The following is a 267,577-nucleotide window of genomic DNA, read 5'->3' on the forward strand; positions in this document are numbered from 1 at the left end:
GAACGGGACTTTGCTGAAATGTGTGCAGACTGCATGGCATCGACGACTGGGGGTGAGTTTGCCCCCACCCTTAATACGGCCTCCTTCCAATGCTAAAGAATGCTGGACTGGACAGGATTGCCTGTTTGACAGAGGAGCTGAACCGTGTAAAGAGCTGGGCTGCACATCCAGCTGTGACTGGTATGTATGGAGAGCCCTTCTGTAAGATTTGGGAAGCCAGATTGCTGGTGTACCCTGGGAGATACAGCTTTGAGACCTTCAGAAGGATTAACCATTTCACCCAGCAGGACGTTACCATCCATACAACAAGTATTTATTGCCTTCTTTTGACTGGGTGCTGTGGGATTACAAAGATAATACAAAAACAAATATGGTCCTTGCCCAGTGGAGTTTATTCCCTGGTGTTGAGAGAAACAGCACAGGGGCTGGAGTGATAACACAGTGGGTAGGGCGTTTTGCCTTGCACACGGCCGACCCGGGTTCGATTCCCAGCATCCCATATTGTCTCCCGAGCACCGCCACGAATGATTCCTGAGTGCAAAGCCAGGAGTAACCCCTGAGCATCACCGGGTGTGACCCAAAAAGAAAAAAAAAAGAGAAACAGCACAACTGGTAGGGCACTTGCCTTGCACACAATCCCCAGCACCCTACACAGTTCCCTGAGTTCACTAGGAAGGATCCCCTGAGGGCAGAGTCGGAGTAAGCCCTCAGCACCATTGGGCGTGGCCCCCAAACCAATGAATAATTAAGTAATAAACACAAATTTTTAAAAATTTAAGTTTAATATTCTTCATAATATTAAACTTGGGCTGGAGCGATAGCACAGCGGGTAGGGCGTTTGCCTTGCACAGCGGCTGACCCGAGATCGATTCCTTCGCCCCTCTCGGACAGCCCGGCAAGCTACTGAGAGTATCCTGCCCACACGGCAGAGCCTGGCAAGCTACCCGTGGAGTATTCGATATGCCAAAAACGGTAACAAGTCTCACAGTGGAGACGTTACTAGTGCCTGCTCGAGCAAATCGATGAGCAACGGGATGACAGTGATGACAGTGATGGTGATTGCTTCCATTTGTTTCTTTCCTTTCTTTTTCTTTTGGCTTTGTGGGTCACACCTGGAGATGCTCATTGGTTTCTCCTGTCTCTCCACTCAGGAATTACTCCTAGTGGTGCTCGGGGAACCATATGGAATGCCAGGGATTGAACTCCAGTCAGCCGCATGCAAAGCAAGAGCCCTACCTGCTGTACTATTGCTGTGGTCCCTCCGTTTTTCTTTTGTTGATAATCACAAGGGGGCCTGGCTGGGTTGCCGCACATTTAGCCGTGGTGCTGCAGGGGGTTGCATGCCAGGCTGCAGTGTTCGCTTGCTCCCTCTGTGGTAGGGCCCGCGCATGTGCTTGCTGGGGCTCAGGCTCTTAGTGCAGGTGTACAGGCACGGCGGGGTGCTCATATGCTCACTTGCCAGCTTCCGCATTTCCTGGGCTGGGGTACTCACACTTTTATTTTTCATTGCAGTGCTTGCTGGGGGGTCACACTCCTTTGTTGTGTAGGCCGTGTTGCGTAGTTGGAAATAGTTTTCAGTGGCAGACAACAGAACAGTCACAGGATCAAACAAACAGCCGAGTGGCCAGGACTGTGCTCTCATATGTGGAGCACCAGAGATTTAAACTCATGACCGTATGCTTACAAGGCAGGTACTCCAAGTCCAGAGCTATTCCTCCAGGCCCTTCTTTTGTTCTTTACATTTCCCCCCTTTTCTTATGATTATTGATAAGAGTGTGTGTGTGTGTGTGTGTGTGTTTGTGTATGTGAGAGAGAGAGAGAGAGAGTTTGTGTGTGTGTGTGTGTGTGTGTGTGTGTGTGTGGTGTTTGAGAGAGAGAGAGTTATTTGTTTGTTTCGGGTCAAACCCAGTGGTGCTCAAAGGCTTACTCCTGGCTCTGTGCTCAAGGGTCACTCCTGGCAAGCCTGAGGAACCCTAGGCAGTGCCAGGGATCGAGCCAGGGTCTATTGTGTACAAGGAAAGCACCTTTCCCACTGGACTCCCTTCTGAGCCCTGATAGGACTTTCTTTTTCTTTTTCACTTTTTTTTTTGGTGTGGGGGAGCACACCTGGCTGTGCTCAGGGATTGCTCTTGGCTCTGCGCTCAGAGATCACTCCTGGCAGGGCTTGAGAGACGGTAGAGAATGCCGGGGATCGAACTCAGGTCAGCTGCGTGCAAGGCAAGCGCCTGCCTGCTGTACTGATAGAACTTTCTGTGCCCGAGATCTAAAACAGACATGCGGAGCTAGGCATAACTCAGCAAGAGAGCCCTTAGCCTTCATGTGTGAGGCCCCCAGATCGAGTCTCAGGCAATCAGAAAGAAAAAAAATATATAGCAATAAAAATAAAGGAGAGGCAAAGAAGCTCCCGTGATGGCACCTCTGGGAGTGACCCACTTTGGAAGGTGATTTCATCGCAAGTGATTGTGATCTGCCTCCATCTGCCCGCGCCCCGCCCCACCCGATCCAGAAGACCACTGTCATCCCAGTAGACACCGAGGCTCGCTCAGTGCAGACTGCCCACCTTCCCTGCAGGCCAGTGTGTCACTGCTGCTTTCAGATGCCGCAAAGCCTTGGAAAGAGCTTTTCAAGTTCTCACGCATGAGTTGCTCTGAATCCCCCAAGGGTTTATTAAAGCTGGGCGGTAGGTACCAGAGGTTCTGACTTAGTGCGGCTGGAGCCTAAGAGGAACCCATTTGACAGCCAAGGAAACTGAGGATGCAAGACATTCGCTTGCCGGGGTTGGGGTGATAGTACAGCCAGCAGGGATCTTGCCTCGCACATGGCCTGACCCCGGTTCAATCCCCAGTCCTCCGTATGACTTCCGGCCCCCCAGCCTACCGGGAGTGATTCCCTAGCGCAGGGCCGGGAAAAAGCTCTGAGCACCTCTACATTTGGCTCACGAACAAAACAAAACACACAAAGACATTCACTTGCCTTAGCTGGGACGTGCAAAAGTTGGGGTGCAAAGTGAGAGGGGGTTTCGCATATCACTGTCTCTGTGATAGCTTTTGTGATGCCTGCCTGTCCCCAGCACCTCGAGAGTAGTTGGTTTGGGGACCATGCCCAGGGATGATCAGGCAGTACTCCTAACTCTGTGCTCGGAGGTTGCTCCCTGCAGCACTCAAGGGACCACACGCGGTGCTGTAGATCAAGCCCAGAGATTTTGCATGTAAAGCCTGTGCTCCAGCCATCAGGCTATCTCCTCCTATCTCCCCAGACCCTAAAAGGTATGTTTTTTGTTTGTTTTTGTTTGGGGGCCACACCCAGCAGTACTCAGGGCTTTCTCCCGGCTCTAACGCCCAGGGATGACTCCTGGCAGCGCTCAGGGGACTGATGAGGTTCCAGAACTCAAACCCAGGCCAGTCTGTGTGAGGCAAGTGCCAAGCCTGTTATCTCTCCGGCCCCTGGAAGTATGTTCTTAGCTAAACAACTCACTTCACCCAATCCTCTTGGCAAAAGCCTACTGGAGCAGAGTGGGCACTGCACCCAGGCTGGCTGGCATCATGCAAGAGAAGCTGAGCCGGCAGTCGAGTCCCTCTCCATGACTGAAACCAGGACACGCTGGCGGACTCATCAGTTAATGTGGGAGCAGAAGTTAAAAGGTCATAGAGTGGACGGCCGTGAGTAAGCAGAGGTTAAAAGGGGACAGAAGGGATGAATGAGTAAGCACAGGCAGTGGTCACCAGGGAGAAAAGAGGACAGGCTGCTTGGGTTTGGGGAGATGCCATGAGGGAGACTTGGGATGGGGGATTCTGCCTGGGCTCTCTGCCTTTAATGACCTAAGCTATTTTGCTGTGTTTGTGTGTGTGTGGGGGGGGGGGGGGGGTCCCGTTGGCAGTGTTCAGGAGCTATTGCTGGGCTCAGTGGTCAGGGGTCACACCTGGCAGTACTCGGGGGACCATGTGGTGCTGGGGATTTAAACCCAGGGCCTGGTGCATGCCCAGCCTGTGCTCTGTTGGACCATCTCCCCGGCCCCAGCCTAACTAGGCTTCCCATTCATCTCCCTGATCACTCCCACATGGGACCTTTGACTGACTCACTGTGGAGTAAATGATCTCTTGGAACCTAAAGTTCGAAGTAAACTGCAGATGTCCACAGAAACAGGAAATAGGACAAGGAGGGAGCAAAGAAGAGGTTCCCATGGGGGGGGGGAGGTGGGGTTTGAAAAATGCTCTGTAGTTGCTGGGAATCCAGACGGTCATCTGCGAGCAGAGGGCTGTGCACATGTGCAGGATGGAAACCCCCTGCTCGCCCCCCCCCCCAGCTTTCGGGCTCAGGCTGAGCAGGAAGTGAATGCAAAGGCAGTTATCAATGGCCGGGCTGAGTGGGGTTTGCGTTGGTTGGTGGGTTGGGGGCCACAGCCAGTGGTACTTGGCGGGTACTGTACTCAGGAGACCATAGGCAGTGCCCTAATTAAACCTGGACACAGTTTGGGCTCCTTTCCCACCCACACCACCTCACACCCAGATGAGTGTTGAACGGGACCCAGCACGCACAGGGCCTCTCGGACAGCCCGGCAAGCTACTGAGAGTATCCTGCCCACACGGCAGAGCCTGGCAAGCTACCCGTGAAGTATTCGATATGCCAAAAACAGTAACAAGTCTCACAATGGAGACGTTACTAGTGCCTGCTCGAGCAAATCGATGAGCAACGGGATGACAGTGATGACAGTGATGGTGATTGATTCCATTTGTTTCTTTCCTTTCTTTCTTCCTTTCTTTTTCTTTTGGCTTTGTGGGTCACACCTGGAGATGCTCATTGGTTTCTCCTGTCTCTCCACTCAGGAATTACTCCTAGTGGTGCTCGGGGAACCATATGGAATGCCAGTCCGCTGGCCGCTGGACTGACTACCGGCCGGACACTTCCATCCCCCACCCCCCACATCGGAGAACTGGTTCTGAAAAAAGCAACCACAGTAAACAGCAACAGCCCTGAAGTGGGCCCGATTCTGATCTTCATATGACTTGAACTGTTGAGTTTTCAACAAACATGGAAGAATGAAAAGAAGCCAGGGCTAGAGCGATAGCACAGCGGGAAGGGCGTTTGCCTTGCACGCGGCTGACCCGGGTTCGATTCCCAGCATCCCATATGGTCCCCTGAGCAGCGCCAGGGGTAATTCCTGAGTGCAGAGCCAGGAGCAACCCCGGTGCATCGCCGGGTGTGACCTAAAAAGCAAAAAAAAGAAAAGAAAAGAATGAAAAGAAGCCTTGGGGCCAGAGTGATAGTACAGGTGTGACCCAAAAAAAGAAGAAAAAAAAATTATAGAGGAGCCAGAGTGATAATTAAGCCAATAAGGGGCTTGTCTTGCATGTGACTGGCCTGGGTTTGATCCCCGGTATTTTATTTTTTTAATTAATTTTTTTTTTTTTTTTGCTTTTTGGGTCACACCTGGCAATGCACAGGGTTTACTCCTGGCTCATGCACTCATGAGCACTCATAACGGTGCTCGGGGGACCATATGGGATGCTGGGAATCAAACCCGGGTCGGTCACGTGCAAGGCAAACGCCCTACCCGCTGTGCTATCGCTCCAGCCCCCATCCCCAGTATTTTATATGGTCCCAAGTTCACCAGGATTGATCCTAGAGTGCAGAGCCAGGAGTGGTGCCATAGGCTGGGTATGCAGAGTTCATGCCTTGCATGTGTGAAGCCCTGGCACTCACACCTTAAGAAAAACCTAAAACCACACAATGCATGGCTGGTGTATAGGAGATTGTATTTAGGCTATGTGATGGTTTCCAGTGGTTAAGGAGTAGGAAGAAGCCAGGTGTGAAGTGACTTTCCAATGGAAGAGGCGCAAGTTGGGTTTTATCTTCTCGAGGCTGGGGGAAATGGTGGATCATGGTGCATCTGTGACGATGAGTTCTGCACAGGAGAAGAAAATATGAAAGAGCAGAGAACTAAAGAAAGGCTTCAGAGCCGACCTCAGAAGCGGGTGGAGGAGGCACAAGTGCTGGGGAAGCTTTGGGAAAGGGGTTCATTCAGCCATTCAGCGTTTGTCTGAAAGAGAAAGGGCCGGGGGAGCCGGGGGTGGGGTGGGGTGGGTGGGTGACCACCTCCCGGCCAGCTCGAGTTCACCAGTCCTTGGTGGAGTAGGAGGCCCATTATTAGTGGGGACTGTGCTGGGGAAGCCGGGGTTTGGGGGCAGTAGCAGAAGGCTTGGAAAAACGCAGTTGGGAGTTCCTGGGAGGTGTCTGGATAAGGTCCAGGGATCGGCAGCCATAAAGCTGAACTCATCAATCAGTAATGAAACTCGTCAGTGTGTTTATGGATTTGACCCTGGCAACTGGGCAGTGAGGCAGAGGAGCAAACATTCCCGAGCCCGTTCTCGAAACGCTTCTGGGTGTCCCCTTTACCTAATCTTTGGATGGGTTTGTCTCTGGTGGGGACAGAGCTCAGGCCCTGAGTCCCGGCATCTGCCTCCGACAAAGGAGAGATGACATGCAAAACAATTTTTTTTGTTGTTGTTTTGGGGCCACACATGGCAGTACTCAGGGCTTATTCCTGGCTTTGCCCTCAGGGATCACCCGTGGCAGGGCCTGAGGGGATGGTATGGTATGGCCACTTGCTCTGACCCGAGGGATGGCATCTAAGCGCCTTTGTGTGTCTCTCAGGAGCTATGGCCCCGTCAGACCCCTGGCCAGAGTCCAGATTCTGAGGGCACAATTTTCTGTTGATTGTCAGCCCCAAGTCCCCTCTGCTCCAGGACATGACTCCTCCCAAGTTCCCGGGAACAGGTTTCTTCTGGAACCCTAACTGTTGCTCTGCTGCTAGACCTCTTAGTAACTTCCGGGAATGATGGCAACGTAGGCCCTGCCCTGCTGCCCAGCAGGAGAACCTTCCCCCGGGGTAACTGTCAGCACCAGCTCAGGTACTTTCCTGTGCATCCAAGCTCTCTCATTCTCCTCTCTTAGACATTTTTTCATCCTTAATTATCTTGTGATTACAAAATTACATTCTTCTTGTAAGACATAAAAACAATGTGGAAACCTAACATTCTTTTTGCTCTCAGATTCCAGAAATAACCGCCATGCACTAGGTATTCCTCAGGTTACACAGATACTTATAGTTGAATGAATTTTCTGGGCCAGAGATAGTTCAGGGGTTAAGGCACTTGCCTTGTCTGTAGTCTACACCAGTTCTCTGTGGCTCTCCTGACCAGCGCTTGGGAGATACAAAGTTAATGGACTTAAACTTTTTATGATGGCAAGATTTATATAACTTTTTTTGGTTTAAAAAAGTTTTTTATTGAATCACTGAGATAGACCCTTACAAAGCTGCTCATGATTAGGTTTCAGTCATACAGTGTTCCAACACCCATCCCTCTACCACTGTGCATTTCCCAGGACCAGTGTCCCCTGTTTCCCTTCCATCACCCCCTCCCCCATCCCCAGGCACACACACACACTCTCTCTCTCTCTCTCTCTCTCTCTCTCTCTCTCTCTCTCTCTCTCTCTCTCTCTCTCTCTCTCCTTTTCGGCATTGTGGTTTGCAATACAGATACAGAAAGGTTATCAGTAATATCCATTTACCTACTTTTGGCACTCAGTTCTTGTCCACCGCTATCATTTCCAGCTATTATTGTCATACTGTTCCCTTCTCTATCTTACCTACCCTCCACCATGCACACACTAGTCGTTAATTCCAGCCTCCTTCTTTTGGTTTTTGGGCTACACACGGCAGTGCTCAGGGTTTACTCCTGGCTCTACACTCAAAAGTCACTTCTGGCAGGCTCAGGGGATCATATGGGATGCTGGGGATTGAACTCAGGTTGACCTGAGGCAAGGTCCCCCAAGAACTGCTGGAAATGATTATGAGCACAGAGCCAAGATGACCCCTGAAGCACCTCCAGGATGTGGCCTCATCCTCCACCCTATAGTAATAAATCTTAAAAGACTTAAAAAAGAAAATTGTGTAACACACAACTTGGGATCTGTGAACACTGACTGGATATTTGATGATGTGAAGTAACTGTCGTCATGGGAAGTATTATTGGCATTATAGTTAAGTCCATTTCACAAGTCCTGATCTCTTAGAGCCCTGTTGAAAACCCTGCAGGTGAAATTACATGATGTGATGTCTAGGAATTGCTTTAAAGTATTCTGGGTATTCTGGTATAGAGGATAGAAAATTGAGTTGAGTGAGGGGGAGGGAGGCTGGAGTAATAGCACAGCGAGTAGGGCACTTGTTTTACACATGGCTGACCGAGATTTGATTCCCAGCACCCCATAGGGTTCCCTGAGAACAGAGCCAGGAGTAAGCCCTGAGCACTGCTGGGTGAGGCCCGAAAGATATGAGAGAGAGAGAGAGAGAGAGAGAGAGAGAGAGAGAGAGAGAGATTAGACTCAGTGAATAATTTTTGTTTCTGGGCCACATCCAACGATGCTCAGGGGTTACTACTCCTGGCTCTACACTCAGGAATCACTCCTGGCAGGGGTTAGGGGGACCAACCCCAACCCAGTTAAAAATTCATGTCTAACATTTTTATTGTTGTGCAAGGTCACACCCAGTGGTGCTTGCGGTGCCACACAGGGCTCGGAGTGGAACCCAGGGCCTGGCAGGTGCCAGACACATGCTCTACCACTCTGAGCCACATCACTGGCCCCAGCACGCACTTCTGAATCACCCCAATCATCCGCCTCACACCCCGGTCTAGTCGGCCTCCAGGCTTGCCCCATCTGCGTCTCTCCCTGACACACTCTTCTCTAGCCTGCCTTCCCAGGGGCTGGCCACTCTCCAGCCACTCAGGCTGCTGCATCATGTCTCTGAGCCTTGGCAAGGGCCTGGAATGCTCTCTCCCCCGCCCCTGGGCTCCCAACACTCTCCCTGCTCCTTGAAAAGCCAATCCAGGCGGTCTGTTTGCAGGAAAGCCACCCCCCACCCCTCCCTGCATCGAACCCTGCACAGATGTTCTGTGTTCTCTAATCAGGACTGAGCAGTCCCTAACGCCCCCAGGGTAGCTTCTCACGGTCTTCAAGTGGGAATCAGTGAGTGGAGGGGTCGAAGACATCTTCCAGGACTGATTGATGAAGAGGCCCATTTCCCTTACCTCCGGGCACAGAAAATGCTGAGATTCCAATGCACCCTTCGGAGCTGTCTGTGCCCTTGGACTAGGGCTACATTTTCAAAACCAAGAGCTTGCCAGACTTCTCCAACTCTCACATCTCCCTCACTCCCTTACTCTGTGTGTGTGTGTGTGTGTGTGTGTGTGTGTGTGTGTGTGTGTGTGTGTGTGTGTGTGTGTGTGTGTGTGTGGTGCCTGCACGATGAACCTCAGAACAGTGGAGGAATCACGGCTCCCATTTTCTGCAAGGTGAAAACTCATTCTTACGTTTGTTTCTCTGTTCAAACACACTTGGGGGATCATATGGGATGCTGGGAATCGAACCCGGGTCGGCTGCATGCAAGGCAAACGCCCAGCCTGCTGTGTTATCGCTCCAGCCTGTTTCCTCTGTTCAACCTAAAAGAGTAGAGGCTAAAAGAGATCTGCCTTGGCGTATATGCTGCCTGAGCCCACGTGCTGCTTGTGCCCGAGTGGTCGAGCACAGGTGGCGCTCGCATCTCCCCTCTTGAGATGGGTACTTTCCTTCTAATATTGGGATGTATAGGAGCTTCTCCGCCTCTGGGGAAGCACGGGTTCTCTCTAGAGCACGTTACTCTCCACTCTCTCCCACTTTCTCTTCCCTCCTCCCCTTCAAAAATCTCCAAATAAACCTTCCAAATAAAATCTGTTTTTCTGAGAGATAGAGAGAGAGTGAGAGAGAGATATCTGCCTCATCAACCAGCTTTCTAATAAAGGGTTAACAGGTAAGCTCTCAGCAGAACTTAAAAACAATGGAATGAACAGCCCAGCTGAAAGAAACCGGTCAAGGCATGATCTAGAAATTACCAAGTGGGACTGGAGCGATAGCACAGTGGGTAGGGTGTTTGCCTTGCACGCGGTCGACCCGGGTTGGATTCCCAGCATCCCAGATGGTTCCCTGAGCACGGCCAGGTGTAATTTCTGAGTGCAGAGCCAGGAGTAACCCCTGTGCATTGCTGGGTGTGACAAAAAAGCAAAAAAAAAAAAATACCAAGTGTCCTACAGCAGAAGTGGTTAAAGGAGTTGTCCAGATACACAACAGAACACTGCTCAGCTATGACAGTAAATGAAATCTTGTCTTTTGCCACAACCTGGACGGAGCCAAAGGGGGTCATGTTGAGTGAATTAAGTCAGCAGGAAAAAGACAAATGGTGGGTGATCTTGCTCAGCGATGATATATGGAGAAACAAAGCAAGGAATGGACAGTAGCCAATGACAACAAACCCTTGGACTTTGATTCCAGACCTGAAGCTATCAAGGCAGGGGGAGAACGCCCAGCCTAGAAGTAACAACAGCTCAAAGGGGAGGGTCCTGCACACCCTGGGGGTGGTGACAGTAACCACAGACCCCATTGGCACGCATATAACTACTATTGATACCCTGTTTCCATGAACAAAAGGAAAAATGGGCTGAAGAACTAAGTAGGCATTTTTTCCCCCAGAGAGGACATCCAGGAACATTGTCTGACTGAAACTCAGTCATGAACAACCTTGTAACTGTGTATCCCACGGGGATTCATTTTTTAAAAAAATGGAGGGGCTGGAGCAATAGCACGGCGGGTAGGGTGTTTGCCTTGCACGTGGTCAACCCGGGGTTCGATTCCCAGCATCCCATATGGTCCCCTGAGCACCACCAGGAGTAATTCCTGAGTGCAGAGCCAGGAGTAATCCCTGTGCATCACCGGGTGTGACCCAAAAAGCAAAAAAAAAAAAAAAATACAGAAAGGGAATATTGGTTTTCTTCTTCTTTTTTTTTCTTTTTTGGGTCACACCCCGTGATGCACAGGGGTTACTCTCCTGGCTCATGCACTCAGGAATTAACTCCTGGAGGTGCTCAGGGGACCATATGGGACACTGGGAATGGAACCCAGGTCAGCTGCGTGCAAGGCAAACACCCTACCCACTGAGCTATCACTGCAGCCCCAATATTGGTTTTCTAACAGAAAATATTTTATTATAGATACCAGTTAGTGTCTCATTAAAAAGTAAATGATTGCAATAAAAATATCTGAATTTAAACAATAAAATTTAAAATTAAAAAGTATTAAAAATTCATCAGAAATAATTTTTTAAAATTTGGAAAGAGGGCATCCAAATAGTCAACCCACACAGAAAATTGCTCAACATCAGGGAGATGCATATCAACATCATAATGAGATGTCATATCACCCTTGTTGGAACAGTCACCATCAAGAAGAAGAGAGATAGATCCAGGGAGATGGGTCAGAAGACCAGGGCACATGCCTGGCATGTGGAGGCCCTGGTTTGATTCCTGGTACTTCATGGTTCCACCACCACGGTGGCCTTGGTAACCCAGCACTGCTGGATCCAAGCAGGGCCAGACCAAGTATCGCCTGGAATACTCCCTCTTGGGCCCCCTGAGCACTACTTGGGAGACGTCATCCCCAAAATAAGAAGGCAAGAGACAACAAATTCTGGAGATTCCACCAAACACTGCAGCAAATAGGATGGAGTTTCCTCAAGAGCTTAAAACTAGAGGGGCTAGAGCGATAGTACAGCGGGTAAGGCTCTTGGACATAGCCAGGGCCACACAGCCAGGAATAGGCCCTGAGCACCGCTGGGTGCAGCAGACCTGAGTTTGATCCCCAGAATCCCATATGGTTTCTTGAGCCCTGCCAGGAGTGATTTTTAAAAAAATGTTTTATTAGTGATTCACCGTGAGGTCCAGTTACAGACCTACAAACTTTCGTGCCTGTGTTTCCATCATACAGTGATCGAGTACCCATCCCTCTACCATTGCCCATTTCCCACCACCAATGGTCCCAGCATCCCTCCCACCACTCCCACCCTGTGCCCTCCACCCCACCCCGCCTCTGTGGCAGGGCATTCCCTTTTGCTCGCTCTCTCTCCTTTTGGGTGTTGTGGTTTGCAGCAGAGGTCATCATGTTCGGTCCATAGTCTACTTTCAGCATGCATCTCCCATCCCAAGCGGGCCCTTCTCACACCCTTTCCTTGGTGGTCCCGTCTCTATCTGAGCTGCCTTTTCCCCAGCACGCGAGGCCCTGCCAGGAGTGATTTCTGAGCACAGAACCAGAAGCCCTGAGCATCGCTGGTGTCCCCAAACCAAAAATTTCAAAAAACAGCTTAAAAATATTATTAATCTATGACCCAGATGAAGTTCTGCTTCTGTACATAGGTCCAAAGAAAGGAAAATATAATTTTGAAGAGATCTCTGCACTCTTTTACTTATTGTAGCATTATTCACAATAGCCAAGATATGAAAAACAACCCTAATGTCCATCATTAGATAAATCAATGAAATAGATGCTGCTGGGATCAGAGAGATAGTAGAGTTTAAGGTGCCTGCCTTACATCCTAGCCACCCCAGTTCAATCCATGGCAGCAACTATAGTCCTATGAGTACTGCCAGGGGTCACATAGTCAGGAATAGGCCCTGAGCACCACTGGGTGTAGGAAACCATTTCTCCCAAAGAGAAGAAAAGAAAGCTGTGGTCTAAATTCACAGTGGAATGCTGCTCAACTATACAAAAAGATGAAATCCTCAGTGTTGGGGATGTGGCTCACTGGTTAATCACACGCTTTGCCTGTGTGAGACCCTGGGTTGGATCCTTTGCATTGGAGGGAACAAAAACCCAGAAGATGAAATCCTGTCTTTTGCTCAAACTTGGAACTAGAAGGTATAATGGTAAGCAAAATAAGTTAGATAGAGAAGGACAAATACCAGCCGATCTCATTCATATGTGGGATAGAAATAAAGCATGGGGCCAGAGCAATCGCACAGCAGAATTTGCCTTGCATGCGGACAACCTAGGTTTGATCCTCGGCATCCCATATGGTCCCTTGAGCATCACCAGGAGTGACTCCTGAGTGTAGAACCAGGAGTAACTCTTGAGTATTACTGAGTGTGGCCAAAAAAAAAGTGATCCTTGAGTGCAGAGCTAGGAATAAACCCTGAGCACCCCTGACTACCCTAAACCAAAACAGAGAAAAGAAAATAATCCCTTGGACTCTGGCAACAGAATGGAAGTTATCACCCTGGAAGGACCAGGCAATGAGGTATGGGGTGGACTTGAAGTGACACAAGGACAGTGGCAGAGGGCTGTGTCCCTTTGGTGATGGTAGAGGTGGAGTAACTTTACACAGTACAAGCATAAACATTATCATTATTGTAAACCATGCTACATTGATAATAAAAATAAATAAGATAAATCCCATTCATGGATAAACACTCCAGTGAGCCCCATGACTTTTGGGTTAAATATTAGGTAATATATTACCCCTCCAATTTATAACTACAGCCTCTCCTCTTCTTTTCTATTTTGGTTTGGGGGCCACAAACAGTGCTCAGGATTTAAGTCCTAGCTCTGTGCTCAAGTATCACTTTAACCTCCGCCAGCAAGGGAATTTTGTAGCTCAGCCCAAAGTTTTAATCCTCCATTGGAAAAACCTCTTAAGTGGCCAAAGATCAAGTCAGAAAGATCACGGAAAGGTTTTCTCCTTGAACATTTGTAGTAACTTTGCCACTCAGTTTTGCTGTTTTGTTCAATCCTTGGAGGGGGTTTGTTCTAGGACTACATGCCAGTAAGTAACAGTCAAGCCATTAGCCTGAGGCAATACATCTGTGAAATGGTTTTAAATGTGGGGAAGGAGGTTTTAGAGATGGTTTGGTGCATTTTGTGCTTTTATTTCTAGCCCTTTCAAAAGGAGTGGTAGATTTTGCCTGCCTTCGGGGCAAAGGATGCAGGCCTTTGGGTCTGAGGTCTAAGGGAAAAATCAGTTGAAGTTGTTACTTCAACTGTGAAGAATATTTTGGAACTTACCTCTGTGTTTACTAAAAAGCAAGGAAAGTAGGATGTGCTCTGGTACAAAAAATACGAACTCTAGGTCATGTCCTTGGAAAGAAATGGAAGGATGATGGCTAATGTGTGCAAAGGAAATGTTTTGTTGGGTCTTTGCACAAAGAGAAAGATTGATTAATTCAGGTTTCGCCTTTTCAGAAGATGTGCTAAAGCCTGTTTCTTTGTGCAGGCTTTAGCACAAAAGCAGGAAATGTGGGATCTGTGTTTGGACAAAAGATACTGATGTGTGGTTCTGTTCTGGTGAGAGAGTTAACTTTAAAGGTAAGTGCTTCTCTAGGAGCTGGCTAGCAGTTTCTAGTCATGCCCTATCTGGGAATTCAGATGCTGGCAAGGTGTCTCCTGGCCCCGCCTTGGAAACTGTCGCCAAGGGTGGGGCTACAAGCAATTTACAGGTTCTAGCAGAATGGCTTTTAAGGGAGACCTCCAGGTACAGGGGGAAAGTTCGATGTTTGGCACACCGGTCTCCCGGCTTGGCTGAATTCACTGAGAGAGCATCCACAAGAACGTAGCTCTCAGGCCCAAGCCAGGTGGTGGCTGTAGGCCCAGCCCACCACAGAGAAATTTTTGTACAGTGCCTGGTGAAATTAAAGGAAAACTTTCTGCTTTTAGCCATGGGTTAGTGGCAGCTTCCAGACCCAGGTTAGTTTTGATTTTTTGTTTTCTTTTTTGGTCACACCCAGCGCTGCACAGGGGTTACTCCTGGCTCATGCACTCAGAAATCACTCCTGGCGGTGCTCGGGGGACCATATGAGATGCTGGGAATCGAACCCGAGTTGGCCATGTGCAAGGCAAATGCCCTACCCGTTGTGCTATCACTCCAACCCCAACCCAGGATAGTTTTGAACCCCACTAGAAAAATGGCTCCTAGCAATGGGGGTACAGGCAGCTTTCAGGCCTCTAAGCAGGGAAGTTCTAATGGCCCCACCTCGGTGCCCCAGGCCCCAGACGGTAGCTCTTTTTTTAATGAATCACAGTGAGATACAGTCACAGACTTAAAATTTTCGTGATTATGTTTCAGTCACACAATGATCAAATACCCATCCCTCTACCAGTGCCCATTCTCCACCACCAATGTTCCCAGGATCCCTCCCACTATGCCCATCCCTTCCCCCGGCCTCTGTGGCAGGCACATTCCCTCTTACTGTCTCTCTCCTTTTGGGTGCTATGGTTTGCAATACAAGTACTAAGTGGCCATCATGTTTGGTCCATAGTCTACTTTCAGCACGCATCTCCCATCCCAAGTGAGCCCTCCAAGCATCATTTACTTTAGTGGTCCCTTCTTTACCCCAGCTGCCTTTTCCCCCAGCATGTGAGGCCGGTTTCCAAGCTGATAAAGAATTCAGAGATGAAATGTTGAGGATGTCCAATGAACTCGAAGAAACGATGGAACAGGCACCCAGGAAATGAAAGGAGGACATGAAAGGAGGTAGCTCTTGAGCCCTTCCAGGGGTGATTGCTAGCGTCAAGTCCAAACCGTATGAGGAGAAGCAGAAGCAGGGACTTCCTGCTCAGATTCACGGGTCCACAAGTTACTGGAAGGGGGCGGTCCCCCAAGTGGAAGTACTATTTGGAAGACACTTTTCAGATCATGATGTAGTCTTGGGAATGTGTGAGCACCCAAGCTCAGTTCTGTTCTGGGCAGGGCCCTATGGTGCGTACCCTTGTATGGTACGGCCCTAAAGGCATGGACTCAGGTTCCCAGAGACAGGGAAACTCAGGCTTTGTGTACTTTGGGGACAGGGCAGCTCCGGAAGCTGCAATGCCCATGAACCTTGTTTTGTCCCAGGAGGGCAACCCTCAGGTCTGCTCAGGACTGCAGCTGTCAGGAAAGATGGGGCATCCCGGCCTTTGGTTTCAGAACTCCCAGGTGCAAAGGGAGTTGGCTCAGGTGAACCTACAAGCAGCACATCAGGTTTTCATGGTTATCTGGAGGCTTCCCAGATGGTGAGGGTAAAGGCATTTTTGATCTTTGATTGTATCCCTCATGAAGAGCATCTAGAGGCTCACAGACAAGCAGTTAACTCCAGGGGCCAAGGAGCTCTTCCATGTATGGCAGATGCGGAACTGAGCCCTGTGCTCAGTGGGCATCAGGGCTTGAGCCAGGGCATAAGGGAGGAACTTCAGCATCAAAGAGTTGTGTTGATTGGTGAGTTTGCACTGGCCAACCAAGGAGAACTTCGTATAAAGGGACTCAGTTACCCTGAGAGCCACCAGTCAGGCCAAAGGAGGGCAAAATCTTTCCCAGTTTCTAGTCTTGATTCCAAGGTTATCTGCCAGGAACTCAATTTGGACAACAACAGACTCCCAGGCTTTTTCTCAGAGCCTATGGTTATATAACACGTCCGAGGAAGGTTATTCAAAGGCTCAGGCTGTACAGTTCTGTTTTGGGGGAAGTGAACTTCTAGTTCATGAGACGCCGCCTCCAGAAAAACAGCTTCAGGACCAGTGGGTATGTGGCAATTCTCTCACTTGGCAATTGCTTATTGTTGACCCAGGGGGCACAAAGATGTCTCATTTCTGGGTGCTCGCCCACTCAGCCATTACTGAGATGCTGAGTCTGGTGAGGGACGGAAGGCATTGTCATCAGGACACTTCTGCTTGTGTGTGTGTGTAAGTTTATAAGGCAAGTTCTTTCTTTTTCCTTTTTTTATTTTTTTTCTTTTCCTTTTTGGGTCACACCTGGCAATGCACAGGGGTTACTTCTGGCTCTGCACTCAGGAATCACCCCTGGCAGTGCTCAGAGGACATTATGGGATGCTGGGAATCGAACTCGGGTCTGCCACGTGCAAGGCAAACACCCTACCCACTGTACTATTGCTCCAGCCCCAAGGCAGGTTATTTCTGATATCAGGAAAGAGCTTCTAATGGAGGATGGAGGCTGTGAGTCCCAGCCCTAGCTCAGAGGAAACCAGTGCGCACTGGAAAATGAGCAAAGGGACTTAAGGTGGTGCAAGAGGATATCTCTTACACTGACTCAAGAAACTCAAGAATGCTACATCCTCAGACTCTCACTTTCATGTATCGCACTGGATGGTGCATCACTGGCCACCCAAGTGTTTCTCCTGCTGTGTGCTTTCAGATGGGGAACCACCAAACAGTTCCAGATGTCTAGTGAAAAGCTGGGAAAAGTTTAACTCGAAGTTTCTCAGTAAGGAAGGACTCGTCCACTTTTGTACCAAGGTCTAGCCACAACAGTTTTGAGAGGTCAAGAGGTATGGCCAGCACAAGGAAGCCTGAATCATGGTACTCTCTGGGAGCTGCATCAGTTTTGAAGAAATATGGGTAAGATGTACAGATACCTTAAATCTTAATACTATTCAAGAGTTACTCATTAGGAAAAAATGATAACGCAGGCTGCCCCAGATATACGGAGAAAGTTCCAAAGGTTAGGCTTGGGTCCGGAGGTTAGCCTTGGAGAACTATTGAAAGTGGCTTTGACGGTCTGTCACAGCGGATAGACCAAGAGGACACAGGAAGGAATAAAGCCCAAGCTGGTTTTCCATTTGAGGACTTCACAAGCAACTCAAAAGGGAGATGTCATTATTGCCACCAGGAAGGGCACAGAAAAGTGAATGTCCAAATAGACAGAGGAAACCTCTGCAGAGACCCTGTGCGAGATCATAGTTACTGGTGACAGGACTGCCCACTAAGCCCTAGGTCACAGAAATAGTTGCTCTAGATTCCAGCACAAACCACAAGGACAAGAAATATGAAGCTCAACATCTAGAAGATCTGAAATATCTCTTCAAGGCTACTAGTTAAGCATGTTCTTCACTTGGTTCCTCTATACCTTTCTTTCTTTCTTTTTTTTTTTTTTTTTTACTTTTTGGGTCACACCCAGCGATGCACAGGGGTTACTCCTGGCTCATGCACTCAAGAATTAACTCCTAGTGGTGCTCGGGGGACCATATGGGATGCTGGGACTCAAACCCGGGTCGGCTGCGTGCAAGGCAAACAACCTACCCGCTGTGCTATCGCTCCAGCCCCTCCTCTATGCCTTTCTATCATATGAAGGAATTCCTTTATACTTTCTATTTCTTCATATGGAAATACTTTCTCCAATGTTCCATGGTCTTAGTGAAATGGTTTTTAGTTGTCACATGTCTAACTGTGTCTGTCTCTCCAGAGTCCTGGAACTCCAATGAACATTGAACCAGCCATCAAGGGAGCTGGCTGCTCCACTACTGCTCTGGTTAGGGAACAGGAATGCTACTCTCGGGGCCCCAATAGAGACCAGCACTCACGTGCCAGCAGGAAGTAGTTTCAGAAGACGGACTTTTGCCCCAATCCCTACCCTAGACCCAGCTCTCCGTCCCTCCCTCCCCCCTCCTCTCTGTCTTGTCCACACATGCACTCTGGACTCTCTCTGCTCCCCAGGAGGTATGTATAGTCAGGGCTCAGATGCCCAGGATAGCTCAGCTACAGGCAGGTCTCAGACAGCCAGGTAGTGACAAAGTACTCAGCACAGGACTCTCACCCACACGCATGTGGCCATGGCTAGAGAGTAGGAAAGCACTGTAGCACTGTCTTCCGGTTGTTCATAGATTTGTGTCTCCATTGTGAGACTTCTTATCGCTGGCTTTGGCATATCAAACACAACATGGGTAGCTTGCCAGGCTCTGCTGTGTGGGTGGGATACTCTAGGTAGCTTGCCGGGCTACCAAGGGGGAGGAAGGAATTGAACCCGAGTTCGGCTGTGTGCAAGGCAAATGTCCTACCCGCTGTGCTATTGCTCCAGACCAGTAAAAAAACCTAGAAAAACCCGGAACTAGATGACAAGAACTGATGGGATATAGTTGGGAGGCCCAGCGACGGTGCAGAACATAGTGATCTTGTCCGATGGATGACTATGGCCGGAAACAGAGGAAAGCGTACACGGGATAGAGAGCCGCGCAGGGCAGGACCCGGCCATCGTGCATGGGGGGGCGAGTAGACAGTGTGGGACAGGACAGGGTAATCATTCACGGGGGACCGGGCAGCATCAGCAACAGGACCTGGTCATCCTTCATGGGTAAAGGAGAGGCCTGGACATCTGAGGAGGGTCCTGGAACCATCTACCTTTTCTGTACAATAAACTATCTTTCAATTTTCTGAGTTTTGTATGCAAATTTTTCATACAATTCTCAAGAACCCACCAGTGCAGGAAAACCTGCTTTTGTACTAATAGTGATGGTGGAGGTGAAATAACTACACAGTACAAGCATAAACATTATCATTATCGTAAACCATGCTACCTTGATTTAAAAAAAAAGAAATAAGATAAATCCTATTCATGGATAAACACTCCAATGGCCCCATGACTTTTGAGCTACATCATAGGTAACATTCATATCACCCCTCCAATTTATTTATTTATTTATATCTATTTTGGTCACACCTGGAGTTGCTCAGGGGTTACTCCTGGCTCTTTACTCAGGGAATTACTCCTGGCAGTGCTCATGGGACCAAATAGGATGCTGAGATTAAATCCAGGTCAGCCACGTGCAACGCAAACACCCTACCCGCTCCAGCCTCACCCCTCCAATTTATAACTACAGCCTCTCCTTTTCTTTTTGGTTTGGGGGCCACACCTGGCTATGCTCAGGACCTAACTCCTGGCTCTGTGCTCAAGCATCACTTCCAGCTGTGCTGGGGATCAAACTGCGGGGAGGTGGGGTTAGCCATATGCAAGACCAATGCCTCCTTGCCCCTCCCCCCAACTTCCCCTCCCTAATTCTCCAGGCCTGGGTACCACTTCTTCCATAACTTTGAAGATGATGAGAAAATGCTCACTTGACACCTCACCCAAAGTCCACATTGCCTGTCACTTGGAGTTTCTGGAATCATTCATTTTCATTTCCTAGATACACTCTGTTCAACCTAGAGTTCCTACTCCTGAAAACAAGGACATCTCAGGGGCTGGAGCGATAGCACAGCGGGTAGGATGTTTGCCTTGCACGGTGGCCGACCCGGGTTCGATTCCCAGCATCCCATAGGGTCCCCTGAGCACCGCCAGGAGTAATTTCTGAGTGCAGAGCCAGGAGTAACCCCTGTGCATTGCTGGGTGTGACCCCCCCAAAAAAAAAACAAGGACATCTCATTTTTCTTTTTACTGTATTGAATGTAATGTACAGTTTCCTACCTGCCTGGTTAGCCGCTGTCCCTTGAATCTCTTCTGAGTTGTAGGGTCCCGTCCTGACCAGCAGGGAGGACCCTTTGTGGGATTGAGAAGGGGACGCAGCCGAATGAACAGACGCAGCCGCAGAGCCAGAAAGCAGCAAGCAGAAAGAGAGTTTATTCTACTAGCAGCTACTACTTATACCTTTCTGCAGGAAATGGTGTCTGGGCCCACATACAAATGCAGATTGACGTGTCCTTTTGTTACAGGCATAGGCTATTGAGAAACAAATGGCGACCCTAGTGGCACCCTTGCTACAAGCCTCTGTTTGAGTCAGAAGAGCCAGGCTGTCTGACTAGGAAATCAGAGCCAGGCTTGTAAAGCGGCTCCCTACACTGAGTTGGGTTGCTTAGCTGAGTGTGCCAGAGCACGTGACTCACTCTACCCAGGACCTGACCATCTAGGAGTCAAAGATGACCAAAATCCTCAACGGCTCGGCGTGTGGCCTAGCCCTCTGCACTGTAGCAGCCACCTCAATGGCTCCTTAGCTGCGTGCTCGGATCCCTGGCTCCTGGGGGCGGCTGGCCACGAGCTCTTCACATGAGTAAGTCTACGCTGCTCATTATGTCCTCCCACTGTGCTCTGCTTCATGGCTCTGTGGTCTGGGTGGATGGAGTCATGCAGTGTCCCCAGCTTCCCCAAGGCTTCCCACCCGCTGCTCTCCCGGCCCTGAGAGCCTCCGTGTCCATGGCTTGAACGGCCCTCCGTGTCTGCTACCTCCGCTGACCTCCCATCTCTACTTCTCTTCTTGTGGAAGCCTCATTTTTTTCTTCTGGCAGGGAGACCCTATGGGATGCTGGGGATTGAACCAGGGTTGGCTGAGTGCAAGGCAAACACCCTACTGCTGTGCTATCATTCCAGCCCTGCTCACTGTTTTTCAATGAAAAAAAACTTCTCTAGCCTGTTCTGTGAGCCGGATGGTCAGCAAGATTTCCCTTAGTGATTATTCCAGGCTTCCTCCACCTCCGCCTGCACCCCCCTGCAAGGCCTTTCTGCCCTCCAGTGCTCGGCCTCTCTTAAAAGTCAATGGCTCAGGCCCAGAGACTGCAGTACCAATGCGAGTTCCATGTCTCTGCTCCAATTTCACCACCAACTCCCTGAATGCTGGTCCTGCCAGCAGCCTGGCCACTGGGATTTTTCAGGCATTCAGTGGGCCCCATGACATGCGGGCTCAGTCTTAGGTAACGGATAACCAGTATCACCCTTCCAATTCACAACTATAAGCCTCTCTTTCCTAACTAGAATATCCAGTCCCCAACGGCCTTGCTAGTTCCTGCCTCCTAACTCAGGCCTGTTCTGGTTAATCAACAGATGTGGCTGTCTTCCTTTTCCTTTCTTCCCACCTCACATTTTCCCTTCTCTCTTCCCCCTCTGGCTCCTTGGGGGTGTGAGGGGTGGTGGTGGTGGGGGGAATCATGGAAGTAATCTTCCTCAGGAGTTGTTTCTTTCTACAGGTCTGGCAGGGATCTGAAGTTAATTCTCTCTCCCATGGGAGTTTCGCTGGGCCCCTCGATGGTCCTCAGCGCTGGGCTTCTGGGCTGAGGGGGTGGGTGTGTAGGTGGGCACTGCTACCTTGAGTGCTGGGCACTTGGTGTGCTCATCATTTAGTCTTGTATTGAGTCAGGTTTCTCCAGATGACTGCCTGCTATTCATTTTCAGCCCGGGATGCTGGCTGCATACAAATAATAGTCATTTGATGAGTACAAACTCTCCACCCGCACACCCCCTCCCTCCCAGGAAGCGCTGAGTGGCCGAGGCTCATTAAGAAGCTATATAACTGGCCTGCGTGCTTCGCCCGCAGGACCTGCTCTTGGCAAGGAAGGCTAGAATACTCCGCTCTTCCCCACCCACACCTCTCAGGCGTCCAGGGCAGCCTGAGGAGTGAATGTGAGGCATTTGGTCCATGGATCTGGAGGGGCTTCTCTCGGAGTGATCCAAGGGACCCCCAAGATTCCTGGCACCTGTGTCCGTCCACAACATAAGAAGTCCCCCCCCCAAAAAAAAAAACAAAGCCAGAAACAAACCTCAACCAACTGAACAGAAAGGGTGGAAACACTTTTAAATTTATGTTTTTCAACCATTTTTATTGAAGTACCAGAATTTACCATCCCGTTAATCATACGTCTCCATGCAGACATCACTCCAATACCACAACTCTTACCAGAGAGCCTGCTTCCCTCCATCAGTACCCCAAGAAACCCCCAAGGTCAACCTCCACGTGATTTCATTTTTTGTACACAATAATCTTCAGTTCCGATGACTTTGACAGTTTCGATGATAGTTTAGAAAAATTTTTATTACACACTGGGCATTATTATCTTTGGGGGGGCATCAGAAGAGGAACTTTCGCCACCAGGGAGGTGAAGTATTATATTGCAGGGTTTATTGGAGCCCGTGTAGCAGCTGGCCCTTTCCCTAGCTGGGGACTGCAGTCTATACTGCCGGAGAATTCTCTTCAGAGATGGAGCAACTCTGAAGGTGCTTTCCTTTGCCTATTTCAGAGACCTGCGTCATGGTGATGGGTTAATATCTGAATAGTGATTAGGGTTCATGCCACTGAATGATGGCCATTGTGGGTAGATCGTTACAAAGATTCCTTCCTCTCACCCCTGGCTTCGGTAACACTTCTATGACTCCTGAAAGTTTGAAAATTGTAGATCAGGGGCTGGAGAAATAGTACATGGATTAGTTAAGACACTTGCCTTGCATCCCGCTGGCCCTGGTTGGAGCCCCCACAGCACCACATTTGAATCCCTGAGCATGGCCATGGGTCACTCCCAAGCACAGAACTAGGAATTGCCCTTAAGCACAGCCAGGTGTGGTCCCCTTCCCCCAAATTGTGGATCACCCCAAAGTCCCCCTGGCATGTTCCAATTCCCTCGATAATTCTGGGGGGGAGAGTATTCGAGTTGAATTCTTCCATAATTAACAAACACCTGCACAAAGACTTTTTTTGGAGGGGCAGCTACACCCAGAGGTATTTGGGGGCCATTACTGACTCTGAGCTTAGGGAGTAGCTTTGGGGGACCATGTGTTGCCAGGAATGGTCTTGGGGCTCCTGCATGCCATGCATGTTCTCCAGTGCATGAACACTGCCAGCCTCTGAATGACGTTTCTGATTTGACATTAGGGACATGCTGGGGATTCCAGAAAGTGGTGCGCAATAAAAATCCATTTGTAGGATTACTCTCCAGGTGATTCTCCTTGAAAAGTGTAACATTTGTTGCAAATTCTCATTTTTTTGTCCTCTGGAGTCCTGGGAGTTGCTCAGCTGTGTTCTTTCTTTACTTAGTGGGGTGCCTTGTAAAGTGAAGAACATGCTAAAAGCTGTGGGAGGGAGTGTGCTCTTAGAGTTTGCTGTGGTTTGGAGGGTCCTTTGCTTTAGTTGTGTCCTTTCAGGCTTGATACTGTATTGTAGTAAAGGGGGGGACGCCTAAATCACCCTCGACTCCAACGTTTAGAGAGGAGAGGGACAGAAAAGGAAAAACATCAAGTAGGATGTTGAAGAAGAAAATGAGAAGTAATGGGTGAACAGGCATGAGGGCTGCAGTTTTACCCGCAATATGAGTGAGGGGTAGAGCCACAGACCCAAAGCACACACTCAGCAAAACTGAAAATGTGAGACCCAAGCAGTAACCACTGAAACTGTAACGTGTCTGCCAAGTTGACAGGCGAGAGTGGAGTGGGGGTTGGGGTGCGGAGGGAATCTGGGAACACTGGTGGGGGAAGCCGACACTTGGTGGAGGGATTGGTGTTGAATTATTGTATGCCTAAAACTCAACTATCAGTAATTTTGTAAATCATGGCTCTTTAATAAAAGGAGTTTTTAATTTAAAAATGTGTGGCTTTGGGGCTGGAGCAATAGCACAGCGGGTAGGGCATTTGCCTTGCACGTGGCTGACCTGGGTTAGATTCCTAGCATCCCATGTGGTCCCCTGAGCACCGCCAGGGGTAATTCCTGAGTGCAGAGCCAGGAGTAACCCCTGTGCATCGCCGGGTGTGACCCAAAAAGCAATTAAAAAAAAAAGTGTGGCAGAAGGCGGAAGCAAAAGTACAGGGGATAGGGCACTTGCCTTGCACATGGCCAACTGGGTTCAATCCTTAGCACCCCATAGGGTCCCCAGAGTCCTGTCAGGAGTGACCCCTGAGCACAAAACCAGGAGGAAACCCTGAGCACAGTTGGGTGTGGCCCCCAAACCAAAAACTAAATAAAAATTAAGAACATAAAAAGTGTGGCAGAGTCCATGCCAAGCCAGGCTGACTACTGTTCCTCATTCCTGTGTTCAAAACTGTTCCCATTATCATCTTAGCCTGTCCAGGAGCCATGACCAGAGGGCACAGCTGAGGGAAAACAGAAAAATGTGCAAAAATGCCCCCAGAGGTCACCAGCTGATTCAGCGGTGTTCCCAAGTCAGCCATCCATGTACACGAGCAGTTTCTGCTTAAGTGGAAAATTAGTCCTAAGGGGAAATTGCTGCCCTTGCCTGGTTTACAGTAAAGCCAAAGGTTTCCACAGATGGAGACAGTGTGGCGCGGAGACCCGCAGCTTGGTCACGGACCGACGCAGAACATGCCAACCCCCCACAGTGAATGTGACATAACCAATCCAAACTCTTGACCTAATTCCATGGGAAGCCACACGCGTGCACAATTGTTCTGCAAGCAAGACTTGGGTCCATGTGGGGCCACAAAATAGCATTTAAAATTTTGTGGTTTGGGACTTGGAAAATGCTTCATCCCCCCTCCCCGCTCTTGCTCCCGAAGAAAGCAAAACAATCTTTAAAATGATCGTTAGAGTCTCAGTCAGATTCCCTCCAAATGCTATATAATTTGGGTTGTGACTCTGATACCCATCTCTTAGAATGAAAAGTTAGCTGGAATTAGAGCCAGAGCAAGAGTACAGCAGGTAGGGCGCTTGCCTTGTACCCGGCTGACCAGGGTTCGATTCCCTGCACCTTATATGGTCCTCTAAGCACAATCAGGAGTGATCCCTGAGTGCAGAGCAAAGAGTAAACCAAAGAATCGCTGGGTGTGGCCCCCAAACAAACACATATACACAAGCACGTATACACACACAGACATAGAGAAAGAAAGAAAGAAAGAAAGAAAGGAAGGAAGGAAGGAAGGAAGGAAGGAAGGAAGGAAGGAAGGAAGGAAGGAAGGAAGGAAGGAAGGAAGAAAGAAAGAGAAAGAAAGAAAGAAAGAAAGAAAGAAAGAAAGAAAGAAAGAAAGAAAGAAAGAAAGAAAGAAAGAAAGAAAGAAAGAAAGAAAGAAAGAGGGAGGGAGGGAGGGAGGGAGGAAGGAAGAAAGAAAGAAAAAAAGAAAACTTAGCTGGAATTAAATATTAAACATCCCTTTGGCAACAATAATAAAAACCCATAACACAGTTCAGAACCAAAAATAAGACAGGTTGCATTTATCGGAAACACTAGTGTTTAAGGAAATGAGGTTTAATAGAAACTTCGAAAGAAGTCATTGACCTTGGGTTCGAATTTTTATTGTTGTTGCTGTGCTGGAGTTCTAACCAAAGCGCCCCCCCTCCCCCCACCATGTGAGCCACTCGCTCTACCACTGAACTAGATCCAGCCTGGGTGACATGTGAATTGGTATTTCTGGGAGTTCTCATAAGGTTTAGGACTTGAAGTTACTGCCTCTTTTTTTTTGCTTTTGTTTTTGTTTTTGGGGTCACACCCGGCGATGCTCAGGGGTTACTCCTGGCTCTGCACTCAGGAATTACTCCTGGCGGTGCTCAGGGGACCATATGAGATGCTGAGAACTGAACCCGGGTCAGCCGCTGTACTATCGCTGCAGCCCCTACTGCCTCTTTTTAAACTAAGTTTCCTTCACAATTTATGGTCTTTGTGGTCTCCACACCTGGAAATGCTCAGGGGATGCTCAGGGTTTACTTTCTGACTCAGGGATCACTTCTGGTAGTGCTCACGGGACCACACAGGAGGTCAGGGATCAAACGGGGTAGGGAGCATGCAAAGCGAGCACCCTATTCTGTAGTATAGCTCCAGCCCCTCTATGGGGTCTTTCTTTAAAGAATGCAACCATAGCACAAAACTGCTTTGGTTTCAGTTTCATCTACATGGGAGTGGGGTGGGGGGAGGGTGTCAGCTTTCCAGATGAGACTACAACAGGTCCTTCTGATTTCTTATTAAAGGACATTTGATTTCAATCCAACGGAATAGCACAGAGTATCCGCCTTGCAAGCATATGGTCACAAATTCAAATTCCTGGTGACTCCACGTGTGCTAAGTATGATTCTGGCAATTGTGCATTCTGCTCTCCCTGGCATTGTCAGTGTGTGCACCATAAAAAGGGCTGCATCCTCCCACCAGCACTGCAACTAAAAAGGTACTCAAGTATGAGGTGCCAGTATGAAGAAGTGTCTCCCTGTTGAGCATGTGTGTGGGCACACAGTGGACCAGCCCCTGCCGTAAGCACCATAACCATCACCTATGAGCCTCAACTAAGAGGGAACCCCAGTGATCACAGGAGCAAGCACTGCAACTAAGGGGTGCTAACCTCAGTGACTTCCACAGTTGAATGTGGAAGTACCCCACAACTTGATATGCAAGCCTTGGTCAGTACCACAGTGGGGCATGTGTGTGATCCCGTGGTTACTGCCCCCACATTAAAAAATGAGGGCAAGAGGAAGAAAAAAAGAAAGACTTCTGCTTTCATTGCTCTCTCCCTTCCTTTTACAGGAGTCTCACACGCACGGGGGTGCAGGGCCAGAGCTCTCACTCTTCATTGTGATGTTGGGGTTCCAAACAATAATGCTGCCAGGACTATGCTCAGCTCATGAGTGCAGTGCCGGGGGGGGGCGTCAAACTTGTGACCTCAAGCTTGCAAGGATGAAAGGATGATAAAACTTGTCACTGAGTCATCCCAGGACTGTTTCCTCCCTCCCTCCTTCCCTCCCTCCTTCCCTTCCTCCCTTCCTTTTCCTCCCTCTTATTTTTTCGGAGCTCCGCCTAGCAGTGCTCAGGGTTCCTCCTGGCTCTGACTTCAGGGATCACTCCCGGCAGGGTTCAGGACCACCCCAGCAGTGCTCAGGAGACTTGAGCGCTGCACCTGGCAATACTCTCGGGACGGGGGCTGCTGGGGATGGAGCCGTCAAGCATTTGCTGTAACCTTTTGGCATTCTGAAGCGGCCGGGGGGCACCTGGAAATAACTCTAGAGCAATATTCCATGGCTGATTGGAAAAATAGCTTCCTGGCTCTCCCATCTCATGGTTCATTAAGTTCTTGCCTGTTGCTCTCCGTTCTCTTTCCAGGAGTCAAATTCTTCCGGGAGACAGAGCAGGAGAGGAGTAAGGACCTGAGCTGAGACGCATGGAGACAGTGTGTGAGCTTTCTCGTGCCGTGGAGATGGCTTCGATGGAATCGCTGCTTCCTGAGCGCATTTTCACTGGGTGGCTGTTTTCTATTTGCTTGGGGACCATGCCTGGTAGTGCTCAGGACTCATTCTTGGCTCTGCGCTCAGGGGTCACTCCTGGCGGGATTCAGGAGCTCATAGGTGGTACTGGGGATCAAACCTGGGTCGTACTCGTGCAAGGCAAATGCCTACCTGATGTCCGTCCTAGCATTCTGCCCGAGGTTGTTTTGTTTTGACTGTGAGACTAAGGGCACAGTGACACCAACAAGGGCTGGCAGCTGGTAGGCTTGTCATTGAGGTGACAGAGATGGGCATTTCACCCATTCCATTCCCCCTGAAGACTGACACAGGCGACCCTGACAGACAGAAGCTGGGAGACAGCATAGGGAGAGGACTGGGCACAGGCTATGCATATGGTCCCAGCACACACGATCCCTGTAAGGCCACTGGGAGTGACTCACGCCCCAGCACAGAGCTGGAAGTGGTCTCCCCTTCTGGCCAGGTGTGCCCCCTCTAGCCCCCCAAAGAGACAGAGAATAGTGTGTGTGTCAGGGGCGGGGGGGAGGGTGTTGGTGCCTATAGCTGGTAACCAGTGGGAGTGGCTCCCCTCTAGCTGGAATGACCGGGAAAGAGATCGGCCTCCAAACTCCTTGTCCAATGAATGAATTTGTCTCGATGAAGGCTCACACGCAGGAGTGCAGAGTCAGGTAACCCACAGGAATGCTATAAATAGCCTGACTGAAAACAGCTCCATTCATGCCGTCATTGAGTTACATCCTGGCGAATGACACAGGCTCTTCATCCAGGCTGGGAACAGGCAAAAAGACAGAATGTGTCAGCAAGGACATCATGGGGGGGGGGGGAAATAATAAAAAACCCGAAGGGGGTGGGGTGAGGATCTGTTTCCCGACAGGAGAGTTCCATCCCATCTTCCTGGTCTTTCTCGACTTCCATGTCAGACGACAGAACTAAGAATTTCTGTTTTGCTGAGTCCAAACCCCTGTACAGCCTTGACCCTATTGTCCGTACTGCCCAGGGGCCCACCAGAGGAGGGACTCACAAGTAACAAAGGCGCTTACGAGCTGTCACCACTGGCTTCTCAGGCTAGTGTGTGGGGGGCATTATAAAGAGAGCTGGCTGTGCCCTGGAAAGCGTTTTTCTCACCCCTGCCCTTCCCCAGTTCTGTGGGACTTGGGGCAGCCTAGGGTGGAAGAAATCAGGGTTTCAGCAGGGGCAGAAGCCAAAGGGGCCTGAACCCGACCCCTTAACCTCAGAATCTCTGGTCTTTCTCCACACACGCTTCCCCAAAGGGAACTTGTCTTGCTTTTCTCGCTGCTTCTCCATCCCAACGCCTGCTGGGTTCCCTCAAACTGCCAAACATACCAGCAAAGTTCTTGTTATAAATGGAAAGTTTGGGTTCCTTTCCCCTGCATATTCATATGAAATCCTAACACCCCTTTCCCTTATCCCCCAAGTGATGCACTCTGGAAGGTCACAAGGGTGGATCTCTCATAAATGGGGTTCATGTTCTCAAAGGCCAGCCCTCACTAGACCTCGAATCCCCCAACCCCTTAATCTTGGGGTTCCCAGCCTGCAGAACGGTAGGGAAGAAAAATCTGTAGCTGATGGGGCCAGAGAACTAGTACAGTAGGCAGGGCTGTGGCCTTGCATGCAGCCGACCCAGAGTTGATCCCTGTCACCCTATATGGCTCCTTGATCCCTGCCAGGAGTGATCCCTGAGCCCCGAGCCAGGAGTAAGCCCCGAGCACCACCGGGTGAGTCCCCTCTCAAAAACCCACACATGGAGCTTTAAGATACATGGTAAGGGGGTAACAAAAGACCAAACGTGGCACAATGGGAGAAGTGAACCACATAACTGAGTTGGTGGTTGGAAAGGAAGGGGCGTTGGAGTCCCCGGGGGATGGAGGTGGATACACTGCTGACAGGTATGCTATTGGAATCACGTGCATGGAAAACCATCACTGACCGTATTGTGTAAATCACAAGAACCTCAATCAATAAAAAAGAAGTTAAACAAATAAACACAAACCAAGACAGAAATGAGACAAGGGAGCTCGAGAGAAACCTCCGTGGCTGTAGCACTTGCTTTGCACGCAAGAGGCCTGGGCCAGCATACGGAGTGTCCCACAAGTCACACTGCCAGGAGTAGCCCTGAGCACTGCCAGGTGTGGCCCCTCAACTCAAGCCCAAATCCCAAACCCAAAAGCAGCAGGATGAGGAAGTTGTTCTGGTTAATAAACAACCAGGTAAGGAGCATTTCCTGCTGTTAAAGTTAGGTTCATTGAAGAGCGTAATTGCCCGCTAAGCCTCTGAGGGAAGGAAGGGACAAAGGAAAGTGCAGCGTGCACATGATTGCCAGGTTGATATTTCTATTTATTTATTCATTTATTTATTTATTTATTTATTTTTTCTCTTTTGGAGGCTTGATATTTCGAGACACTCTGCGAATCTCAGATGCTTCAGGAAACACTTCACTGCACATTTGTCGGGAGATTTTTAGCAAGGAGAGTGAGGGTGATTTCAAATGCCAGGAGGATGGTCAGGGGAAGGCATGGGTATTGGGCCTTGAAAAGAAATCTGCCCCTGGAGAGAGAGCTCCCAGGGCTGGGCGGTAGGTTTTGCATGCAGGAAGACTGGGCTCCGTTCCAGAGTATCCCCCAACACCATGGGGGGGTGCGCGCTGCTGGGAGACCTCAGAGGAAGAGTGCTTGTGTGGTGAATGGGAGTGAAGCAGAGACGCAGCGAGTTCAAGGACTGGCAGCAGCAACACGGCACATGTGCAGATGCCATCCCAGTGCCTGGTTGTGTGGGTTCTCTGGTACCCCACACTTGCAGATGGTCACATCTAGCAGCAAAGTTCTTGATATACATGAAAATGGGAGTTCGGGCCACACCTGGCTGTGCTGAGCGCTTACTCCTGGCTCTGTGCTCAGAGATCACTCCGACGGGGCTCAGAGACTATATGGAGTGCTGGGGATCAAACCCAGGTGTGCCACGCTTGAGCCCCTATAACATCTCTCTGACCTATAAATGGGATGTGTGAGCACAATCAAAAGTGTGACTCCCAGCAAGCATCACCACAAAGTGTGTGACCTCCTGTGAGTGCCACAACCAAAATTAGGGTGCCCCCTCCCCACATCATCACAGAAAAACTGGCGGTGCTCATGATTACTCCTGGCTCTGTACTCAGGGATCACTCCTGGGGAAGTTCAGGGGACCCTATGGGGTGCCGGGGATTGAATGAGAATCAGCTGCATGCACCCTACCCGCTGTACTATTGCTGCAGCCCCTCACTTGTTTGGGGGCCATACCTGGTAGTGTTCAAGGCTTCCTCCTGCTCAGTGCTCAGGGATCATTCCCTGAAGGGCTCTGGGATCATTCCCTGAGGGCTCTGGGGACCATAGGGGACCAGGCATTGAATCGGGATGGGCTGCCCTACATACTGTACTATCTCTCCGGCCCAAGTACTCCAAAGTTTGAAGACTTGAGATATACTTTCATTGCCTCAAAGTTTTCGCCTATGGTATTTCAAAGAAAAAAGGGCTGGGAAGATAGTAGAAGAGTTAAGATGTTTGCCTTGCATGTGGCCAACTTGATCCCTGGGGACATGTTCCAGGTTCATTACCAGTTATTAGTGATCTAGAAAGGACTAAAACACAGTGATCTTCATGGTTTTTGTTTTGATTTTTGGTCTTGCACTGGACTGTGGTAAGGGATGTAAGGCTGGCTGTGGGGAGACAGGGAAAGGCTGTGGCTGGGGGAAATGGGGTGGCAACTCCTTGCTCCCCGCCTCACACCGCTGTTGTCAGTTATAGACCACATAAAATTCTAGCATTATCCACACACAACCCGGCCAGGTGTGTAGTGTGAAAACATTTTCTGGGCTGGAGCAATAGCACGGTGGGTAGGGGGTTTGCCTTGCATGCGGCTGACCCAGGCTTGATTCCCAGCATCCCATATGGTCCCCTGAGCACCGCCAGGGGTAATTCCTGAGTGCAGAGCCAGGAGTAACCCCTGAGCATCGCCGGGTGTGACCCCCAAAAAAGCAAAAAAAAAAAAACCACAACATTTTCTATCCATTCTTCTTTTTCATCAAAATCACCTTTGGGTCATCTTCTAGACTCTTCTCGGCACATCCCCCATGACTGAAACCAAAACGGATACCCTGTGAGATTAAAAGAGAAATTATAAGGCATAGTTCTTCCAGAACAAAATAACACCTGTCTGTTCAAGTGGGGGTCTTCAGTGGGAGGTACTGGCATGAAGAAAGGTGCGGCTGGGCCTTGTTTCGTAACAGTCCTTGGTCCGAATTTAGCAACGTTCATTTGAGAAGCTTAAAGGACTTGACTCACATGACAAGCTGCCTCATTTTGCACTGACTCTTCGAGGAAGTCAAAATGAGATTTATTATGCAGTGGCCTATATTCCAGGAGAGTCTGACGTTCCCTACACGGGTACTAGAAAAGTACGTCCAGTGACACACTGGGTGGAGATCATGAAGTGAGAAGGGAAGATGAGTCTCTGGTGGAGGCCGCAGTTAGCTTCCAGAAATTCTTGCAAGTGCCAGGCCTGATCTTTCAAATCATTCTCCCAAATACCCGAGGCTCAAAACCTAAGAATATTTTTTGGTCTCATGTTTATTCAATACCTTATCCTGTCCCTTCTCCTTGGGTTGAGTCCCCTCTCTCCTTTCTATTTCCCTTTCCTTCCTATTTCAGTTGCAGTTTGAGTTGGGGACATGGCATTCAGCTACCCAGTCTTGAATTTTCTATGATTCAATCTATCCTTTATGCAACTGTGACAGACATTGTTTGGGTTCACCTTTATCAATACTTATATTGAAGGCCAGAGCGATAGAACAGAGGGTAGGGTGCTTGCCTTGCATCTGGCTGACCCGGGTTTGATCCCAGGCACCTCTTATGGTCCCCCAAAACTTCCAGGAGTGATGTTGGAGTGCAAATCCAGGAGTAAGCCCTGAGCACTGCAGGGTAGGGACCCAGACCAAAAAAAAAAAAAAAACATAAAACCAGCTTAATCAGTGCCTGAATAAATAGCAGTACTCCTACATTGCACTGTAGCACTGTCATCCCATTGTTCATCGATTTGCTCGAGCGGGCACCAGTAACGTCTCCATTGTGAGACTTGTTACTGTTTTTGGCTTACCGAATATGCCACGGGTAGATTGCCAGGCTCTGCCATGCGGGCGTGATACACTCAGTAGCTTGCCAGGCTCTCCAAGAGGGACAAAGGAATAGAACCCGGGTCAGTCGCATGCAAGGCAAACACCCTACCCGCTGTGCTATTGCTCCAGTTCACTCTTATATTAAAAATTTTTCAAAAAAAAGTCAAAACACTTAGTGAGTCCCCCCACCTCTATCCCCACCTCCATTTTATTTAAACACCATGGTTTACAAAGTTGTTTGTGACTATTCGTTACAGACATTTAATATTCTAACACCAGTACCACCATCACCATCATCTTCCCTCCACCATTGTCCCCAGTTTCCCAATCACCCCTCATGCCTGCCTCCACAGCAAGCCCACAATAATTTATTTTACAATGCTTGTTACCACTAAATGGTGAACTGAATGATCAAAAACTGTTTCTGTAGAAGAAAATTTGTGAAAATTGTTTTATCTCACCACAGGGACATTAAGTCCTTGTCTAAGGGTTTACAAAAATTTTGTTGCAAGTTAAGCCTTCTGTGTTCATGTTTTTGTTAGTTAAGATTGGCTGGCTTCTACGTTACATCCTATTCAATCTGTTGTGCTACTACTGGATGTCAGTGTTCTAGAGTTTGGAGATGTTGTTCCAGAAAATCCAGGCTATTTAACTGGGAAGTCTGGCCAGATGTATGGTGGTGGCTTTGGGGTGTGGGAGTGATTGCCAGGGTTTTGTTAGGGTGGGAGCTGAAACACCTCACTCCCAAGATGGCCCTGGAGGTCTCAGCCAGGAACAAGTACCCGAGAAATTTTTTGCGGCTAGTTGATCTCTTTGAAGATTTATTTATGGGTCTCTAGAACAAAGCTGGTAGATGAGATTACATGGGGGCCGCAGTGGGACATGGTGTAGCTGCCAGAGCTTCCAGAAGCATGGGGAGGTGGGGGGAAGGTAGCCGACTCGGAGAAGGCCTGGACTTTTCAGCCCCCTAAGCCATGTACCTGAAATTTTCAACAGATTAGGTTCTCTGTGGAGCTCAGTCCAGCTGGAGGCATGGCGGTGGCTTTAGGGTGTGGGGGTGACTGCCAGGGCTTTGTTAGTGTGGGCATTGGCTAGCCCCCTGAGGGAACTATCTTAAAAGTGTGGAGCACATGCTGGCAGGCACAGGGCCCAGAGTTCAATCCCACACATCACATAGACTCCTGGGCACCATCCCAGTGACTCCCAGCACCTGTTGGGGGGATCCCTTCCCCAAAAAACTCACGAGGAACAGGCTATGTGTAGAGTTCAGTCTAACTTCCTTGGCTCTCTTGCTCAAATGCTCTTCACTTGAGTGTCCTTCTCTCCAGCAACGCCTCACGTTTTGTCAGTACTTAGGTCTTCTGGAATATTTCCTTTTTAAGCAATCAAGAGCCTACTTTGGGCTTGGGAAGGGGATCCCTTGTATAACAGTAGGGTACTGGGGAAGTGAGGATGGAACCTCATGATGGGATCTGAATCATTATAAAAGAGACCCTGAGAGCTCCCTCGGCTCTCTGTGAGGACACAGAGACAAAGGAAGCAGGCTCTCACTGGACTCTGAATCTGCTGCCACCTCAACTGGACTTCTAGCCCTCAGCATGGTGACAGGTAAATGTCTGTGTTTACAAGTCACTTGACTACACTCTTCAGTTACTTCACCCCAAAGGACTAACACAGCAACTAGGACAGGTTCATATCTTAGTTGTACCCTTCATCCTAAATATTTCCTGCTTAGATATCTAGAGTTGTTTCTCACTGCTTACAAAATAATCTAAATAGTTCATTCTCTGTGCTCAGACTCAGTTTACTTTCCCAACCTCTCTCTATCTTTTAGTTTTTAGGACAAAATATCTTCAGATCGTGAAGTTCTCAGGCCTTATCCCTGGCTCTGCACTCAGGAATAACTCCTGATGGTGCTCAGGGGACCATATGTGATGCTGGAGATCAAACTGGGATTGGCTACATGCAAGTGCCTTAACTCCAGTATTCTATCTTCCATCCATCTCCTACGATTTTTTAAACATGGTGAACAGATGGTCAGCCCCATGATGTCAAGGACTGGTGTCTTTCTCATTCACCACAGTATTCTCAGCTTCTAGCGTAGTGCTTTGCATTTAATTTTTGTTTTTGTGGTAGTGAGGATCAAACCCAGGACCTCGTACAAGCAAACCAAATTCTCTGTGATTCAGCTATACCCTTAGCTCACAATCTGATGAGTTTTCTTTGTAAGGGGCCAGGGGGGCATACCCATCATTGCTCAGGAGCCAATCCTGGTAGTTCTAAGGATTAAACCTGGGGCTATTGTATGCAAAACAGGCAGTGTAGCCCTTTGAGCCATCTCTGAGGTTCTTAGCAATTTTCTTTTTTTTTTTTTTAACTGAATATCAACTATATTTGGAGGTGGGGTTTCTCAACTTTTTCTTATAGATCCTTTTTTAAATTTTATTTTATTGAATCACCGTGACAAAAGTTACAAAGCTCTCAGATTTAAGTCTCTGTCATATAATGATCAAACCCGCATCCTTCACCAGTTCCCCCACCAAGAACTCCAATATACCCCTCTCCCACCTCCCCCCCCCCGCACCTGAATGGCCAATGATCTTCACTTTATTCTCTCTATAATTTGGATACATTCAATATTTCAACAGAGAACTATTATTATTTGGAATTTTCCCCCAACAATCAAACCTGCTGAAAAGGCATCATTTGTTTGTTTGTTTTCCATTGCAGAGAATGAAGATTATAGGAGCTCGCGCAGCCACAACAGCGGCCTCGTGGTTTTGGATTTCTGTTGTTTTAGCTCAGTTTACAGTCTAGATGCATTTCTATAAGTCTCTGGGTGCTAAAATGGGTTAGTAGACCTCCCAGAGCATAGTCTTTAAGGAGCAGAGGGGCTGTGTCGTGCGCGGCTGCTCCGGATCTCATCTGGGCCGAGGGTGTGCTGGTAACACCCCCATCCCATGATCTCTTGTGCGCCACATCACTACAAGCAAGTACCTCTGGGTTGTGAGTCCTAGAAAATGGTGGACGCCACGTGGGTGCTGCTGCTCCTGTCGCTTCTTAGCAATTTTCTTAAGTGAATGAATTGTCTTCTTAAAATTATTTTTTCCTAAAACTCACTGAAAACCAATGGAAGCTCCCTAGATTATTCTTACTGTTCTCTCTGACTGGCATCCTGTTTCCACAAACTAGGTGTCTTTTCTATCAGCCCCAAACCCACTTCCATCAGAAACAGTCTTGCCCTCTCCGATGATCTGAATACTACACATGTATCCAGGTTTGAGTCAAGACGCAGAAGGCAGCCAAACCTTTCTAGACCACCATGGGTATTTTCCTCCTTAGAATAAATGATACTTGCATTTTTGGGTTGCACTCATTTATTCATTCCACATTTACTAATGTTAACACCACATACAGAAGTTCTAAAAGCTCACAACATGTAGATTGCATTCACCACACAATGGGCTAAAGATTTTTTTGTACATCTTGAGCCCGTTCTGTGAGGGCAGAGGTCATGTTTTAAATGTCCATCTTTCTCACTACTGGTGAGGGTAAAGTATCAAATTAAGTTACATTATTAGTTCAGTTCTTCAAAACATGTTTTGTTTCATTTTGTTTTGGAGCTACATCTGGTTGTGCTAGGGGTTACTCCTGGTCTGCACTCAGGAATCACTCCTCCGGGGACCATATGGGATGTGGGGATCAAACCCAGGTGAGCTGCCCGCAAGGCAAACACCTTACCTTATTGGCTGAACTATGTATTGCTCCGACCCCTCAAAACATGTTTTGAAGGGCTAAAGTAATAATGTAACTTTATATTCTATTTTCCCCTTCTGGTTTTATTTTACCTAGATAAAAATAATTTCTTTTCGCTGGAGCGATAGCACAGCAGAAAGGGGGTTTGCCTTCCATGCAGCCAACCTGGATCCCAGCATCCCATATGGTCCCCTGAGCACCGCCAGGAGTAATTCCTGAGTGCAAAGCCAGGAGTAACCCCTGTGCATTGCCGGGTGTGATCCAAAAAGCAATAATAATAATAATAATAATAATAATAATAATAATAATAATAATAATTTCCTTTCACTTGACTATGCTATTTAGGGGCTGGCTCGTGACCTTTGTTTTATCAATGAGGAAATTGAGGCACAGAAGAGCAAATCATTTGTTTTAGACTGTGAGTCACGATTACTTCATTCACAATAGAGATGAAAGGTTTTATCTGTTTTGTTTTGTTTTGGGGGGCATACCCGGTGATGCTCAGGGATTACTTCTGGTGCTGGGCTCAGGAATTACTCCTAGTGGTGCTTGGAGGACCATTTGGGATGCCGGGGATCAAACGGGTTGGCATGCGTGCCACCGCTGTACTCTCTCTCCAGCCCCAACAGAAACAGCTTTGAGACTGCACATGGCTCTGTCTCTGTGGTGCTTGTATTTAGACATCTCTCAGACCCACAGGCAAACGGTGCCAATCCACGCGCGCACAAAATCACAAGAAGGAACATTTACATGTTTGAAAGGTCATCTTGGTTCAGGCCGAATACTGCTTGTTCTTCCTTTCCAGATCACATTCCCTGCAAGGTAGCATAGGAGAATTCCAAACCATTTCGGAGAGGAAAGAGTGGGAGGCACTTGGTGAGCTGCACCATTTTCACGTTCATGGAACAATTCTTGGGGAAGAAACAGCATTGCTGCCTCTTTCTATTTTCAGCACAAAGTAACACTTAACTAATCTAATTATTATTCAAGTGAAGGTGTATAGCCACAAACCTTCATTTATGCTGCAAGTTTGGCCCAGACAACCAAGTGACCAAATAGCGGAGAAGGCAAAAATGGAGGGGGGCGTGGAAGGTGGGGTGGGTGGGGGTGGGGGGTGGGGGGGAGTCCGCTGGCAAAATGAAACTCACAGAAAGGGTTTACAGATTTTCCCATTGCCTTTGGAACGCGTATAAAAGGATATTTATAGCTGATCTATGAGGCAAGAAGAATAGAGGAAAAACAAATGCTCATGCACCCATCAACCCTGTTTAGCAAACAGAACAGTGCCAATAGTGCGGTGCTGTTTAGGCGCATAGAGGACATTGACACGCTCCAAAGAAATGGGCTGCTGTCAGTTCAAAATCAGGCCACCCCTGCTCAATTGAGATGTCCAGTCTCTCTGGAAACCCTGGCAGCTCTGGGCCTGCAGCGCCATCAGGAAAGAATGGGTGGCTCTGTGCTGGGTCGTGCATCCACTTCATATCCCACCCAGCCTCTCAGCTGGCAGAAGTTTCCTTTTGGGGGTGGACAATCTGCCCTCATTCAAACTCTTCGTTTCTGTACGTCTCCTGCCTCTTTTCTGCGGCTCTCTTTCCTGTGAGAAGCGGGGCCTTTCGCAGGCGCTGGGCTCGCTGGAGAGGTGCAGATGGAAAGGAACTGCCTCTGCTCTTAGGGGTCCTGCAGCAGCAGAGGATGGGTTTGGGTGCGTCTCTCTGTGTCTCTGTCTCTCTCCTTCTGTGTGTGTGTTATGATAAACACAAGCAGCCCCAGGAATGGGAAAAGCGGATAGGAGCACGGAGCAGCAAAGAAAGCTGTGTTAAGGTTCTTCTGAGAAAGAGAGTTAATAGTCTCTGTGTGTGTGCGCGCATGCGCGTGTGTATGTACTTGTGTGTGCGTGCACGTGCGTGTGCGTGAGCATATGTGTGTGTGTGTGTGTGTGTGTGTGTGTGTGTGTGTGTGCCGTTTTGCACGGAGGGAATCTTGTGAACAAAGGAAGGGATATGGGCAAGCTGAGTGTTCCCAGAGAATAATGAGCAGCGTAGCAGAGGAATACAAAGAACAAGGGGGCTGGAGTGACAGTACAGCGAGGAGGGTGTTTGCCTTGCACGTGGCCAACCCGGGTTCGATTCCCAGCATCTCATATAATCCCCTAGCACCGCCAGGGGTAATTCCTGAGTACAGAGCCAGAAGTAACCCCTGAGCATCGCTGGGTGTGACCCAAAAAGAAAAAAAATAGGGTGCAGGAGTGAGTGGCAGCAAGGGCAGTACAAAATTCCTGGATCAGGGGCTAGAAGGAAAATACAGGGGTTAAGGCACTTGCTTTGCATGTAGTGACCCTGGTTTAATCCTTGATCTCCTGAGCACCACTCCTGAAGACAGTCGGAAATAGACCCTGAGCACCACTGCATGTGGCCCCCAAATCAAAAGCAAAAGAATGAAGAGCTGAAGAAATAATAGAGCCGGTAAGGTGTTTGCCTGGCATGTGATGACCTGGCTTCCATCCCTGATAGCACCTAGGGTCCCCTAAGCACTGTCAGGAGTGATCCCTGAGCAGAAGCTGAGTGCAGCCCCAAATCCAAAACAAACCAAAGCAAAGCAAAAGGCCAGAGATTTGGACAGGAGGTAAGTTGCTTGCCTTGCACGTGGTGGAATGAATACGACCTTGAGCACTCAGGGAAATCCCCCACGTTAAAACTCCCTCCTCCTGGTTGGTCATGGTGATACTGGGAAAGTTTATGGATGAAACATCCTGGGGCTGTTGACCTGGAGGAGTAGAGTAAGGCCTCACTCAACATAATCTATCATTCTTGAAAACTGCAGCTGAAAGCAACACCACCTAATGCTGTTTCATTCAACACTGCCAAAGGTGTCTTTGATCTCATCCCTGTTCTTACCAAACTCCAGGGAGGCAAAGAATGTTATTCAAGACCCTGCACTGTGTAGCTGCGCTGGGTGTGAAGGCTCCCCTGCTTCACATTCCACACCAGCAGGGGACACTTCCTGGGGTACAGCTGGTCAGGAGAAATGGTGAACTGAGAGATACTTACTGTAGCCATATCCAGAGGGTTATTAGAATGTTGCGCTCACATGGGGTGTGGCTTACGGGAACTGTGCCTCACTGGCACAGAGATCTGGTACTAGCCTGTGGAGAAACTTCCCCATTGTGGTGGAAAGGCAATGACGTGGAGCTGAAGGGAGAGACTGGTATTAGTTTTTGTTTTGATTTTATTTTGTTTTAGGGCCACCCCTGGCAATGCTCAGGGCATACTCCTGGCAATGCACTGAGGGATCACTCCTGGTGGGCTCAGGGGATCATAGGGGGTGTTGGGGATCGAACCGGGGTTGGTCTCATGCAAAGCAAAGGCCCTACCCGCTCTGGCCCTGGAAGGACAAAAGACAGAAGGTAAAAACCATTGCTCTCTCCCGTGGAATGAAGCCACTTCTGCAGTGACATTTGTGCCAAAAGCAACTCCAGCTTGGAACAGTGCTTTCTTTGGCTGCTCACAAGCAAAATGAGAACCTGAACTTGGAATCTGTGACTGTGGTCGCTTTTTTTTTTTTCTTTTTGGGTCATACCCAGCAATGCTCAGAGGTTACTTCTGGCTCTGCACTCAGGAATCACTCCTGGAGGTGCTTGGGGGACTATATGAGATGCTGGGGATCAAACCCAGTGTCAGCCACGTGCAAGGTAAACACCCTACCTGCTGTGCTATCACTCCGACCCTCCTCCCCTGTGCTCACTCTTGCTCATCAGAGTCGGTAGTTCTGTGAGTGGAGGTGAGAGCAGGACCCCCAGATCAAGCCCTGCATTCCTGTCTTTACTTCCGAGTACTTAATAGGAAAAGAAACCTTTGGATTCCAAATGCATTTGCATTTCCACAAGAAATGGCAACACTTCATTTTTTAGTCAAAAGATAGGCTACCAGATTCCTTGTGTATTTCCACTGTTGCCCAATTTTCAATGAATACTTTACAAAAACGTGTGGGCTGACCTGTGTGAAAGCAGTTCCTCCCTGATCGTGACTCGCTAGTATTTGCAGTACCCCTCACTAAAAAGTCCAGCTCCTGTGGGCTGGAGAGATAGTACAGTGGATAAGGAGCCTGCCTTGTATGTAGGAGACCCAGGTTCAATCCCCATCACCACACAGAATCCTCTGAGCATTGTCAGACGTGACTACTGAGCACAAAGCTAGGAGGAAGCCCTGAGCTTTGCTGGGAGTGGTCCCCAAGCCCCAAATAAAAAAACAAAAGGAAACACGGGGGCTGAAACAGTAATACAGTGGGTAAGGCACTCGTTTCGCATGTGGCTAACTCAGATTTGATCCTTGGCATCCCATCTGGTCCCCTAAGCACCAGCAGGAGTGATTCCTGAGCACAGAGCCAGAAGTAAACCGTGAGCACTACTGGGTGTGGCCTCCAAACAAAACAAAAAGCAAACAAAGAATTCCAGGATCAGTCAGAGCAGGCTTGGGCACTGCTTGAAATCTCTGGGAGAAGAGACAAAGTTTCTTTCCTGGGCAAAAAACATCGAAAGGTGTTCATATGCAAAAGCAGATATGTTCATTCCAGATGTGTTCACTCCTGTCGGAAGTGGACAACAAGGTCCAAAAAGCCGGAAGAGGAGGCCCAAAAGGCCGGAAGTGGACGGTGAGTAGGAGATTCATCTGCGAGGCCATCAGAGGGGAAGAGGAAGAGGAAGGCCCTGCTTGTGGACAGAGGGCAGGACAGAAGAGAAACTGCAGAAGTATTAGGTTTGGGTGTGGCACTGCTATGATCTGAGATCCAGACCACAGGGTGAAGTTGTTGGGGTGCTGATGAGAAATCCAGTTTGGACCTGGCTGAATTAGAAGAGGCCATGGTGGCACCTCCAGCGAGGGCCAGCTTATCCTTGTGCCCCCATCTGTAGAGTGTGTATGGGGGGTACAGTTCCTTCCTTTAGGGCTGCTCTGAGAATAAATGAGTAGATGGGTGCAGCCTTCTACACAGAGCTTTGAAACAGACACAGCAAAGAGACAGTGGGAAACGCAGCTCTGTCTCCCCAGTGCTCAGGGCTTACTCCTGACTCTGCTCAGAAATTATCCTGGTTGGATTCAGGGGACCATATAGGATGCTGGGGACTGAACCTGGGTCTGCCGTGTGCAAGGCAAGTGCCCTACCTGCTGTACCATTGCACTAGCTTTTCACAATACTGTTTCTTTATAGGGAACATGGGTGGGACACTGATTTGGACCCCATTTCCTCCATTTCACAGCAAGCAAGTCTCTGGCACCAGCTGGGTGTCTTAGAATTCAAATGGAAGCTGGAGCAATAGTACAGCAAGTACTTGCTTGCCTTGCACAAGGCAAACCCAGGTTCGTTTCCTGGCATCCCATACGGGCCCCCAAATACCACCAGGAGTGATTCCTGAGTGCAGAGCCAGGAGGAACACTTGATCATTGTGTTGCAGCCTCCCCCCTCCAAAAAAATTTCAAGTTGATTTTGGAGAGTCAGAACCCACCAGTTAAAAGCTCAGTTCCCCAAGAGAGTCTATGGCTCAATCCCTCACCACCACTGCCACTTCAGATGCCAATCACAAGCCCAGACTTCCAACTGTGCTTTCGAAGGGCAAGCTATAGATTGGAAATTCCAAAGATTCCCCACCTTGGATTTGGTTAATTTGTTTGAGCACCTCATAGAATTCAGAGAAATCTTTGACTTACTAGATGGTTTTGTGCTTGTTTTTGTTTGGGGGCCATACCCAGCGATGCTCAGGGCTTACTCCTAGCTCTGCTATTCAGGAATTACTAGTGATGGTGCTCCGGGAACCTTATGGAAGGCCAAAGATCAAATTTGGATCAGCCATGTGCAAGGCAAACGCCCTACCCCGCTGTACTATTACTCTGGCCCCTCACATACTAGATAACTGGTTTATTCTACACTGCTATATGCCTTGGGACCAACTGGATGGAAGAGCCACACAGGACAGGGGGAAGGGGGATGGAGAATCCCTACCTCTCTCTAGGCCCCCCACTCTCCCCGCATCTCCACCAAGGGAGTTCTCTGAGACGGGAGGTGTGAGCTTTTTTTGGTCTCGTTTTTTTTTGTTGGGGAGGGGATGTCACACCTGGTGGTGTTCAGGGCTATTTCTGGCTCTGTGCTCCTGTGTCACTCAGGTTGCCCAGGGGACCATGCGGTGCAGGAGATTGAACCTGGACTTTCCGTATGCAAAGCCTGCGCCGAGTGTTTTGATCTCTCTCAGACCCTGCTTTCCGATGTTTCTGGCCGCCTCATGACACAGGCCTGATAGATGGACTCTGGAAAGAGGTGACTGATGCACAGGGGTTACTCCTGGCTCCTGCACCCAGGAATTACTCCTGGCGGTGCTGGGAGGGGGGGCATATGGGATGCTGGGAATCAGAATCGAACTCGGGTACGCCCTACCCGCTGTGTGCCCCTGAACTCCATTTCTTGGTCCAGCTCCCTCCCCAGAGTTTGGGGGGAGGGGAGGAAGCTGAAAGTTCAACCTTCTAATCCCATGATGGGATCCAGTGGCAACCAGCCCCCCTTCTGGTAGGGCTTTCCTAAAAGTCACCTCATCAGGCTGGCTCTCAGCCTGTTCTCCCTTGGACACATATGTCACCTGCTTGTCTTGATGCTTCTCTGCTTTTCACATCGAAAAAGCCTCGGTTGTCTCTTATGCACACACTTCTCCCTCTCTCGCTTTTCACTTTCCCTTCTTTCTTTTCCCTTTTTCCGTTTCTTTTCTCTTGTTTCGTTTGTTTTGGTTTTGGGCCACCCCCAGCAGTGCTCAGGGCTAGCTTGGGGGACCATGTAGGGTGCTGGGTATCAAATTCGGATTGGCCGTGCACAAGGCAGGCGCCCTACCCACTGTACTATCGCCCTGGTCCCCATTGTCCATCTTTCTAAATAAGTTTCCATTAAAAAAACGATCTTGCTGGGGCTGGAGTGATAGCACAGCGGGTAGGGCGTTTGCCTTGCACGCAGTCGACCGGGGTTCGATTCCCAGCATCCCATATGGTCCCCCGAGCACCGTCAGCAGTAATTCCTGAGTGCCTGAGCCAGGAGTAGCCCCTGTGCAATGCCGGGTGACCCCCGCAAAAAAAGCAAACACCAAACCAAACAAAAAAAGATCTTGCTTCACTAATAATAATAATAACAACAACAACAACAATAATAAAGAAATAAAAGTCACCTTATGGAAAAGTGCTCAAGGGAATTTTGCGCAACGAAATCAGAGGGACAAAGACAAGGATTGAATGGTTTCACCCTGTGTGCAGAGTAAGGCTTTAAAGTTCAACAGAGAAAACGAAGCAGGACGGATCAGTGGACACAGGCGAGAGAAAGTTGCCTGAGGAGAAAGCGAGTGGGAGGGCAGGAGAGATAAGGTGAGGAGCATGCACAAAAATATGAACTGCCAGCAAAGAACAAGAATGCTGAGCCCGGCAGACTGGGCTCACAGGACTCGGGCTTTGTAAACCGGAGACCCGGGTTCCACGCCCAGCACCGCGCTCCCCTCCCCCCAGGCCTTGAGCACCACCAGGTGGGGTCAGTAACACGAAAACAAACAAAAGGCATTTGTTAACACAACAAAAGAGCTTGACTTCACTCTCCTCAGAGGAAATCCTAAGGATTTTAAGAGTTCCCTTGCCAAATAAATAAGCAAATAAATATCTCTAGAATTCCAAGCCTCTCATTTGCAAGGCAAGTGCTCTCTCCCTCTGAGGCCCCTCCCCAGCCCATATATATATTTCCAGAAATATATATATTTCTTTTTCTTCTCATAATACGGCACATAAAGACAGCCCGGCTGAAAGAGCTAAGAGATGAAAAAAATTTAACAAATGGTGAAACCTGGGAGCAGATGAGGACAATGACAGCAGTGCTTGCGTTCAGGAAGGTGTGGGCCAGAGCGAATGCAGGGGCAGCGTTGGCGCGTCTAACCCCGGACGGAACTCGTTCGTATCTATGAGGCGATGGCCAGGCGCCAGGTTGACATCACCTTGGAGAGAAACTGCTGGAAAGGCGCCCTTTCCTGAAGATGAGCCAGGAGTAAGCACTGTAGAGGGCCCTGTGGCCCCTCTCCCTCCACGGAGCTTCAGTCTCCTCTGGCCGGCCAGGCGGCAGCCCTCCGACTCGCAGTGCCTGCCCCCTGCCCCCCGCTTCTGCCCCAGGCTTCCTGAATAAAGGCGGGACGTCGGCTTGGAAAACACGGTTCGCATTTGGGAAGCCGCCTAGAGACGCAAATTTGGTTTTTGCCCAGCTATCTTTGTGACAGAAAAGGTACCAGATCGGCTCTTTGGGAGGAAGATAATTGCCTGGAAAAAAAAAAAAATCCCTTCCCAATCTTGTTAGGGCTCAGCTCTCACCGGGGAGAAGCGAGGCGCTGAGCAACAGCCTCGAACGTACGGCTCCTCTTTCTCCCTTCACGACTTTTATCAGTCTTCCCTAGCAACCTTCTCCTAATTACTGAAAATTACCTGGCTTTGGGAGTCCATCTGCTTTATCTCCAGCCCCTAACAAACAAACAAAACTCCATAAAGGCTATTATACATTTAGAACATAAAAGGAAGGCTCAGTAAGGAACTGCTTTTACTTCCAAACCTCTAATTAACGTCTGATTACAGGGGAGTTCCACTCCCCAAACTTGACTCTTGTCAAGAACTCTGTGCAGTTCTGGGAGGGAAGGGTCAAGCTGACTTCTGAGGCCTTGTCCTGAAACGCTGCAGGGGGGTCTCGATGGAAGGTGGGGAGCAGGGCGGGAGAAGAACCTGCAATCCCAAATTGATTCAAAGCTGGGCATTTCTCTTTTGAAATCCCCCCTCCCTTCTTCTCTTCTTCTTCTTTTTTTTTCTTTTTGGGTTACACCCAGCGATGCACAGGGGTTACTCCTGGCTTTGCACTCAGAAATTAGTCCTGGTGGTGTTTAGGGGACCATATGGGATGCTGAGAATCGAACCCGGGTTGGCCGCGTGCAAGGCAAACGCCCTACCCGCTGTGCTATCGCTCCAGCCCCTCTTCCATTTTTTAAAAATTAAAAACATTATTGAATCACCATGAGATATACAGTTACAAAGTTGCTCATAATTGAGTATCAGTCATAGCATCGGAATCCCTTTTACTTCTGCTCTGCGAGGAGCAGCAATGCTCTGCAAGGCTGACTCACGTCTCTGCAAGGTTGTAGAGTTTTCGGCACACGCTTTGTGGTGCCAGGATGTGATTTCAGTTGAGTTCAGTCCCTGAGAGCAGAGATAAAAGATGCCTAAAGCTACCTGTGGAAGCCAAATCAGGGACCCATTACAACTTGCTCAGGGCAGGCGTGCTTCTGTGACCAGCAAACATCCCCGGGGCATCTGTGTGCCCTCCCTTTGTGCTGTCCTGCCTTTGGGCGCACACTCAACCGCAGCCCCATGGAATGAGTGATGAGTGTCCAGAGAAGAGTGGGTGTTCTGGGAGCCAGCCCAGTGCCACAGCGACCCACTGGGCTGGAGAGAGATGACATCCACGTCTCCTCCCAGGTCTGAGATCCCACTCCTTACAAAAGCCCTTCCATTCAAGGTCCTTTGAGTCCCAGCTAAACTGCTTTTTTTTGGTGCTGGTGGTGGGACACATGAGGTGATGATGCTCAGGGGTTACTCTTGGTTATGCGCTTAGGAATTACTCCTGGCGGGGTTGGCAGAGGGACCGAGGGAAGGGGCAAGTGGGATGGGGGACTAAACCCTGATTGGCGGCGTGCAAGGCAAGTACCCTTACCCGCTGTATCATCTCTCTAGCCCCCTGATTTGCTTTTGTTAGAATCCAAAGCATCTACGGAGTTGAGCATCAACGGAGTTGAGCACCAGTGCGCAGCTTGTAAGCCGCTCCTGAAAGGTCAGTGCCAGGATCATTAGAGTTTTCTAGTCTTAGTGTTTGCTTGTTGCTATTGCTACCTTCAGGGCTGGAGCATGGGGCCAAGGGGTAGTGTGATTTTGTAGCGTTGCTTGAATCTGGGCACTACGCCTTTCCTGGGACAGTGAGCATGCGGACCAAAATTTCCCTGGTTTCAGCTTTTCCTAGTCCTCTTTTTCAGGTCACTTCAAATAAAATTAGCAAATGTCTGCTCGGTGGAAAAGTCATTTGGAGTTGCTGTGCAAGTTGGCTCGTTCTGCCACCTCAAGCGCACGCATCATGCTTGTTTCTGAGCGGCTGTGTTGGCCGAGAAAACTTCGTCTGTGAGCCCACTTCCTTTCCAATTTGATATTCCAATTATAACATATCGATTAACAAAGCACCCTGGTGATTTGAACTCAGTATGCCCATGGGCTGGGGTTAATTGAAAAGAGGAAACTGCTCTATCTCTTCACTCTTCGGACTCCCACAGTGGCAGTTCCCTGTACACAGGCTGGATTCAGAAGTGAAATTAAGCTTTTTTTTGTGTGTGTGTGTATGTGTGTGTGTGGGGGGTGTTTGTTTCTGTCTGGCCATCTTGCTGGCTCCTATAGGTTGGGTGTTTGTTTGCCTTGCAGGCGACCAACCTGGGTTCAATCCCCAGCGTCCCCTATGATTCTCCTGAGTACCACCAGGAGTCATTCCTGAGCGCAGAGCAGGAGTAAGTCCTCACCACTGCTGGGTGTGGCCCCAAGCCAAAACCAAAACGGGGGTGGGGGCGGGGGGGGGGGGAGAAAGTCTCTGCAGTCCAGCCACTCAGTGGCAACGTGTTAGGAAAAGTGGAAGGTCCGTGCTGGGGTCCAAGGGGACTCTGAAAATTATCAGAGTCTGACCTAGTCTGAAAATGATCATGACTCTGAAAATGATCATGGCAAAGCCAAGATGCTCATTGCGGGCAGCAGCCTGGATGAACACTGCACTCCTCTCCTATGCCATGTCGGCCCAAACGGATGCCTATAGAACAGTGTCAATTCCACAGTATGTGGAAAACACCAGAGTCTGCACACTGGCTATCACGGGGCCAGGGGATTGGAATATCACAAGCATGCCAGTGTGGACTGGTGAAAAGTCAAACACGTAACAGTTTTCTGTAATCAGACTGGGCAGAGTGTGGGGCACGGGAGATAGGTCAACTGACTGGACTGCATGTTTTTTTCTTTTTTGGTTTTTGGGCCACACCCGGCAGTGCTCAGGGACTACTTCGGGCTCAGTGCTGGGGGGTGAGGGGAATGCTCCCAGTGGTGCTCAGGGGACTATAGTATGGATGCTGGGGTCCAACCCAGGTACCTATGTTTTGTATGTACTGCAGCCCTATCAGCTATATCCCTGGCCCTGGTGCACTTGCTTGGCACGCTGGAGCACTGGGTTTAATCCCTAGCACCTCATAGTCCTGTGAGCACAGCTGGGAGTGACCCAGGAGCACTGCCGTGGAAGGAGCCCTCACTTCCAGCACCACTGGTGGTAACCCTAAAAAGAAAACAATAAACAAAAAAAGGTGCCCAGCTTGTTCAAAAAGTGGTTAACTTAGGGGGCTGGAGCGATAGCACAGCGGGTAGGGTGTTTGCCTTGCATGTGGCCGACCCGGGTTCGAATCCCAGCATCCCATATGGTCCCCTGAGCACCGCCAAGAGTAATTCCTGAGTGAAGAGCCAGGAGTAACCCCTGTGCATCTCCCGGTGTGACCCAAAAAGAAAAAAAAAGAAAAAAAAAGTGGTTAACTTAGGTAATTTGAACTGTCAAAATTCAGTAGGGAGGTCTTATGTCTGCCCCGATCCATATGAAGAGGAAACTAAGTAAAACCAGGCAAAAAACACGCTTCAGGGCTGGAGCAATAGTAGAGCTGGTAGGGTGCTTCCCGTGCATGCAACTGACATGGGTTTGATCCCTGCATCCCATATAGTCTCCCATGAACCTCCAGGAGTAATTCCTGAGTGCAGAGCCAGAAGTAACCCCTAGCATTGCTGCATATGACTCCCCCTCCCCAAAGCAAAAACCCCATTAAAACACACTTCAGCAAATATTCCTTGGGCTGAACTGGACCCTGGTCAGCATTAAACCTGTGGTTCATTAAAACTGGAAATCAGCGCGGAGATTTGTGTACTTTTGGTTATCTTATGACTGGCAAGGGTGACGGGTCTCCAGTAGGTAAGAACCACGCACGCACATTCTCTAGTTCGTCCTTATGCAAGCCTAGGACTAAAGCTCTTTACTTAGAAATACAAAATATTTTTGCCCGGTTTGGGTATACAAAGACTAATTCTCATTTTGGGCCACTCAGGTGGTGGTCACGGACCATGACATACCTCCACTGCCACTTGCAATCTTTTAACCCTTGGAGCCATCTCCCAAGCCCCTACAAGATGAATTCCTGAAGACTCTAGCTACTGTATCCCTCGAAAAATTGGGAACAGTCTGGTTCCAATGTTGACCGGGCTGCAGAACAAAGTAACCTAGGAAGTAGGTAGTGAGTGTTGCCCCTTGCAAAAATAAGGCAACTGTTTGCATTAGGGACGGGGCTAGCATCAGCCCAGAGGTGGAGAAGCCCCTCTGAAAACATATGAAACATTCTTGCAGTACCGTCCTTTTGCTTTAACTTTCCAGTTAGGTCATAGCTTCGAAAAAAAAATTTTTTTTTTGAAAATTGGAAGTTAGGTTTCTATTCCGCGAGCTCGATTCCTTAGCTCAGACTGGTGAAAAGTGGGGTGGGGAGCGGTGTTATAGGATGCCGGCTCTGAAAAGGAACCGACTCTTTTCCAAGGATGATGGAGCCCAGCAGAGTCCTTTTATAGATGAGGACATTGAGACCCAAAGCAGTTTAGGCAACCGGCCCGAGTGTTCTATTATCTCCCCCTCTCGTTGAAATTTCACTTTCTATTCAATTAAAAAAAATGGATGGGGAGAGAAGTTACGTGGTCAATTCCGTGATGAGAACGAGCTCTTTGAATTCTGGCCGCAGAGACGCGCGGGGAGGGGGATGGTGGGGAAAGGGGATGGTGGGGAAAGGGCGTTTTATTTCTCAGGCTGGAGAGCAGGAGTGGCGGAAAAGCACTTTCCCAGTGACCCCCTTTGCTTCTACCTAGGGATCCACTTCTCGCCTCCCTCCCCCCCCCTTTGATTTAAGGGCCCTTGGCACTTAAATTGGGACCACGAGTGGCGTGCTTAGGGAACCATACGGGGTCTGCCACCGACGGCGGAAACCCATTTCTTTCCATACCCTTTCCACCGCAGTGGCCCGAGCTTCACCGGGAGCACTTGGTACTTCTTTGGCCGGCGGAGAGAGCATCTAGCCACAACCCGCACTACCTCCCCCCCACCCCCCGCGGCCCCCCAAACAGTTCTGGGTGATCGCCAGGCCCCCCAGGTTTGGGGGGGGTAGAGCAGGGGGACAGCCGTGAGCCCGAGACCCCGGGAGGGAACTAGGAAGGTCATGCAAGTTTCAGCGGGGGGCCGGGGTGCAAAGCACCCGCTCAAGTTGGGCGCTAGGTAGTGTCATTGTCTCCTGAGTGCGGGAGGCGCGCGGGAGGGGGTGCACTCGTTGCGGGGGTGGGGTGGGGGCTAGGGGTGCAACAGGAGGGAGCGCTGCATTTTTCCGGCGGCGCTGCCGAGGCAGCCGCGCTGCAAGGAGCATGGCCACCGGCACCTCTCCACTCGCCTCCGCCACACCCCGGTCACCTTCCTTTCTCCCCCCCCCCGCCCCCTCCGAATCCGAACACCACTTTAAACCACGATTCCTGCTCCACAAAATGGCCACCGCGGGCGACACCTGTGGTCACGTGACCTCCCACGGTCCCAGGCCTCCTTTTTGCCCAATTCTCTACATATGGGGGGGGACTAGTGAGCCCGCGAAAGGACAAGATACGGTTACGCTGGGAACGCTTCACACATCTCCGAGTCCGGGCCACTCAAGGCGAGACAGCGCGCGAGACAGACAAAAACGGAAAAAAAAGGAAGAAGAACGGGAAATGGGGGCACTGGGGGAAGGAAAAGGAAAAAAAAAACCACCCCCGAGGTTCATTTTGAAGGTTTTCCCAGCCTGCGGACAGCGGGCAGACGAGTTCTCGCGAGATCGCGAGACGGGTGCGGGTGGAGTGGAGAATCTGGAGAAGCGGAGCTTGCAGCGAATTAGGACAGCCTTTGGCGCTCACAGAACTAAGGTAAGGACGCTGAGAAGCGGACGTGAATGACGAGGAAATCCCGCGAGATTTGAGCGAGAGGAGCTCACAGTAGCTGGGCAGAACTTACCCCGGCTAGGGGGGAGGCGCTAGAGGGCGGGGCTACGTCTTACGTGATGACGTCTGGGCCTCCGAGTGGGTATATTAACCCAGTGGCGGCGCCGTCTGCTCCAGAGCTGCAGATCTCCTGTGAGAGGTCCTTCGTGGAGAATCAAGCACTCACTCAGCGGAAGACTCCGAGTTCTCGGTACTCTTCAGGGATGAGTCATGTGGCGGTGGAAAATGCGCTCGGGCTGGACCAGCAGGTGAGCTCCCGGGGCGGGATGGGGTAGTGGCCGAATGCGCCTCTCAACCTAACCCAGCTGATGGCGCAGCGCTCAGGGGCATCCTTCGTTCCCCACTGGCGGGGCTCCTCGGGCCGGAGAGCGCTGATACCCTGGGGCTGCGGCCGGCCGGGGGAGGCGGCTTCAGTACTGGGGTGGGGGGGCAGTCGCTCGGGCCGGGGCGCGGGCTTGGCTCGCGGTATTGTCCCCGGGCCGAGCACAATGGCGGCTTTTGTGCGTGCGTGCGCAGGCGGGCTCGGGGCGGGCGCGCGCGGGGGGGGGGCGGCCTGGGGTGTTTGCGCGCGCCCGCGGAGTCACGTACGCGCGCACCTCGGCACAGGAGTGACCCGTGCCTCGGGGTGAGGGGTGCGCGGGCCGGAGGGGGGCGCTGCGCGCGGCTGGAGGTGCCCCAGGGCCGCTTTCCGGCGGGAGCGCGCGGCCGGGATCCGGCTCCCCAGTCCCGACGGCGCCGGCGGGGGCGCGCGCGCGCAGCAGCAGCAGCCCCAGCAGCGAGGGCGCGCGGGAACGGGAAGGGGCTGGCGGTCCTGGAATGTGGGAGGGGGCGGCGCGGGGGGGCCCCCCGGGCTCGGGGTAATGGCGGCCGCCTCCTTTGTGTGGTGCAAGGTGGCTGGGTGGCGCTGCGGGCCCCGCCGGCGGGCGAGAGGGCGGCGGGGATCCCGAGCGGAGATCGCGCCGGGCAGCGGCTGGCTCCCGGGCTTCCCGGCCCCCGCCGGCGCGCTCCGACCCGCTCCGACCCGCGCTGCGCGGGGCTCTCGGAAGCCCGGGACCGCGGCCGGGGAGGCCGCGTTTCCGGAGTGGAAAGTTTTGTGACGCAGAAGATTCGGGAGAAGTGGGGGGGGTGAGGGGAGGGAGTCGGGCCGCGGCGGGTGCCGCGGCGCCCGGCCCTAGAGAGCGCGCGGTGGAACGCGGCTGCGAGCTGGCCCAGGCTTAGGGACTCGGAGCGCCCCTTTGGTTGGTTCCAGAGTCACTCTGTGGCCCTCGGGCCCCGGGCCCCGCTCTAGGGTGCACAGAGAGAGAGAGAGAGAGAGAGAGACCCTGGATGGGTCTGAGCAGAGCTCCTCAGATGTGAGTGGTAGCGGGTCTCGAGTGAGCGATGAGGTGGGGGGGGGGGATAGTTTTGTTGACTTGTTGCTGCTTTCGGAGTTCGATTTGGAAATGGGTCAGGGGCCCCGGGGCCGTCTTGGAAGCCACAAGAGGGAGGATGCGTGATGGGAGCCAGGGTGGCAGGAAGTGGGCATCGCTGCAGCCGTGGCACCCGGCTACAGACCGGCACTTCCGTGGGCTATCCGGAGACCCAGACTGTCTGCTCAGAACTCCAGGACACCCCTGAGACGAGACTTGGCGACACGGACACATTAGTAATCGAATGTGCCGTGAACTGGAGCACGGATGGGGACAGTCTCGTTCCCAGAGCCAGGCTCCGTAGAGTTTGAAGATGCTTCCCCCTCCCTCCCCCAAGCCCCTGGCCACTTTCTATCGTTTGAACCCCCCCCTCCCACCTCCTGGAGAACCGAGGCAAAAAGGTTGCAAGCACGAACCAAAGACCTCACCTCCGTAATTGATAGAATTGCTTGCGGGCAGCGGGAGTCCTTAACAGTTTTTAACAAGTAATCCTAACACCACCCAGTACTGTTTCATACTTGTTTCATGGTTTCCAAGTGTCAAATAATTTACGCTGGAACTTGCCCCAAAGGATGTTCTATATAGTATCAAGTCTGTTGAGTGAGGGTCACTCAGAGAAAGCGCTCAGCGTTTTTGCCAATAGGTGTTATAAATGAGGAAGGTGCCTAAAAAGTGCTGTGTGCATTTGTTTCTTTTTTTGGGGGGGGGGGTGTTGGGGTTTGCGACATCTGGCTCTAATTTTCAATAACCCCATAGATGGTGCTTGGCGATTTCACCAGCATTTTGAGCTTTTTACGGAGGCTCTTGCGACTTTGTAAAGGGTCGGCAGGCAGCAGGACTCTGAATAAATAGATTTCTTTTTGCATGTAGTGTGAATAACAAATTTGGATGCATTCCCCTCCGCATCTTGGTGTGCTGTTTTGTGCAGTAACATCACGCAGTGTTGCATTTGCTTAGAACTTGCAGTTTTTCACTGCACATTCTGGATCCCATTTTAACTAACGAGTTTTATAGCCGTCCAGTAAGGGCCAGGCAACTAGTGCTAGTGAAGGCTAGCCGGTAGGACTAGTTCTCGGGGCGGCGTTATTTCCACAGGCGGCTAACTATTTCCCTTTCTTCTAGTTTGCTGGCCTAGACCTGAACTCTTCAGATAATCAGAGTGGAGGAAGTACAGCTAGCAGTAAGTAAACCATGTAATGCTTCTGCTGAATATTAATTAGTCTTTTGTTCAAATTTAACCTCTTCAAATTTTGCCGGGGGTGGGGAAACATATAGACAGAGGAATACTGTCACTACTTAGTGACCAGTTCAGTCGCTAAAGCCTTGTCTTTGGTAATAAAAGGGAGCTAGTTTTCTTGGATAAAAGCGATACATCATTAGACTGTAAAGCAACCCTTGAAGTTAACTCCAAGAGGGGATACGCTTCTCCTTAGAGGAAATCTCCTAACTAGAGATAGAAAGTTTCGTTTAAGGGAACGTGCCTATTTAATTGCTACAGAGAAGGGGGCTTTATTGAGGTTAAGGCTATGTGGACTCTTGGGAAGATGGGGGTAAGATTTTAAATGCTGTTTTTTTTTTTTATAAAGTATTTTTGGAGGGGGGTTGTTAGGGGGCCGTTCTCTGGCACGGTGTGTGTGAGGGGGCTACTTCTGTCTCCATGGCAATGGGAGACAACTACCATGTAGTGCTGGGATTCAACCTAGGCCCACCCTACACGGTGTTGTCTTTGAAAAATAAGTTAGATTAACATTTTATTTTACTCCTTAATTATAGACCTAATTAGATGAGACCAGTATTGAGGTGTTAGAGAATCTTGGGTGGTTGATTGTCAGCCCTCTTACGGGCATAGGTGTTGTTTTGAATTTCACCTTAATTTGTTATGCTAAGAATATGTCAAAATTGATTATTTGAATAGTGATTTTTTTTTGCTATTAATCCAGATGTGGAGAAGATTGCAGACTTTTGTAATATAAAAGAGATTTGATTTTTCTTGGATATTTTAATTTTGCTTATGTATTGTTGCGATTGCATTTTCTGTCTACATACATTTAACTGTTGACTTAATTCAGCAAGCCTGGTGGCCTCCCCCCGCTCCCACTTTGATCCCTGGAACCACATATGGTTCCCAATCACTGCCAGGAATAGCCCCTGAAGAGCACCAGTTGTGACCCAACCTACCCGCCCGCCCGCCCTAAAACAACACCCCCATCCTCCCCCCCCAAAAAAAGAAGGAAAAAACAGGCCTCCCAGGCTAGGGGGATAGCTCAGTTTAAAAAATAAACAAACCTAAGAAACTGGCCAGTCCAAACTTTGTAGTTCCTGGAACATTTTCCCCTTTTGCAGCATTTCCACTATACTTTGGACCTTCGCAGAATAGAAACAAAAAGACCTTGTGGCAAATTGTGTGATTTATTATTGCATAACAGGCAATTTTCATGTTCATTTTAATAAAGGGTTCGTATAGATATAGTGATTAAACAGACAGAAGCACAACATCCAAAAGATGTGTTATAAGTTTAATGTATTTGTGGGTTTTAACAGTCGATTCCAATCAAATTTTGCTTGCCAAGTGGCCCTTCCTCTTCAGAATTCTCCATTTAAAGCAGTAATCCACTTAAAATTTCACCTTTCATATTTCAAGTAGTCAAAATGGAAAGCCTGAGAGTTAAAGCTTTTTTCCAGGAGTTTGTTGTTGTTGAGTAGAAATTTTGGTAAAAAGTCTTAACTTGAACTTTTGTGGCATTTTCTTTCAGAAGGACGCTATATCCCTCCTCACTTACGGAACCGAGAGGCTACTAAAGGTAAGTTTTTACAGATCCAATCCTTAACGTTTGGAGGCAGAAGCTTAGGCAAATAAATGGGTGATTGCTCTGTTACCTAGTACAACTTTAGAATTAATTCCTTTTGGGAAAACTCATCTATATGGCACAGTGGAATGGTTCTTAATGGTTTTCTCGGCACATGACTAGTGTTTGTAATTAAATCCTGATGATTTCAATTTGAAACAGGTAAGTAGATGCCCTGCTGTGTAAACTAAATTACATGGTGATAACCCAGTTACTTGTCTTGCAGAGGTGTCAAAAATGCTGCTGGTGCTAAATGGAAAGGATTACGATCATGACACTAAAAGAGTCAGGATGTAGCAAACTGGCACCATTTTATTTCTATATCTTTAATTCTCCTAGCAAACCCTCCAGACCACCAAGAATAGTGGAGGGGTTCTGGCTCAAGGAGTCTTGTTTCAAGTATTGTCAACTTATTTATGGGGCTTACACTTTTTATTGAAGGGTTCTACGATAAAGACAGCTCAGGGTGGAGTTCCAGTAAAGATAAGGATGCATACAGCAGTTTTGGATCTCGTGGTGATTCCAGGGGGAAGTCTAGTTTCTTCAGTGATCGAGGGAGTGGATCACGGGGAAGGTAAGCGGTTTCTGCTTGTTTTACATGTACCTAAGAAACTTAGGAATTAGCCCTTTAATTGGTAAGTTCTAGTTGTTGTGCTGATCGTTAGCTTATTCGGTGGTGAAGCACCTACCTGGGATGTTACACATGATGTTTGTTTAATCATTGTATTTTCTTACCTGTTGAACTTGGTACATAGGAGTTAAGAGTGAAATAACATGCCCTTTAGTATAATAAAATCAATTTTTATATCTTTATAGCTTCTAGACTCTCTTTAAAAAGTGAGTTTGTCTAGTGAATGCCCTGAGTTGGTTGAGGTTTTTATGTGGATATATTATATAACAACTTTTTAAACACCTTATATTTCTGATTACGCAAGTGTGGCACCTCTCATGCACCTCATAGCTGTGGTTAGTCCTGTGTGTCCTGATTTTTCGCAAACAGGCCTAAAACTAACACATCTTAATCCAGGTAAGGATTGTTTTCTATCTTTTATCCAAAGTCTGTCACACTGGTAAGTTGTCCTTAAATGACATCCTAGTATAACTGGGACAATGGATGTTTGGTGTGCTGTTCTTTTTTCTCCCTGCTAAATATATCTGGATGAGAACTTTTAAATGGAAGTAATGTGCTGATTTCAAAGATGGGAGACTTGAATCTTGAATTTCGTCATGTGAGATCTGTTCTACAGAAGTGATACTGATTTGATCACTTACGTAATTATGATCTGGCTAGAGGACCTTACTTGTTGAGAGAAGGCATGGAAGATTTGATACCCTTTCACATTAGTGGGCAGAATTCTGTTTGCAGTTGTAGGGTGGCGGTAGGAGTCTGATTGTGGTCCAGGAATCTGGTTGCAATGAATTGCTTGTGCATTTCAGGTTTGATGATCGTGGACGGAGTGACTATGATAGCATTGGTGGCCGCGGTGACAGAAGTGGCTTTGGCAAATTTGAACGTGGTGGGAATAGTCGCTGGTGTGACAAATCGGATGAAGATGACTGGTCAAAACCACTCCCTCCAAGTGAACGCTTGGAACAGTAAGTTTTTGGAATATGTAGCAATTGTAACCAAGCTTTTTGAATCCTCAGCTTTTTGAATCCTACCAACCTTTTGATTCCAGGGAACTCTTTTCTGGGGGCAACACTGGGATTAACTTTGAGAAGTATGATGACATTCCAGTTGAGGCAACAGGAAATAACTGTCCTCCACACATTGAAAGTGTAAGTATTTTTGTGTGACCCTTTCAGACATAGAGCAAGAGTGTAGATGGCTTCACAGCATGTCAGAAAGAGGACAAGCTTCCCTGAAAGCATGTATGTATTTTATGCATGCTTTATAACAGATATATTTTATGAGTTGATGTGATGGATTTGAATCTTTTAAAAACTAAATTGCGTCATTGGTTTATGGAAAGGAAGTGTAGATAATGTTCAATGTTACTGCTACTCATCATTTGACCTCAAAATAGGAAACTGGTCAAATAAGGAAGAACTCAAATAAAACTCCGGTCTATGTAGGAAGGAGATTGTTGATGACAACGATGTTTGCCCCCTTCAAAATGTAACATACATTAGGCAAATGCACTAAAAGTATATGTAGGTTATTAACTATTTTCCATTGTTATATGATGTAAGACAAAACCGGTTCCACATAAGTGTTCAAGCTCTCTGACCCTGTTGAATTTCTTAACAGTTCAGCGATGTTGAGATGGGCGAAATTATTATGGGAAACATTGAACTTACACGCTACACTCGTCCAACTCCAGTGCAAAAGCATGCTATTCCTATTATCAAAGAGAAGAGAGACTTGATGGCATGTGCCCAAACAGGTAAGCTCACTTGGTGAGAGTTTTTTTTTTGAGATAAATTTGAGATAGCTCTCAAAATTAGCACCAAAGAAAATACTTCGAGTTCTTTGAAATTTCACATGGAAACTTGAGCCATGTTTTGTAGCCCGTTTTGTTTGGACTAATTGCTGGGTGGTATCTGTTTGTCCCTTGAAATCAGTAGTCCAATCCTGCTGCTTGTGTTGGTGGGAAAGTTAGTGTGAAATGTATCTGGACTAACAAAGGATAAGATCGAGCGGGGAAAGTACTTCTGTGTGGCTCAAGTATTGTGATCTTTGTAGGGAGTTTATTGGGGAGGGCAAGGAGAGAGAGGGAAGTTCGGGATGTCCATCTCTAAATTGGATCCAAGCTTTATTATCTCGAGTCTGACCAGTTTGAAAGAAGGATGGCAAAGTGTCCTTAGGGCTTTAGAAAACATAGTATACTTAACTGACATAACTCTTTGAGGCCAAGTTTCTGCATTTTGTTAGACATAGTGAAATTTCACTGAGCATAAAGTAACATTAAATTAACTAATAGGGTGGTTAACAAAACTGTCTTTACCAGTAGTTCTTCAAAGTAGCAAATAGTGGGGTTTCGTTGTTGTTGATTAATATACTTTCTTGATAGGCTCTGGAAAAACTGCAGCGTTTCTCTTGCCCATCTTGAGCCAGATTTATGCGGATGGTCCCGGTGAGGCTCTGAGGGCCATGAAGGTAAATATTTCTTTATAACATGGGAAATTATTCTAGAACTTTATAGGAACCATAAAGGCTTAGTCCAGTCTAATGAAAAGCATGTTTTCAGGTATAATCTGCAAATTAAAAAGGGAAGTTTCTGTAATGAACATGTAAAGCTGATAAAGGAAATTGTAACGAACATGTAAAACAGATAAGAGTTTAACATATAAATTATTGCTTAGGAAAATGGAAGGTATGGACGTCGCAAACAATACCCCATTTCCTTGGTATTGGCACCAACTAGAGAATTGGCAGTACAGATCTATGAGGAAGCTAGGAAAGTAAGTATGCATTAAGTGTGATTGCTGCTTTCCTTGCTGATGATGACAAAAATGTTTAGTGGCCATGTTAATTTTTCTCGACCTTAAAGGTGATAAAATTTCTTTACTTACAGTTTTCATACCGATCAAGAGTTCGTCCTTGTGTGGTTTATGGTGGTGCTGATATTGGTCAGCAGATTCGAGACTTAGAACGTGGGTGCCACTTACTAGTAGCCACTCCAGGACGTCTGGTGGATATGATGGAAAGAGGAAAGATTGGCTTAGACTTCTGCAAGTATGTTAATTTGTTAATGCGTGGAATGCAATTTTTTAAAAATACTGGCAATTAAGATGGAGGAGAAGGCTCAGAGGGCAGAGAGCTCGCTCAGAGGGCTTGAGCAGAGTTTGCATGCGGAAGCCCTGAGTTCAGTGCCTGGCACTGTGTTCCCCAGCCAAATGCTGACCATTTTTCTTGTGGTCTTCATTAGAATGTTTCAGATTTTAAGATCAGTCAGTGAGTGATGTATTTTAGTATTTTAACTTGGCAAAATATGTATATATATATACTGATGATTGTTCTGTGACATTTCTTAGTGCTGAGCCACGTTCCTGGTCCTTGGTGACAGAATCTTGATCTTTGATGTCCACGTGTCTTATGCTTAGCGCTAACTACTGTACTAAAGGATAGCCCCTCTTCTAAATGGAATTGTTTTTCGTAACAGATACTTGGTGTTGGATGAAGCCGATCGGATGTTGGATATGGGGTTTGAACCTCAGATCCGCAGAATAGTTGAACAAGATACAATGCCACCAAAGGGAGTTCGCCACACTATGATGTTCAGTGCTACATTCCCTAAGGAAATTCAGGTAATTGATGCTGGATGCTGGAGATTTTATTTACTCAGGAATTTGTTTGCCTGGATAGATAATCAACTTAATCTTTCAGATACTTGCTCGTGATTTCTTGGATGAATATATCTTTTTGGCTGTTGGAAGAGTTGGCTCTACCTCTGAGAACATTACACAGAAAGTGGTTTGGGTGGAAGACTTGGACAAGCGGTCATTTCTTCTTGACCTTCTAAATGCAACAGGTAAAATATTGCTCTGGTGGCTTAGGTGTAATGGGAATTTGGTCATCATTGTTGCATTTCCTCTCACGTGTTCATTAAGTATAAGGAGAGCTAGCTGCTGGTGGTGACCAAAATGTAATTTTTTTTTTTTAATTCAGGCAAAGATTCACTGACTTTAGTGTTTGTGGAGACCAAAAAGGGCGCAGATTCTCTGGAGGATTTCCTGTACCATGAAGGTTATGCTTGTACCAGCATCCATGGAGACCGATCGCAGAGAGATAGAGAAGAGGCCCTGCACCAGTTCCGTTCAGGAAAAAGTCCAATTTTGGTGGCTACAGCAGTATGTATATTATGATCTTAGGCTTTTTCAAATTAAGCATGATCCAGTGATTCACTTTCCTTTAAAAGTGAGCTGTTGATAACAGAAGTTATCTCCCAGGTAGCGGCAAGAGGACTGGACATATCAAATGTGAAACATGTCATCAATTTTGACTTACCAAGTGATATTGAAGAGTATGTACATCGCATAGGCCGTACAGGACGTGTGGGGAACCTCGGTAAGTGGTTAATGTTTTGGTGGTTCATTTTTTCATCATGTTGCATATAGTAAAGAAAATTGAAACGTATTGTCCAAGTAACAGTGAAAGTGCTGTCTTCCCCAGTAGAGGTGACAAGATCTTTGAGTTGGTTAAATGGCAACTTGTAAACTTTTGGGTACATATGTGGAAATGTAAATACTTGTGCCACTTGATGAGAGACCTAATAGGTATTTTTGGAACTGTTCTAGGCCTTGCCACCTCATTCTTTAATGAAAGGAATATAAATATTACCAAGGATTTGTTGGATCTTCTTGTTGAAGCAAAACAAGAAGTGCCGTCCTGGTTAGAAAACATGGCTTATGAACACCACTACAAGGGGAGCAGTCGCGGCCGATCCAAGAGGTAAAGTACTAGATGACCTCGAGTTGGGGGTGGCCGGTGAGCACTGTGCCCCCGGTTAAGCTGAGAAGTTTGGAACATGCCTAATTGCCTCAGGCTGCCTCCATCCTTTGGAAAGGGCAACACCAAGTTGATGTCTAACCCTGACTGCTGGGGCCTTTCAGATTGCTCTGGAGGAAAGGGCTGAGATGGCCTTGGGAAGTTTTAACAGAAATTGGGACTGTGGAGTGAGATTTTGTCTCCTTTTGTCCATTTAGTAGTAGATTCAGTGGAGGATTTGGTGCCCGGGACTACCGACAAAGCAGCGGTGCCAGCAGCTCGAGCTTCAGCAGCAGCCGCACCAGCAGCAGCCGCAGTGGTGGCGGCGGCCATGGAGGCAGCAGAGGATTTGGTGGAGGTGATGTGGATTTGCTTTTTATACACAGGCTGGGGGAGGGTTTGGCCTGGGAGTCCTGTACCTTGGCATCATGGTGCTTAAGGGAACAAATGCCTGTCTCCCATAATGACAGACTTAATTTCTCTTTTTTTACATCATTAGGTGGCTATGGAGGCTTTTACAACAGTGATGGATACGGAGGAAACTACAACTCCCAGGGGGTTGACTGGTGGGGTAACTGAACCTGCTTCGCAGTAGGTCACCCTGCCAAACAAGCTAATATGGAAACCACATGTAACTTAGCCAGACTATACCTTGTGTAGCTTCAAGAACTCGCAGTACATTACCAGCTGTGATTCTCCACTGAAATTTTTTTTTTAAGGGAGCTCAAGGTCACAAGAAGAGATGAAAGGAACAATCAGCAGCCCTGTTCAGAAGGTGGTTTGAAGACTTCATTGCTGTAGTTTGGATTAACTCCCCTCCCGCCAAGCCCCATCCCAAACTGCATTTATAATTTTGTGACTGAGGATCATTTGTTTGTTAATGTACTGTGCCTTTAACTTTAGACAACTTTTTATTTTGATGTCCTGTTGGCTCAGTAATGCTCAAGATATCAATTGTTTTGACAAAATAAATTTACTGAACTTGGGCTAAAATCAAACCTTGGCACACAGGTGTGATACAACTTAACAGGAATCATCGATTCATCCATAAATATTATAAGGAAAACACTTATGCGGTAACCTGCATTAGGGCTTTTTGATACTTGCAGATCGGGGGAAAACAAACAACAAATGTCTTGAAGCATATTAATGGAATTAGTTTCTAATGTGGCAAACTGTATTACGTTAAAATTCTGATTTGCTCACTCTATCCTGGATAGGTATTTAGAACCTGATAGTCTTTATAAACAAGCCATTCCAGTCATGATGAGGTGATGTATGAGTACATGCATACATTCAAAGCACTGTTTTCAAAGTTAATGCAAGTAAATACAGCAATTCCTCTTTCAATGTTTAGGCAGATCATTAATCATGAGCTAGCCAAATGTGGGCATATTATTACAGGGAAAGTTTAAAGGTCTGATAACTTGAAATAGGTTTTTAGGAGAATTCATCTACTTAGACTTTTTAAAATGCCTGCCATAAGTGAAATTGAAATGGTAGAATGGCTGACCACAGCAATGACCAGCCCTCGTTAGGGCCCTGGATGATTTTTGGTCTAATAACGCATGCTAGTGTTGATGTTTTTTGGTCAAGAAGGTATGAACAGGAAGAATTAATGCAGCAGGCTTTATTTTAAATGCCGATTCACATTACTCTGTTCAAGCTGCGTTGAGATGTTAAACTGGCTTACTATATAGACTTTGTAAAAATGGCTCCAGAAGAGTAACAAACTGAAATCTTTGAGATCACACAGGTTGGAAATATGTACATAACTGCACAAGGTGTCAATTCTGCTATACAGTGCAGTTTTAGTCAGTTTTAGTTGCATAGGTTTCCATTGTATTTATAGTCTGTTTATGCTAAATCTGGCCAAAGATGAGCATTGTCCACCACTAAAATGCCTCTGCCACTTTGAATTCTGGGCTAATTTTGTGGCCAGAATGCGGTGATCAAAACGCTCAATCTTTTTACAGTGGCACAGGAAGACTGGCAAAAATTTCCTAAAGTGCAATAGATTTTCAAGTGTATTGTGCCTTGTTCTAAAACTTTTATTAAGTAGGTGCACTTGACAGTATTGAGGTCATTTGTTATGGTGCTATTTCAATTAGTCTAGGTTTAGGCCCTTGTACATTTTGCCCATAACTTTTTACAAAATACTTCTTTTATTGCACATTCAGAGAATTTTATATATATGTCTTGTGTGCGTGTCCTTAAACTTCCAATCTTATTTTGTCTCTTGGAGATTGTTGAACGCAGCTTGTCTAGGAAGGGGATGGGAGGACTAGATTCTAAAATTTATTTGGGACCATGGGAATGATAGTTGGGAAGAAAACTCTTTGCACACGACAGATTTCTAGATACTTTTTGCTGCTAGTTTTATGTAATATTTATTGAACATTTTGACAAATATTTATTTTTGTAAGCCTAAAAGTGATTCTTTGAAAGTTAAAGAAACTTGACCAAAAGACAGTACAAAAACACTGGCACTTGAATGTTGAATGTCACCGTATGCGTGAAATTATATATTTCGGGGTAGTGTGAGCTTTTAATGTTAAGTCATATTAAACTCTTAAGTCAAATTAAGCAGACCCGGCATTGGCAGTGTAGCCATAACTTTCTGATGTTAGTAAAAACAAAATTGGCGACTTGAAATTATATCATGCCAAGGTTTTGATACACTTGTCTTAAGATATTAATGAAAACACTTCAAAACACTGATACGAAGTGTCCAGATTCTCAGATGTTTGTTGCGTGAGTTTTGTTTAGTTGTGTGTATTTTTTTTTTCCAGTGAATGTCTGGCACATTGCAATCCTCAAACATGTGGTTATCTTTGTTGTATTGGCATAACCAGTGACTTGTACATTCAGCGATAGCATTTGAGCAAGTTTTATCGCAAGCAAATACTTTCAGTTAATAAGGTTTCAAAATTACTTACGAGTGGATTTAAACTTGCTGAATGTAAAGATTGAACTTCAAGTCACTGTAGCTTTAGTAATTGCTTATTGTATTAGTTTAGATGCTAGCACTGCATGTGCTGTGCATATTCTGATTTTATTAAAATAAAAAGTTGAACTGCACAGTCTCTTGTTTTCAATTGTGGTTTATAATTAGAGGTGAAAATAAAGTTGTGCTCTTGCCTGAAGAATTGTAAGATGTAATTTTTTTGCGGTCCAGTGTTAATTTTGAGATGCTTTACAGAAATTGAATCCCTTAGATAACCTGAGTGTGTTAGAAGATAAGATGGTGTTGGCTTGGAGTTGGGGGAGGGATATATATATTTTTTTATAATGGATGGAAATCATCAAGGTCCTTGATGCACAGCAGGTATTACAGGTTGGTTTGAACTCAGCTTAATACGGATTGGAATCCTTGTTCTTACTTTGAAGGGTATTTGAAGGTAGAAGAACAAATCAGGTAAAAGTCAAATGTCTTAGGGTGAGGATGTGGCTCAGGCAATAGGCCCATGTCTATACAAAGTGGGTCCCTGGGTTTGATCCCCAACTACTACAGGGAAAAAAAAAAACCCATTAGTGATAGGATACTCTTAGGTGTGTGGTCAAGTGAGATGTCTGGATACCACCGGCTCTCCACCTTGAATCCCTGACTTTCATATTTTGAGTTCCCTTTGATAACCCCAACATTCTGTACCCTGGTGCAGACAGTACCAATTAACACCTGACGTGATAGCCATGACTCAAGAGCCAAAGTAGAAGTGAGGTGTGAATCATACAAAAATTGCTCTGGGCTTTTTGGGTCAAAATGGTTTCATAATTATGAAGATAGGAAAGAAGATTTGAATTGAGTCAAAATAAATGGGAAAGGGGTGTCCGGGTGACTAATTTGAAAAAGTCAGTGGCTGAGGGTGATTCAAAGTGAAATTGGTTTCTAAGAAGAAGCCAATCTCCTCTAAGAAGAGCTGGAGGTTGTGCTGTGTCAAACAGATGGTTTTGTGTTAAATGTTATGGGGAGAGTTGGGCCTATATTAAGTTCCAGGATTACTTATTTTTGGTGAAGCAAGATTGTTCTATTGAAACCTGGATGCACAGGGAGAAAAGTGGGGCTGGAGTGATGGTACAGAGGGTAAGGTATTTACCTTGCGCGCAATCAACTTGGGGTTGCGTTCCATTCTTGCCATCCTGTATGCTCCCCTGACCACTGCTAGGAATAATACTTGAGCATCCCTGGGTGTGCCTCCCTCCCTCCTACCCCCCCCCCCCCCAAAAAAAAAAGTGCTCTAGAGAGAACAGCCCTCTCTAGGGAGAAACGGGGGTTAAGGGAAGAACAGAGGCTTGAAGAGCAAACCCAAGTTTCAGGATTAAAATGTCTTTTTTTTTCTTTCTTTCTTTTTGGGTCACGCAGCGATGCTCAGGATTTAGTCCTGGCTCTGCACTCAGTAACTACTCCTGGCGGTGCTGGGGAAACCATATGGGATGCCGGGGATCAAACTCTGGTCGGCTGCGTGCAAGGCAAACCCACTGTACTATTTGCTCCGACCCTGATTAAAAATTATTGAGGCATTGTGATTTACAACACTTAATGGTAGATTTGGACTGGAGCGATAGCATAGCGGGTAGGGCGTTTGCCTTGCACTGGCCTGGGTTTCATTTCTCCATCCATCTCGGTGAGCCCAGCAAGCTACCAAGAGTATCCCACCTGCACAGCAGAGCCTGGCAAGCTGCCCGTGGCGTATTCGATATGCCAAAAACAACAAGTCTCACAATGGAGACGTTACTGGTGCCCACTCGAGCAAATTGATGAACAATGGACGACAGTGCTACAGTGCAGTGCTAATGGTAGATTCATACATTATTTCAATACCAAATATTTCTGGTTATTTCTCTCTAGTCTGCCAGGGCTAGGATGTTAGCCCAGGTTTTTTATCCGCTATGTTTCTGTAGTTTATATTGAAATTATTCTACTTGAGTATTTCAAATAACACACTAATGGGTTCTTGGTCTCTGAGTTTTGACACCAGTGTGTGTGTGTGTGTGTGTGTGTGTGTGTGTGTGTGTGTGTTTTAGTGTGTTTGACTGACTGTCCTATCTATGCTTCAACTACGGAGAAGTTTTTGTCCTGGGAGGTTGTTTTCCTATGCTCTTTAAGTGATAAGCTTAAATGGTCACATTCTCAGGAACCCCACAGCAAGGATTCTGGGTTTTGCCCTTGGTCTGTCTCATCCTCAGAATGAAGAGGTTTTATCCACTGTTATTCACATACTTTGTTTTTAAGAGTATCTGCTTTCATGAGCTTCTTGCTATTCTTTTTTTCTTCTTCTTTTTTGGGTCACACCAGCAATGCACTCAGGAACTACACCCCTGGCGGTGCTCAGGGGACCATATGGGATGCTGGGAATCGAACCTGGGTCGGCCGCATGCAAGGCAAGCACCCTACCCGCTGTGCTTTCGCTGCAGCCCCGCTTCTTGTTATCTGTTCTGTTGAACATTTAAGCTTGCTCTGCTTCTTACCTTGTTCCCATGTCAACTCAACATTTTCCCCCCAGTATGTTGAGTTTTTTTTTGGGGGGGGGGTGGGGCAGAGTGGAGAGGGGCATATCTGGCAGCAGTTTTCAGAGTCTACTTAAAACGACTCAGAGGTCACTCCTGCCTCTGTGCTCAAGGGGCCACATGCCAGGGATCCAACTAAGGCCTGCTGCATGCAAAGCCTGCACTGCATTCCTCAGGGGCTTAGCCCTTCCTGCTGTGGCTTTCCTCCCTGTAACGGTTTCTGCTCTTTCTTTGTTTTCATCATTGGCTCCCGTCTGTTAGAAAAGTTAGATTCTGGGGCTGGAGCAATAGCACAGCAGGTAGGGTGTTCGCCTTGCACGCAGCCAACCTGGGTTCGTTTCGCAGCATCTCATATGGTCCCTCTGAGCACCGCCAGGAGTAATTCCTGAGTGCAGAGCCAGGAGTAACCCCTGTGCAGCGCCGGCTGTGACCCAAAAAGCAAAAAAAGTAAAAGTTAGATTCTAAGTGATCATGACTCTGCCTCCACTTGACTAGGTTCTCTATCCTAAAAGAAGGTTTTGGACACGGTGTTTGTTGAATTACATTGTGAAAGACTTATAACCTGGAGATGCTCATATGGGAGAGTTTAAAAAAAAAAAAGAAAAGAAAAAAATCATGAAGCAACACATTTAAGAGATGTCTCAAAACCAAGTTAAACCATTGCCAATTACCTATGACTCAGCACTTTTACTCCCAGGAGAATTCTACTTAGGAAAAAAAAATGAAAACAAGTCCTCAATTTAGGCTACTTTTTAGGAGAGGGTGGCTGGGTGCCTCACCCAGCCGTGTTGGTGGGGAGGTGGCAGGGGGCGGGCGGGGGAAACAGTGCTCTGGGGGAATTTATCAAGGGCTCCCACATGCAAAGCATATTTCACTCCAGCTCTTTGAACCATCTTCCAGGTCCCTACAGCTTGTGATGTTTTGTTTTGTTTTTTTTCTTTTGGCGATGCACAGGGGTTACTCCTGGCTCTGCACTCAGGAATTGCCCCTGGCGGTGCTCAGGGGACCAAATGGGATGCTGGGAATTGAACCTGGGTAGGCCGTGTGCAAGGCAAACACACTACCTGCTGTGCTATTGCTCCAGCCCCCCACCCCCCCTTTTTTTTAAAGTAAAACAAATTTTATTTGGAGGTTTTGAAGGGAAGGAGGAAGAGAAAGTGGGAGTAAGTGGGAGAGAGTGGAGAGTAACGTGCTCAGGAGAGAACCTGGGTTTCTCCAAGGGCGGAGAGAGCCCCTACACACATCCCAGCATTAGACGTGAAAGTACACATCTCAAGAGGGGAGATGCAGGGGCTGGAGCAATAGCACAGCGGGTAGGGTGTTTGCTTTGCACGCGGCCGACCCAGGTTCGATTCCCAGCATCCCATATGGTCCCCTGAGCACCACCAGGGGTGTAGTTCCTGAGTGCAGAGCCAGGAGTAACCCCTGTGCATTGCCGGGTGTGACCCTGAAAGTAAAAAAAAAAGAGGGGAGATGCTGGCGCCACGTGCTCGGCCATGTGGACGCAAACAGCACATGGGCTCAGGCAGCATAGGCGCTACAACTTGTGCTTTTATGTGAATGTGTATAACATTATAACCCAAGGGTAGACGCAACCGAAATGCCAATCAACTAGTGAATAAATAAACAAAATATATGTGCAGGGAATATAATACTGTTTGAACATAAAAGGAATTGAGCACGAATGCTCTCTAGCCTCTAGAGACTCAAACATGTCATTCCCCCTTCACAAGATGGGCCTTCTTCTTCTTCTTTTTTTTTTTTTTTACTTTTTGGGTCACACCCAGCGATGCTCAGGGGTTACTCCTGGCTCTGCACTCAGGAATTGCTCCTGGCAGTGCTTGGGGGACCATATGGGATGCCGGGGATCGAACCCGGGTCGGCCGCGTGCAAAGCAAACACCCTACCCGCTGTGCTATCGCTCCGGCCCCTTCTCCCCATTTTTTGATGCAAGTGGAAGCAAACATAAACAAATGGAACTACATCAAACTAAGAAGCTTCTGCACTTCAAAAGAAACAGTGACCAAAATACAGAAAGAGCCCACAGAATGGGAAAGAATATTTACCCAATACCCATCTGATAGGAATTAATATCCAGGATATACAAGACACTTGTAGAATTGTGTAAGTTTTGCAGTTTTGTTCAGTTCTTGGAGTTGGAAAGAAATACATCTGACTCAAAATGTAACAAAGGGTTTTGTTCTAGGACTACAGGCTTGTAGCAGCCAATCATTAGCCTGGGGCAATACATCTGTGAGCGGGTTTTAAGTCTGGGGAAGGAGGTTTTAGAGACATTCCGGTGCATTTTGTCCTGGACAAGAAGTTTCACTACTTTTATTTCTAGCTCTTTCAAAAGGAGTGTAGATTTTGCCTGCCTTCGGGGCAAAGGATGCAGACATTTGCCTCTGAGGTCTAAGAGAAAAATTGGTTGAAGTTGTTACTTCAATTGTGAAGAGTATTTTGGAACTTACCTCTGTGTTTACTAAAAAGCAACTGTTCTGCTACAAAAAATAGGAGCTTCAGATTAGGTCCTTGGAAAGAAATTGAAGGATGATGGTTACATGCGTACAAAGGAAATGTTTTGCTGGGTCTTGGTGCAAAGAGAAAGATTGATTAATTCAGGTTTCTCGTAGCTTGATTAATTCAGGTTTTGCCTTTTCAGAAGATGTGCTAAAGTCTGTTTCTTTGTTCATGAAAAAAAGCAAGAAATGGTGGATCTATGTTTGAACAAAAGGAACGGATGTATGGTTCTGTTCTGATGAGAGAGTTAACTTTAAAGGCAAAGTGCTTCTTTAGTTCCTGGCTAGCGGTTTTTAGACATGCTCTAGGGGGAAATTCAGATGCTCGAAAGGTGATTCCTGATCCACCCTGGATGTACTCTGCAAAGGCATTGGTACAAGCCGTTTTCAGGTTTTAGCAGAATGGTTTCTAAGGGAGACCCAAGGTACAGGGGGCAAGTTCCATGTTTGGCACAGGTCACATGACTTTGCTGAATTCAGGGGAATTTGGATGTCCTGTCCCAAATTTGTCCCAAATTTGGACTGAGAGTGCATCCACAAGAATGTGGATCTGGGGCCGGAGCGATAGCACAGCGGGTAGGGTGTTTGCCTTGCACGCGGCCGACCCGGGTTCGATCCCCGGCATCCCATATGGTCCCCCAAGCACCGCCAGGAGTAATTCCTGAGTGCAAAGCCAGGAGTAACCCCTGAGCATCGCTGGGTGTGACCCAAAAAGCAAAAAAAAAAAAAAAAAAGAATGTGGATCTTCAGGCCCAAGCAAGGCAGTGACTGTAGGCCCACCACATCACAGAGAGCTTTTTGTACCATGTCTGTTAAAGTTAAAGTTAAAGAAAATGTTTCTGATTTTAGCCATGGGTTTGTGGTGGCTTCCAGACTCAGGATAGCTTTGAACCCCACTAGAGAGATGGCTTCGAGGAATGGAGGTATAGGCAGCTTTCAGGTTTCTAAGCAGGGAGGTTCTAATGGCTCCATCCCCGAGATGCGCCCCAGGCACAAAGGTATAGCTCTTTTTTTTTTTTTTGGTATCACACTTGTCACTTGTCATCCTGTTGATCTTTGATTTGCTTGAGTGGGCGCCAGTAATGTCTCCATTCATCCCTGTTGCGTGCTAGTGTAGCCCAATGGCATCTGCTCACACCAGGAACACGAAAAGCCTCAAACCCTTTGCTCAGGTTTTTGACGAAGAAGTCTGACCATCTCATAGGTGGGTGGTCACGCGTCCTATTGACATCCCGTGGAATCCAGCCGGTAACAGCTCTAGTCCAGTAGTTGTCTCTAAATCGCATTATGTGTCTGGCCCTTCTGATTTTCGACCCTTGGCAAATTATCCCTGATTCTTGATCGTCGACAGAGGTCAGAACTCCAGATTCCTTCTCTCACTTGAGTGAAATGTGATATTCCAAGCATAGCTCTTTCCATTCCTCTTTGGGATACCCTAATATAGCATTCTCATCCTATTTTTATAGGGCTAAGGTCTCTGAGGTGCATGTTCGTGCAGGAAGAATGGTGGAGTCTAAAAGATGTGCCTGGAAGGGCTGGAGTGATAGTACACTGGGTAGGGCATTTGCCTTGCACGTGGCCGACCCGGGTTCGATTCCCAGCATCCCATATGGTCCCCCAGCACCTCCAGGAGTAATTCCTGGGTGTAGAGCCAGGAGTAACCCCTGTGCATCGCTGAGTGTAACCCGAAAAGAAAAATAAATAAATAAAAGAAGGTGGCTCTTTAAAAAAATAAAAAATATAAAAAAATAAAAGATGTGCCCGGAGCTGGGGGTTCTTTGTCCTCTTAACCACTACTTCCATGCTCTTGAAGGCGTTCCATGCTGCTCTCTTCCTCCTGCACAGTACTGCGCAGTTGTGTGCAGTTCGTTCCTCATGTTGAGTTCTCGTCCCAGGTACACATAGCTGCTGCATTTAGAGATATTCGTTCTGTTGAGAGCAAATGGAATGTCAGGGACTAGTTTGTTTTTCATGAACATTGTCTTAGTGAGATTCAGCTGCAGTCCAACCTTTCCACACTCACGGTCAAAGTCGGCCAGCATTCATGCCACTTGGCTAATGTTTGGTGTTATTAGAACGATGTCATCAGCGAAGCAGAGGTGGTGTAATTGCTGACTGTCTCTCTTCACTCCCATTTCTTCCCATTTCAGTCGTCGCATGACGTTCTCGAGGGTGGCACTGAAGAGTTTCGGTGAAATGGTATCACCCTGCCGAACCCCTCTCTTTACGTCGATGATCACTTCCTTGTAGAATGGTGAGATCCTGGTGGTGAATCCGTAATACAGCTCGCAGAGGATCCTGATGTAACACTGAGTTTGAATGCCCTGTTTGGCTAGGGCTTCGATGACCGCTTCAGTCTCAACAGAATCGAAGGCCTTCTTTAAATTGATGAACGTTAGACAGCGGCATCTTAAACTCTCACGAAACCTCAATGAGCTTGGTCACTGTGTGGATATGGTCGATCATGCTGAATCCTTTTCGGAACCCGGCTTGCTCGCATGGTTGTCCTTTGTCTAGTGTTCTGCCTTTTCTATTCAGGATGACTCAAGTGAACAACTTGTAGACGATGGATAACAGGCAGATCGGGTGATAGTTGCTGATGTTGTGGATGTCTCCCTTCTTGTACAACAGAATGGTCCTGCTGGTTTTCCATTGGGACGGAACCTTGCATTCAGATAGGTAGCGTGTGAAGAGCCGAGCCAGTGTATTAATGAGTACTGGTAGCAGATTCTTCAGGTGTTCAGGTCTGACCTTGTCTGGACCGGCTGCTGTATGCTTCTTTACCAACGAAATGGCGTATTGGATTTCAGAAAAGAGAACGCTGGGAGTGACATATCCATCCTGTGGAATTTGGTATGTGGGCAGGTGGACATGGCTATTGAAGTGATCCGAGTAGAAGTCATGGATAATTCTTTCTGTTGCCCTTCAGGAAGATGTGATAGATCCATCAGGAAGTCGGAGGGCAGTCATCTTGGTCTTGTAGTTGACGAAGGACAGGCGAGTGTTTTGAAAACTTTTCCCAGCTTCTGTCGCATCAGCCAGCACTGCTGCTCCTCTCTCTTTGAGGTCTTCCTTAATAGCTTCTCTGCACAGCTTTGCGAGCTCAGACATTAGCTTGTGATTACCACATTGGTGAATGAGCTCGAGAGTTTCTGAAGACAGGCATCTGTTTGTGGCTTTCCCGCTCTTGGCATTCCTCGCACAGTCATGGACTGCTGAACCAGTCGATCGTATTCCTCATTGATGTTGTCAACGGCGGCATCTTCCCACGTTGCGCAATAATGCCAAAGAGGTTCCAGTTGGTGGTCATTCTGGGAGTTCTCTTCTTAAACTAAACTTTTTAAAAAATTTTCTTTTTATTTTTATAAGGTTGATCCTAATAATTTACTACGTTCAATATTCTGCTACAAATCCCACTATCTTTACACCTTACCCACCAGCATTATTTTGAATTTTCCAACCACCACGCAAGCTTGCTCTAATAACAGGCCCTACGTAATTTATTTTGTATTGCTTGTTATAAATAATTCTCTAAAAATGATCAAAAAGGTTCCCTTCGAAGAAAGTGTGTGAAGACTGTTGTATCTCACCCTGGAGCTATTGAGCCCTTGCATAAGAGATTACTAACATGCTGTTACAGGTCGAGCCTTATGTGCAAATATTTTTAAACTGAGGTTGGTTGCCATCTTCCTTACATCCTATCCAATATGTGCTACTTCTGGTACATCAGTGATACAGAGTATGAGATGTTGTGCAACCACCAATGCAGCTGTGTGCTCCAGGAATTCTAAAATTTTAGATAAGGTGATACAGCTGGAGTTTAATTTTTAAATGGATGGTGACTTCGGGGTCTGAGGCATCTCTTCTGAGATTTATTTGTGAGTCTCTCAAAGGTATAGCTCTTGAGCCCTTTGAGGTGGTGATCGTCAGCATCGAGTCCAAGCCATGTAAGGAGAAGCATAGACATGCTCAGATTCATGGGTCTGTTCTCACAGATAGGATGACAAATTAATAGAAGGAGGTGTATCTCCAAGTGGAAGTACCATTTGGAAGACAGTTTTTAGATCATGGTGCATTCTTGGTAATGTATGAGCTTCCAAGTTCAGGTCTGTTTCGTCCATGGCTGCACCCTATGTGCCTTTCCCTAAAGGCATGGGCTCAGGTTTACAGAGACAGGGAAACTCAGGCTTTGAGTACTTTGGGGACAGGGCAACTCTGGCAGCTGCAATGCCCACCAGCTTAGCTTTGTCCCAGGAGGGCAACCCTCAGGTCTGCTCGGGACTGCAGCTGTCAGGAAAGATGGGGCATCCCAGGCTTTGGTTTCAGAACTCCCAGGTGCAAAGGGAATTGGCTCAGGTGAACCTACAAGCAGCACATCAGGTTTTCATGGTTATCTGGAGGCTTCCCAGATGGTGAGGGTAAAAGCATTTTTGATCTTTGATTGTATCCCTCATGAAGAGCATTTAAAGGCTCACAGACAAGCAGTTAAATCCAGGGCACAAGGAGCTACTCCGTGTATGGCAGATGCGGAACTGAGCCCTGTGCTCAGTGGACATCAGGTCTTGACCAGGGCATAAGGGAGGAACTTCAGCATCAAAGAGTTGTGTTGATTGGTGAGTTTGCACTGGCCAGCCAAGGAGAACTTTGTATAAAGGGACTCAGTTACCCTGAGAGCCACCAGTCAGGTCAAAGGAGGGCGAAATCTTTCCCAGTTTCTAGTCTTGATTCCAAGGTTATCTGCCAGGAACTCAATTTGGACAACAACAGACTCCCAGGCTTTTTCTCAGAGCCTATGGTTATATAACACGTCCGAGGAAGGTTATTTAAAGGCTCAGGCTGTACAGTTCTGTTTTGGGGGAAGTGAACTTCTAGTTCATGAGACGCCGCCTCCAGAAAAACAGCTTCAGGACCAGTGGGTATGTGGCAATTCTCTCACTTGGCAATTGCTTATTGTTGACCCAGGGGGCACAAAGATGTCTCATTTCTGGGTGCTCGCCCACTCAGCCATTACTGAGATGCTGAGTCTGGTGAGGGACGGAAGGCATTGTCATCAGGACACTTGTGCTTGTGTGTGTGTAAGGTTATAAGGCAGGTTATTTCTGATATCAGGAAAAAGCTTCTAATGGAGGCTGTGAGTCCCAGCCCGAGCTCAGAGGAAACCAGAGAGCACTGGAAAATGAGCAAAGGGACTTAAGGTGGTGCAAGAGGATATCTCTTAGACTGACTCAAGGAACTCAAGAATGCTACATCCTCAGACTCTCACTTTCATGTAATGCACTGGATGGTGCATCACTGGCCACCCAAGTGTTTCTCCTGCTGTGTGCTTTCAGATGGGGAACCACCAAACAGTTCCAGATGTCTAGTGAAAAGCTGGGAAAAGTTTAACTCGAAGTTTCTCAGTAAGGAAGGACTCATCCACTTTTATTTATTTATTTATTATTTATTTATTTATTTTGCTTTTTGGGTCACACCAAGCGATGCTCAGGGGTTAGTCCTGGCTTTGCACTCAGGAATTGCTCCTGGCACTGCTTGGGGGACCATATGGGATGCTGGGGATCGAACCCGGGTCGGCCGCGTGCAAGGCAAACGCCCTACCCATTGTGCTATCGCTTTAGCCCCCAAGGACTCATCCACTTTTATACCAAGGTTTAGCCACAACAGTTTTGAGAGGTCAAGATGTATGGCCAACACAAGGAAGCCTGAATCATGGTACTCTCTGGGGGCTGCATTAGTTTTGAAGAAATATGGGTAAGCAGGTAGAGATACCTTATGTTCACCTGTTTTATGCTTTACTAGAAAGACCTGAAACTGCAATTGTAATAGAGTGAATCCACCATTGCTTGCAAGGGCCCTGAGACCTGAACCATGGGCAACCCTTAAAAACCCTCTTTCTGAGGTGCCCACAGCCCCATCTTTGCCTCTGCAAATAACCAGCAGTGAGTCAGAAGATTTAGGGCCTATGACTCTGTACCAGCTTCAGGAGGCACTCTGAGGAGCACAGGGAATATCCAGGATTCATGTTCCCTTCTCCTTGAAAGATATAGGACAAATCGGGGCTGGAGTGATATCACAGCGGGTAGGGCATTTGCCTTGCATGCGGGCAACCTGGGTTCGATTCCCAGCATCCCATATGGTTCCCTGAGCACCGCCAGGGGTAATTCCTGAGTGCAGAGCCAAGAGTGACCCCTTTGCATCATCAAGTGTGACCCAAAAAGCAAAAAACAAACAAACAAACAAACAAACAGATATAGGATAAATGAAGTCAGATCTTGGGAAAATTTCAGATGACCCTGATAAGTACATCATGAAGTTCCATGGCTTTCTACAAATGTATGAAATGGCATGGTAAGATCTTAAATCAAACTTTAACAACAAATGAAAAGAGTACTGTCCTGGAGAATGCAGAATCCTTTGGAGATCAGTTACATTTGACAAATGAAAATTATTCAACAGGGGCTCTGACGGTCCTTCATGTGGACCCAGGATGAGATTATAATTTGCGAAGTAGTTCTTGGCTCCTAAGACACTTTGTGAGTTTCATAGTGGAGGGACTAACAAAACATAGAGAGAAACCCTTTAATTCTGCTAAGTTAATCAATATTAAGCAGGAACCAGGTGAAACACAATCTTTTTAGAAAGACTCAGGGAGGACACACTACCTTAAATCCTGATACTATGCAAGATGAATTAATCCTTAAGGAAAAATTGATTGCTCAGGCTGCCCCAGATATAAGGAGAAAGTTCCAAAAGTTAGGCTTGGTTCTGGAGGTTAGCCGTGGAGAACTATTGAGAGTGGCTTTGACGGTCTATCGCAGCAGGGAACAAGAGGACACAGGAAGGAATAGAGCCGGAGCTGGTTTTCCATGTGAGGACTTCAAAAGAAGCTCAAAAGGGAGATGTCATTGCCACCAAGAAGGGCACAGAAAAGTGAATGTCCAAATAGAGGAAACCTCTGCAGAGAGCCTGTTGTAGTTACTGGTGACAGGACTGCCCACTAAGTCCGAGGTCACAGAAATAGTTGCTCTAGATTCCAACACAAACCACAAGGATAAGAAATATGAAAGCCCAATATTTAGAAGATCTGAAATATCTCTTCAAGGCTACTAGTCAAGCATGTTCTTCACTTGATTCCTCTATACCTTTCTATGGGTGTAAGAGAGTTTTTAATACTTTCTGTTTCTTCATATGGGAACACTTTCTCCAATGTTCCATGGACGTAGTTAAATGTTTTTTTGTTCAGTTGTTGCTTGTCTACCATGTCTGTCACTCTAGAGTTCTGGAGCCCCAGTGAGCATTCGGCCAGCCATCAGCAAAACTTGCTCCTCCACCTCCACTTCAGGTAGGGAACAGGAGTGGTACTCTAAGGGCCCAAAGGGAGACCAGTGCCCGAATGCCAGCAGGAAGTAGTTTCAGAAGATGGACCTTCACCCCAGTCACTAAAAGAATTTAGGGTAACCAGTCCTTGAGTGGAGAATGATACAGCAGGAGCAGAATCCAGGCAGGGCTCAGACATTCCGGAAAGCTTAGGTAGCTCTTGGATGTCCAGGTTCTGAGCACAGAAGTTCACCCATGTGCATATGGCCATGATTGAAGACTGAGGAAAGCGTTCATGGGATAGAGAGAGTGGCACAAGGACAGGACCTGGCATCGTTCCCGGGAGGCAAGGAGATTGAGTGGGACAGGACAAGGGATCAGGCAGTGTCAGGGACAGGACTTGTGACATCATTCATGGGTGAAAAAGAGATCTGGATACCTGGGGAGGGACCTAGACCCATCTATCTTTTCTATACAATAACTTTATTTATTTATTTATTTTCCTTTTTAGGTCACACCTGGCGATGCACAGGGGTTACTCCTGGCTCTGCATTCAGGAATAACTCCTGGCAGTGCTCAGGGGACCATATGGGATGCTGGAAATCGAACCTGGGTTGGCTGCATGCAAAGCAAACACCCTACCCGCTGTGCTATCGCTCCAGCCCCCTAAACTAACTTTAAATCTTCTGAGTTTTGCATGCAAATATTTCATACAATTCTTATACCCACCAGAGCAGGAAAACTCACTTCACACTAACACCCCCAAGCTCCTCCAGGAGTGATCCCTAAACAAAGAGCCAGGAGTTAGGCCTGAGCACAGCAAAGTGTGGCAAAAGAAGAAAACCTAAACAAGAACCAAAAAATAAAACAAAACAGAACCCCAATAAGATACACAAACTTTGCTGCAAATGTCCAGTTTTTGTTTTGATATTATATTTAGCATCGTCATTATTTGTAATTTGGGGTACTCTTCCTTGTTACTTTGAAGGTAACATTTTGGGAGGTGGGGAGTCACACCCAGCTCTGTTTGAAAGTTTCTCCCCGCTCTGTGCTTAGGGGACTCACTCCTGGTGTTGCTTGGGGTCCATGTGATACTGGGGATCAAACCCTGGGGCCTCCTGCATGCAAAGCAAACACTTAGCCTGCTAAGATACCTCTCTGGTCCTGAATGTGATCTTTTTAGAATTAAGAGTTAAGTAGAGAGACCAGAGAGATAAAGGCATTTGTCTTGCATGGGGCTGGATGGTCTCTTGAGAATCACTAGGAGTGATCCCTGATGATCAAGCCAGGTGTAAGTCCTGAGCACAGCCAATGTGTTCCCTTGTCCCCCAACCCAAGAATTAAGTAGGATTAAAAGGTCTCTTCAAGAGAGACAGACATAGAAAGATTGCACTCATCTGTGGAATATAAAATAACAGAGTGGGAGACTAACACCCAAGAGTAGTAGAGATAAGGGCCAGGAGGTCTGCCACACAGCTTGGAAACTGGCCTCATATGCTGGGGGCAGCTGAGATGGAGAAGGGAACACCAAGTAGAGGATGTTGGGAGGACCCATTCGGTTGGAAGATGCGAGCTAAAAGTAGACTATAGACCGAACATGAAGGCCACTCAGTACCTCTATTGCAGGCTACAACACCCAAAAGGAGAGAGAACAAAAAGGAATGCCCTGCTGCAGAGGCAGGGTGGGATGGTGAGGGACGGGGTGGGCGTGGTGAGAGGGATACTGGGATCATTGGTGGAGGTGAATGGGCACTGGTGGAGGGATGAGTAAACGATCACTGTATGAGTGAAATGCAAACACAAAAGTTCATAAGTTTGAAACTGTACATCACAGTGATTCTCTAATTTATTTTTTTAATTAAAAAAAAGGCTTTTTAATTTTTGGCTGTAAATTGTGGTTCTTCCCCATTCTGTCACTCTCCCCCAAATACTCTGATTCAAATGTAGGTGCATTCCATCCTTCCATTTACCTGACACTAGTTGTTCACTGGCTCACTGAAAACACCCCACCCCTGACCTGATGGGATCTGGCATGTTCTCTAGTAGACATTTGCAAGGCAAAGGTGTTCGTGAGATCTGCTGAATATTAGTCATCGTGTAGTGAATGCCCACTGAAAATTGGGCATTTATGACTACTGAATAGTGTTTACTGAATATTACTCTGAATATTGGGCATTGCTTCACAAACTGTGTGCTGCCAACAGAGTGCCTGTGACATGATTCTAGGACAACTGCTCAGAGAACCCATCTCTGAGGTTTGTTCAGGGAGCCGTGCTTCCTTTGACTTTGTTTCTTAAATATCTCAGCTATTGCCAGTGGCAAGTCTGGTAGGGAGCAATTTCCTCTCCCTTTATTTAAGTCTTAGGCACTTAAGATTGGAATGATTTCCAGATTCCAAATTCGCCCTATTAATTACATTATTTTGTTTGTTTGTTTTGGGGCCATACTCAGCCATACTCAGGGGTTACTCCTGGCTCTGTGCTCAGGAATTACCCCAGGTGGTGCTGGGGGAACTATATAAAATGCTGGGGATTGAACCTGGATTGCCTCGATTGGTCGCATGCAAGGCAAATGTCCAACTTGCTGCACTATAGCTCTGGCCCCTTAATGGCATTTTTGTTAAGTAGTTCCTCTGACCTGGTATTGGTCTTCCTTAGCAGCCTTTGGCTGGCTTCCTGTACCTTATCCCGGAGCCAAATGCGATACTCCAGCACTGCCTTAAGTGTTTGTTCCCCCTGCTCCTTCTAACTGGAAGGGGAGCTAAATTAACATCTAAAATTGTTTCATCTTTCTGCACTCAGAATATTGAAGCTGTCATTTACAATTACTAGTGATACAGAGAAAATAATTGCTCTAATGAGTGGAGGAAAGTAGGTTACAATTTGAATGTGCAGAATGAACTCAACCAGTTTGACAAATATGCAGACTAGAAGGAAATCTAAAATACTGACAGTTCTTGCTTCTGGTTTAAATAAAAAAGGAAAAAAAGAGTCTTTGCTGCTTCCTACTTTTCTTACCCAACACATTTTCAACAATTAGAATATGTTTTCTAGTAAGACAATATTTCAGGGTTTTTTTGGAAATAATTATAGATTCACAGGAAGTTGCAGAAATAGTAAAGAGAGATTCTGTGTGTGTACCCTTCACCTTGTTTGCATTGAAAGGAATCATATTGCCATGCCAAAATCAGAAAACTGGCATTGATGCAATTCACAGAACTTATTCACACTTAACCACTTTTATATTTCCTGTGTGTATATACTTTTTTTTTTTGCATTTTTTACATGCGTTGATTTCTGTAATCGCCTTCATAGAACTGACCCATCACCACTTCTGTAGACACAGTGACATCTTGCTCTCTTTCCTGCTTCCCTACCATGCCACTCACCTTTGGCCTCCACTCATCTGTTTTTCATATCTAAAATGTCATTTCAAATTGTTATGTAAATGCAATTGGGCAACATGTGACTTTTGGGACCTGGATTGTTTTCTTGTTTGGGGCCATGGCTGCCAAACTCAGCTCTGTGCTCTGGGGTCACTCCCTGTGGGGCTCAGGAGAACCATGTGGTGCTGGGGATCATACTAGGCATCCTGCATGCAAAGCATATGTTCAGCATGTGGACCTACCTCCTGGGTCCCTGAGACTGGGCAAGTGCGTGAAAGTCATCCAAGTTGTTTCAAAGTTTGTTTCTTTTGATTGCTGAGGATTATGGATGGCCCTTCCTTTGCTTCTCCTTTAGTTTGCTTGTTTCCACTTTTTTTTTTTGCTTTTTTTTTTTTGGGTCACACCCGGCAATGCACAGGGGTTACTCCTGGCTCTGCACTCAGGAATTACCCCTGGCCGTGCTCAGGGGACCATATGGGATGCTGGGATTTGAACCCGGGTCGGCCGCGTGCAAGGCAAACTCCCTACCCGCTGTGCTATCTCTCCAGCCCCATTCTTTCCACTTTTTGACGATTACAAATGAGAGTTACGTATGAATATTGTAGATAAATTTGTGTGTGGACATCATTTTCCATTTTTTATGGCATACATGCAATCAGTGGAGCATAATTGCTGGGCTAGATGGCAACTATGTTTACTTTACAAACCTGACAAACCATTTTCCACAGCGGCAGTGCCATTCTCCATCCCCACCAGTCATGCATGTGAGAGTTAGTGTCTGCATGCTTAGTCGCATTTGGTAAGTAGCCTGCAAGTAGCCTGCTGTACTACTCACTCTGGCCCCTTTTATACTTCACATATATATGTATCACTGTATCACTGCCATCCCATTGTTCATCGATTTACTTGAGCGGGTGCCAGTAATGTCTCCATTCGTCCCAGGCCTGAGATTTTAGCAGCCTCTCCTTACTCATTTTTCCCAACGATTGGAGGCTCTTTTCAGGATCAGGGGAATGAGACCTGTTATTGTTACTGTATTTGACATATCAAATATGCCATGAGGAGCTTGCCAGGCTCTTCTGTGCAGGTGGGATACTCTCGGTAGCTTGCCGGCTCTCCGAAAGGCATATATATATATATATATATACACATATATATTTCCCCTTTATGATGATTTGTTCAGGAATATGTTCACTCATGCATGAGGCTTGGCCTGAGCATGTGGAAAGTGGCCTGGAGCATGGCAAAAGAGATACATATACATATATATGTATATACACATATACATGCATTTACACATATACATACACACACATATATACAGGGACTGAGGAGATAGCTCAGAGAGCTGAAGTGTGTCTTTGCACACAGGCCCTGGGTTCAACTCTTGGCATCACATATGCCTTGAAGCAACTACCAGGGGATCTCAAAGCACTGCATGTGGGTGCCCCACGCCAGCACGTGTGGCCATCCTTCTCCCCAAGATATAAACAGCGTAAGACAAGATGCCTTACTTTTATCACTTAGAAAATGGTAAAATTCACTATGATTTCATGATACTTGGAAGTAATGCATTATTGTTCTGCTTTTTGGGCCACACCTAGTGCTGCTCAAGGGTTACTTCTGGCTCTGCGCTCAGGAATTACTTATTAGGAATTACATATGTATATAATTATATATATAATTAGGAATTACATATAGATGTATACATATGTTAATGTAGTGCTAGGAATCAAACTCAGGGCCGCACACCTGCAAAGCAAGTGCTCTACTGCTGTGTTACATCCCTACCCCCTTTATCTATGTATTATTACTATTATTATTATTTTTGGATTTGCGGACCATACCTGGTGATTCTCAGGGGCTACCCTTGGCTTGTTGCTCCAGAGTTACTCCTGGCTGTCCTCAGGGGGACAATGTGGTACCCAGGATTGATTCCTCATCTTCTACATGCAAAGCATGTGCTCAAGTCATTGAACCATCTCTTTGGCTCAATCGTTGGTCCCTTTACCCATTTCAAATGAAGCTGTTATTTATTTGTTTGTTTATTTATTTAAATTTAAATTTTGGTTTATTTTTATAAAGTCGTTCACGATAATTTATTACATTCGGTACTGAGCAAGCAGAGACTGGGAACTGGGACACCCCCTCCTCAGCTAACGTGCCCAAATTAGCACCTAGATGAGAGTGGACGCTGAAAGTAAAACTGTAACCCGGGACCGGCACCAAAATGGGGTCCCTCCTGGACAGTGGTGGGGAGAGGCGTGGCCTCCAGGGCAGCGGCTGCTCACGTGACCACCAGTTAATTTCCCCTTTCATAGTGCATTGGATTCATATCTCAGACTCGGTTACCTAACTTTTTTTTTTTTTTGCTTTTTGAGTCACACCCGGTAATGCTCAGGGGTACTCCTGGCTCATGCACTCAGGAATTACTCCTGGCGGTGCTCGGGGGACCATATGGGATGCTGGGAATTGAACCCGGGTTGGCCACATGCAAGTCAAACGCCCTACCCGCTGTGCTATCACTCCAGCCCCACCATTGCAACTCTTACAAGAGCAGCCTGGCTAACAACCACATTAGGCCAATAGCGCACCAGCCTATTCCAGTTAAAAATGCTCCTCAAAATCACCAAAAGTAATGGTGAACACAAGAATCTGTACAAACCTAATCTAAAAGAACAAATCCTCTGAGGCTGCACCAGAGGCCCCACATACATAAATCACACAGGAACACCAAAGAGGAAGGTCATATCTTTGCAGGGGAAAGAGGAGACCATCAGCAGCCGAGCTAGTCGAGAGTCTTCTCTGATAGTGAGAAAGGGACACTGATAGTGAGTTGGAGGGAGCCACTTCCATACTAATACAACATCATGGGGAAACAGTGCGGAGCCTCATGATGAGGAATGGATGAAGAAAAGAGCCCTGAAGCCTCTACAGGGAATACCCACATACACAATCTCTCCGGTAAAGAATTCAGAGAGGAAATGGTTAGGATGTTTAATGAGCTCAAAGAAATAGTGGAATGGACATCTGGTAAAATACAGGATGATATGAAAGAAACAGTGGAATGGACAGCCAATAATATACAGGAAGAAATGAGAGCAGAAATAAGAAAGCTACTAGTTAAGTTGCTAGTCCTTTGTTGGCTGTGTGGGTCACAAAATTGTTTTCTCCCAGGAGCTGGAGAGATAGTACATAAAACAAAAGCTGTGTACTAATCTGTATCTGTGTACCGCTCCGCCATTCCAGATGAGGTTGGTCTCTGGCTGATCTCACTGGGCCCACTTGGGAATGGGAAGCGGAGCTCCCTACCTTCCAGCTAGGTCTCCGCAGTGACCTGTGCCATATTAATGAGTCCACATCACATACACAACCACGCAACAGATCTATGCAACAAATTGCACACTGCTCACAGTTATACTTCCTGTCGTTTGGTAAAGATGGGAAGAGAAAGAAGAGAACAACCCCCAGAATAATTCCTTGGAATCTTCCAGGACATCTAACTACAAAGACATAAAAAATTATGTGTCAGCCCCAGTACAATAAGAACACTAGAAAACCAATGGGGGAAATGCTCACTAAGTTCAATAAGTGAAAACAATATCACTGAAGGCGTGAACAATACTCAGAAGCACAGTAAATCCTGTGTCTTTATTGACTCAATGATGAGGATGTTTTATGAAATCAAAGAAACGATGATACAGATTGCAAAACACACAAAAAATAGTAGTATAAAAACCTACTACAGTCAGGAATGACAGAAATGAAGAGCATATTATGTGATATAAAAAGATGTCAATAGAAGCTCTGAACAGCAGAATAGCAGAAGCTGAGAAAATATCAAGGAGCTCCAAGATGAGAAGGAGGAAACCACTAGGAAACAGAAGAAAGTGGGAAATAGTCTGAAAAGAAATGAACAGCACATCAAAGAACTATGGAATGGGGCTGGAGTGATAGCACAGCGGGTAGGGTGTTTGCCTTGCATGCAGCCGACCCGGGTTCGATCCCCAGCATCCCATATGGTCCCCCAGCACCGCCAGGAGTAATTCCTGAGTGTAGATCCAGGAGTAACCCCTGTGCACTGCTGGGTGTGACCCAAAAAGAAAAAAAAAAGAACTATGGAATGAGTTCAACAGGCGCAATATAAAAAAAAAATCACTGGAGTCCCTGAAGAACAGGAAGGCAAATGTGATGAAGAAATAATACTTAAGTCATCAATAAGAATGAACCCAGGGTCGAGAAATACAGACATAGAGATCCAAGATGCCAGAAGGTAGCACTGTTCACAATAGCCAAAATATGAAAATAACTCAAATGCCCAAGAATGGATGACTGGATGAATAAATTATGGTACATGTACACAATGAACTATGACTTGGAAATATATTTTCTTATACTAAGAAAATATATTGTAATGCAATTTGCTGTTACATGGATGGATCTGGAGAGTGTCAGGCTGAGTGAAGTTAAAGTCAAAAGTAGAGGGACACAGGCTATACCTGATGATGTTCAGGAGATCCTGTGACACCAGAATTGAATATGCTGCAGGTATATGCTACATATATACACAACTAACCAGTATACTACCTCCTGGCTCCTAAAAATTAAAATTTAAGAAGTCACAGACAATAGGAATTCAGGATGTGCCTTCTCGCTCATATCCAAGGCATGGACTAGTCAGTCAAAGTAGGTGTTTTCTACTCAAGACAGTCCGTTTTATCTGTTCTCAAAGTCAACACTTCAGTGCTGGTTTAAGCTGCCTGCTTGGGGCCTTTTCCCTCTTTCTTTGTTCCTTTCTTTATTCCTTTCTTTATGCTTTTCTTTCTTTCTCTCTGGCTCTTTCTTTCCTTCCTTCTTTCTTTCTCTTTCCAAAAAAAAAATAAAGAAAGTAGAGGGACAGACACAGAACATCTTGTTCATATGTGGGATATAAAGAAACTTCAAAAGGAAATAACAAAACCCAAAAGGCAATAGAAATAAAGAGCAGGAGAATTGTTATTCAGTATGAAGCTTGCCACAAGATTGGAGGTGAAGGGATAAATTAGGGAAGGGAACACTAGGACAATGGTGGAGGGGGAAAGTTCCTGCTCTAGAGAAAGGCTGGGGGTGTAGGAGGGAAACTGGGACATGGTGGTGGAAATAGAGACTGATAATAGGATTGGTGTTGGAACATTGTATTCTAATGAAAGGATTGGTGTTGGAACATTGTATACTAATGAAAGGATTAGTGTTGAAACATTGTATACTGTTGAAAAGATTGGTGTTGGAACATTGTATACTGATGGAAGGATTGGTGGGGAACACTGTATGCTTGAAACATTGTAATAAGTCACTTTGTAACTCTGTAATTCATGTTAGTTAAAAGTAACGAAATTATCGAAAAAGGAAAACTGAACACGAGGCCAAAAGCAGACTTAACTAGGAACATTCCAAGACACACTGCACTCAAAATAACAAAATCTAAAGATAGAGACAGAATATTGAAAGCAGCAAGATCAAAAAAGGAACTTATATATAAAGGAAAGTCCATAATACTCACAGCAGATTTATCAAATGAGACTTTATGAGCCAGAAAGAGAATAGAGAGATACAGTACAAAAACTCAATGAAATGAGAACCTCACCAAGAATATTCTATCCAGATAGATTATTATTCATAATTGAAGAAACAATGCAGAGGTTCAGGGACAGGCAACAAGCTGGGAAATTCATAGTCTTAAAACCAATCTTAAACTTCCAATCCAGTGCCAAGCTTCCTACTGGTGATCTCAGGAGACCACAAGCTTCCTACTTGTGGGCTTACGGGACCATATGTATTGCTGGGGATTGAACCTGGGTCAGCTGTGTGTAAGACTAGTGCCCTATCCACTGCACTATCTCTCTGGCCCCAATTCACCCTTTTTTTAAATAATGTAGGAGCACTGTAGGAGCCATTGATTAAGCTGATTGCAATTCACTCTTATTAAATTTTACATTTGTAGGTTTTGCCTGTTTCATGGAAACTCTAAAATATATTAGCACAGAATTTTAAAAAATTTTATTTCTGACAGGGAAGATGTGATAATTAACACAATGAGTCAAGCACAAAAACAAATTTAAAAAATTTAATTTTCACAACGTTGTTCAGATTAATTGATTACATTCAATATTTCAACACCAATTCCACCACCATTACACCTACCCACCACCATTATTTTGAATTTTCCCACCACCATTCAAGCCTGCCTGCCAGGGGCAGGTGCTAGATAATTTATTTTATTTTTTATTTTTTATTTTTTTGCTTTTTGGGTCACACCCAGCAATGCACAGGGGTCACTCCTGGCTCATGCACTCAGGAATCACCCCTGGCGGTGCTCAGGGGACCATATGGGATGCTGGGATTTGAACCCGGGTTGGCCGCGTGCAAGGCAAACGCCCTACCCGCTGTGCTATCACTCCAGCCCTGATAATTTATTTTCTATTGCTTATTATGAATATCATGAGAGGCCACGTGGCCGCAAAAGTGGCTGCGTGCTTCTGGAATTCTAAAATTGTAAATGGTTGGGGTCCAGAGACACCTCTGTAGGAAATGAATTCACTTTGAGATTCATTTGGATCAAGGCAGTTGATGTAGCTGAAATGGTGCCCAGAGGCAGTTCATGGGCATGACAGCCAGGATCCCAAGAGGGCAGGGAATTGGGGAGGGATGGCCCATCTCCATTGCCGCCATGTGGCCTGAAGTCTTAGTCCCTGAACCCGTGTACTTGGGTTTTTCTTCTGGAAACTCGTGGCCACCGGGGTTTCATCTGGAGTGGGCGGAAAGGGCACATCCGCTCCATCTGAGGTGCCCAGGTGAAATTGGCTCGGTATGAGTCTGGAGAGATCTTCAATGATCTGCTGTCTTCCCGGGATTCACTGCTGTGTCTCTGGATCAAGGCCACAAAAAGAATTTAATGCGGTACATTTTAGGAGCCAGAGTTGAAAACTTAGTTATGCAAATGAGAATAGAAAGTATACTATATTGTATTGAATGATTTGGATTTCTTTACATAGGTTAAAATTATAAGGTAATCAATCATCACAAACTGACTTTTATTGATTTATTTTCAGATAATTGCATTTGCCATTCCAGTAAGTTTTGTTGGAGCAAGTAATATGAAATAAATTTGCTACATGCCTGCCAAAGGGACAGACTTCAGGGTAGGAAGCAACCTGGGAAGTGACCACAATGGTGGTGAGATTGGTATTGAACATTGCCCGAAACATCACTGCACTCTATCATGAGCAACTTTATAAATCACGGTGTTTTAAAACAAATGAAAAGAAGTCAAAAGCAAAAAATCTGTTCAACGGATTCAGGTTAGTTTCTGTATGCACTGATTTGAGTTTAGAGGCAGCTTGGCTGTGACTGTGGGAAGTGGTAAACTTCCTTATTCAGCCACCTTGGTCCCACCCCGATTTACTTTTTCCTAAAAATCGTGCTGTTTTGGGGCTGGAGCAATAGCACAGCGGGTAGGATGTTTGCCTTGCATGCGGCCAACCCAGGTTCGATTTCCAGCATCCCATATGGTCCCCTGAGCACTGCCAGGGGTAATTCCTGAGTGCATGAGCCAGGAATGACCCCTGTGCATCGCCAGGTATGACCCAAGAAGCAAAATAAAAAAACCCAAAAAAACACATAAAACAAAATTGTGCTGTTTCAAGTTTAAATCTATGATCTATTGTAAGCTAAAATTTAAGGAGTGAAATTTAAGTTAAAGATCAATTTTCAATCTGTGGAGGACCAATTGTTTTGGCACTGTTTGCTGTCTTTTCTCCATTGAACTGCTTCAGCAATTTTGTTAAAAATCAGGCCATCCTACCAGGCATAAGAAAAAGTGCTCATTATCATTTATGAATAGGGAAAGGCAAATCAAAACAACAATGAGGTATTATCTTATGTGTGTGAGAATGAAACACACGAAAAAGTCTGGAAACAGCCTGTGTTGGTAGGATTGTGGTGAGAAAGCAACCTGAAGCACTGTTGGTAGGAATGTCACTGTCTGTTCAGTCTTCATGGAAAGCAATATGGAGATCTATCCAAAGCAGAGGAATAGAACTCTCATATGACACAAACATACTACTTCTTGGCATCTATCTCCTTGAACCAAAACCATTAATTAATTCAAAAGGATATATATGCCACTATGTTCATCACTGCACTTAGTACATTAGCCAATATAGGGAGACAACCCAAGTGCCCAATTATGGATGAATGGATAAAAAAGTGGAATATATACACAATGAAATACTACGCAGTACTTTATTTAATTAAACAATTTTTGTTGTTGTTGTGGACTACACCCATGATGTTCAGGGGTCACTCCTGGTTCTGCACTCAGGAATTACTCCTGGCGGTGCTTGGGGACCATATAGGATGCCAGGGATCGAACCTGGGTTGGCCACATGCAAGGCAAGTACTCCCTGGAATACTATGCAGTTCTAAGAAACAACAAAATCATGCCATTTGCAGCAACATGGAGGGAATAGAGGAGATCATGCTGAGTGAAGTCAGTCAAAAAGAGAGGGATAGAAATAGAATAATCCCTTGGGGCTGGAGAGATAGCACAGCGGGTAGGGCGTTTGCCTTGCACTCGGCCGACCCGGGTTCAATTCCCAGCATCCCATATGGTCCCCTGAGCACTGCCAGGAGTGATTCTTGAGTGCAAAGCCAGGAGTAACTTCTGAGCATTGCCGGGTATGACCCAAAAAGAAAAAAAAAGAAATAGAATAATCCCTCTCATATATTGAACTTAGAGATACAGCAAAGTATCAGCAAAGGACAAAGGGTAATGCAATGGGAGAGCTGAGCCATTTCTCATGAAGACCTCAACACTCTCTTTCTCAAAAGGCTCCCAAATCAGTTGTGCGGCTCAGCTGGGGAGAGGTTTTAGAAAGAGGTGTGCTAGGGTATTTTGGTATACTGGTGATGGATGTAGTGTTTGAAGTGCATGAGAAATTATTGTTATTAGTGTTGTAAACCACAGAATCTCAATCAATAAAAAGCAAAAAAGCAAAAACGAAACCAACCCAGGTCATCTTGTATGAGCTTCTGTCTGGGTTCTCTTGTTTCTTTGATCTATCCATGTTTATTTATTCTTCCATCAATGACACTATAGTTCAATTATTTCTGGCTATACATTGCCTTGGGGCTGGAGCGATAGCACAGCGGTAAGGCGTTCGCCTTTCACGCGGCCAACCCGTGTTCGATTCCTCCACCCCTCTCGAAGAGCCCGGCAAGCTACCGAGAGTGTCTAGCCCACACATGGCAGAGCCTGGCAAGCTACCCGTGGCGTATTGGATATGCCAAAGACAGTAACAAGAAGTCTCACAATGAGAGACGTTACTGGTGCCCACTTGAACAAATCGATGAGCAACGGGATGACAGTGACATTGCCTTAAAATAAGTAAAATGCCTCTTTCTACCTACTCTTTTAAAAAATTGTTTTCACTATTTTACTTCCTCTGTCTTTCCTATAAACATTTTTTTTGGGGGGGAGTAGTTTGGGCCACGCCCTGGGTGCTCAGGGTTTACTTCTAACTCTGGGCTCAGGGATCACTCCTGGCGATGCTTGGGGAACCATATGTGGTGCTGGGAATTGAATGGGGCCAGTCTTGTGCAAGGCAAGTTCCTTAACCCATGCATTGTCTTTTCGGCCTTTCCATTTAAAGTTTTGAATTAGCTTTTACAAGTCTCACAATGGAAGCATTACTGGTGCCCACTCGAGCAAATCGATGAACAATGGGAAGACAGTGATACAGTGCTACATATGTACAAAATACCTGCCAGAATTTTGATGATCATTATGCTGAACCTATAGGGATCACTTTTGGAGGAGAAATTGCTATGTTGAATCTAGAACTTAATTTTTGTTTTTGTGTTTTGGGCCTTACCTGGTGATGCTCAGGGGTTTCTCCTGGATCTGACCTCAGAAATAATTCCTGGCAGTGCTTGGGGGAACTGTATGGGATGCTGGGGATCAAACAGGGGTTGGCTGTGTGCAATCCAAATGCCCTCCCCAGTGTGCTATTGCTCTGGCCTGATTCTAGGACTTAGGACTTATTTTAAAGTTGTGAATGCAGAATATATAGCCAGGGATGATTATCAGCACTTTCTACACGGAACATTCCTATGTATTCAATTTTGGATTATGTCCCTCTTTTGGAACATATCCATGGAGCAAGTGCCTCCATGAAATGCCATGTTTTGTGAAGAAAATTTATATAGAAATACACACACACACACACACACATACACACACACCACACCTGGCAATAATTAGGGGTTATCTTGGCCCTGCAGTCAGGAATCACTCCTGGCAGCGCTTAGGTGACCCTATGGGGTACTATGATATAAACTGGGTTGGCTGCATGCAAGGCAAGAGACTTACCCCTGTATACTCTCTCCAGCCCCAGATAGAGGAATATCAAGTACTCTAAATGTCCCACCGGTCATAGTGGCCAAAGCATTTCAGATTGTGTCTCCTTCTGAAGACAGCCATTAAAATGCATGTGAATTTTCTATTCTGGCCCCAGTAACCAACTTCTTCTGGGTTCCTGTTAGGAAAGAGTTTTTCCAGTAGTCACAGAAATTAGTAACCCCTTGTATACCTAATTTTAAACTTGGAAGAAACCTTAACACCTTTTCAGTTTCATCTTCTTAAAACTCATCATTCTGTCTGTTGGAGTCTTACTTGAATATACCTTCTCAGCATGCCTTGAACTTAATTACCACAGTGCCCCAGAATTTTAATAACACTTAAAATTTTGATGTCAGTTTTCATCAAGAAACTGTGTCCTTGGATTATGTCATGGTGACTTCCTGGAGAAGTTCTTTAATTGATATCCCTTTGGCAGTGCTTTCTCTTTTGCACAGGGCACAAAGCTGCCATGTCCAATTTATACTTCTGTTTGTTCTGTGGATTTTGAAGCATTCTACGGTGTAGTTCTTGTAAGAGTACAGGGGAGGGTAAATTTATTGTATTGGTGTCATAAATAGGCATTTTTTCTAAAAAAATGTTTGTCTCTTATGAACACTGAAAACTAAACTTGCATTCACTTTGGCACATACCTAGGCATGAGGTTTGTGGTATCTATTTTCATTATATATTTTTTGGGGCATACCTGGTGGTGTTCAGGGCTGACTCCTGGCTCTCCTCTCAGGGATCACTCCTGGTGGTACTTGGAGGAGCCTTATAGGGTGCCGGTGATCAAACCTGGGTTGGCCACATGCAAGGCGAATGCCCTACCTACTTCTCAGGCCCCTGTGGCATTTATTAATGTCATGATTGGTGCGTGGTGAATCTTTGCCTACTCCTTTTCTCCATTTATTTATTTGGTTTCTGGGACCACACCCAGCAGTGCTCAGGGGTTACCTCTGGCTCTGCTCTGAGCCCAGGGATCACTCTGGGCAGGTTCAGGGAACCATATGTGGTGCCTTATCCACTGCACTATCTCTCCAACCCTTTTTCAACTTTTTAAATTTGCTTGCATAGACATCTGCAAGTTGCCTCAAACTTCAGGAGTAAAGTAAGGTACAACTACGTAAAAATAAAACTTGAAAAACTAGTTTTAAAGTCTACTATTTGTGTTTCCTGGCTGGAGTGATAGCACGGTCTTGCACGCGGCCAACCTGGGTTTGATTCTCCTGTCCTTCTCGGAGAGCCTGGCAAGCTACCGAGAGTATCCCACCCGCATGGCAGAGCCTGGCAAGCTACCTGTGGCATATTCGATATGCCAAAAACAGTAACAAACAAGTCTCACAATGGAGACGTTACTGGTGTCTGCTTGAGCGAATCGATGAGCAATGGGATGACAGTGATATGTTGTAAAATGATCAAGAGCTAGCTAACATCTAGCCCTACGTAAATCTACATTTTGCTTTTTGTTTTTTGGGACACACTTGGCGATGCTCAGTGATTACTCCTGATGGGCTTGGAGGATCATATGGGGTGCTGGGGATCAAACCTGGGGGTTGCCTGCACGTAAAGCAAGCACCCTACCCTACTATTGCTAGGGACCTGAAAATTTTCTTCAATCAATCTTCACTTTTAGGGATTTATTATTTTCTTTTCTACTTCAACATGTTATCAAAGAATTCTCTCATGTTTTCATCTTTGACAGTTATATTTCTATGCTTAAGCTTTCATGTTCCCATTTTGGTTTTTATCCACTTCCAATTTAACCTTGGCATATGATGATGGTATATTAACCAACACTTCCCCCCTCATTTGACCCAGTTTCCTCCGTGGAAACAAGTACCTTTTCTAAATAGTATTAGAGTAAGGTTAAAGTGTTGTAATAGACTCTGAGATAACTGGCTTCTACCTGATAGAAATGATTTCTCTTACCTACCAGTTGAGCATTCTTTTTCTTTTTTTGCCACTCCCAGTGGTATCAGGGCTTACTTCAGGCTTTGTGCTCAGGGATCACTCCTGGTGGGTTCAGAGGACTGTATGGGATGCCAGCGATCAAACCCAGGTTGGATATGTGCAAGCAAACACCCTACCTGCTGTATATCTCTCCAGCCCTCTCACAGACTATTTCAATTAGAATCTCTCTTTATCTTTTCTTTCCTTTTCATTTTTTGGTCACACCTAGTGGTGCTCAGGGCTTACTCCTGTCTCTGTGCTCAGTGATCATTCCTGGTAGGACTCTGGGACTGTATGGGATGCCAAGGCTTGAACCTGGGCAAGGCAAATACCCTAATCACTGTACTATCACTCTGGCCATCATTTCATTTTTCTATGTCTAGGGCAGTGGTTCTCAAAATGTGATCTCTACAGCAGATACATCAGCATCACCTGGTAAGTTGTTAGAAAATAAAATGAAAAAAATTATGTTTATTAAAACACCATAACTTACAAAGTTATTCATAATTCAATTATTTTAGGTATGCACTATTCCAACACCAATCCCACCACCAGTGTGACCTTCCCTCCACCAATGTCCCCAGTTTCCCTTCCCCCATGCCAGCCTGTTCTCTGGGCAGGCACATAGCAAATTTATTTTATCTTGCTTGCTGCAGGAAAATTAGAGGAACGGCAAATGGAATTATCAAAAAATAAATCAATAAAAGTCGATTTGTGATGATTGATTGCTATATGATTTTAACCTCTAAGAAATTAATATTGAAGAAATTAAAATCATTTAGCACAATATAATGCCTACTCTCACATAGATAAGTTTTCACCTCTGGATCTAACATATATTGCATTAACTTTTTTTTTTCTTTGTGGGTCACACCCGGAGATTCACAGGGGTTACTCCTGGCTCATGCACTCAGGAATTACTCCTGGCGGTGCTCGGGGGACCATATGGAAAGCTGGGAATCAAACCCGGGTCAGCCGCGTGCAAGGCAAATGCCCTACCCGCTGTGCTATCGCTCCAGCCCCCTATTGCATTAACTTTTATTTTGTACGTGGGTCTCATTATGGTAGTAATTCTGTCATTAACAAAACTATTCTTTAAAATTCTTAGGTAATATAGTTTAAAGTTTACATCAAAGAGGTAAACTCCATAAATGTAAAATTTAGTAGGTGTGAAGGGAATTAAGAAAAAATTTAAAGGGAAAACCCGAATAGGCTTATAGAAGTACAGTGTTTTAGCCAAAGAATTGGAGAATTGAGCAGTCAGAGCAATAGTACAGAGACTAGGGTGCTGACCTTACACACAGCTGACACAGGTTTGATCCCTGGCATCTCACATGATCACCTGAGCCCCACCAGGACCAATTCCTAAGTGCAGAGGTAGGAGTAAACCCTGAGAATTGCCAGGTGTGGCCCCAAAGCAAAACCAAACCAAACCAAAACATCTTAAAGAAATGGAACATTGAAAAGACTAATAAGACATCATACTCAATATAAATGAGACATTAATTCCTTAGCAAGCTAGGAATCTAGTAGAGGGCAACCATAAGTGAGTGCCACACTTACTGCCACATGCTGAGAAGTTTGTCCTGTATTTTTTTTTTTTTTTGCTTTTTAGGTCACACCCAGCAGTGCTCAGGGGATATTCTTTTTTTAAAAAAAATATTTATTTATTTATTAATTTATTCTTTTATTGAATCACCATGTGGAAAGTTACGAAGCTTTCAGGTTTAAGTCTCAGTTATACAATGCTCAAACACCCATTCAGGGGATATTCTTGACTCTGCACTCAGAAATTACTCCTGGCGCTGCTTGGGGAACCATATGGGATGCTGGGAATCGAACCCAGGTCGGCTTCATGCAAGGTAAATGCCCTATCTGCTGTACTATCGCTCCAGCTCCGTTTGTCCTGTATTTTATTTTATTTTTTTATTTTGGAGAAGAAAGGTAGTTTTTATTGAAACTCATTTAGAAAGATGTGAGGGGAGGGAGGAGTACATGTTTATGAGAGAACATAGGCTTCTCCAGAGTGGAAATAGGCAAGCAAAGAAACAGAGAGCAGCAAGCAAGATACATCTTCAAGAGAGAACACAGGCTTGAAGAGCAAGCCTTGTCCTACCCTTGAAAGAAGCTCCTTTACTGCTTCTTTTAAAACTGGTTTCTGGGCACAGACTCAGCAAAACTGAAAACATGTTATGTGCCTGTCAAATTGACAGGCAGGGTTGGGGTAGGGGCTGGGGTTTGGAGGGCATTTGGGAACATTGGTGGAGGGAAGTTGACACTGGTGGTGGGATTGGTGTTGAAATACTATATGCCTAAAACTCAATTATAGATAACTTTGTAAATCACAGTTCTTTAATTTAAAAAAGGAAACACAAAACTGGTTTCTGGGGCCAGAGCGATAGCAGAGCAGGTAGGGTGTTTGCCATGCACGCGGCCAACTTGGTTTGGATCCCCAGCATCCCATATGGTCCCTGGAGCACTGCCAGGAATAATTTCTGAGTGCAGAGCCAGGAGTAATCCCTAAGCATCGCTGGGTGTGTTCAACAACAACAACCTGATTTCTGGGACTGGAGAGTGAGAATCAGTGGGTTGGCATGCTGCCAACTGGGTTCCTGGGTTCCTAGGTTCAATCCCCAGCAACGCATATGGTCTCCCGAGCCCACCAGAAGTGATCCCTGAGTGCTGAGCCAGGAGTAAGCCCTGAGCACTGCCGGGTGTGGCTCCCAAAACCAAACTAAAGCAACAAAAGCCCCTGGTTTCAAGGCTACGAATTCCCTAAACTGTGGGAATGGAAAGATATAGTACAAAAACAATCAAATGAGCACCTCCCCAAGAATACTCTATCCTGCTAGATTACCATTCAGATTTGAAGGAACGACACAGAGTTTCAGGGACAGGCGACATCTTAGGGAATTCACAGCATACAAATACAAATTCTTGGACTCCATCCCAGACATGTGGCTTCTGAGACTGGAGAGGGTCAGTGATCTATTTTAGCTAGTCGCAGAAGAGATTCTGATGTCCATTCACATTTGAGAATCACTGATTTAGTGTATTATCTTCATCTGTCCTTAGTAGTGCAAATAAGCTTGGCTTGTAGGCAGAAAAAAAAAGAAAAAAAGAAAAAGAAAAAGTCTTGGAGGAACTACACAGTTGTTTCCGTGTGAGTGCGCAAGTGTTTCTCTCATATGCCATTTGGTAAAAATCTTAGTCACATGGCCACATTGAGCCACAAGGGAGTCTGAGAAATGAAGCTGGACACAATCTAATACTATTAAAGAAGAGGAGAATGGCTTTGGGAGGAGAGCTAATGGTCTCCGACACAGCCAAAATCATCAGATACAAACTGCCATTATACAGATGGGCTTGCTTCAGAAATGGCTTTCTCTACAGTGTTAACATTGGTCTTTTGAGTCATATTCAAGGACCGGTAGCTTTAATTATCGAGGTTTAGTAATATGTTTTAGTATCTTTAATATCTAGTTCTTCCTTCAGGGTCCTTTTCTTTGCAGATTTTATGTTTTGCTTCTTGATTGTATGTATTTTAAAAATAACATTTGCAATCAGTTTGTCTAGTTAAAAAAATCTGGCATCCTTTTAATGGAATGATGCTAACTTATAAACTAACAGGGACAGTTAACATTTATGACAGTTCTATTTGTCTCTTCTCTTTCCATCTTCAGTGTTATTTATTTTTAATCTTTTTGTTTTGGGGCCACACTTGGCATGCTCAGGGCTTACTTCTGGCTTTGCATTTAGAAATTACTCCTGGCAATGCTCAGGGGACTATATGTGATGCTGGGTATCGAACCTGGGTCCACCCCGTGCAAGGCAAGCACCCTCCCCGCTGTACGATGGCTCTGGCCTCATCTTCAGTGTTGTTTTAGTTTTATTAGTACTTCTCCCTCCCTAGAGGCCCCCAAGCCGTGGGGAGACCAGGGTGGCCTTGGTGCATGCTCAGTGCTAAGGATTGAGCTCCGAATTGTAAGACTGTTCTGGGTGCTTTCTAAGCTATTGAATCTTCTAGGCTCTTTCTCCCTAGAGAGCCTTCATAGTAGAACTGTCTGGATCACCTCCATCGCGGTGTCAGCACTTAAACTTTCTAGGCAAGTGCTTTAAGCCACTTAGCCATCTTCCAGATCAGCAATTTAAGACATAGGGCCATCTTCTGGACTCCTTGAGTGCTATTTTTAACGTTTTCTTTATATAGACCCCACACATTACATGTAAAGTTTCTTCCACGGTATTTTATGCTTTTGCTATTATAAGTGGGCGTGTCATTCTCTACCGTGTTTTCTAGTTGATAGTTGTATAGATGAAAGTCATCGATTTCTGCCTATTATAGTTTCTGTTACTTTCCTTCAGTTCTCATACTGCTTATAGTAGTTTCTCAGTTAATTCTCTCATTTTTTCCAGGCATAGAGTCATATCATGCACAAATATAAGATTACTTTTTTTTACAATGAGTAGATTTTTTTTAAAAAATTATTGAATTACTGTGAGATAGTTACAAGCTTTCATGTTTGGGTTACAATCACACAATGATCAAACACCTATCCCTCCACCAGTGCACATTCCCCACCACCAATATCTACGGTATAGCCCCCTTTTCCCACCCTCCCCCTGCCTCCATGGAAGACAATATTCCCCATACTCTCTCTCTACTTTTGGGCATTATGGCTTGCAACACAGACACTGAGAGGTCATCATGTTTGGTCCATTATCTACTTTCAGCAAGCATCTCCCTACTGATTCCTCCAGCCATCATTTCCTTAGTGACCCCTTCTCTATTCCATCTGCCTTCTCTCCTCCGCTCATGAAGCAGGCTTCTAGCTATGGGGCAATCCTCCTGGCCCTTGTATCTACTGTCCTTGGGTGTCAGCCTCATGTGATGTTATTTTTTACTCCACAAATGAGTGCAGTCCTTCTATGTCTGTCCCTTTCTTTCTGACACAATGAGTAGATCTTTAATTTAGTAATAGACCAGAGATTAGGATCTCTGGTAGAATGTGAAATCATACTTGTAAATGCTGATATTTCCCCATAAAGCACAATGCTAGAATAATGTTAATCTTCTTAAGTTTATCTATTCATATTTTGAGTTTTTATCAAGACTGGGTGCTGACGTTGCCATAAAGGCAGCTTGAAAAGCCTTTAAAGAAATGATTATATGTTTTATTCCTAGCAGCACACTTAAGTATTTTATTAGTTTTTTGAAATACTACTCAGATAATATGGCACTCCATCTTGTCTGAACCAGTGCTCAACAAATGTTGAAGGTCAGTCGAGACCTGTGTTGTCTCCCTCCCTCTCCCTGACCTCCCCAGAGTGTGGCACTCTCTCTGTGAGTAGCACGGCCATTCACTTAGTTGGGTCAAAAAGCTGAAAATGTGGGGCTGGAGCAATAGCACAGCGGGTAGGGCGTTTGCCTTGCACACGGCTGACCCAGGTTCGATTCCCAGCATCCCATATGGTTCCCTGAGCACCGCCAGGAGTGGTTCCTGAGTGCAGAGCCAGGAGTAACCCCTGTACATTGCCGGGTGTGATCCAAAAAAAAGCAAAAAAAAAAAAAAGCTGAGAATGTGTTCTTTTTCCCCCTTTCGGATATTGGCAAATCTCCCAACTTCTACTTCCCAACCTGGCCACATCTTGCCCTCTGTGACTGGAAACCTGGGTCAAGTTACCTCAACCACGGTCACAGCCTCTTTAATGGTTCTCCCTCCCTCCCTCCTGGCTTTGTAAACCCTGCCTGACTTCTTGATCACCCCCCAGCCACAGGGCCCGCCACGGTGGGTGCTACTCTCTTACCCACATGCCTCCACTCACATAACTCTATCAAGTTTCTATTTCGGGTCTCAACACGGATATGGCCTCTCCCATGAGGCCTCTGGAACATTCCTCACTAATTGAGCTCATGAAAACTCCAAGGAGGCCTGAAGGACAGAAGTGCATCCTCTGTCTCAGGGCCCTCAGCCAGTCTCTGGGCCAGGAAAGAATGGGTTCGGGAGCTACTGGGCGGGGGGTGGTTCTCTTGTCTTGGGCCACTCACCTCTAGTTGTTGAGGGTAACTGGCCGGCTGCTCTCTCCGGGCAAATACACACATCTGGACCCTAACACTTGCCTGCTCTGACAGGGTTTCTACACAAAGCCATTTGCCTCATTAAATGTGAGATGCTGTCTCTGTCTGAGCAGAACACTGCCTCAGTGACCATGACCTTCAGCAAGTACTTTGGGCTCAGCGTCACAGTTCTCCTTCTTGTGAAGCAGAAATAATAGTTCCTGCCCTAGACACTTTCAGTGACAATTATAGATAATGAAAAATTCAATTTTGTGATTCCATGGTTTCCATGACCACGTACAAAATGTTCTGACTCACTGGTCAAAACTGTTTCCGCTCCCTATTCAACTAACACTGTTCCCCCTCCCTATTCCTTCTATGACTTGACTCTGCCAAAGTAGGGAGCTCAGGGCCTCCCTAACAATTTCTTTTATTTAAAAAACTATTCATTTTTGGGGCTGGAGCGATAGCACAGCGGGTAGGGCATTTGCCTTGCACGCAGCCAACCCAGGTTCGATTCCCAGCATCCCATATGGGCCCCCCGAGCACCGCCAGGAGTAATTCCTGAGTGCATGAGCCAGGAGTAACCCCTGTGTATCGCCGGGTGTAACCCAAAAAGCAAAAAAATAAATTATTCATTTTTTTGGGGGGGTGGAGCCCCCCACCCAATTTTGATGGGGCTGGAGTACCGCAGATAGGGCATTAATGTTGCACATTGCTGACCCGGGCTGGATCCCCAGCATCCCATTGGTTCCCCAAGCACCACCAGGAGTAATTCCTGAGTGCAGAGCCAGGAGTAACGCCTCAGCATCACTGAGTGTGCCCCCCCCCAAACAAAATTGCTCTTTTTTATTTTTGCATCATACCTGGCTGTGCTGAGGGCTTACTCCTGACTCTGCACTCAGGGATCACTCCAGGAGGGCTTAGGGACCATATGGGATGCAGAGGATCAAATCTGGGTCAGCTTTGTGCAAGGCAAGCACTGGACCCACTGTACTATCATTCTAGCGCCATCAAACAATTAAAAAAATTTTTTTCCAGGCCAGAGAGTGGTTAGGTTCAATCTCCAGCATCCCATATGGTCTCCAGAACCTGGCAAGACTGATACCTGAGCACAACCAGGTGTGGCCCAGAGAGAGAGAGAGAGAGAGAGAGAGAGAGAGAGAGAGAGAGAACAAAACCTTTTTCCTCTCCTGAAGATCCCAGGCTGAGAGGTGGTCAGGATTTCCTTGTGCATAGGTGGCACTGGAGACTGTCCTCAAGACCTCACACTTGCCCTGAGTTGCTTCCCGAGCCATGGTGTCATCTCACCAGCTCTTCTCACTGGGGATCTCTAACAGGAGAGCTGTCTAAATCATCCCAAGTGCTTGCAGGAGGCATGAGGTTTGTGGACTCAGGGCCTTCCTCATTTTTTTCTTTGTTTTGTTCTGTTTTGGGGCCACACCCAGCGGTACTCAGGGTTTAGTTCTGGCTCTGCACTCAGGAATCACTCCTGGTGGGCTCAGAGAACCATATGCGGTGCCAGGGATCAGAACCACGTCTGCCCTGTGCCAAGCAAACACCCTACGCTCTGTACTACCCCTCCAGGCCCTCATGGCCGTCCTCTTGCTGAGCATGCACTTTAAGCCATGGAACCATCTTCCAGGCCCTGTAATTTTTATTTATTTTTTGAGAGGGCGTGGTTTGGGTCACACACACCATAGGGCCATTCCTGGCTTTGTGCTCAGAAGAGATTCCTACAAAGTGGGGGATCCTATGCAGCGCTGGGGAATGAACTCAGGTCTGTTCTGTTCGAGGCAAGTGCTTTATTTTATTTTATTTTTTTATTTTATCACCATGTGGAAAGTTACAAAGTTCTCAGGTTTATGTCTCAGTTATACCATATTCAAACACCATCCCTTCACCAGTGCCCATATTCCACCACCAAAATCCCTGGTATACCCCCCGCCCCCACCCCAACTGTATAACTGATGAATTTCACTTCATTTTCTCTTCACTTTGATTACGTTCCATATTTCAACACAAAACTCACTATTGTTGTGGGAGTTATACCCCCAAACAAGATAACCCTACTAAGGAAGCATTTGATAATTAGTTTTCCATTAAAAGATTGTATGTTTTCAGGTTTTAGAAAACGTCTCGTTTTCTAAAAATGAGATGTGTCCCAGTCCCGAATCCTGGAGCCGTGTTAGTTGCTGCTCAGTGTCGCCAGGGCTCCATCTGGAGAAGGTGTGCTGGCTGCACCTCCACCTTCCGGCTCCCCAGTGTTGTTGGCCCCAATTCGGGTCCGGAGCATTCTCCGGGCCGCGTTGCTCACCAGAATGCCTGCCACTTCTCTGCTGGTTGTGGCAAGATGGCGCCGAGGGTGGGTCGAGGGCGTGACTTCCGGCAGCAGGGACCACTTGGAGTTTGGGCTGGCGCCGCCCCACTCCAGTGCCCCCCCAGAGGCAAGTGCTTTAATTTCTGTACCATCTCTTGCCCTCCCCATCTGTGTTTTATTTTATCACCTCTCTCTACTAGCCTGTTACCCTGACCATGGGAAATAGCTGCTGCCTGTATATTTCCATTGCCTTCTGCTCTGTGTCTGCTTTCCTTCTCTTGCTTCCTATCTAAGAGAATCTTACTTGGTTTCGAATACCCATGCCACTCTCACACAACCTTTCCCTTGCGTCCCTCTGTCCCTCTGTCCCCTCACTCCCTTCCTCCCTCCCTCCCTCCCTCCCTCCCTCCCTCTTTCCTTCCCTCCCTCCCTCCCTCTTTCCTTCCCTCCCTCCCTCCTTCCTTCCCTCCCTCCCTCCCTCCCTCCCTCCTTCCTTCCTTCCTTCCTTCCTTCCTTCCTTCCTTCCTTCCTTCCTTCCTTCCTTCCTTCCTTCCTTCCTTCCTTCCTCCTTCCTTCTTCCCTTCCTTCTTCCTTTCTTCCTTCTTTCCTCCCTCCTTTCCTCCCTCCCTCCCCCTCCCTCCCTCTCTCTTTCTTTCTTTCTTTCTTTCTTTCTTTCTTTCTTTCTTTCTTTCTTTCTTTCTTTCTTTCTTTCTTTCTTTCTTTCTTTCTTTCTTTCTTTCTTTCTTTCTTTCTTTCTTTCTTTCTTTCTTTCTTTTCCCCTTGTTTTGGGGAGTTACACCTAGCTGTGCTCAGGGCTTACTCCTGGCTTTATGCTCAAGGACCACTCCTGGCGAGCTCAGGGAACCCTTCAGTGGAATGCCAGGGAACGAACCCAGGTTGTCTGTGTGCAAGGCAAACTCCCTGCCCACCATACTATGGCTCCAGCCTCTGGGTTTATTTCTTTCCACTTGTTTCTTCGTTACCTAATTATCTGTTTCAGGTTATTTCTGCAATATATGTAATCCATTATCCCATTACTGAATATTTGGGTTGGTGTCTAGCATTTTGTTATTGAGAAAAATTGCAAAGCCCAATTTGAAGTTATAGTGTTAAAGAAAAACTACAAGAGCAGAAAAGAAATGGTATAATGACTTCTATAGCATTGGTTAACCAGCTTTAACAGTAACCAACTGAGGTTCCCAAACTAATTTGGCTTACTGTCCTCCCTTCAGAAAAATATTACACAGGAACTTCCCGCCTCAAATCTACCTTCTTTAGACAAACAAACAAGAAAGCACCCTCCCCAAATTGCATTTGAGCCCCTTACTGCTCCCTGGATGTTTCCAGGGCCCCCAACCCTTAGGCAGCTCATTATCACCCACTTTGGGAAATACTGATAATCAATATGGCAATGGAAATGCTTTCTGATCTGTTTTTCTTTGGATACAAAACAAAGTACAGTGGATAGGGGCACTTGACTTGCACACAGTTGACCCAAGTTTAATCCCCAGCATCCATATGGTCCCTTGAGCACTGAGCCAGAAGTAAGCCCTGAGCAGCGCTGGTGTGACCTAAAACCCTTAGTCCCCAAACTTGACAAAACCCCAAAAGTCCAAATTCTTAATGTGGTGACATCAGATGGTTTTCAGAATTCTTGTTTTTATTTGTTTTGGTGGTGGGTAGGGAGCACACGTGGCTGTGCTCAGGGATCACTCCTGATGGGGATCAGGGAAGCGCATGTGATGCTGGAGATGGGACCCAGGATGACCATGTTCAAGGCAAGTGTCCTATTCCCTGTACTATCTCTCAGGGCCCATGGATTCTTGTTTGTGTTTGGGGGCCACGCCTAGCTGTGATCAGGTCTGACTCCTGGCTCTGCACTGAGGTACCACTCCTGGCCAGGTCAGGGGCCTATACCCAGGTTGGCTGCGTGCAAGGCAAATGCCTTACCTGCTGTAATATCATTCCAGCCCCCCGAGTTCTTGTTTTTTAAGAATCTAACCTGACAATCTGTTTTTAATCAATGGTTTTTAAACCATTTACATGTAATTGTTATTACATGTAATAACATGTAATTGTTAATGTAATTGTTAATGCATTTGTATCTATTTATTCTAGGCAAATGACTTTATTTATTTGGGGCACACCCAGTGGTATTCAGGGGCCACTCTGGACTCGGGGCTCAGGGGTGGCTCCGGGCTGTGCCAGTGGACCATGCAGCTTTGGGGATTGAATCTAGTTCTTCTGTATGCAAAACCCACATTCCAGCTTTTTTTGTGTGTGTATTGGGCCACGCCCAGCGGTGCTCAGGACTTACTCCTGGCTCTTTACTCATAGATCACTCCTGGCAGGACTTGAGGGACCATATGGGATGCTGGGGATTGAACCCAGGTTGGCTGCGTGCAAAGCAAGTCACCTACTTGTGGTACGATTACTGTAGCCTTCACTCCAGCTCTTGGAACCAGCTCTCTTGCCTCCAAAGGACTTTGATTACTTTTGTTTTAAACTTTAATCCCAGACTTTTCAGCTTAATGTACTACAAAGCATTAACTATGTATAAGCACACACTGAAAAGAGCGGCAGTGTACCAGGAGCTTAAGTTATTTGCCATTTAGGTTGGTGGGGGGCGTTGGTTTTGATTTTGGGCTACAGCAGGTGGTGTTCAGGGCTTGCCAGGGCCTCTGTACTCAGAGGTCACTCTTGGTGTTGCTCAGGGGATGCCAGGGAAAGAACCTGGATCAGCCACATGCAAGAAAAGTGCCTTACTTGCTGTGCTATCTCTCTGGTCCCAGTAGTCTAGGTTTTATCAGATCCACAAAGGCCGTTTTACAGAGCAGACACAGGGCCCGTGAGACATTGCAAAGGGATAGTGCATATGCTTCTCATGCTGGAGACCCCGGTTCAAGGCACTGCATGATCCCGTCAGCACCACTGGTAGTAACCTCCAGAAGCACTAACCTGGGAATAGATCGTAGGGACTGGTTCATAACGTTTAGTTTTACTGAGCTTGTTTATTTATTATGATTTTTTATAAGTTCCAATTGTTTAATTAAACAATTCATGAACAGGGCAGTAAGCTATCTCTGCAAAACGAAGGCACAAATACACTATTCACAACTTATTTATTTATTTATTTATTTTGCTTTTTGGATCACACCCGGCAATGCACAGGGGTTACTCCTGGCTCTGAACTCAGGAATTACTCCTGGCAGTGCTTGGGGGACCATATAGGATGCTGGGAATTGAACCTGGGTTGGCCATGTGCAAGGCAAATGCCCTACCCGCTGTGCTATCACTCCAGCCCCCAACCGTTCAGAACTTTTATAGACAACCCCCCCTAGTGATTTAAATAGACTTAATAAAGCCAATATCTGGCCAAGGCACATTTTACTGCTTATATATATACATATATACATATATACATATATATATACATTTAAAATTTATTTTATTGAATCACCATTCAGAAAGTTACAAAGTTCTCAGGCTTATGTCTCAGTTATACAACACTCAAAACCCCATCCTTTCACCAGTGCCCATATTCCACCACCAAAAACCCCAGTATACCTCCCACCCCCCCAACCCCCCCGATCCCCGCCTGCGTAACTGATAAATTTCACTTCATTTTCTGTTTACATTGATTACATTCCATATTTCAACACAAAACTCACTCTTGTTGTTGGAGTTTCCCCCAAAAAAGACAGCCCTACTACCAAGGAAGCATTTGATAATTAGTTTTCCATTGCTGAGAATGAAGAGATATGAAATCCCGCTGTTCCAAGTACATAACTCTATTTTTTTCCTCCTTCCTGTGCCACCAAATTCGTGCCTGCTTAATAGTCCTCATAATATGGCTGATGCCACGCCGCCCGACAAGGAAAAAAAAAAAAAGAGTAAGAAGGATATTTCCCGCCCTCGGCCAGTGTGGGGCTATGGCTTAGTTCAAAGTCTAGAGACATGGCTGCAAGCAGTTTTTGGAACCAAAAGTAGTTGGCCTCCGGATCCTGGTAGATCAGCAGCAAAGCAGGCGCACAAAAGTGTGGCCATCCGGGTCGAATCTCGGCGAAGTGTGCGCTGGTATCGGCCCCAGCCCAAGACTGTCCAAGCGTCCTGCTGTTCCAAGTACATAAATTTTTTTTCTCCCTTCCCGCACCACCAAGTTCATGCCTGCTTAATAGACCTCATAATATGGCGGACGCCATGCCGCATTTCTCCCCAAAAAGGGAAAAGAACCAAGAAAGAAGGATATTTCCTCTCCTTGGCCGGCGTGGGGCTATGGCTTAGTTCACAGTGTAGAGAAATGGCTGCTACTTTGATTACCTTCAATATTTCAACAAGAAACTCACTATTATTGTTTGGAGTTTCCCCCCCAAAGTCAGACCTGCTAAAAAGAAACTGTTTCACATTGCTGACAATTAAGAGGTAATTAGGTTGCATGGCTACTGTTGCGGTTGCACGGTTTTGGATTTCTGTATAAAGTCTAGGGAAAATTCTGCCAGAAATTGCATCACTACAAGCTTTTACTTCCCTTTTGTGGTGCTCATAAGATGGAAAAGCCTGGAGAGAGAAACCCTTCCCCACTGGCGCCACATGGGGCAGTGGCTCAGTTCACAGTCTGGAGACATTTCTGCAAGCTGCTCATGTCCAAAGTAGTTCAGTTGGCCTCCAGGATTGTGCTCGTGCAGCAGCGGATAGGCCACACACGTGTAGCTGCTGTGCTTAAATATCGGCAGAGGGTGGGGCCAATACCCCCGCCCCCGGGATCTCCCGAGTATCCCACCGCAGCCGGGCTGGTGCCTCCATTTTGTGTTCAAAAAGCGGTGACTGCCATGCTGTGCCCAGGAAGGAAGGGTTGAGAGAGAGAAACCCTTCCCCGCTGGTGCCACATGGGGCAGTGGCTCAGTTCACAGTCTGGAGGCATTTCTGTGAGCTGCTCGTGTGCAATGTAGTTCAGTTGGCCTCCGGGATTGTGCTCATGCAGCAGTGGAAAGCTTACCGCTTATATTAACTTCTACCTCCCACTGACCGCTCTGAGGAAGTCCAGAATCTGAGCAGCCTTTGGTACAGGGGCCTCTGCCTGGGGCCTGTCCCTTTAAGCATTCAGTAGCTAAATGGAAACCATACCATAACCAATAATCCGGACTTATGGGAAATTGGGGTAGAAAAATGTAACACGTTTCAAGTCTGACAGTCCCGTGTGGATGGATTCTCACTCATTTCAAGCCCTGTCATGTTTATTGGGGCAAAGCTGCAGGACCCCCATCCCTAGACCAAACTGTGCAAACACTCAACAGGATCAAGCAAGCCATGCCACCAGTAGAAGCAGAGGGTACGGAGGAAGGCCCTGCGGGTCTCCTCCACGAACTTCTGCAGCGGGCTGTCCACGGTGCTCTTCACGGCCTCCAAGCACTGGATGCACTGGCACAGCTCGCAGATGAGGAGGGCGCCCACGATGACGGCCTCCTCCAGGTTGTCCGGGGTGTTGATGTTGGTCATGTGCCCCGGCTGGTTCCTCTCCTGCTGGCGGGTGTTGAGGTCTTGCTCCGTGAGGTCATACACGTGCTCCTCCTAGATGATGATGAAGTCGAAGAAATCCTTGCAGCTCTGGAATCTCTCGGGCCGCGGCTGGCTTATTTCGATCGTGCATATGCAGGATGCTGTTCTGGGTGCAGAGCTCGCGATCCTTGCGGAGGAGATCCAGGTCCATCTGCTCGTGGGTGGTCCTGATATCGTGGACCTTGGGCTTGTTGGGGCTGGGTCTGGTCTGGGCAGCTTCACTTGGCTGCTGGTGCCCAGGGAGCGGACGCCCAGGCTGTTGTGCCCCTCCATGCTCTGGTTCTGGTTGCTGTAGCACATGACTGCCACCTGCACGGGCGACAATGGGCAGCTTGGATGGTTTGCTGGTGGCCACGTTTTCTGCTTTGCAATCTACGCCAAAAGCTCCTGCCATGGAAGAAGAAGATGGCCATGTGGCGTGACGTACGGGGGCCACGTGCTGCATGTCAGCGGGTCGTGGTGTCCCCCCATCCAGAGTTCTATGCCATGAGCCCTTCGTGCTGCAGTCCACACTGGCCGCAGCATTGGCCACAAGCCCCGCAGAGCCTGCTGCTGCTGCTTTCTCTGTTTTTTTCTGAAATCAGATTGGAAATGAAACCACAGAAACTGCGATTTTCTTAAGCGTGCCTTGATTTCCCTACCGTTCCTGGACCGTTATTCTAGAACTTTTTTTTTTCTGGAGATGCACAGGGGTTACTCCTGGCTCTGCACTCAGGAATTATTCCTGGCGGTGTTCAGGAGACCATATGGGATGCTGGGAATCAAACTCCGGCTGGCCGCGTGCAAGGCAAATATCCAACCCGCTGTGCTATCGCTCCAGCCCCAGTATTCTAGAACTTCTGAGAACTCCAGTCCGTAAGGTCTCGATTCACTCATCACTGAACTTTATGAAGTTTTCCACTCATGTCTTCAAATTTGCAATGTTTTTAGATATTTATTTTTCTCTTTACCATGTCTTTCTCCTTTTAAGATCCCCGCCTCCCAAAAAACATGCATATTACATCACTGGTACTCTGCCACAAATCCCTGAGCACTGTTCATTTTTGAGGGTGGGGGACTGTCCAGTGATGTTCAGGCCTTACTCCTGGTTCTGAGGTCAAGGATGGCTCCTGGTGATGATCAGGGGACCCTATGTGGTATCAGGAAATCCAGCTTTCCTGCATGAAAACTATGTGCTCCAGCCCTTGAACCATTGCATTGGCAAGAGCCCAGGATTTTAGGCACAATGTTGTGTGATCCTTTTCTCAAGTTCCCTTCTCTTGGAAATCACTCCATTCCCTTCAGCTCTAAAAGATCCCCAGATTCTGGTTCCAAGCCAGGCTAGAAAGCCTGGGCCTTTGGCTCCTTACTCTGCCACATAATTGTCATGCCTGGGTTGGCTTTCAGGGCCAGCTGCAAAAGCATAGATAGAATAACAGAACAAGCAACAGGGATTTGCACCATACTTCTTTTTTTAACCACAATTCCTCTGGTCCAAGAGAAGGATCACTCTGGTGAGAGTAGAATTTAAGGTGCCTGTACAGTTAGTTACTCCTTCTATAGGCCTGCAACTTGGGGACTGGGGTTTATTTGGAGTTGGAGGAAAAAATGAATTTATCCACCCTCCCATAAATCTCCCCTTCCCTTTCTTTTCTCTCTCTCTTTTTTCATATTTGGTTTTGGAACCACACCTGGCAATACTTCTCACTCTGTGCTCAGGAATCACTTTTGGTGTTGCTGGGGGTCAAGGGACTTTATGGGAGTCAGGGATCAAACCTGGATTGACTGCATGCAAGATTAGCACCTTACCTGGTGGACTGTCTCCAGCCTCCCCTTCCCATTCTTTAACCCAGAAGGAGATCTCTTGGATTTCTTTCTGTCCAGTTTGGTTCATAATTCTGGGGTTTGTACTATCTTTCTTTGTGTGTGTGAGTGAGGCTCGGGGTAGGAGGTAAGTCTGGGTACATTCAATGGTGCAGGGCTACTCCTCACTTTTCCTCAAGGATCATTCCTGAGAAATCCCTCAGGGTACCTATTGTGATGCTAGGGATTGAACTGGGTCTGGCTGTATGTAAGGCAAGTGCCTTACTATCTTTTGTACTATCTCTAGACCTATACTAAACCCAGGGCTGGAGATATGGGCAATTAAAAAAAATAGACCAGTTGACATTCTCACTAGCAATGAATGAAAATCCTTTTCCCCCATATCCATGCCAACACTTTTTGTTGTTGTTTTGGGTTCTTGTAGTGCTTAGGAGTTACTCTTGGCTCTGCACTCAGGGATCACTCTTGATGGTGCTTGAAGGACCATATAGGATGCTGGAGATGGAACCTGGGTCAGTCACATGCAAGGAAAGCATCCTACCCACTGTACTCTCCAACCTCTAACACTGTGTTTGTTCTTTTTGGTGAGTACCAATCTCTGTGGTGTGAGGTGATATCTTACTGTTGTTTTTGACTTGCATTTTCCTGATGATTAGCGATATAGAGCATTTTTTCCCTCATGCTTTTTGACTATTTGTATTTATTCTTTGAGGAAGTTTCTGTTTATATCTTCTCCCCATTTTTGATGGGGTTGGATGCTTTTAATTTTTTCTTGTAAAGTTCTATCAGCGCTTGGATATTAACCCTTCATCAGATGAGTGGTGGGCAAATAATTACTTCTAGTTTGTGGACTGTCTTTGTATTCTGGTCATCGTTTTCTTTAAGGTGCAGAAGCTTCTTAATTTAATATAGTCCCATTTGTTTATCTTTGCTTCCACTTGCCCGGTCAGTGGTGATTCATCCTTAAAGATGTTTCTAGCTTCAATGTCATGGAGGGTTCTGCTTATGCTTTCCTCTATCTACCTTATGGGATCAGGTCCAATATTGAGGTCTTTAATCTATTTTGATTTGATTTTTGTGCACAGTGACAGAAAGATGTCTGACTTCATTAGCTCATTTTTTTTTAATGTGGTCAATCCGTTTTCCTAGTACTACTTGTTGAAGAGACTTTCCTTGCTCCAATTCACCGATTTTTTATTCTTTATCAGATTATCTGGTCATATACCTGAGGGACTTTCTCTGGGTTTTTTTCTTCTTTTTACTTTTCTTTTTAAAAACTAGTATGGGGGGCCGGAGCTATAGCATAGAGGGTAGGGTGTTTGCTTTGCACACGGCTGACCTGGGTTCGATATCCGGCATCCCTTATGGTCTCCCCAGCACCGCCAGGAGTAATTCCGGAGTGCATGAGCCAGGAGTAACCCCTGTGCATTGCTGGGTGTGACCCAAAAAGAAAAAAAAAACCTAGTATGGGTACAGTCTATTCCCCCACTTTGTTTAAACATCATGGTTTACAAACTTGATCATGATGATTTGTTATGGGCATTCAATATTCCAACCCCAATCCCATGACCACTGTGACCTTCCCAACACCATTTTTCCCATTTTCCCAACCACCCCTCAAACCTGTCCCCATAGCAGGCCCAAAATAATTTATTTTATATTACTTGTTACCACTAATGAAATGATAAAAAATATTTCACTTATAGAAAAATTGTGAAAATAGTTGCATGTCACCATGGGGACATTAAGTCCTTATCTGAGGGTTTACTAAGCTGTTGTTGCTAGTTGAAACTTCTGTGTTCATGTTTTGGTTGATAGAGCTTAGTTGGCTTCTATGTTACATTCCCAGCCCATCTGGTGTGCTCCTATTGGGATATTAGTATTGTAGAGTTTGGAGACAATGTGCGCTTCAGAAAATCCAAAATATTTAACTTGGCAGTGGGCTTATATGACAACAGTGTCGGTGGAATGGGGGTTTGGCTGTTGGGACCTCCGGAAGTATGGGAGTGGATGGACAGCAGGGGGGAGAGATGGCGGGCGGAGGTCACCCACCCCTACTCTGAGAAGGCCCAGAGTTTTCAGCCACAAAACCTGGTGTAGCTGAAAGTTTCAGCATTTTGGTATCCTGTGGAACCCAGTTGTGAAATGGTGGAGTCTGGCTGTAGGCATGGTGGCAACTCTTGGGATGTGAGTTCAGCTGCTGGGACTTCAGCAGGGTGGGAACTTGGCCCCGCCCCCCCCAGATCACTCTAGAGGTCTCAGCTGGGGCTGTCTCTGGGTTTTCAATTTTATTCTATTGATCTGAGAGTCTGTCCTTGCTCCAGTACCATGTTGTTTTAATTACTACCATTTTGTAGTACAGTTTGAACTTGGGGAAAGTGGTGTCTCCCCTCTTCTTTTTCCCAAGGACTATTTTGGCTACTGGGGGCGTGGGCTTGTTATTGTTCCATATGAATTTCAGGAGTGTTTGATCTGTTTCGCTGAAAAAATGTCAGGGTATCCTTTTGGGAGATAATCTGGATATTCCTTAAAAAATTAGAAATTGAGCTTCCACATGACTGAACAATTCTGTGCCTGGGAAAATACCCCAAGGGCCCCCAAAATGCGATGAAGGAAAGACATTTGCACTACTATGTTCATTGCAGCACTATTCAAAGCAGTCTAAAGCTGGAAACAACCCAAGTGCTCAAGAATAGATGACTGGATAAAGAAGCTATGGTACATATGCAAAATGAAATACTACTTGGCCGTAAGGAAAGACAAAGTCATGAAATTTGCTGATACATGGATGGATCTGGAAAGTATCATGCAAAATGAAATGAGTCAGAGAGAGAGGAGAAACACAGAATGATCTCATTCTTATGCAGAAAATAATGAATCATAGTAGGGGAGTAACTAATGCCCAAAAGCAATGGAAGCAAAGGCCAGGACAACTGATCCTTAGTAGGAAGTTTGCCACTTGGATGGTGGGGAGATGTGGGATAGGTCAGGGAATGGACCACTATGACAATGATAGAAAGAAGTGGTCATTCTGAACTGGGACTAGTTGCTGAGAGGAGGTAAAGTGACCTGTATATCAGTAATAGTGGGGTAAACCACAGTACCTAAAAAGGGGGAAAGGGAAAAGAAAATATTGCCTGCCAAGAGGCAGGCTGGAGGTCAGGAGGGAAATTGGGGACATTGGAGGAAGGAAGTGGACACTGGTGACATGATTGATGTTGGAACATTGTGCACCTGAAACTCAATCATGAATAACTTTGTAGCTCTGTAATTCATGACGATTCAATTTTTCTTTTTAAAAAGCTCAGGAATCTCACTGCTGCATGAATCACCACTGAATTTGTTCTGATATAGCTCCCTAGTTGGTCTTCTACTATTTACTTTTTCAAGTCCTCAGATAACCTTTCTATGCTTACTGTCTAGAATTTTTAGTTGTGTTTAGTGAAAGAAGGATAGAAGACGCTGCTCCATCCTACCCAGAATCAGAAGTTAACTTTTATTTAGAATTTAAATTTACAATAATGTTGTAAAAATAGTACAGGGGCCTTTTGCAAGCCCTTCCCACAACTTCCCCTAGTTTGAACATCTTAAATAATCAATACCAGGAATTTGCATCATATCTCCTTAGAACACCTCTCATCTGAGACAGCACCCCCGATCTCCCTTTATCTTCCTTTAACATTCTTCCTACCTCTCAGTTCTGGGTGACTACAGACATTTATTAGTATTAAATTTTTTTTCTCCTGAGAATTTTTTTTATTAGTGAATCACCATGAGTTACAGTTACAAACTTATGAACTTTCATGTTTGCATTTTGTTTATATCCCTCCACCAGTGCCCAGTCCCCTCCCCCAATGTTTGCTGTATCCCTCCCTCGCTCCCACCCCATCCCCCCTCCCCACCTCCCACCCCACCCCACCTCTGTGGCAGGGCATTCCCTTTTGTTCTCTCTCTCCTTTTGGGTGTTGTGGTTTGTAACAGAGGCACTGCGTGGCCATCGTGTTTGGTCTATATTCTATTTTCAGAGTGCATCTCCCATCCCGTGCGGGTCCTCAAACCACACTTTACCTGGTGTTCCCTTCTCTATGCGAGCTGCCCCTTCCTCCAGCATGTGGGGCCAGCATCCAAGACTTGGAGCCAACCTCCTGGTACTTATCTCTACTATTCTTGGATGTTAGTCTCCTATTCTGTTATTTTATTTCATATTCCACAGATGAGTGCAATCTTTCTATGTCTGTCTCTCTCTTTCTGACTCATTTCACTTAGCATGATACTTTCCATGTTGATCCACTTATATGCAAAGGTCATGACTCCATCTTTTCTAACAGCAACATAGTATTCCATTGTGTAGATGTGCCAAAGTTTCTTTAACCAGTCATCTGTTTTGGGCACTCGGGTTTTTTTCCAGATTCTGGCTATTGTAAACAGTACTGCAATGAACATTCAAGTGCTGCAATGAACATTCAGTATTAAATTTTTTTTTATAATTTATTTATTTTTAATTAGAGAATCACCGTGAGGGTACAGTTACAGATTTATACACTTTTGCTTATACTTCCCTCATACAAAGTTCGGGAACCCATCCCTTCACCAGTGCCCATTCTCCACCACCCGTAAACCCAGCGTCCCTCCCACCCTCCCCAATCCCATCTCCCCCCCACCCCACCCTGCCACTGTGGCAGGGCATTCCCTTCTGTTCTCTCTCTCTAATTAGCTGTTGTGGTTTGCAATAAAGGTGTTGAGTGGCCGCTGTGCTCAGTCTCTAGCCCTCATTCAGCCTGCAACTCCCTTCCCCCACATGGCCTTCAACTACAGTGTAGTTGGTGATCGCTTCTCTGAGTTGCCCTTTCCCTGGAACGTGAGGCCAGCCTCGAAGCCATGGGGTCAACCTCCTGGTACTTATTTCTACAGTTCTTGGGTATTAGTCTCCCACTCTGATATTCTATATACCATAGATGAGTGCAGTCTTTCTATATCTGTCTCTCTCTTTCTGACTCATTTCACTCAGCATGAAACTTTTCATGCCCATCCACTTAACTACAAAATTCTTGACTTCCTTTTTTCTAACAGCTGCATAGTATTCCATTGTATAGATGTACCAAAGTTTCCTCAACCAGTCATCCGTTTTGGGGCATTCGGGTTTTTTCCAGATTCTGGCTATTGTAAACAGTGCTGCGATGAACATACATGTGCAGATATTGTTTCGATTGTACTTTTTTGCCTCTCTGGGATATATTCCCAGCAGTGGTATTGCTGGGTCAAATGGGAATTCAATATCTAATTTTTTGAGAATCGTCCAAATTGTTTTCCAGAAGGGCTGAACCAGTCGGCATTCCCACCAGCAGTGAAGAAGGGTCCCTTTCTCCCCACATCCTCTCCAACAGCAGTTGCTTTTGTTCTTTTGGATGTGTGCTAGTCTCTGTGGTGTGAGGTGGTATCTCATGATTGTTTTGATCTCTCTGATGATTAGTGATGCAGAGCACTTTTTCATGTGCCTTTTGGCCATTCGTATTTCTTCCTTGGTAAAGTTTCTGTTCATTTCTTCGCCCCATTTTTTGATGGGGTTGGATGTTTTCTTCTTGTAGAGTTCAACCAGTGCTTTATATACCATTGATATCAACCCCTTATCTGATGGGTATTGTGTAAATATCCTTTCCCATTCTGTGGATAGTCTTTGTATTCTGGTCACTGTATCTCTTGCGGTGCAGAAGCTTTTTAGTTTAATGTAGTCCCATTTGTTGATTTCTGTTTTTACTAGATTGCTTAGTTCCGTGTCACCTTTGAAGATACCTTTATCTTCAATATCGTGGAGGGTTTTGCCGACCTTGTCTTCAATGTACCTTATGGTTTGTGGTCGAATGTTGAGGTCTTTAATCCATTTTGATCTGACTTTTGTGCATGGTGTCAGGTCAAGGTCTAAATCCATTTTTTTGCATGTGGTTGTCCAGTTGTGCCAGCACCATTTGTTAAAGAGGCTTTCCTTGCTCCACTTCACATCTCTTGCTCCCTTATCAAAGATTAGATGATCATACATTTGGGGTTGTGTGTAGGGATATTCCACCCTGTTCCATTGGTCTACGGCTCTGCCTTTGTTCCAGTACCATGCTGTTTTAATTGTTTCAGTATTAAATTTTTTTTGGGTCCCCCTGCCCCACCCTGTCAGTATTAAATTTTTTAAAATTCTTTTTATTTTTTTATTTTTTATTTTTTTTGCTTTTTGGGTCACACTCAGCATTACTCCTGGCTTTGCACTCAGGAATTACTCCTGGCAGTGCTTGGGGGACCATATGGGATGCCAGGGATCGAACCCGGGTCGGCCACGTGCAAGGCAAACGCCCTCTCCGCTGTGCTATCGCTCTGGCCCCTAAAAATTCTTTTTAAACGAAAAAATTTTTTTCCATTCAGGTAACAGAAGTAATAACTGGTTGATGAGAGTGTAAATGTTTCTGTTTTAGGGATGCAATGTAACACCACATCACACTCATTACCGAAGTATCACTATCTCTCCACCACGGTCCATTGGATCCTTTCAGCCTTCTCCTCTGTCCTTGGTAACCTGAATTTGTTGTTTGTTTTATTGGGAGGGACATGCCCAGTGGTACTCAGAGCTCACTCCTGTCTTTGCACTCAGGGATCACTCCTGATGGGTTTGATTGACCATATGGGATGCCAGGGATAAAACCCAGGTCGACAAGAATAGTAGATATAAGGAAAAGGAGGTCTGCTCCACAGCTTGGAAACTGGCCTCACATGTTGGGGGAAAAGGCAGCTCAGATAGAGAAGGGAACATCAAGTAAAGGATGTTGGGAGGACCCATTTGGGTTGAAAGATGTGTGCTGAAAGTAGACTATAGACCAAACATGATGGCCACTCAATACCTCTATTGCAAACTACAACACCCCAAAGGAGAGAGAACAAAAGGGAATACCCTGCTGAATAAGCGGGGTGGGGAGGTGGGGGGTGGGGTGAGGGTGGTGGGAGGGATATTGGGAACATTGGTGGAAGAGAATGGACCCTGGTGGAGGGATGGGTAAATGATGATTGTATGACTGAAATGCAAACACGAAAGTTGGTAAGTTTGTAACTGTACTCCATGGTGATTCACTAATGAAATATTAAACAACAAAAACAACAACAACAAAGAAAATAGCAATGATGGGAAACCATTAATACCTATAGGTCCACGGGGTAGATTGAGGAAATTATATGGCTGAAGTCTGGCGAGAGTTGACCATTGACTGGAACTGTGTCATTGGAAGGTTCTGACATGGCTGGTAGCCGAACAGAACCAAAATTAAGAGGAAGAATGGCTCTAACTTATTATTCTTCCCAGATTGAAGTCCCTGTGTCTCTTCTGATCAGCTGTACCCACCGGGAAGCCAGAGATGCAAGGGATGGTGGCTCAGGAAGTCTACTGAAGGTCAGTGTCCAAGGGCACAGACAGACAGTGGAACTGGAGGCCTATTAGAGAATAATCATCACAAGATAGATACCATTTTCTCAGAGAATTGGTTCTGGACCCTTATGTCTGACTAGGTGCCCACAGTCTCCTGTCAGAGCACTGTCATGCCACATTGCATATTCACTTGTGGGTCTCTCTCCCTGAAAAAGGTCCTGCTGAGTGTCTTCTCAGCTCTACAAGAAGCAGCACTGTGTTTCCTTCACCTTGTTACTTCTTAGGGATGGCCTACAACGAGTGCTCAATTATGTGGAGGAGGAGATGAGGTCAGGTGACAAGGGCCAGAGCTGGAGTAGTCACAGGGACCATTAGGATTCTGTTCCTGAATCTCCAGACCTTTGGGGACTAAACACTCCACACAGCCTTCACGTCTTTGTGCCTTTGCCCTCCTCCATCCTTGGATATCCAACTCTGACAGTGGTAGGTTGACAGTTGTTGAAATGGGATGATGAGAATATGGGGAGTCATTCAGTTTTTCTCTCCAGTTTTTCTAAGCTTGAGGATTCCCATAAGAAGGCTTCAAAAAAACCACATCAGCATTTTTTGGAATACGCCCTGCAGTCAGACTCTGGGGACACCATGGTAAATCAGCCAGTAGCTGATGAAGTAGGTGGAAGATGGCCCCTTTTCACCCTGGAAAACTTCCCCTGTTGCATGCATAGGCCAGGCTTAGGCCAGACCCATGTAGTCCTTCCCCAAGGCATTCCATAGGACAGGACTTTTTAAACTTAAACTTGATTTTTTGTTTGTTTTTTGGCCACACCCAGTGGTGCTGAGCTTACTCCTGGTTCTGTGCTCAGCAATCACTCTTGGTGCCTCAGGGAACCATATGGGGTGCTGGGAATCAAACAAGAAAGCCTGTGAAGTTGGCAAAAATACTAGACACGGGACTGGAGTGATAGTATAGAGGGTAGGGCATTTTCCTTGCACTCGGCTTGGGTTCAATCCCCAACATCATAAATTGTTGCCCGAGCACTGCCAAAAGTAATTCCTGAGTGCAGAGCCAGGAGTAACCCCTAAGAATTGCCAGGTGTGACCCTCACCCCAAAATATTAGGCTCAGGGTTGGTACTTGGATGTTTCTATTTTCTCAGTTTGAGCTCATTTAGAGCTTGAGATATTTCACCACCACCTCCATCATCATCATCATCATCATCATCATCATCATTATTTGGTTTTGGGCCACACCCAGCGATGCTCAGTGGTTACTTCTGGCTCTGCACTCAGGAATCACTCTTGGTGGTGCTATGAGAGACCATATGGGATGCCAGGGATCAAACCCAGGTTGGCCGTGTGAAAGGCAAATGCCCTACCCACTGTACCATTGCTCCAACCACTATTTCATTATTTTGATGAGGAGAACCAAAAGGGATTATCCTTAGTCATTAACCAGATATGTATCCCCAATCTGTACTGCCCCCACAGTCCCAATTCTGGGTACATACCCAACAGAAAGGCAAAGTAAAGGTTGCTCCAAAGACAAGAACTGCTCCTAATAGAACTTGCCTTAACAGTCCCAAACCCGAAATGACTCAAATGCATGCCCCCACTAAAGCCTGAAAAAGTAAGTGATATGTTCACACAATGGAATATTCTACAACAGCGAGGATGGGCAAGTTGCTGCTGGAATGATGAAGAATCTCAGAATGTTTAATGATAAAGCAAATGAACCTAAGAGTCTGTGCTGTGTGATTCCATTTATATGATATCCAAAAATAAAAAAAAATAAAGCAACCGAATCCAGGACAAGGAGATGTCACTACAGCAGCCGTACTTCACTAAAAGTTTGCCAAAATCCTTGGCAACCCGTGGCTTACAGGGCACAAAGTGCATTGCATGTTTGTTATCTTGCTTCTTGCTCATTTTCATGACCACAGTACCACACTGAGATATTATTTACATACAGTGACCAGCTCAATAAATTTCATGGTGCATGTGTACCTGGCTGATCCAGACCTAGCTCAAATTCCAGAACATTCTAGCACACCTGAAAGACCCCTGGCCCCACTATTTTCCTTTCTGTTCAGAACACCCTCAGGACAGCAGAAGCCCTATCCTCACTGAGGATGAGAGAGGTAAAGATGTGAGAGATGGAGACCTGACGGGTCCTGCCTCCTCAGGATTTAGGAGGTTACCGCCCTTCTGGAGGAGAGACGACTGAGAAGGCAGCTGCCAACCTACTCGGCATCCACTGTCTTAAACTGGCTTCGTCACCCAATGGAACCTCCTGGAACACCCGAGACTGCCTTTCCATTTTCATGGGGCCAGACAGGGAGTTGGGGTGGTGGGTAAGAGACAGTGGGAGTTATTATTATTTTCCACTCTGGTTATTTTCCAGAACCATCTCCCAATCCTTCACATTCTGGCCAGTGCCCTGGAACCTGAGGGTGTTCGGTGCTAGCTGCGGGACACTAGTGCTGAGCTAGAAACAGGCCCTGGGAGGGAGTGGCCTGCAACTAGTCAAACTGGGTGGGCAGGGCACCTGGTGAGGAAGAAGCAACCCCAATTAGCCTGGAATGGGGCTGAAGGCCAAGCTTTCAGGAGGCCAGTGGGGAGGTGTTCAGAGTTCAGTGCTCACTGGCTCCCCTTCCCCCAGATGGGTGCTGTTGGAGAATTGAACCCTAAGCAAGCCAGAGCAAATAGATGGGGCACCCTAAGTTAGCCTGAGGATTTGCCCCTGCAGTTCAAAGCCCTTTGTCAAACAAGCTCTAACCCTGAGGTCAGGGCCCTGAGAATGTGGTGAGACCCTTGGTGGCCTATGTCATTCAGGGGTGACCCAGTAAAACACCCTTGCTCACTGTCCTCAGAGTGCTGTGAACTCTCTGGGTGGTTCTCTGGAAAGTTCTCGGGGTGCTTCCAGATCCTGAACAGAGCTCTCCTGTCCAACGCGGGAATGGGACTGGGGTGCACTGGAAAGATACGAGATGGCAGAGCACACATGAGCCAGAGGCCCGGCCTGGTTTGGGTTCAGTCGAGTCCCCTCAGTCACAACTCTCACTGGCTCTGGCCAGCGAGAGGCTGAGGAGCCGGGTGACTCATCCTTTTTCTGGGAAGGAAGCAGCTGAGGCTCTGATGAGTTTATTTACTGAGGCCCAAGAGCTGGATGAGGAAGCGCCACGAGAAACATACCAGGGCTGAACCAACTTCAGCAAAGCTCTGGGCGGCAGCCCTGGAGGAGCTGACTTTGTTTTTTTCACTGGAACAAAACAAAACAGAGAACCTTCATTCCCAACCCAACGCTGAATCCGCACCATCTGTTCATGTCCGGGAGCAGGGGAGAGGATGAGGAAGGCCTACCATGGCTGAGAGCTGATGGTGGTCTTTCAGGACCTGCTGTGGACTCTCAGCCACTGCTTAGGGGTTGGGGTTGGGGCTCCCAGCAGGGCTGGGGGCTCCTGGGGTTCCACGCAATGCTTGGGAGACCGTGCAAATCTGTGTGTGTCCAGCATGGATTCTGAAAGGGCCTTCTTTGCAGTCTATTTCCTGTGTGTGTGTGTGTGTGTGTGTGTGTGTGTGTGGCGGGGGAGGGGGGTTGTTTCTGTTCTTTGCAGAAAGGAACACCCTCTCCCCCAACTTTGTAGGCCCCTGTCTCTTTCATGTTTACAATTTTAAAACTTTTTACTTTTGGTGTGGGGGCCACACACAGTGGTGCTCAGGACTGAATCCTGACTCCGTGGTCAGGGGTCACTCCTGGCAGTCCTCAGGGGACTGTATAGGATGTTGGGATCGAAGCAGGTCTGCCATGTGTAGAGCAAATGCCCTACTTCCTGTGCCATCTCTGCGGCCCCCCTTCCATGTTTTGACTGAACATGACCCTTGCTTTGTTGACATCCCAGGGATAAAGACCATTTGGCTCTCCCCTGTGATGGGCCCCAAGGGAGCCTGCACAAGCAAGACAAGAATGCACACAGTATTGCTCAAGGGACTAAGGTTTCCCTGCATTCAAAAAACCCTCCTCCTGGGGCCAGAAGGGTAGTACTGAGGGTAGGGCACTTGCCTTGCACAAGGCAGACCTCTGTTCGGCCCACCAGGAGTGATCCCTGAGTGCAGAGACAGGAATAAGTCCTGAGCAGCACTGGGTGTGACTCCAAAAACAAAACAAAACAGAAAAGAAAAAGAAAAAGAAAGAAAGAAGAAAAGTAAAATCCTCTCCCTGTTCCCAGAAACGGAGCTGCTGATAATGCCAGAGCCAGCCTCTGCCCACACAAATAGCTACTTCTTGGTTTGCAACCAAATCCTGGCCTCCGCGCTTTCACTCGGCATGTATCCTAGCCCTTTGATTGCAGTACATGTCCTTTTCTTCATGTTGTTAAAGTATGTGGTGGGAGGGATCAGGCTGTCATAGAGACCAAAAGGAAAAAAAAAACCTGTGTGAATGTAGTTACGCCTTTTAGAGATCTAAGGAACTAAACAGCCAAAGTCACTTGGCTCCCATGCCTCAGGGTGGTATGGGGGAAATGGAAACTTCTGGTTTATTTTAGGCTCTGAAAACTGTGGGGGCAGGGATTTACCCTTCAGCCTTCAGAAAGAAGCAGAAATGCTGCACAACTGGGGAAAGTGCTGCATGGTTGGCCCATCCATCCATCCATCCATCCATCCATCCATCCATCCATCCATCCATCCATCCATCCATCCATCCATCCATATGCTATGCCCTCCCATTCATTGCCACTTGAGGCTGACATGCAAATAGCACCATGATAATACAGAGGAGTTAGCTGCAACTTGCACCAGCTTCTTTCAATGAGTAAAATCCTCCCCTCATGTTTATTGCAGCACCATGATTTATAGTACAGTTAATAGTTTCATGCATACATCATTCCAACACTATGCTCTCCACCAGAGTGCCTCCTTTCCTCCATCAATGTCCCAGCAATTCTTCCCAGCTATACCCCATACCCCACACCCCCTGTACCTTGGTTACTTCCTCCTGAATATGGTTACTAACTCCATTTCTTGGGTCATTAGTTTTAGCACTGGGGCTCCCACAATAACTCCCTCAGCAATGTTTATAAGGTAGGCAAATCATTTCCACCTTTCCCACTCTGGGGCTCTAGGTGGAAGGTGATTCAATGTAGGACCACTCCACCTCAGAATAGTTCCAGAAAACTCTCCAGATGGTGGACAAGGATAGTTTGCAGAACTTAGTATAGGGATGAACAAACTGTCAGACCAGCATAACATGTTAAAAATACCCGTGATGGTCTGGAGAGAGAGAAAACTCAACAGGCAGGAGAACAGGCTTTGCATGGAAGAGACCTGGGTTCCATCCCTGACATTGCATGGACCCCTGAGCACCAGGCCGTTAGTGACACTCGTGTCAAACATCTAGCTGGGAGTAGCCTCTGAGCACTAGCAGTTGTTGCTCCTCCCTCCAAAACCTATGCTAAGGGTGTATTTGGAACCCTTCTTCCTTGGAAAAATAATTAAATGGTCCGATCTTTGTGGAAAACAGTTTTCCAGGTTCTCAAGGGGTTAAACCTAGAGTTACCCTATGATCCAGTGATAACTGCCCAAAAGAAATGAGACTATGCATGCACCCAAATACTTGTCCACAAGTTCTTCGCAGCAGCATTATTCATTGTAGCCCACAAAGCAGACATAGCCCAATGCTCATCCACTGATGGATGGTCAGACAAAATTGCTGATAAAAGAATTGAGAGTGTCAAGTGGAGGAAGGAATGTCATTTCAACAAATAGCGTTTGGAAAATTGGTTAGTCATATGCAAAAAATATTAAAGTGGAGGCAGAAGAGGTATAGTGTAGCAGGTAAGATGCTACCCTTGCATGGCGCTGACCTGGGTGGTTCTGTCCCTGGCATCATATATGGTCTTCTGAGCAGCACCAGGAGTGATTCCTGAGCACAGAGCTAGGAGTAAGCCCTGAACACTTTTGGGTGTGGCTCAAAAACCAAGAAAAGAAAAGAAAAGAAACTGAATTCCCATTTTGCATTATACATAAAGGTAATCCAAAATGGATTGAGGACCTTGATGTTAGAATTTACTTTTTTTTTGCTTATTTTTGGGTCTCATTTGGTGATGCTCAGGGGTTACTCCTGGCTCTGCACTCAGGTGTTACTTCTGGCGGTGCTCGGGGGACCATATGGGATGCTGGGAATCGAACCCGGGTCAGCCGCATGCAAGGCAAACACCCTACTGCTGTGCTATCACTCCAGCCCCAGATGATGTTAGAATTTAATCCATAAAATACATTGAAGTAAGCATAGGCAGTAGTCTCCAGGATACTTCTCTCAGAAGTGTTTTCAATGATTTGACTCCATTGGGAAAGGAAACAAAAGCAAAAATGCATGGCACTACGAAACCTCAAACGATTCTGCACTGAGAAAGAAATGACAGTGAGAGGCTCTACTAGAGACTGTAAGCTCAGCAGGCGTACATGCTTACATGCTTACAGCAATCATGTAGGACACCCCTGTTTGAAATCCCCACAATCCCCTGAGCAAAACTGGACTGCAGAGTGTTGAAGAAAATGAAGGAAAAAATGAAAGAGAGAGAGATTGAGAGAGAAAGGAGGAAAGGAAGGAAAAAAGGAAGGAAGAAAAGAGGAGTCTTGCCTTTTGCTGCAATTTGGAAGGATCTAGAGGCTGTCATGTAAAATGAAGCATGTCAGAGAAAGAACAAATGCTGGAAGATCTCACCCATTGAGTGTATAAAAAAACAAAGCAAGGGAATGGCTTGTGTCCGAAGATAACAAACCTTTGGACTCTGACAACACAACTGAGATTACCAAATGGGTGGTGGTGGGGGATGGGGTGCATGAAAAAGGGTCTAGGGACCGAGGTGGAAAGATCTTGGCACTCTGGTTGTTGGAGGAGGGGCAGTAGCAGTTTATGCCCAAAGCACAAACACTACCACTATTGTAAACTATATCATCTTTTAAAAAAGTGATCTATGCAAACAATGGATTATTATTTGGTAATTAAAAGGAAAGAAGTAGCAACACACACTGCAACATGGAGAACTCTTGAACACATACTGAGCGAAGACACAAAGGACCACAGTGTATGGTTCCATGGATAGGAAATATACCGAGGAGGCCTATCCATGAAGACTGAAAGTAGATTATTGTTACTAAAGGCTGAAGAAAGGAGGGAAATGGGGAGTGATTGCTGATGGGGCTGAACTTTCCCTTTGGGGTGCTGAAAATGGTCACAAAACTCTGAGAGGTACAAAGGACAAGCTTCAAATGAGTGCATTTCTAAAGGGTGAATTTTATCACCGGTAAGCTATTCCTAATGCCATTCCAACCGAAATTAAACCAACAAAATACTCAAAACGGCGCGCGCATGCACACACACACACACACAGAGGCCTGGGCCCACCCTCAGGGATTCTGGTTGAGCAAGTCTGAGGCAGGATGGAGCACCCACGTCTTTACTTAAGTGTCCTAGATGCAGGGGAGGGTGTGGTTTACAAGGAAGTGCTTGTCAGAGAGCTCTGAACCTTCTCTGTCACCCTGGAGAAACACAGGCAGCTCTTAGGGACAAGTTGTGATTGAATCATGTAATTTTAGGGCCACACCTGGCTCTGTGCTCAGTGATTGCTCCTGGGGAAGTTTGGGAGACCATATGCAAGGTCCCTGCTGGCAATGACCGGGACTGAACCAGGTTGGCGGCATGCAAAGGCAAGGGACTTAACCACTGTACTAGCTCTTCAGCCAAACAGCATAGTTTTGTTGTTGTTGTTGTTGTTTGGTTGGTTCTGGGCTACACCTGGCGGTGCTCAGGGCTTACTCCTGGCTTTGCCCTCAGGGATCACTCCTGGTGGGCTTGGGGGGACCACATGTGGTGCAGGGGAATAAAATCAGGGGTGGCCACAGACAAGGAAAGCTCCCGACCAGCTGTACTATTGCTCGAGCGCCCAAATGGTGTCATTTTAAAGGGACACACCTGAGACATTTAGGAGACACCTGGGTTGTGTTTAGGCCTTGCATGCAGGAGGCCTGGGTTCCATCACCAGTCACCTGAGCACTGTCAAAGGTGACCCCTGACTCTGGAGTGGGTATAGCTCCCAAACACTGCCAGATGGGGACCTAAACTAATAAAACAAAATATTTAAAAAGTTGAAAATAAAGTTCAGGAGAGGCTACAGATAAGGTGCTTTTCTTATATGTCTGATTGCCAGCACCCCAATATGTTCCCCCGGGCCCTGCCAAGAGTGATCCCTGAGCACAGAGTCAGGAAAAACCTCAGAGCACTGGTCGGTGTGTCCTCAACCGCTTCCCCCCACTCCCCCTAAAATAAAAAGAAGTTCAGAAGAGAGGATAGTATGGGTGACGGTGGCTTGGGAGACTGGGTGAGGTTGGATGGACAGAAAATGCTCATTCCAGGCAAGAGAATGAACTCACGGCAGCAGGGGATGTGGCACCAAATGCCGTTATAAAACCCAAAACGGGCCAGAGAGATAGTACAGAGGTTTAGGTGCTTGCCTTACATGTAGCGGACCAGGGTTCCATCGCTGACACCACATATGAGGAGTGAAAACCCTGAGCACAGCTGGATTTGTCTGCCTCCAAATAAAAGAAGGACTAAGAGCTCATACAAGGGTTAAGGAGCATGCCTTGCCTGCAGCCAAACCAGGTTCAATCTCCAGCACCACCTGGTCTCTGAGCAGCACTGTTATTTTCGGGCTCTCAAGACGCCCAAGAATGACTTGGAAGGTCCCTAGGCCTCCTAAGAACCATTTGGGAGCTGCCCACCCCCAATCAGCTGTGGAGAATTCAGATCACACTCTTTCATGACACCTGTCCAACACCTTTTCCACCAATAGGAGCCAGGTTGCTAGGCTTGCTGACTTCGACTGGGAGATGTGACACAGAAGAAGTAAAAACAAAAAACAAAAAACAAAAAACAACTCATATTTGCCCCTGTAGTTCCTGGGAATTATGGGCAGAGTTACAGAGGCAGGGCAAGGAGTGTGCCTGGGGGGTGCCAAGGTCACTTTTCTGGGCTCAGAGCCAGAAAAAGCATCGGACATTGGCTTCTTGGGAAAGGAAGTCAGCAGCAGGAGACCTTTGACCAGAGTCACATTTGTGATGCTGCCGGAAGACTGCGTGTCCCACAAGGCCCCTCCTCCCACTCATGGGGACTATGTGGGGTTGTCTTGGGGTGCAGCACGGGGAGAGGGAGTGGGTAGGCATGTAGTTCAGGTGTGCTCTCTGCGGGTGTCAGTGTGTGAACAAACTGATTGAGTGGTCAAAGCATGGCCGTGGAGGTCCAGGTGTACTTGCTGACCAACAGGGCGGGGGCATCCAGAACGTAGGGAAGACGAGGCCACAATCGCGGGAGCAGCCGTAGCCATGGGGAGGACCTGAGACAGCCACTTAAGAGACCGGAAATGCAGCAGGCAGCTGGGAAAATGCTGTGTCAGGTGCGGGAAAGAAGCCAGGAGAAGGCCAAGGCCAAGGCTGTGGAAAGAGCAGGTTCGCCCACATGGCGGGAGGGGCAGCCGCTTCCTCAAACCTTGACTGTACCGTATTCTATGGGTACCAGCGCACACCCCGTAGGAGTCCAGGCTGCCTGGAAGCTGGTCCTCATCCCGAAGACCACAGGGCCCCTTTTCAGCAGAGTTCCTGCTGAGGTCACATCTACTGTTGCTGGAACAAGGAAGTCAGGGTCACCTAGAGCCAAAGGAGCACTCTTAGTCACCCAGGGCCCAGACTCTGGCGCCAGGCCAGACAGCCTGGGAACAACTCTGAGCCTGAGCTCTTCTGCTTCCCTGGCAACCTGGGCAGGGTGGGCCAATCCGGGGGCCAGCGTGGCAGAGGCCGTGGGAGTGCCCAAGGGCAGGTGGGCTGGTCTCTTGCATGGCCAGGCCTGCCCGGTCCAGCTCCCTGAACGGGGCCAGTAGGGTGGATCGGGCAATTAACTGAGGACAGCAGTGGCTGCACACGGAACCCCACATTTCCACATGACTTGCTGTTTCCTGTTCTTCCTGTCTGGGGTTATTTTCCTTGTGTCTTGGTTGGTAACTTTCAATAGCTCTGGCACTGAAAACGCAAAAGGAAAGCGGACCTTTCCTGGGATGGACCTCAAGGATTTTAGACTGAGTGGAATAAGTCGGAGAAAGACAGACTCTGGGGCCAGAGTGACAGCACAGCGGGTAGGTAATTTGCCTTGCATGTGACTGACCTGGGTTTGATCCTGGGTGTGACCCTACTCATCCCCCTCACCCCTACCCAGACAAGCATGGTCTCATTTCTTTTTTTTTTTTTTTTTGCTTTTTGGGTCACACCCAGCGATGCTCAGGGGTTACTCCTGGCTTTGCACTCAGGAGTTACTCCTGGCGGTGCTTGGGGGACCACATGGGATGCCGGGGATCGAACCTGGGTCGGCCGCGTGCAAGGCAAACGCCCTACCCACTGTGCTATCGCTCCGGCCCCTGACAAGCATGGTCTCATTTCATATGTGTGTGCTGTGTGTGGAAACCCAAGAAATGAATGAACTGCAACCAAAACAGTATATAAGACCAAATTAACAGTGACCAGTGGGCCAGCAAGTGTGAGCAAGCACACTGGGTCAGCCAGGTAAAAGAGATCAGCTGAATATATACTACAGGGTTTAGCTCGCTTGCCTAGTACACTTGTTTTATTTATTTATTTATTTATTTATTTATTTATTTATTTATTTATTTATTGCTTTTTGGGCCACACCCAGCGATGCACTGGGGTCATTCCTGGTTCTGCATCCAGGAATTACCCCTGATGGTGCTCAGGGGACCATATGGGATGCTGGGAATTGAACCCGGGTTGGCTGAGTGCAAGGCAAATGCCCTACTCACTGTGCTATCGCTCCAGTCCCCTTGCCTAGTACACTTTTGTCCTGGGTTATGATCCCTGGCACCAGATATGGTCCCTTGAGTCCTGAGGGGTGAGCCCTGAGTCAGAAGGAAGTCCTGGATACTGCTGGTGAAAGGTGGTATCAAACTGTAGTGGGAGGTTTACTAGTGCAAACATAGACAGTTGTTGGGTTACAGAGAGCCCACTTGACATTGATATATTGTCATTCTACAATGTCCCTTCAGAAACCCAAAAGGATAAAAGAAAAAGAAACAGCTCCTCTCTTGGGACTCAGAAGGAAGTTGGAGACTGGATTTTCTTAAGAAAAAAATTAATATTTATTTATTCTTTTTATTCCCTCCCCCCACCCTTTGTTGTTGTTGTGTGTGGGTGTGGGTGACAGGGGTCACACATGCCTGGCTGCAGGACTCCCACAGTTTTAGCTGCAATGCTCATCAAAGCCGGGTGTGGTGCTTGCACACTCACCCACCGTCTGCACCCGGGGTCGTGCTCTTTCAGCTGTGGTGCTTGCTGGTATGCATGCCCACCTGGGTTCCTGCTCTTAGTTGAGGCCACAGGTTTTGCTGGTGGCATTCAGGAGAGGGGGCAGGGTATTGCTGTAGGACTCACATCAGTATTCATCACTTTGTGGTGATAACATACACCTGTCTATGATCTGGCCAGAAATCACTCGTGACACCAGCGATGGCTTCCAGAAGCTGCCTGGCACAAATGGCAGAGTGGCCAAGGTCATGTTTGAGGCATGTGGGACACCAGGGATTTGAACTCACCACCATATGCTTGCAAGGCAGATGCTCAGAGTCCTCTCTCCACGCCCCCTGCTATGTCTCTGGGCCAAGAAGGGATTTTTTTCAAAGCCCAGATTGAGAAGGGAGGAGAGACATCATCGCTTATGGGGGTGTGGGGGGCTCTCAGCATGACAGGAATGACAAATGTTTTGCATCTGATAAAATCAGCCTTGTGGCACAACGTGGGCATGGAACAGTCTTGTTTACCAAGTTGCTTTGAAATTTTTATTTGAAGCGCCTGTGCTTTCTGCCAATTTTTGGCATGTGAGCGTTGTTCTCTCACACGATGAGATAACTCAGTTTAGTCTTCCCAGCTGCTGTGATGTGATTTTAGCTCTGCAAAACTTGGCCTTGGCCTTTCCGGCCTCAATCACACATCAACCCCCAAACTGGGCATTCATTTATTCGGGAAACATTCATTTATTTAGTTCTGAGCACTAAATGTCTACCCATACTCTGCTTGAAATGGAGCAGGGTAGGCACGGGAGGGAGAAAATACAAATAGCTCCTATTTTGTGTGTAGGGCTGTAACAAAGGGTACAGAAGATCTCTTTTCTTTTCTTCTTTTTTTTGCCTTTTGGGTCACACCTGGCGATGCTCAGGGGTTACCCCTGGCTCATGCACTCAGGAATTACTCCTGGTGCTGCTTGGGGGACCATACGGGATGCTGGGAATCGAACCCAGGTCGGTCTCGTGCAAGGCAAATGCCCTACCGGCTGTGCCATCACTCCAGCCCCCCTCTTTTCTTTCTTTCTTTTTTTTTTTTTTGCTTTTTGGGTCACACCCGGCGATGCACAGGGGTCACTCCTGGCTCTGCACTCAGGAATTACTCCTGGCGGTGCTCGGGGAACCATATGGGATGCTGGGATTCGAACCCGGGTCAGCCTCATGCAAAGCAAACACCTTACCTGCTGTGCTATCGCTCCAGCCCCTCTTTTCTTTTCTTTTCTTTTCTTTTCTTTTCTTTTCTTTTCTTTTCTTTTCTTTTCTTTTCTTTTCTTTTCTTTTCTTTTCTTTTCTTTTCTTTTCTTTTCTTTTCTTTTCTTTTCTTTTCTTTCCTTTTCTTTTCTTTTCTTTTCTTTTCTTTTCATTTCTTTTCTTTTCTTTTCTTTTCTTTTCTTTATTAAAATTGTTTTATTGATTGAGGTTCTGTAATTTATAAAACTTTTTTGTTTGGTTTTGGGTCACATCTGATGATGGTCAGGGGTTACTCTCCTACTCTACACTCAGGAATCACTCCTGGGAGTGTTTGGGGGACCTTATGGGGTTCCTGGAATCAAATTCGGGGTGGCAGGATGCAAGGAGAATGTCCTGTACTATCTCTCCAACACTTCCAATACTCTTTTTTTTTCCACTATACTATGATCCTTTTCTTTCTTTTTCTTTCTTTTTTAAAAAATCACAGCGAGATACACAGTTACAAGGTTGTTCTTGATTGGGTTCAGTTATATAATGTTCCAACACCCATCCTTCACCAGTGTACATTTCCCACAACCAATGTTCCTAGCTTTCCTCCCCCCACCCCCAGCTCTTGTCTCAATTGGCAGGAACTTTCCCTCTCTCTCTGTCTCTCTGTTTCTCTCTCCAATACTCTTAATCATGGTCTCTTGTGCACATATTTCCAACTCCACATCCCCTCATGAGTGTACTCCCCTCTCTCCCCCAAGGAACTTCGCATCCCTTCCTTTCAGTCCCCCTGCCCACCCCCTGCCCCACCCAACTCAATTGTGTGGGTCAGTTTTCCCCATTGTGTTGCCTTTGGCCCTTCATTGCTCTTGTATTGTGTATCTTTAAGTTCCACCCATGAGAAAACTCCTTTCAAGTTTACAGTGGGGGATGGAATTGGTGGGGACAACGCCAAGCTCCACTTCTCTCCGTGCTTAATGAGGGGCCATACTGAGGTTCGTTCTTCCACTCCACCCCACAGGATCCTTTTATGGTCCTCCTGGGTTGTCTAGCTTCCTTCCACTCTTTCACTTTTCTTTCCTGGGGTCACGTCTCAAATGACTGCTCCACCTGAGGTCTGTCTCTGCTCTTGGAGTGCAAAGACAATGAAGATGAGGAGGTTGGGCATGGGAGCAGAGATGAGAACCCCCGCTGGACCCAGACTGCCAGTCTAGAAAGTTTCCTGCCACGGAAACGCTCTGACATCCAGCGAGATGAGGAGGGTGAGACACATACAGGCGAGAGAGAGAGAGAGGAGCCTGGGACTGTGATTCTGAAGCAGAGCACAGAGGCTGGAGTTATGGTATAGCAAGGTCTGGTCTGGTATGGTATAGCATCTTGCCTTGCATGTGGCCGACCCAGGTTCGATCCCCAGCATCTCATATAGTTTTCCTCATGCCCGCTGGAGGAAGCCCTCGGGCGGGTGTGTCACAAACAGAACAAAGTAGGAGAGCATTTGCCTCGCATGTCTGGGCCCCTGGAAGAGGGTTTGGCCTCCAGGCTGGGCACCAACAGCCTGCAAGGCTTGTGAATGAGTGTCAGAAATTACTGCAAGCCGTTCATGACAACAGCATTGCAGCAGCCTAGGGTGGAAGATTTTCTGAGACAAACCAGACTTGGGATGGGCTCCCAGCCTGGGAGTGGTCTCCCATGCACCACATTCTCTACTCCACGAAATCCTTTCTCCATTTCAAAATTGGTTCCCAGTGAATGCCCAGTGTGCTAGCCTTAAGCAGCCTTAAGCTTCCACACTGGCCTGCACTGGATGTGTGTGTGTGTGTGGGGGGGGGAATCAGCTAATATTGAAAAGGAAACTTTTAAAACCGAAGTCCTCGATGGTTATATAAATGTTAGCAAAATCACATTTCATCCCAATGTGACAAGGGGCAAAATATGACTAAAGCTTCAATGCTCTAATTAACTATTCTCCTCTTCCTCCCTCTCTCTTCTACCTTTCCCCTCCCTCCCTCCCTCCCTTCCTCCCTCCCTCGCTCTCTCCTCCCTTCTTCCCTCCCTCCCTCCCTCCCTTCCTTCCTTCCTTCCTTCCTTCCTTCCTCCCTCCCTCCCTCCCTCCCTCCCTTCCTTCCTTCCTTCCTTCCTTCCTTCCTTCCTTCCTTCCTTCCTTCCTTCCTCCCTCCCTCCCTCCCTCCCTCCCTCCCTTCCTTCCTTCCTTCCTTCCTCCCTCCCTCCCTCCCTCCCTCCCTCCCTCCCTCCCTCCCTCCCTCCCTCCCTCCCTTCCTTCCTTCCTTCCTTCCTTCCTTCCTTCCTTCCTTCCTTCCTTCCTTCCTTCCCTTCCTTCCTTCCTTCCTTCCTTCCTTCCTTCCTTCCTTCCTTCCTTCCTTCCTTCCTTCCTTCCTTCCTTCCTTCCTTCCTTCCTTCCTGTTTTTGGGCCACACCTGGTGATGCTCAGGGCTTACTCCTGACTCTGTGCTCAGGGATCACTCCCAGTGGGCTCAGGAGACCAGACATGGTTCCAGGACCAAACCTGGGTCAGCTGCATGCATAGCAAGTACCCTACCCACTGTGCTATCACTCCAACCCAGCTATTTACCTATTTCTGCAGTAAACATTTAAGCGGCACCTCCAGGAAGCCAGATGGGCCCACAGTTGGCACAAATAAATGACCTTCTGTCCTTTGCAAGAGAACCTTTGGCTGAAAATGACTCATATTCCTGATATTAAGTTTAAGCATTCGGTTGAACAGGGAAAGTGGCAGGATTCCAACCCTCCGAATTTCTTTTTTCTCCCAGTGGTGCCTGGGGGACCATGAGGTGCCATCTCCTTGATCCCACCTTACCATATTCTACTTGCCTCCTCTCTTCCTTCCCCCCTGCCCTGTCTCTCCCTCCTTTCTTCCCTTATTCTTTCTTCCTTTAAGGAAATGTAGTTTTATTCTCTTCAGTACCCACAAAGGCTCAGCTAATCTTGTGCTTTTGCTTTATAACAGGTCATGCATAGACTTTGTTTATTCTCTAAAGAGAACAAGGGGAATGTGGAAACAGTCTTCCTCCCTACCCCTGTCCTCCACCCACCTACTCCCCTCCTCAAAAAAGCAAGCCTTGGAACCAATTTCTTGTGCATTTTCCAGAAATATTCCGTGCATTCACCAATATATTTGATCATACTTAACCCCGCCCCCGTTCCTACATAAATAAAATTCAAGGGTGTAGGGAGATGGCTCAGTTGCTAAGTTGCCTGCCTTGCTGGTGTAGGGTTGTGGTTTCTATCCCCAGGGCCACCACATGCGCCCCGTTCAATTCTGGCAGCTCTGTTGTTTGTGCCTGGTGGCTTTGATGCCTGAGGTCCTTGACGCTATAAACCTTTTCCAGTTGCACCATAGTTAGGTGTGTGTGAGTGCCACATCCCTCAAACTAAAGAGAGTGGTAGATAATGAGCATTAAAACTCAAATTTGCACTAGCTCTACAACTAATGAGGACCGCTGTGTGCATGAGCATCAGAGCGTGAGATTTAGTACTCCTGGCCAGCACCACAAAGAACACCTGCTCAAACACCACAACCAAGTGTGTTGGCATCAATAATATCAACAGTGGGAAAGGAAAAATATTTTATTTTATTTTATTAAAAAAAAACTCCTATTTTTATAAAGTTCTTCACAGTAATTTATTACATTTAATATTCCAACAGCAATCCCACCACCGTTTCACCTTCCCACCACCATATTTAGAACGTTTCCACCCGAACCCCAAACCCTGCCCTGAAGCAGTAGCTAAATAAATAATTTATTTTGTATTGCTGGTTGTGAATAATTTGCTAAATATGATCCAAGAAGCTTTCCTTAGAGGAAAGTGTGTGAAGATAGTTGTATTTCACCCTGAAGCCATTAAGCCATTAGGCCCTTGTATAAGAGATTACTAACATGTTGTTAAAGGTTGCGCTTCGTGTGCTTATATATATATATATATATATATATATATATATATTAGCACACACAAATATATATATATATAGGTAAAAAAATTTAAAAGCATCGAATAAATAGGAGCATTTTATACACCATGTGAACTTAACTTTTTTTTTTTTCAATAGGCTCTACCACTTGAATCATTTCTCTGGTCCCTATACCTTGTATTTTTACCTGAAAATGATGCCCAGAGATCTTTTTGTATCTGGCGTGGTCTCATTTGGGATGCCATCCTGATTTTCGTCTCGCCTCCTCTTGATAGATATTTAGGTTGTCTCTTGTTGTCACAAACGGTGCTGCAATGCACGGTGTTGTTGATACACATCCTGCACTTGTGTATGTATATCTGTAGGAGGAATCCTTGAAGGTGGAGTTGCTAGGTCAAAGGGATGAGCAACTTGAATGTTCATAGATATTGCCAGTTTGTCCTCCTGAGGGGTTACATCTATTTACATGCCAACCAGGAATAATGTGCCAGTTTCCCCACACCCTTTTAAACACGGTGTGTTAGTTTTCTATGCATAACAAATTACCACAAACTCAGTGGCTTCGAACAACACCCAGTTATTAGCTCGCAGATCTGTAGGTCAGAAGTCAGCCGTGACATGGCTGCTTCTCGCTCTGGGTATCATAAGGTTAAAATCAAGGTGTTGGCAAGGCTGATTGCTTATCTGGAGGCTCTGGGGAAATGGCTGCTTCCAAGCTTATTTCTGTGATTGGCAGAACTCAAGATTGTAGGACTGAGGTCTGTGTCTCCTTGTTGGCTGCCAGCTGTCAGCCGGGCCCACTCTCAGCTCCCAGAGGCTGCTTGCATTCCTTGCTACATGGGCCCCTCCCTCTTTAAGAGAACAATAGGGCATCACATCCTTCTGGTGCTTTGGATCTCTTTCATGTCTCTACTGCTACAATTTTTTTCTTTTTGGGTCATATCCGGCTATGCTCAGGGGTTACTCCTAGCTCTGCATTAAGAAATTTCTCCCTGGTGGTGCTTGGGGGCCCACTTCTTTCCGAAAAGGGAAAAAAACTGAGAAAGAAAGATCTTTCCCCTCCTCGGCCGCATGGAATGCTGGGGATTGAGTGCGGGTCGGCCGCATGGAAGGCAAGCACCCTACCTGCTGTAGTACTGCCCTAGCCCCTCTACAGCTAGATTTAAGGCACTCATCTGATTAGGTTTGGCCCCACTTGGATCATTTTAAAGTTACTTGATTTGGGAACTGAATCATATCTTCAAAACCCCTTCCCAACAACCCTGCTTACTATGAATGAATAGCTTATGCATGCCAAAGGGCTGAGAATTTGGGGTACTATCTTAGAATTCTGTCCCTTTCCTTCTACACAGAGTATTATCAAACTTTTTGGTCTTTGTTAATGTGAGAAATGAAAGTAGAATTTATTGGATGTTTTTCTAAACACTGTCTATGATTTTCCCCCCGATATTTAGGATGCACTTGCGTTTCTTCTCTTTTTTGGGAATGGAGGCCATACCTGGCAGTGCTCAGGGATTACTCTTGGCTGCGTAGGTCACATGCTTTCAGTTCTGTTGAATCTGTGTTCGGAATATAATGGCTATACACTGGTATAACTGAAGTCCTGATGCCTATTCACTCATTACTTCTCAAAACACTTCAAATTAAAAAAAATATTATTACTTTATTTGGCCTTTTTTATTATTATGTATTTTATTGAATCACCATGTGGAAAGTTACAAAGTTCTCAGGCTTATGTCTCAGTTATATAATGCTTGAACACCCGTCCTTTCACCAGTGCCCATATTCCACCACCAAAAACCCCAGTATACCTCCCACCCCCCATCCCTGCCTGCGTAGCTGATAAATTTCACTTCATTTTCTCTTTACCTTGACTACATTCCATATTTCAACACAAAACTCACTATTGTTGGAATTTTCCCCCAAAAAACAGCTCTACTGACAAGGAAGCATTTGATAATTATTTTTCCATTGCTGAGAATGAAGAGATATGAAGTTAAGGATTTAAGAGATATGAGGTTAAGGATTTCTGTATTTTAGTATTTTAGTAATTAAGTCCAGGGAGATTTATGTTAGAAATTGCATCATTTCTCTTCCTGGGGCAGCATGGGGCAATGGCTTAGTTCACAGTCTAGAGACATGGCTGCAAGCAGTTGCTGGGACCAAAAGTAGTCTAGCTGGCCTCCAGATCGTGGTCGATCAGCAGCAGAGCGGCCACACAAAAGTGTAGCCACCCAGGTCGAATCTTGGCAGAGCGCGCGCCAGTATTGCCCCCGGCCTGAGACTGCCCATGCGTCCCGCTGTTTCAAGTTCATAACTATTTTTTTTTCTGCTTCCCATGCCACCAAGTTCGTACCTGCTTAAGAGTCCTCATAATATGGTGGATGCCATGCCACTTCTTTCCGAAAAGGGAAAAAAAACTGAGAAAGAAAGATCTTTCCCCTCCTCGGCCGGCGTGAAGCTATGGCTTAGTTCACAGTCTAGAGACATGGCTGCAAGCAGTTGCTGGGACCAAAAGTAGTCTAGCTGGCCTCTGGATCATGGTCAATCAGCAGCAGAGCAGCCGCACAAAAGTGTGGCCACCTGGGTCGAATCTTGGCGGAGCCTTTTTTTTTTTTTTTTTTTTTTTTTAGTTTTTGGGTCACACCCGGTGATGCACAGGGGTTACTCCTGCCTCATGCACTCAGGAATCACTCCTGGCAGTGCTCGGGTGACCATATGGGATGCTGGGAATCAAACCTGGGTCAGGCCACGTGCAAGACAAATGCCCTACTCACTGTGCTATTGCTCCAGCCCCCATTGGTGGAGCCTTTAAAAATGATTTTTTATTGAATCACCATAAGATAGAACATTACAAAGCTGTTCATGGATGGATTTCAGTCATATAATGTTCCAACACCCATCCCTCCACCAGTGTAATTTCCCAGCTCAAAAAACTTTAAATATTAAAAAAGAAAAAAAAAGGAACCCAGTAGACAAAGGGGTAGATAAATATTATTATGATCTATTATCTACCAGCACTTATTATTCATCCAATACAAAGAAATGTTGGGAAGGGAATGTAAATGGGGCTGAAGAGATAGCACAGTGGGTAAGGCACTTGCCTTGTAAGTGGTGTACCAAGGTTCTATCCCTGGCACCCTTATGGTCACCCAAGCATCACTAAGACTTACAAAGGCCTGGCAGTTAGAGTTGTATACTTGGGATGCCCATGGAAAATGTGGAAACTGAGTCTGACTTAAGCAGCAACCACTGAAACTTTATAATTTGCCTGTCAAGTTAATAGACAGGGGATGGGGCAGGGATAGGGATGGGGAGGGAATCTGGGAAAACTGGTGGAGGGAAGTTAACACTGGTGGTGGGATTGGTGTTGAATTATTTATTATATGTCTAAAGCTCAACTATCAATAACTTTGTAAATTATGGCTCTTTAATAAGCACTGTAGCACTGTAGTCCTGTTGTTCATTGATTTGCTCGAGCAGACACTAGTAACATCTCCATTGTGAGACTTGTAGTTACTGTTTTTGGCATATCGAATACGCCACGGATAGCATTCCAGGCTCTGCTGTGTGGGCGGGATATTCTCGGTAGCTTGCTGGGCTCTCCAAGAGGACGGAGGAATCGAAGGTGGATCGGCCGCATACAAGGCAAACACCCTACCCGCTGTGCTATCACTCCAGTCCTCTTTAATAAGATTTTTTTTAATTAAAAAAATTTGAAGTGTTTTTTATCTGGCAAGGATCATTCATCCTTTAGTGACAGAGCCTATTTATTTAATCTCACCTCTCCTTCTTGCTGTTTCCTGGAGCACCAACACCATTCTTTTTTATTTTCTTTCGTGCGGCTGCTGGGGGGTAGAACCTAGGGCCTCGCATGTGCAAGGCGTAAGCTCTATTGCTGAGTCTCTTGCCATCCACATTACCATTTTTTTTTCTTTTTGGGTCACACCTGGCGATGCACAGGGGTTACTCCTGGCTCAGGCATTCAGGAATTATCCCTGGCAGTGCTTAAAAGACCATTTGGAATGCTGGGAATCAAACCTGTGTCTGCTGCATGTGAGGCAAATGCCCTACCTATTGTGCCCTACCAGGCCCACCATTCGTTCTTTATTGTCCGGGTCAAACCCACTCTGCCCAGAGGGCTATGCCTGAACATAAGAAAGCTCATTTGTTAGCATCTCTGGATTCTCTTTTGGGGGGGGCGAGTGGGCACCCCCAAAACAGTGCTCAGGGAGTCCAGAGTCCCTCCTGGCAATTCTCAGCTCACTGTGAGGCTGTTTCATACCAGTGCCCAAGGATGCTGTTCTCTTGGGGATTCCTGGGTCGTCTCAGTGGGGCTTGAGGCTTTGGGGGCTGCTCCTGGCAGTGTTGGGCGTGAACTCTTTTCCAAGGCTGTTCTACGCTTTATTTGTTTCAGTTATTCTTGGCTTCTCAACTGAGTTGTTGAAATTCATTATTGCAGGCATCCAAGGCGATTCGGAGTCCCTCTGATAGAATGGAACCTGTGACACACACACAAAGCTAGCATCTGCGGACTGATGCAGTGATGCCTCGAATTTGAAGTTAAATTTTAGATTCCACATTTTCTATGGGCATCCCAAGTATACATCACCCTACACCTCGAATCATCAGGCCTTTGTAATGTCTCTCGAGTTTACTAGTTATTAAATGCTGTTAGAGCACGTGAGGGAGCAATCTCATGCCATCACTCCTGTTTTTGTGGGCTCGTTTCCTCTTGGTATGGTTCCATTCTTGAAATTTGTCTCCAGATCTGTAACATTATTTTATCTGAAGTCAGTTTAGGACTGGGTGGGGATGTTGAGCTACACCCAATCATGCTCCGTGGCTCCTCCTGGCTCCGTGCTTGGTGTTATTCCAGGTGTTGCTTGGGATTGAATAGCGTCAGCGTCATGTCGACAAGCACGTTAACCTCTGTTTTCTCTCTCCTCCCCTAATTTAAAATTCTATTAGAGGATGAACCAAGAGCCGCGGCACGAGAAGCAGAGCCTCCCGCCTACTGACTGTGATCCTGAGGTCTCCTAACCCATTTTGGCACCAGAGCAGATTCTTGCAGCCATGCATTTTGACTGCGAACTGAGCTACAACCTCGTGCAGCCCGGGAAGGGATTTTTTTCCCTCTCCACCCCATTTTTCTGAGCGAAAATGGCGGCAGCGGCAGCAGCCACGCGGTGAGAGCCACCCTCTAAGACCCCTACACCAGGAGGTAGGACTTTCTTTAGTGACGTAGCCTGTAGGTGATCCTGGGAGGGGAGGTGTTCCCGGCGCGCCTTCCGCCCAGAGATGAACCAAGAGCCGCGGCACGAGAAGCAGAGCCTCCCGCCTACTGACTGTGATCCTGAGGTCTCCTAACCCATTTTGGCACCAGAGCAGATTCTTGCAGCCATGCATTTTGACTGCGAACTGAGCTACAACCTCGTGCAGCCCGGGAAGGGATTTTTTTCCCTCTCCACCCCATTTTTCTGAGCGAAAATGGCGGCAGCGGCAGCAGCCACGCGGTGAGAGCCACCCTCTAAGACCCCTACACCAGGAGGTAGGACTTTCTTTAGTGACGTAGCCTGTAGGTGATCCTGGGAGGGGAGGTGTTCCCGGCGCGCCTTCCGCCCAGAGATGAACCAAGAGCCGCGGCACGAGAAGCAGAGCCTCCCGCCTACTGACTGTGATCCTGAGGTCTCCTAACCCATTTTGGCACCAGAGCAGATTCTTGCAGCCATGCATTTTGACTGCGAACTGAGCTACAACCTCGTGCAGCCCGGGAAGGGATTTTTTTCCCTCTCCACCCCATTTTTCTGAGCGAAAATGGCGGCAGCGGCAGCAGCCACGCGGTGAGAGCCACCCTCTAAGACCCCTACACCAGGAGGTAGGACTTTCTTTAGTGACGTAGCCTGTAGGTGATCCTGGGAGGGGAGGTGTTCCCGGCGCGCCTTCCGCCCAGAGATGAACCAAGAGCCGCGGCACGAGAAGCAGAGCCTCCCGCCTACTGACTGTGATCCTGAGGTCTCCTAACCCATTTTGGCACCAGAGCAGATTCTTGCAGCCATGCATTTTGACTGCGAACTGAGCTACAACCTCGTGCAGCCCGGGAAGGGATTTTTTTCCCTCTCCACCCCATTTTTCTGAGCGAAAATGGCGGCAGCGGCAGCAGCCACGCGGTGAGAGCCACCCTCTAAGACCCCTACACCAGGAGGTAGGACTTTCTTTAGTGACGTAGCCTGTAGGTGATCCTGGGAGGGGAGGTGTTCCCGGCGCGCCTTCCGCCCAGAGATGAACCAAGAGCCGCGGCACGAGAAGCAGAGCCTCCCGCCTACTGACTGTGATCCTGAGGTCTCCTAACCCATTTTGGCACCAGAGCAGATTCTTGCAGCCATGCATTTTGACTGCGAACTGAGCTACAACCTCGTGCAGCCCGGGAAGGGATTTTTTTCCCTCTCCACCCCATTTTTCTGAGCGAAAATGGCGGCAGCGGCAGCAGCCACGCGGTGAGAGCCACCCTCTAAGACCCCTACACCAGGAGGTAGGACTTTCTTTAGTGACGTAGCCTGTAGGTGATCCTGGGAGGGGAGGTGTTCCCGGCGCGCCTTCCGCCCAGAGATGAACCAAGAGCCGCGGCACGAGAAGCAGAGCCTCCCGCCTACTGACTGTGATCCTGAGGTCTCCTAACCCATTTTGGCACCAGAGCAGATTCTTGCAGCCATGCATTTTGACTGCGAACTGAGCTACAACCTCGTGCAGCCCGGGAAGGGATTTTTTTCCCTCTCCACCCCATTTTTCTGAGCGAAAATGGCGGCAGCGGCAGCAGCCACGCGGTGAGAGCCACCCTCTAAGACCCCTACACCAGGAGGTAGGACTTTCTTTAGTGACGTAGCCTGTAGGTGATCCTGGGAGGGGAGGTGTTCCCGGCGCGCCTTCCGCCCAGAGATGAACCAAGAGCCGCGGCACGAGAAGCAGAGCCTCCCGCCTACTGACTGTGATCCTGAGGTCTCCTAACCCATTTTGGCACCAGAGCAGATTCTTGCAGCCATGCATTTTGACTGCGAACTGAGCTACAACCTCGTGCAGCCCGGGAAGGGATTTTTTTCCCTCTCCACCCCATTTTTCTGAGCGAAAATGGCGGCAGCGGCAGCAGCCACGCGGTGAGAGCCACCCTCTAAGACCCCTACACCAGGAGGTAGGACTTTCTTTAGTGACGTAGCCTGTAGGTGATCCTGGGAGGGGAGGTGTTCCCGGCGCGCCTTCCGCCCAGAGATGAACCAAGAGCCGCGGCACGAGAAGCAGAGCCTCCCGCCTACTGACTGTGATCCTGAGGTCTCCTAACCCATTTTGGCACCAGAGCAGATTCTTGCAGCCATGCATTTTGACTGCGAACTGAGCTACAACCTCGTGCAGCCCGGGAAGGGATTTTTTTCCCTCTCCACCCCATTTTTCTGAGCGAAAATGGCGGCAGCGGCAGCAGCCACGCGGTGAGAGCCACCCTCTAAGACCCCTACACCAGGAGGTAGGACTTTCTTTAGTGACGTAGCCTGTAGGTGATCCTGGGAGGGGAGGTGTTCCCGGCGCGCCTTCCGCCCAGAGATGAACCAAGAGCCGCGGCACGAGAAGCAGAGCCTCCCGCCTACTGACTGTGATCCTGAGGTCTCCTAACCCATTTTGGCACCAGAGCAGATTCTTGCAGCCATCCATTTTGACTGTGAACTGAGCTAAAATATTAGAAACCCAAAACCCAAAACTCAAAGTCTTCACTTTTACCAAGGAAGAGAAATTATTAGATGATGCTTATTCAGCAGGCCTGATTGTTGGGGAAAATTTCCAATCAACAATAGTGAGTTTTGTGTGGAAATATGAAATGTACTCAATATATAGAGAGAATAATGGGAATATCATCAGCTACTTAGATGGGGGAGGGGTGGGAGGGGGATGTATTGGGGTTCTTGGTGGTGGAACGGGTGCACTGGTGAAGGGATGGTGGTTTAATCAGTATTTGACTGTGACTTAAACCTGAAAGCTTTGTATTTTTTTTGTTTTCACGGTGGTTCAATAAAATATTTCTTTAAAAAAATAAAAAAAAAAAAAAAAAAAAAATTCTATTAGAGAATCTGTGTTTATTTTTGTTGTAATTTGACGGATTTTTTTGGTGGCAGGGGGAGAGTTTGGGCCACACCTGGTGACTCCTGGCTCTGTGCTCAGAGCTCATTCCCAGTGGTGCTTAGGAGGACACTCTGTGTTACTGGGCCTTGAACTGAAATGTGTCACATGCAAGGCAAGCACCTTAGCCCCTGTGCTTTCTCTCCAGTGTAAGATTTTTATCAGAGAAGCTGTATTCATTTTTCCAAAGAGTCACCTGGGGCAAAAGGTTTCTAATGAGTCAGGACAATCGTCCTGAACCCACCTTCCCTTCCGCCTTCACTCCTCTCCCAAAGCCCTTTGCATTTCTCTTCTTCCTGGTCCAATATTCTAATGAGTACACCTAGCTCAGTTTAGAGCTACACATGATATGTGACTTTCTATCCTGGTGATGCAGACTGGGTCTTTTAATGTATCCTGATCCCAGTTTTTCTCTCCCATAAGGCTTCTTCTTCTTCTTCTTTTTTTTTCTTTTTGGGTCACACCTGGTGAAGCACAGGGGTTACTCCTGGCTCTGCACTCAGGAATTACTCCTGGCGGTGCTCAGGGGACCATATGGGATGCTGGGGATCGAACCCGGGTCGACCGTGTGTAAGGCAAATGCCCTACTCACTGTGCTATCGCTCCAGCCCCAAGGCTCCTTCTTCTTTTCCTATGGAATGTGAAGTATGCAGGACCAAGGCTGGCTTCGGAGGCTTAGCCCTGTCAGAAGAATTCAGTCCCTCCCCTCCTTCGAGTCTGCTGTCCTATGTCCTAGTTTTCATATTTGGTTTTACTCCCGAGTCACAAGATGGCTGACACACTTCCAAGAGTCACATTTCCCACCATACGTTCCTGAAGAAAAGGCGACTTTCCTCCTCCCATGCCTCTCTTTTATTTTGCCGGTTTAAGTGGAGAGTACTTCTTTTCCCAAAGCTCCAAGTGGACTCCCCTTAGTACCTCATGGGCCAGAACTTGGTCACCTGAGCTCCTCTTGGTAAGAAAAGTGAGGCAAGCAAGTATCTGTCATTTCTAGCCATGGTCATGGAAAGGGGGGGTGGGTGGGAATGGGTCACCACCAACAGTATATGATTCTTGGGGTGTTTATACTGCAAGGGACAGAGAACTGAACTTAACATGGCTTAAACAGTCTCAGCATTTGTTATCTCAAGTACGAAACCCAGAGCTAAAAATGCCAGTGTGGTTAATTTACTGAGTGAGACCAGCAGAGGCCCAAGCTCCCCACCCCACCCCCTTCTTTTATCTTTCTGTGGTGTTATCTTCATTGCTGGCTTTGGTCTTCTGCCTTGTCTCCTCATGATCACAAGAAGACTGCATTGCAAGGATTACAGGGCTTCAACTGAGTTGGAGAGAATGTCATTTCTGGAGTGTTTTTTTTAACTTTTTAAATTGTATTGAATCACCGTGAGATAATTACAAACTTTCACGTTTGGGTTACAATCTCACAATGATCAAACACCCATCCCTCCACCAGTGCACATTCCCCACCACTGATATCCTGGATATACCCCCCCTTTCCCACCCTCCCCTTGCCTCTATGGCAGACAATATTCCCCATACTCTCTACTTTTGGGCATTATGGCTTGCAACACAGACACTAAGAGCTCATCATGTTGGGTCCATGATCTACTTTCGGCATGCATCTCCCATCCCGACAGGTTCCTCCAGCCATCATTTTCTTAGTGATCCCTTCTCTATTCCATCTGCCTTCTCCCTTTTGCCCAGGAAGCAGTCTTCTGGCTATAGGGCAATCCTCCTGGCCCTTGTATCTACTGTCCTTGGGTGTCAGCCTCATGTGATGTTATTTTTATACTCCACAAATGAGTGCAGTCCTTCTATGTCTGTCCCTCTCTTTCTGACTCATTTCACTTAGCATGATACTCTGGGGTGTTTTTTGGTATCAGGCATCGAAGCCAGGAACACGTGCTTTACCATTAACTTACATCCCCGCCCGGTCTTTCTGCTCTTTTCTCAAGAGTGAGAACTTTCTTAGCACTGTTGCAACCAACTTCTCTGATCTCATGGGCCAACACTCTGCCACTTGTTTATTTGTACATCAGTCACAATCAGTGGGGGTCAATGATCATGATTGGCTTTAACTAATCAGGATTCTTTTTCTGGGAGGAAGGAGCACAATCCCATTCCTAAAGTTAATGAAACTGGCCTATACTTTATTGAACCAGAGTTCCAATCACAGCAGTAATGTCTGCTGCACCTTAATTTTCCTCTATAATTTCTAATTGCTTGGGTTTTATTCATTCATCTATTTTTATGTTTTTTTTCCAGTGTGTTTTTGGGCCATGTCAGCAGTGCACAGGATCTTACCCCCAGCTCTATGCTCAGGGTTCACTCCTGGCAAGGTTTGGGGACCATATGTGGTGCTGGGGATCAGGCCTGGGTTTGCCACATGCATGGCAAGTCCTTCCTGCTGTACTATCTCTCTAGCCCCCCACTCACCTGTTTTTTACATTTCTGTGACTATCAAATTCTAGACACTAGACTACATATTGGGCAGGCATTCCATATAAAAATAATGTAGTTCTTGCTTTTGTGTACTTATATAACAAGATCATACAGGTTGGGAATGTTGATTGGTGAGTAATTCCCTAAACTGTCATTAGCAATTGTCTCCTGCAATTTTCACATGGGTTTACATATCCTTGGAAGAATTCAACTAGCTCAACTATTATTTATCCTTCTTTAAAATTTCAAGCATTTCTTGGCTTGTTTATAGTACTTAATCTGAATTATTAGGAAAAGCCTGATGATTTATTTCAGTGACTAGTTACTTTTCAAATTCTTCAAACTACAGCCAATGAAACAATATTATTTCCCTAGAAGAGAAAGGAATAATAAACATTCATTTTTTTATATAATGAAAAAAATTTAGGCACATTCAATTATTCCTAATTAGGAGATTGGATTTTTTTCATCACTGTTCTCACTGAGAAGTAATAGAAAGATGAGACTACTGTAATAAGATGAATTTTTAAAAGATTCCTAGCTTTTAAAGATCCTGGAAGCTGTAGATCATTCTATTCAGGATTTTCTCTCTGTTGAAAATATAATAATCTACAGATGCCTCAATATTTAATATACTATCATTTGCAATTGTCTTCTGGAATGTTTTTTCTAGGAGCTACGACATTTCAGAAACCTTCCTTCTAAACTCTGGTATAACAACTTTGTTAAGTCTTGCTTCTCCTAAGTCGGTACCTCTATTTAAGTTTCAGCAGCACGTCCTTTCTGGCTTATTTGCAACAAGGAAAACATTTAATCAGTCAATTAACTACCAAGGCAGAATGTAAAATTTAAGAACTTCCATATTCATTTTAATGTTTTCATAAAATATTTTAGAAAAGATAGGAACAACATTTTATGCTTGAATTAAGAGAAATCTATCTAACAGATAGTTTCACCCAGTATCATTGGTTTATTCTTATAAGGCTTTGGATTAGAACTTTTCCACCATTGTTTCGGTTTTTTTTTGTTTGTGCTGATTAAAAGTGTGGGCTTTAATTATGTGAAAATTAATGCTTCATGTGATTTGCAATCATGACAGTGTTTGGCAATGAGGTGATCCATTGAAAAGAGAACAATTTTTCTGACTCTGAGAGTACTCTAACATTTTAATGGAATAAGTTCATGGAAAATTTCTTGACGGGCAAAATAGAAGCTGCAGGTCTGATAGGGAACAGAGAGTTCTTTGGTTGTGTTCATGAAGTCAGATTTGCTACCACAAAAAACATTTCTGCCTTCTTACACTGAGTAGGAATGGAACAAGGTCACCTTTGCAAAACTGCGTGTTTTTCCTTAGTACAATTTTAACACTAAATTGAAAAATTGACTTGAAAGGTCTCTTCAATTTTTAATGACTTGAAATGTTTTCCTAACTTGTCAAACGGCCTGGAACTTCTGGCGAAGCTGCATACTGGCCCCCCCACTCTCCACCACGGAAGTCTGGCCCAATCCATCAGCACCCCGGCCTTGGATGTATAAGGAATTGCCCCGCACTTCCCAGCCTTCTGCTGGACTCTGTTCCTCTGCACTTCAGCCCTTGACACTTCCTGGACACTTCTCACCATGGTTGAGATATGATTTCTATTACAGGAATAGGCACGAGGATGAGGTCACTGTCTGATCCCCAAGGGCTACATTTGGGGCTATATACCATCACTACCTCCCACCTTCATTCCAGGATCGCTGCACCTCAGTGGACAGCAGACTCAGGCAGCATTTAGGGCTTGGACATTCATCTCCCCATCTCTTCCATTCATCTCCCATGGGGAGCCACCTTCTGAGCTTCCGATGGACACATCCCATTTCAGTGTCACAGGGCGGCCCTCACTAGCTTGACTCAACAGACAAAAAAGTCATCCTGTGGCTCGAGGGAAAGTATAGCACGTAAGGTGCTTGCCTTGCACGTGCCTGACCCGGGTTCGGTCCCTGGCACCCCATATGGTCCCCCTTGCCCCTATCTCATGCACTACCAGGGGTGATTCCTGAGTGTAGGGCCAGGAGTAAGCCCTGAGTACCTCTGGGTGTAGCCTCCCCCCCCAAAAAAAAGTCTAAGAGTCTTCTTCCTTTGTACCTGATCCTCAGCCTGATAGCATGTTGAGGTTGCCCTTTTACTTGCTTCTAGAATTCATTGAGTGCTCTTTGTGCCCAGAACTGCACTAAACATTTTGTAGGGCTTATCTCCTTAAGCCTGGTTAGCACCCTGTGAGATATGTTCGACCCAGACAAAGGGGTGGAAGGTACAGAGTTTCTATCACAGGGTATACCCGGAGGTGCAAGGGGCTTAGTCCTGGTTCTGCACTCTGGGATCACTCCTACCTGGGCTCTGGGAATCATCTGGGGTGCTGGGGATTGAACCTGGGCAAGTTGCATGCAAGGCAAGATAGCACAGTACTTGTTGTATTATCGCTCCATCTCCAACAGTTTTCAACTCATGCCCCACAGCCAGACTGAATGACTCATGTGGGCCCATGCTAACTAATCATCCAGGTAAGAGGTAGCCTATAAATATGTCTCCCTTTACCTAGAATATTTTATTCCTTTGGTCACTTACAGCTTTCATCTCAGCTGCCTCTTGAGTGTCACCAGAATATCAGCTACTTGTTTATATCTAGCAAGACTTTCCCAGACTGACACAACCCATGGCCTAGTTCAGGGTGGCCTAAGGGATAACCTGCAATGTAGGTTCCAAGGAAGATAGTCAGAAAACAGCCAAAGACATTCCATTCCACTTCCCATCCACAACTGCTTCATCTCTCGGTTGAAAAGCTGGAGTCTCATATAGATAAAAGAGAATCGTGTTACTAAATTTTACCTGAAAGTTTTACCTAAGAAAGCATATCTTCCTCATTCTGGAACTATCAAATTTTTTTGTTACTATCAGTGGCTTGAGAATAGCCTTCACCTCTTGAGCTTAAGTACACACATTATTAACTTATTTACTTTTAATTATGATAAGTGCTAGGAAGGAGACTATGATCTGGAGAATAGGGACCCCTGACCCAGATTTGGAATGTCAGAGAAAGTGTTTGAGAGCTCTGTAGAGGTTAGGTTGGTGATATGGAAGTAGAAAAGGTATTGCAGGCCTTGGGTATAGCAGGTGCAAAGACCCTGGGGTGCAAAGGTACCATGGAAGGTCAGCATCCCTGGAATGATAGGCACACTCCTGGCCTAAACACAGACAGATTCACAATTCACAGACAGACTCCCTCTTGGAGAAAAAATGATCACTGAAATATATCAAAAGTATTGAATTTTATTTCTTTAGTATTCAAGGTGGATCAAAATGAACCAGATCAGCTTTAGCATCTTAATAAAGTATTTTTAAAAATAAAAAAGAAAAGCTGGAGTCTCCTTTCCCAAGCCATGCAAGCTTGACTTACTCAGCCCCATGTTTCCACTGTTCGTGATCTTGTCCAGGCACCCAGCACCTATAACTGCCTGCCCCATCCTTTCCTGTATTCATCAACTATCACTGCTGAAGCAGCCACACACTCAGGGACATCAGACAACAATCATGTGTCATCTTTTAGTTTGGAACGTTAGAAGTCTAGACATCAAAGTGCTGGCTGCATTCCTCCAGGATTCTTTGAGAGGAGAATCTACTTCTTTGCCTCTTCCAGCTGCTTGCATTCTTTGGTTCATGGCCCTTTCCGCCATCTTCAAAGCCTTCATTATTGCATCTTTAAATCTCTCTCTCTCTCTCTCTCTGATCCTCAGATCTCTACATCTATCATCATGTTGTCTTTTCTGGTTCTGACCTCCCCAAAGACACTCCTTTGTAGAAAGATACTTATGGTTATGTTGGGTCCTCCTGGATAACTCTGGGGAAAGAGTTTGCTGTACCTTCCCTACAAAAGCCCAACACTAGAGAAGAAAATCAGGTGTACATGGGGGACAAGTTTCTGAGTTTGGCAGAGACCATGGCTGACTCTAACTAATAAGTACGATGGGCAGAGGAGGTAGACCAGAAGCACCTGAATAAAACTGCCTTCTGAGGCAGTAAAACAGGCAGGGCCTTCGCCTTGCATGTTGCTGATCCAGGTTGGATCCTCGGCATACCATATGGTCCCCTAAGCATAGAACCCCTCCAGGAGTGATCCCTGAGCACAGAGTCAGCAGTAAGCCCTGAGTACCTCCAGGTATGGCCCTAAAAAGCCAAAAAAGAATGAAAACTACCTTCTGTCTCAGACAAAGTTCTTTCCTTACACAAATCCTGAATAGTTCTGATTCTTTTTGTTTGTTTGTTTGTTTGTTTGTTTGTGTGCCTGTTTGGGGGGAGCCACACCTGGCATTGCTCAGGACTTACTCTTGGCTCTATGCTCAGGGTTCACTCCTGAGGAAAGGGCTCGGGGACTGTATGAGATATTGGGGATCGAACCTGGGTAGGCAGCCTGCAAGGCAAGTGCCCTACCTGCTTTACTATTGCTCCGGTCACCAGTTCTGATTCTGCTTTGCCCTGTCCAGCTGCCTAGAGGTGAGAGGTGAGAGAGGGTTGGGGTTAACTTTAAACCAAGTCACCTCACCATCACTCCCCCCCACCCCTATAAGATGGCTTTCCAGCAAGGAAAACCATCATTTCCATGCATACATTCTTTTTCTCCTGTCACCCTCCTGGCCTGTTTCTAGTTCTGCTTCCAACTTGGACACTTTCCTGCTTTCTCATCCATCCTTGGCCCCAGGGTTATTAACACAAACCCACCATGCATTATTTCATACGTGCGTAGAGATGGAGGCACTATTGTTGGTATCCTGGATACTAATCACTGTACTTGAAGGAGGTGGACACTGCTCAGGGAAAATGTCTAGAAATAATCACCAGGCTTTCTGTGCAATTTAACTTCTTGCCCATAGGCATCCTAACCAGTATGTACTGTGCATACTGTCATTTCTCAACACAGTATGGGTCACCGTGAACTCAACTTTATGAATAACTGTGGCATGCGCTGTTGTTTTATCCCCCTTCAGCCTTACGATCTTAACAAATGCTTCACAGTTCAGGTCATTTAGATATAATTTATTAAGATCTTGGAAGTTAATGGAAAATGATCATTTGCAATAACAAGCAGACAGACTATTTAAAAACAGGGCTCTGCCAGACGAGGCAGAATATATGATGGCCATCTGGAAAACATTTGCTGAATACAGGCTCTGCACAGATACCAAAAACTCTAAATTCTTAAGAACTCTACCAAAGGTCTTTACATCAACAAAACAAAGTCCTTGTGTTTTATGGAGAAAACTGATTATTCCAGGGGAGATTAAAGGAACTGTAGAAAATAAAATAAATACAGCCAAACAATTGTAGGACTTAATGAATAATTTTATTTTATTTATTTAATTTGGGAGGAGTAGGTTTAGGCTGCATGCAGTAGTGCTCAGTGCTACTCCTGGCTCAGTGCTCAGCAGTCAAGTTTCTCTGATGCTCAGGGAACCATGCTTGCTGGTAATGAAACCCGTGCCTCCTACAAGCAAAGCACATGATCAACTCACTAAACTTCTACTTTGGCCTTATGATTTTATTTGTGTGTGTGCATGGGATTTTTTTTGTGAGACGTAGTAGGGGACACAGTTGGTTGTGTTCAGGGTTTTCTCCTGGCTCTGTGCACAGGGATCACTTCTAGAGAGGCTCAGGGGAACCTAGGCAGCACTGCTGATTGGACCCAGGTCTCCATGTGTGAGGTAAGTGCCTTATGAGCTGTATTATCTCTCTGACCTTCATGAGTTATTTTAAATGGATCTTTTTTTGTTATGATCACGCAAAGAGCAGAGTTTTGGGACTGAAGAGATGACTCAGAAGGTGGAGCATGGGGCCGAAGCCATAGAATAGTGGGTAGGGCACTTGCCTTGCACGTGACCCACTTGGGCTCGATCCCTGGCATCCCATATGGTTCCCCAAGCACCGCCAGGAGTGATTCTTGAGTGCAGAGCCAGGAGGAAGCCCTGAGTACTGCTGGGTGCGGCCCCCAACAAAACAACAAAAACCAAAAAAAAGAAAGTTAGAGCATATGCTTTGCATACACCAGATCCTGAGTTTGAGCCCCAGCACCTAGATGGCCCCAACCACTGCTGGGGAGGCCTCTATTTTCAAAAGGACAGCAATCGGCTCATGAGGATGTCAACACCCCAACTAGGACTGAGCCCATAGCAACTGTGTTTCCTGCCAAGTTCCAGCTCCTACAGCACCACATAACCTCCTTGGTGTGCTCTGTGAAGTGATGGGTTTCTGTCCAGGTCACATTGAAGTCAAGCATTTCCGGAATGACCAGGAAGAGGAAGCTGGTGTTATCTACATAAGCCCGATCCCTTATGGAGACTGGACCTTTCAGACCCTTGGGATACTTGAAACAGTTGCTCAGAGTAGAGATGTCTACACATTCTCTTCAGTGCACCCAAGTCTGATGCATCCTGTCACAGTCACAGGTGCTTGGGAGACCATATGGAGTGCTGGGGATTGAACCCGAGTTGGGTGCATGCAAAGCAACTGTCTCTTTGGCCCCCAAATCTGCACAGAACAAAATGCTAAGTAGACCTGGGGCCTTTGTTCTGGGTCTGCTCTGTCTTGGGGTTGGATTGTGCTCTGTCTTGGGGCTGGATTCTTTATTTACTTCTATATAAGTGGATCAACATGGAAAGTATCATGCTAAGTGAAATGAGCCAGAAAGAGAGGGACAGGCATAGAAAGATTGCACTCATCTGTGGAATATAAAATGGCAGAGTAGGAGACTAATACCCAATTAGTCTATAATAGTAGTATATAATACCAGGAGGTTGGCTCCATGGCTTGGAAGCTGGCCTCACACACTGGGGGAAAGTCATCCCAGATAGAGAAGGGAACACCAAGTAAAATGTGATTGGAAATCCCGAGCGGGGAGGGAGATGCGTGCTGAAAGTAGACTAGAGACTGTACATGATGGCCACTCAATACCCCTATTGCAAACCACGACACCCAAAAGGAGAGAGTGAGAACAAATTGGAATGCTCTGCCACAGAGGCGGAGTGGGGTGGGGGGGATGGGATAGGGGGATGGGAGGGATACTGGGTTCATAAGTGGTGGAGAATTGACACTGGTGGAGGGATGGGCTCTCGAACATTGCATGAAGGTAAAACAAGCACGAAAATGTGTGTATCTGTAACTGTACCCTCACTGCGACTCACTAATAAAAAAAATCAATAAATTATTAAAAAAAGGAAATCCCCGCCCCCAAACTTCAGCTAACAAGACACCTGACCCGCTTCTTTACATCACAAAAAGGTTTTCTGCATGGCTTTAGTTCTACAAAAGGAGTAATTAGTTTCTCTTTGCTTTAGGGGTTGGAGTAATAGTACAATGGGTAAGACACTTGCCTTGCACACGGCTGACCTAGGTTCGACCCCCAACACCCAATATTTTCCCTATATTCTAAGCCAGGTGTAAGCCCTGAGTACAGATGGGTGTGGTGCAAAAATGAAAAGAACCCATCTAGTTTATTTTGATTCAGTGACCCTGAGGAGCTTCTCCTCCTTGATGATTGTTTAGGTCCTCACCCCAAGTCTGGAAGTTCCAATACTGATTGTAGTACCTTGATATGCAAATTTGATGGCCTTCCGAACATCTGAGCTTTTATTCTTCCCACATTTATTTATACATTTTTGCTCAAGCTAACATGAAGAAAAATCATTTATACAGCCTTAAGGAAAAGAAGTAGGAAGAAGAGAAAAGGGGGGATGGAGAGATAGTACAGAGGTTTAAGGCAATTGCCTTGTAGACAGCCTATATGGGTTTGATTCCTAGCACAGAATATGGTTCCTGAGTACCTCTAGGGATCTCTCATGAGCACAGAGCTAGGAATAGCCCTTGAGCACTGCCAATACCTGATCCCAACACCCAAAAGAGACTGGGAAGATTGCATCACAAAACAGTAATGGCTTTCATTTACATTTATAAATTGTGTTCACATGAGGATCAGAAAGATTTTCTTTTCCTTTCCCCCCTCACTAGGAACCCCAGACCTTGGCACTATCAAGATTGCTTTGGAGAACGCACTGACACTTGAGTTTGAACTGGTGACCTTGAGCTTGCCAGGCAAGTGCTTTAAGCCACTAGGACATTTTCCAGGCCCCAAGAAGATTTTTAAAAACTTTTTTTCTGGTGTTTTCTGAAATTTTCCCCCTGTATTCTGAAATTAAGCACTTCTTTCCCCGAGTAGGAGAAAACCTTTAATGAACCCATGTCGCAGTATTTGCCTACATCCTTTCATTCTCAAAGGGAAAACATTGTTGATTGGTCCTGTGAATGATTTCTGTCCAGGTTACATTGAAGTTGAGTGGTTCAGGAATGACCAGGAAAAGGAAGCTGAATTCCCTTTCACACCATGAGATACAGAAGAGAGACAACAAATGCAATAAGTGCAGCTAATTCATAAGGAGTTTATGACTTCATAAATTTATTAATGTATTCTTTGGTCTGTCTTACTCTGATTTATAAATAAATAAATGGACAGAAATAGAGCTCCGCCAGGCACCCCAGAAACTCTTGCATGTTCCCCACCCAAGTCAAGGCTCCCACTCTCCTTGGAAGTAATGTAACACGCTACACACACACACACACACACACACGCACGCACGCACACATGCACTCACACAATTAGCCGAAGAGACTCTCATGCTCCAGTTGTGCCTTCCTTCAACTTATCTTTAAAAAAACTTTTTTTTTTAATTTAATTTTTTTATTGAATCACCAAGTGGAGGGTTACAAAGTTCTCAGGATTATGTCAGTTATACAATACTCAAACACCCTTCCCTTCACCAGTGCCCATCTTCCATCACCAACCCCCCCAGTATACCTGCCACCCCCTCCCACCTCCCCAGTCCCCACCCTTGTAAGTGATAAGTTTCACTTCGTTTACGCCTTATCTCGATTACATTCCATGTTTCAACACACAACTCACTACCGTTGTTGGGGTTTCCCCCAAAAAAGAAAAAGACAGTCCTATTGCCAAGGAGGCATTTGATAGTTCTCCATTGCTAAGAATATAGAGATATTAAGTCCCGCTGTTTGTTACATAACTTTTATTTTCCCCCCTTGCCCCGTGCCACCGAGTTCACGCCTGTTTAGTAATCGCCACGCTGTCTGACAAAGGGAAAAAAAAACGAAGAGGATGGTTATTTCCCGTCATCAGCCGGCGTGGGGCTCTGGCTTAGTTGATAGTCTAGTAGAGTGTCTGCAAGCAGTTTCTGGAACCAAAGGTCTTGCGCTGATATCTGCTCCGGCTCGAGATACCACCAGCGTCCCGCTGGTCCATGTACATAATTTTTCCCCTTATATCCCATTCCCACGCCACCAGGTCTGTTTGCTTAATGGACATCACACTATGTTTGACACCACGCCGCGTTTCTTCCCGAGAAAGAAGGATATTTCTTCTCAGCCGGCTTGGGGATATAGCTTAGTTCAGTCTAGAGAGATGGCTACCACTTTGATTGCCTTCAATATTTCAACAAAATACTTACTATTCTTGTTAGGATCTCCCACAAAAGTCCGACCCATTAAGAAGGAACCATTACATATTGCTGATACTAAGATGACATTAGGTTGCGCGGCCGCAGCAGCGGCCGCGCGGTTTTGGGTTTCTGTCTAAAGTCCAGGGAAAATTCTGTCTGAAATTCTATCACTACAATCTTTTACCCTTTTATGGTGCTCATAAGATGGGAAAACCTAGAGAAATACCGGGCCCCCCACACGGGCGGAAGTGGGAAAGCTCCCTTGTCCTCCTCCGTCATACTGGGGCTGCGGGCGCGGAGAAGTGGGAAAGCCCACGTGGCTGCACTCTCTTTAAGTGTCCAGTGTGGGCGGAGACCGGTACTTCCCCGCCCTCGATATCCCGTCAGCCGCGCCACGCATTTGGGTGCGTCTCTCCATTTTGTGCTCAGAGAAGTGGGGTGGAGGCTGTGCTGTGCTCAGGAGAAGTTGAAGGAGAGAGAGAGAGATTAAAAAAAAAGAGAAACGCCGGGCCCCCGCACGGGGGACCTGGCGGAAACGCTCAAGTCACATACTGCAGGTTGCTGGCGGGCTGCTGGTGTCCAAAGCAGCTCCCTCCTCTTCCTCAGTCATTCTGGGGCTGCGGGCGCGGTGAAGTCTAAAAAAACTTTTATCTAGGGGCTGGAGCGATAGCACAGTGTGTAGGGCGTTTGCCTTGCACGCGGCCGACCCGGTTCAATTTCCAGCATCCCATATGGTCCCCTGAGCACTGCCAGGGGTAATTCTTGAGTGCAGAGCCAGGAGTGACCTCTGTGCATCGCAAGGTGTGACCCAAAAAGCAAAAAAAAAAAAAAAAAAAAAAAACAACCCAAAAAATAACTTTTATCTAAAGGTCTTCTGGGTCCCCTTTAACCTCTTCCCCTCCCCCTTGCATCTCTCTTTTCTTTCTATCTGTACAAGGATCTGGGCCATTTTGTCCATAACGAGCCCCGTAGTCTGGATTCAGACCCATTCGGATCCATGGCATGCTGGGCTGTGTTTCTTGGGCCCTCTTTCAGAGGAGCTATTGGCTGTGGAAAGAAGTGGCAAACGTAACCACCTCCGTAGCTCTGCGGGGTCTCTTTACAGAGACCTTGTGAATAGGACTGGTGAATATTTGGCTTTCTGTGGCTGTGGGGGAGCCTGTTATCCCGGCCTGAGCTCCCAGCAACCCTTCTTTCTGAGAACTCCCTCCTGGAACATTCTTCATCACCCCATCCACAAACCAGGGGACCTCACACAGAGCCCCAGTCGCCTGGCCTCATTCCCAGCCGGGGCTGGCGCGAGGAGTCTGTGGGGGAAGCAGCCTGCTTCTCACGCCTAGAGTCCTGCCTCGGGCTGGGGCCCGTTTCTCTGTAGAGCAGCTTCGTTCTGGGTCAGGAGAGGTCCCTGACAAGTTTCTTCAAAAGTGAGTAGTCCAGGGGCCGGAGCGATAGTACAGCAGGTAGGGTGTTTGCCTTGCATGTGGCCGACCCGGGTTCAATCCCCGGCATCCCATATGGTCCCCTGAGCACCGCCAGGAGTAATTCCTGAGTGCAAAGCCAGGAGTAACCCCTGAGCATCGCTGGGTGTGACCCAAAAAGCAAAAAGAGAAAAATAAAAGTGAGTAGTCCATATGCCCTGAAACCAGGAAAAGTTCTTCGGGGCAATTTGTTTTTATTGCCCTGTCCTCTAGACTGGAGCGATAGCACAGTGGGTAGGGCGTTTGCCTTGCATGCGGCCGACCCGGGTTTGATTCCTCTATCCCTCTCGGAGAGCCTGGAGAGCTATTGAGAGTATCCCGCCTGCACAGCAGAGCCTGGCAATCTACCCCTGGCGTATTCTATATGCCCAAAACAGTAACGAGTCTCACAATGGAGACGTTACTGGTGCCCGCTCAAGCAAATCGATGAACAAGGGGATGACAGTGCTACAGTGCCTTGTCCTCTATAAGGCTATAACGCAATGCCAGGCTTCCCCAGGTAGCCAAGGGAGTTATGATTACCCATAGTGCTCTGGGAAAGAGGGTCCTGTGCTTGACCCCATGCCTGGGAGGAGACCATAAGAAGAGAAACACCAGAATCAGGACATGTCGAATCCATGTAGCCAAGACCACATGGACTCTGGCTCTGTGCCTGGGGACCCAGTGGTGGTGGCACAGTCCTGACGCTGGGCTCTGCCCTCTTAGCCAGCCCCACACATGATAAACACTATTCACACTCTGGGGAAGTACTTCGGCACAGAGCTGCCCTGTGTCCCCCCCCAAAAAAAACAACAGAAGATAACTCTTTAAGGATGCTGTGGAGCTGTTCTTCCTTCAGACTGGGCGATGGCCCCTGCTTCAGAGGACGGAGGTTGGAGAATTTGAGCTGCATACAGCTTAGGTGAAAAAAAAAAAGACAGATTCATTTATCAAAGCCAGCCTTCCAGAAGGCATGAACGCCAGAACTTCCCTGGGAAGTGAGTGTCACATTCCGGTGATGTGAAAAAGGGGCGGGTAGGCTCTCTGAATTGACTCCATCTTGTGCCCGAGACTCCATCTTACCCAACTTTTCATTTGAAAAAATGACAGAACCTCAAACCTATTTACTGACTGGCAAGTATCAGTTTCCAGCTCAATGCAGACTTCTCTGAAAACTGCACAATACTCCCCCTCCCCTTTTTCCTTCTCTCCATAGTAACCAAGGCCATTTTGACTAAAAGCCAATGAGCTCTAAGGAATGTAATCTATAGCCAATCCCAGTTCTTGGGAAGCAGGCTTTGCAAACCTATCCTTCTCCTCTTTTTTGTCCTTAAAAATCATTAAATAACAAGCCTAGTGGGATATAATTTGGACAAATACCTGAGTGTGTGCAGCCCAACTAAAAAAAATATAAGACCCCAAGTAAGCTCCATTATTTTACTGTAACCATGTGGTGTTGGTTATGTTCTTTTTTTCTCAGTGGCTACACATGCTGTGTGACTGTAGTTTTCTCTTTGTGTTCCATACTGTGATTCTGGAGGTATGGTATGGTGGCTAAGAAACACTCTGAGACATTAAACAATGCATCTTGTTCTTAAATTTGTGCAGAGATATGATCTCTCTACACAGACACTCATACTATACAGAACATATTTATCTCAGTTTTCGCTAGAAAAACAAAGAGTTACACATTTCTACAACTATTTCACAAGATATATTCAAAATCTCAGTGAAATAAATCTTAACATGACTGAAGTTATTTTGGCTTTAAATTATCATGCATACTTTTTGAATTCTCATTTGTTTGGGAGCCACACATGGAGGTGGTCATGTCTTATTCCTGGGTCTGCATTCAGGGATCACTCCTGATGGACTAGAGGTACCACAGGCAGTCCTGGGGATCGAACCTGGGTAAGCCACATTCAAGGCAAGTACTCTACCCACTGTACTATCTCTCTCCAGCCTCCAAGTTCTTTCATTAGTTGAGGATTGCTTGTTATTAATTTCTCTCTTTCTTTCTTTCAGCTTTTTTGAGTCACACCAAACAATGCTCAGGAGTTACAACTGACTTTGCACTCAGTAATTACTCCTGGTGGTTCTTGGGATGCTGGGGATTGAACCCAAGTGAGCTGCGTGCAAGGCAAATGCCATACATGTTGCACTATTTCTTCAGCACCGGCTATTAAAATTTTAAATTATTGATTTCTCATGGGTTTTCAATATTATAGATTTGTCAAGGGTTCAGTCCCACATGTCTGTATGTGCGTCCACTTTTGCCACTAAAGTCCCAGTGTCAGTCCAGCTCCACAAAACCCTGTTCTCATGTCTCCCCTTTCCCCTTTCCTCTGGCATCATCATGGTTGCACTGAGTCTAGGAGTTAGTTTTGTGGTAACTCCTTTGTCTCAGTTATTAATCTTCCATGGATGAGTGAAATCCTCTGATAATTATCTTTCACCTCCTGACTTATGACACTTAGCATAGTCAACTCAAATTCCATCCAGAAGACTGTGTAATCTCCAACACAACACAACCAACTGTATTTGAGCCTTACAACTGATGTGTGCAAGCTCTAGTGGGAGGGAAGGGAAAAGAAATAGAGAGGCCAAGGCTTGCGCTGTTCTCCTTGGAGAATGCTATGCTGCCCTCCCTTTTGGTATCTATTTTCTAGTATTTCAATGATAAACATGGATTCTTTGAGTAGCTGCAATCCAAAAATTCTTTAACTATTTGTGGTAGCTCAGAGTAACAAGAGATAGGGACTTTCTCTCTTCAAAGTCTCCTGTTGCCTTCAGATGGTCTATTTTTCTACATAGGAACCTATTTTTTATTTTTTATTTTATTTTATTAGTGAATCACCGTGAGACAAAGTTACAGACTTACAGGTTTTCATGCTTACGCTTCAGTCATACAATGATCAAGTGCCCATCCCTCCACCAGTGCCCATTTTCCACCACCAATGGTCCCAGCATCCCTCCCCCCCCACCCTGTCCCCTTCACCCCACCCTGCCTCTGTGGCAGGGCATTCCCATTTGCTCACTCTCTCTTTTTGGGTGTTGTGGTTTGCTACAGAGGCATTAAGTAGGCGTCTTGTTTGGTCTATAGTCTATTTTCAGCCTGTATCTCCCATCCCTAGTGGGCCCGCCTAGCACCCTTTGCTTGGTGATCCCTTCTCTATCAGAGCTGCATTTTCACCTAGAATGTGAGGTCAGTTTCCAAGCTGTGGAGTACTCCTCTTGATACTTATCTCTACTATTCTTGGGAGTTAGTCTCCCATTCTGTTACTTTATATTCCACAGATGAGTGTGATCTTTCTATGTCTGTCCCTCTCTTTCTGACTCATTTCATTTAACATGATACTTTCCATGTTGATCCACTTATATGCAAAGTTCATTACTTCATCTTTTCTAACAGCTACATAGTATTCTATTGTGTAGATGTACCAAAGTTTCTTTAGCCAATCATCTGTTCGCGGGCACTCGGGTATTTTTCCAGATTCTGGCTATTGTGAACAGTTCTGCAATGAACATATAGGTGCAGATGTCACTTTTACTACACTTTTTTGCATCTCCGGGATATATTCCCAGAAGTGGTATTGCTGGGTCAAATGGGAGCTCAATTTCTAATTTTTTGAGAAGCGTCCATACTGTTTTCCAAAAGGGCTGAACCAGTTGGCATTCCCACCAGCAGTGAAAGAGAGTCCCTTTCTCCCCACATCCGCGCCAACACCAGTCACTTTTGTTCTTTTGGATGTGGGCCAGTCTCTGTGGTGTGAGATGGTATCTCATTGTTGTTTTGATCTGCATCTCCCTGATCATTAGTGATGAGGAGCATTTTCTCATGTGTCTTTTAGCAATTCGGATTTCTTCCTTGAGAAAGTTTCTGTTCATTTCATCACCCCATTTTTCTGGTGGGGTTGGATGTCTTCTTCTTGTGGAGTTTAACCAGTGCCTTGTAAATCCTTGATATCAACCCCTTATCCGATGGGTATTGGGTGAATCCTTTCCCATTCTGCAGACTGTCTTTGTATTCTGGTCGTTGTATCTTTTGAGGTACAGAAGCTTCTTAGTTTAAGATAGTCCCATTTGTTTATCTCTGTTTCCACTTGCCTGGTCAGTGGCGAGTCCTCTTTGAAAATACCTGTAGCTTCAATGTTGTGGAGGGTTTTGCCGACCTTGTCTTCAATGTACCTTATGGATTCTGGTCTAATGTTGAGGTCTTTAATCCATTTTGATCTAACTTTTGTGCATGGTGTTAGGTATAAGTCTGAGCCCATTTTTTTGCATGTAGCTGTCCAGTGTTGCCAGCACCATTTGTTAAAGTGGCTTTCTTTGCTCCACTTTGCATTTCTTGCTCCCTTATCAAAGATTAGATGATCATACATTTGAGGTTTTGTGTAAGGGTATTCTAACCTGTTCCATTGGTCTATTGCTCTGCCTTTGTTCCAGTACCATGCAGTTTTAATTATTACTGCTTTGTAGTAGAGCTTGAGGTTGGGGAAGGTGATGCCTCCCATCTTCTTTCTCTCCAAAATTGCTTTAGCTATTCGTGGGGGTTTGTTGTTCATATGAATTTTAGTAGTGTTTTGTCCACTTCCTTGAAAAATGTCATGGGTATCCTAATAGATATCACACTGAATTTGTATAATGCTTTGGGAAGTATTGCCATTTTGACAATGTTAATTCTCCCAATCCATGAACAGGGGATGTGCTTCCATTTCCTCGTGTCCTCTTTTATTTCATGAAGTAACGTTTTGTAATTTTCTCTGTACAGGTCCTTCACCTCCTTAGTTAAGTTGATTCCGAGATACTTGATTTTCTGAGGCATGATTGTGAACGGGGTTGCTTTTTTCATATCACTTTCTTCTCTCTCATTATTTGCATATAGGAAAGTCATGGACTTTTGGGTATTGATTTTATAGCCTGCAACTTTACTATATGAGTGTATTGTTTCGAGGAGTTTCTTGGTAGAGGCTTTGGGGTTCTCTAAATATAATATCATATCATCTGCTAATAGTGAGAGCTTGATTTCTTCCTTTCCTATCTGGATGCCCTTAATGTCTTTTTCTTGCCTAATCGCTATTGCAAGTACTTCCAGTACTATATTGAACAGAAGTGGTGAGAGTGGGCATCCTTGCCTTGTCCCTGATCTTAGAGAGAATGCCCTTAGTTTTTCCCCATTGAGGATAATGCTTGCTATAGGCTTGTGGTAGATGGCTTTGACTATATTGAGGAAGTTCCCTTCTATGCCCATTTTGGTGAGCGCTTTCATCATGAACGGGTGCTGGATCTTGTCAAATGTTTTCTCTGCATCTATTGATATGACCATATGGTTTTTATCTTTTCTTTTGTTGATATGGTGGATTATGTTGATTGACTTCCGAATGTTGAACTATCCTTGCATCCCCGGGATGAATCCCCACTTGGTCGTGGTGTATGATCTTTTTGATGAGTTGCTAGATTCTATTCGCTAATATTTTTTTGAGGATCTTCGCATCCGTGTTCATCAGAGATATTGATCTGTAGTTTTCTTTTTTTGTGGTGTCTCTGTTTGGTTTTGGTTTTAGGGTAATATGTGCCTCACAAAAACTGTCTGGGAGTGTTTCTATTTCCACGATTTCCTGGAAGAACTTGAGAAGAATTGGCAATAGGTCCTCTTTAAATGTTTGGAAGAATTCACTAGTGAATCCATCTGGACCTGGACTTTTGTTTCTGGGGAGACTTTTGATTACAGTTTCGATTTCCTTGATAGTAATGGGTCTATTCAGGTATTCCAAATCATCTTGGTTCTGCCTTGGGAGGCTATAAGAATCCAGAAATTTATCCATTTCTTCTAGATTCTCTTGTTTCGTAACGTACAGACTTTCGAAGTAGTCTCTGATGATCTTTTGAATTTCTTTGGTTTCTGTTGTGATTGTCCCCCCTTTCATTTCTGATTCGGTTTATTAGAGTTCTCTCTCTCTCTTTGTGAGTCTTGCTAGTGGTTTATCAATCCTATTTATTTTCTCAAAGAACCTGCTCTTAGATTCATTGATCTTTCAGATTGTTTTTTGAGTTTCCATATCATTGATTTCTGCTCTAAGTTTTATTATTTATTTCCTTCTGCCTGGTTTGGGCTCCCTTTGTTGGTCCTTTTCTAAGGTCTTGATCTGTGAAGTCAAGTTATTCATGTGGGCTCTTTCTTCCTTCCTGAGATATGCTTGCAGAGCTATAAAATTTCCCCTGAGATATGCTTGCAGAGCTATAAATTTTCCCCTTAACACAGCTTTAGCTGCGTCCCACAGGTTCTGGTAGCTCGTGTCTTCATTCTCATTTGTTTCCAGGTACCTTTGCATAGGAACCTATTTTTATCAATGGGAACCAACCTACTTATCAGTGGGAAAAACCAATTTACAAAAAAAAGAACCTTTGCAATGGAGAGATAGTACAGTAGGTAAACTACTTGCTTTGCATGTGGCCCACCTGGGTTTGATCCCCAACACGGCATATGGTCCCCTGAGCCACACCAAGAGTGATTGCTGAGCACAGAGTCAGGAGTAAGCCCCGAGCACTGATAGGTGTGGCCCAGGAGCAAAGAAGCAAATGAAACCTGAGGGAATAAATAGGTAGTACAGGGGATAATGTGTTTGCCTTGTATGCAGAGGACCCAGGTTCAAATCCCTGATATTGCATATGACCCCCCGAGCACCACTGGATGTATCCTCCTAACAAAATAAAACAGAACCTTTTTTTCTTACTCTGCTCATTTTTAAAAATTTATTATTTTTTATCATCAAATCACCGTGAGGGTACAGTTACAGATTTACATATTTTCATGCTTGTGTTTCACTCATACAATGGTATCCATCCCTCCACCAGTGCCCATTCTCCACCTCTGATGATCCTAGTATCCTTCCCACCCTCCATCCCAGCCTCCCCACCCCACTGTGGCAGGGCATTCTCTTTTGTTCTTCCTCTCCTTTTGGGTGTTATGGTTTGCAATAGAGGTATTGGGTGGCCATCGTGTTCCATCTATAGTCCCTTTCAGCATGCATCTCTCATCCCAAGTGGGTCCTCCAACCACACTTTGCTTCTCTATCTGAGTTGCCCTTCCCCTCAGCATGTGAGGCCGGATTCCAAGCCATAGAGCAAACCTCCTGGTACTTATTTCTACCATTCTTGGGTGTTAGCCTCCCATTCTGTTGTTTTATATTCCACAGATGAGTGCAATCTTTATATGTCTGTCTCTCTCTTTCTGACTCATTTCACTTAGCATGATTCTTTCCATGGTGATCCACTTATATGCAAAGTTCATGACTTCATCTTTTCTAACAGCTGCATAGTATTCCATTGTGTAGATGTACCAAAGTCATGTGCCAGTCATCTGTTCACGGGCACTCGGGTTTTTTTCCAAATTCTGGCTATTGTAAACAGTGCTGCGATGAACATACAAGTGCAGATGTCATTTCGACTATACTTTTTTGCCTCTCCGGGATATATTCCCAGAAGTGGTATATTCCTGGGTCAAATGGGAGCTCAATTTCTAATTTTTTAAAAATTTATTCTTTTATTGAATCATCATGTGGAAAGTTACAAAGCTTTCAGGTTAAGTCCCAGTTATACAATGCTCGAACACCCATCCCTTCACCAGTGCACATATTCCACCACCAAGAATCACAGTATACCTCCCCCTTACCCCCCCACCTCCCCAGCGCCCCACCCCGCCTGTGTAACTGGTAAATTTCACTTTACTTTCACTTTACTTTGATTACATTCAATATTTCAACAAAAAACTCACTATTATTGATTTGGAGTTTCTCCCCCCTAAAGTGGACCTGCTGAAAAGAAAGCATTTGATAATTTGTTTTCCATTGCTGAGAATGAAGAGATATGAGGTGGAGAGGCCGCACTAGCAGCCACATGGTTTTGGATTTCTGTATTTTAGTATTTTAGTAACTAAGTCCAGAGAAATATCTGCCAGAAATTGCAACATTGTAAGCTTGTACCTCTCAGCTACTTTATATTCCACATATGAGTACAATCTTTCTATGTCTGTCTCTTTCTTTCTGACTCATTTCACTCAGCATGGTACTTTCCATGTTGATCCACTTATATGCAACAATTTCTAATTTTTTGAGAAGTGTCCATATTGTTTTCCAAAAGGGCTGAACCAGTCAGCATTCCCACCAGCAGTGTAGAAGGGTCCCTTTCTCCCTACTTCCAAACCAACACCGGTTGCTTTTGAAACAGAAAAACCTTGACCAATATCCCATGCTGAGAAGCTAGCTCTTCTTGGTAAAGTCTATTATGTAGAATGGAATTAACTCAATTAGCCAGTGACTATTGACCAAGCACCAGTAATGACATGTCAGGAATCCTGCTGGGAGATGGGATATAGCAGCAAAGAATTAATTCTCTGAAATCAAACAAATGAGTTCTTGTGTCAAAAGGCCACAGAAAAGTGTAGGATGATGGTTGGGAATAGGTGGATCAGGAACACGAAGAGGTCTTTACTATGAATTATCTTGTGTGTGCTGTGTAATATTCCTCACCAATCCCTGCCAACGTTCTAGTCACCTCACAATTTTCAGTGTCACCCTTCCATCTCTTCTTCCCCACATTTATCCCCCTCTCCTCTGGAACCATTGGATTTCCCTCAGGGTTTAAGAGTTATTTATCTGTGCGTGGTATTTGTTTTTTGCTTTGATTATTTTTATTTCACACGTGATAATAGTCTTTCACTTTCTGTTTTATTTCCATGACCACAATCCCCTCTAATGCCATGTGTGTTGTTGCAAAATGCATGATTTCCTCCTTTTCTTATATTTATTTATTTATTTGGGTTTAGGGCCACACTCAGTGGTGCTCAGGGCTTAATTCTGGCTCTGAACTTTAAGGTCACTCCTGCCAGGGCTCAAGAGGACCATACACAGTTCAAGGGATCAACTTGGGTCAACTGCATGCAAGGCAATGCCCTACCTACTGTACAATCTCTGGTCCAAGATCTCATCTTTATAAATGGCATAGGAAGATTCCATAACACACATATCACAGCTTCTTTATCCATTAATCTGTTGATAGGCACGTAGATTTTTTTGTCCATGTTTTGACAATTGTGGATAATGCTGCTATGAACAGAGGGATGGAAATATTCATTGAAATGGTTTTTATATTGTTGGGTCATATACTACTTCAATTTTTAGCTTTCTTTCTCCTGAATTGATTTGTAGATACAATGGACCCTGAACAATACAGATTTGAACTGTGAAGGTCCATCTGTATATGGATTTTTTTTTCTTATTTGTAGTTCTGCATTTACAAATTCTACCAGCTGTTATTTGAATCTGTGGTTGAACCGAGGCTACAAAGGAGCAACGATAATGTACTTGAACATTCAAAGAATCTGAGGGTATCCTGAAGCCAAAAAACACATTGTACAAGGATCAAATGTGGTTAGCTTGTCCTCCAGCTTGTCACCCTCCCTGTGAGATAATTTCAGTATTCTGTTTATAAGCTTATGCACAAATTCTATTTTAAATTGATAGTTAATAATGGAATGAAGTGGAATCATTTTAGATGGATTTTTCTGACATATGCATGCTTATATTTCAAAAAGCCTCAAAGAAATTGCATAATAATGGAAATCAGCTCATTCCAGGAGGCACAGGAAATACAGAAATCCAGCTGCCACTTTCCTGGGGGATGGGTCCTCTGCAGATTTTGTGTTGGTTGGCCATTTCAACTTCTTCCTTGAAGAAACAGCTGAGAGGATTCTATAATGCCCTCAAGATTATAGGTGGGGTAAGAGTATAATGGGGCACACCCAGATGAAGAAGGGAACTTACAGGCTTTGGAAGAGGCAAAACTATTTTCAGCTTTCTTTCTCCTGAATTGATTTGTAGATACAATGGACCCTGAACAATGCAGATTTGAACTGTGCAGGTCCATCTGTATATGGATTTTTTGTTTGTTTTTTGAATCACACCTGGCGCTGCACAGGGGTTACTCCTGGTTCATACACTCAGGAATTACTCCTGGCCGTGCTCAGGGGACCATATGGGATCCTGGGAATTGAACCCAGGTCGGCCGCATGCAAGGCAAATGCCCTACCCACTGTGCTATCACTCAGCCCCATGGATTTGTTTATCTTATTTGCATTCACAAATTCTTCCAGTGAACTGGAAGAATGAAGTTCCATCTAGGCCTTATCCCTCTTTCTGAACAGCTGCCACAAGTTACTAACCTCAGCATACTACTTTTGCACGTTTTGTAAATTGGTCCCAAATGGAAGAGAGACGTTTTCTTCCTTAGGAGGGTGGAGAATAGTGCCTTGGAGTCAGGCTAGGGTGAGGGCTCAGGAGCCGCTGCACCTCTGTTCTGTTACGAAAGAAGGATGGAGGCGCTTGTGCTAAGCTACCGAGACTTAATACATAACCTGCATTGTGAAACCCCCACCACTTTCAAGCTCCCCCAGGAACGTAATCGTAACAGGTCAGGAGGGAGTTAACTGGTCAGTGCCAACTAAGTCATGTTTTCCATTCCCTGAAAGGAAATGGCCTGTTACAAAGCCTTCATGGTTTCTCCTCAGGCAGGTTACTTGAGTGAAATAATTCCCTCCCTCCCTCCTTCTCCTACACTCAGGATAGAACCCAGGGTGTCACACAAGCAAGGCATGCATTCTACTGTGGAACCACATTTCCAGCCCTGAAAACCCTTATGTTGGAAACTGTTTTTGGTTTGCCCCTGCTGCAGATAGGAATCAGGGCTTCACCCATGCAAACAAAACAAGTGCTCACACACTGTACTACATCCCTGGTCTCCCCAAACCTCTATTTTTTTGGGGGGGGGGCTGGATTTGGGCCATACCCGGTGGTGATTAGGGTTTATTCTTGTCTCTTCTCTCAAGGATCACTCCTGGTGGTGCTTGGGGGACTGACTATAGGAGGTGTCAGGGATCGAATCCAGGTCAGCCTCGCTTAAGGCAAGTGCCCCGCCCTCTGTACTCTCTCGGGTCCCCCAGACCTGTCATTGTTGTGCATCTCTTCGGAATGAGGACCTTTCTCCTTGCTGAGTGGGATGCCGCCTGAGTCATGCACTGTTTGCTACAATGAATTCAATGTTTAAAAATTAACTGGATTGGATTTGGATTATTTAACAGCCCCTCCCTGGTATTGGAAGAAAGCAGGAAAGCCCTGCATTCAGAGAGCCCTGGAGATTGCAGAAACAGCCTGCATGCCTCTTGGCTTCGACTCAGGGAGTCAGCCATGGCACTGCCTGGCCGGTGATCTTGAATCACCACGTCCATTCCTGATGGCCCTGGGAAATGCTTCTCCACAGGCACCATCCTGTGTCCTTTGTACAGAAGGTGACTGGAGCTACATGCTGTAACAATTTGTGGACTGTGTTGCTGAATTGGTCAGAGGAGGAGGCAGGAGGAAGGCGAGCTTGAAGGGCTGAAATGCTTGGGAAGACAGTGTCAGGGAACTCATCAGCTCCTCTGAACATGTGGCTCTACGTGTCTTTTGTAGGGTTCTTGGTATCCCTTCGTCTTCTTTTAGAGTCCCCGTTTTTGCTTCTGGCAATGTTCATGGGTTAAAGTGATTTCCACATGGCAGTGAGGAACTAAAAACCTATATGGCCAGAGGAATTGTGCAGGGGTTAAGGCTCTTGCCTTGCACTTGGTCAACCCTGGTTTGATCCCTGATGCCATGTTTGGTCCCACCCAAACGCCATCAGGAGTGAGCCCTGAGCACATGCCTAGCAGGTATGAGGCCCTGAGTTTAACCCCTGCCACTGCATGTCCCACCGTCCACCCCACTGCCTCCCCAAGCAACACCAGGAACAACACTGGCATGGATTAACACCAGGGGATATGATTCCTACATGAAAAAGAAATATAAAAACTTATACATGAGAAAACATGCAACAACATGGGAAACTATTATTTTTTGAGTCACACTCAGAGGTGCTTAAAGACTATGCCTTTCTTTAAAAAACACTTTTTAGGGCTGGAGCGATAGAACTACAGGTAGGGCATTTGCCTTGCATGTGGCTGACCCAGGTTCAATTCTCAGGATCCCATATGGTCCCCTGAGCACCTCCAGGAGTAATTCCTGAGTGCAGAGCCAGGAGTAACCCCTGTGCATCGCCAGGTGTGACACAAAAAGCAAAACAAAAAACCCACAAAAACCAAAAACCAAAAAATAAACAAAAAACACCTTTTAGCGTTTTTAATAAAATGATACTTTTTTTCATTTTTATCCCTTTTTTTGGCTTTTTGGTGCTCCGGGAACCATATGGGATGGGGTGGGGGCTTGATCCTGGGTCGGCAGCTGTCTGCAAAGCAAACACCCTACCCACTGTTACTATTGCTCCTGCCCCAGGCTTTCCCCCTTTTATTTTCCTCTTTTAAAAAAATTAAAAGAGGAAAACCACCGTGAGACACACAATTGCAAAGTTGTTCATGATTGGGTTTCTTTTTCTTTCTTTTTTTAAAATTTTATTGAATCACCATGAGATAGTTACAAGCTTTCATGTTTGGGTTACACTCACAATGATCAAACACCCATCCCTCCACCAGTGCACATTCCCCACCACCAATATCCTGGGTATACCCCCCCTTTCCCACCCTCCCCCTGCCTCCATGGCAGACAATATTCCCCATGACTGGGTTTTGATCATACAATGCAACAACACCCTCCCCTTCCCCAGTGTACATTTCCGACCACTAATGTCCCCAGATTTTCTCTTTCCAACCTCACCCGCCATCCCCAGTCTGCAATTACAGCAGGCATTTTTCTTCTTTCTCTCTCCCTGCTCTCTCTACTCTGCACTCAGGAATTACTACTGGCAGTGCTCGGGGGACCATATGGGATGTTGGGAATCGAACCCGGGTCGACCGCGTGCAAGGCAAACGTCCTATCTGCTGTGCTATCCCTCCAGCCCCTCATTTTTACTTTTGTAGACTCTTCTTGACACTGCTGGAGGGGGTTACTTTCATCAATGGTTGGGGGATCATGGGTTCCAGCGTACAAAGCATGTGCACTGTTCCTTTGTCCCAGCAGACAAATTTTATTACACTTCATTTGATATTGATATACGTGTGGGTCTTGACCTACTGTGTGACAAATGATAGTTTTTAAAAGTTTTATTTTATTTTCATAAATTTGTCCACAATACGTGATTACATTTAATATTTGAATACCAATCCCACCACCATTACACCTTCCCACCACCATATTTTGAATGTTTCCATCCCAAACCTCAACCCTGCCACTAAAGCAGAACCAAAATAATTTATGCTATATTTCTTGGGGTTTTTTTGTTTTGGCTTTTTAGGTCACACCCGGTGATACTCAGGGGTTACTCCTGGCTTTGCACTCAGGAATTACTCTTGGCAGTGCTCGGGAGACCATATGGGATGCTGGGAATCGAACCCGGGTCGGCCACGTGCAGCCCCACCCGCTGTCGTATCACTCCAGCCCCTATGCTGTATTTCTTATTATAAATAATTCGCTAAAAATGATCCAAAAAAGTTCTCTTAGAGGAAAGTGTGTGAAGATTGATGTGAGCCATTAAGCCCTTCTATAAGAGATTACTAACCTGTTGTTAAAGGTTGAACCTTGTGTGCCTATATATATGCATATATATGTGTGTATGTGTGTGTGTATATCCCTAAGATTGGTTGCCTTCTACTTTATTTTTTAAAAAATTTTTATTGAATCACCATGTGGAAAGTTACAAAGTTCTCAGGTTTATGTCTCAGTTATACAATATTCAAACACCCATCCCTTCACCAGTGCCCATATTCCACAACCAAAAACCCCAGTCTACCCCTCGTCCCCGCCCCCCATCCCCCACTGTATAACTGACGAATTTCACTTCATTTTCTCTTTACCTTGATTACATTCCATATTTCAACACAAAACTCACTATTGTTGTTGGAGTTTCCCCCCAAGAAAGACAGCCCTACTACCAAGGAAGCATTTGATAATTAGTTTTCCATTAAAAGATTGTATGTTTTCAGTTTTTAGGGTCCTGAGCATTCTATGGCCGCGTTGCTCACCAGAACTCCCGGCTTCTTCTCTGTTGAATGTGGCAAGATGGCACCGAGGGTGGGTCGAGGGCGTGACTTCCAGTGGCCGGGGCCACCTGGAGTCTGGGCTGGCGCCGCCCCACTCCAGTGCCCCCCTGCGGTTCGGGGTTGTCCCAGTCCCGCATCCCGGAGCCGTGTTAGTTGCTGCTCAGTGTTGCCGGGGCTCCATCTGGAGAGGGTGTGGTGGCTGCACCTCCTTCGTCTGGATCCCCGGTATTGCTGGCCCAGTTTCGGGTCCGGAGCATTCTCCGGTGGTTGCCTTCTACTTTAAACCCCATCAAATGTGGTGTGCTACACTAGGTATATCAGTGGTGTAAAGTATTGGTTGTTGTGTGGCCACAATGCAGCTGCATACTCCAGGAATTCTAAGGTTTAAAACATGGTTATGCAGTAGATTCACTCGTCGGTGAGGCTCGTCTGAGCCTGTGGAGAGCAGCCACGAGCAAGGCAGTGATTGAGTTCTGGAGGTTTTTGGCTGATGGGGCTCCACTGGGGCAGGGAGGGGAACTCACCTGCCCCACTCCAGGTTCCCCAGGATGAAACAGCCTGGTGTGGGATCTGGAGGTATCTCTATGACATCATATGATACAGTTTCTTAAAAAATTTTATTCTTATAAAACATTTAATAAGGATTAGTTACATTTTCAAAAATTAAATTGAAAATGCCATCTTTGTCTAAATAATTTAGAAAAAATGTCATCTGTTGATTATATTTGCCACTCAATTTACAGTTATTATTGTGGTAAGATGTGCATATAAAATTTACCATCTTAGCTATTTTTAAGTGTACAGTACAGCAGTATTAAACACATTTATATTGTTGTATAACCATCATCAACACCCCTTTTGGGAACTCTTTTTATTTTGCATAACTGAAACTCTGTCCCCGTTAAACACTAATTCTTCATTTCCTCTTCTCCCAGTCCTTGGCAAACATTGCCATTTAATTTAAATGCATCATTTGAAATGTTTTAGGGAAAATTTTTGAAACAGATAAATACGTTTCAGTATTAAAATCTTTTCTATCTGCCTTCATGTGAGAATTCGATGTAAATATATTGAAAGAAGTAGCACTGTAGCCCTGTCGTCCCATTGTTCATCAGTTTGCTCAAGCAGGCACCAGTAACGTCTCCATTGTGAGACTTGTTACTGTTTTTGCTATATTGAATATGCCACGGGTAGCTTGCCAGGCTCTACCGTGCGGGCAAGATACTCTCAGTAGCTTGCCAGGCTCTCCGAGTAGCACGGAGGACTCGAACCCGGGTCGGCCGCATCCTAAGAAATAATTGTTTTAAAATGTACATCTTTTATTTTTTTAAAGTACATCTTTCAAAGGACTAGAGTGATAGCATAGCGGGTAGGGCGTTTGCCTTGCACACAACTGATGCGTGTTCAATTCCTCCAATGCTGACAGTGATACAGTGATTTCTCAGGAGACAAAAATATATTGATAACTCCTTCTGCTCTCCTTCTAAGATAGTACTCCTAAACTCTTTGTTGTTTCCTAAGTGATAAGAGGACTAGAAGCATATTTTGATCTGAAATTATTTGGAGGGGGCAGTATTTGGCCACACCTGGCTGTCCTCCTGGACTGTATGAAGCATCACTCCTGGTGGTTCTCAGGGGACCATATGTGGTGCTGGGGAAGAACCCAGGTTAGTCCCGTAAAAAGCAAACACCTCAGCCCAGCCTTTCAATGTTCATTTTGTTCTAATACTTGGTGTTTGATCTTGGGTCGTGACAGAGTTCCCAAGTTCTTTGGAATTTCCTGGGGGATAACCATGTTCTTTATGTATTTATTGGTTTTATTTGTCTCTCTCTCTATATATATATTTTTGTTTGTTTGTTTGTTTGTTTACTCCTGCTCTGTGCTCAGAGATCATTCCTGAAAGGGTTCAGGGAACTTTATGGCATGCCAGGGACTGAATCTAGGTTGAAAATGCATGCAAGGCAAGTGCCCTGTCCGCTATGCTGGCCTTTATTCTGAGGAGGCAGCTCTGGGTGGCTTCCTGAGTGGGAAGCTGGTCCCCAGAAAGACCAAATCACAATTAGAAGCTTCAATTTAGAGTTCCAAGCTCCATTCTTGATATAAGGGGAGAGGAGCTGGACAGAGAGGTCCTGTGACAAAGACACCATGACAATTTCAAAATGACAGTGCGTGGTGAACCCGTGTAGGTGCTGAGAGCCCCGAGTCCCTCTTCCCATCTCGTTATTGGAGTGCCTTATCATTTCCTTTCCTGAGAAACTGGTGATCACTCAGTAAACCGTCACTCTGGGTTCTGTGAGCTACCCTAGCAAATCGTTTGTCCCCAAGGAGGGGTTGTGTGAACCTCTATTTATACCTGGTTGGTCAGAAGTGCAAATGACACACTGGACTTTGAGATTTGCCTCTGGGGTGGGTGGGGCAGTTCTGAGCCAACCTCTATGATCTGATACGGTCTCCAGGTAACAGTGGGTTAAAATATAGGATAACGAGCTGGCGAGCTGGCGTCACAGATAATTGTTTGCTGGGGCACTCCCGCCCCACCAACATCTTGCCAAGGAAGTGGCTTGAGTGAGGTACAAAGCACACTGAGGCGGGACTCTGAGCTTTTTTTCCTAACACACATCTTATGTAAGACGGGGGAGGAGAAAAAATGAAGTAATAAAATCCCTTAGATAATTGCTATCAATAGAACACAACGATTTTGTGACCAGTTTTATTGTAGCAGCAGAATCTGTGATTTTTTTATAAAATAAGCAATAAAATCCAATTGATGACATATAGGCGAATTGATGAATTATGTATACCTTTATTCTCTTATTTATTTAGATTCACACAATACACAGATGGGCACAAACAGAACTCATTGCCACACTCTGATGTTTTACTGACTTTCTGAAACACACACACAATCTCAATATTACCTACATATTTATCAGTTTTGTTGGTGGTGAGGGAGTATAATTTTTAAGGTGGGAGGATAAAATATTTTATTTTAGTCATAGGACAACTGGGTCTTCTTTTATATCCTTTCCTGAACAGATTTAGCAAACAAAAACACAAAAGCCAAATTCAAATTGCATTTCAAGTCTACAAGAACTTTTGGATTTGTTTGTTTGTTTTTGAGCCACACCCAGCGGTGCTCAAGGCGTATTCCTGGCTCTGCACTCACGCCTGGCGGGGCTGGGGAGCCCTATGGGATGCTGGGAATTGAACCAGGGTCAGCTGTGTGCAAGGCAAGTGTCTTACCACTGTATTATAGCTCCAAATCCCACAACTTGTACTTTTGAATTCAAACCTGTTTCATTAAATATTTGAAAGGTACTCAAATTACACATTCTTTTCCGAAGTTTAAACTAATTGGGAATCCCTCCTTTATTTGTTTGTTTCCTTTTGGGCCACATCCAAGCATGCTCAGGGCTTACCACTGGCTCTGAAGTCAGGGATTATTTCCGGTGGGGCTCGGAGAGCCACCTGGGGTGCCAGGGATTGAACTAGGGTCAGCTACGTGCAAGGCCAGTGCCCTATCCAATGTACTGTCACTCTGGCTCAATCCCTCATCTGTTTAATCTGGCAGCCCAACCTGAATTTCTCAAATGTAAGGAGCTAAATTGCTCACAGCCCACTTTCATCTGTGTGAATTTTTACTGTAATTCAGTTTTGGAGTAACCTGCTAGGATTTAAAAACTTTTTTGGGGGTCTAATTTGTATTATGGTGAGGTGACTCAGATGTGCCTACAATTTATACATAGGATTTAGGGAAACTGTTTTTGTTCTTGGGCCACACCTGGCAGTGTTCAGGGCTTACTCCCGGGCCTGTACTCAGGAATCACTCCTGGAGGGGCTCAGGGGAAATGTGGTGCCAGGGGTTGAACCCCGGGTCAGCTTCGTGCAAGGCAAAGGCCGTAATCCATGTAATAGCTCTTTGGCCCCCACCTTTTCTAATTTTGCACATGCATCTAATTTAGCAAGGACACAGGCATGTTTGCTAGGGACACTCTAGACTTTAAATGACTTAAGTACAGTTAAGGATTTAATACAAATAAGGCTCTAAACAGGATGCTTTGGACATAACTGGGACTCTGTGCTTAAGAGACACATGAGGGGCACGAGGGGCTGGAGAGACAGTTCAAAGGCCTGGGAGCATATATTTTACATGCAGGAGGACTGGGTTCAATGATAGCACTGCATAACCCACCTGAAGTGGCCCCCGAGCACTGAGCAAAAACAAAGAGAGAGAGAGAGAGGATGAGTAAGAGACTAGGTTTCACTTTACTCAGTTCAATGAATGAGCTATTGGAAAAGTCTAAATCAGAAAGCTAGGCCACGTGTGTGTGTGTGTGTGTGTGTGTGTGTGTGTGTGTGTGTGGTGTTAGGCTTCTTCCAGCAGTGCTCAGTGCCTATTTCTGGCTCTGTGCTCAGGAGTGAGTCCTTATGGTGTTCAGGAAATCTTATATGGTATTGCATTTCCTCGGTTTTGGTTTTGGGGTGCTCAGGGAGCACTCCTGGCAGTGTTAACAAGGTGTTACGAGGAACCATATGTAGTTCCTAGCATTGAATCTGGTTGCCGGCCTTCAAGGTAAGTGCCTGAATCCCTGTACTGTCTCTCTGGCCCCAACCTGAATTATTTTTATGTCCACGTGGAGGATGCACAGTTCCTACTTCTTTTACTTAATTGTAAACATAGGCTTTTCGTATGTGGGTTTCTAAAGTTCCTAGTCAGAGGGAAAGAGGAGTAGGAAGCTGCTTTGTCAATGTTGTGGCGCCCGTTTGGCTATTCCATAAACTCAGCTCACCTGTAACTGCAAAATCAGTGTGTGGGAAACAAGACTTAAGAAGGAAGCATCTGCCTGCTGACCCTGATCAGTTTTTTTTTTAATCAAGTGAAATAAATCTCCATCACTATAACTATGCTTCTGCATTGTGTCCGTGCGTGCGTGCGTGCATGTGTGTAGTGTGTGTGTGTGTGTGTGTGTATGTGTGTGTCCCAGTCATGGCAAAATCAACAACAAAGGGAAGGGGAAGAAAAGCAGTGAAAAAGAAATTGATTTCAAACATTAATGCAAAATCATGTAAGATTGTGGTCCAACATTTCTTTCTGTAAGACTTATTTTTAGTAATACTAACTCTGTCGTTTGAAGAGAGGGAGTGCTCCCTGAGAGGAAAGATACATAAAAGTTATAAAAAGAAACCTGACTTAGAAAAAAATCTTTTGGGTTGGAAAAATTCAAAATCGACAGAGCAAAAGCTAGCAGTTTTGACTACATAAAATTCACAGCGAGTATGTGAGACTGGAGAGCTGTCTCGCCGAGCTGGAACCCAGCGGGAGCCCTAAGTTCACTTCACAGCACCACATGGTCCCCCAAGCACTCCAGGTGTGCCTCCCCCCAAAACACACACACACACACACACACGGAGAGAAAAGGCAGGTAGAAACAGGACCTGGTAGAAATAGAAATTCTCATTCTCTCTTGGTATTCATGAAAATTGACAACTCCTTGGGTAGATGATTTAACAATGCTGGGGGATTTGGCAATATTTTGCATACTTCAAAAAAAAGTCCAGACTCTTTGACTCAGCTATTCCCCCCCCCCCCCCAAGGAATCCAGTTTGTAGATACACTGGAACAAGGGGGCAAAGATAAGTGTAAAAGAATGTTCTGGGTGGTGCCGCTCTGTGCAATGGTAGGGTTAGGTGATGTAATTTACAAGACATCTTTACTATGGGAGAAGGAGGTTGAGCTGTGGGTACCGCAGGGGGGAGATGAACACAGTCGCCATTAAAGCTGTTCCCAGAGAGTTCTTTCCTTTCTTTCTTGATTGAATCAGGTGAATTACAAAGTTAGAAAGATATTTATGATTAAGTTCCAGGTGTATGTTATTGTTCAAACACCAGTCCCTTCAACAGTGTCCACTTGCCTCCACCAATGTCCCCAGTTTCTCTCCTCCGCCCCCCCCACCGGTTTCTGTGGCAATCACTTTCCCTCTCCCCCATTATCCTAGTGTTCCCTTCCCTAACTAATCCCCCTCACCCCTGCCCCAGCGCCAACCTTCCTACTGCAGGTTCACTTGCTCTTTGTTTCTATTGCAGTTTGACAAGAGGTTTCTTTATAGTCCACCAAGAGAGAGATCATTCTGAGCCTGTACTTTCCCTCTGGCTGGTTTGGCTTCATAGGATGCTCTCCAGATCCATCCATGTTGCAGCAAATTGCATGACTTTATCTTTTCTTAAGGCTGCATAGTATTCCATTGTGTAGATGTACTATAGTTGCTTCATCCAGTCTTCTATTTGCGAGCTTCTGGGCTATTTCCTTATTTTAGCTATTGTATATAGTGTTGAATTGAACACAGAAGTGCACATCTTTTCTGATTTGGGCTTTGGACCCTTGGGATATATTCTCAGGAATGGAATTTCTGGGTCATATAGAAGCTCAATTCCAAGGTTTTTAATTTATTATTATTATTGTTGTTATTATTATTATTATTGATTTTTGGGTCACACCCGCACACCCGGTGATGCACAGGGATCACTCCTGGCTCATGCACTCAGGAATTATCCCTGGCGGTGCTCAGGGGACCATATGGGATGCTGGGAATCGAACCTGGGTCAGCCGCGTGCAAGGCAAATGCCCTACCTGCTGTGCTATCACTCCAGCCCCATCAATTCCTAGGTTTTTGAGGAATGTCCATATTGTTTTCCAAAAAGACTAAGGTTGTCCTTAATGTTCTGTTTCTCTTTTCTCTTCCCATGCTAGGTAAGGTTGTACGTTCTTTTCTTTGAAGGTACATGTGGGCTGATGGCTTGCAGCTGATAGTAGTTGCATAGACTGTCCCTATTGAGTGAACTCTTTTCTTTTTTCCCTCACTTAATTTAAACACCATGGTTTACAAAATTGTTCGTGATGATTTGTTACAGGCATTCAACATTCCAACACCAGTCTCACCACCACTGTCACCTTCCCTCCACCATTGTTTCCATTTTCCCAACAACACTTCAAGCCTACCCCCGTAGCAGGCCCACAATAATTCATTTTATATTGCTTGTTACCAATAAATGACTAATGGAACGATCAAAAATATTTCTGCAAAAGAAAATTTGTGAAAAATGTTGTATCTCACCGTGGGGACTTTAAGTCCTTGTCTGAGGGTTTACTAAATTGTTGTAAGTTAAGCTTTCTATGCTCATTTTTTTTAGTAGAGCTTTATTGGCTTCTATATTACATTCCTGTCCAATCTGGTGTGCTTCTACTGGGATGTTAGTATGGTAGAGTTTGGAGATGTCCTGTGCTCCACAAAAAAATCCAGAATACTTAACTGGGCAGTGTGGCCAGAGCGGGCATGGCAGCAGCTGTTTGGGTGTAAAAGTGGCTGCCGGAGCTTTAGGAGGGAGTAGCCTTGGCCGGTTCCCCTCCTGGGATGGCTCTGGAGGTCTCTGAGAAGCTTTTGCTATTGTTTGATCTCTTTTGAGATTTAATTAGGAGTCTCTGGAACAGGACTGGTAGATGAGCTTCCGTGAGCTTCCGTGGCGGCGGCAGTGGTCGTGGATGAGTGAATTCTTTAAGTGCGAATGCATGATGTCCCCTTCTCCTTGTTTTCAGTCACCGTGAACCTGTGAACCCAAATGTTGAGTTGGGGCTCGGATACTCTTGCTAGGCAGAGCCTTCTAATCTACTATGGGTTAGACACGGTAGGTGTAGGGAACACACACACACACACACACACACACACACACACACACGTCATTTTGAGCCTCTGAGATTGTGAATGTTTTTCATCGCCTTGGCATATTCGAACCTATCATGCAATCTCCAAGATAATTGCTAAATGTAAAAAAAAACACCACGATGTAAAAGAGAATGATCTCATCTTGTATGCGCATGTGCTCATATGCATAAGACATTTCTGGAGGGATTCTTAAGAAAAGAGGACTCCCAACAAAGGTGTTGAAAGCAGGCAGAGATGCGGAAGGCAATTTGTTTTCATATTGCAACCTGTCATGTTGGATTAAACACAGACACAGACACATACACAAGCACACCTCCCCCCCCCCACACACACACCGGACAGGGTGAGTTTAAAATTAAAAACTAGCTATTGGTTCCACCAAAAAATTTCTACAAGAATGTTCATGGTCTCCTTATTTATAGTAGCCCCAAAGTGGAAATAGCCCAGATGTCCGTGGAGGATGGCTAAACAAATGGTGGCTGATTCATCGACGGAATACTTACTCTTTCCACAATGGAAACGGGCAAATTCCAGCTACTGTAATAACACAGACACACGCGCACGGTTAAGATACTGAACAAAAGAAACTAGCCAGACGCAGCTGTAAGACTTATTCATAACACTTATGCCGAGTCAAGAAATCGGCCCCAGTCATTTTGGATCTTGGAATTGCAAATAGTGCTCCTAGAAGTGGGCGGGCGGGCGGGCTTGAGATTTGGGCTCCTTGGGGTTGGGGTCGGGCGTCTCCTGGGATTTACCCGGTTTGCGTAAATCCGCGGAGCTGTCTGTGCCGTGCACTTTTCCACGTACAGCCTGTGAACAGGAATACAAAGTCCACGGCCAAATCTAGTTGATAGCAAGAACAAACAAATGAAAGGCAGTGCCTGCGGGCCGTGCAGGCGGCGCTGGGCACAGCTGGGCACAGCTGGGACATGCCCACCCTGGTCCTCCTGCACAGGCTAGCGCACGTTGGTGCCTTGCAATCTCAGGAGACCAATGGTGGGGGTGGGGGTGGGGTGGGGGGGTGGGGTGGAGGCGGGGTAGCTCCGAGTGGAATCCGAGCGGGCCAGGGTTCAGAAACGTGCGGGAGGGAACTCCGCAGCAGCCGCTTAGGGTGACCGGCGGGGACAGGGTATCCTTGGCAACCGGGACAAGAGCCGCCTGCTCTTGTGGGAGATAGAGACGCAGAAGCGCAGAAGCGCAGAAGCGCAAGCTGGGACAGGAGCGGCTGGCCTCTGGGCTGCAAGTTAATTAGCTTCCTGCAGGAGGCTTGGTTGGGCTTCTCGCTTTTTAAAAAGTAGCGAATTGCAGTCACTTGGCTGAACAAAGAATCAAATGAAACACCATCTGACTGTTTCACCCGCTTCCGTAAAGCCATGCTTCAGCGATGTGGACAAAATTCGAAAATAAGCCCACTCTCTGCTAGTTGTTTACTTTTCTTTTCCTTTTTTTTTTTTAAACTGGCTCTCCCTCCTCCTCCCTCCCCCCCTTAAAGGTCTAGTCCTTAAACTCAAAACCATTTGTATGTCAAAGGAAGTTTCTTGGACAGGAAGTTGGAATTTAATGGGGACAGAGTTTCAGTCTGCCATGATGGGAATGTTCTGGAAGGACAGCGATGACAGCTGTACAACAAGGGGAGTGCGCTTAATGCCATGGGATTAGACTCTCACAAAGGGTTAAAATGGTAAATTTTCTGTTCTGCGGATTTCCTACAGTTTTTTTAGAAAGAAGGGGGAAGCTTTTGGCTCTAGCAACTTTAGGCATAGCTGGATTCAGACGCTATCACTTAGGATTCTAGCTCCGTCACTCCCGTACCTCAGCGTGAGTTTCCAGAGAAAGCGTGTGGGGGACGTGGGATGCCAGTGTTCAGTGACCAAAAACCGTTTCCCTGGCCAGCCCACGTGGATGGATGAAGGAGGGGGTGGGGGGGAAACGGAGAAACAGGGCCCCAGGCTGGTCCGTAGTCAGTTGATTTCTCTCTCCTCCCCAACATAGTTCGGATCTCTCCCCTTACTGAACATTCTTAGTCGTAGTTTTGGTCGTAGTCTCAGTCATCAGTTTCATCATCCTAGCCCGGCAAGCTACCGAGAGGATCCCGCCCACACGGCAGAGCCTAGCAAACTATCCCCTGCATATTTGATATGCCAAAAACAGTAACAAGTCTCGCAACGGAGACGTTACTGATGCCCGCTCAAGCAAATCCATGGACAATGGGAAGACAGTGCTACAGTGCTACAGTCTCCTCATAGAACTCAAAGTCCTCCTCTTAGTCTAGTCTAGTCCCTCTCTCTCTCTTATAGTCCCCACTCTCTCCTTACAGCATAGTTATATAGAAATCATGAAGGGTGGCGGTACACATAGGTGGGGTTGAACATTATCATAACAACAAACAGACATAAAGCCACTCCTTCAGGGGAAGTTCTAGGAGATTAACTCAAGGACAAAATCTCCTCTGAGGACTCAGCACTCCAGATTACTAGGAGATACGCTCAAGGGTGGGATTCCATCTAGGGTTTACTGCTTTCTCCTTTCCTCCGCTAGTAATTCATTTAAACAATAATCGTAAACTTACTTCTTATAATATTTCTAGTCATTTTGTATGAACACAGTAAGAGATACAGTAAGCTTAAAGGTTGGCTCTTCTTGGGGACATTTTGCTATATATTCCAGACCACAGTACTCAGGCCACTTTAGTCTTTCCTAACCCCAGCAGGGTTCTTATTCAACTACTTCTTTTTGGGTCATGACAGAGTTTGTCCATGACCACGCTCTTAACTTATTATATTTATGGTGCTTAGCCTGTTCCCTTTTGATGCCAGGGGAATTTACCGCTTGCCCTGGGTCCATCCAGTCCCTTTGTCGGAACCCTGCTTTTGGAGTGCTAGGAACTAAGGGCAACTGAGTCTTAAGTCAAGTAAATATGGATGGATACCCAGGAGTAAATATTATTTGGAGTCAATTAACTCCCATGTTATAAAAGCAAAACATGAACTGTCTTCCTGTGTCTATACAAAAAGGACATTGCTAAACTATGTAAGTGACATAAAGGAAAGAGAAAAACAATATAGGATTATTAGTGATTGATGGAACTGGGTGTACTTCAGGGGCACTGTTATGGGAGTAGCTCAATAAACCTAAGATCCCTACAGAGGGAGCAAGGACAACCCAATGTTATTCAATGCCTCAGTGCATTTCAGGTAAGAGCTAGCTCTCAGGTAGAGAGTCTAGCTCCTACCTGGCTCTCTCCATGTGGCCATCAAGATGGTCACCAGTGTCACTAGGTTTATATCCACCTTAACCCTCAGAATCCTGGAGAACTTACCATGACTCTCCTCTGTCAAATCTAAGACAAATCTACATTTGTCTTAGAAAAGGTCTCTGATTGGCTGATGTGGGTCACATGATTATTCTAGACCAATCCCTAGTTTCAGAAGAATGCCTTTCTCTAGCCACCTGGGGCAGCTCCTCATCATAAAATCAAGGGATTGACAGTTCCATCTAAATCCTGAAGAGTGGGGGAGAAGGAGTTCTCTCAAAGGAAAGGATGACCTCTTCCCAGAAGAAAGAAGAATGGGACTGGGCAAAAACAACAGATGTGCCTCACATATGTTATGGGTTTCCGGTGTAACCCTAGCACTGCCTAAAAAGAGCATTTAAATGTTTCCAAACATTCCTATGTGCTTGGCTTTTTTTTTTTTTTTGGTTATGCGGTTTAAAAAAAATCCCTTGTAGTTTGACCATTTGGTGGAGAGTATTTCTATCTTTCTGGGAATACCAAACTTAATAAGTTGAATTACTTTGTCAATGTGTGCTACTTAATGAGTCTTTGTGGTCCAATTATGGATTTTTGTATGCTTGTTTGCTGATGGCATGAGCTAAGAACATTGGAAGAGACTCTGTTAACTTGTCATGTGTTTAGTTTCTCCACAGGTTTGTTAAACTCATATTGTCTTTTTGCTTATAGCACAAGTCCTGAAACCTAGTATTAAAAAATTATTTTTTATTTGTATTAAATTAATTTTATTGAATGAATTATTCAATAATATAATACTTTCCAATTTATCTTGTCTATTATGTCCCCAAATGGAATGTTGAGGCTTCCAATTAAAAGAATATTTGCTTTTTACTTCTTTTTGCCCTTCTGTCAGTTTTCTTTTCTGGATTCTGTGGCAACTTGTTTTGGAAAATATTCATTTACTATTTTCTAATTTTCTTAATTGCATGTACATTTAACCAGTACATAGTGACCTTATTTATCCATTGCACTGCCTCTTGTCATAACATCTGCTTTATCTGAGGCCAAAGTCATAATCTCAGCTTTTCGTCTGTTCTTACAGGAATATCTTCTTACACAGCTACTCTGCTTATTTTTCTAGGTCGGTATGGCTCTTGTAAGCAACAACATTATTAGATTTTTGCTTTTTAAATATTGAGCTGCCTCTGTATCAGGAAGAACTAATCCTATTTACATTAATGAAAATTTGCTATATTCTATTTCCTTAGAAATCAACTTAAATTTTTCTTTCTTCTCTCCCTTTTGATTTAAAGATTTCATGCGTGATGGTTTACACATTTTATTTCCATTTAAATTCTATTGGGGGGGTGGCATTTGGGTCCCATTAGGTGGTCCTCAGGGACTACCCCTGGCTCTGTGCTCAGGGATTACTCAGTGCTCAGGGAACCATATATGGTGCAGGGAGGACTTGAGATAGGGTCGACTTCATGCAAGACAAGTACCTTAACTTCTGTACTATCTCTTTGGCTCTGATTCTCAATCATTTTTAAGACTAGAAAGATGTTCTAATGCCAGGAATTTGAGAACTGTTGACATAAGTCATTATTAAAAGGATTTTTTCAGCTAATTACAGCAGAAATTGTTTATTTCTAAAAGACATTTCTGAGTGATCCAGAATATAGAATTTTTCAGGGTATGTGTGTGTGTGTGTGTGTGGGAGGGAGGGCAGAGGGCAGAGAATTTCTTTCATTTTGAAAAGCAAACTGATGAGCCATTATGAGTGTAAAAGGTAATAGGGTTCAGAGAGAGAAACTGACCTAAGAAAATAAAGAGAATTTGGGGTGTTTATGGTGAGTTTGTGAAGGAAAAGAGCAAAGGTGAGAGAGTGGCTGGATGTAGAGCTGAGTGGAGGGGTCCCCACAGGGAAAGTGGGTGGGGAAGGGCAAGAAATATAGTTGATAGCTGTCTACTCCGGTCTTTTTTTTTTAAATCACCTTGACTACAAAGTTACAAAGTTATTCTTGATTGGGTTTTAGTCATACAATGTTCCAACACCCATCCCTTCACCAGTGTACCTTTCTCTCCACCATTGTTCCCAGTTTCCCTTCCGCCTGCCTCTGTGACAGTATGGCAGACACTTTTCTCCTTCTCCTTCTCCTTCTCCTTCTCCTTCTCCTTCTCCTTCTCCTTCTCCTTCTCCTTCTCCTTCTCCTTCTCCTTCTCCTACTCCTTCTCCTTCTCCTTCTCCTTCTCCTCCTCCTCCTTCTCCTTCTCCTTCTCCTCCTCCTCCTCCTCCCCTCCTCCTCCTCCTCCTCCTCTTCCTCCTTCCTTCTCTCCTCTCTCTCTCTCTCTCTCTCTCTCTCTCTCTCTCTCTCTCTCTCTCCCCTTTTGGCCATTATACAGATACGGAGAGTTTATCATGTTTGTTCCTTTACCTACTTTCAGCACACAGTTCTTATCCAGAGTGATCATTTCCAATTATCTTTGTCATAGTGGTCGCTTCTCTGTCCTAACTGCCCTCTCCCCCCACCACTTGTGGCAAGCTTCCAACCAACTGTGCGACAGTCCTCCTGGCCCTTGTCTATACTGTCTTTGGGTATTAATCTCGTACTATGTTGTTTTTTTTATATCCCACAAATGAGTGCTACCTTTCTATGTCTGTCGCTCTCCTTCTGACTCATTTCACTCAGCATGATCTTCTCCATGTTCATCCATTTATAAGCAAATTTCATGACTTCATTTTTCCTGGTGGCTGTGTAGTATCCCCTTGTTGTCTACTCTGTGTTCTCCAACTCTGCTTTGTGAGATAGCACCCTATGACTGCCTCCAAATGCCTAGCAAAAAGTCTGTTGCGCATTTACAGAAGCCTGGTGAATGGTGGGAAATCAGGCTTTATTGACTGTTCGCGTTGATGTGGTGGAGAACAAACAAGATGTTCTATTGGTTGACAGAGAATTTTGAACAAGCCGGAAATGAAAACCGGGAGTCACGTATCACACTTAACCATTGTCACATTCCATTCCTCTCTCCCCTGGCTCCCTGTCGCTAATGGAAAAACGATGCAGGATTTCCCACAGCAAGGAGGGTTTGAGCCCATTAGGTTTAGAATATCAAAGAACTACATTCCTGTAGCTGGCTGCTGGATTAGCAGTGCCCTGAGCAGCTATTTCCCAGAGGGGTTTGTTTAATGGCTGAACCGTATCTGTCATCCTTTTCTAGGTGCCCAGAGACAGGGTGGGTGTTGCAGTGTTGCTCGCTACCTCTTGAGATGGACTTAAAAGCCCTCTGGGAATCTTTTGGGAGTAGGTTGATTTTTTCCAAACACGCAATCTCAGTATTTTTTTTATTTCTGCGGTCCTGGTCCTCTCTCTCTCTCTCTCTCTCTCTCTCTCTCTCTCTCTCTCTCTCTCTCTCTCTCTCTCTCTCTCTCTCTCTCTCTCCTTTCTGTGTGTAGGGGTTGGGGGCAGGCTTACTGAAAAAAGATGGCCATTTTTAATGTTCATTTCCTCCGTTACAGAGAAAGCTTTCTCTTCCCAGCATGCTTTTTTTTTTTTTTCACAGATATGGGGAATTTGGACTCAACATGCTTTAAAAGTCTAATAAGGAGTTAGTGTTTGGAAACTTTGCAGCTTTCAGGATGAATGCAGGGCTCTGCGGTTATGACATCATGGCTGCTAATTAGCCCTTTGCAAACATCTGCTTGAATGGAGAAGAGGTGGGTGTGACTATGTGGGTATTTAACACGATGATTAAAATATATTAATGATAGTTTTTATTTCGCAGCCATGGTACATCTTAGGATCGTCTTTAAAAGTGCTTTCACAGGCTTTAATTAGCCCTTAGAACCACGAGAAAGAATGAAAACAGCCCCGTTTTACAAAAGAGGAAAGTGAAACAACATAGGGTGGGGGGAGGGATTGGGGGAGAATAAGACTGCTTCTCCTCCTCCTCCTCCTCCTTGCCTCCCCCTCCCCCACATCGCCCCGACAACCTTTCTGCTTTGCTTGCACCAAGAATCGACAGGCACCAGCTTGAAAGGAGGATCCCAAATGTGCTCATTTCTTGATACCCTAGACACGCACTCAGACAGCACATTCGGGAGTCCGCACAGAAGGCGCGGTCGTTTCTCTTAAGAGAAGCCAGTTCCTAGGGTTGCCTAAACGAATACAAACAAGCAAGAGAAGCGAAAGAGCCACGAAACGCAGACGTCCCAATTCTGTTTCCTATTGAGTGGAACCATTTTGTGTTCTGGGTTATGCGTGAGCATGTTCTCCATTTTAGAGAGGGACAGTGATCTCACGGTTTAAAGGCTATTTTCACTTCCAAGTGATGGCGAAAAAGAAAAGAAAAGAAAGAAAGTTGGTAGGAATGCCTGGAGGGAAATACAGAGGAAAAACAGACAAATTGCTCTTCAGCAAATATGTTCAGCTAGATATCTGAGATGGGCCAAATGAGAGTTACAGTTTTTAACAGCTATTACGAACAATTTTCACACACACCAAGTAGAGACCTCTTGTCTTTACCATCCAGCTTCTCAGTTACCAACTTTCTGCTATTTTTGTTCAACTCACCCTGCCACTTGTTTTGTGGGAGTATTTTAAAGCAAATTCCAGACATACCATTTCACCATAAATACTTCCGTATTTTTTCCCCCTTATACATAAGTACTTTAAAAATAGAACCAGGGATCAGAGTCACGGTACAGGGGTTAAGTCGCTTGCTTTGTGGATGGCCATCCCTAATTTGATCCCTGGCACCACATAGGGTCCCCATGAGCCCTGCCAGGGACCCACTCTTGAGCACAGAGTCAGGAATAGTCCCTTGACAACACCAGGTGTGGAACTCCTCCTCCCAAATAAAAAGAACCAGAATATCATTATCGCAGCTTACAGAAAATCAATTTTGTGTGCTATCTAATAATCGGTCTGTATATTGGCAAAGCATTGTATTAAGTAATGCATCTTAAATCTCTTTTACTTAGCACACTTTCCTTTTTCTTCCTCCATTCCATTAATTTATTGGGAAAATTGAATCCTTTGTCCTGTAGAACTTTCCAGAGTCTATATTTAGCTGATGGGATCCTTGGTGTATTTGAACGTATTTCTCCATCCTTTCTATTTCTGTAAATGGTAGCCAGATCTGGAGTTTTGATGAACTTCAGGATTTTTTTTTCTGACCTGAATACTTACAAACCTGGAAACTTTGATTTACTCACACCAGGAGACTTCAAAGGTCTGGTTGTACCATTTGGGGTCATGTTAAGAAGGATCCATAGAATTCACTATTTCCTTACAATGTAGTGATTTTCTCATTCTATTCAGCATACTTACTCCTGGGTTTGTGCTCAGGGTTCACTCCTGGCAGGCTCAGAGGACCATATGGAGTGCTAGGAATCAAACCTGGGTTGGCTGAGTGCAAAACAAGTGCCTCACCCACTGTACTATCACTTCATGCCCTCCATCACCTTCTTGACCTCAGTTTCCACCTCTGTAAAATGGGAATAAGAAAACTGCTCTCAGGGGCCAGAGGGATAGTATAGCAGGTAGGGCATTTGCCTTACACTTGGCTGACCCAGGTTCGATTCCTGGCATCCCATGCGGTCCCCTGATCACAACCAGGGTTCAACCGCACCACCCCAAACCCAAAACAAAAACATCCCCCCAAAGAAAGAAAACTTCTCAAAGAGAGAGATAAGGTAACTGGCACAGAACTGGCAGGTGGTGTGTGTGTGTGTGTGTGTGTGTGTGTGTGCCAGAGATCAAACCCTCAGCCTCACATCCCAGAGCTTTCTACACACAATCTATTACACCTGACTCTTGCTGTGATTTTTCTATAAATAACAACTTCCCCTCAACAAATAGTGAATTTTGTGATCCAGAAATACTGGTCTTATCTAAAGGAAGGCAAGACAAATATTTGCCTCTTTTCCTTTAGTTGTCACTTTTTTTGCCTTTGTATCTGCCAAAGTTTGAGTTTTTCTTTTTCACATATAACTCATGGATTGAACAAATATATTAATTTATTTGACGTGTTTCAGTCTATTCTCTCATCTGATGTGGTTCCAGCTCATTACAATCACTCTCTATTGCAACCTTCAGCTTTGCTTGCTCCAAGTACCTCTGATAGCTTGCCTTATGAAGCATAAGGTTGCATGCACTGCATTGCCCTTTCCAAAACTCGGGCTCGTTTCACTGGAAATTGCAGGGAAAAAAACCCCACAACCTTTTGCTTGTTTGTTTTCTGGTCCCTATCCAGTGATGCTTAGGGGTTACTCCTGGCTCTTACGCTCAGGGATCACTCTTGGCGGGCTTGGGGTATCATATAGGGTGCGGATGATGGAATCCGGGTCTCTGTGCGAGGCAAGTACCCTATCCACTGTACTACATCTCTGGCCCCAGGAAAAACAACTTTTGATACACGACGAAATGCGCTGATTTCAAGAGCCCCCAAGGAGACGAATCTTCAGGCAGAGGACGGCATCTGTGGAATGCAGTGGCAGGAAGGGACCCAGGCCAGCTTTTCATTTACAGGCCAACAGAGGATGATGTCTGCCACCATCAGACGCACACGATCGGCTCAGGCGAGCAGGACCGAGGGAGACTCCGCAGGTGTGACGTTCGGCAAGTGAGGCCCCTCGCCCTGCTCTCTGCCACCCGGACATTCGGAGGCTCCAGGTGCGTGACTAACGTTTCCGGCACAGAAACGCCCAGGGATTTTCCCGGGCCCCACTCCCCGCCCCTTCGAGCTGGCGACGTGGGGGCTGGGAGCAGTCGGAGGCGGGAGGGGGCAGCTGGCGGCCCCGCCGGGGCACCGGAGCCACGGCGCCCTCTGGCGGCCACACGCAGCGGGGCGCGGCTTCCCGGGGGGCGGGGCTTCTCGGGGCGGAGCTTCTCGGGGCGGGGCTTCTCGGGGCGGGGCCTCCTGGGGGCGGGGCCTCTCCCAGCCGCTCCCACCTCTTTGTCCCAGGAGTGGCCAGCCGACCTCAGAGGTTTCGCAAGGACATGACCTAAAGGGGAGTGGGGGTTGGGGAGGAGGGTGAAAAAGGACTGTGTCACGCAAGGTTGCCACCCGGGGTGAGCGAGCCGAACTAGTTCTCTGACGCCCCGGAAGGGGCGGGCGGGGCCGGAGTGAACCGTCCTAGAGACTCACTACCTTCATTACCACTCTGGCGCGCCCCTGCACCTGGGCTTCTGGAAGGGGGTGCGAGTCCGTACCCCCACTGTGTCTGCGTCTGTGGGTGACGTCATTCCATGGGGGGGGGTGGGGGGTGGGCAGCAGAGTAGAAGCACAGTATGGCCCCTGCCCCTTCCCCCCCCCCCCCCAGCCCAGGAGGTTCTAATCAGCCCTAGGAAACTGGGTTTCGAAGGACAGGTGGGACGCGACACTGGACGGAGTAGGATGGTTTAGTAGCCGGGAATGATAATGCTGTAGCATGATTCAACCAAGTTGTTTAGGGGCGCCTGGCAAGAAATAGAGTGTCTATGTCTCTTCTTTCTTCCTGCCCCCTCTTACGAATTGCAGGTAGCTGTCATGGCCAGGGGGATTTTTTGCTAGGGTTCCAGAAAAAAAATGGGCAGGGAGGCAGAAGTGAGCCCTAGCATTTTTCCTACTGGTCAGTCTGGGGGGGTCAGTCATCTAACCTTTGTGACCATCCGTCTCGTCGCTTTGAGGAACCCCAGCGTTGGAGTAGATCATGGGGCTGAGGGGTCTCTACCGATACCATGCAGAAAGTCAAAGAAAAATAAGAAAAGCCAGGGGCCAAGGCTGTCACTTACCTCAATTCTGGGGGTGGGTAGCTTCAGGGAGTCTTCAGAAGGGCCTGGGACGGGGGATGGGGGGCGGGAGCCCCTCATTTCTACATCTCACCCTTCATATGGACTGGAGCGATAGCACAGTGGGTAGGGCATTTGCCTTGCAGGCAGCCGGCCTGGGTTTGATTCCTCTGTCCCTCTCAGAGAGCCTGGCACGCTACCTCGAGTATCCCGCTCGCACGGCAGAGCCTGACAAGCTACCGATGGCGTTTTTGATATGCCAAAAACAGTAACAACGAGTCTCACAATGGAGATGTTACTGGTGCCTGCTCGAGCAAATCGATGAACAATGGGACGACAGTGATACACTGTTACCCTTCATATTCATGGGATTTGGGGGCAAGAATCCCCATGCAGTCTGTCTGAATATTTACAAGTTATCAACGAAGCTAACAAAAGTCCTCTCTTCCTACCTTGCTAGTTCTCTCCCATGACCAGGCAGGAGGTCAGGTTCCAATTTGGAATACTGGTTCCTGAGCATGTGAGCTGGAAATGGGCAGTGGTGGTGGTTGGGGGGGGGGTATAGAGAGTGGCTCTAGTTCCAGTGCAGGTTTCTCTTTATTCCCAGTCTGGAGCTCTCCTGCAGCAGAAAGGGTCTTTCCCACACAGGTCCTCCTGCCTCAGCTCCCTCCATCTCTGCAAACAGATGTGCCTTCGGGGGCTCTGAACTGTGCACAAGCACCCTTGTCTACCTTCAAGATGCAGGATCAAGAAAAGCGGGTTGGGGGGCTGGAGCAATAGCACAGCGGGTAGGTGTTTGCCTTGCACGTGGCTGACCCAGGTTCGATTCCCAGCATCCCATATGGTCCCCTGAGCACAGTCAGGAGTAATTCCTGAGTACAAAAGCCAGGAGTAACCCCTGTGCATCGCTGGGTGTGACCCAAAAAGCAAAAAAATAAAAAATAATAATAAATAAATAAATTAAAGAAAAGCGAGTTGGGAATCTGTTGGGCAGGGAATTCTAAGGTCCCTAGTTCTTGGTGGACCTGCCCTTGAGCTCTACAATTCTGCACGCAGTGTCCCCTTCTCCCTTGCCCAGCTGAGAGTGAAATGGGTCACGTGCTCTAGGGGTGCAGGCTTGGATCAAATGCAGCCAGGGACCCTCCAAGCAAAGCAATAGGCAATGAAACTATGGGGGGATGGGGCTCATTTCTTAGAGTGAAGCTTCTTAAGCCTATGGGGTTGCAGAAGTGAATGTGGGAGGCACGAAAACTTGAGCGACAGAGGTCGCAGAACACGCAATGGCCACAAATAAATTCAAAATCAAAAGCATAGGGAAATGGAGGTGCTTCTCCTGGCTATGCCTGTGTTGTGTGGCACGCGACTCCCTGCAGTCTTGTTTCTGCCCATACGGCAACACACATGCTTTACACTTGCCCGCCATCACATCTCACACAGCCATGGGCTCAGATTTAAGACTAGCATAGGCGATGGACTGCAGTGCTCTTGTTTGCTTTATTCTGTTTTTAAGCCATACCCAGTGATGCCAGGGCTGCTACTCCCTGCTCAGTGTTTGGGAGCAGCTCCAAGCAGTGCTCCTGTGGTGCTGGGGATCGACACTGAGTTTTCTTCATGCAAAACACTAGGGCTCTTCTGCAAAATAAAGGAGTTGAACACAGAAATCACCAGATTTTGTTTCTGCAACTCTGCTGTTCGCTTCTTTGTTGTAGATTCCGTGAAACAGGAACCTTGGGCTTTTTTTTGGGGGGGGTGGGGAGTTTTCATGTGCTTCACCCTCAGCTCCTGAGAAGGTTCTTGTCTGGAGGCGGTGTGTGAAGGCATGTGCAGGCAGTGAGAGCCCGGAGCAGAGAAATTAGAAGAATGCAGTTGCATCTCCAAGCCCTCTTGGAGAGAAACCGCAAGACCCTGCTGAGCTTCTGAACCCAAAGGAGGAATTTCATCTTTTCCTTTTGTTACGGAGAAAGTGGGGAGGGGAGGACCAGAGAATCAAGACTCTGGTCATTTTATGAAACCCTTGATCGTCTATAACCAATCAAAGAGCAGAAACAGCTAAGGGCAGGGAATAGATAATATGTATGCATTGGCCATTGTATAAGGGGGCATACAGATAAAGAGGAGAAGATGGTGTAAACGGAATAGAAGGGATCAGCCTCGTGGCTAGATGGCAAAGTACAGAGACAGCAAAGAGGCAAGGAGAAGAGTTGGCATTGGGGCCACTGTCACTGAAGCGGAATGTCCTGCTTTGTTTGATTGTTTTTAGTTTGGGGGCCATACCCGATGACGCTCAGGGAGTACTCCTAGCTCTGCACTCAGAAGTTATTCCTGATAGTACTTGGGGGGCCATCTGGGATGCCAGGGATCAAACCTGCATCAGCCACGTGTAAGACAAGCATCTTACTTCCAAGTCCCTAAGTTCCTGTTTTTATGACTGCTGTAGCCCACAGTGATATACCTATATGAGTTATCAAATAAGTAAGAGCTGTAAGACTGAGAACATATCGTGTTTGGTGTGCAAATCTTATGCACCATCCACAAAAACCCAAACTCTAGGTGGAATCCACTGTAACACTTTTATTAGACAGTGACTTGATCTTTGAGTACCAGGTTCAAAGTGAATCAATACTCCACACCAGTCAGTTCTGTATGTTCTGTGACAATCCTCTCCCTCTGGCTTTTCCCCCCTCTCTTGGGAGCAAGACTTGGAGTACAAGACTGTCTGTCCCCCCCAGTGCTAGCTAGCTCTACTTACTGATCTGTGGGTTGGGCCCTTTCATCTCTGCCAAGAGCCCCTGATTGAGCCTTACTTTCCACTTGGGAGAAATGTTGGCTTTCACAGACAGAGAAAGAGTCTTTCTCAGGTAGGTCCTTAGCCCAGAGTGAGAGGCCACGGGATTAGGGAAGACTGAAGCCACGGACAAGAGAGTAGGGCACACAGGCTGGCTCCCACAGTTCTGCCTCTGGCTGACGTTGGAGGAGTAGAGCCTTTGAAGAGTCAAGGCTGCGACTCAGGTGCCAGAACTGCCCGCAACACCAAGTAGCGAGGGGAATGGGCACACTGCTCCCACCAGGGCAGGTCGAGACCTCCTGTCGGGGCAGGAACTTTATCTGGGGGGATTCTTAGACCCATATTCCTATTCCTACTGCAGCCCAACACGGCTTCCTTCTTGGTAGAAGTTATGATAAGTTCCACTGTTGGGCTTTCAAGCTCCAAATGGAAGACAACAAAAAGTGCTCAAATGTCTAGGTCCGCGGCCAGAGGGATAGTACAGTGGGGAGGGCGTTCGCTTTGCCTATGCAGTCGACCCGGGTTCGATCTCCCGAATCCCTTGTGTCCCTCGAGCACCGCCTGGAGTAATTCTTGAGTGCAGAGCCAGGAGTTACCCCTGAGCATCGCCGGATATGACCCAAAAAGAAAAAAAATCCAATGTGTAGATCCATACCCAGACCCTCCGTTGTGGGGAGGGAACTGTGGGTTTCTGCTCTATGCCCGAGCACGAGGGTCCACGCCGGTGGAGGGTGTGGTGGGTGACACAGACAACACGTGGGAGAGTGGAGGCAGCAGGACAGACTGCCAGCCCCTACAGTCACGTCAGGGGGGTCGCAGGGCTGCAGGGGCCTGAAGAATGTCAGGGATAGTAACTGCCAGCAATTCCCAAGCCCTTCAACTGCCGCCCCCAACCCGCTTAAATGAAGGCATTCCAGTCTGAAATCAACCTGGTAACTGTTGGTAAAAGGAAGATGGCGATTTCAGAGGTCTGGGCTGGGATTGCAGGTGCCGGGATGCCTCATTCCTCACCAGTTTCCGGTGCTGCAGCCATTGGTTGTGGGCACGCTCAGAGTCACACAAGGGCTTCACTGAGTCCCCTGTTGTCCTAGGCGAGGCTGGCACAGGCTCAGCCCTAAAGCAGGGAGACTCCCACCACCCAGTTGGGGTTCCCCCCTCCCCACGTATCAACCATTCCGGAGAAGGGAAGTCAGCACCCCCACGCCCCACCACCATGGTGTTTGGGGAAAACAGAGTTTGAAGCTGCCCTGTCCCTCATCTCTCCAAGTTATTGGACATAATAGTCAAAAATGCTGTTTGAGAGGCAGGAAGCCCACTTCTGGCTGCTGGTTGTTTGAGGCTGGGCCAGGACGAGGTCAGGGCGGGAGGAGGTGGGTTCTGAGGAGGGTTTAGGGGCCAGGTGGGCTAGTGGGCCAAGGCCTGCGGGTAAAGCCGATTGGTGTGCCATCAAAATCTGTCTTGGGCTTTTGTGATCCAAAAGGCAGGCACATTTTTTCATCTCTGTTAATCCTTATCAGATACAGGATTTTTCTGCTATTAAATCTGGAGGGGGAGAGAGGGGGGGAGGGAGAGAAAGAAACCAAAGCGCTCAGACCTGCCCAAGCAAATATTCCTCCCTGGCTCCTGCTCTCTCTCCCTTCCTCCTTTGCATGAGTGTGTGTGTGTGTGTGTGTGTGTGTGTGTGTGTGTGTGTGTGTGTGTGATGTGAGAGAGCAGCCTGACTTGGGCGATGGAGGGCCTGGGGGAGCCAAGGGCTGTCTCGGAGGAGGAGCGGTGGGATCGGGGGGACCCCTAGGACGGTAAGTGATATTTGGGGAGTCTATTCACGGACTCTCCTCTGCCCATGTGCTTGCTGGCTTGTTAGCGATTGCCTTGCTGGTAGCCTGAAGTAAACAGATCAAGCTGTTAGTTTTTGCGGGGGGAGCAGCTGATGGTGCTAATACACCCCACCCCAAGAGGGTAGGGAAACTAAGTGTGAAGAAGGAAAAGGCAGAGGTGTGGGAAGGGGGTGTGGATCTGGGCACTCCAGGAACCCCTTCTGGGCTCCCGGTGATTTGTGCTTTCTCCCTTCAGGTAGGGATCCCACAGCTGGGTGATTTTTAAGCCACTCAGTGTGTGCAAGGCTGCGGGATGCTGGTCCTGCTGTGGCATGGTGAGTCCCAGACAGCTGCCTGTGGGCACGGGGATGGGGGGTGGGGAGGCTGGGGGAAGATGCTAAGGCTTCTATCCAATTGTTTGATCTTGAAACGACTTCTATGAAATCTGTACCTGGATGCTACTCCTTTCTGACCAGCTTTCACTCTACCTTTGATTGGGTTGGGGTGGGGATGGGGAGGAGAGGGACAGCAAACTGGTGGGGACTTTCTGTGATTTTTTTTTTTGTTTCAAAACAAAGTCTTGAGCCAAGGAGAGGAAATAACTTCTTGGCAATTATCCTCATTTCAGACATGAATTCATTGGGATAATCATCATAAATGACAGTAGTTTTCTCATCCCTTTATTTGAAATTCCTTTACTTAAAACAATCCCCTTACAAGGGGGCTGGAGCCATAGCACAGTGGGTAGGGCATTTGTCTTGCATGCGGCTGACCTGGGTTCAATTCCCAGCATCCCACATGGTTCCCCGAGCACCACCAGGAGTTATTCCTGAGTGTAGAGCCAGGAGTTAACCCCTGTGCATCACTGGGTGTGACCCAAAAAGCAAAAAAAAAAAAAATCCCCTTAAAAAAATCATCTGAACGTACAGGAATTAAGGCACTTGTCTTGCATGCACAACACCACATACTGCCCGTAACACTGTTGGGAGAAACCCCCAAGCATCAAGTCCAAGAGCATTGCTATGTGTGTTCCCCCAAATCTTCTGGGGACCAGGAGGTAACTCAGGGGGCTGAAACTCATGTCTTGCATATGTGAGGTTTGGAGTTTGATCCTCAACACCACGTGCTTCCTTAGCACTGCCAGGTCTGACCCTAGTGTCTGTCCCCTCAGCACTTCCAGGTGGCCCCCAGACCACAAGCACTCTTAGGGAGACTCTTCTCCCCCTCAAAAAAGGGAAAAAATCATCTTCCTAAAGGAGGAAGAAAAATATCTTGTAATTCTGAGACACAGCTGTTGAATTCCCCAGGTCCCAAGATTTTGGTCTTATTTGGGATGAGTTTTAATTTAACAAGAATCATCACAGACTTTTTCCCATGTCGCTATAGTTTCAGCTGCTCAAATGTTAGATAACTCAAGGAGAAAAAACCCTTTAAAGTTGGTTGATAATTCGACACAAATCTACAGAAAAACATCTACACAAATGTTTTTTTCCCCTAGCTTTTGTGAGTATAATTAATTGAGGTTATAACTGTCTAGGTAATATATTTCTTCTTTTTTTTTTGCTTTTTGGGTCACACACGGCGATGCTCAGGGGTTACTCCTGGCTTTGCAGTCAGGAATCACTCCTGATGGTGCTCAGGGGACCATATGGGATGCTGGGGATGGAACCCGGGTCGGCCGCGTGCAAGGCAAACGCCCTCCCCGCTGTGCTCCAGCCCTTTGTGTGGTGCTAGGAGAGAAATTTTTCCAGATAATTGTACAATGGTTGTAATAGAATTTTCTTACTCTTTTTTATACCTTGTTAAAAAAATAGAACTTACTCTCTTCAGTGATTCAACAGGCATATTCCATGCCTTCCAGGGTACACCCCAAGGCTAGAACCACATAAACTTGTTCCTGGGCTGGAGAGATAGTTCAGTGGGCAGGGTGCTTGTTTAGAATCTGCCGACTCCAGTTCAGTCCCCAGTCCCATGAGCCTGCCAGGGGTGATCGCTGAATGCAGAGCCAGAAATAAGCCAGTCACACCCCCGGGTGTGGTCCCTAAACAAAAATAAACAAACTTCTTCCTGAGAAACTTCCATTTTTAAAAATCTTTCTTGAGCACCATCACTTACAATACTGTTAATAGCAGTTTCGGGCATACTATGTTCCAACTTCTCACCTGCCACTAGTGTTCCTTCATCAATGACTGTAGGTCCCTTTCCATTGCACCCCCACCTTGTCTGTAGTAAACTCAGTTCCTTAGGCCAACTTTTCGGGTCTTTTACCACCGGTTATTTGTTGTAGCCTGACTGTGCTTCTTTATATCCCACATAGGAGAGATCATTCTATATCTGTCCCTCTTCTTCTGACTGACTTCACTCAGCTCAGCCATCTAGCTCCATCCATATAGCAGCAAATTGCACGATTGTGTTGAGTAGTGTTTCACTGTGTAGATGCACCACAATTTCTTTATCCATTCATCGGTTTTTGGATGCTTTGGTTGTCTCCAGACCTAGGCTGCTGTAAATAGTGCTGTGATCAACAAGAATACAAATGTCTTTTCAAAATAGTGTTTTGGGGCTAGAGGGATGGTACCTCAGGTAGGGTGCTTGCCTTGCATGCAGCCAACCTTGGTTCCATCTCCAGCATCCCATATGTTTCCCCAAACACCGCCAAGAGTCATTCCTGAGTGCAGAGACAGGAGTAACTCCTGAGCATCACAGGGTGTGGCCAACCCCCATGTCCCCCAAAAAATTGCCCTTGGAATAGATGCCAAGAAGTGGAATTTCCAGGTCATAAGGAAGCTCAATTCTTAGTTTTTTGAAAAGTGTCCATATACATAGAGGCTGAAGCATATGCCATTCCCACCACATTCCTGCTGGTACTGGAATAGCTGGTACACTATTCTTTGTGATTGTGTGCCAGTCTCATTGGTGTTAGGTGATATTTCATTGTTGTTTTGATTTGCATTTCCCTCACGATAAAACCTACATTCTGTTATGGAAACAATATAGGAATGAGACATGACACGATTTAAGAGACTAGGGCTCCCTACCTCTAGGAGCTAACAAAGAACAGAATAGAGGTAGACTTTTCCATATAATTATGGAAGCAGCTCTTTGTCATCTCCCCCACCTTTAATGAAACAGAGTTTGATGGACTCATTGGTATAGAACATTTGCTTCTGGGAGTCACTGTGACAGTCCATGGGTTTCCCCCCCAACCCCCAAGTTTCTCAAAGAACACAGACAGCACTCACGGCCTGCATGCTGCAAAGCAGGAATTGTCCCTGCTGTGGAATCTGAAATACCTCCAGACTTCCTGTGACAAGTTGGAGAACTTAGCGGTGACATCATTTGCTAATAATAGATGCACTGAAAATTAACAAGTGTTGCTTCACCACATACCCTGGCTCTTTCATCGAGAACACTCCAGCAGCATAGGCCCTTTTACTCTGACCACACATCCTGAGAATCACAGAGGACATGTTCCCTGCAAAGCAGGCTGGGAGAGGACTTTGCCTCCCAGGTTAGAAACAAACGGTCAAAGAATCCTGACAAAGATTGGAGAGACAGTACAGGGACTAAGGCACTTGCCTAGCACATGGTCAACTCTGGTTCAATCCCCAGTACCACATACGGTCCCTGAACCACTGCCAGGAGTGATCCTTGAGCACAGAGTTGGGAGTAAGCCCTGAGCATTGCTGGGTGTGGCTCCAATCCCCCAACCCCCCACAAATGGTAGTGGAACCACAAAGAGGTTGACAAAAGGGTAAATCTGGGGCTAGACAGAGCACAAATTCTCTAGAAACAGGGTCTCCTGGAAGTTCCTCTCTGTCCCAGATCCTTCATGGCCAACCCTTTGGGGTCTTCCTGTTATGTATGGCTGCGTATCCCAGTTACTTTCCTTTCTCTCCCCTCCATTCTCCTCCCCTTTCTTTCCTTCCCTTTTCTGGTTTTTGGTTCACACCCAGTGATGCTCAGGGCATATTCCTGCCTCTGTGCTCATAAATTATTCCTGATGGTGCTCAGGGACCGTATGTGATATTGGAGATTGGGTCAGCCTCATGCTTGGCGAACACCTTACCCACTGTGTTATCTCTTCAGTTCACCTTTTCTTTGAGTTTTAATTGTAGTTTAGGTACCATGGTAACCTAAGGGTGTCCATACTTAGGGTTTTGATGCACAAAGTTACTTCATTTTCATCACCACCAAAATGCCTAAGACCCTCCACCACTGTCCTTATGTCACCTCTAGCTTACTTCTTCATGCCTTCCTCATCCTTCCCCCAACTGCTTGGTCATCTCAGTTTTTAATCCAAGGTCAAGGGTTTGTTATGACTTTTTCTTATGTATCCCTTGTTTGTTTGCTCTCTATATCACAGATGAGTGACATCATCAGGTGTTTGTGCTTCTTCCTCTGACTTATTTCACCGAACATGATGTACTCCAGTTCTAGTCATGCTGCTGCCAACTGCACGAGCATATTGCAGTTCCTTAATAAGCTTTACAGGGTTCCCTATCAGCCCTTGGGCTAAATCATAGATCTTTAAAGAGGACCAGGGTTTGCTTTGTACACACTTTCTCTTTCTACAATTTAAGCTATACTAGGCACTTGGTAAGAATTCGTATTATGGGGGAAGCCGCCCAGATTAAAACCATTACAATATCTGATAAAAAATCTTGTACCTGTGATCTAGGTATGTATGTATTTGAACTCGGTAAAAACAGTACTAATAAGACAGATGACCCCCAATTTTTTGTTGTTGTTTAGGTATTACACCGAGCAGTGCTCAAGAGTTACTCCTTGCTCTGAAGTGAGGGATTACTCCTGGTGGACTACATCACATATCAGTATGTGATGCCAGGGATCAGGATGGAACCCGGGTTGGTCACGTGCAAAGCAAGTGCCTTACCTTCTATAGTATCGCTCTTGCCTGATAACCCCAATTTTTTTTTAAATTAAAGAACTGTGATTTATAAATTTGTTGATAGTTGAGTTTTAAGCACAAAATATTTCAATACCAATCCACCAGTGTCAACTTCTCTCCACCAGAGTTCCAATATTCCCTCCCCACCCCCACTCCTGCCTCATCCCTGCCAGTCAACTAAATTGACAGGCACATTACAAAGTTCTAGTGGTTGCAGTTCAGATCTCACTGTTTTCAGTTTTGTTGAGTCTGTGTTTTGGATCTACAGCTATACCCCTCACCTATCACCAGGATAACTGAGACCCTGATGCCTCTTCACCCATGACTTCCCGTTCTCTTTCTCCCCCCCACCTTGATTTCTTCCCTTCTCCGTCCCTCTGCTCTCTAAACACTGGGATCAAGGGTGACCTCGGCATCTTCCCTTGATGATGGTACATTTCCTAATTCAGTATTCTATACACCACAGATAAGTGAGACCATCCTGTTTTTGTCATTCTTTTTCTGTTTTACTTCACTCAATGAACAGCAGGTAGGGCATTTGCCTTGCACGTGGCCAACCTGGGTTTGATTCCTCCGTCCCTCTCAGAGAGCCTGGCAAGCTACCAAGAGTATCCCACGCGCACAGCAGAGCCTGGCAAGCTACCCGTGGCATATTCAATATGCCAAAAACAGTAACAACAAGTCTCAATGGAGACGTTACTGGTGCCTGCTTGAGCAAATCGATGAACAACGGGATGACAGTGCTACAGACAGTGCTACTTCACTCAACATGACATCTTTTGGTTCTCATCACATTGCAGGAAATTGAATGATTTCATCATTTCTTGCAGCTGCATAGTATTCTATTATGTATCTTCATTCTTTTAATCGATTCATTTGTCATTGAACATCTACAATGCCAAGCTTTTTAATCAACAATTTGAATAATCATTTTATCAAAGGAAACAGAGCAGGGATGTGGCTTCAAGTGACAGAGCACAGGCTTAACACACGGAAGCTGTGAATCCCATCTCCAGTGCTATATGCACCCCCCCCCCCCAGCACCCTGGTTGTGGCCCCTATTAGAAAACATACAAATGGCTTATAAGCATAAGCATATGAAAAGATGCTCAATATTATTAGTCATATGGAGATGAAAATGAGAGGCCAGTTTCACTCACTAGAGTGGTCAGAAGCAGAAAGACAGACTATGGAACATCTGGGACTTTACCCACGGTGGGAATACCAGAGGGTGTGTGGTCACTTTGGAGAACCTGTGAGTATATTCCACATATACATCCCATAATTTATCCAGCAATTCCACCCTTCAATAAATGAGAAATGAAAATATGTCCACTATTGTGAGGAGACACCCCAGAGTGAGTGAGGCCTTGTCTGTAGGTTCGCTGATACCAAAAAAGACTGACTTAGTGAGGGTGACATGAGGTTTATTCTTCTGTGTTTGGGGGCAGCTGGCCAAAACTTGCGATCTGTGCCACAGGGATGAGGGTGGGGATGAGGCAGCGTATATAGACAAGACGAGAACAAAGACTGTGCTGGTTATATTAGCACGACTGTAACTGTAAACAACAGAGTGGCTACGTGTCTTTGGTAGTCTAGCGGAATTGGCCAGGTGCCCAGCACGACCTTAAGGAAGGGCTTGTGAAGCAAACAGTGCCTTGTGGGATGCTTTCGGCCTCACAGTACCCCAGAGGCCTGCCCACGAGTCCTTACGTGAGCCTTAGTCACGCTAGGGGAAAACTGGAAGCAATCCAAAGGTCTGTCAGGTGCTGGATTGGATACACAAATGGAGGTTGCTTTGTATGAAGAAATACCACTGCCCAGCAATAACCAGGAACAATCAACTGACTTTAAAACAAAGGAGTACCTCAAAAAAACATACTGTTGATGGAATGAACCAGAGGCAGGCACTGTGGTACATCCACCAGTATCCGTAAGATTCCTTCATATTCCCTCACGTGCAGTGCCCTGGGTTTGTTTGTTCATTCTTCTTATTGTCAGACATAATTTCCAGTTTGGGGTAGTTATCAATATGGAGAACTGAAGGCCTTTCTTTTGTCCATTTTTTTGTTTTTGGGTCACATATGGCGATGCACAGGGGTTACTCCTGGCTCATGCACTCAGGAATTACTCCAGGTGGTGCTCGGGGGACCATATGGGATGCTGGGAATTGAACCTGGGTCGGCCGCATGCAAGGCAAACACCCTACCCGCTGTGCTATTGCTCCAGCCCCAGACCTGGAGGCCCTTCTGAGGCCTTGTATTTTTCTCCTCCCTCAGAGGGCCTGCTCTCTACCTCAGGCTACAGGGGGACCTGGGAGGCCACCTGTAAACCACCCCTCTGGAGCCAGACTGGTTTCTCCTCCCTCCCTGACACATCAGCCGGCAAACTGTCACTTAGATCCATGATCTTCCCCCCTTCCCACTCCCAAGTCATCAAAGGTGGGTAAAGCCAGTTCTGAGGTCACCGTGAGGACAGAGGTGAGAGACTGGTTTCCCTCATTGTCTTTGCTCCACCCGCTCATTTTTGTTGTGAAAAGTCAGCACAGAGGCTTGACCGAGGAGCAACTGGGGTAGCATTGGCTGGGAGTGCGAGGGAAATGTTTTCTAGGGCTGAGCGGATCTTGCTGAAAAACAGACAATTGACCAAATCTCCCTTGCTATTTTGGTTGCATGACGGCACAAGTTCTTTGAAAACAATGAGAATGAAGAAAGAGGCCCACGTCAGTCTGTGGCTGGAAACCCCGAGTCACTGTTCTTCTAGCAAACCTCTGGGGGGAAAGCACATAGCCTGAGGGCCTGGGAGGAAGACGCTGCCCCGTGGCCGTCGCTCTACAGCTCAGAGGCTGCTCAATAAGTGGGGACCAGACTACAAAAGGGACCCATTTCTGCTATTTACCAAGATTCAAGGACATCTGGTGACTATATTTTGGGAAGTAAATAGCACAGCGGGTAGGGCGTTTGCCTTGCAAGCAGCCAACCCGGGTTCGATTCCTCCGCCCCTCTCAGAGAGCCCACCAAGCTACTGAGAGTATCTTGCTCGCATGGCAAAGCCTGGCAAGCTCCCCGTGGCATGTTCGATATGCCAAAAACAGTAACAGCAAGTCTCACAATGGAGACATTACTGGTGCCCGCTCGAGCAAATTGATGAGCAACGGGATGACAGTGATACAGTGATACAGAAAATTTACACACGATAACATTAACCATTCACCATTTTAAAGCATACAATTCACTGGCATTTAGTACATCTACATCCATGCACCCATCAGTTTTATCTAGTTCCAATACATTTGTGGGAGGTGTGCAGAGCTGTACTCAGGGGTGCTTAGGAACTATTCTTGGCACTATGCTCAGGAGTGGTCCTTGGCAATGTTCAGCGGACCATATGTGGTGCCAGGGGTTTGAATTAAGGTTGTGCTGCAGTCACAAGCAAAGCATACCTCCTGTACACTCCCTCCCCCCCAAATTTTTATTTTGTTTTGTTTTGGGACTACACCTGGCAGTGCTCAAGGCTTACTCCTGACTCTGTGCTCAAGGATCACTCCTAGTGAGGCTGGGGAGACCATATGTGATGCCAGGGATCAAACTTATGGGGCTGGAGTGATAGCACAGTAGGTAGGGCATTTGCCTTGCACACTGCCGATCCGGGTTCGATTCCCAGCATCCCATTTGGTCCCCCGAGCACCGCCAGGAGTAATTCCTGAGTGCAGAGCCAGGAGTAATCCCTGAACCCCGCCGAATATGACCCAAAAAGCAAAAACAAAATGGTGTTGGGTGCATGAGAGGCAAGTGATTTAACCCTTATACTACCCATCCCCTAGACATTTTTATCAGCTTGTGCTAAATCTCCCCTAAAAGCCACTACTTAAAAAATCTCTTTTGAGATCTATTTATGAGGGCCAGTAGATGAGCTTATGTGGTGAAGCCGAGGGACATGGGGGTGGTTGCAGGGGTTTCCTGAAGTATGAGTCGGGGGGGGGGTCATCCATCTTGAATCTGAGAAGGCCTGGAGTTTTCAGCCAAAAACCCAAAGTACCTGAGATTTTTGGCAGATTAGGTTCTCTGTGGAGTTCATTTCTAAGGCAGTGGGATCTGGCTGAAGGCATGGCAGGGGAACAAGTCCCTACTTTTAAGCAGTCACTTGCCATGACTTCCTCCCCTATTCCTTGGCAACTGTTACTCTAATTTCTGCCTCTGTGACTGTACTTATTTTGGACATTTCAACTTAATGGAATCTTACACTATGTGATCTTCTGTGCCTGGTGCTTTCACCTACCATAACATTTTTAAGGTTTATCGATGTTGTAGTATGTGTCAATACTTAGTTCTTTCAATGGCTGAATAATACTTCACTGTGTAGCTAGACCATGTCTTGACTATTCATCTGTGAGTGGAAATTAGTTGTTTCCATCTTTTCTGTTGTTGTTGGCTTTTGGTTGTACTCCTGGCTCTGTGCTCAGGAATCACTCATGGAGGACTAAGGAACCATATGTGGTGCATGGCACCGAACCTGGGTTGGCTGCATGGCATGCAAGGCACATGCTCTACTCACTGTACTCTCTTCAGCCTCTGTTTCCACCTTTTGACTTTTGTGAGTAATGCTTCTGTAAACTTTTGTGTATGAGTATTTGTTATATAAATATCTGCTCTCAATTCCTTTGGGTGTGTACTTAGGAATGGGACATATGTAACTTTGTTTAAACTGGTAACAATTTATACCACACAGACAAATGCATTTTTATAAAGTTAATCCTTCTAGAGTAGTCGTTCCCAAAATGGGATGACAGCACCTCTGATAGCATCTCTTGAGGTTTGCTGAAATGATTAGCTTTGGATGCAACTGGGGATTCTGTTTGTTTACATAAAGAAGGTAGATTTACAGGGTACATTTAGTGATTTTTTTATGAAAAAAAAAACCATCTGTGAATGGATGGGGGATGAATAGGGGATATTGTGAATGAATTGGGGATATTGTGGTATCCCAATACGTTTGGGAACCTCTGCCCTAGACTCTTGGTTTAGACTGGGGCTGTAAACTGGAATCACCTGTGGAGACTGACCAAGACCAGTGGCTACTTGTATCTCCAAAAATTCTGATGCAATTGTTTTGGTGTCTCACTTGGGTACAGTGAGATAGTAAAACGCTCCCTAGATTGGAAGTCCTGGCTTGATCCTCAGTACCAAAACAACCAACCAACCAACCAACCAACCAACAACAAATCAACCACAATAATAACAAATTATCAGGGGATTTTGATGTGAAGCTCAGATAAAGAATTATTCTAGACTCTTCCTTGCAGACTAGTGAGAGTAATAACTTTAGCATTCTGATCACAGTTGCTTTCCATTCTGAGGTAGACATGTGCCTTGAAGCACATGTCTATCTCAGAATTATCAAGGTTTGGTCCCTTGATAATAATTAATTCTGTTAACAACAGTAGCTCAGGAGCTCTCTGGAGCTTAGTTCAAAGATTTCATAGCTGTTTCAAGTACGACAACTCATCTGTTCCTTTTAATTGCTCTACTGTTAGAGATGAGAAAACTGAGGTATATAAATTTGTCTGAGGAAGGAAAAGAGACAAAAAAGGCAGAATTATGTCCTCAGAGTTCCAAAGAATCAGGGAGGCCCCGCTCTCAGGTGAGCATTTCCAGATGGAACGCTCTAGAAAGCGCCCCCCACCCTCCACACACACACACACACCTCATGTGAGTATTGGAGCTATGTCAGAGGCTAGAGAATCTGTGGTCAGTTCTGAAGAATTTCTCATCTTTCTTTTCCTCCCTCAGGCTCAAATGGGGGAAAAAAGCACTGAAGTCTTCTCAAATTTCTACATAAATCTTTCCCCAATACTCTAATGCAAGAAAAGAAATTGCTAGGCAACTGCCTAGTTTGGCCTTCTCTTTTCACAAACTGATCTTTAATTTAATTTGGTAAATGATTTTTTTTTCTGGCCAGGGTTGTTCCATGGAACTCAGCTCTTGACAGCCAAAGAGATTTGTTTCTGGAACAATCACTGCTGATTCCAGGAGATGCCACTTTTCATTAGGATTTGGAAAGATCAGGGATGACCTAAATAATATTTGATTGTATTCCGCATAATTCCTGACTATGACTTTTCTTTGGGTTGAGGGACACTGCCTAGTACCGAATTTGAGCATTTTTATCATTCAACATGAAAAGTTCAGGAGGTTCTTTGGAAAAAGAGAGAGGGACCAGAAAGAGGAGATGTTTGTTATTAGAGAGATTGAGGAAAACTGCCTTACTCGGGATGTTGCTCAGGAATCCTATTTTATTTTATTTTATTTTATTTTAAATTTTTTATTGAGTCACCATGTGGAAAGTTACAAAGTTTTCAGGTTTAAATCTCAGTTATACAATGCTCGAATACCCATCCCTTCACCAGTGCTCATATTCCACCACCAAGAATCCCAGTATAGCTCCACCCCGCCCCCTCACACCCCTAACCCCCCCACGCCCCTAGCCCCCCACCCTAAGCCCTCCCCACCTGTGTAACTAATAAATTTCACTTTACTTTCACTTTGATTGCATACAATATTTCAACAAAACTCAGTTATTGTTTGGAGAGTCTCTCCCCTAAAGTCAGACCTGCTGAAAAGGAAGCATTAGATAATTTGTTTTCCATTGCTGAGGATGAAGAGGTATGAGGTCGAGTGACCACACTTAGCGGCCTCTCAGTTTTGGGTTTCTGTATTTTAGTATTTTAGTAACTAAGTCCAGAGAGATATTTGCCAGAAGTTGCATTGTTGCCACCTTGTACTTCTCAGTTACATTATATTCCACATATGAGTGCAATCTTTCTATGTCTGTCTCTTTCTTTCTGACTCATTGCACTCAACATGATACTTTCCATGTTGATCCATTTATATGCAAATTTCATAACTTCATGTTTTCTGACAGCTACATAGTATTCCATTGTGTAGATGTACCAGAGTTTCTTTAACCAGTCATCTGTTTTGAGGCACTCTGTTTTTTTCCAGATTCTGGCTATTGTAAACAGTGCTGCAATGAACATAGAAATACAAATGCCATCTCTACTATACCGTTTTGCCTCTCCGGGATATATTCCCAGGAGTGGTATTGCTGGGTCAAATGGAAGCTCAATTTCTAATTTTTTGAGAATCGTCCATATTGTTTTCCAAAAGGGCTGAACCAGTCGGCAAGGAATCCTATTTTAAACAAAACTCTTCTCTAGGTCATTGGAGCTGAGAAAAAGTTCACTCAGGGATGTGAGGTGTTCCAACTTGCTGACCTGAGGACTAGTGCCTAGAGCAGTGCCTACGTCAGGTAGAGAGGCAGCTTCAGCAGGATCACCACAGCCATTGCTACTGGCTTCACATTTTGGCAAGTTATAGGATTGCGCTCAGTACTGGGTGCTGAATATTCCACCATGGGAACAAGAAAGATAATTTTTTTTCATTTGGGTCGCACCCAGTGATGCTCAGGGGTTACTCCTGGCTCTGCACTCAGGAATTACTCCTGGTGGTGCTTGGGGACTATATGGGATGCTGGGAATTGAACCCGGGTTGGCCGAGTGCAAGGCAAACGCCCTACCCGCTGTGCTATCGCTCCAGCCCCAAGAAAGATAATTTTGCCACCATCCTGTTCAGAAAATGTTTTCTTCCTGTGATCACTACTTCTGAATCTAAGTCTTGCTAGGTGTGTCAGATGGACAAAGCTAGTTACCATAACTGAGCCCTAATTGCAAGGGGAGTTGGGAAAGAGTTTTTGGCTACTTTCTTTTCTTACCCACCAACTTTATTAAAACACCGTGGCTTACAAAGTTGTTTATGATGATTTGTTACAGGCATTCGATATTCCAACATCAATACCACCATGACTGTCACCTTTTCCCCCACCATTGTCTCCATTTTCCCAAACACCACTCAAATCTGCCCCTGTAGCGGGACCACAGTAATTAATTTTATATTGCTCATTACCGCTAAATGGCCAATGGTATAATCAAAAATATTTCCATAGAAGAAAATTTGTGAAAATTGTTGTATCTCATTATGGGGACATTAAGTTCTTGTCTGAGGATTTACTAAGCTGTTGTGGCAAGTTTAGCCTTCTGTTTTCATGTTTTTGTTAGTCAAGATTGGTTGGCTTCTATGTTACAGCCCATTCAATCCCATTCAAATTGGGGTGTTAGAGTTCTAGATATGAGATGTCATGTGTGCCAGAAAACCAGAATATTTAACTAGGCAGTCAGCAAGAGGCATGGTGGAGGCGTTGGGGTGTGGGAGTGACTGAGTGACTGCTTGCGCTTTGTTTAGGCAGGAACCGGCTCTCTCCCCTCTGATATTGTCCTGAAAGTCTCAGCTGGGAACAGGTGTCTGAGAAAATTTTTTTATTATTTAAAAAATTTTATTTTATTTTTAACAATTTGTTCGCAATAATTTATTACATTCAATATTCCAACACCAATCCCAACACCATTACACCTTCCCATCACCATTATTTCAAATTTTCCCAATCCCCACCCAAACCTGCCCAAATCATAGGCCCTAAATAATTTATTTTGTGTTGCTTGTTCTGAATAATTTGCTAAAAATGATCAAAAAAGTTTCCTTAGAAGGAAGTGTATGAAGATTGTTATATCTCACTCTGGAGCTATTAAGCCCTTGTATAAGAGATTAGTAACATGTTGTTAGAGGTTAAACCTTGTGTTCTAATACTTTTTTTTAAATCAAGATAGGTTGCCTTCTACTTTACAACCCATCCAATGTGGTGTGCTATTCCTGGTATATCAATGGTATAGAGGACTCCCCCCCACACACACACACATACTTCCAGAGTGCCCCGGATGAGACTCAGTCTGGTGCGAGGTCCAAATGCATTTCTGCAACTTGTTGCTCTCTTCCGAGATTTATTTGTGAGTCTCTGGATCATGGTTAATGAGCTTATATGGTGCCAAAGGCAGTTCATGGGTTTGACTGCCAGGCTCCTGGAAGAACAGAGATAGGGGATGAGGCCCCATCCCTGATTCCATGGGAGCCTGGAGATTTCTGTCTGAGAAATTTTTGTGGCTAGTTGATCTCTTATGAGATTTTATTTTATGAGTCTCTGGAACAAAGCTGGTAGATGAACTTACATGGTGGCAATGGTAGAACATCATTGTGGCTGCTGGGGCTTCTGGAAGTATGGGGAGATGGGGAGAGGCAGCCCATCCTAAATCCAAGACAGCCTATACTTTTTAGCCAAAAGGATCCATGTACCTGAAATTTTTGGCAGGTTAGGTTTTCTGCGGAGCTCAGTCTGAGGTGGTGGGGTCAGGCCAGAGACCTGGTGGCAGCTTTGAGGTATGGGAGCAGCTGCCAGGGCTTTGTTATGGTGGGAGCTGCCTCACTCCCCTCTGATCTGGCTTCTTACTTAAGGAGGTGAGACTTATAATGTAGGAAGTTCCCTAAGTGGAAAAAAGGGTGTCTAAAAGGTGCTGGGAACCAGCAAAGGTATATCACATGTGCAGGCTGGAGCGATAGCACAGTGATAGGGTGTTTGTCTTGCATGCGGCAGACCCGGGTTCGATTCCTCTGCCCCTCTCAGAGAGCCCGGCAAGCTACCGAGAGTATCTTGCCCTCTCGGCAGAGCCTGGCAAGCTACCCGTGGCGTATTCCATATGCCAAAAACAGTACAAGTCTCAAAATAGAGACGTTACTGGTACCCGCTCGAGCAAATCGATGAGCAATGGGATGGCAGTGGCAGTGACAGTGATTAATGTTAGAGATGATTTGGTCACAAGGAACCAGAATCCACTGTCCATGCAGATGGTTTCTGTAGGTTTCTGAAATGGAAAGGGGAAAATATCACAGAAACTGCTTTCAAAGGGTCTTATGAGAACAGAAACTGGCCAACCACTTCCCACTCTTTCCCATCTTTATCTCTACTTCTTTTTTTTTGTTTTGTTTTTTATTTTATTCTTTAATTAGTGAATAACCATGAGGGTAGAGATACATATTCACACATGTTAGAACTTGTTTTTCCCTCATACAATGTTCACAAACACATCCCTCCACCAGTGCCTGTTCTCCATCACCGATAACCAGTATCCCTCCCCCTCCATCCCATCTCCCCCCCACCCCACCCTGCCTCTGTGGCAGGGTACTCCCTTTTGATCTCTCTCTCTCCAACTGGGTGTTGTGGTTTGCAATAGGGATATTGAGTGGCCACTGTGTTCAGTCTCTAGTCTACTTTCTGCGCACATCTCCCTTCCCGGGCAGGATCTCCAACCACATTTTACTTGGTGTTCCCTTCTCTATCTGAGCTGCCTTTTCCCCCAGCATGTGAGACCAGCTTCCAAGCCATGGAGCCAACCTACTGGTACTAATTTCTACTATTCTTGGACATTAGTCTCCTATTCTGTTATTTTATATTCCACATTATCTCTACTTCTTGTGTCAGATCTGTAGCCTTTCTGTACAACAGGTCCCTTGCTCCCACCCCCTCACTTTGGCCTGCATTGTGGTTTTGGTACAAAATCCAGCCCCAATTGTGATTGGTGCTTACATGATCTCACTGTCAGTTCCAAGTTCAAGAGGAAGGAAGGAACCTGATCAAGTTTGCTTTGGTTAAGTGGTCACCGGCTGTTTTAGCAGCTGTTGCTGGGGAGGACAGCAGAGTCAAGTGGGGTGCTGAGTGAGGTATTTTTTCTTAGAAGTGGTGGTTGGCAACGGCAGCTGTTGAACCATGGAAAATGAGCACCAGGAGAGCCTCAAACATCAAAGAGTAAGCCCTCAGTTGCCAGATGAAGAAATGGAAACTCAGAATGGCTAGGTGTACGGGGTTGGAGATAGAATGGTTCTGGATAGTGGAAAGAAAGAAATCAATATTGGTGTTATTTAACTATTCTTAGCCTCAGTCACATCTATCGGGAGAAGAGAATAATAATTACTTCACAGTGTTGTTGTATTCAGTGTTATGTAGCAATCTTAGCACTCGGCAAACATTTATTAATTAAAAATTAGTTGTAAACAGAAATAAATTTGTACAGACTATAGGATTTTTTTTAAAATGGGAAGAGATGAAAGAAGGAAGGAAGGGATGAAAGAAGAGTTAATCAGGTAAAAGGTGTCAAGTGTATGGTGATAAAAGGAAACTAGAATTTGCGTGGCCAACATAAGGTAATACATATGGATATGGATTTCAAAGTCCATACAGCTGAAACCTAACTACTGTTATAAACCAAAGTTACTGCAAAAAGTTGGTTGTCATAGGAGCAAAGGAAACCCATATATGTCGAGTAGCACTTGAGGAGCGTTATGCATGCTACCCAAATAGCTTTCCTAAACAATTTTCTGTAGATGTTGGATGGTTTGGGGAACTAGGTCTTGTTCTATTTGACATTGAGCTATTTCCAGAAGCTTTGTTGTAGGTCTGTATGTAAATATAATCCTATTCTAGGCACACCTTGGTGTCAAGTTTCTTTTGCTCAACATAATATATTTGTGGTTTGTATCAGTTTTTCATTTTTATTGCTGAGTGGTATTCCACTGTAGGAATGTTTCCATTTCTTTTTCTGCTCTACTGTTGGTGATTTCCAGGTTTTATCTATTATGAATGAGCCACTGTGAACATTCTTGTAGATATTATGTGGACATTGTGTTGTCCGTTTCTCTTAGGTAAATGCCTACAAATGGAATTGCTGAGTCATAGCATACCTGTATCCTTTATTTCAATACACACCACAAAAACTTTTTAAAGTTGGCGCTGGAGCAATATTAAAATAAGTGTTTGCTTTGCACAGGATAAGCCAGGTCTGATTCCCCTGCACCACACATGGTCCCCTGAGCCTACCAGGAGTGATCCCTGAGCACAGAACCAGGAGTAAGCCCTGAGCACCACCAGGTGGGGCACAAAAACTAAAAAAAAATTTCAAAGTTATTGAACTATTTTCTATTCTCATCAACAATGTAAGAAAATTCAGTTGTTCTACATGCTCATCAACATTTAGAGCTGTTAGTCTTGAATTTTAGCCATTTAGGTAAGAAGGGAAATTTCAATGTAGTTTTAATTTGCACTTCTCTAATGGCCAATGATACCGAACACCTTTTCATGTGCTTAATGGCTATATAAAATATTATTATTTGGCGGTGGGGTGGGGAGTTGGACCACACTCAGTGCTACTCAGGGCATACTCCTAGCTCTGTATTCAGGACATTCCTGGCAGGTCTCAGGGGATGGAGTGCCAAGGATTGAACCTGGGTCAACTGCATGCAAGGCAAATGCCCTATTCACTGTACTATTATGATGACTCCTTTTCTTACGATATTATTTTTTAAAGTGTTCAAGTCACCTTTGGGGAGGGGGCTCCAAAGCAATGCTTAGGGTCGTGAATCTTTTCTGTTTCAGTGTGAGTCACTTTTAGTGATTCATGGTTAACCAAACCATTTAGATGATGGTAAGGACCATGCATGCAATATTGCTCAGGGTCTGACAGTGTTTGGAGGGGGCCTCTAAGGTTACATCTCAGTAATGCTGGGGGTGGGTTATGTGATACCAGAGATCTCACCTAGGTCAGACATGGGCAAAGTATGGGCCATAATCCTTCGATTATCTCCCTGGGCCCTTTTATCCATTTTTATTTCACTGTCTTTTCACTAATCATTTGTAGTAATTATTTTTAAATCCTGTATATAAGAATACAGCAGAATTTCACTCAGCAGAGTTATCTTGACATTCACGCATGATGCATCTATCAACAGGTTTATCCTGGGGACCTTTATATCCTGTGATGATAAAAATCTCCAGAGAACGGAAATGAAATGGGTAGTGTCTACATTGATTCTTTTTGAGATGTATAAGCTGGTCACAGAGAGTTAATTTAGCATGCTGTCCTTATGGCTTAGTTTTAGTGACAACTGGGAGAAAAAAAGTTTGGGGCCATGGAGATGGCTTAAAGGGCTAGTTTCTTTGCTTTGCACGGGGAAGGGCTAGGTTCAGTTCCCGATACCATGGTGTGCCCTGAGTACTGAGCCAGGAATAGTCCCCAGCACTACCAGATGTGTCTCAAACTTTCCCACACCCCAAAATGGATGGGTTTTTCTTTCATTGCCAATGTCCTATTTTCTAATTCTTCCATCTTCATATGACTTTATTTACTTAATGGGAGTTTTAATTTTTTAATTTTAATTTTATTTTTATAAAATTGTTCACAATAATTTATTACATTCAATATTCCAACACCAATCCCACTACCATTACATTTTCCCACCACCATTACATCTTCCCACCACCATTATTTCAAATTTTCCCACCCCCACACAAGCCTACCCCAAAGGCAGATCCTAAATAATTTATTTTATATTGTTTGTTATAAGTAATTCGCTAAAATCATCCAAAAAAGTTTCTTTAGAGGAAAGTGTGAAGATTGTTGTATCTCACCCTGGAGAGATTAAGGCCTTGTACAAGAGATTACTAACATGTTGTTACAGATTGTGTGCTAATCTTTTTTTATCGAGATCAGATGCCTTCTACTTTACACCCGATCGAATGTGGTGTGCTACTCTTGATACATCAATGGTATAGGGTAGGAGATATCATGTGCCGCTAATGTGACTGTGTGCTCCAGGAATTCTAAAATTTAAAATAGGGTGATAAATCTGGAGTTAAATTTTTAACTAGTTGGTGATTTTGGGGTCCAGAGGCATCTCTTCAGCTTGTGGCTCTCTTTCTAAATTTATTTGTGAGTCTCTGGATCATGGCAGCTAATGAACTTATAGGGCACCAGATGCAGTTCGTGGGCATGACTATCAGGCTCCTGGAAGAACAGGGAGATGGAGGGAAGTCACCCATTCCCAACTCTTTGAGATCTGGAGATTTGAGCCACAAAATCTGCATACCTGACTTTTTTTTTTTAGCAGATTCATTCTCATGCATGAGGCTTGTCTCAATGGGATTTTTTAGGGATTAAATTCTTCTCCTTCTCCTTCTCCTTCTCCTTCTCCTTCTCCTTCTCCTTCTCCTTCCCTTCCCCCTTCCTCTTCCCCATCCTCCTCCTCTCCCTCCTCCTCCTCCTCCTCCTGCTACACCCAGCAATATACAGGGGTTACTACTTGCTTTGCACTAATGTGTCAGCTATGTGCAGAGCAAGCACCCTACCTGCTATATTATTTCTCCAGCTCCAGTTTATCATTTTTTAAAGCACAAAGTACCATTCCATTCATTACATAGCTATAGCATTTGTTTACCTGTTCAATTCTTGGTATTTGTGTTTCAGTTTGGGGCTATTATAATAGAGCTGCTGTAAATATTCATGCCAGGCCTTTTGTATGGACACAGGCCTTTTGTATGCCTGTGTTTCCTTGAAAGTAGGGTCTTGAGGACTGGGGATGTGGCTCAAGTAGGAAAGTATATGACTTACAGGTATGAGGCCCTGTGTTTGATTCCTAGCACCATATGACCCTCAAGTACCACCAGGAGTGGCCTCTACAGCCATATAAAATATGAAAAATATTAATAAGCAAGAGTAGAGTTTTGGATCGATCATAAGGTAGGTAGATGTTTAATTTCCAAAGAAATTGCCAAGTTGTTTCTAATGGTGTTGCACTATTTGATATTCCCCTCAGTAGCATAAAGCCCAGTCAATTCATGGTCTGGAATATAGATACTTTACCAAGTATAGTATAATATAGTATATATGTACAGCTATATCATTTATGTATTTATTTATTTAAATTTTATTGAATCACCACGAGATAGTTACAAGCTTTCATATTTGGGTTACAATCACACGATGAGCAAACACCCATCCCTCCACCAGTGCACATTCCCCACCACCAATATCCCCATCATATCCACCCTTTCCCACCCTCCCCCTGCCTCCATGGCAGAAAATATTCCCCATACTCTCTCTACTTTTGGGCATTATGGCTTGCAACACAGACACTGAGAGGTCAGCATGTTTGGTCCATTATCAACTTTCGGTATACATCTCCGATCCTGACTGATTCCTCCAGCCATCACTTTCTTAGTGATCCCTTCTCTATTCCATCTACCTTCTCCCCTCCGCTCATGAAGCAGGCTTCCATGTATAGCTATATTAGACTGACTAAACTATGGTTTAGTCAATCTAGTTTAGTTTTTCTTTTTTTTCTTTTTGCTTTTTGGGTCACATCTGGTGATGCACAGGGGTTATTCCTGGCTCTGCACTCAGGAATCACCCCTGGTGGTGCCCCGGGGACCATATGGGATGCTGGGAATTGAACCCGAGTTGGCCGCGTGCAAGGCAAACGCCCTACCTGCTGTGCTATTGCTCCAGCCCCCCAATTTAGGCATTCTAATAAAAGTCCATTTAAAAAATTTTATTGAAATACCATGTGGAAAGTTACAAAGCTTTCAGGCTTAAGTCTCTGTTATACAATGCTTGAACACCCATCCCTTCACCAGTGCACATATTCCACCACCAAGACTCCATTTTAATCTGTATTTGTGTAACCACCAATGATGTTGACTGCATTTTAATTTGCTGTCTGTACATATATGTTTTGGTTAAGTGTTTCTCCAAGCACTTTGCCAGTTTATTAGTTGAGCAGTTTATTATTGAGGGTTTTTCTTGTTGTTGTTTTTGTTTTTGCATCACAAAAGGCAATGCTCAGAGCTTGCTCATGACTTTGTGCTCAGATATCATGCTTGACAGGGCTCAGGGGACCATATGTGATGTCAGAGATTGAACCCAGGTTGATGTCGTGCAAGACAAATGCCCTATCCACTATACTATCTTATCTTTCCAGTCCTATAGTTTTGTAAAAGGTGTTCAGATGTATTTTTGTTTTTGTTTATTTTTACCAAAGAACTGTGATCTATAAAATCATTGATGGTTGAGTTTTGGGCATATAATATTTCAATACCAATCTGACCACCAGTGTCAGCTTCACTCCACCAATGTTTCCATATTCCCACCACAACCCACACACCATCCCTGCCTGTCACCTTGACAGGCACATTATAAAGTTTCAGTGGTTGCAGCTTAAATCTCATTGTTTTCAGTTTTGTTGAGTCTGTGTTTTGGATATATGACTATACCACTCACCCATATCACTAGTATAACTGAAGTTCTGATGTCAGTTCTTCCGTTACCATTTTCCTTTTCTCCCATTGATTTCTTTCCTTCTCTGTCCTTCTCCTCTCTAAACACTGGGGTTATGGGTGATCTAGGTATCTGCTTTTATTACAATACATTTCCTCATCCAGTATTCTATATACCACACGTAAGTGAGATCCTCTGTCTTTCTTCTTCTAGTTTACTTCACTGAACATATCTTCTGGTTCAACCAGGTTGCAACAAATTGCATGATTTCATCATTCCTTGCAATTGCATAGTATTACATTGTGTACATATGCCACCTCTTCATAGTCCATTCATCTATTGCTAGATGCTAGCTAGGTTATTTCCATATCTTGGCTATTTGTACTGCAGCAATGAATAATGATGTGCATATGTCCTTTTGAGAGAGTATTTTTATGCTCTGGAGGCACAAAGAACATCCTCCAGGATAGATCACATATTAGGGCACAACTCAAATATACATAAGTTTACAAATATAGAAGTTGTACGAACTACCTTCTCAGATCATAATGCCGTGAAAATAGAAATTAACCACAGAAAGAAGATGGGGGGAACTTCCAGCACTTCGAATCAGGTCAAAACATTGCTAAATAATAATTGGATCAAAGAGGGAGGTCATCAAGGAAAAAATAAAAAAGTTCCTTGAAACTAATTAAAATGAAGACAGAGCTACCAGAATGGGATACAGCAAAAGCTGTACTAAAGGGGAAGTTCATGGCAATGCAGGCATATGTTTAAAAAAGAAGAGAAGAGAAAGCCAAATCAACAACCTAAACACACATCTAAAAAATCTGGAAAGGAACAACAAACAAATCCAAAAAGTAGCAGAAGGAGGGAAATAAAAACCAGAGCAGAAATCAACAACATAGAAACCAAGAAAGCAATTCAAAGACTCAATAAAATCCAGAGCTAGTTCTTCAAAAAAAGAAATAAATGAGATGTATAAACCTTTAGCTAGACTCAAGAAAAAAAAAAGAGAAAATGTTCAAGTAAACTGGATCAGAGATGAAAGGGGAGAAACTATAATGGATCTTTCAGAAATTCAAAATATAACGAGAGGTTCCTGTGAACAAATTTATACTCTTATGCTGGAGGACCTAGAAGAAATGCAATGATTCTTAAAGTCATTGTAACTTCCCAAGGCTGAACAAGGAGGAAACAGAAAGCCTAAATAGGCCAATTGCAAGTAAGAAAATTGAGACAGTAATTAAGAATCTCCCCAAGAACAAAAGTCCTGGTCCAGATGAGTTCACTGTTGAGTTCTATCGAACCTTCAAAAAAGATGTACTGCCTTCGTACCTTACGCTCTTCCAAAATATCGAAGACATAGAAATCCTTCCTAACACCTTCTATGAAGGGAAAGTTACACTAACACCCAAAGCAGACAGAAACGCTTCCAGAAAAGAATATTTCAGAACAATTTCCCAGATAAATATAGCTTCGAGAATTCTTTATATACTTTGGTTACAAGTTCTTTATAAGATATACTGAGAGAGGCTGGAGTGATAGCAGAGTGGGTAGGGTGTTTGCCTTTCATGCGGTTGACCCAGGTTCGATCCCCGGTACCCCATATGGTCCCCCAGGCACCGCCAGGAGTAATTCCTGAGTGCAGAGCCAGGAGTAACCCCTGAGCATCACTGGGTGTGACCAAAAAAGCAAAAGCAAAATACACTGAGAGAATATACAGATATTTAATCCCAAACTGTGGTATTGCTTTCCTTATCTTAACAGTGATAAGGAAATTTCAAAGAGCAGAAGTTCTTTTTTTTAACCATTTTTGTTGATGTACCGGGATTTTTAATACTGTTAATTATACTTTTCCTGCTTATATCATTCAAGCACCACATCCATTACCAGAGACCCTGCTTCCCTTCACCAGTGTCCCAAGGATCCCTCCCAACACACTCCCTCCCACCCCATGTAAGCTTAGTTCTATAGACAAAATCTTTAGTCCTGATGACTTTGACCATCTGTTGTTCCCTTATGTTTCTTTTCTATCCCATATTATGGCAGAGATCATTTTGTTGTTGTTAGGAAGTGATGATACCCACACACACACACACACACACACACACAGATAAAGAGAACTAATAACCTAAAATTCCACAAAATTGTAAATCAGTGTTAAGTTCATAAAGTGCAATTTTGTCAAATACTACATCTTTGTTAGAGGTATATAATTAAAATTAATATTATAAATAATTCTGTGCAATAATTTTTTTTTGCTTTTTGGGTCACACCCGGCAATGCACAGGTGTTACTCCTGGCTCTGCACTCAGGAATTACTCCTGGTGTTGCTCAGGGGACCGTATGGGATGCTAGGAATCGAACCTGGGTCGGCCACGTGCAAGGCAAACGTCCTATCCTCTGTGCTATCACCCCAGCTCTGTGCAATAAAATTTAAAATTTACATAAACCAGGTAAATTTTACAAATGTAAAATTCAATAAGACTGAAGAGAATCAACAAAATTTAAGGAGAAAATCTGAACAGGCCTATAAAAGTGTGTTTTAGCCTAAGAAATGGAATATTGACTTTATATTATAGATAAAGCTTAAGTGTCTGCATTAATAAGTAAAAGACTTCGATAGATATCTCTATGATCTAACATAGAACTTTCAATATAAATGAAAAATTAATTTATTATTGAAAATGTATAAATCCCTTAGCAAGCAAGGAGTAAACATACCTTTCTTAATCTAGTAGAGGGCAGTCATAAGCGCCATGAGTGAGTGCCATACTTAGTGCCACGTGTTGGGAAGTTTGCCCTGTTTCTTTTTTTTTGACACTTTAAAAATTTTTTTTTAAAATGTATTTTATTGAATCACCATGTAGAAAGTTACAAAGCTTTCAGGCTTATGTCTCAGTTATACAATGCTCGAACAACCATCCCTTCACCAGTGCACATATTCCATCACAAAAAAACCCAGTATACCTCCCACCCACCCCCACCCCCGCCTGCATAGCTGATGATTTTCACTTCACTTTCTCTTTACCTTGATTACATTCCATATTTCAACACAAAACTCACTATTGTTGTTGGAGTTTCCCCCCAAAAAAACAGCCCTGCTGACAAGGAAGCATTTCATAATTAGTTTTCCATTGCTGAGAATGAAGAGATATGAAGTTTGGGAGTTCTGTATTTTAGTATTTTAGTAACTAAGTCCAGGGAGATTTATGTTAGAAATTGCATCATTTCCCTTCCTGGGGCAGCATGGGGCTATGGCTTAGTTCACAGTCTAGAGACATTTCTGCAAGCAGCTGCTGGTACCAAAAGTAGTCTAGCTGGCCTCTGGATCGTGGTCAATCAGCATCAGAGCGGCCGCACAAACGTGTGGCCACCCGGGTCACATCTCGGCGGAGAGCGTGTTGACACTCTTTTAATGCTTCTTGCAAAACTGGTTTCAAAGCTTTGAATTCCATGAGCTTTTCTGTGAAATTCTGTATCATTCCTTCAAATCCAAATAATAATCCAGCTGGATAGAGTATTCTTGGTGATGTGTTTATTCCACCGAGTTTTTTGTACTATATCTCTGACTTCTCTTCTTGATCATAGAATATCATCTGGTAGATCTGCTGTGAATCTTATGGACTTTCCTTTGTATAGAAGTTCCTTTTTTGACCTTACTGCTTTCAATATTCTGTCCCTGCCTTTGATTTTTTGTAATTCTGAGCACAATGTGTCTTAGAGTTTTTCTATTTGAATTTATTGTCACTAGAATCCTTTGGGCCTCATTCATTTGATAGCCCCTATAGCCCTCAACTCTGGGAAATCCTTGTCTATGACTTCTAAAACTATTAATTCTTAACAAATTCACCTTGTTCCTTTGGGACTTTAATGATTCTCCTACTGTTCCTCTGAGAACAGAAAACTCATCCCATAGTTCTCTGGTGTGCTGTTCATTTCTTTTCTGACTTTTCCACCATCTTTTGTTGTTTCTAGAGGTTTCACGTTTCATATTGGAGCTCCTTGATCTTTGCCTCACCTGCTGTTATTCTGCTGCTCAGAACTGCTGCTTTTTATGCCACCTACCATACACTTCATTTCTAACTGTAATTTTCTCATTTTTGTTCTCATACTTTTTTGTGCTTGGCTGTCTGTCTGTGCCATGATTTCTTTGAGCTCATTACACATCCTTGCCATGGTGTCATAAGTTATTTTCTGTGGCTTTACAGAGCTGGTTGGTGTTGGCTGAGCATTTTGCACTGTTTTCACTCACTGACCTTGGTATGCTTCTTCAGACTTCCCCCATTGGGTTTGCTGTGTGCCTGCCATGCTGAGAGTGAGTCTCTGTAGTTAGCCCCCTTGGAAACTCTGATGTATTAGGCTAGAGTTGCTCTTTTCCTTCCCTGCCTGTCTTCACCCAGTGGAAAGAAGTATAACTGGGAGCAGTGTGAGGTGTGATGAGTAGACCTGTCACACAGCTGCCTATGTGGCCTTGTACTTCAGGAGCTGTGGTGCTGGACGGGATGGCAGAGGTTGGAAGCTGTTGGAACTTAGCCATAAGGGAGTGAATTTTAAGTTCAGTTCCAAAAAGGACCCAGAGATGTCAGCTGAGAGATTAATTTCGCCTGGAAGGGAAAGCAAGTAGAGGATCAAAAAGCAGAAGCTCTTAACTTTATGAAGTCTACTTTATATATTTTTCTTTTAGAGTTATTGTTTTCCCCCACCTAAGAAGTCTTTGCCTATCACTAGGTCATATAGATACTTTCCTATGTTATCTTAAAGACATTTTATAGTTGGAGCTTTTCCATTTAGGTCTATGTTACATCCAAAATGAATTTCTGTGTATAGGGCAAGGTAAGAGCTGATTTTTAAAATTTTTTATGAATGACAATACGTGCCATTAATATATCATGGTATACATTAAATTTTTTTTAATTCTTAAAAATTTTATTGAATCACCATGAGATAGTTACAAGCTTTCATGTTTGGGTTACAATCTCACAATGATCAAACACCCATCCCTCCACTAGAGCACATTTCCCACCACCAATATCCCAGGTATACCCCCCCCTTTCCCACCCTCCCCCTGCCTCTAAGGCAGACAATATTTTCCATACTCTCTCTCTACTTTTGGGCATTATAGCTTTCAACACAGGCACTGAGAAGTATCATGTTTGGTCCATGATCTACTTTCGGCATGCATCTCCCATCCCAACTGGTTTCTCCAGTTATCATTTTCTTAGTGATCCCTTCTCTATTCCATCTGCCTTCTCCCCTCCGCTCATGAAGCAGGCTTCCAGCTATGGGGCAATCCCCCTGGCCATTGTATCTACCGTCCTTGGGTGTCAGCCTCAGGTATACATTGAATTATCTTACGTTGCTTCATATGTATGGTATTATTATTATAAGAGTATAATTGAGTTTTTCCTCTTGGAGAGTCTGGCAAGCCACCAAGAGTAGCCCACCTGTACGGCAGAGCCTGGCAAGCTACCCATGACGTAGTCGAAATGCCAAAAACAGTAACAATATTGGGCCTCATTCCCTTGACTCTGGAAGAGCCCCCAGTGTGGCAGCATTGGGAAGAATGAGTAAGGAGAGGATGCTAAAATCTCAGGCGCTTTGTGTTCCTGGAGCTAGCAGACACCATTGGGCTATACTAGCACACAACAGGGACAAATGGAGATGTTACTGGTGCCCGCTAGGGTAAATTGATGAACAACAGGATGACAGTGACATAGTGATACAATAATAATTGAGTTTAGCTTCTTATACTTTCACTTACTTATTCAACAAATTCATAATCCATTATTATTAGTTTTTGCTGAAAGTTTTCCCAAATAATGCTCAGGAGTCCCATGGGTTACTCTCAATGATTCTATGCTATCTGGACCAGGATTGGGGGTTTCTTGGGCCCTGCAATACCAGGGGCCACCCACCTGAACAGTGCCTGGAGGTGCATGGGCGCCTCCAAGACTGCACTCAGTGATGCTAAGGGAACCATGAACCAACTAGGGCTGGCTAAATTCAAGGCAAGCACCTTCACCTCTGTACTATCTCTCTGGCCCCATAATACATGGTTGTTTTGCTTTAAGTGATTGTTTTTTTAATTTTGCATTCTTTCCCCCTTCCCTCTTTTTTTATTGATTCACCATGTGGAAAGTTACAAAGCTTTCAGGCTTAAGTCTCAGTTACACAATGCTCGAACACCTATCCCTTCACCAGTGCACATATTCCACCACCAAGAACCACAGTAAACCTCCCCCCAGCCCCCACCTCACCTGTGTAGCTGATGAATTTCACTTTACTTTCTCTTTACTTTGATTACATTCAATATTTCAACAAAGAACTCGCTATTATTGTTTGGAGTTCCCCCCCCGCCCCCAAATTCGGACCTGCTGGAAAGGAAGTATTTGATAATTTGTTTTCTATTGCTGAGAATGAAGAGATATGAGGTCGTGTGGACACCATAGCGGCCGCGAGGTTTTGGATTTCTGTATTTTAGTATTTCAGTAACTAAGTCCAGAGGAATTTCTGCCAGAAACTGCATCATTGCTAGCTCTTATATCTCTGCTATTTCATATTCCACATATGAGTGCAATCTTTCTATGTCTGTCTCTTTCTTTCTGACTCATTTCATTCAACATGATACTTTCCATTAAGTGATCATTTTTAAAGCAACTACTGGAAGAAGAGAATGACATATTTACCTTTCTCACTACTTTTCATTCCTTTCTAGATCTGATTTCCATCTACTTTGAGAGTCTCCTTCAGTCTAAAGATGGTGTTTTTGTTTGTTTTGGACCTCTTGAATGGTGTTGGGACTACCAGGGCTACATTTGGTTGTATTTACTGCTTGGTGCTTGGGTAGCCATGCAGTTTCAGGAACATGATCTGGCCCCTTGAACTAATCTCCCCTGCCCTAGAAGTTCTTTATTTCTTGATGTGCAGAAGATCTGTTTGTTTGACATAAATTTTCTGATTGTATTTACCTGACATAAATAGAATTTTTCATTATTTCTCTCTTTTTTCTTTTTGGGTCACACCCGGCGATGCTCAGAGGGTTACTTCTGGCATTGCTCAGGGGACCAAATGGGATGCCGGGTATCAAACCCAGGTTGGCCGCATGCAAGGCAAATGCCCTACCCACTGTACTATCGTTCCAGCCCCTTTGTTATTTCTCAAGATATGTCCACTGTCTATAGAATTCTAGACCTCAAGATTTTGCTTTTATTTCTGCACTTTATAGAAAATCATTCTATTTTATTCTCTTACAGACATCATTGTTTTGATAAGAAGCCTGCTGCTCGTTAAGGTTGTTTACTTTGTAATGTGTCTTTTTTCATTGACTGCTAAAGGAATTTTCTCCAATCTCTGGTTTTCTGCAGTTTGACCATGACACAAATACCTAAGTGTAAATTGTGTGTGTGTTTGTGTGTGTGTGAGGAAGAGAGAGAGAGAGAGAGAGAGAGAGAGAGAGAGAGAGAGAGAAGAGTTAGTTGAGGTTTCATGAGTTTCTTGGTTTTAATTAAATGTAAGAAAATGTCTTGAATTATTCTTTTTCTTCAATATTCTCCATTTCTCCTCTGGAACTCCAAACATAAACTTGTTAATCAAATTGATTGATACTGACTCTGTATCAAAGAACCCCTCTTTAATTTTTTTTGCAGTGTCTAATCTGCTATTTTTACTGGTCAGTACATTAAAATTTTTTCAGATAATAAATTATTTCAGCACTAATATTTGAACTGGGGTCATTTTTAGTTTCCATACCTCTTCTAAAATTTAAATGGGGGGGTAGAGTGATATTACAGAGGGTAGGGCACTTGCTTTGCATGTGGCCAACCTGTGTTTGATCCCAGGCATCCCATGTAGTCTCCCAAGCACCACCAGGAGTGAGTGCAGAGGCAGGAGTAATCCCTGAGCATCGCTGGATGTGACCTGAAAAGCACATAATAATAATAATAGCACTGTAGATTTGTCCTCCCGCTGTTCATCGATTTGCTCGAAAGAGCACCAGTAATGTGTCCATTGTGAGACTTGTTGTTACTGTTTTTGGCATATCGAATACGCCCTGGGTAGCTTGCCAGGCTCTGCCGTGGGGGCGGGATATTCTCGGTAGCTTGCCGGGCTCTCCGAGAGGGATGAAGGAATCAAACCCAGGTCGGCTGCGTGCAAGGCAAACACCCTACCCACTGTACTATCACTCCAGTCCAATAATAATAATAATAATAATAATAATAATAATAATAATTCAAATGCTCCATGCTTCAGCCTATTAGATCCAACTTTTTCTATAAAAATTTAAACCTATGTATAATAAATTCTTGTTTTGTAATTCCAACCGTCTGAGCTTCAATGTGGTCTGCTTCTGTTTACTATTTATTCCTATTGTTATTTCTTGCAGCTTCTTCAATGTCTAATATTATTGGATCTATATTAGATATTGTGGATGGTAGTTAGAGGAACTTATCTTCTTTTGAAGAGTTGAATTTCATTTTGCATTGGGCTGGATTTCAAGTAGTTTGCCTTGTACGTGGCTGATCCTGGCACAAACCCTGATACCACATACAGTCCTCTGAACACTGTAGCACTGTCGTCCCGTTGTTCATCGATTTGCTCGAGCAGGCACCAGTAACGTCTCCATTGTGAGACTTGTTACTGTTTTTGGCACATCGAATATGCCACGGGGAGCTTGCCAGGCTCTGCCGTGCGGGCGGGATACTCTCGGTAGCTTGCTGGGCTCTCTGAGAGGGACGGAGGAATCGAACCCGGGTTGGCCGAGAGCAAGGCAAACGCCCTACCCGCTGTGCTATCGCTCCAGTCCACCAGGAATAAATCCTGAATACAGTGGTGGGGTCTAAAATCCAGAAGAAAAAATCATCAAGGAAGTGGCTTTCAATCTCCAACCCACAGACTGCTGCCAGTCAGCTGAAATTCTTCCCAGTTTGTGAAAAAGTTACTGCTGCTTACTACATGTTACACCTGATTCATGTAGTGGTACTATTATAAATATTTATATATAAATATTGATGTATAAACATTCTTATTGTATACAACGGTTTTTACTTCTGCCTCAGTAATTCACAGACTAGGTTTCCTAATTTCACCAATCTGCAGGTGTAAAAATCTTGACAACAAGTTGCTTGAGCATTATTATGGTAAGTTGAGTACGGCTTTGCCTTTCCTTTGTTGATATCATTTTCATTCCTGAGACTTGACCTCCCTGGAATTTCAGAGAGTGGTCAGTTTTTACAAGCCTTTCTAACTTAGTGGATCTTAAAATAATTTTTTTCTGTTTTTTTTTAAGTCCTACCTGGCAGTACTTAGGGGTTATTCCTGCCTTTATACTCAGGAGTGATCCCTTGACAGTGCTAGGGAGACCATATTTGGTGCTGGGAATTCGAACTTGGATCACCTGGATCCAAGGTCAGTATCTTAACCTCTGTACTGTCTCTCCAGCTCCAAGTTCTTTAACTCTTCATCTGTCCATCCATGACTGGAAAATTGCTGTGATCCCTTGTCAGCTCTTTGGGTCTGCAGCTCTTGGTTCTTTGGAGTCACCCCATACAGTGATACTTCAGGACTCAAAGAAAGGTTGAGGTGTGGAGAGATTTTTGATGTTTTTGATTTAAAAATATTTTGCTCATGGGGCTGGAGCAATAGCACAGCGGGTAGGGTGTTTGTCTTGCACGTGGTCGACCCAGGTTTGATTCCCAGCATCTCATATGGTCCCCTGAGCACTCCCAGGGGTAATTCCTGGGTGCAGAGCCAGGAATAACCTCTGTGCATCGCCAGGTTTGACCCAAAAAGCAAATAAATAAATAAAAATTTAAAAATTATAATATTTTGCCCAGAGTTTATACTCTTAGCACTATGATACACTCTGCCACCAATGTTGCAAATAGAACTCACCTCCTTCCAAAAAATTAGTTTTTGGGGCCAGAGCGATAGCACAGCGGGTAGGGCGTTTGCTTTGCACGCAGCCGACCTGGGTTCGATCCCCGGCATTCCATATGGTCCCCCAAGCACTGCCAGGAGTAATTTATGAGTGCAAAGCCAGGAGTAACCCCTGAGCATCGCTGGGTGTGACCCAAAAAGCAAAAAAAAAAAAATTAGTTTTTGTTGTTTTTGTGTCCTGCTTTTCTGGGTTTCTCAGCACATATTTTAGTCTTCATATTGGGTAAACCAGTGCTAAGGTTTGGTTGTCTTTTCTAAGAATTTTATTTAATTGGCATGCCACTCAATGATCCAGTACATTCATTATTGTTCCTAATTAGGTTCCTAAGGTTTCTATGGCTCCTAAGGGTCACTAATAGTGACCACATCTTGAGTTATTTTTTTTATCAGACTTGGCTATGCTCAGGGCTTACTCTTGGCTCAGGGATCACTTCTGGTGGGCTCATATGGTACCCAGTGCTACCATATGGGGTAGCACTGTAGCACTGTTGTCCTATTGTTCATCAATTTGCTTGAGCAGGCACAAGTAACGTTTCCATTGTGAGACTTATTACTGTTTATGGCATATCGAATATGCCACGGGTAGCCTGCCAGGCTCTGCCATGCGGGTGGGATACTCTCGGTAGCTTGCCGGGCTCTCCGAGAGGAACAGAGGAATCGAATCCAGGTCGGCTGCATGCAAGGCAAATGCCCTACCTGCTGTGCTATTGCTCCAGTCCATATAGGATACTAGGGATGAAACAGGGGTCACAGATTGTGTATGAGCACCTTATTTGCTGTACTATACGTCTCCGGCCTCAGATCATCTTGAGTCCAAGCTTAAAACAAACTTTTATCTATTTTCTGAAGAATGCAGTCACCTGGTTCAAAAATTTGAAGGTGGAGCTGGAGAGAGTACAGTGGCTAGGACACTTGCTTTTTATGTAGCCAATCCGGGTTTAATCCCTGACACCCTGTCTGGTCTCCCAAGCACCACCAGGAGTGATCCCTGCGTGGAGCCAGGAGTAATCCTTGAGTGGAGCCAGGAGTAACCCCTGAGCATTGCTGGCTGTGCCCTCCAAACCAAAAAAAACAAAAACAGAAACAAAAACAAAAAACAAAAATTGGAGGTAAAAAGGGTATACAGTAAGCAGCTTCACTCTTGTGTGTTTTTAAAATTGACACCTACATTTTTTTAAAAATCTCTTGCATTATACAAGCAAATTGGCTGTATCCTGTCATTATCCTATGAATTCCTTGACAAAAAGTTTTCCAAAAACAATTAATGACATCCTTCCACAGGAATCCTTGCTGAGGAAACATCAATTGCATTTCATTCTGCAAATATTTACTGAATTATACAGTGAGTCCGGATAATGTGAACTACCGTAGAGCAGAAACATGAGTCATATGGTTGAGCATACACTTGTCTTAATTACAAAGGAGAAGAGAGTAGAATGAAGGCCTGTTTGTGAAGAAATAGGATGCCTTCTATTTGACCCAGTTGGGAGAGTTGATAGGAAAAGGTTGCACCTCTGTCCAGATAACACCCAGAGCTAGGGTTCTGTTCTTGGCCCTGTCCCTAAGGGGTGTCTCCTCAGCGCAGCGGCAGTTCTATTAACAGCCAAGCTCAGCACTGGATTCAAACACTTGGCTGGCCGCATGGTGTCTAATTCACAGTTCTTTGGGAGAGAAAAAAAAGCTATGGCTAGCCTTCTCACAGAATGTTGAACAAGCTACAGTTGATAATTGAAGGGTTGCTCAAAGGGATTAGTGTTCTCCAGCCAAGTCTGAAAGGGGTAAATCTCTTTCCCAGCAGCTGAAAAAAAAAAAACCCCACGGCGTGGTCACAATAGGTGGACTGAAAAGACTGTGGAGGCTGTGCAAACCTACCGAGGTGGCCACAAACATATTGTATACATGGCCCCATGTGGCCACCATTAGAGGTTCCCAACAGCTTGGATAGAGCAGGTGGAGTAATGTGTCCATGGATCTGGGCATGATGCTGAGGAGGGGACTGGTCAGTCAGGTTTATCTATGGGTAAGTTTGTTCCTCTGCAGGAATTTTAGATGGCGAACACTCCATCTGCCAGTTGCTCCTTGGTGAGAGAGTAAAACTTGTGCACCTCCGAGGCTGCCTTTTTTTTATGGGAATATAACATGGGGCTTGGACCATTGGCTGCCGCTGGGCAGCCGGCCATGCCATTCTGCTTTTCTGCAGGAGGCCTTTTGAAGTCTTTATCTGATCTTTCACTCAAATGCTTCGAACGAAATTAACTTATAAGCACATTTATATCCTGTGATGATAAAAGTCTCCAGAGAACGGAAATGAACTGCGTAGTGTCCACAGTGATTCTTTGGAGATGTGTAAGACGGTCACTGACAGTTAATTTAGCATGCTGTCCTTGTGGCTTAATTTTAGTGACAGTTGGGAGAAAAAAGATTGGGGGCCATGGAGATGACTTAAAGCACTAGTTTGTATGCTTTGCATGGGGAAGGGCTGAGTTCAGTTCCCACTACATGGGGTTCCCTTAGTACTGAGCTAGAAGTAGCTTTCAGCACCACCAGGTGTGGCTAAAATTCTCACCTCTCATAACCCTCAGAATAGATGGGCTTTTCTTTCATTCCCAACCTCCTGTTCTCTATTTTTCCCATCTCTTCTTTTTTTTGCTTTTTTTAGTCACACCCTGCGATGCACAGGGGTCACTCTTGGCTCTGCACTCAGGAATCACCCCTGGCGGTGCTCAGGGGACCATATGGGATGCTGGGAATCGAACCTGGGTCGGCCACTTGCAAGGCAAAAGCCATACCCTCTGTGCTATCACTCCAGCTCCCTATTTTTTTCATCTTCATGTGGCTTAATTTACTCAATGGGAATTTTTAGGGATTATCTATTGGTTTTGTTTTGTGGACATATGCGGTGATACACAGGGGTTAATCCTGGCTCTGCACTCAAGGATCACTCCTGGTGGGGCTCTGGAAACCATATGGGATGCCAGGAATCAGGGCCCAGGTGGCCGTGTTCAAGGAAGCACCCTACCCACTGTATTATCTCTCTACCCCCAGAAATTGAATTCTTATGGGGGAAGGTTCTAGAGCAGAACCAATAGAGATCCAATGTAGGCCACTTGTTTAAATTGTCTATGTCACCCATTTTAAAAGGCAAAAAAGAAATGGTTTCCATTCCTTTTACATTACCCAGTATATTGAAAATATTATTTCAGCAGTAACATAAGAATTACTGAGGAGGATCCAGAGATGTAGGTCAGCGGTAGAGCATATGCCATGCATCTATGGGTTTAACCCCCAGCATCCAAACCAAAAATAATTGATGAGATATTTTGCTCTTTTGGGGAAGTGGGAGTCATGCCCAGCAGTGCTCAGGGATTACTCCTGGCACTGTGCTTAGAGATCACTCCTGATGGTGCTTGGGGGACAAAATGTGATGCTGGGAATCAAACTTGGGTTGGCCGCATGCAAGGCAAACACCTTTCCTGCAGCACTATCACTCTGGCCCCATTATCTTGCCTTATTTTGGGGTGTGTGAGGGGGGAGGTCCAAGAACTTTGAGATCTGGTGTGTACTTTATACTTCTAGTCTTTCTCAATTCAGGATAGTCAATTTTTTTCTTTTTGGGTCACACCTGGCGATTCACAGGGGTTACTCCTGGCTCTGCACTCAGGAACCACTCCTGGCGGTACTCAGGGGACCATATGGGATGCTGGGAATCAAACCCAGGTCGGCCGAGTGCAAGGCAAACACCCTACCTGCTATGCTATCGCTCTAGCCCCAGGATAGTTAAATTTTAAATGCTAAATGATAGTTAAATTTTAATGATAGTTTTTTTCTTTGCTTTTTGGGTCACACCCGGCGATGCACAGGGGTGACGCCTGGCTCTGCACTCAGGAGTTACTCCTGGTGGTGCTCAAGGGACCATATGGGATGCTGGGAATTGAACTCAGGTTGGCCGCGTGCAAGGCAAACACCCTACCCACTGTGCTATCGCTCTAGCCCCTTAATGATAGTTTTTAATGATAGTTAAATTTAAATGATAGTTAAATTTAAAAATTTTAACAGCCACATGTGGCAAGTGGCCATGAAATGGGAACAGCATGGGGCTGGAGTACAAGCCACAGTGATGCCTTGAGGTACCCCTATGCATGCAGACAACAGGTGCTTTAGGCCGCCTTCTAGGAGAGCACATGAGGTGGTACAGGCAGGAGGAGCTTTAGAATGGGGTCAGAGGTCAAGGAGGTAGGTCAAGCAGTACAGCTTGGAAAAGACCCTGAGTTCGATCCCCAGGATTGCAAACCTACTCCCCCACTGCGTAGTTCCTTCAACACCATCACTTTTTTTTAAAAGGGGGGCAGGGAGGTGGAAATTAAAATGGCTTCAGATGCTGGAACTTCAGCTGGGTTTTTCTGATTAAGGTAAGTGGGAACCTGGGCAACAGTGATGGCTTAAAGGGTTGGACTGCATGCTTTGCATGTGGGAGCCCTGGGCACTGTGTCTGGGCACCCTATGGTCTCACGAGCCCAGCCGAGAATGCCCTCAGAGCATCCTCCAGGAGTGGTCCAAACACCAGAGCGAAAGTCCATGCCCGGTCTGGAAGGCGGCGCTTGGGCTGGCGGGGAGGAAGCATGAGACCTGGGAGGGATGCCTCAACCGGTGCACAAGTACGATTTCCCCTTAGGTCGGCCCTCTAGCTGACGGCCGCTTCATTTTTGGGTTTTTCCCTCCCCTCTCTCCGACACCCGGCTCACAGCAGTGGCGGTGGCGCTCAGTCTCCCCGGCGCCGGGCTTACCGTCACGGTCACGGCTCCGGTGGCCTGCACGCGCACCTGTCCCGCCACCTGCCGCTGCAGCAGCACCGACCGTGGGTGCTCAGTGCACTGCGACCGCGCGGGGCTGCTGCGGGTGCCGCCCGAGTTCCCGTGCGAGGCTGCAGCCATCGACCTGGACCGCAACGGTCTGCGTTTCCTGGGCGAGCGGGCCTTCGGCACGCTGCCTTCGCTGCACCGCCTGTCGCTGCGCCACAACAACCTGTCCTTCATCACGCCCGGCGCCTTCAGGGGCCTGCCGCGCCTGGCCGAGCTGCGCCTGGCGCACAACGGCGACCTGCGCTACCTGCACGCGCGGACCTTCGCCGCCCTCGGACGCCTGCGCCGCCTCGACCTGGCCGCCTGTCGCCTCTTCAGCGTGCCCGAGCGCCTGCTGGCCGAGCTGCCCGCCCTGCGCGAGCTCGCCGCCTTCGACAACCTGTTCCGTCGCGTGCCCGGCGCCCTGCGCGGCCTGGCCAACCTCACGCACGTGCACCTCGAGCGGGGCCGCATCGAGGCGGTGGCGTCGGGCTCGCTGCGGGGCCTGCGGCGCCTGCGCTCGCTCCGCCTGCAGGGCAACCGCGTGCGCACCGTGCACGGGGGCGCCTTCCGCGACTGCGGCGCCCTGGAGCACTTGCTGCTCCACGACAACCAGCTGGCCGAGCTGCCGCCCGACGCCTTCCAGGGCTTGCACCGCCTGCGCACCCTCAACCTGGGCGGCAACGCGCTGGGCCGCGTGCGGCGCGCCTGGTTTGTCGAGCTGGTCGAGCTCGAACTGCTCTACCTGGACCGCAATCGCATCGCCTGGGTGGAGGAAGGCGCCTTCCAGAACCTCTCTGGCCTCCTGGCACTGCACCTCAACGGCAACCGCTTGGCGGTGCTCGCTGGAACCGCCTTCCAGCCCGGACTCTTCCTGGGCCGGCTCTTTCTCTTCCGCAATCCCTGGCGCTGTGACTGCCGCCTGCAGTGGCTGCGGGACTGGCTGCACAGCTCCGGCCGCCTGGCCGACGTGCCCTGCGCCTCCCCGGGCTCCGTGGCCGGCCTGGACCTCAGCCAGGTGGCCTTTGGGCACTCGGCCAGCGGTGTCTGCGTGGACCCCGAGGAGCTGAACACCACTGCCGCACGCGCAGCCCTGTTCTCAGAGCCGGAGACCACCAGCGCCAACAACTTCAGCAGTCTCCTCTCCCAACTCCTGATGTCCCAGGCTGTGGTGGCGGCCACCAATGCCACGGAGGAGCCGGCCAACGCCTCATTGTCCCCTGGCCTTCCCTCCCGCGGACCGCGAGGCTCGGGCCGCAGCCCCGCATGGCTTCTGGGTCCCAGCTTCCTGCTCAGCGTGGCCCCATACGTGGGGGTTCATCCTGCGCACACACTGGGCTGGGCTGCGTCGGGGTGACCCAAATGCTCTGCCCAGTGGGGGAAAGCTCAGCTAACTGAGTTTGCAGGTGTTCTGTGGTGGTGGGTGAGGATAGTTGCAGTAACGGGGGAGCTACCGTTTGCCTCCAGAGATGGGGCAGGGAGATCGATTTCCGCTCATGGCACATGGGCACGAGTTGTTAAAGCGAAGAAAGAATGCACATGGGTCTGCTGCTGAGAAACCCAGGAATTGGAAGGTCCTACAGCTGGGGAGGCGCTCCACCCCGCCCCCTGAACCCCCATCTTCCAAGACACATTCACAGTGGCTGAATTACAGAGCCTGTCTATTGGCTAAGTACTAGGAACTGTGCCAGTTCTTCTGGCCAGGCCACCCGTTAAACCCAACCCCTCTGTTTGCTATTCCAATTTGTCTGCCCTCCTAGGTGCCTGGCAACGTGAAGTTCTAGGAAGAGGGACAGGTGAGGAGTGAAGGGGGCGGGCTCAGGGAGGGATGCAGACTCCAATGTGGTGGAGGTGATTCCTGAAGTCTGAAACGTGTCGGGGGAGAGTAAAGCAAAGATCCATTTTATTTACTGCGCAGTTATTCCCAGGTCTTAGCCGAAAGACGGAGGGCGGGGGAGTGGACTTCGTAAACGCCTAAGATTGAAGCAAAAGGGTAACGCAGTTTTCTTCCATGTGCTGACATGCATTGTGACTCTCCAGGAGGGTGACACATTCTTCAGCGCTTTTTGTGGGAAGAGTGTCAGCAGGCAGAGGCTGTGTTCACGGCTCAGGCAGTATGTGGCAATAATTCGGGAATGCATATACTGGGGCTAAGGCCCAAGAGGAAAGGAGGTAGCCAGTAGCTGGGAACGGGTGGGGGGTGACAGATTTCCCAGGGTAGGAGTCTGTTAAACTTAAGACCCTAGACCTGAGTGAGCAGACCAAAGACTATGGCTGCTTCAACCAGGTACAAGTTCTGCCCTGCACACAAGAAATGATGAGTGTGTTTGTTAACGTTCTGAAAATCCCTTCTCTCATGTCCTTAGTTCCCTTCACCGTAGTTGAAGATGGGGATTTTCCAAGCCCCCATGGATTTAGGGTGTGCCTAGCTTCAGTTCTACCCTGCATCAGCCCCTCTGTGACCTCGTTTATAAGTCTGAGAAAGGTTGCAGAAACCACTAGAAAGTGCAGGAGTGTCTTGGTGAGTTGTAACCATCAGTCAGTGGTTATCAGTTCAGTTTAACAGGTCACAAGAGGTATTGTAAGAGACAAGATAGGGCTGGAGAGATAGAGTGAGGGCTAAATTACTTGCTTTACATGTGGCTGACCCCAGGTTGACCCTGGAACCACATATGGTTCACTCACATATGAGCACTACCAGGAGTGATCCCTGAGCACAGAACCAAGAGTACTCCCTACTGGATGTCACCCCAAAATAAAAATAAAACCAAGATAGTATAAAGAAGTCGTGGTACATCACATATAGCTGGGTGTGAGTATTGTTTTGTGAGACTTCTTATTTGATTTGTTGTATGCATTCGCTCATATTACATATGTATGTATGTGTATGTCTTGAATTGCTCTGTACAATTTATGTTTTAGTGTGGGTTATGGATTAAAACGTTTGAAAGCCCTTGATCTGAAGCATGCATGATTTCTCCCCCCCCACCACCACTTTTTATTTTGAAAACTCACAATCCTACAGAGGAGTTGACAACAATGGTAGAATGAATCCTTGGATCACTTTCCTAGGTTTCCCCATTGTCAACATTATGCTACGTTTGCTTCTCTCTTCCTTATTCTTATTCTTTCTTATTAACAGTTTGAGATAGTCACAAACAGCACGACCTTTAACTGCTAAATATGTCAATCTACCTTTCCTAAGAACAAGGCCACACCTTATCCACAATACCATGATCAAAAGCAGGACCTTTGGGTCAGGGAGATAGCTTAAGTGGTAGAACACTTTAGCATATGTGAGACTCCGAATTTTGCTCCTGTAATAACATGCTCCCTAATCTCACCAGGTGTGGCCCTGATGGCCCTGATTCACATCAAGCGGAGTGGATCTAGGCTTCCTCAGCACCCTTGTGTGTGGCCCCTATCAAAACAACACAGGGGCTGGAGTGATAGTATAGAGGGTAGGGCATTTGCCTCACACACAGCTGATCCTAGTTCAATCCCCGGCATCCCCTATATTTCCCCGAGCACCTCCAGGAGTAATTTCTGAGTGCAGAGCCAGGAGTAACCCCTGTGCATCGCTGGGTGTGACCCAAAATTCAAAAAACCAGAATAACACAAAAAATACCCAGTAACTTTATCATTCATTATTATTTAAAACATATCAAGGAGGGGTTGGAGCAATAGCACAGCGGGTAGGGCATTTGCCTTGCACGCAGCTGACCCGGGTTCGATTCCCAGCATCCCATATGGTCCCCTGAGCACGCCAGGGGTAATTTCTGAGTGCAGAGCCAGGAGTGACCCCTGAGCATCGCTGGGTGTGACCCAAAAAGCAAAAAACAAAACCAAAAACATATCAAGGAGCTGGTATATAGTTTAGGGTGAGAGCACTTTTTTTTTGCATTCCCAAAGCCTGGACTTGACTCCTTGCATGGAAAATTAAAATAATAAAATATTGAAACTTCAGCAATTGTCAAAATGATTTCTTAAGCAGCCATTCTTTTTTTTCCTATGAAAGTGAGGTTCCTGAAACAAAAAGAAAGAAAATGAAGTTCCTCGCTTGCGGCTTGTTTCATGTTTCATAGTGAATTCATTTCCAAGTGTCTTTTCAAATGTGAGAACCAGATGAGACCAGCAATGTTGTTTGCTCAAGCCCTGTGTTGTGGCCATGGTAACTGAGTGAGGAGCACAAGGATTCTGCAGATCAAATCTCTGCTTTTGAGTAACCATGGCAATCCATGGCAGACAGGCAGCATGGGTTACCGGGGAATAAGATTTGGCCTTGGGGGGAATGACCTTCCTTCACTGGAGTGGGTTCCTGCCACTGAGTTTCAAAATGCTGCTGCTGTTCTGCCTGAGTGGTGAGATGACCAGCTTTTAAAAGGATCATTTCTTCAGCGAGATGTTGCTGAACAAGTATCAACACTGAAATAGCCTCTGGGGAGATATACTTTTATAGCGCTACCCAGCCCAGTGGAATTATGGGAACGTGGGAGTTACTTCCCGCCAAACAGACCCAGAGTCACTGGAACAAGGGAATCGTGCACATTAGGAGCTCTCATGAGGAAAAAAGGAGTGGAGGGTTCCCAGATTTGAGCTCATCATGTCGCTGCCCCAATCACTGGTTAATTAATCCCTTGGGAAATATTAGGAAATAGTCTGCTAAGCAACAGGATATATGCATCTGTCAAGACAGACCAAGACCAAGTTATGCTGTGGTAACAAATAGCTTCCAGACTTCCAGTGGCTAAGTGATGGTTATTCCTTTCTCATGGTATGCAGCCAATGCAGCTTTATGGGGGGGGGTGTAGGGGAGAGGTCAGGAACTCTGCTCACTTATCAGTTCCATGGGAACCCAGGATGAAGGATCTACCATCTTAGGATATTGTTATCACAGCACAGGCACTGGGATTTGCCATAGCAGGGAAGGAAAGTTTTAGGGAAATCCTACCTCACTGTTAAAAACGTCCACTCATGTCACATACACACACAAACACACATTTTTCATATTTCACTGTTCTAAACACTGACTCAAACAGAGAGAAGTATGGTCTGTCTGATGGAGTGAAGAATTCTGGGTATTGGTCAAACATTCGCATTGCTCCAAAGCACATAGTAACTCCTGGCAGCTCCCCTGAAAGAATGCAACCTGGACTTCTCAGAACTGTTAGAAAAAAAATAAAGTTTGAGGGTGACATATGTGTGTGAACTATTCAACCCCAAATCTTTCCTCTCAGTGCCTCAACTAGGCTTTGAACATATTTGCTCCAGCCAATAGGAAGCTTGTGGCCTCACTGGATTGATTCTTTCAAGAAATGGGAGAGGAAATGTGGAGACAAAGGTATATACTTATGCCTTAGAAAAAGTTTTCTACAGGAGCTGAAGCATTAGTACAGTGGATAGGGCATTTGCCTTGTACATGGCTGACCCAAGTTTGATCCCTGGCATCCCATATGGATCTGGACACCCCCAAGCACCTCCAGGAGTAATTCCTGAGTGCAGAGTCAGGAGCAATCCCCGAGTACTGCCAGGTGTGGCCCAAAAATGAAAAAGAGAAAAAGAAACGGAAAAAAAGTTTTCCATATAAACTCCTTACAGTATTAAATCCCTGTCAGCTTGATCTTTGGAAAAATCTTTCTCAGAACTCCCCTGAGTGTTCGTAAGGGGCTTCCCTGGGGTGGTTGCACTAGAATGATCAACAGTCATTCTGTCTACCCTCCTTTTCATCAGGCTGCCCCAGTTCTCCTCCCCCCCCCCAGCTTCAAGGAAAGGGACCTTACTCTCCCCTTTGATCCTCTGACACAGGGACAGCTTTGGCATTTCCCTGAACCTTACAGACAGAGGAGAACACCAGCCGAGGAGCAGAGGGCACCTTCCCAAAAGTGTTGGGTGGACCGGAAGAGTGAAAAGTAACATCTCGACTACCAGACAGAGCTGTTGGCAGAACCCTAAAACCCATCTTTTGGGGGCTGGGTGATAGTACAGTGGTAGGGCGTTTGCTTTGCATGAGGCAGACCTGGGTTCAATTCCCAGCATCCCACATGGTCCCCCGAGCACCGCCAGGAGTAAGCCCTGTGCATCGCTGGGTGTGACCCAAAAAGTGGAAAAAAAGACCATTTTCTAATTCATACACCCTGCCTCGACTCAACCCTCGTGTTTATGGAACCAAAACGCTCCCAGAAGGATGTTTCTTTCTTGTCCCCAGTGTCAAGCCCACCGTTTCAGGCCCATGTGGGGTGGGATGGGGGCAGTACTGTGCCAGTCCTGAATAATTCTTCATAGGTGTCACACACAGGTCTGAGATCCAATTCGTCACAGCTCAAGGAAACTTTTTGTTCAGACCCTCCACTTCCCTGCCAGCCTGCTGTGGGTTAATTCCTTTCTCAAAGGATCAGATGGTCTCTTGACACTCTGACCTCAACTGCCCTTGCTATTACTGTCTCCCATGCATGTCACCTTGGATTGAGAAACTCAAGTCCACCCAAGTCCCGTGGCCTCAGGAAGTCTGTTATCATGATTTGAAGTATAGGGATTGTTTTCAGCTAAAGCTTTGATCTTTGTCCTTCCTTAATCATAGAAGCAATCATTGCTCCCCTTTCTATGACAGGAATAGAGCAGTTTGTAGGGGGTGGGTGGGAGGGGATGTGAGTATAATCTAGGGGAAGGTTTATCAGTGAGCATTTACTCTCTGAGAAACTGATCTTTGTACTTTTAAAGACGAGGCCAGCTTTTTCCACTGCTGCACGAGCATGATCCCAGAAGCCAGCTAAACTACTTTGGGCACCAGCAGCTCGCAGAAATGTCTCTAGACTGTGAACTGAGCCACTGCCCCATGCTGCACCAGGAGGGAAGTGTTTTTCTCTCTCGGCTCTTCCTTTCTGGGCACAGCATGGCGACCACCATTTTATGAGCACAAAAAGGAGATACGAGCCTGCAGCAACAGGACACGCTGGAGATCTCGGTATGGGGGTGGTATCGGCAACGCCCTCCACCGAGATTTCAGCACAGCGGCCACACGTGTGCGGCCTTTACACTGCTGCACGAGCATGATTCCAGAGGCCAACTAAACTACTCTGAGCACCAGCAGCTTGCAGAAATGTCTCTAGACTGTGAACTGAGTCACTGCCCCATGCTACACCAGGAGCGGAAGGGTTTTTCTCTCTTGGCTTTTCCATTTTATGAGCACCATAAAAGGGAAGTAAAAGCTTGCAGTGATGCAATTTCTGGCAGAAATTTCCAAGGACTTAGTTACTAAAATACAAAAATCCAAAACCATTGGATTTGGCCGCTATTGTGGCCGCGCGAACTCATACCTCTTAATTGTCAGCAATGGAAAACATCAAATGGTTCCTTTTCAACAGGCCTGACTTTGCTGGGGGAAAACTCCAAACAATAATAGTGAGTTTTTTGTTGAAATATTGAAGGTAATCAAAGTAAAGTGAAATCTATCAGCTACACAGGCGGGGTGGGGTGGGGGGGAGGTATACTGGGGCTCCTGGTGGTAGAAAATGTGCACTGGTGATGGGATAGGTGTTGAGCATTGTATAACAGAGACTTAAGACTGAAAGCTCTGTAACTTTCCACATGGTGATTCAATAAAAAAAACTTTTAAAAAATAAAGATGAGGCCAGTCCCTCTTTGCTATGTGAAGCCTCCCCTTCTCATCTCCCCAAACCCCGGATCCCTTAGCAAATCCCTGTTGCTCCCATTTTGCCTTAGAATGTGTAGACATGTAAATTCTTCGTGTGCATGTCCTTCAATGTTGACTTTCACCCCTACTAATCTGTCTGATGTTCATTTGTTCAGTTGTCCAGTCTCAGAAGAGTCAAGATAGAATCTCATACTTTACACCACTAATATTCCAAGAGTAGCACACCACATTTGATGGGGTTTAAAGTACGGGGAGATATATTTTTACAGATATATACATATATATATGTACACACACATGCACACAAGACACAACAATCTTCACACTTTCCTCTAAGAAATCTTTTTTTTTCCTTTTTGGGTCACACCCGGCTATGCACAGGGGTTACTCCTGGCTCTGCACTCAGGAATTACCCCTGGTGGTGCTCAGGGAACGATATGGGATGCTGGGAATCGAACCTGGGCCGGCTGCATGCAAGGCAAATGCCCGACCCGCTGTGCTATTGCTCCAGCCCCTAAGAAACGTTTCTTTTTGAATCATTCATAACAAATAATACAAAATAATTTTTTTTGGTTCTGCTTTGAGGGCAGGGGTTGAGGTTCAAGATGGAAGCATCCAAAATATGGTGGTGGGAAGGTGTAATGGTGGCGGGATTATCTGAATATTAAATGTAATCAAATATTGTGAACTACTTTTTTTTTACTTTTTTTTTGGGTCACACCCAGCAATGCTCAGGGGTTACTCCTGGCTTTGCACTCAGAAATTACTCCTGGCAGTCCTTGGGGGACCATATGGGATGCCGGGGATCGAACCCGGGTCGGCCGTGTGCAAGGCAAACGCCCTACCCGCTGTGCTATCGCTCCGGCCCCTATTGTGAACTACTTTATAAAAATAAAATTAAAATTAAAAATATTATTTTTTAAAAAGAAGAGAAGATGGAGTGTTGGGAATCTCCCCCTACAACACAAGTTGCATTATGCCCCTTCTTTATTCACATCAGCACCATATTTCTGGAAACTTATTACTCAGAGCTCCAAAGAAGGGACTGGAGAGAGTCTAGGGGGTAAGGCACTTGCTTTGTATGTGGCCAGCCCAGTTCAATTCTCGGTGCTGCATCCAGTCCCCCAAGCACCACCAGGAGGGATCCCCAAGCAAAGTCAGAGCACCTGATTACCACCAGGTATGGCTCAATCCCCTTCAGACAAACAAACAAACAAACAAAATGCTAATGTTTCCAAAGGAATAATAGTTTGGGCACTCTTAGCAGAGACTCACCAGAGAGTAACATAAGTAACATTTTCTGTCCACAAAACTCAATACCTGAGAGAATAGGAGTCACAGTACTGATAAAAGATTCGTCAAGGGCTGGAGCAATAGCACAGCAGGTAGGGCGCTTGCCTTGCATGCGGCCGACCTGGGTTCAAATCCCAGCATCCCATATGGTCCCCTAGCACCGCCAGGGGTAATTCCTGAGTGCAAAGCCAGGAGTAACCCCTTTGCATCACCAGGCGTGACCCAAAAAGCAAAAAAAAAAAAAGACTCGTCAAGACCTGGGCCTAGTGACAGAACAATGGGTAGGGAGGGAACCTTGCATGCAAACTACTCAGATTTGATCCCTGGAAACTTATATGGTCTCCTGAGTCCCATCAGGTGTGATACCCTTAGCTCAAAGCAAGGAATAAGCCCTGAGCACTGCCAGGTGTGACCCAAAAGTGAAAAAAAAAAGAGATACATCAACACCCAGAAAATGCTCAGAATAGACTTCTCCAAGACATGTCCCCTTGGCAGGTGGGTTATTTCCAGCTGAGGTCAACTGGCATCCTTCAAGCCCACGAGAAACTATGACCACTTCCTTAGTTACCTACAAGAATGATTCTGGGGCTATCACACAATTGTTTTTTAATTAAAAAGGGTTTTTTTTTGGTTTGTATTTGGGCCACACATGGAGATGCTCAGGGCTTAGTCCTAACTCTGCCCTCACTCCTGGTGGGGCTTGGGCGACCATATAGGATGCCAAGGATTGAACTCTTGTTGGCCACTTGCAAGTCAAACATTGTCCTATGGCTCCCACCTGTTTTTTTAAATCAGAAATAACTTTTGTTCTGGGTAAACTGTGAGGGCCACACCTGGTCACACTTAGAGGCCACATAGGATACAGTCAGAGGTGCTCTGGAAATCAGGAAATCATCAGTGTGGGGGAGCAAACCCAGGATGTTTGGCACATACAACTTATGTGCTGTACCACTTGAGCCACTTCCCTAGCTTAGAAATAGCCTTTCTGCTCTGCCCAGATGTGACCCGAGTGGCTGCACAGGTGCGGCCCCTCTGTTGCTGAACGCCCATGATCCCGGAGGCCCACCAACTACTCTCGGCACCAGCAGCTTCTTGCAGAAATGCCTCCAGACTGTGAACTATGCTACAGCCCCATGCTGCCATGAGAGGGGAAAGGTTTTTCTCTCTCGGCTTTTTCTTTCCCTGGCAGTGGCGTGGCAACCGCCATCTTATAAGGCCCACTAAAGAGAGGTACGAGCTTGCAATGATGCAATTTTTGGCAGAAATTTCTCTGGACTTAGTTACTAAAGTACCAGAAATCCAAACCCTCATATGCTCTTCATTCTCAGCAATGGAAAACAAATTATCAAATGCTGCCTTTTTGGCAGGTCTGATTGTTGGGGGAAAATTCCAAATAATAATAGTGAGTTTCCTGTTGAAGTATTGAATGTAATCAAAGTAAAGAGAAAGTAAAGTGAAAATCATCAGCCACACAGGCGGGGTGGGGGATGGCCGGTGGGATGGGAGGTATACTGGGATTCTTGGTGTTGGAACACATGCATTGGTGAAGGGATGGGTGTTCGATCACTGTATGATGGAGACTTAAGCCTGAAAGCTTTGTAACTTTTCACATGGTGATTAAATAAAAAATTGAAAAAAAAAAGAAATAGCCTTTCTATCAGAGATTAACATAGCCAATGTCAGAGCACCTGCTCTTGGTCACGTGGGCGCCCCCCACCCCACCTCGTCTGTGAAGCCTTCTCTCCTCACTGGCACCAGGCTCCTCATTTTCCATGTCCATTTGCCTACATACATGATCACATTGTTCTTTTTTTCTTACTAGTCTTTTTGTTTGTTTATTTGTTTGTTTAGGGGGGGCACAACCTGGAGATGCTCAGGGCTTACTCCGAGCTCTGTGCTCCAGAGTCACTCCTGGTAGTAGTTCTCTGGGTTGGAGATTGAACTGGGTGTTGGCCGCCTGCAACACAAGCACCTTATCCCTTGCACTATCTTTTTGGCACTGCTCCTTTTCTTTTAAGTACTCCCTGTATGACCAATTGTTTTTTTAGGGGGAATTGGGACACCCAGTGGTGCTTAGAGGCTACTCCTAGCTCTGTGCTAAGGGGATTCTATGGGGATTCTATGTGATGCTAGGGATTGAACTGGAGTTGGATGCATGCAAGACAAGTGCCTAAACCCCTGTGCTATCTCTCTGGCTTTGATCAATGTTTTTTAATTTTTATTTTGGGAGGCCTTGGGCCACACCTGGAGGTTCTCAGGGATTAGTCCTGACTCTGCACTCAGGAATTACTCTTGGAGGTGCTTGGGGGATGTCCAGATCCCACATGGGATGCCAGGAATCAAACCTGGTCTGCCACGTGCAAGGTGCCTTACCTGCTGTACTATCGCTTCGACCCCGATGTTTTTGATCTTGAAAGAGACTTCTCTGGGTAGGAGCAGGTCCAGGTGGCCCCTCAGAGGCAGGCTGCAGATATTGTAGGCCAGATTTTCTAAATTTTTTTTTTTTACTCACCATCACTTACCCCTGAGACACGTGTTTTGCTCTGTTTGGGGGCCACAGAGTGCTCAGGGCTGACTACGAGTTCTGTGCTGAGGGAGCACTCTGTTGACTAGAGGGGGCCTACACCTCATGGGGGGGTCAGTGTGAATTGGGGACAGGGGTTTATATGGCTCCATAGCCAGTGTGATCAAGAAAGACTTAGGGGAGACAGGCATCATACCCAGAGGGATGGTCCTTGCTCTCTGTCCCCCCTCAACCACACACAGACTCTCCTGCCCTGGGGATTACTCTTTGAAGGAGGCAGGAGCAGCTTCTGGCCTCAAGGAGCACTTTGACGCTGGCGTCTCTGTGGTCTGGGGTGCGGGGCTCAATGCCACCTGAGCGGTCATGGTGCGGTGAACAATGAATGGGAGTTCTATTTGAGTTCGAGGCTGAGTAAATTTAGAAGCGCTTAGACAAACATTTGCAGTTTTCAAGGGAGTTCCCTTGAAAGCTTGTTGCCTTTACCACTGTGGTGGGGAGAAGACAGAAAGTTTTTGTTCCCAGCCAGACTTAGCTAACCGCCAATCTCGCAGGCATCCTGTGGACATTAAAAAATTTTTTTTTGCCTGGGGCTGGGGTTTGGACCACAACGGGGTCTGTGCTGGGGGCTACTCCTAACTGTGCAGGAGGGGTGTCCCTGGTGATGCTTGGGAGACTATACGGTGCCAGGGTAAGAAACCCAGGCCTCCTTCAAGCAAAGAATATTCAGTGTAGCCATCTCCCCCGCCCCTCCCCCGCCCCTCTGTGGAGTCTCACCTGGGAGGTCCCAGCAGCTGGGCAGAAGATCTCTCTGCTGTCCCTGACCTCACTGTCCCTGACCTCACTGCCTAGGCTCATGATTCCATGGCCATTGTTGTTAGTTACGCCATGGCTAGTGACAACCAACATTAAAACGTCAGAGCTGGGGGGTTGCACGTAGTCATGGTTTACGTGATAGAGCTCTTTCCTTCTAGGCGTGAAGCAGTGACATTTTTTTTTTGATTTTTTGGTCACACCTGGCGATGCACAGGGGTTACTCCTGGCTCTGCACTCAGGAATTACTCCTGGCGGTGCTCAGGGGACCATATGGGATGCTGGGATTTGAACCCGGGTCGGCCCCGTGCAAGGCAAACGCCCTACCCACTGTGCTATCGCTCCAGCCCCCCCTTTTTTTTGTGAAGCAGTGACTTTGATCCCCAGCTGTCCCCTCCCCCGCCCCCCCCCAAGCACCACTGTGTGTGGCTCGGACTCCCGATGTCCCCCTCTGGACCAATCATACTAAAATTGTGACAACATAGGTGGGGAGACTTTGGCTTGAATCACACAGTCAGAAAAAAAGATTTCTTCTCAAACTTGTATTGCGGCTCAAAGACACGTGTACACGCGCATGCACAGACTGAATTTCTCGATATGCAAAAGGATCTCTCAGGGTGAGTCACCATGGTGAATATGTGAAAGCCAGTGTTATCCGTCAGCTTCACTCCTCATTGGCTAGCAAAGAGTGTGGGCTGGAAAGCCAAGAACAGCACCCCATGGCTGTTGTTGACTGTTCTCCCGACCAGCAGACTTTCTTGCATCTCCAGCAAAAATTGAACTTGCTTTTATTTAGAGCCTGTTCAAAGGCCTCGTTAGATCAGAGGAAGAAAGACTGTATAGTTTGAAGAGCACCCAGGCAATTAGGAGTCGCATCAAGGTGCCCTTTGATGGGCCTGAAGAGCTAGGGTGAAGTGGGGTGCTCAGGCCGGGTGGCTAATGAGTATGGGGCTCCTGCAGTGAGAATCTGGGGAGGCCTGTAGAGCTCTGATGGCTGTTTCCTTTCATAAGTTAGTAACTATTCATGAGGAAGCCTTTGAATGGCACTCCTGGTGGCTCATAGTGATGTTTGTTTCCTAGAGCTTGGAAACACACACTCCCTCTCCAGGCTCCCGCACAGCTAAGTGATTGCAGAGATTGGAATCACCTAGGATAAAGCCTGTGATACCACCTCAGGGCCTGCTCTTACTTTACACCACACTGCCTACATAAATGTTCCCAATTCTTCTCTAAAATGCTTACTCAGGAGGCCTGAGAGATAGTAGAGAGGTTAAGGTGCTTGCCTTGCATGAGATCAACCCAGGTTAGACCCTGGCACTACATGTGGTTTCCCCCTTTCCGCTGCCCCCCTCCCCAGTACCATCGGGTATGGCCCAATTCTCTCTCTCAAAACAACAACAAAACAAAGCAAAAAGAAAATGCTTGTTCTGGAATTCACATGGGTATCCTTATTGACTGCCCTTTAGTATCGCGTCATCAGCACCTAACCATGGAATTCTGTCTTATAGTCAGATTTATCCCAATTTTGCAGATTCAAAAGTGAAGTGATTATTGGATGATTAGATAACTTATCAAAGGTCCAGAGCTATTAAGTGACAAAACTAGGATTTGAGTTTAAATCTCTAAGCTCCAGACCCAGAATAAACATCTCATCTCTGGAAAGTGTCTCTTCTGGAGCAGATAGTTGAATTTCAGAAGAAATGAATGGAAAAAATCAAAACCAATTATATATATTGGAGCTGGGGTGTTGACTTAAAGGTCTGGAGTATCTGCTTTGCACACAGGAGTCCCAGGTTTGATCTTCTGCACCACATGGTCCCCATGAGCAGGGCCAGGTATAGCTTCCCAAATACAAAATAATTTGTTTACACGAACCATGTGGAATTTATTCCTGGTAAGACTTGTTCAACATTTGAAAATTAATGTCATCCACTATATCAAAAACTTGAAAATATCACGCAACTTTAACAGCCAATTTAGACAAGTCACTTGATAAAATTTTAATCTCCATATCTGATTAAAAAATAAACCACTTAGCAAGAAATAGAAGAAATGATGTGAACTTGACAAAGTGTTTACAAGAAATCTAGAACGTATATCATACTTGCTGGTGAAGGATTGAATGCTTTCCCCTTAGGAAAGAGGTGAGGATGAGACTTTCATTCACTTTTTTATTGGAAGAACTAACCAGAATAATAAGAAAAAGGAACGAAAGATATACAGATTTGAAAGGAAGAAATTGAACTCCCCTTAGTTGCAAATGACACAGGGACTTTCATATTATTCTTTTTCTCTTTGGCGCCACATTCAGAGGTTCCCAGGGAATGCTCTTAGCAGTGATCAGGGGGTCACACAGTTCCGAGGATTGAACAAGGGAATCCTGCACTCAAGCCTGTGCTCACGCACTCCACCCCTTGAGCTATCTCCTTGGCACTCAACTAATTCCAAAATTAATGATCATGCCCAGTAAAGTCACTGGTTGTATGAAAAATACACACAATGAATACACAGACATATACACTGTGTTCATGTATATAGAACGACACAATAGCACTGTAGCACTGGTGTGCCATTGTTCATCCATTTGTTCGTACGGGCACCAGTAACGACTCCATTGTGAGACTTGTTACTGTTTTTGGCATATTGAATACTCCAAGGGTAGCTTGCCAGGCTCTGCCATGCGGGCGGGTGGGATACTTTCGGTAGCTTGCTGGGCTCTCTGAGAGGGACGGAGGAATCGAATCTGGGTCAGCCACATGCAAGGTAAATGCCCTACCCACTGTGCTATAAATGAAAAATGTCAGTTTTCCCCAAATTGATCTATAGGAGTAATGCAATTCCTGTCAAAAGTTTAGGGCTAGAAAGATAGCACAGGAGTAAATCACTTGTTTTGTGTGTGGCTGACTCCAGTTTGATCCCTGGCACCACTCATGGTGCCTCCAAGCACTGTCAGGAGTAACTCCTGAAAATAGAGCCACAAGTAGCTCCTGAGCACCACCAATTGTGACCCCAAGTCTTATTCCAAGATTAGCAAGTTTTTTGTAGACATAGACATGTATATTCTTAAATTTAAATAGAAGAGCACAGAATAGTGAATGGCTAAAGCAATTCTGACAAAAAAGATGAAGTGGATAAAATCTTACTGTATAGCTACAAATATCAAGACCATACGGCATGGTTAGTGGAGGGAAGTTCACACTGGTTGTGGAATTGGTGTTGGAACATTGTACACCTGAAACTAAACTATGAATAACTGTTTAAATCATGGTGCCTTAATATTAAAAATGGGGTTGGGGAGGATTTTGGGCCATATTCAGCTGTGCTCAGGGATTACTTCTGGTTCTGCGTCCAGGGATCACTCCTGGTAATTAATGCTCAGGTGATCTTAAGTGGATCTGGGATCACACAGGGTCAACTGCATGCAAGCAAACACATTACTCACCCTACTATCTCTCTGTCCCTTTAAATTTTTTTAATGTAAAAATAAGAAAAGGAAATAGGGACATAAGAATATGGATCAGGGGCTGGAGAGATAGTATTGTGGGTAAGGTTTTGCAATCAGTCATCCTGAGTTCGATCTCTGACACAGAGTCAGGAGTAAGCTCTGAACATCACCAAATGTGGCTCAAAAACCAAAACGAAAAGAAAATAAGATGGATTAATGAACAGAATAGAAGTGCTGAGTTTTTAGAAGCACAAGGGTTAAGGTGTTTGCCTTACAAGCAGTCCGTCCCAGTTCGGTCCCAGGCACCACATGAGCACTGTCAAGAGTCACTCCTGAACACAGAGGCAGGAGTAATCCCGAAGAATGGTGAGGTTTGTCCTACCACTGCCCCTCCTCAAAGAACAGAGCAGAATAGAGAACCCAGAAGTAGATTCACACAAATAGACTCAGTTGGTCTTTGGTAAAACTGCAGAAGTGTTTCAGTGGAAGAAAGATAGGTTTCAACAAATGACACTGGAGCAATTTGGATATCGAGAGGCATGAAAGTAAAAATAGATCTCGATCTAAACTTTACAGCTTATTAAAATTTAACTCCACATGAATTTGGGAGCCAGGGATGGGCAATTCACAATGGAAAGAGCACTGAGATACAGCCCGTAGAACTCTGACCTAAGGGTGCTGGAGGCAGGGAGGGGGCAGAAGAGGGCATCTTGGGATCAAGGTGGACAGATGCAGTGACTCTGCTGCATGGTCTAGCAGCATTGTACATATGAAAGAGTAAAATGTGTTCTTTGGTTAAAAAATCGTTAAAAATCCCCCAAATAAACATATTCCATGTTTTTTTTAAAAAAATAGATCCCAAATGAATTTGGGCACCTAGTTATGGAGCCCAGTACCAGAGCACATGTATTGCATATTGAGTCCCAGTGGCCATCCCTTGTGCTATGAGAGTCCTGAGCATTGCCAGGTGACCCCCAAGCATCACCACCCCACAGCAAAAATGAATTTTAAAATTAAACAGTCAAACCCCAAGTTGTAAAACCCTCGGGGGGAAATAGGAAATTTTTCGGGATCTAAGACTCAGCAAAGACTGTTTAGACTTGATACACACAGGATAATCCTCAAAAGGGTAAGTAGACAAACTCTATCTCCTCAAAAGTCAAAACATTTGTCCTACAAAACCCACGGGAAAAGGATTAAAAAAAACAAATCCAGGAGAAAATATTTGCAAACTCCATACCCACAAAGGAATCTCAATGTTCATCACTACAAAATAGAAAGTATAATTAGAAAATGGGCAAAAGGCATGAACAAGCATTTGACTGAAGAGATTATAAGGATGGCAAGTAAGCACATGAAAAAAGGATGAACATGTTAAGACATCGGAAGAATGCAAATTAAAACAACAGTGATAAAGCATAACGCACCTATGAGAACAACTTAGACAAAATGCAACCGTTGGGGGAAACTATGAAAACACAGGAGGTCACTTTGCACTGCTTCTTTAAACTGCATGTGAATTTCCAATTACTTCAGCAGTATTTTCAATAAGGAAAAGATTCCAGGGGCTCAGAGAAGAACACAATGGCTTAGGATACCCGTCTTCCAAAGATGAAGTTGCAAGTTCAATCCCTGGGACCACCACATGTGCAAACCACAATCCTAGCAGCCTTGCTGTCTGAGCCTGACAGCTCTGCTTTCTCTGATTCCTGGTGCCACGAGCAGTTTCTGCAGCACCAATGATGGGTGTGTGTGAGCATCATATCAGAAAGGTATGGCCCTAAGTAAGTACCACAAAAAGATGTTTGAAAAGTTGGGTTTAAGATGATGAAAAAATGAACAAAGTGAGAGAGTTCCCTGGGCCACCAACATGAAACAGAATTGACAGGATTTTGTGCAGGACCATGCTGAGAAGGGAAACATGAGAGGCTTGCGATCCTCTGCAGAGCATAGTTAAGGAGCTGTACCTGCTTTCGCCCAAGGAGAGAGCAGGAACAGAGACAGGGAACTGAGGCGCTTGCCCAGGTAAAAGTGTATAGCAGGACCAATAGAGCCACCATGCGGAGTGCAAAGTCTGCAAGTGTACACAGGTGGCTCCCAGTGAGCTGGCGGGGAATTGTGAGCATGGTGCAGATGGGATGCCACCTGCTAGGGGCAAGCACTTTAATAACATTCTTTTTTTTTTTAAGTAAACAGATTTTATTTAGAGGTTTTTGAGGGAAGGAGGAAGGGATAAGTGGGAGAGAGAAGAGTAAGAGTAACGAACTCAAGAGAGAATGCGGGCTTCTCCAAGGGTGGAAAGAGCTCTACACACATCCTAGCACTAGACGCGAAAGCATGAAAGTACACATCTCAAGAGGGGAGATGCGGGCGACACATGTACTCGAACACGCATGTGTTCGGCCACGTGGGGCACAAGCAGCACACGGGCTCAGGCAGCATATGCGCCTTTAATAACATTCTGATGATGGATGAGTAGCTGGCGGATCAGCAGCCATAGCCTCTGCAGTTGCATCTGATATTAATGGTCTCTTGAGAGTTTGCTGTTTGGAGAAGGACACAGCAGTAAATGCTTCCCAGGTCAGACTGACCTGCGGAGGCTTAGGCGTGCAGCTGGCGTGTGTGGCCATGAACACAGGCATTCTGATGGACTCTATGCTTCCAAAGTGCCTTGGGTCAGCCTGACCTGGGAGCAGAACAGCTGAGCATACAGCCGAGTGTACAGGCGAATACAGGCATGTCTGCCATGCCCTGGTGACAACCCCTAGATGCCAGTCAGGTCTTCCCAACCCTGGCACTTTGGGGGGCATTTCTGATCTATAGTATAGCCCTCAAATTTGTTTATATTGTCTATTTGGGGGCTAACCCCGTGGTTTTTAGGACTTACTCCTGGCTCTTCACTCAGTGATCGCTGCCGGTGGACTTGAGGAACCAAATGGGATGCCAGGTTAGCCAGGAAAGGCAAATGAATCCAGGTTAGCCAGGAAAGGCAAATGAATCCAGGTTAGCCAGAGGAAAGGCAAATGTCCTATCCACTGTACTATTGCTCTGCTTCCCACTTTTTAGGTTAGTTTTTGGGCCACATTCCAAGCTCAGTGTTCATAGTTCACACCTAGTTGGGCTCAGGAGACCATGTGATACTGGGGATCAAACCATGTTTGATCTGCATGGAAAGCATGCATACCTGCTTTTAAAGCTAGTTCTCTGGCCCAGCACCCCAAGTTTGAAGGACCTTTCTTACAGCTATTTTCCCCCTTATTTTATTTAAACCCCATGGTTTACAAATTTGTCCGTGATGATTTGTTACAGGCATCCAGTATTCAAACACCAATCCCACCACCACTGTCACCTTCCCTCCACTATTGTCTCCATTTTTCCAACCATCCCTCCAGCCTGCCCCATGACAGTTCCACAATAATTTATTTTATATTGCTTGTTACCACTAAACAGCCAATGGGGTGATCAAAAATATTTCCATAGAAACATATTTTTGAAAATTGTATTCACCATGGGGACATTAAGTCCTTGTCTGAGGGTTTCCTAAGCTGTTGTTGCAAGTGAAACCTTCTGTGGTCATGTTTTTGTTAGTCCAGATTGGTTGTTACATGGCATTGCTTGTTACATTACATTCCCATCCAATGTGGTGTGCTACTACTGGGATGCTTGAGCACCACATCCAGGAACCTGTGAGCACCACCACTAAAGGAGGGCAGCCTGCAGTGAGCACTGAGGCCAAGTGAATGACTTTGGTGAGCATGACAGCTAAAACGCGTGAGCAGCAGAGACAGGCCTGTGTGTGGTCCTGGCCATTCACTGCAACAACAGCAATGAAGAGAAGAGAAAGGGAATGCATGGGGGAAAGAAAAGCTTCTAAGAGCGCAGGAAGAGCTCAGTGACAGAGTGCCCAACTTGCAAGTTCAGTCCCTGGCTCCACCCCATATGCCAAGTGCTAACTCAGGGATCCATTTGGGATCTCTGGTGTCACAACAAAGTGTGTCATCTCAGATGAGCATCAAAGCTTAAGACTGCTAGCACTGCAACCAAGTGTGTGACTCGGAAGCGTACCACCAGGTAGTGTGTAAGCAATGTATTCTAGTGTGGACAGCCCTAGTCCTCACAGAAACAACAACAAAAAGAGAAGGGGAAGGGAATGTCAACAACTGCATGTCTATTCCAACATTTGGATCCTTGACTTTCATGAGGAAGGGGGTTTCAAGATCACTTTCTCATACCTGCCGTTAGTACTATCTGTGTTTCGGTCCCGTTTATCGTTTAGGCAAATTTAACTGAGAGAAACCTCTCATTATTCAACATGGTGGGCTTTATTTTTTACTTCCCCGCCTCCCCCCTCATTCCACTAGTCATTTTATTTGCTGATAATTCTTTTTTTGCTTTGGCTCATTTTAAAGTATGTTTATCACCCCAACAGAATGATAGCCATTATGCAAGCTCTCCCTGGGGACCGAAATGTTTCTTCTCCAGCTGAAAAGTGGCACTGTGTGTTTTCCCCAGCATGCTTTGCAGCCCTGTAAACTAGCACCTTCCGGTGGGGAGCAGGTCTCCAGATGGTCGGCCCAAGCAGCACACTTTGCTAATTTCAGGTTATGGCAAACCAAGGATGTCTTGTGCTTTCTGGCACATAGCTGACATCACAGGGCTTACTCATTGTTATTAATACAGCAACTGGAGGAACAGCTTTCTGGAAAGACCAAACCAGCAGCAGTTGTCTCACCTCACCACTGAGTGCTGAAGCTTCCATTTCTTCATTGGGAAAATCTTTCTACCTCAATGAGGTATTGTGAGGCATGAAGAGTAGAAATAGCTGTGAAGCCCTCTGTGCCAGCCAAGGAAAGATGAGTCACTCCTTGATTCTCAAGAAGGATTGGGCTCAGCTGTGAAGAACATCAACTCCCAAGTGCCAGAGGCTGAAGTAAGGGAGATGTTTATTTTCTCTCAGATGATAAAGTTCCAGGGAAGTTGAAGAGGAGGGAAAAGAATTTTCATTTGATCCTTTTGAGTTTTTTTCTGAGTCCGCTGAGTGAAAGACAGATTACAGGCCGAGGAGGTGGCTCTGTGGTAGATCACAAGTCTTGCATGTGTGGGGTCCTGGGTTTGATCCCCAGCACTCAAGAAAGAAAAAATACTAGATTAACAGGGGAAAAATGCAAATTTATTCATATGCATATCCAGCAAAACTGAGTAACTCCCTGAAGTGACCTAACCAGTTTAAATAACCACCTTGGGATAATGACAAAGGAAAGAAACGTGTGTGTGTGTGTGTGTGTGTGTGTGTGTGAAGGGGTGAGGAGAAGGCAGTTATGGGGGTTACCACAAAATAACAGTCAACAAGAATAAGCAGGTTTAAGTTGACAGGTTATGCAGATTTAAGTTGATATCTTCTCCAGTGATAAGATTGTTTTGTGATTTAATCACCTTATTCCTCCCAATACAGAGAGGAATTCCTCCTTACAAATGGAATTTCCTTATAAATGTCAATCCATTCCAAAGGGTAGCTTGTTTTCAGAGCTTCTCCTGTGTCTGTGTTTGCTCAAAATTGTCAGTTCAAAATAATCCTTATGGTAGCGAGGCGTATTTCCGACTGGCATTTCTCCTGTCCTTCAGAGTTGGCAAGCTCTCCTTCTCAAGGTTCTTAAGGACCTGGATTTCTCCTGTTGGGTGACGTCTGCTCTCCCAGTCACCTCAGGATCCAATATGGCTGCCAGAATACCAACTAACTTTAAGCAAAAACACGCTCCTGAGTGTGTTTCCTCTACTCAGCCACTCACCAAATGTTCCCTAGTGTTTCCCCCATCAAGCCAACTATGTGACCCCAGCTGGTTGTCTTACAATATGGCTGTCACTGTCACTGTCATCTCGTTGCTCATCAATTTACTCGAGCGGGCACCAGTAACGTCTCCATGGTGAGACTTGTTACTGTTTTTGGCATATTGAATACACCACGGGTAGCTTGCCAGGCTCTGCTGTGCGGGCGAGATACTCTCGGTAGCTTGCTGGGCTCTCCGAGAGGGGAGGAAGAATCGAACACGGGTTGGCCGTGTGCAAGGTAAATGCCCTACCACTGTGCTATTGCTCCAGCCCAATATGGCAATATGGCAGGAAATATAAAATACAAATATAAATATAAAATACAATATGGCAGGAAATATAAAACATGTGAGGGGGTCATTTGAATCTGTGTAACTACCACACTTAGGGAACTGTTAAGAGGCCACCATCCTTTTCAGGAAACATAGTAAGTTGGGGCATGTCCAGGTATATCCATAGCTAAGAAGTAGCTGCACCAAAACCCAGCCTGACACAGAGCACTCTGGACTGAAAACTGACGAGACTTTCCATCAATTAGAACTGCACTGACAGAAAAATTGTTTTGTAAAAAGCAGACCTGAGTGTGAACTATTCTTGCCTTTTTTCTCCTGATCCTGGGCTTCTGGGAACACAACTTGGGTATCTCTTGGTACCCAAGGGTCTTGGGACCCTTGCATTTGCCACATGCAAGGCAAATGCCTTAACCCCTGTACTTGCTATCCTGCTCCAGTTTGTCACATCACTATATCATGATATAGATGATATATCACTATATCATCACTGTACTTCTTGGTTCCCAAGTTCCACTGGTGATAGTCTAAAGCCTCGAATCAGTGGTTTTTATTGCTGTACAGGCTCTTTTTTTTTGTCTAAAATTCTGTTCAGTTCTGACACAACCTTTTTGTGAGAGCCCATAGGTAGTCTCTTGGGAACTTTTCACATACTAATTCTGTCCAGGTACTAAACTGGAGGTTTACCACAATTCCTTCTGGGGGACCCTGTTAATTTCCTAGAGCAACTCACAGAACTCAGGAAAACATTTTACTTACTAGATTACCAGTTTTTTACTTTGGGGAGGTGGGGGCACACCCAGCAGTGCTCAAGGCTTATTCCTGACTCTGCACTTAGGGATCACTCCTGGCAGTGCTCTGGGGAGCATATGTGGTGCCAGGGATCAAACTGGGGTTGGCCACATGCAGGGCAAATGCCTTAACCCCTGCACTAGCTATCCTGCTCCAGTTTATAACATCACTATATCACTGTATCACTGTCATCCTGTTGATCATCGATTTGCTCGAGTGGGTGCCAGTAATGTCTCCATTCGTCCTAGCCCTGAGACGTTAGCAGCCTCCTTTTACTCGTTCTTCCCAGCAGTGTCACATTGGAGGCTCTTTCAGGGTAAGGGGAATGAGACCCATCATTGTTACTGTGTTTGGCATATCGAATATGCCACGGAGAGCTTGCCAGGCTCTGCAGTGCAGGCAGGATGCTCTCAGTACCTTGACAGATTCTCTGAGAGGGAGAACTAGGCTATAAGAGGTTCCGGGAGCATTGTTTTATAGTCTCTGGATCTTGGCTGTTGATGGGATTACACAGTGCTGGGGGCAGTTTGTGGGTGTGGCTGCCAAGCTACTGGAAAATGGAGGGTCTGGGTGGAGGAGGCCCAATCCCAATCCCAGCAGGCTTGGAGATCTCAGCCCTGGTTCCTACACACCTGGGTTCCTCTGCCAGTTCCTTCATGCGTGAGGCTCATCTGAGCGTGTGGAGAGTGGCCTTGAGCATGGCTGTGGCTGGGTTCTGGAGGTCTTCGGCTGCCAGGGCTCTGCTTGGGGCAGGGAGGGAAACTCAACCTGCCCTGCTCCAAGGGGCCCTGGTGAAGACAGCCAGGCATGGGGGCAAGAGACTCTTAAAAATGTTTTTAACATAGTTAAGAATATTAAGAGATAGCTAGAGGAAGAGAAATATAGGGTGATGTCCACAAGGGTCTTCTGTCTCTGTTCCATCTGAGGTTACCACCTGGAGTGGGGAGAGGGGGAAGAATGTATCTTTTTTCTAGAACCCTATGCAGAAGTAATAAAGTTCCCTTTGCTCTTTTCTCATTGGACCAAGTGTAGTCATATGACCAAGTCCAACTTCAAGGGAAGCTGGAAAAGGAAAATTAACTATAAACAACATCGGTAAAAAGAAAGAGGACTCTGTCACTATCAAAAGAGAGAAATGATAGAAAAAGGGAGATTATTCCAACTCTCTTGGTACCCCAGGACAGTGAAGCTTGTTCGGCAGTTCTAGCAGTCACCTCCGGGGAATGTTGTCCTGTCTCTCAACAGACATCAGCCAAACCAACAAAAACATCTCACATCACCCCAAATGCTCAGGCTCCTGGCCTGAACTGAAAGAGCTCCCCCCCACCCACCCCCCCCCCCCCGCCCCCACTGCCCCTGAGAGAAGGCTGCCTACTTCCCAACTTGGCACACTCATTCGAAAGAGGTTTCATGAAAGATGAAATGAAACTATCCCTAGCAAACCCCTCACGGGCTCCAGGCTGGACTGGTTAAATGGAACCAGGGCCCCCGGATCTCAACGGGCCTTGGGGTGAATGGGGTGAAGGCAAAGGAGCTGGTCCCTGGAGGTGATTCCTTTGTGGACTGCCTTTGTCTGCTGCTTTCAGTCCTCTCTCCTCTCCCTCAGCCTCCGCCCCTCCCCTCCCCCTCCCCCGCCCTCCTGCTGGGTTCTCAGCAGGAATGAGCCGGTCTCTAATCCGCAGCTGTCCCTTCCCCCATGCACTTCCCGTCCCTTCTAGGCATCTCGAAGCAAACCATAGGAAAGACAATTGGGCTCTGTTCACTCAGGAACTTGGTGGCAAAGGTGGAGCCACACAGCCGTGAGAAGCCTCTTCACCAATCGGATGTGTTAGTTCCTGCCTCGGGAAAGTGGACCTACCCAGCGAAGGGTTGCTTGCAGGAGTCCACAGCACCCTCTTCCTGGTACACGGTGCTCAGTTCATGCGGCTTTGTCTGCTTGCCTGCTCCTCGCTCCCTCGCTACACAGCTGTCTCGTTTTTTCTTAAGGCAAATTCCTAAACTGACAGGAAGACTTTTCATTGGGGTCACGGGGTCATGGATGGTTTGCCCTTTGCCCCTGGGAGCACAGCAAGAGGAAGCAGCTTGAGTCTTAAAAGAAAAGCTCAAACCGTCAACTCTGAAAGGCTGAGGGGGAGGTGAGGCGCCAGATGAGAGGTACCCTCCAGAGCCATGACAAGTCAATAGAATGCTTGGTGGTGGGCTAGCAGATTCCCTGCTTTTCAGGCTAGTTGGGGGCGGGGGGGGGGAATTGAACACAGACTCTGGAAGAGAAGAGTGCCGTATAAAAGCACATTTTCTGCATTGTATCATTGCATGGGGGGTCTGTTGCAGAATGCCTTTGTTCTTAGGACCAACACGAAAGTCCAGGGCGTTGTTCCATAATGTCCTGTTAGTTCAAGGTTTCAGATGGCTCAAACGATTAGAGCATATGACTGGCATGCACAGGGTCCCAGGTTTGATTCCCACCACTACCACATGCTGTCTGCAGGATATTGTCCAGATGAACTATATGCACTGCTGCTATAGTCCTCTCACTGGGAAGTTCCCCTGATCAAATCAAACAAACGAGTATAATTCAAGGCTTCCTTGTAACATTGACGAGAAAAAGACCTGGTGTTATTGGCATTGCTTCACTTAAAGCCATAGTTTCCAAGAACCTGTTCATGATGTTAAGTGAGGACTAATACAATTTCTTGTTGCTGAGGGCACATCAACTTATTGCTAATTTGTTCAGCTAAAACAAATCAGAGGAGCCAGAACAATAGTGCCGCAGGTAGGGCTCTTGTCTTGCACCTGGGATTGTAGTTGGCTTTTGCAGCCAACCACCTGGGATTCCATCTCTGGCACCCTAGATGGTACTTGGAACCCTGTCAGGAGTGATCTCTAAGTTCAGAGCCAGGCGTCAGTCATGAGCATGGCCTTGTGAAGGCCAACCACCCCCCTATAATAATCAAACAAAAATAAAACAAACCGGAGTAAGGAAAGTTGTTGCATATGTTCTAGCCATTTACACACAGAAACACTGTGTGGTACAGCATGATTTATATGTCAATACAGGAGATGAACTCATTGACCTCACTGTCGTATTCTCACAACTTTTCTCTGGGTTTTTATTTTTTCAAAAGAAATTGAATCTGAGGGGCTGGAATGATAGTACGGTGCGTGGGGCACTTGCATTGAACACAGTCAACCTGGGTTCAATCCCCAGTATCCCATATGGTCCCCCAGTACCACCAGGAATGGTCTCTGAATGTACAGCCAGGAGTAAGCTCTGAGCACTGCCAGGTGTGGCCCCCAAACAACTCACCCCATAAAAAAAAGATTGATTTTTAAAAGATTCAATCTTTTGAATATTAAAAGATTGAATTTTAAAAGATTTAGGAGAAACTGGGTCGAAGAGATTGCTCAAGAAGCTGAATGCAGGCTTTGCATGCAGGAAGCTTGGATTTGATCCTGTACTACATGGTCCCCCATTATCACATTCCAGCATCACCAGGAGTGACCCCGGAACACAGAACTGTAAACCCTGACCACTGATGGCCCCAAACCACCTCCCTCCCTCACCTCCAATGTCAAGCAAGCAAACAAATAAACAAAAGAAAACCAGTGCAACCTTCTGGGAGGCCTGGGGCAGTAAGTGTTTTGCTGAGCTACAGCATTTACTGCCCAAACATCAGCTTCTGTCCAGGCAAACACCTCCTTGGAAATCCAGGCAGCTCTGGGCCTTGGGTCAGGGTATGGAAGACGGTAGGTGTTGGTGTACCTGAGGGGCTGGGAAGGGGGAGGCAAAACTGGCTCAGGGCACTCCAAGAGGGCAGGAGAGCCTGTAGCTGTAGCTGCTCTGGCTGAAGAGCAGAGAGGTCTGGGGGAAGTAGAGAGTCAGAGCTGAACCTCAGGACCCCCGGCTGGCTTCAGTCTCAAGAACCAGACCTTCCCATATTTCAGTGCATGAACAAATCTTTCTGTTTTGTTGTTGTTTGTTGTTTTGGAGCCACATCCCTCTATGCTCAAGGCTCACTCATGGCTGTGCACTCAGGGATCATTCCTGGCAGAGCTTGGGGTGTTAGGGATTGAACTCGGGTGGGCCAGATGCAAGGCAAACGCCATACTCACTGTACTGTCTCTCCAGCCTGGGACCAGTCTTGTCCATATTCCAATTCAGAAATCAGCTGTTCATCTGACCATTCTCTGCCTGGGACCCGTCCAGCTCAAGGCCATGGATCTATTCAGAGCAGGAGAGGGAAGAAAATGGCACCTGTCACTAATAGTTCCCTTCACGGATTCCTGTTTTTTCCCCCTTGGTTCTGGGGCCAAACCCAGTGGTGCTTGTGGCATATTCTAGCATGATGCTTGGTGGTTACTTCTGGCAGTGCTCAGGGACCATGCATGCAAAGGATCTAAATTGAGTCTCATACCTGTAAAGTATGTGTTTCAGCTCTCTGAACTCTCCCCACATCTGATTTACTCCTCTTAGAAAACAAATTCCGGGGCTGGAGCAATAGCACAGAAGGTAGAGCGTTTGCCTTGCATGCGGCCAACCCGGGTTCAAATCCCAGCATCCCATATGGTCCCCTGAGCACCGCCAGAAGTAATTCCTGAGTGCAGAGCCAGGAGCAACCCCTGTGCATGGCCGGGTGTGACCCAAAAAGAAAGAAAAAACACAAATTCCCTATTCTCATATTGTACTCACCATAGTTGCTGTCGTTATCATTGCCCCCATGACCAGGGTCACACAGCCCCTGACTGTGGAGCTCAGACATTTTAGTTGAGGTGCAAGCTGAGGGTCTCCTACCAGATTGCTGTGCTCACTGTGCTGCCCTCCTTTAGCTGTGGGTGCTCACCTATGCGCTCAGTGGGATCACGTCTTTCATTGTGTCCATTTTTTGGCCTGGGGGCCACTTCTGGTGGTGCTCAGGAGTTACTCCTTGCTCTGTGCTCAGAAATCACTCCTGGTAGGCTCAGGGAACCCTATGGGATGCTGGGAACGAAACCTGGGTCTGCTTCATGCAAGGCAAATGCGCTACTTGCTATACTATTGCTTGGGCCTCTTCTGCTCTTCCACTGTGGCAATGGCCAAGGGTCACTTTGGCACCCGCACAGCTCTCTTGGGCAGTTTGCACTTCCTGGTCATAGTGTTTGCATATCTTTGATTTATTTATTGGTGTTTTGTTTGGGGGCTATGCCAAATATTGTTCGGGGCTACTCCTAGCTAAGTGCATGGAAGTTCCTCCCAGCAGTGCTCAGGGAGCCATATGGTGCCGGCGATGAAATCCTGAGCTCCTGCCTGCAAATCTGTGCTCTTTGAGCCCTCTCCCGCCCTCACCTGTCGTTTATCGTGGTGCTTATGGAGCAGTGCGCCCCTCTAATCATGGTGCTCACATATTCCTGGTTGTAGAGCAGCTATAACTTGCCAGGGACCCCAGCCAGCAGAGCTGCCAGGATAGTGCTCCTTGTATGCGGTGGAACACTGGGCTTTATGCCTCTGGAAGGCCGTTGAGGTAGCACCCTGGGCAACTCCAAGCCTTCAGCCTGCTCACAGAAGTCCAAGTCTGTCCTCCTAAACTGCCCACCACAGATTATCTGTGATTGAAACTCCATGTATTCAGTGTTTGAGGAACTCTTCACCCAATTTTCATATTGTTGCAACCATTGGAACTTGACTATCAGGAAGTCTGATTTGCTTTGCAGACCTGAGTGAGACCTAGCTTACCTTTGCTCTGTGCATATAAACCCCGCCCATGCCCCTAGGAAACTGAGCAAGGCGTTCAGGGCCTTCTCCCATCCTTGCCTTCCAGGATATTGAGCATGAGGTGATGGTACAGGCAGGGGAGACTTGATTAGGGATGTCAGAGAAGGTTCCATGAAAAAAATGGTTCTTGTGTTGGATTCTGGAATGTGTAGGGTTCCCATTTGGAAAAAGGGAAAGGGCATTAGCAACTGTGGGAACAGCATGAATGGAAGCTTGGAAAAACAGGGTGCATTGCACAAAAGGTAAGGTGGCTGCAGCCATGTGTATTATGGTGAAATTATGAGAAATGAAAGGAAATGAGGCTGGAGAGGATGCGGAAGATCAGAAACAACGAACTCTCACTGTGTCCTACGTACTATGTTAAGTACCTACGGGCATTGTCTGGTTGAATTTCCACAACCATGTTGGGAGGAGTAGCTATTATCCCTATTTTTCAGGTAAGTAAACTGAGGCTCAGACATTAGGTATAGTGGTAAAGACTAAACCAATAGGACTGAGAGTTGAACGAAGTCTATTTTACCCTAGGGATTATCCTCTCTAATAGGAAGACATTTTTTTTTCAGTTTTTGGGCCACATCTGGCTGGGCTCAGGGCTTACTCCTGGCTCTGCACTAAGGGATCACTCCTGGTGATGTCGGTGGGCCCCACGGGTGACTTCCATGAAGCAGGGAGGAGAAAGACAGTCACTTTCTCCCCAACCGCCTCTACCACCTGGGACCCAGGGTTACTGGGTTCTTGTCTTGCTCGCGGAAAAGAATTTCAAGAGTAGACAAGCAGTGAAGTAAACAGATTTCATTTAGAGGTTTCTGAGGGAGGAGGAAGGGATAAGTGGGAGAGAGAAGAGTAAGAATAATGTGCTCAAGAGAGAACGCGGGCTTCTCCAAGGGTGGAGAGAGCTCTACACACATCCTAGCACTGAACACGAAAGCATGAAAGTACACATCTCAAGGGGGGAGATGCGGACGACACATGTGCTCGGGCAGCACATGTGCTCGGCCACGTGGGCGCAAGCAGCACATGGGCTCAGGCAGCATATGTGCACGCTGCCTTTGTTCAAGGTGTCTTTTATAGGGTCTCTTCAACCTGCCCCCACGTGGGCCTTCTTCGCAGGTAAAAGTCCGTTGCTAAGGAGGTTACCAGGGAGGCTGGGTCTTCTTCAGGCTGGCTCACATTTTAATCAGATTAAGGAAGAGGTCAAGGGAATTTGAGGAACTTCATGGGGAGGGGTCCAACCTCCTCAGGGTCAGCTGAAGGTCTTATCAGGTCTGTTTTCTGTATCCACAGGGTGGGTCAGTCTCAGGATTCTCCTTCCCCGAGACTGTTAATCTAAATTTCAAGGGCCTTTCCCTATCTACCTGCCTACATCACTGGTGGTGCTCAGGGGACCATGTAGGATGTTGGAGATGTAACTCAGGTGGGGCACATGCAAGGCAAGTACCCTACCCACTGTACTCTTATTCCTGGTGGTGTTAGTGAGTCCACAGAAGCTTGTTTGCTTTATTGATTTTCAGTTCATACACCATACAATTCCTCCATTTAAGTCAGTTAGTGGGTTTTTCAGTATATTGTACAACCATGGCAATGATCAATTTTCGAACTTTTTTTTATCACTGTAAAAAAGAAACTCACACCTGTTAACTGTTACTGCATTTCCCCCAGACCTAGGCAACCACTCATTTACTTTCTCTCTATAGAGCTACCTATTCAGGGTGTGACCTTTTATTACAAGAAGCCTTTTGAATGGCTTCTGTTATTCAATTTAAGGTTTTCAAGGCTCCTCTATATTGTACCCTGAGTCATATTCCACTGTAGGGCTCTATCATATTTTACTTATCCATTTGTTGCTGATGACTTGTGTAAGTTTTCAAATAAAAGAGAAACAGCATGAGCTGTGGTTTAGAAATATTTTGGCAAGTGAGATGAGGTAAGGCCAGGCACAGGAAAATCCAGGAGGGTGTCATTTCAATGGCATTCAGAGAGAAAGGATGAAGGCTTTGCAAGCAGGGAAACTCTCCAACCATTTTGGAACACACTCATTCGGGAGGCAGGCATAAATCACCACTGCAGAGCAATTGAGGCCAAAGGCCAGGGGGTCAAGCACTGGTAGTGGAGATATAGAGGCACAGTGGAGAGAGGTTTGGGAGGTGAAAATGAAAGAGGAAGCCTCAGTTTCTCCTTGGCAGCTGCTGTGAGCAGCTTAATTTTAACTGTTCCCATCCTACTTCTAAAACGTGTCTGTAAATTCCTAGGCTCTTTCTGAGACTACGGAAGTTGACAATTTCCCAAGACCAGAAATCCTGCCCCAGATCTTAGACTCACAGGGAACTAAGAGATAACGAGGCAATACCAGGGCATATGGGGAAATACAGAACCTAAAATGTCTGAAATAAACAGTTCCCACCAGCCTAAGTGGGAATGCAAGATGTTAGTCTTATCAACACAAGCGGCTTCTAAATGAGCGGGACATCTCTGGAAAACAAATGGGAATCCTCTGACACTTTGTGTGATAAGTAACAGAAAGACCCAATTTTCCTGTAAAACGAGCCATACTAAACATAGTCCTATACTAAGTACCTTACCTGCTGGGAAGTTTCTTTCTCTTCTATTTTTCAACAACCTTTTTCTATTTTCCAACTCTGAGTCTCAGCATCTGGATTACTCAATATTTTCATATTTCAATAAATATCTCATTTTCATATGGAAGTTCCAAGTTCGATTCCTAGCACATCTGTTGTTCTTCAAAGATGTTGTGAACATCTACGCAGAAAATTTGGTCAATTAAGATGATGAATATGAATTTAGTAAGATAATTCATCAAGGTGGACGAATTTTTAAAAGTCTAAAAAAAGTCAGCTTCTAGAAATCAGTTGTTTTCTTCTTCATCATCTGTTTTCATGATGAATTTCTTCATGATAAGCCACTTCAAAACTCACTGACTTAGGCCAGAGACATCATACAGGGGTTAAGGTCCTTGCTTTGCATGCTGCCAGGCCTTTTTGGATCCCCAGCACTGTATGTGGTCCCCAGAGCATCACCAGCATAAGCCCTGACTACAGAGCCAGGAGTAAGCCCTGGACATTCCAACACCACTCTCCCCCCAATTTACTAGCTTAAGCAACAATTATCTTCTTAATGCCTGTGATGCTGTGGACTGATTGCTCTCATATGGAGCTTTTTACTTCATGTGGTGTTGGCTTGGGACTGCAGTCATCTAAGCTTTTCATAAGTTCCTTCCTTCCTTCCTTCCTTCCTTCCTTCCTTCCTTCCTTCCTTCCTTCCTTCCTTCCTTCCTTCCTTCCTTCCTTCCTTCCTTCCTTCCTTCCTTCCTTCCTCCCTCTCTCCCTCCCTTCGTCCTTCTCTCTCTCTTCCTTCCTTCCTTCCTTCCTTCCTTCCTTCCTTCCTTCCTTCCTTCCTTCCTTCCTTCCTTCCTTCCTTCCTTCCTTCCTTCCTTCCTTCCTTCCTTTCTTTCTTTCTTTCTTTCTTTCTTTCTTTCTTTCTTTCTTTCTTTCTTTCTTTCTTTCTTTCTTTCTTTCTCTTTCGTCAAATATTTGGGGTGAAAGCACAGTCACACCTCATCTGGCAGACGCTGGCACTTGCCCTCCTTTCTCTATTTTGATTTCACCACTAAAGCCTCCAGCAAAAAGCTCCCTTCTGCAAATCACCTTGCACTTTACGGTGAGCATGTGATCCAAGTCAGGACGATGAGATATAAGGGGAAATCTCATGGTCCCCTTTCCTTTGTTAAAAGGAAAACCTTGGTAGGAGAAAGCCTTTTGTACCTCTATCCTTTCCTTCTCGGGATGCTGCTCCAATATCTGGAGTTATCGCAGCCATTCTGAGACCAGAAGGCAGCAGGTCAGTTTGCCCAGTATGCAAAGGAAGAGGCAAGGAAAGGTTGAACAAGTGAATTGTGTCCTGGATACCATCCACTTATAAACTTCTAGGTATCAAAGAAAAAGAGTCCCTGCTTCTCATTGGATTTTCTAGTATAACCCAAGTTTCTCTAGGGGATGCAGTGGCATGGTGGGGAATGAAAGACAAGGGTGGGGGCTGGAGCAATAGCACAGCGGGTAGGGCGTTTGCCTTGCATGCGGCCAATCCGGGTTCGAATCCCAGCATCCCATATGGTCCCCCAAGCACCGCCAGGAGTAATTCCTGAGTGCAGAGCCAGGAGTAACCCCTATGCATCGCTGGGTGTGACCCAAAAAGCAAAAAAAAAGACAAGGGTGAAAAAAAGGCATGGTTTACCCCTAACATTTCATTTATATTAACAGCATGACATCAAGGAGGTCATTTGTCCTAAGGTTGTTGGCAAGAGCCAAACACCAAGACACACCTAGTTAGATAGAGAGGACATAAAATATAGAGAAGGAATTGGAAAGTCTTATGGGAGTGGGACCCCCAAGTTGTGCTCCTGACATCAGTACCTGGGTCAGCAGTTCCATTCAAGGACAGAGCACGTGGTGCTTTTCAGGCTCTGGGGTGCCGGGGAAACACTCAGATGACCATGCAGTACTGAGGATCGAAACCCTGTCTCCTGTACTAGCTCTCTGGCTTTGGAAACTGCAAAATCTCAACTTGGGGGTATTAGGTGCAGGGTAGTGCGTCCAGTCATGATTTCCAAGGTGACAAGTCTGCTGCATCCTCATGAAACTGGAGTTTTATTTGTTTCTCTGGTTTTGTTATTGTTGTTGTTGTCATTGTTGTTATTGTTGTTGTTGTTTTGGGGCTACCCAGCAGTTCTCAGGGCTTACTCCTGACTCTGCTCTCAGACTCTGTCACTTCTGGAAGTGCTCTGGTACCGTATGGGATGCTGGAGATCTAACCTGGGTTGACTGCATGCAAGACAAGTGCCCTACACACTCTATTATCGTTCCACACCTGTTAGATTTTTACCCCACAACTTTGCCAGGCATCTGAAATCAGAGCTGGTATGTCACTGGAGAAAAGAGCAAGTTCTCTGAGACCTGTAACAGGCGGTGCAGCCTGAAGAGTGGACGGGGGTAATTGGGTAGAGAGGGGAACTGGTGTGCAGGAGCCAAGCACTGGCTACTGCTGGATCCTACTCACTGCAGCCTTTCCTCCCACCTCACCCCCATTGTTTTTTCAGAAGATACTTGATCTCAAGTCTTCTCCAAGTGACCTTCCACCCCAGAGCACATTAGAACACATTTTAACATGAATACGTAAATCCAGAGTTCTTAAACTCTTCCCATTGAGTGCTTATTTGGACTAAAGCAGATAGAGTCAGGCTAGGACGGTTGAGTGACCTACCTGCCTTCTCTCTCTCGTGAGGGGAATCAGCTCTGGATCCAAGTCAGGTGCTCTTTTCACTATCAGCATTCCCCCCAAATTGTCTTTGAGGCAAAGGAGGCGTGGAGATCTGTGAGAATGTGTGGATAGCAGCACATCCCCGAGAGCAGAAGGCGGCCAGTGCCAACTCTAGGGCAGCCCGGGCAGCTGGTTTGCAGTCAAAGGCCAACTGAGAAACTTTTTTGCCTTTAGCTAGACTTGTGGGCTTTGTCACAGAGACTTAATTCTGCTGTCATAGTGAAAGCAACCACAGGAAACATGTAAACAAACTGTCAGGCTGTATTCCAATGAAACACTTTACAGTGAGTCAGTCTTCTGATCTCCAGAACGAATGCAAGGCAGCCTGAGAAGTGCATATCACTGTTTTGGGGCCTGGTGTGCAACTTTTAGAAGGATCTCTGACTGTTTACTGCTCCCTACCATCCGCATACTTGGCTCCAAAAAGAGTCCCTTGAAATAGTTTCATAAAATCAGTGTTTCAATAACACAAGATATCTGCATTGGGGTTTCCAGGCCCCCTTTTCCTAACCTTCATTCACAGGCACCCTCATCTAGGAAAAACAGCATCCTTGGATGTCTTGTCATGCCTCACCCCACTTTTGTTTCCCAGCCTTTCATGGCTCTATAGGCAAGGGGCTATCTGGAAGGATTTTCTTTCCCTTCAGAAAATCACTCGCTGTGTCCACATCACATTCTCTTGCTCCTACCGTGAGCAACTGCACCGACATGGTGGTCTATTCCCAGAATTATGTCCCAGGTCAAGTATAAGTTCCTAGATCCCGAAGAACGGAATGGAATCTATAGGAAGTCCAACAAGATCATCAGATTCTTGCCTGTCTACAAATGGTCACTGTCACTGTCACTGTCATCCCGTTGCTCATTGATTTGTTCGAGCAGGCACCAGTAACGTCTTTCTTTTTCTTTTTTTTTGCTTTTTGGGTCACACCCGGCGATGCACAGGGGTCACTCCTGGCTCTGCACTCAGGAATTACCCCTGGCGGTGCTCAGGGGACCATATGGGATGCCGGGAATTGAACCCGGGTCGACCTCGTGCAAGGCAAGCGCCCTACCCGCTGTGCTATCACTCCAGCCCCACCAGTAACGTCTTTCATTGTGAGACTTATTGTTACTGTTTTTGGCATATCGGATATGTCACTGGTAGCTTGCTAGGCTCTGCTGTGCGGGCACGATACTCTCAGTAGCTTGCCGGGCTCTCCGAGAGGGGAACATGGGTCAACCATGTGAAAGGCGAACGCCCTACCACTGTGCTATCACTCCAGCCCCTTTCGGCTAAGATTAAGTGTAGTCTATAAATGGTAGACTGAAAAAATAAGTATGACCATAAGATCAAACCACATTCAAAGTTAATGATAAGGAGATAGGAATGGACAGTACATACTTGTCAGAGGGATCAATAAAGATACAGACTCTTATTCACATGGATGCTCCAAACAAAGAGGTAACAGAGTTTATAAAACAAATGTTAATAAATCTAAGCGAATGCTTGGATGGCAACACAATAGCTAGGGAGACCTTAGCACCTCATTTTCATTAATGGACAGATCAACTAGATTGAATATCAAGAAGAAAACAAGAGCTGTAAATTGAGGAATTGAAAGAACTGGGATTAATAGACACATACAAGACTATCACCACCCTCTCCCCAAATTGAAATGCATTCTGCAGTGCAGATGGAGAATTCTCTAGACCACATGCTAGGGCACAATTTGAGTGTTTGTAAGGTCATGATAATAGAAATAATACCAAGTTTCATTTCAGACCACAGTGCCATGAAAAAAGAAGTTAACTATAAGAAGAAAGTCAGTAAAAGTTCAAACATATGGAAATTGAGAAACATACTATTAAACAACCATTGGGTTAAAGGGGAAGTCATGGAAGAAATAATGGTATGCTGAAATCAGGGAAGAGATAATGACATGCTGAATGAAATCAGAGGGAGAAGGGTAAATGCTGGATGATTTCGTTTATATGTGGTTATTAAAAAAATTAAAGAACTAGACAGCTTATCCAGTGGAAAGGTCAGGGGAGCAGGGTGGTGGAGGAAGGAGAGGTGGACTAGAAGTGACACAAGGACAATGGAGGGTATTTGGGTGGGTGGTGAATGTGCAGTAACTTTGCACACCAAAACCACAAATGTTAACACTATTGCAACTGTGTGACCTAAATTACAATAAGTTAAAAAAAAAAGATTCCTGCCTGTCTATAGGAAGCAGTCTCCTGAAATTACCCGGCTTTCCCTCTGGCCTCTGCCAAATTTTTATTCTCTCTGTTACTTTGGTACTCTCAATGTTCACCCCAAATGAACTCAACCTCATTCTGAAATTTTCACAAGAATTAATTACCTTTATCACTGATGTGGCAGAAACTGTTGCCTCCCAACATCTGTTTTCCCTTCTTCTATCTCTTAGCTTGGAACATGACTACCTAGGACAAAGATTACATTACCTAGCCTATCATGCATCTCTGCATGGCCATATGACTAAGTTCTAGTCAATGAAACATAAGTAAATAAACGCTGGGATGTAGTGCTTCCAGAAAGTGCTATTAAAAGGTGCTACACATGAGGGGCCGGAGCAATAGCACAGCGGGTAAGGCGTTTGCCTTGCACTCGGCCGACCTGGGTTCGATCCCCGGCATCCCATATGGTCCCCCAAGCACCGCCAGGAGTAATTCCTGAATGCAAAGCCAGGAGTAACCCCTGAGCATCGCTGGGTGTGACCCAAAAAGAAAAAAAATGTGCTACACATGGTTATGGCAGAGGGGTAGCGCAAAGGGTTGAGTGCATACTTTGCATGTGGGAGCCCAGGGTTTGATCTCCTGCACTCCTATGTGGGCTTTAAGCACCATTATGTGAGGTCCCAAACCACCCCCAGAAATAAAAGGAGTTGCTGGGCTGCTGTTTGCAACAAGTGTGATCCGCTGACACCACGCCCTTGCGATAATACCAACAGAGAACTGAGGGCCAATGAGGAGGAGGAGGAGAAAGTCAAACAGATCATGAAGAAATTTCAGAACTGGTGGATCAACTCTATTCATTTTAAGATTGCTCTTTCGAGAACCACCATGTAAAGAGTACTGGGAGAAAGCAACAGGACATGAAGGAGGAGATGAAGAAAACGCTGTGGAAGATGGAGGACATCATGGGTTCTGCACAGAGCAAGGCACAGGCACTGGGAAGGCACTGAGTGCTCCTCCTGACCATCGCTTGCTCTCTGGCTGTGAAGCAGGAGCTGGGGGAATCTTGGCACCAGCTGGGTGAAGTGTCCTGGGAGAATTGTGGCATTTCAGCTGTCCAGACCTGCTTCTCAGGTGCTCCCATCCACTGCAGGAACAAAGAGTCTCCTCAAAACCCACCAGTGGTGCTTCACCAGCTGCTGACTCTTTTTTTCTCCTTTGAGATTTATTTTCTTTGCTCCAGTAAATTAGATTATTTTAAAATGTTTCAGGGTTTGGAGAGATAGTGCAGGGATTAAGATACTTGCTTTGCACGACCCACCCAGGTTCAATCCCTGGAACCTCATAAGGTCCCTCAAATGCCTCCAGGTGTGATCCTTGAGTGTAGAGCCAGGAGTAAGCCTGGGGAACCATGAGATGCGGGGGATCAAAGCCAAGCTTCCAACATGCAATTCGTGCACTCACCCTGTTGAGCTTTCTCTCTGGTTTATATATTTATTTGTGTTGGGGTGCGGTGATGTTTAGGGTCTATTCCTGATTCTCTGCTTGAGAGTGACCGGTGGGAGACCATCTTTGTAACAAGGCTGGTAAATGAGCTTACATGGTGGCATTGGTGGGACATGGGTGTGTCTGCTGTTGCTTCTGGAACTATAGGGACGTGGTGGGAGGTTGCCTTTTCTGACTCCGAGATGGCCTAGAGTTTTTAGCCACGAGGACCCATGTACTTGAAATTTTCAGCAGATTAGGGTCTCTGTGAGGTTCAGTCCTGAGGTAATGGAGTCTGTTGGCAGCATGGCTGCAGCTTTGGGGGGTAGAAGCAGCTGCTGGGCAATTTTTTGGGTGGTAGCTGGCCCACCTCCTCCTAGAGCACATGGAAGTCTCATCAGCTGCTGATTCTTTTTATTTTTTTAAATTTTATTGAATCACCGTGAGATAGTTACAAGCTTTCATGTTTGGGTTACAACCACACAATGATCAAACACCCATCCCCCTACTAGTGTACATTCTCAACCATCAATATCCCCGGTATACCCCCCCCCCCACTTTCCCGCTCACCCCTTGCCTCCATGGCAGACAATATTCCCCATACTCTCTCTCAACATTTGGGCATTATGGTTTGCAATACAGATACTGAGAGGTTATCATGTTTTGTCCATAGATGCAGAGAAAGCATTTGACAAGATCCAGCACCCATTTATGATGAAAACTCTCAGCAAAATGGGCATCGAAGGAACTCTACCACAAGCCCATGACAAGCATCATTCTCAATGAGGAAAAACTAAAAGCCTTCCCTCGAAGATTGGGCACAAGACAAGGTTGCCCACTCTCGCCACTCCTATTCAATATAGTACTCCAAGTACTGGTCATTAGCAGTTAGGCAAGAAAAAGATATCAAGGGCATACAGATAGGAAAGGAAGAGGTCAAGCTATTACTATTTGCAGACGATATGATACTAGACTTAGAAAACCCTAAAGACTCTACGGAAAAGCTCCTAGAAACAATAGCTCTATATAGTAAAGTGGCAGGCTACGAAATCAACACCCCAAAATCCATGGCTTTCTTATATACAAATAATGAAAGAGAAGAAAGACATTAAAATAGCAATCCCGTTCACAATAGTACCTCAGAAAATCAAGTACCTTAGAATCAGCTTAACCAAAGAGGTGAAGGACCTATACAAGGAAAATTACAAAACACTACTTCAGCTGCTGATTCTTAAGATGAGCATTCTTTCTCCCCATGTCAGGGGCTACCCTTGCCTTTGTGCTTGGGGGTCACTCACAGGGTTCTGCGGGACCATAAGATGCTGGGGATCAAACCCGGGCTTTCAAGATGCAACGCATACACTTACCCTGTTGAGCTTTCTCTCTGGTTTATATATTTTTCATTTGTGTTGGGGTGTGGTGGTTCAGGGTCTATTCCTGACTCTGTTCTTTGGAGGGACCATGGGAGACCATACGTGCTGCCAGGGATCAAACCAGGGTCAGACACATGCAAGTGCTTTAACCTCTGTACTTTCTCTCCAACCTCTCCCTGTTTTATTTTTTTGGAGGAACATCTGCACTGCAATCTGTTATGGCTGCCCTTGTTCATTTTTCTCCCAATGTTTCATTTTCACTGTGGTTGTGATTTGCATTTCTTTGATGATTGGTGATATTGACCAGCTTTTCCTGTGCTTGTTGAGCCCCTGCATGTCTTCTTGGAATCAATATCAATTCCATTCTTCTCTGCCCATGTAAATTAGATTATTAAAAATGTTGTAGGGTCTGGAGAGATAGTGCAGGGGTTAAGGTACTTGCCTTGCACATGATCAACCCAGGTTCAATCCCTGGAACCTCATAAGGTCCCTCAAGTGCCTCTAAGCATGATCCCTGAGTGCAGAACCAGGAGTAAGCCTGGAGAACAGCCAGGTGTGGTTCAAGCCCCATTCCCATGTAGTTGTATGAGTTCTCCAAATATTTTGGATCTTAACATGTCACTGGGTACGGGAGTGACAAATATCGCTTTCATCCAGTGGGTTGAATTTTACTTTTGCTAATTGTTTATTTTGTGGTGCAGTTTTTTAGTTTGCTGCAGTTTCTATTCCTTAGTTTTGCTTTTGTTGCTTTTTCCTTTGAGGTAAAAATCCAGAAAAACGTTATCAAGACTGAAGTCAAGAGCTCTCCACCAATTTTTTTCTTCTAGAAATGTCTGAGAAACAGTCTCAGAACTTATATTCCAGTGCTTTATCTACTTTGCGTAAATGTTTGCTTATGGGACAAGTATGATGGTCTATTTCAGCTTTAGTCGAGACAAGGGCAAACATAAAAAGTGTCATCAGGCCACTATTTTCTGAGGGTTCCTCTGGATTTAGTGGAGCCACTGCAGGTGGTACAGGGGCAGGGAAAACTCTACTGTAAACAAGAGTAGGGACTTGAGGAGTCCACAGGCTCCACCAAGACAAATGGGGATGTGCTAAAATAGCACCCCAATAGTGAAATGAGGTCGCTGTGTGGTTAAGGCGATGGACTTATAAACTAGCACCGCAGAAGAGGGGTGTACTAAGGTAAGGGAAGATACCAAAATGGTGTCTCTGGGACAATATGTGGTGCCGGGAACTGAGCCCAAGTTGACTGCATGCAAGGCAAATGCCTTACCCTTTGTTTTATCAGTCTGTCCCCTTTCTAGCATTTTATTTAGAATTCACTTGACACTTAGCAATAAAGCCTCAAAATTATTTGGGAGAGTTCCCTATACCCCGTTCACTCACCTTTCTCTAATTACATTATCCCATATAACTGTAAGCATAGCGTGATGATGATCTAAAGGAAGAAGAACATTGATGTAACATGCATTGCTGAAGACATGATTTGGCTTCTTATATTCATGACCTTCATACTTTGTCCCCTTTCCCTTCCCTCTATTGATGTGGGGCTCATGCACAGTGCTCATGAGCTCTTGGCTGTGGTGCTCCCTGGCTGCGGTGCTTGTGGGGGTTGCATACCTTAGTTGCAGTGCTCGTGCACATTCTGGCTTTAGTGCTTCTGGAGGCTGCACGTGTGCTTGGTTGTGATGCTCGTGCACGTGCTTTCCAATGCTCATGACCCTGGCTGTGATGTTCCTACATATTTTAAAATCTATTTTGGGGAATTTTTCTGCAGGGGGGGAGGGCACACATGGTTCTCAGGGGACCATACGCTGTGCCAGAGATAGGATCAGTCAAAGTGCCTTATCTCCTATAGTTCTTCTCTGGCCCCGACACATGTTTTTAGTTGACGTGCTTGCTGGAGTCACACCTTTCAGTTGGAGTGTATAGTTGCACACACACACATCTGGTTGTGGTGTTGCTGGGAATTGCTTTCTGTCCCAGGGATCACAGACAGCAGAGTGGCCAGGCATAAGTAACAGGAGGATCAGGGCCATACTTTGTGCATAGCATGGCCCTGGGGAATCACACTGTGGTTTCATGATTGCAAAGCAGATGCTCTAGGGGCTGGAGAGATAGCACAGCGGGGAGGGCGTTTGCCTTGCACGCGGCCGACACGGGTTTGATTCTGAGCATCCCATATGGTCCCCTGAGCACCGCCAGGAGTAATTCCAGGAGTGAAGAGCCAGGAGTGACCCCTGTGCATTGCTGGGTGTGACCCAAAAAGAAAAAAAAAAGCATATGCTCTAGCCACTGATTCATCTGCTAGTCAGTGTCTCCGGGCACTATAGAAGATTACTGTCCTCTCCATCTATCTGATTGTCTTCCTGATTACATTGAGGTTAAGCATTTTTATTTTGGCAAAAAGACTTTTGAAATGCTGCTAGGCTATGTTGCTGAACCCCTCAAGGAGACACATCAGGTTGATGTCTTATTACTAGTAAGTGTTATTACCTTTGAGCCCTTCGGAAAAGTTGTGTCTGGCAGGTTTCTCCACTGTAGAGCTACTATTTTCCCCTTTGTAAATGATCTATCTTGTGGGGTGGTACTTTGCGTCTATACCAATAACTATAGCGCATTAAACTTTCATCCACGAGTGTTAACATCATCAAAGCCTCTTGTCTGCAACACTCATTGCTGTAGCGTTTGCCAAATGGTTATTTTTCTACTTCTCTCATTTAAAAACATTTAGTATGGAGCTGAGAGATAGTACAATGGGTCAGATACTTACTTTGTGCACAGTTGAACAGGATTAGTACCCAGAATACTATGAATACAGTACCTAGAAGACTATGAGACAAAAAAAATAAAAGGAATGAACTAGAATCAAACCTCAGTCTAATCTTGGGGATACGTTCTGAGAAATGTATTGTAGATGATTTCATTGTAGTGCATGTATCATAGAGTCTAATTTCCCAAAAGTAGACGCGCATTGCCTACAGCGGACTTTGGATCTTTGTTATAGATTTTTGGGACCACTGTTGTATACATGAC

At 46.0% G+C, this 267,577-nt stretch overlaps 2 protein-coding genes and 1 pseudogene across 3 annotated transcripts; 2 read left to right on the forward strand and 1 right to left on the reverse strand.

Annotated features, from left to right (window-relative positions):
* Positions 1 to 50,716: 50,716 nt before the first annotated feature.
* DDX3X (DEAD-box helicase 3 X-linked) lies at positions 50,717 to 63,382 on the forward strand. 2 transcript variants are annotated; one of them, XM_004612905.3, is made up of 17 exons: positions 50,717 to 50,863; positions 53,147 to 53,204; positions 54,778 to 54,825; positions 55,312 to 55,444; positions 56,308 to 56,466; positions 56,550 to 56,649; positions 57,122 to 57,257; positions 57,885 to 57,970; positions 58,177 to 58,275; positions 58,389 to 58,549; positions 58,977 to 59,121; positions 59,201 to 59,345; positions 59,483 to 59,664; positions 59,764 to 59,881; positions 60,112 to 60,265; positions 60,520 to 60,659; positions 60,801 to 63,382. In XM_004612905.3, exons 1-17 carry the CDS (start codon positions 50,819 to 50,821, stop codon positions 60,878 to 60,880), a joined length of 1,989 nt encoding a protein of 662 aa, XP_004612962.1. In that variant the 5' UTR covers positions 50,717 to 50,818; the 3' UTR covers positions 60,881 to 63,382. The 2 variants fall into 2 exon arrangements, with proteins under 2 accessions (XP_004612962.1, XP_004612963.1); XM_004612906.3 differs by having other exon boundaries at positions 60,523 to 60,659.
* A 41,676-nt stretch (positions 63,383 to 105,058) lies between these two features.
* On the reverse strand, positions 105,059 to 105,794 carry LOC101551050 (RNA polymerase II subunit A C-terminal domain phosphatase SSU72-like; annotated as a pseudogene).
* An 18,172-nt stretch (positions 105,795 to 123,966) lies between these two features.
* Positions 123,967 to 227,145, forward strand: NYX (nyctalopin). The gene is made up of 6 exons (XM_004612943.2): positions 123,967 to 124,418; positions 128,012 to 128,117; positions 128,258 to 128,384; positions 147,962 to 148,150; positions 149,709 to 149,792; positions 225,695 to 227,145. The coding sequence occupies exons 1-6, from the start codon at positions 123,967 to 123,969 to the stop codon at positions 227,143 to 227,145; spliced, it is 2,409 nt and encodes an 802-aa protein (XP_004613000.2).
* Positions 227,146 to 267,577: the final 40,432 nt, after the last annotated feature.

Source organism: Sorex araneus, chromosome X, assembly GCF_027595985.1.
Source record: "Sorex araneus isolate mSorAra2 chromosome X, mSorAra2.pri, whole genome shotgun sequence".
NCBI lineage: Eukaryota > Metazoa > Chordata > Mammalia > Eulipotyphla > Soricidae > Sorex > Sorex araneus.

What these genes read in the sequence shown, in the direction of transcription:
- DDX3X (XM_004612905.3), top strand. Translation starts at nt 50,819, where the DNA reads ATGAGTCATGTGGCGGTGGAAAATGCGCTCGGGCTGGACCAGCAG. An exon ending in GAACCGAGAGGCTACTAAAG is followed by an intron (nt 54,826 to 55,311) that starts GTAAGTTTTTAC and finishes TTTTTATTGAAG; the next exon opens with GGTTCTACGATAAAGACAGC. An exon ending in GGGAGTGGATCACGGGGAAG is followed by an intron (nt 55,445 to 56,307) that starts GTAAGCGGTTTC and finishes TGTGCATTTCAG; the next exon opens with GTTTGATGATCGTGGACGGA.
- NYX (XM_004612943.2), top strand. Translation starts at nt 123,967, where the DNA reads ATGCAGCAGGCAGCTGGGAAAATGCTGTGTCAGGTGCGGGAAAGAAGC. An exon ending in GTGGGAGTGCCCAAGGGCAG is followed by an intron (nt 124,419 to 128,011) that starts GTGGGCTGGTCT and finishes TGTATCTTTAAG; the next exon opens with TTCCACCCATGAGAAAACTC. An exon ending in GCATCCTGTCACAGTCACAG is followed by an intron (nt 148,151 to 149,708) that starts GTGCTTGGGAGA and finishes CCCCCTCACTAG; the next exon opens with GAACCCCAGACCTTGGCACT.